Source organism: Diceros bicornis, chromosome 13 (genome assembly GCF_020826845.1).
Source record: "Diceros bicornis minor isolate mBicDic1 chromosome 13, mDicBic1.mat.cur, whole genome shotgun sequence".
In the NCBI taxonomy this organism is placed as follows: Eukaryota; Metazoa; Chordata; class Mammalia; order Perissodactyla; family Rhinocerotidae; genus Diceros; species Diceros bicornis.
The window spans coordinates 11,035,063-11,323,420 of NC_080752.1; the positions used below are offsets into that span (position 1 = coordinate 11,035,063).

Sequence of the window (288,358 nt, forward strand, 5' to 3'; positions counted from 1 at the left end):
TGTGTGTGTGTGTAGTGAGGGCAGGGGAAGGGAGACAGTCCTGCAGAGGATGGGGGTGGCACTTAGGGGAAAAGGGGACCAGAACCTTCCACGCCAGTGGGGCGCAGAGCCTTCTCAGCAGCTGACGGCACTCGGGGAGTTTAATCATTAAAGGAAAGGAATGAAGCCAGCAGCACCTCAAAGTCCAGCCGGGTGGTGACTGACTCTAACAGATGAGCACGGAGCCGGCAGCAATGGGGCCTGGAGCTTCGGGAAATGCCGGCAGGACTGCGACAGCTCCACGCTCGGCGCTGGGTTCCGGAGTCAGCCTGCACGCCTACGACATCGGGGTCCTGGTGATGTACTTTGTCTTCGTCATCGCCGTGGGGGTCTGGGTGAGTACGCCCAGAGGTTAGGGCCTGCAGGGAGGCAGAGGCAGGCTCTCATCTCCGGCTGGTCCTGGAGCTGGAGGAGGGATGGGCAGAAGGAAGGCAGATCAGAGAAGCACAGGGGCCAAGGAGGAAGGGCCCTCAGGCATCATCCTCTCAGCCCCCCTTTCACAGACAGCAGACTGAGGTCTGAGCTCACACAGCGAGCCAGAGACAGGCCAGGCCCGAGCCCCGTCTCGTCTCCTGACTCCCTGTCTCTATGTATCCGCTGCCTTTGGCCCCACCCATCCCTGGCTGCCCCGGAGCCTCATTCCTTCCCTCTTCCCCGTGCCCAAATCCCCAACCCTGCGAATGCTTGACTCTCAGCCTACCCGCCTCCACTAGTTAGCGTCTTGGCATGACTGCGCAGTACTTTCTGACGTGCTCACAGGGAGGGAGCCAGGTGGATCCTTCCAGTCTCCGCTGTTCCCTGGGGGCCTCAGTGCCATGGGAAGTCGCCAGGCTTTGGGGTCAGGGAGCCCTGAGTTCAGATCCTGACTCCAACAGTGAGGGCCACGTGGCCCTGGGAACATATAAAGCCTCTCTGAGCCTGTTTTCTCATATGGACAATGAGAAAAGCAAGGACTACACTGTAGAGTGGTCATGACATTCAGCGATGTGACGCAATTTATACATCTGGCTTAGTGCCGGGCACACAGCTGACAGCAATAAACAGCCGCTATTATCACCGTGGCATCCAAGGGAAGTGCCAGCACCTTTAGACTCTGCTGTGAGGCAGAAGGTGATTCAAGCCCAGCTGGTTGGGAACCTTCTCTGGGCCTCAGTCTCCTCATCTGTAAAGTGGGGTGAATAGTCCCTGCCTCCCAGGGCTGGTGAGGAAGAAATGGGCAAATGATTGCTGGCTTCTGGGAGGTAGCCAGCTGTGAAAAGCACCAATTCCTCTGTGACTTTGGACAAGTTGCTGCCCATCTCTGGCCCTCAGTTTCCTCATCTGTAACATGAATTCCTTCTGCTCATCTGGCCTCCCTGGGGACCAGAGGTGACACCAGAAAGTTCAAGCAAAGGCTTAACAAGCACCAAGCCAATACACGCTGATGCCCACACATCCTGATCCCCACGCCCTGATCCCTGCACACACTGATTCCCACATATTGATCCCCCCACACACTGATCCCCACACATTGATATCCCCCCACACTGATCCCCGCACACTGATCCCCACACACTGATCCCTGCACACACTGATCCCCCCACACTGATCCCCCTACACCGATCCCCGCACACACCGATCCCCGCACACTGATCCCCGCACACTGATCCCCACACACTGATCCCCACACACACTGACACCCACACGCTGATCCCCACACACTGATCCCCACACACACTGATCCCCCCACACTGATCCCCGCACACACTGATCCCCCCACAATGATCCCCACACACACTGATCCCTACACACACTGATCCCCGCACACACACTGATCCCCACACAGTGATCCCCACACACACTGATCTCCACACACTGATCCCCACACACTGATCCCCACACACACTGATCCCCACACACTGATCCCCGCACATGCTGATCCCTACAAGGCTGATCCCCACACACTGATCCCCGCACACACTGATCGCCCTATAATGATCCCCACACACTGATCCCCCCACAATGATCCCCACACACTGATCCCTGCACATGCTGATCCCTGCAAGGCTGATCCCCACACACTGATCCCCGCACACACTGATCCCCCCACAATGATCCCCACACACTGATCCCCGCACACACTGATCCCCACACATTGATCCCCGCACATGCTGATCCCCACACACTGATCCCCACACACTGATCCCCACACACACTGATCCCCACACACTGATCCCCACACACACTGATCCCCACTCACACTGATCCCCACACACTGATCCCCACACACACTGATCCCTGCAACGCTGATCCCTCCCCATGACTGGTTAATTACTTTCTCTTGAGGAAGAGTAGCTTCTTTTAAATCTCCCTTTTCCTTCCTCTCCTTCAGGCATTTCTCCTGTCTCTAGACGGGGTGAGAGACCTGTTGGCTTCAAGTTTCTAGCCCCCAGGCTCTGCCCTCCCAGAGTCCCCAGAGAAAGGGCTTCCACTCTCCACTCTCCTTTCTTCCCTCAGAGCAAGTCCCCAAACAGGCCGCTACTGACCAGCTCTTGGTGCACGACAGAGTTTGTTCCAGGTCCCGGATGGGCCTACGTGGTGTGGTCAGGCCCGGGCAGGGGAAGCCCCCAAACAGAGCCTCCACCCTCAGGACCGCAGCGCTTTCTGTCCTCCAGCCCCCAGGGCGGGAGTTGCGCTGGGAAGAGGGGACAGGCCACCGCAGCCTGAGCCTGAGACACCAACTCATTTCCTGAAACGGTTTGGACGGAGGGAGGGATGAGGGGACCTGCGCGCACAATGACAATCATCTCGTGCGCTTGCTCAGCGCTGGGCCGTGCACGGGGGGCTTCCGACCTCCTTTAGCTCCTTTCCTCTTCTCACCAGCCCTGGGGCACGAGCAGTGAGACGCAGAGAGAGGAGGTGACCCCCCAAAGGCACGTAGCTTAAAGCTGTTGAGACCGTCTGCCTCGGTTGTCGCCCTCTGCGTCCCACGGCGCCTGCGCCGACAGGCAGGGACTCTGGGGTGGAGGGCAGAGGTTGGCGGAGGCTCAGGAAATCCTCACCTCTCGCCGCTTCCTTTCCAGTCGTCCTACCGTGCAAGCCGAGGGACCATTGGCGGCTATTTCCTGGCAGGGAGGTCCATGAGCTGGTGGCCGGTGAGTTGACCCTCCCCGCCCCCCTCCTCCAGCATCTGAGTCCTCATCTCATCTTGTCCCGCCTGGACCAAGGCGGCAGCCCCCGAGGGGGTTTCCTGGCTGTGGGCTCCTTCTCTCTCCAGTCCAAATGCACCCACAACCTGAGGCATCTCGTAATGCACACCTCAGGCAAGCATCCACTGGGCACCTCCTAAGTGTGGGCTCTACAGAGAAAAGCTAGAATGTCCCTGTCCTAGAGAAGCTCAGAGTTGAGCTGGGCGGACGGACTCCTAAACGACATGATCCCTGCTGAGCTAGCGGGCAGCGCGGGGCCTTGTGGGCGCTTGCAGGAAGCCCCTGACCTCCCGACGGTGGAGGTGGGATTAGCAAAGATTTTCTTGGGAAAGTGACACATGAGCTTAACCCCGAAGAGCAGTTAAATGCGGGCCATCACAGAGGTGAAGTCCCCAACAACCTCCGACCTGATCCTGAGGCCTTCGTGACCATCGGCCCACCCCACATGTTCCTCCTGGTCCTCAAAACCAACTTGCAGGATGGAGGGAGGTAAGCTCTGCCTTGAAAACTAACAGTGGAGTTATTGGCCCTGTGGTGGCTGCAGTCGTATACAAGCCCAGGCCCTCACAAGCCACACACATGGCATGTGCGTGCATGCACTCGCACACTCGCACACACGTCGCCAACCATCTTCACACCCTGTCTTAGTTCTCACCGCCTTTCCGCCCACCACTGGTAGAGACTCACTAAAGAGTAGAGGAGACCCAGGGGGCCTCTGGAGCTCCCAGAAAGGCTAGGGTATCTGGGACAGGAAGAGGTGGGGACGAGGAGCTCTTGTGCCCTCAGCGTGACAGAATCCCCAGGGATGTGGGGGCTGAGGGCCTGGCAGCTCACAGGGATTGTCACAGGGTCACTGGTGCTGCCAGCTACCCTCTCAACAGAAGAAGGCAAGTCCCTTGGAGGCCGTTCTGCTCAGCTGGTGTCCCCCTCCCTAAATCACAGCCCTGGAGACAGTCAGCAGGAGGGACCAGAAGCAGGACAGAGCACATCTCCTCTGGTCCATTCAGGAGAGTAACTAGGGCCGGCCTAGCTGCCTGTCAATTCTGTGGAGAGCGGAGCTCTGTGTCTCTGTGCGTGTGAGGAGAAGCCGTGGCCTCACAGCAGGAGAACGGTGCCGCAAATACGGGTGGGTGTGGAGACGTGCCTCCTGCAGGAAGGAGCATTTGGTGCCCCTCCCGAGGGGGCAGGGCTGTGAGCTGAGCCTCCTGCCCCGAGAGCAGGCTTCCCCTGAGGCCAGAAGCAGACCCAGCTCTGGGTGGGAATCTCCATTCCAGCTGCAGTGCTGGAGCTTGTGTGTCTGGGGGTCTGTGATAGAAGTCCAGTAGCTTTGCACCCCTTCCTACTCAGCCAGTCCTGAGCAGTGCCTCCTCCCCTCCCTGGGCCCCGAGGGGAGTGTGTGGCTGGGAAGCCAGAGCAGAAGGAGCCGCAGCATCCCTGCTCCAGAGAGGCCCGTGTGGCCCCCTGTTACCAGCTGGGAGCTGGCGGGGCCAGAGTCCCTAGCTGCCCCGGGGAAGCCTAGGGGAGCCTTCCTCCTCTGGAGCGGGAGCCTTCTTCCTCTGCTTCCTCGTCTGCCTCCTCTCTGTTCTGGCTGGGTGGTCCAGTCCAGCCTGGCAGCATCCCCAGGACCACCTGAGGGAGTGAGTGTGTGTGTGCATCCACGAGTGTGTGTGTGTGTGTGCATGCATGTGTGTGTGGCAGGGTGTGGCCCAAAGGCCTCAGCGATGAGCGTGTCAGGCTGGTTGTAATCTCTGTGCCCTTAGGCTGCGCGGCTGCTTCTTCTCTGACCTGCTCAGTACCTTCTCTTTCCTCTCACTCTCCATTGCTCGGCTTCTCCAGAACAGGCAGCGGGAGCAGGTGAGCCCCACATATTACAGGTGAAGAACCTGAGGCTTTGAGAGGGGAAGGTGACACAGGGTGCAAGACTGGAACATAGCTCTTCACCTCCGACCCCCAGTCTTGTCCCCAAGGTCTCGCCTCCTCCCAGGCCCCGGAGCCCCTCCCTCTGCCCTCCTCCCCTCCCAATTAAGGATCCCATCTAATAATAGAAGATAACACTCATGAGTGCTGATTAGGTGCATGACAACAATCATGGAGTGGTTCCTGGAGCCAGACAACCAGGCTGTAAATCCTCATTGTGTCATCATTAGTTCTGGAACTTGGGCAAGTCGTTTATCTGTGCTTCAGGTCCCTCCTCAGTAGAAGGGGGATGGGGGTCCCACCTCACAGGGTCATGGTGAAGATTAAGTGAGTTAATATACTTGGAACAGTAGCTGGCCCCTGGCAATGCTGTGTAAGTACCGAGGGCCATGATTGTCATCATTATAGCTATTATGGCTCCTATTGCCTAGGAGTGGTTGGCTGGCCTCCTGGAGGAAAATTAGCTCAACTCAGAGGCTGCCCAGCCTGTGCTCAGCCCCTGGGCTCCTCCCTCTACCTGGCCTTGCCCGGGAGCCTGTAGGAACCAAGGTGGCAGAGGGCCTCCCCCAATCCCTCTCGTGGGGACCTCCCCACCTCCCCATCAGCTTCCTTCTCTCTGGAAGCCCTTACATCGATGGCCAAGTGCAGAGCTTTATCCTCCCTACAGGACCCTGCTTCCCATGGCTTCTCTTCTTTCCCACTTTGCCACTCACTCACTGGGTGGCCCTGAGCCAGTGACTTGATTTTTCCTGACATTAATTCCTTCCTCTGTAAATTGGGAAGATTAATACCCATCCCTCCAAATATTTGTGGAGATTCAATGTATTGGTGCATATAAAATGCCTAGCAAGTGCCTTGCACACAGTAGGTACCCAATAAGTGTCAGTTCTGCCCCACCTCCTCTTTGCTCCCCACTCTTCCTCTCCCTCTGATCTCAAATTCCTTGAGTCAGGTCCTGCTCTCTCTGCCTCCTGACCAGCTCCAGAAGCTCGTGGTCCTGTCTCCAGATTGATTTGGATTAAAACTGGCCCCTGACCCTTGACCCCACTTGTGCCTTGCAGATCGGAGCATCTCTGATGTCCAGCAATGTGGGCAGCGGCTTGTTCATGGGCCTGGCTGGGACAGGGGCTACTGGAGGCCTTGCTGTGGGTGGCTTCGAGTGGAACGTAAGGAAGCTGGCCTGGAGGCTTCTCAGGGATAATGGGGGTCTGAACCCACCCCACCCTACCCCATCCCTGGCCTTAGTGCAGAGAGGAACCTCAGAGGTGTTTGGGGAGGCTACGTGGGGAATCGAAAACCCATTTTACAGATGAGGAAACCAAGGCCTGGAGGAGGCAGAGGGACTCATCAGAAGTCACACAGGACTGAGATCAGGTCCCTGGTCCATTACCTCCCTGCTCAGGGGTCTCCTCTGCACAATGCTACCTCTGGGTAGGGGACCACACCTCCATCTGCATCTGGGACATGGATACCTTCTTCTCCTCACCCCCCCCAGGCAACCTGGATGCTTCTGGCCCTTGGCTGGATCTTTGTCCCTGTGTACATCGCAGCCGGTGTGGTCACAATGCCTCAGTACCTGAAGAAGCGATTCGGGGGCCAGAGGATCCAGGTGTACATGTCTGTCCTGTCTCTCATCCTCTACATCTTCACCAAGGTTTCAGTGAGTACCCACTTACGTGTGGCTCTCTTCTCTCTCTGAAAACACTGAGTGCAGGGCACGGCTTCTTGCTGGATCAATGGATGGATAGATGGATGGATGGATGGAAGGATAGATGGATAGATGGATAGATGGATGGATAGATGGAAGGAAGGATAGGAGAAGGGAAGGATGAATCCACATACCTCCATCACCTGCTCCCGCTCAGCAGTGGGGTAATCAGAGATGAATAACAAATGTTTGCTGAGTAAATGACGGTCCCTCCATTCCAAGAACTCACAATCTAGAGTTCATTCGTTCACTTATCTTTCCATTTATTGATTCTTCATTCAGCATCGTGCATTAATTGCCTAGAATGTTACAGTTAGAAAGGTCCTTATTCTTCCTCTACTGACCTAAACTCAGAAAACAAACGTAAGTCAAATGATTTGCCCACGTCCACACAGAAGGCTAGCTCTGGGACCGGCACTAAAGTTTGGGTAATATGACCCAGTCCAGGTCACCTGCCACTCTGCTGTGTTGTAGCCTCTCTCATGGGTTCATAAAACAATCATGGAATGGGATCAACAAGCATGCTCGGAGTCATACAGTTGCCAGGTCTAGGGCTGAAAAAAATGTACAGCCTCTTGTTGCCCCAGTGCTTGAAAACAAGCCTAAGTCAGCTTAGGGAAAGGACGCATGCCAAGTCCTCTAATAAACCCAAACATGTGGAGTATTCAGAAGCCGTGGTTCTCTGCACTGGGGTTCCTGCCCCCTTAGGTCAGCCATACGCCCATCTGGCAGCTGAGTGGGCCTCTGCTCTGTCAGGCAGCAGTTAGGGGCCCTCTGGCTCCTACTCTCCTCCCAAATGGCCTCCTCTTCTCCTACTCCAGCTGCCTGTTCACTTCCTCAGTCTTCCCCTTCATTCCTTCACCACTCCCTTCACGGCCAACAGACTGTCCTGTCACTGTACCAGATGACATTGTCTCAGCTTCAAAGTCTGATGCGGTCCTCCTCTGCTTTAAAATCTCCATGGCTCCTCAGTGTCTGCAAGGCATCCCCCCCAGCACCGCACTTAAGGCTCATCCTCATCATGTGATGAGGGCTGACAGCATCTAGATTTGCTGAGCAGGAAGGTGACATACCCTGCTGGCCACGTGGAGGGTCTCGAGTGACCTGGCCTCCTGCGTCCTGGCTCTCTGCAGACTGACATCTTCTCTGGAGCCATCTTCATCCAGGTGGCCCTGGGCTGGGACCTTTACCTCTCCACGGCGATCCTGCTGGTGGTGACGGCTGTCTACACCATTGCAGGTAGGTAGGGCCGAGGGAAGGTCACGTCGGGTTGCTGCTGTCAGGAGCAGAGACTGAGAAAGAGGGAGAGAAGGAGAGAGAAGCTTCTGACTGGCAGAGACACAGAGGGAAGGACTGGAGGAGAGAGATGTCCAGAGAGAGGGGCAGAGAGAAAACGGACCCTGAGAGAGAACGAGAAACAGGAAGGGACAGAGAGAGGCAGACAGAGATGGAGGATCAGGGGAAAACACTGAAAGACACGGTGAAACAGAGAAAAGGGGAGACATAAAGGGCCAAAACAGGAGGAGACTGCCAGCCAAAGAGACAGGGAAGAGAGACCCTCAGATACTGACAAAGATGGACTGCAACAGGGAGCAGGGTGGTGATCAGCAGACTGTCACCTGGACTAGAGTCACTGTGGGCTGCTCCAGACAAAAGCCACCAAACTGCCTTCCCCTGTCTCCTCCAGAGTGCCTCACACAGGCCTGGGGGTACTGGGGATGCTGGCTCAGGGCAGACTTACTCATGGCCACGTCGGCCTGGAAAGATGGGGGATTTAAAGGGGTGCTGGGTGGGGAGAAAGGGAATATTCCTGGTGGAGCTAACAGCACAGCGAAGAAACAGACTTGGGATATTTATTACAGAACAACAAGAAGCTGTGGCGTGACAGTCAGAGGCCGTCAGGGATGGAAAGAGCTAGACCTGAGCGCCTGTGACGGTGACCAGCATCGACCCTGCGGGTGGGGCAGAGGGAGCATGCGGTGCAGGGAAAGGCAGGGGCCGGAGTCCACCTGCTAAGAGGGCTCCGTGACCTCCCTGGTCTCCCCGGTGGCCAAGCACAGGGCCAGCACCCAGGGAGGAATACCCGGTTGGTGCTGACTAATGAGCCCTCTCCTTGGGTCCCCAGGGGGTCTCACGGCCGTGATCTACACAGACGCTCTGCAGACGGTGATCATGGTGGGGGGAGCCCTGGTCCTCATGTTTCTGGGTAAGGAAGAGACCTGAAAACCCCCACCCTCACTCTTAAATTCCTCTCTGATCTGTCTTTGGCTGTCACCTCTATGGTTTGATGGGAACTTTCCAGGGCACAGAGCCATGTCCCCGCTCCAGGCTGGGGCTTCCAGAGAGCAGGATTCTCTCTACTTCAAACTAGGGGTCTTGAGCTTGAGCCCTGCATCCCTCCCTCATTCCCAAGTCCCGTCCCAGTTCCAAGCCCAGGGCTGCCACATGGGACTGGAAGCTGGGGGGGCAGTGTGTGGCATATGACAGGCCCAGTGGGGTCTCAGGGCTGTTTCACTCACTATGGTCTCTTCCCACAGGCTTTCAGGAGGTGGGCTGGTACCCAGGCCTGGAGCAGCGGTACAGGCAGGCCATCCCTAATGCCACAGTCCCCAATACCACCTGTCACCTCCCTCGGCCCGACGCCTTTCACATGCTCCGGGACCCTGTGAGCGGGGACATCCCTTGGCCAGGGCTCATCTTTGGGCTCACGGTGCTAGCCATCTGGTGCTGGTGCACGGACCAGGTGATGCCCCAGCCAGGCTTAGCCCAGCCCACCACGACCTGGGGTGGCTCCCTGAGGGAAAACTGGGCATCTGGATGCACAGAGGGTTGGGACTCATTCTGTGACTGCTGTAGGGGCACAGTCAGTGACCACATCGGGGCTTACCTGTGGCTGAGCTGAGCCTGACCCGGCCGAGCAGCACACCTCCACTACTGCCTTTTCAGGTCATTGTGCAGAGGTCTCTCTCTGCCAAGAGTCTGTCCCATGCCAAGGGAGGCTCAGTGCTGGGGGGCTACCTGAAGATCTTGCCCATGTTCTTCATCATCATGCCTGGTATGATCAGTCGGGCCCTGTACCCAGGTAAGAGCTCGTCTCCCTCACGGGCATTGTTGGACTAGAGTAGGCGGTCGCACACTGTCTGTTAAGAATACACAGTAAGGGGGCCGGCCTAGTGGCGTTGCAGTTAAGTGCACGCACTCTGCTTCGGCGGCCCGAGTGTTCCCAGGTTTGGATCCCGGGCGCGCACCAATGTACCGCTTGTCAAGCCATGCTGTGGCAGCGTCCCATATAAACTAGAGGAAGATGGACACGGATGTTAGCCCAGGGCCCATCTTCCTCGGCAAAAAGAGGAGGATTGGCATCAGATGTTAGCTTGGGGCTGATCTTCCTCACACACACAAAAAAATACACAGTAAGTATCTTAGGCTTTGTGGGCCAAACACACAATAAGTATTTCAGTAGAAGAAGTTTGTATCTGAATGTGATTTTAAAATCCTGCTTTCCCTTTATAAGGGAAAGACCAATTAAGGCATTCTCAATGCCTTCCAAGCACATTTGCCATTCCTCAAGGTATAAGGCCTAGAACCCGAAAGAATCTATCAGGCTTTGCAGGGCAGTAGATGGTCGAGAAATGTACCAGAGACAGCTAAATCGCAGCTCCCAAGCATCCACCTGCCCCATGACCCTCTGAATGCTGGCTTCTGCCAGAGTCAGCAGAACACTTCCCTATAGGGTTGGAAAGCCAATATTGGGCCAACTTGACAAGGCACAGGATGATTCGGCTCTAACTGCCATCGCTTCTTCTGCAGATGAGGTGGGCTGCGTGGACCCCGATGTCTGCCAAAGAGTCTGCGGGGCCCGAGTGGGATGTTCCAACATCGCCTACCCCAAGCTGGTCATGGGTCTCATGCCCGTTGGTGAGTCCCGTCTCCCCTACGCCATGCTTCTTTCCTGCCTCCCAGCCTCCTCCAATCCCAGCCCAGAGGGATTGCATTAAGGATGGACATGGACAGGAAGGCAGAACAAAAACATCCACCTCCACACCCCCGTCCCCAATACACACACACACACACACACACACACACTTTTTACAAGTGTCTGCAAGGCACTGCTCTGTTTCCTGGTCCTGGAGATGCAGGGATAAAAGGCAGGCCCCTGTCTCGGGCTCCATGCAGTCTCCAGGGTACCCAGGCAGAGGGCACAATACAATGTGACCAGTGTGGGGACACAGTGGAGCTGAGGGAACCCTAAGGAGGCACCTGACCCACCTTGGGGGAATGTCGGGGAGGGTTTCCCAGAGGAGAGGAAATGGAGCTGAGTCCCGAGGAGCATCTTAGGCAGACAAAGGCAGAGGGGCGTGGGAAATGTCATTCCAGGAAAGAGGTGCTGCATGTGCAAAGGCCCAGGGTTGAGAGAGAGCATGAAGACTGAAATGAAAATAGCCCCATGTGGGCTCATATGCAGGGGAATGAAGACAAGCTTCGTGGAGAGGAGGTCGTGGCCACGCCTCGTTCCAGAGCTTAGCCTTTACTCTGAGGGCAAGGGAGGGTCGCTGGGGCTTTTAGGCCAGTGTGCGTGATCGGATTTGTGCTTTAGAGGGACCACTCTACATAGAGGGTTCAGCTTAGGGGAGGCTGGGAGATGATTAACAAGGGGTTTGCGGTGTCTAGGTGAGTGGTGATGTTGGCTTGGAGCGGGTCAGTGGCTTTAGAGATGGACAGAAGGGTTTAAAAGATATTTGTGAGGTAGAATTGGCAGGACTTGATGACTAATTGTATCTAAAGGACGAGAAACACAGAGGGATCCAAAGTGGGCCCCCAGGTCTTGGGTTTGCGATGATATTGAGATTGGGGACACAGGAAAAAGGGCAGCTTTATGGAGGGAAGTCGATGAGTTGAGTTATTTCCTCCTTCCAGTAGAACAAGAAATGAATCAAAGAAACAGTGGAAACAGTGGGAGGCCCAGCTATGACAGGGCAGCCACAGCGGGGCTGACTGAGGGAGGTGGGTGGGAAGGGAGCAGAGGAAGGGGTCTGGGGTAACTTGGAGGTGTGTGGTGTGGAGACTAGAAAGATATTATTAACCAAAGGAAGAAACTGAGGCCCCAGAGGAAGATGCTGGCCAGGTTTGGGACACCTTGAGTCTCCCAGGGAGACCTCCAGGAGGTGGTGAAATATTTGGATTTGGGGGGAAAGAGGACTGAGGTGGGCAGTGAGTCATCACCCCAGGGTGAGCATTGGTGTTTCTAGACGCTTGGTCATTAGAGTCAGAGAGACTTCAGATATCAGTGGGGTCCCTCCCTTGCTACAGGGGAAAAATAGGCTCAGAAACAAAGGAAAGATCCTTCCTTTAGGTCAAAGATCACATAGCTAGAACACACTTGCAGAACCAGGAAACAAATCCAGGGCTTCTGCCCTCCAGGCCAGGGCTTCGGCCTGGCACCACAGCGTCGATGAAAAAGGCACAAACACACTGAAAACACTCAATTACTAACCATCATCCTCCTACCCACCAGGAACCCACTAATCAGTGTTTACAAACTTTGAAACCTGGACTGAGATGTCAAAGCTGCAGAGAACCTTCAAGATCACCTTGTCTCCCACCCCTGAATGGTGTAGATGAGGACACAAGGCTCAGGGAGGGCGGATGGCTCACCCAAGGCCACAGAGCAAGGCAGAGGCAGGGCGTGGCCAGAACCGGGCCTCTCATTCTCCTGGATTCCTTATCCATGTGGGGTGGGAACCCCATCCAACGCCGTCCCCACCCCCTCCCTTCCCCCAGACACCTGACTCTGCTGGACACTGCAGCCTCCATGGTTGCTGGTAGAGCCTTAACAGGCCAGCTGACCCCACAAACCCTGTCTCTTCCCAGGTCTGCGGGGCCTGATGGTCGCTGTGATCATGGCCGCCCTCATGAGCTCGCTCACCTCCATCTTCAACAGCAGCAGCACCCTGTTCGCTGTTGACGTGTGGCAGCGCTTCCGCAGGAGGGCAACAGAGCAGGAGCTGATGGTGGTGGGCAGGTGCGCTGGCCCATCCTTCCAGAGCGCCTCTCGCTGTAGGCAGACCCCCTCTCCCTTCTCCTGCCTGCCCTGGGTCACCAGAGGAGATGTAGCCGGGTCTGGGCACTGGACTGGCAGTCAGAGCACCTGGTTTTACTGCCCCTTATTTCATCAGTGGGGATTGGGTGCCATCTCCTGGCCCAATGAATTATTGCACCCAACACATCCAAGAAAAGGTTGTCATCCACTTGTCCATCCACCTGCAAAATCATACAAAGAGAGCACTTTGGGGACATGAGCCTGAGCCAGGATCAGCTGAGGGCGAGTCAGGAGAAGAAGGTAGAGTCCCTGCTCTGAGCTAAATGCCAGTGTAAGGGAGAGACGACTAAAGCCAGAGGAGCCTGGGGAAGGCAGGGGTCTGGAGGCTGGAGCCATCCTGGAGAAGGCGCTGTCCCGCACAGGGTCTGGATGTGACAGAGAAGGCAAGGCTCCCGAGCAAAGACCAGCGGCTGTTTTGTGAGGTGGGCGGTGAGGTGAAAGGTCTGGCTCCTTCCTGAAGAGCAGGTGGGCCACATGACCTCAAAAGCAACCAATTCAAAAATCCTAGGTTTCTTGGATTCTGGAATTCTGACATTCTGGGATTTTAAGAGTCTAAATTTCTGGAATCTTAGATTTGAGATTCTGGCCTTCTAACATTCTCTGATTCAGCAATCACGCGTTCTTCTTCCTTCTCCCTTCCCGGTCCCTGAGGGTCATCTTCGCCCCGCCCCACGCCACGCCGCCCCAGGCCCTCCTCACAGCTCCCTGTGCCCTCCGCAGAGTGTTTGTGGTGCTCCTGGTCGTCATCAGCATCCTCTGGATCCCCCTCATCCAAAGCTCCAACAGCGGGCAGCTCTTCGACTACATCCAGTCTGTCACCAGCTACCTGGCCCCGCCCATCACCGCTCTCTTCCTGCTGGCCATCTTCTGCAAGAGGGTCACAGAGCCCGTGAGTACAGCAGTGCACCTGTCTCCCCCAGGACACCAGAGGGCAAGAGAGTGGGTCTGTCCATAACCTGGCCTCTCTGTGTGACCTTGGGCACACCAACTGCCCCCTCTAGGCTTCCAACTCCCCATCGGTAGCATTGGGTCCAGATTCATTCATTCACTCAACAAACATTTATCAATCCTATTCTGGAGGCTCCTGACTGGATGCAGTGGTTTACAAGGTTCAAGGAGGCCTGCTATCACTGGGCCAGCAGGGAGGGAACAAGGTTAAATAAGCAATAATAATAAAGTATAATGGCTGCTATAAGAGTAAAGAGTGAGTACCTAGCCTATGGGATGCCTGGCAGGGATCAGGGAAGCCTTCCTGGATGAAGTGAAGGATGAATGGGAGAGGGAAGAGTGTTCCAGATACAAGGAACAGTGTGTGTGAAAGCCCAAGACAGACTGGAAGGTCTTGAGGGTCTGCGCTATCTCTGCTACTCTAAGGCTCTCTATGTAGGAAAAATGACAGGAATGACGATCACAAAACAAAGGGTGAACTTACACAGGCGCCACACAGGCACCATTCATGAAACTGCAGAAACCTGACGGCAGCCTGGGAGGAGCTAGAGGTCCCAGGACGGTAAGCTTGGTTACTTCCCAGGACACATCTGCAGGCTGTGCCTTGGGGAGGTCAAGGGACATCATGGACACAACTCCACAGGAGCCACGTGAGAGCTCAAAGGAGATCACAGGAACCCCACCCCCAGTGGAGTAGCTGAGCAAGGTGTCTACTGGCGTCTACTGTTTGCAGAGGTCTAATCTCCCTACTGATAACAGTGGTGCACAGCAGGATTCAGTTGAATTCTGGGTGTTTCTGCTCATTCCAGAATATTTGAAATCATGATCAACATTTCATTTTTGAAAATACAAGTCACCTGACTCTTACATATGAGGAACAGGTATAGGTTAGGGTCAAACAGTGCTATAAAGAAGATATGAGAGGTACCAGAACTTTCTTTTGTTAAAAAAAAAAAAAGGCAAAAGACAGGAAAAAAATAAACGTAACAAAAGAGAGATGTCTATTCTGATTTTCAATGTACCATAACAGACAGTGGGAAGGGGGATCTTGGTTTTCCCTGTTTGTTACAAAAGCATATTACATTCTAGTTCAATATTAGTCCTTACTAATTTCTCTTAATTGCACATGAGAAAACTCTAGGTCAGGGAGGTGGAGTCACTGTTCCAGCCATTCTGTAAGGGAGCCAGGACCCAAATCCCAGTCTGTCTGGCTCTGGAGCTTGTGCCCTTTCCAAAATCCCCGCTGTCTGCGTTTAAGTTAAGACAAACCTCTGCATCCATGGGGAACTCATTACAGTGGACTTGCAAACACTGTCACAAACCAGTGGCTTTTAGCTTGCTGGGGTCCCCCACCTGGATCTCAGCCCTTCCCGTGTCTGCCCTCTCTCCACAGGGAGCCTTCTGGGGCCTCATGTTTGGCCTAGCAGTGGGCCTTGTGCGCATGATCCTGGAGTTCTCTTACCCAGCCCCAGCCTGTGGGGATGTGGACCGGAGACCAGCTGTGCTGAAGGACTTCCACTACCTCTACTTTGCACTCCTCCTCTGTGGGCTCACTGCCATCGTCATTGTCACTGTCAGCCTCTTTACCACCCCCATCCCTGAGGAAAAGGCAAGTGGTGCTTGTACTGAGGCCCCTCAAGATGCTCCCCCTACCCCCGTGCCTGGAATTCCACCACCGAGTGTTACTTCACTGGGTTGTGGTTTCCCCTGTTGCCATACAGATGTCCTGGGGGGGAGGAGCTCATTGGGTTATTAATTCCCAGGTGAGAAGTAATTCATTCAACTGGAAAATGACTCAGCGAGCGCCCCCTATGTGCCAGGCACTGTGCTGGGGTTACAAAGACGCATGGTCTCTGCCAGCAACCGTCCATAGGGGGCACAGACACTAATACAGTTACTTTACTGAGAGAGAGTGCAGAAGGACCAAGCTCAAACGGAGGGGCCGAGCACAGAAGGCGAGGCAGTCACCCCTGGGGCTGGGGAGGGTTCCCAGACAAGATCACTTTGAGCTGGACCTTGAAGAATGAATAGGGATCTGTTGACCAGTCAAGAAGCCAGTATATGAGAAGAGAAAGAGAATCTGGCAGAGTAAGAGTTCAACTGGAAGTCCTTGCCTCCCAGGCTGATGGATTCACCAGTCCTTGGGCACCGAGGCCCAGTCTTTGAAATCTTCTTTCTTTGGAGCAACAGAGTAGTAGTTTGCTTGGGCTGCCGTGACAAAGGAACACAGCCTGTGTGGCTTAAACAACAGAAATGCATTTACTCACAGTTCTGGAGGCTGGAAACCCGGAGGCTGGAAACCTGAGATCAAGGTGTCAGCAGGGTGGGTTTCCTCTGAGTCTCTCTCCTTGGCTTGTAGATGGCCATCTTCTCGTCTTATCTCCACATGGTCTTCCCCCATGCCTGTCTGTGTCCTAATCTCCTCTTCTTATGACACCAGTCATATTGGATTAGAGTCACTCTAATGAACTCACTTATCCTTAATTACCTCTCTAAAGACCCCATCTCCAAATACAGCCACATACTGAAGTCCTGGGGGTTAGGATTTTAACATAGTAATTTTACGGGGACACAATTCAGCCCATAACAGAGCTGATGCCAGAAGCTGGTCTCTGGAATATTGGGTGGAAATCATTAATAACACCCCTTACCTGTATGGTGCTTTAGAGTTTGCACAACAACTGTACACCCCTGGTGTCACGAATTCCTACCAACAAGCAAGGCCTTCACAGATGAGCCAAGAGAAGCTGACTTCTCCAGTGCTTGACTCGGGAAATGATCCTCTCCCACTGCTTGTAGCTTCAACTTCTTCTCCATTTTCTGCTATCTCACTCCCACACAGAAGCGTTTCCCAAATAAAACTCCTCTCCCCGGATCCTGTTCTCTAGCTACAGCTGCCTCCCTCTCTGCCCCTCAACAGCAAACTTTGCAAAGAATGGTCTCCACTTCCAGCCTCCACTTCCCACCTCTTGTCTACTTCTCGACTCACTGCAGTCTGGCTGGTGTCCCCACCTTCCCACTGAAATTGCTCTCACCAAGATCCCCAATAACTTTGTTGCTAAAAATCAGTGGTCACTTCCCCATCTTTATTTTAAGTGAATTCCGAGGAGACCCAGACACCACTGACCACTTCCTGCCTCCTGCAGACCTCTCTTCTGTTCACGTCCATGGCGTATTTCCCTCCTGGATTTTTTTCTCCACCCTCTGATCACTCTTCTGCCTTCTTCATGGGCTTTTCTTCTTGATCCTTAAATATCATTGTTCCTTAGGGACCCACCTCTGGCCTATAACCCCTCTCACTCCACACCGTCCCTGCACTATCTTATCCATGCCCGTGAATTCAACAACCTTCTGCATAAAGACACTCAATTCTCCATCTCCAGCCAAAACCCCTCTCCCAAGATTCAAACTCAAAATCCAACTGCCTCCTGGTGACACAAAGAGATACTGTCCACGTGCTGCTAATGACACACAGTGTAAGTATAAAGTAAAGTTTATTGAGAGATACTTATAAGCAAAGAGGCAGCCCATGCTCTCATAATCGCATAGAGAGGCACAGCTGGATGCCCAGTGGAAGGCGTCCCAGGAAAGGGCCCCCTCACCCCGCACCGCTGCACGTATTTGTAGGAAGTTGGGGGACAGGGCAGAAGTACCTGGTTCAATACATAACAAAGAGCGGCCTGCCCAGGAAAAGAGCCTTATTGGAAAAAAGGCAGTTCAGAGCTCAAGTAGTGATGGCTGGGTGCATGATATCTGCCGCAGAGCTTGCTGTGTTCTTCTCTGCTGAGCCACCAAAAAGGGAGAAGAGGGAAAGCCACGAGGGCTGTCCAGGGAACATAAGGTTTGCTTCTCCTCAACTGGACGCCTCCACTCGGAGGGTCTACAGACTCTTCCAGCTCATCATCATATGTGTGTGTGTGCGTGAGCCCCTCCCTCTCAGTCTCTCTCACTCCCACTGTCAGGCAGACCCACTCCTCTTCCTGTCCTCTCTCTCTCCGTGAGGGCACCGCCACCCATCCAATGTCCAAGGCAGGAACCTGAGAGCCATGGTAGCTGCCTCCGTCTCCTCACCCAGCTGGCTCATTCGTCAGTCACCTCAGCCTGTGGATCTCACTCCTCAACATTCTTTAAGACTGCTCCCTCCCATCACCTCAGCCCTCTTTATTTCTTGCTTCCCTTCAGCAACAGCCTCGGGGCTGGATCCCATCAATTCACTCTGAGAGGTCTTTCTGAATCCCAGGATTTGTCCTCTCTTCCCTTTGCCTGAAGTCTGCAGTGCCTCTCCACTGCCTACGAGTTTTTTTTTTAAAGAGTATCAACTCCTCAGTCTGCTTCATCACGGGGCACCTCCCTCCCATCCGGCTCTGTGTCTCCGGGCTGTGAGCTCTGAGGTCAGGGCCATGCCTGACTGGACCCGGTGTGTTCTCCAGCCCCCGGCACGAGGCTGGCCTGGAGCGGGAGCTCAGCAGGTTTTCAAAGGAAGGGGCCGTCAGGTGAGGGGCCAGGCGCCCTGACTCCCAGCCCTGTGCTTGTGCCCGCACTCCTCGCTGCTCTGGCGGCCTCCTGGGAAGAGGACCCTCTTTTTTTACAGCAGGACTTCCCTCCAAAGGAACTGAGTCAAGCAGTGTTTTCTTTCCCTCCAGCTCGCCCGCCTGACGTGGTGGACACGGAACTGCCCTGGCTCTGAGCTGGAGAAGGAGGCCCATGAGGGCACACCAGGGATATCGGAGCTGCCATCCCCCGATGGGGAGTGCCCTGCAGGAGGCGGAGGGGCAGAGGACTCCAGCCAGGACTGCGAGCAGCCTGGAGGTAGGCTGAGGGCATGCTGGGGGGCGCATCACATAGGAGCAGTGGGGACAGACCCCCTTTTGGGGGTCTTTGGGGATGGGGTCTCTGAGGGAGCCCCAAAAATATCACCCCTCCTCCCTTCCCACATGGCTATTAAACTATTTGAGAAAGAAGACAAATGAGTAAGGCAGATGGGAGCCGAAATATTGCCCTCATTACTGACAAAGTGTAGGTGGAAGGATTTGGTTTATATCCATGAGGAGGTGCACTTCTTAATATCGAATCCCAGCATTAGGCAGAGGTAGCCATCACAGGTGCCCTGTGAGCACGGCACTGCCACGAAGGAGGAGGGAGGGATCGAGCGAAGTATGCCCTCTTTATCATTACCAACTCTACCAACAGGGAGTCCCTTTACCTCCCCCGGGTTGAATGAATCTAAGGGCAGAAAATCAAACGGTGCTACACTAATTGAGTTCCTTCCACATGGAAGGAAACATCAGGCACGACAAAGAAACCGCCCCCCTCACTACCACTTCATTTATTTAAATTTTTTTCCTCACTGGCCTTAACAGTTCTGCCTACAGTCACACAGAAGCACAGCTGTCCCTCATGGGACGAGAGCAGCCATGTGTCCATACAGTTCTGCCTGTCTTCGTGAGGTTCCTCCAGAGCAACCACCGTTCCTAACGGTACCTGCTTGAGCTGCTGATAGGCCCTATAAACTCTGCCTCCTGGAGCTTCTTAAATGTGGTAGAATAGCACATCAATTAAATTTACTGCCAGGCCATGCAGTATCTAAGGTTGAAAATTGGTATGAGGTATAATGTGGTGTTTAAGACATAACACAGCTACAACCTTCTTGTAGCGTGAGTAAATAATAACGTTAAGATATTTTGATATAATGACAACATCATAGAGATTTCCCAAAGTATTAAATTCCCAAGGAAAAGTTAAAGTCAAAAAGTTAAGTTAGTTTGCAAGTTAAACTCCCAAATCAATTTCTCTTGCTCTTGTAAGTTGAAATTTAATGAAACGTACGTCCTAAAGTTACGGCCTGCCTCAGCTAGTGGGAGCGCCAGGGCCCAGGGGGAGTTGGGGTGCCTCGGGTAGCGGCCCCTCCCACTGGATTGGGCAGAGCTCCACAGGGCACCAAAAAGTGTCTTAGTTCCCTTCCCAGCCTCTAGTGTGCCAAACTTGCAATAATTCCAGCAAGTTACGAGCATTTTGAGGACCCGAATGCTGACAGCACCATGCCACTCGGCTCCCATGCCCTTGCCAGGTTCTAGGGGCGCTGTGCTTCCCCTGAGGCCTGAGAAGCCTCCTACCTTTCTCGAGGCACTTCACCTATGCTAAGGCCCTGACTCTAGAGAAACAGCCACTTGCCTCGAGTTGATGACATCATGAGCTCCAGAATCCCACCAATATCTAAGACTCGAAGCTTCTTGCCCAAGCTGCAGCAGGTAAAAGCCAGTGGTCCACCATAAAAAGCTATCCGTAATGGAGAATGTAATCCTTTACAAACTTCCAAGGTCAAAACCCACATAGGTTCCCTTCAGAAAGCACCACCAGGGCCGGCCCCATGGCTTAGTGGTTAAGTGCGTGCGCTCCGCTACTGGTGGCCCGGGTTCGGATCCCGGGCGCACACCGACGCACCGCTTCTCCGGCCATGCTGAGGCCGTGTCCCACATACAGCAACTAGAAGGATGTGCAACTATGACATACAACTATCTACTGGGGCTTTGGGGGGCAGGGAAAGGAGGAGGATTGGCAATAGATGTTAGCTCAGAGCTGGTCTTCCTCAGCATAAAAGAGGAGGATTAGCACGGAGGTTAGCTCAGGGCTGATCTTCCTCACAAAAAAAAAAAAAAGAAAGAAAGAAAGCACCACCAAATCTCAAAGTCACCCTCCCTGGTCTAATCAGTTGTCCCAACTAGTTCAGGTATATTTTTCTTAGCAGTAACTCCTTGCCTCTTTTTCAACCTTTGTGGTCCATGCACAGATGTTGGGGTCTCAAAACTGCTTCTCCTCCCATCAGTGCAAGGACCAGGTCCTGGCCCCTATGAACCTTATGGCACGGCAGAAGCAGTCTGAGAGCACAGCTCTTTGTAGGGGAGGCAGCTACCAAGAGAGAGGAGAGAGGAAGGGAAGAGGCTATGAAGGTAGCCCCAAAGGGAAGGAGGGTGGGCACAGCTCATACTCTCCCATGGCTGCACCCCAGGACTAGACAGACTTCCGTGGTCACTGGCAGCCCTCCACTGCTGGACCCATGCCAAGGGGCAGAGCCTCTCCCTGGAGAAGCAGAGAAGTGCTTGCTTCCTGTGGGTGGCTTGCTCCCAAGAGGGGCAAAGGAGGCACTGAGTCGGCCAAGAAGTTCTGAGAGAAGTCCGTGCCCAGCCACTGTGAGTGAAAGAGCAGGGGAAGCAAGTGCTGGGTACGCAGCCGTTCCTTCCCTGCCCAGGGAAACATCGGGAATGGGGAGGAAGCATTCTCCTGCAAGGCTACAGGCAGAGGAAGCTCATCTGTGATGTCCCCAGGTTAGAAAGCAAAGTGGCAGTATAATTTTAAGTCCCCCCAAAAAGAGTTAAAAAAAAAATTTAAGGACAGCAGAGTAGATCTGAAAGAAATATATTCGTCCCAGGTTGAGGCTAGATTTAGATTTTTTGAGTCATTGCTCACCAATAACTACTTAAAAGAATCAGAGAGTACTGGGACCGACTTGTAAAATGAAGAAGTCTGGTCTACAATCAAATGCTGAATTCCTGTTACTGCTCTTCATGTGGCTCTGTGGCTATGTGACCTTAAGCAAGTCCCTTCCTTTCTCTGAGGCTTTTTCCTCCTCTGTCCAGTGAGAGACCGTGATTGGACGGTATCCGGGGTCTTCGCATCTCTGACACTCGGCAGTCGCATTGGACCTACCAAGTACTGAGTCCAAAGCCATTAAGACAAGACAACATTCCCAGTGGGTTCTATTAAACCTCAGTGAAAGTTTTTTTTTATATAAATTTTGTTTTAATATGCTATCTGCTAATCCAAAAAAATACTTCTAAAATATCCATTTTCTTTATTATTTCTTTAAAACTTCATTTTTAATGAACTGTGCTGCCTCTAGTGCCCTCTCCGCACTGGGGAGCCGTGTCTGCACTGACAGGGTCTGGTGCACGAGTAGAACGTTACACTCACCAGAACCTCTCCCCACTGCTCCAGCACTGGTACCTTTCTAAAGTGCCATCACATCTCCATTCTCATCAGACGCAAAATGATCTGGAGGAGAACAGGACATATGCCATTGACCTATTGGGGAGAGAAAGAACCTGCAGCTCAGGGGAGTTGAGCGAGCAATTGCATATGGCCTCAGTCAGGTGATGGCAGCGCTGGCCCTGGAACAGGTCCCTGGCTTCCACCCAGTGCCCTTCCCAAGGCGGTGCAGCCGTCTGTCTGGTTCCTGGGTGAGAAGATGCGCCCCCTGCCCCATCCTCACGTGGGGCGTGTGCCCTGAAGTGGGATGAACTGCATTCTTCTCACTCCTTAACACACCACCTTCCTTGCAGCATTGAGGTGCTTCTGCTCAGTGGCTGTTCGGATGCTGTGGCCAGGGTCAGAGCTCAGCCTTGAGTCCTGACTCAGCACTCAATCTGTGGCTAGCAGAAAGGGCTAAGTCGATTGTTCCACCCCGCCCCCTTTCTGTGCGCCTCATCCCTTTCTTCCATTTCTCGCCATCTCTCTCCCTCCCCTGCTCTCTCATCGCTCTGTTTTCTCCAACCTTGCCTTGCCTCCTCTTTCCTTCCCCTCTGGCTTTTGTCCCTCAGCCCCACACAGGTCCTGGGGAAAGCTGCTCTGGGGCTGGTTCTGTGGGCTCTCCGGGGCCCCGGTGCAAGCCGTGAGCCCAGCGGAGACGGCCGTGCTAGAGCAGAAGCTGACCAGCATCGAGGAGGAGCCACTCTGGAGAAGCATCTGCAACGTCAATGCCATCCTCCTGCTGGCCATCAATGTCTTCCTCTGGGGCTACTTTGCCTGACTCTGCAGACCTGGCTTCAGCTGAGACAGATTAAACACAGGCCGAGCCCAGCCAGACAGAGACAGGCTTTCCTCCCACCTTGCTGTGCAAACTGGAGACCACAGAGGCTGAAAGCTGCAAGAGCCCCTGAGGAACATCTAATCCAGCCTCCACACTGGACACTTGGAGAAATGGAGGCCCAGAGTGAGCACTGGGTTTACTCAGAGCCACATAGCAGGACTCACACTGGGTCTCTCTTTCCATTACATTGCCTACCTCAGAAACACTGTTTCTACCCTCTTGGTGAGCCTACTCAGAAACATTTATTACACGTGTGTTTTGAGGTTAAAAAAGTGGAGGATAGGAGAAAAGCAGTGGCAAGAATGTTGCGAAAGTCCATGTGCATCTTGGCTAACCCCCATCCCTTCCTCTCCCTGTTCTCCTTCCCTACCTCTCTAGTTCCCGATTCCCAGCCATCTATTCCTAGCAGACATCCACCCAGGAGGGCCTTATACTCCCACTGGCGGCTCCTCAATGGTGGCTGTCAGACCCAAAGGAGTGAGGGACCCGGGTGGCATGCAAGCATAGTCACAGATGGTGTTTTGGGCAGGGAGCTCTGGGCTAGGGGATCTCCTTGGCACTACTCAAATTCTGCCTTTTCTACTCTCACATCCGAACACGTACAAAGTCTCCATAGCCTTGAGGAACAGCACCCAGTTGGAGAGACAGGACTTGATGAAAACAAGAGGTATCAAGACAGGCTGCTCTGTGCTTGAGGGTAAGCCCTGCAGAGGGGCAGCCTAGGAGCCACTGCAGCTGGGCCTGTGCCCTTTGCCTGCCAGGCCTCTGCCCACCTGGGAAAACACCATGACCCTGCTTAGGCGTCCCTCCTCCAGGAAGCTGCCTGATGCCCCCCACTGGGTCAACTCCTGCTCCCACCCCCTCTGGACCTGCTTCTGTGGCAGCACTGATCACTGTAGTGTGATCTTTGTCTCTCTGACTAGACGGAGTCCTCCAAGGGGCAAGGACCAAGGACAATGTCCGTTGTGACTTTGTACCCAGAAAGTAACAGGTATTCAATAAATGTTGAATTAGTAATTCTCCAAGGTCCTGGTGGCCTTTGCACTGTGGCTGGAGGGTAGTGACCTGGGGAGTCAGCTGGTAGGGAGGAACCTCCTTCAGCTGGAGTTTACCCCCTGAGGCTCAGAAGTCTGGAATGAAACCACAGCCCTGTCCCCTTGCCAAGGACATGGGTGAGAATGTCCCTTCCTTCTTCTATCACCTTGTCTAGGCTGCCCCTCCTCTCATTGGATCCTCTTTAATGCTGCCTTTGGTCATCATTTTATACTAATCACTCATCATAATTGAATACAAATAAAATTCTAGTTCTTTGAGGTTCAAATACAGTGCATTCTATAAATACCTCTTGTCACTGCTGCCTCCAACTTTCTGTGTCCCCTGCCCTTTTGACCTTACCTGTGTCACCTCACGTGGCTAAACTCTTCTCGTTGCTCCCCACTGACCCTTCCTGGGGACGCAGCTTTCTCCCCTGATTGTCCCCCAAACCATTCACATAAGGCATTTGTGTGCAAAAGATTATACTGAAAGTTTGGGGAGGGGAAGACTTCTAAACCACAGAAGCACGATTTAAGATTAAACATTGAACATCGCTATTTTCAAAAGTTCCTCAGCAGCCTATTCTGGGAATTTCTCCTCGGTCTCCCCTCCTGCTGCTGCCGTGGTCCTCAGGCCCCTTCTCCGTGGATTCTCTCATGGCTCTGGGTCCTCCATTTGGGATCCTCCTCCTCAGTTGCCCCCTCCTTTTATTAGGCTGAGTCTCCTTTGGGCTCCAGACCTGTCTCCTCTAACCCAGAGATTCATGAGCATGCTGTTAAACATAGCAGGACTCCACTCTCCTTCCCTCCCCTCTTTGCCTGTTTAGTTCCTCCTTGTTCCTCACATCTCAGCATAAAAGTCACGTACATCCTAAGGGAAGCCATACTGCCCCAGTGACGACCTTACCGTGGCCACCTGCATCCCAGAGCAGATAAGTCGCCAGCACCCAACATATAGGCTCATGGTCCCCTGACTTTACCTGCAAAAAAAGTGTCAGCGTGACATATCTGTCACATAATTATTACACTAATATTCATCTCATCCCTTAGACTGTAAGCTCCTCCACTGAGTCCCCATCACCTGGCACACGGTGGGTGCTAAAAAAATCTGTTGTATGAATAAGTGAAAATGAATTAATGAATGAATGAGAGAGCATCCTTAGCAGAGGAAACCAAATATTCAAGACACAGAGGTGGGGAAAACCACGCCATAATCAGGAAACAAAAAGTAGTTTAAAACATCTGGATCGACATGGCCGCTGCTCGTCCACATGGCTTCTTTGTGCAAGTGAGAAAAGGCACCCTTCTTCCTGGTACATGTGACTCCTCGCCAGGGCTCAGGGGGGCAGCCAGAGCCCAGGCTGCATTACTGCCCCTACATGCCCCCTCGGCCAGGTGCATGTGCAGGTGCCCCCTGCACCACGTGAGCGGGTGCCCTGCCGTGTGGGGGGCTGGTGGGGAGGTGAGCCAGGGTCAGCTCAGGAGGAGGTTTCATGCTCAACTTGGGACTTCCTCAGCTCTTACTCGGATTGCTGCACCCATCTCTTGACTGTTAGCTCTATTCTCAGTCTCTCCTCTTCCCATCACCCTATGCGCTACAGCGAGAGCGATCTTTGTACAATGTAAATCTTGTCGCCTACCTGTTTAAAATTCTCTATAGTCAATAGTTCTTAACCCGGCATGAGGCCCTAAAAACTGCTGGAAATACCCAGAGTTCAGTCCTTGGGCCCCCTTCTCTACCGGAGCCAAAGAGAGGCCGTTCTGTGCAGAGGTTAAGAGCAGGGACCTGGAAGCCTGACCTTCTGGAACCAAATCCCAGCTCTGCCACTTGCTAACTATATGATATTAGGAAAGTCGCTTAACCTCCCTCTCAGTTTCCTTTCTACAAAATGGAGATGTAATTGCAGCTACTTCATAGAGTTGTTCAGAGGATTAAATGAGTTCATTAACATAAAGTATTTAAAACAGTGCCTGGCACGTAAAGTCAGGATTAAACTCGATAAACATTGGCTATTATGACCACTGTTAGTAGCAGCAGAGATGGGCCCACAAGGAGCCAGGACACTACATAGCTGCGTTATTTTAGAGCCAGCACAACATGCTGTCAGAGCAAGGGGGGTGGAGGGGCAATTAATTTTTCCTGAGGAATCAGGAAAAGACATAACAAGTGCACGTTGGAGCTGGACTTTGGAGGATGAACAGTTTTATAGAAGTCACGCAAGGTAGAGGGACGGCACATGGGTAAGGTACAAAGTGCATGCTGGGTTCCCGTAAAATAGGGATCATGTTTACTCATTTGCAAATACCAACCCGACACATTTAATTTCCCTTATAAATCACGTTTTGTTTCAGCCTCTCACCTCTGAGGCAGAGCTGTGAGGCTTACTGACCAGGGACAGGAGAGAATGAGCATTTGACCACTGTAGCAGAGGCTGTCACTGCCCCACAGACGTCCCCTAGGCACTCGCCAGTCCTGTTTGCTGGGTGGCTTCCTGCTGAAAGCCCCCACAACACTCTGCTGAGGGCTTTCTCCAGCTGCAGAAAAATGCTTGGCCTCTGCATAGAACAGACTGGAAGTGCTGAGGAATTAAGGGCTGGAAGCAGCCCTCAACCAGCGACAAGCAAGACTTGTTGGAAGAGCACCGCCAGTTCCTTGCCCTTCAGGTGGGACAGCTCCGAGGCTTGTTGTTAAACCTTCTCCAGAGGTTCTTGAGGGACTGAGTTCCAGCTGCCCAGTGTTAACCTGCTCATTAACTCGTCCTGAAAAGCCGCCTTCCCTGCCCTGCCTCCTTCCCCTTCTCCTTCTCCTGCCAGTTCACCTCCCGAATAAATTACCTGCACCTGCTTCCAGGGAACCCAAACTGAGTCTTCTAAGACTGGAAGGTCCTTGTGCCCTGGCTTAGTTGTGCTGCTACTTGCTTTGTGACCCCCTCCCCCACAATACCTTAGTTTCTTCATCCTGAACAAGGGCAGTGCAAAGATGCGAATTTGTTTAGATGAAATCTAGGAAGACTTCCAATGCTGACACTGTGCATTCTGATTCAAATCCACCCTGTCTCCTTGGGGCAGGGGGTGGGGGGTGGGGGTAGTGAAGGCTTTACAGGGAGAGCAATCACGTGCCAGCACACTTACGTGGAAACAGCACAGACAGAAGAACACTCGAAAGTAGTTTTCAGAGAATTTAAATGGGTTTACCATGAGCAATAATAACGTTTAGAAGTAGCTTTGGACTGTGAAAGGAAGATGCCTAATAACAAATAGTGCTCTTAAAAATACCATGAAGAAATGTTTTTAAAAGCAATTTGCAATTGAGCTTGAACCACAAAAGCACTGAATTTAATATGTGAGGCTCGTGACTCTGTCCCTGGGTGTGCGAGTTCACATCAGTTAGAAGCGGGTAGAAACCGCTAGAAGCCCAGGCAAAACAGTGTCGGTTTTCCATTAACCTAGAACTAGTGTCTCTTCAGACTTCCAGCCCTAAGTAAGATTACTGTAATTTCTTCTGCTCTCCAGGGTGAAAACTTGGGAGAACTTTAAAGGTTATATATAAATATAAATCCAAGAGACATAATTTGAGGCAGTTACAGTTTACTTTCATATTTCAAAAGCAAATCTCAGCTTTAGCCCAGACTCACAAAGCAGAAATGTCAGATCTTTTACTGTGATCTTACATAAAATCTACAACTTTCACTTAAGGATGAAAGAAAACCCCCTACCTTTATACCTTATCCCATGAATAGAATACCAAAGTCTCAGTCCATCTCTCAGTGTGGTTTGTATGTAAATTTTAGAATTATGTTCAGAATGAGAAAGAACCTCAGGAGTCAGCCAGTTCAGCCCTCCTTTCCTCCTCAGTCCAGGTCAGAATTTCTCTGAACAGCCTCCCTGACAGGAAAGGTTAGCCAGCCTCTGCTTGCACACCTGCAATGACAGGGAACTCATTTCCCCCTGAGACAGAGCATCCATCATTGGACTACATTGACAATTAGAAAGTTCTTTTTTTTTATTGCCTAAACTCTGCATCCTTGCCTTTCCAACCACTTACGCAAACAAACTGAACACTGTGAAAACAATTCAAATGAGTCATGTACTGCAAAATTACATGCCCATTATTTGTGATTTATTCTTAAAGGAATAATTCACAAACTGGGAACTCCCTGTAGAGTGCAAATTTATCCGGGAGGAGAAGTACATCAAGACTAATAAAACTGAGAATTTTAAAAACCTCATGATTATTTTATAAAGAGCGATTCCACATCAGTTATCTCATTTAGTTCTCCATACCATTCCAGGATGTTGCATTATTTACAAATGAAGAAACAGACTCAGAAGGGAAGTGATGTGCCCAAGGCCTGTCACTCAGCCACTGAGTTGGTCCTTGAACCCAGAATCCCAACTCCACCTTCAGACCTCTCCCCATCACACTACTCGCATACGTAGGCAGAATACGTATGCAGCATTCTTTGGGGATACTACTAGTTTCCAGGAATTCCACATGGAATAGATGTGCAAAAAATCTACAGTCCAAGCAGAGATCAATCTAATAAAAAAGGCAGGCAAGTAAGCAAATTATTGCAGTAGGTTGCAATCAGGACTGAAATTAGAGGCAGGAATAAAATACTTTGGGAAAACACAGAAAGGAGCAATGAACTACCTGGTAGAGTTGGGGAGGGCTTCACAGACTTGACATTTAACTTGTATTTCGAAGGATGAGTAGAGACTTCCATGTGGAAAAATGGAATGAATTCTATTCCAGGCAGAAGCAGCAACACAAAGTGAGCCAAGTAGGTAAAGGGAACGGCGTGTTTGGGGTGGGGTGAGACACTCCACGTGGCTGAAGCATCCGTGAGTCGGAGCATAAAGCAGATCAGTTATAGTAGGTAGAGGCAATCCTAAGGACAAGGAACGTCACCATGAATTGGGCGCAGTGGTGTAGCCAAGAATGGGGTAGGGTTGGGGATGGCGACTAAGGGCAACGCATATAACCAAAGAGCATCTGATTGATTGTTTTAGAAAGATCATTATGGCCAAGGAAAGACAATAAATGAAAGGGTCAGAGGCTGCTAAGGGATGGCAATTTATGAGGTTTTTGCAGCACCAGTGGAAAGAAATAAGGAAGAGTCCCATCAACAGATGAATGGATAAACAAAAGGTGGTGTATACACACACTGGAATACTATTCAGCCATAAAAAGGTAGCAATTTTGATGTATGCTACAACATGGATGGACCTTGAAAACATTATGTTTAGCGAAAAAAGCCAGACAGAGAAGGACAAATGTTGTGTGATTCCATTTATATGAGGTACCTAGAATAGGCAAACTCACAGAGATGCAAGGTAGAATAGAGGTTACCAAGGGGTGGGGAGAGGGGGGAAGGAGGAGACATTGTTTAATGGGTACAGAGCTTATGTTGAGGATGACGAAGTTTTGGATATAGATAGTGGTGATAGGTACATAGCATTGTGAATGTATTTAATGCCACTGAATTGTACACTTCCAAAGGGTTAAAATTATAAACATTGTTATATATATTTTACCACAATAAAAAAAATAAAGATTGGCGGGTGTATGGATAGATGGACATATGCTAAAGCAAATCTAGTAAAATGATGAGCTCATATTTGAGCACACTGATGTTGAGGTACCTGTGAGATACCCCGCTGGAATTGCCAAATAGCTATTTGTATCTGTGGGTCTGGAGCTCGGTGAAGAGATCAGGACTGCAAAACTTCCTTATAATTCCTGCTTAGGAAAAATACAACCTACCTCACAGAACTAGTATTAGATCTATGTTTTTGTGCTGGGGGAGGTGGTGCTGCCCAGTGGTGTAGGTAATTTGGGGCTAGTGAGTTACTTGAGACTTTATTTTGTGGGGGAAACTGGGAAAGGGAGAGGGTGGTCTCTCTCTTTGTCCAGTAAGGCTCTGGGACCTGGTTGGGAATCACCTGTTATAACAGAACTCAGAGCTGGAGGCAAGGACAGGACTTGTTGCCCCAGCTGAGGGCAGTTCTGTGAGGAGGCCACCTTCCACCGCCAGCCCCATCAGGGATTTCCTCAGCTGCAGAGCCACCCTTCTGAGGGCAGCCCATAGCCAATGGCTCATAAGTACAAAGGCACAGCCATTTCAGCCTAACACGAGACAACTGTGACAGGTCCAGAGGCCCCTGTGGGGTTGGCCAACACTGCTATCAGGCCTACATCACAGCTCACCTTCTCCCCCCGCCCATCCTGTGCCCTTCCTTCCATTGGTATGGATCCAGGGCCTCAGCAATAAACATCCTGCACACTAAACTCCAGCCTGAGTCTGAACCCAACCTGTGACAGGGTCTAAACGCCTAACCAAGCTCCTCTGACTTTACCTAATCGTAGTAATCACTATAATCCCAAACTATGCTGGCTAGATCTCTGAAGACAGACCCCAACCTTTGCATTCTCCACATGTATTGTAGCTAATGGATATTTTTTGTTTTACATCATAGAGTGTTAATAGGCTTCAATTAATCCAGTTGGACAAGTAACAAAAAGACTCTCGTGTTCAGCAAATAATTCCACCCTAGCTGCCCCAAAGACCCTCACAGCAAAAGCCGTTAAACCTTGTGTGTTTTATTTTCTCTCTCCTGCAACACTGAAGTGTTTGCTGGCATTTGCAGTCTGGTCATAATCATTGTCCCCCAGCCATGTTTCTGAATCTTCAGTCAAATTCATGGCTGTCCCATTTTCTGAGTCAGATGTTCTAATCAACTAATCCATTCTAAACAGCCTTGCTTCTGGATATAAACAGGGAAGAAAAAATAAATCTCTTTAAACGTCAGGGTCACAGAATTGCACTAGAAAAAGTTCCCAGTGGAAACACTTGGTCACAGAAGACAGGTTTTATCAGTAAAAATAAATATATTTGAGACCTATGCATTGGTGTGAATCAAATGAACCAAGATTAGGGACAAAAAATTGCTCATTCAAAACCTTTTAGAGGGATTTAATTTTTTTGTTCTGTTTTTGTCTTTGTATACTTTCTTCACAACAAATTTTGAAGCCCAGTAAATTAAGCAAAGGACATCTTCGATCCTACTCAAATTAATCTCAGGAACACACAGAATGCTTAACAAGAATAGAGATGCATAAACCTTTATAAACAAAAGGGATTTCAAATGGATTCATTCTTTAAAATTGTAGCTGCCCAATTAACACGCCTAATGTTTATTGGGCACGGACTATGTTCCAGCCACTGTGCTGAGCGTCTTCCATGTGTTATCTTGTTTGATCCTCTCAACCCACCTGAGACAGGTAGGGCCTCTGTGTGCAGTGTGAACGATGTCTCCTGCAGCTGTGCACTGTGGCAGCCCTGGGATAAGTGTTATTTTCTCTTTTTCAGATGATGAAATGGAGGCATAGAATGATTCAGCACCTTGCCACCAACTCACACAATTGGTGACTGATACCCACAGGACTCAGACCAGGCCGATTTGACTAAGCCAGTGTTCTTACTACACCATCTTGTACCTCCTCCTCTGCCATAAGACACAAGAGTTCATCGTGGCAGGATAGACGGTGTCATCTCTATTACCAGGACTTCCTCTATCTTTGTTCTAGCTGTTCCCTTTGCCTACACTGTCCTTCTGCACATCTCTGCCTGCTGAAATTCCATGCATCAGTTAAGGCCCGGCTCAAATGTCTTTAAGATTTCCCCTGGACCCTTCTTTCTTCTAGCAGAATTAACCCTATCCTCCCTTTGTCCCGAGTACTCTGTACCTGGATATTTTCTGTTTTTCCAAGCTAGAATAGTAACAGCATTCAAGAATGTTTGATGGATCAGCTCTAGTATTCCTAACATTTGAGGAGTTCCTAACATAGGAGTTGAGGACATGCATTTCTCCTGTTTCTTGAGACAGGAAAGGAGCATCTTCTCCTGCCCCTTCATGCACGACCCCCTACCTTTCTCTCTTTCTTAACTCTTCCTTCAGCCTCCAGAGTTCATGACCACATTTGTTTATACTTATTATAGTCTTTTCCATGTTGAAGTGTAACCCACCTATTTGTGCCTTTCTCCTTAGGACTCTAAGTCCTCAAGAGCAGGGATGGAGTTTCATTCACCTCTGTTTCCCCTTCCCTTGGCACCCAGCACTGTGCCCATCACATAAGTGCTCAACAAAGTTCAAAGAAATCCTTCTGTGACCTCCTAAGGCTGTCTACTGGGTGTGCATTTCTATGTCTCAGTTCAGGGAGAGAAAAACTCTTATCAATTGTATAAATCTATGGAATATAATTCAGAATGTATTTATTGAAATTAAGGTCAAGTGTTACGGAAGGAATAAAAAATTTATTAGTCCAATTCAAAATAGCTTCACAGAATATACAAATCCTTATATTTAGCTCTTTCATTTGTATTGTGATTGAAGAAAGGTTTCCATTTCAGAGAGAAAACACCAGGAGCTTAAATAAAATGTACCAAACGTATGGGATGATAAATCCTGCATCATAGGTTTCGTGATACTGTAAAGACATGCATTCTAATCAATCTGGGGCAGAAGGTGTATGATACAGCAAATTATCATATAAAGGAATCTCAATGTAGTTTAAATGCACTTATGCTTCTCTCATATAAAAATTTATACGCAATTAGAACATTAGGCCAAAGTAATTTAATCCTTAAATGTTGAACTGAATTTGGAGAGACAGACTGTCAACAATTTGGACACAGCAAGTTCATCCATCTAGATGGAACAAGAAGCAAGCAAAAACTCCTCATAACAGTCAAAGATGATGACGTAACATCAATACTTAAAAGGTCCCTGACAGGACATTTTCATCCTTGTTTTATATAATCATATCAAATTGGTAACCTGGTCCCCAAGCCTACTCTATTTCATAAACAGAAAATTTGGAAAAGAAAGAGAAATTCTGAAATAATGAGATGTGCCAATTGTCAGCAAGGGAAGGACAAACAGCAGAGCAGCATAAATGCTGAAAACAAAACAAAACAGAACAGAGCCACACGCGCGTGGAGGCCGTCACCGCAGCACAAACGCTCTCCTCCACCTCCATGGCCCTGCATGTATTCTGGCCGATACAAGACTGATGTTCACGTTGGTAAGCCAGAATCATCAAGAATACATTAAAATATACTCAGTATCCTCTGTTTTAAGGAGCTTGGGAAATACATGATAAATTTAGAAGATGTTCCAGTCAATAGTTAAAATAACAAATATTTTAATTAAAGTATAACAGAACTATTTGAAAAATTCAGATATTCAGAACTCACTCAGGGTTCAAATAGTGGAGGTTTTACTATTTGGGGACTTTATATTGCAGAGAAAGGAAAGCCTATCATGACTAATAATTTCTTTAAAGGCAAAGCAAACTTTCTAATGCCGTCAGATCTAATGCCTTTTCCAATTCAGATTCAAATTAAACATCACTACTTTTTAAATTAGTTCATCTCTGACTATACCTGAAGTATAACACAAGTTATCTCAAAAACCACTTATGTGGTGTGGACAATCCTGCAAAGAGACTTCTAGATGAGAGCATGATGGTATGTTGCTGAAAATAAAAGGGATAATCTAATTTTTATGCCTCCTTCCCCCCCAATCTTCACATTTAGTTTAATAATCAATACCAAAGAATTGTAATTTATATAATCTGTGCTATTGCCAAGTGGCACAATAGTATCTTAATTGTAATTATTCACATCTGGAAGGACTTCAGGTCTCACTGGACACATTTTCTCTTCATATCTTATAAACATTACGAACTTAAGAAAGGCTACATTCTTTATAATCATGTATAACCTAACATGCCAGAGAATCATTTAATGAATCCAGTTTGCTATTTTACCTTCTGACAAGTTTTATAAAAGAGAAAGGAATAAAACTAACTTGCATTACATTCAAGATGTTGCCTATACAAATGCCAGAAAGGGAAGCAAAATGAACAGCCGGAACATATGGCAGTGAGTTGACAGCATAAAGAAACTAGTTCTGCATGAGCAACAAGGAACATCTTGAAATGTACAAGACATATGTGTTTTAGAAAGAAGACTGAAGTGTTTCATAATAAAAACAGGACAAAGCAAACCATGAGTGCTGAATAAAGTTTTAATTAAAAATGGGTTTTTAGCCTTCAATGTGAATATACAATATGCTTCGCAGATGGATTTTATATTTACGCCTTATCCAAACCAAAAAGTAAGTGAGACAAATAACGCTTCTGAAAATGGCACAGAGGCTAAAATGTATGTAAACAATAGAGAGTTCTGGTACAAACAAACAAACAAGGAAGAACAATGCTTCTGTCATCCACTTTCTGCTTGTGTGTTGCATAAGGAGAGCATATAACCTACCTTTGGTGCTAACATGTTTCTCCTCAGTTTAAATATATAATAGACACACACAATTAGGAAACAACCTGAATGTCCAACCACACAGGATTGGTTAAATTACTTCATAGTATATCAGTGTAACATCAGATAACCATTAAAAAATACATATATGTATCATTTTACAAAAATGAAATGTGTATGTATTCACATTAAAGTAATAAGATACAAAATGTGTAGAAAACTAAGAACTTTGTAGAAACGCAAAGAATATCGCAATAAAATATATAAGTTACCAAGTTATCTCAAGTTTTTATTTTTATATGAATACCTCTATAAAACTTCCAATTTTTATGCAGTGTTGCTTTTTAAAATCAGAAAATAGTTAACATTTAAAAAGTCCAGTTCAAGCTGAAATATTTACCTGGAAAAACTGATATAAAATAACAATGATTCTAACTTTATCGCAAAATGTTTTTATATTAATCTTTGATGTGTGAGTTGTGGCCTTTATCTATACAGTTTCATTCTTGGTCCAAGGCAAGAAAGAATTATCCCTAAATTTCTCTAGCTATAAGCAAACAATGAATGAAATACAGGCGTCTAGCAGATGAAGATGTAACAATTATGCTCTTCGTATATACAGGGCCAAAGGCTATACTTTTCTATTTTTCCTTCAAAAAAAAAGGTCTAAACCAAACATAAAAGGTTATCTAAAGCTCTTTCCAATGCATTTAAACAGCATGGGTTTAAGCTGGAAAATCTCTGGCAATGACTTTAGTGTTTGAAAGTATCTTAATGCCAGGAAATACTCTTCTATTACGAAGTTTTATTTTTTAAAGTTCAGCTGAGGTTTGAGTTTTATGTGAGATCTTTAAGATGGATCAAAAGTAAACTCAGGAACAGCCTTTCTTACTAGGTTTTCTGAAAGTTGCATTTCATTCGGAAGCCACATTTATTTATTGTCATACTCCCTGCGTGCTCCCCTACCTGAAACTCTGGCTCCAGGCAAGTGATCAACCTGCTGCCCCTAAATACACTTCACTGACCCTTATTTCCACATTTTTATGGCACTGCTCAATTTTTTTCCAGTTACTTTTATCCTCTCCTACCTATTCCAATCCAACCCATTGTTCAGACTGAACTCATGTCCCCTCTCTGTATTCATGAAGCCTTTTCAGATCAGTGACTTTAGTTCTCTTCATCCTTTGACCTCTTATTACTCGACTCTTCAGCAATTATGGATTCCTTTGTGATACCTCTTACTGTGGTCTTTTCAAGTATTTATGTCATCTGCTAAACTAGATGGAAAGTTCAGGGAGAACATTTAAGAAGTTGTTTTTTATGTATGACAAGTGTTTGACATGCAAGGGCTCACTAAATATGCTGAAAGATGAAAAATGGCTGGAGAAACACAGACTGCAAAACTCCTACCCTCGGTCTTTGGGTGTGTCCCATACATCTGCTTGATGATACTGTGAGAATGAGGGGCAGTGTTTGAGCACCTAAGATGTTTTGGTAAGGTCACAATTCAAATTCGATAGTACGGCATATGAAGAAGGGCCTTGAAGTGATTTCAACACAAACGCTTCATCCTCGTGTCAGGCCCCCCTGTCCCCCTGTACCCAATACTCTGACCTTACTAAACGTGTTGCAGTTCCCTGAATAAGCTGTGCTTCTTTATGTCCACACAAGCTCTCATGCCCTGCCTCTCTTCTTCTGATAAAGTCATCCATTAAGATCAAGATGAAAGGCTGATTCCTTTGTGATGTCTTCCTTCACTCCTTAAGGAAGTGGCTGCTTCCTCTTGCACGCTCCTAAAGCATCCACCCAGACATCTCCTTCATACATTTACTTATACTGTATATATCCACAGCACATTAACATTTTACAACACACTCTATCATAATGTGTTTGTGAGAAGTCAGGATATATCTTCTTACTCATTTTATATTTGCCCAATGCCACTCACAATATCTAGTTCATAGCAGGTACTCAATGTTTCCTTAATGAATACATAAATAAATGAATGACCTTGCTGTTTAGATAAAGGGAGAAAAACGCTTGGTATTTTAAGATTAGTCATGGATAACCCAAATGTATACAATTCACATGGAAACTAAGAGCCAGCTATTATTTTTCTTGGAGCTCAAGGCATTTTGTGCCTAAAATAAAAAACCATTTCGATTATGAAGAGGTTAACAAAATGAAAATGTTTTAAAAGAAGGAGACATTTAAATCAGAAAAAAAAGGAAGGGGAAGCTGTGAACAGGTGCTAGACCCATGGTTCTCCAACCTGGGCAAGCATCACAGTCACCTAAAGAGACTCTTAAAAATACAATTAAATTGACTGCATCAGGAGGTTGAGAGGAGCAAACTGTTTTAAGATGCTTCTTGAGGGATTCTGATCAGTCAGGATTTGGAACCACTGAATTGGAACATAACGAAAAGCTTCACCAGCTTTCGACCTGGATGCTATATAGTCACACATATTCCAGTAATGAGATGAATATTAGGTATGTCTCAGATATCCTACTTCTGAACCCTATACCTAAGGAAAAGTTTATTTCCAAATTACGACAATTTCCAATTATTTGTAGTAATTAGATCACTGAATTCTTTACATCTCACAGAACTCTTCATTACTAAACCTTTCTAGTATAGCTGTTAACAAGTTACAAGTTGACTACTTTAGTTTCCCTCACTGTTCAACAGAACAGAGGTGTGTTAATAAGTAGGTGAATTGGCCAACAGGTAGGAACAGAGTAGGGAGCAGAAAAAGCAAATGTCTGGAGCTATTCACAAACATTTAAAAAAAATCTGAATAATGGGAAACTAGCCTTCTCCAAATACAGAAGTGAATCAATTACTGAGAATCAAGTATCATATCTTAAAACCCAAATATTAAATCTAATATCTAAGGAAAATCAAACAATAGTAGGAAAAGTTCTATAGGATATTTATGAGAAAATACTAATATCCGGGTTTAAATCCTAGTTCAGCCACTTATACTCCCACTGCGTGACCTGCAAAAGACACTTCACCCAAATTGGAGTTTTCTCATCTTTAAAAATGTAGATTATAATCCCTGCCCTAACTAATTCACAAATGTGTTATGCAGAGATATGATAAAATAACTTATGTAAAAATGCTTGAAAATGGTAACGAGCTACATAAAATACACGCTATTATTTAAAATAAAAGTTTAGTGGAAATAGTTTTTCCAAGGCTTTGAATGTTTGGTAGATAAAAATTCACTGAAGTCAAATGTTCTTTTTCTTCCATGTTCCCCAACATAAACATTTGAAAATACTCTCTAATTTAAAAGCTGGCATCTTTTCTCTCATTTGGCAAAAACAATTCCCCCCTTGGGTTTCCAGTGGAACTGAAATGAGTTTGACTGTTTTTGTTTAAGATTATCAACAAAAACCTCTCCAAATTATGCAGTTTCTATGCCAAAACACATTCTGTATGCAGCACAGTTGTAGGAATATATCATATGTGAACAACGGCTGGGCCACAAAGGAGAATGAGAATCAGGATAGCATATTTTTTCTATCCTTTAGGAAAATGCAAAATATTTTTAACATGTCGTTGTTGAGTAGAGCTGTAGATTTCTTTTCAATATAACTTTTTATTTAATAACAGAATATTATTAAGAACAAGGGAAAGGGCTGGCCCGGTAGTGTAGTGGTTAAGTTCGCGTGCTCCACTTTGGCAGCCTAGGGTTCGTGGGTTCGGATCCCGGGCATGGACCTACACACCACTCGTCAAGCCATGCTGTGGTGGCATCCCACATACAAAATAGAGGAAGACTGGTATGGATGTTAGCTCAGGGACAATCTTCCTAAAGCAAAAAGAGGAAGACTGGCAACAGATGTTAGCTCAGGGCCAATCTTCCTCACCAAAAAAAAAGAAAGGGGGGGGAAGGGAGATATACTAAGTGTTTCAGAAAATACATCTTTCAGCTGAGTCCAACAGATAATCAGTCAGCGACATAATAATAATAATTATTACCTTTTATAGAGCCTTTACCACGTGCTAGGCATTGTTTTACGCACTTTATGTTTGTTAACTAATTTAATCTTCATAATGACCCCATGGGATTGGTGGTAATATCTTAATTTTACAGATGAGAAAACTGAGACACAAAGACATTATCTCTTTGTCTAAGGTCACATAGTCATGAAGTGGCTGAAGAGGGATTTGCATCTAGCAGTGTGACTCCAGAGGCCAGGTATTTAACCCACTAAGCTATTTTTTTGGACAGTGACTAATTTATATGCAGTAAGATGCAATAGCTAAAACAGAATACTCATTAGCCAGCAACTTCCAAAAACATATAAACATACTTTAAAATTTATTTTATTTATAACCTTTTACTTATTTTATTTATATCTTGGGTTGAGATCTCTAAAGGAAATCTTTGTAATTAAAAAATTTTTAATTTAAAACTTCTAAAGACAGAGATTGGATTGGTGGTTACCAGAGGGGAAGGGGGGAGGGAGGAGGGTGAAAGGGATAATTCGGTACATGTGTGTGGTGATGGGTTGTAATTAGTATTTGGGTGGTGAACATGATGTAATCTATGCAGAAATAGAAGTATAATGATGTACACCTGAAATTTTTACAATGTTATAAACCAATGTTACTGCAATAAACAAAACAAAACAAAAAAAACTTCTAAAGATTTAATTACCTGGTAAATCTGAGATGGGTCTACTTAAAAAAAAAAGGTATGTGTGTAAGTGTGTGCGTGTATGTATGTATATATGTGTGTGTATACACACATGCGTGCATGTATACACACACACATATATATACACATACACATACCTCTGACTAGTGTTGAACAGTATAATCTTCCGAAAAATGTAACTTCTCAATTACATTCATTACAAATTCTTAAGAGCTATAGTGATGTTCATCTGGCTGAAATGGTCTAGGGTTACTTCCGTCACTTCTCTAACTTCTACCTCGAATATCCCCCAAGTCAAAAGAATATGGTTAATTTATAAAACATAACTGTGCTAAATCCAAAATAAACAAAGGACAAAATAAACTTCCTAGGGTCAAAACTGGTTTTACAGGACATACTCTCAAACTAAATTCATTTTTATTTTGAAAATAATACCTTACGGCCAGCCCCAGTGGCCTAGTGGTTAAGTTTGGCATGCTTTGCTTTGGCGGCCCAGGTTCAGTTCCCAGGCGCAGACCTACACCACTCGTCTATAGTGGCCATGCTGTGGCGGCAGCTCATATACAAAAAGAGGAAGATTGGCAGCAGATGTTAGCTCAGGGCAAATCTTCCTCAGCAAAAAAAAAAAAAAAAAAAGAAAGAAAAAAATAATACCTTAACAAGTGAGAAGCTACACGTAAAGTTTAAATGGACAATATTCTCAGAGACTTAAGTTATGCATTTAGTTTCACTTGTAAAATCTATATAAAACCTCTACCAAAGTACACAAGGTTAACAGGATTTTAACAGATAGAAATAATGATGCTAAGGCAGCTGTCTATGCCTGGGTGGATTTATGCACAAAGCAATGAAACTAATGACAGGGAAATTATTTGCGTATTATTTGTATACACAAAATTATTTATTTTCAGTATCTTCTGTACATATTTTAAGTATCTACTACTTGTTAGGTATAATCCCAGTCATTTTTCATCATTTACCTAATATATTCTTCATAGTAACCATCTTAGGTAGGAACCACTCCCATTTTACGAATAATAAAATTAAGGCTCAATATCTCCAGATAGCACCACAGCACAGAATTCAAACCCAGGTTTATATGGCTCTTTCCATAATACTGCACAACCTACAGAAGTTAAATAATTAGTACATTTAAGAGCCATACCAAAAAATCTGAATAATTTGGTCTCATGTCTTAAAATAATTTTGAATATTTTTTTACATTTACTCACATAGCTCATATTCCATTTTTTTTCTCTAATCAGATCCTCGAGATCTTTCAGAATACTAGCTCTATATTGACTTGGGATTTTAGTAATTACATTTACCCTTTATTGAGCACCGAGCATTGAATGAGATGCTCCACATGCATTAACTCTTTAAATTATCACAACCACCCTATGAGAATATCTTCCATTTTACAAGTGAGAAATCAAGTTCAGAAAGGTTAAGTAACACAGAGGTGACAAATTCAGAGAAAGAAATCCAAGGTCTGTTCAACTGTAGAACCAACAGTATTGCTATTATGCCTGGTGAAATATTTTTCAAATTGCAAATTCCTTTTCCCAGATCATTTCCAAAAAGCAATATGATAGTGCCTACTATACGTCCAAGAATGTCCACATTTATTTTCCTATTTAATCCTAATATTTCTCTGAGGAATGGAGGGCGATGTTTATTAATATCCTATTTCACAGGTAGAAGAAAATGAGGTTCAGAAAAGTTGTGAAGGAAGTGCTTTTTCTACTATGTAATGTTGCTGTCAATCTCCTGGAAATAGAACTTTCTAAAAACCTATATATACATAAATCTTTCTTCAATACTTTGAATATATCACTAATTTTACTAAAAAACAAAAACGCCAATGAAGAATGCATTTCATTGATAAAAGGAACCCTCTAACAGAATACACTTATTCTCAGTTCTATTACATATGTTAAAAGACATTAAAGGTTTTCTCTCATCTTCTTTCTTATCTATATCATAAACTCAGAAAGCTAAACTTCTTTAAATTTTTACTGCAACAGAAAAGTGTGATGCTTGTGACAGTATTTGCCTTAAAGTCTATTTTGTTTGATATGAATATAGCCACCTATGCTCTCTTTTGTTTATCTGCACAGAATATCATTTTTCCATTCCTTCACTTTTAGACTATGTACATCCTTAAATATATTAAGTCTCTTGTAGACAGCATAAAGTTGGGTCTTTTTTTATTATCCCTTCAGCCACTCTGTGCCTTTTGATTAAAGAGTTTAATCCATTTACATGTAAAGTAATTACTGATAGGAAAGGACTTACTTTTGCAATTTTTTGTTTTCTGTTTTATAGTTCTTTTGTTCCTCAATTCCTCTCTTGCTGTCTCCCCTTGTGTTTTGTTGATTTTTCTGTAGTGATACTCTTTGATTCCTTTCTCTTTTTGTTTTGTGTATCTTCTGTATGTATTTTGTGTGTGTGTGGTTACCACATGGCTTGTTAAAATGTCCATACTTCTTAAAGTGATCTACAGATCCCTATATCCATCATTTCCTTACTATATCCATCAAAATCCCAATGGTATTTTTTACAGAAATAGAAAAAACAATCATAAAATTCATATGGAACCACAAAAGACCCAGAATAGCCAAAGTGATCTTAAGAAAGAACACCAAAGCTGGAGGCATCACACTTTCTGATTTCAAACTAAATCACAAAGCCACGGTAATTAAAACAGTATGATACTGGCATCAAGACAGACATATAGCAATGGAACAGAATAGAGAGCCCAGAAATAAAGCAACACATATATAGTCAACTGATCTTTGACAAGGGTGTCAAGAACACACAGTGGGGAAAGGATAGTCTCTTTAACAAATGGTGCTGGGAAAACTGGATATCCACATGCAAAAAAATGAAATTGGAACCCTAGCTTACACCATACACAAAAATCAACTCAAAGTAGATTGAGACCTGGAACTGTAAAACTCCTAATAGAAAACATAGGAGAAAAGCTTCTTGACATTGGTCTTGGCAATGATTTCTTGGATACGACACCAAAAGCACAAGCAACAAAAGCAAAAATAGACAGGTGGAACCACATCAAATTAAAAAGCTTCTGTATAGGAAAGGAAACAATCAACAGAATCAAAAGGCAACCTTTGGCATGGAGAAAATATTTGCAAACCATGTATCTGATAAATGGTTAATACCTTTTTTATTTGTTAATAACAAAGTTTCAGTTATACAAGATGACTAAGTCCTAGAGAACTACTGCACAGCATGGTGCCTATAGTTAACAAACAAACAAAAAGGGACAGCAAGGAAACTCTGGGAGTGTTGGATATGTCTATGATCTTGACTGTGGTGATGGTATCACAGGTGTTTGCATGTGTCTAAACTCATCAAATTGTACATATTAAATATGTGCAGTTCTTTGTACATCAGTTATACCTCAGCAAAGCTGTTTTTTTTTTTTTTTTTTTAAACAGAGAAATGTAGTGATGTCTGAATGTGTGGGTGGGTAATGAGGGCTCCACAGAAAGCACATCATCTCTCCTTTACCTGGAACTATCCCATACTCAACTCTGATTACCACGAACCCTCAGGCCAGTTAAAACAAATCTTCAGTGATATTCCTTTCATACACTTCTTTCAACTTCTCCCTTGGTTCATGAGATGATCTCCTTATTCATGCCTAGTGTTTAGATGTTGGAAATCTGCCCTAGGTTTTCCTGCATTCATGTACTTCCATTTACCTTGTAACCCACCGAGGTTTTCTCTGAAGAGTTACTAGCTCCACCATTTAAAAATCTATGAATTGTAACAAGCCGAGTTTTTTGGCCACTTACCCAGTTGAGAGGCAGAGTTGGGATTAGAGTCAAACTCAAGCTTTACTATTTACTGGCCGTGTTTCTCGCTGGCCAACACAGCAGTGCGATCCTTCATTACCTAGTCTGTAACACTGAGATTACTTATGCCTACCCTAGGTCAGAGTTATTGTGAGGTTCAAATAAGATAACATATGTAAATCACCAAGTACAGATGGTGGTCCTTAATAAACATTTTAATTCCTTTGTTTCAAGAACTTTAAAGATGACACTAAGGTGGGGATGGGAAGTAAAAAAACAAAACAAAAAACCACCTGCACACCCCCCCGCCCCGAAAAACCTGCAAACAATTCATATACCACACAAATTAGAGCAGAACACACTCTCTTCCATCAGACTCATTTAGGTGAATTATCACAGTTTGAATACATCACACCACAATTTAAGATATTAGTAAAAAAGAAAACAAAAGAGTGTATTTCATTGGGACAGTTTTTCTTAAATGTCTACATAAATACCTTACTTATCATACTAATTCTTAATCAAGAGAGCCATAGTTTCTAGATTTAGTAGGCTGGTTACATCTGAAAGCTAGAAGATACAGAATTATTCAGTCCTTCAGTCAAAAATGCACTGCTTTGTGAATGACAAAAGATAAGACATTGGGAAAGAAAACATTTAAAGCTTATCTTGGGGACTAAGAAATCTGCATTTCATAGAAGGGATTAAAACTCCACTGGAATATGAGGTGCTTGAAACAATTGCAGGCAATTGCTTCCTGTCCATTGCCTAACCCCATACTTATCACCTCCTACAGTAGGAGTTTAGAAGCCAGCCCTAGTCACCTGACACTGAGTATCTTAGTTAGTTAGCCAAGTTACAGAGAAACAAAAAGGCAAGCCGTCATATTATAAGACTTTTTTCTTAATTTAAGAGTACTTTTGAAAAATAGATTTCACTACAGAAATGTTAACTCTCTCGACTGAGGAACCATTTCTTTCTCTCTGAGGACCATGGTACAACTAAGATTTTTCTCTCATCTTTTCCATTTTCTCTTTTTTGGCTACAGGTATAGATAAACTAACTGAGAGCAACAGTCTTATCAGGTCTTTTTCTTTCTTTTGGTGAGGAAGATTGTCCCTGACAATCTGTGCCAATCTTCCTCTGTTTTTGTATATGGGACGCTGCCACAGCATGGCCTGACGAGCAGCGTGTAGGTCCACACCCAGCATCTGGGCCCACAAACCACGGGCCGCCAAAGTGGAACGCACAAACTGAACCACTACGCAACTGGCCCAGCCCCTTGTCAGGTCTTCTTATTTTTTATATCCAGATAGAGTTAGGCTTTGAATCGTTTTTAGTGGCCCTTCATGTATTTTTCTTTCATATAGTCGTTCAACTGTACATCTACTGTGTGCCACCAGTGCAGAGGTGAACAAGACCCTAGACCAGTAGAAAAAGACACATAAGAAAGTAATTGATAATTCAGTTTGTTAAGGGCCATAACAAAGATATGCCCAGGTTGTGGTGCTGGCAATACAAAGATGATGAAATATACCTGTGCTAGAAGATCCTACAGAGAACATAACAGAGTAAAAATGAGGGAATCCATAGATATTATAATTGTTTACTTGTCTGACTCTTCATCAATAGTGAAGGTAAGCTCCTTGAGTTCAGACCCTGATTTATCTCACTAACTCACATTCAGTACTCTTGTGGAGGTGATCTATAGACATGTAGCAAAATGCACTTTCTTGAATATCTTATAGACACATTTTTTTCCCTCAAAAGCAGAGTTATTTTTGGTAAAGGCAGTAAGGGCTTCTTAACTAACTTTATTAACCTTTAGACAACAAGGTAGGTGTGGCAGTTGGTAAACTCATATCTGTTCCGTGTTGGGTTATTTCCCTCCCACTTTACAAATCCTAGTAAGTGATTTTCTAAGGCATATGCTCTCCAGGCCAGCTAGACAGAACATCAGATAATTTCAATTATCATCCCTCTCTGAAGCTATGGCACCTCTAAGAAGAATTAATTGGCGGGCCTGCCCCGTGGCTTAGCAGTTAAGTGCGCGCGCTCCGCTACTGGCGGCCCGGGTTCGGATCCGGACGCACACCGATGCACTGCTTGTCCGGCCATGCTGAGGCCGTCCCACATACAGCAACTAGAAGGATGTGCAGCTATGACATACAACTATCTACTGGGGCTTTGGGGAGAAAAAGGGGGAAAAAAAAAAAGGAGGAGGATTGGCATTAAAAAAAAATTAATTGGGACTGTCTTTCTGTCCTTATAGCATTTCTGTCACCTATTATAGTACTTCTCTCACTGTGATAAGTGAATGTCAATCTCTCCCTACAAACTCGGGTCAGGAACTGTGTTTTTGTTTATCTCTTTGCAGATTGCCTGAAACACAGTACACCTTCAGTCATATTTGTTAAATGGATGAATAGTCACAAGCTCTGATTGTCTAAGGAACTTTATATAGTTAAATTCAAAGTATATCATTCAGAGATAAATAATACCCTCATAATAACTCAATAACAAAAATTTGGGTTTTCTCTCCTACCTCTTCATTTTGTACATGAATTTCTAGCTAGTTAGAAAATCTGGGATTGGGAGAAGAATATTTTTCTTAATTCCTAAAAGGATGGCCCTCAAACTAACTTGCCACCACCAGGGCCCCAATAATAAGCAACATGTGCAACTGCTCGGGGTCTATTACCCTTGGGATGCCTATTATGGTCACATACAAATTAGGACAAGGACAACATAGAGCTTTCATTTATTATCAGACTTCATCATTTTTATCTGACTTCACAAATCCATTTTCTGTTCTTGAGTTCTCTCAAGTTCTAGATCTTTATTTTTAACTGATTACCGGACACTTTCTTCGATCCCATCTCCACCCTCAAAAAACCTGATCAATATTTAGTTTATGCCATTTTGATTTCCTATTCTCGAAAGTCCTTCAATGTCCAGCTCAAAGGTCGCCTTTTCTAATCCTGTTCCAGGCCTGTCATTCTCTTTGTGGTTCTCTTATTGCACTCATCATATCCTACTGAAGCATTTGCAACCTCGCACACCATCTCCAGCTAAAGCACTTGAAGTTTCCTGAACAATCATGCTTTCTCTTATTTTCACGCTTTTCAAGTTCTGTTGCCCTATCCCCATTCTTGCATTCTTATATCATAGAAGTTACTAAACTACTGTAAATGTTGAAATACACTGTTATTCGTCTCTCTCAATAGACTCTTCACACATGTGGGAAGATGCATTTTAAAATTTTATACCCTCTACATCTAACACAGAGCTCAATAAATATGTGATGAATGGGTGGATGAATGCTTGAATGTGTAACTGGCCTAAGATCTTAAGGTAAGATAAAAATAAACACAATAATTGTAGAATGGTAGAGTCACTTTGGAAAACAGTTTGGCAATTACTCAAAATGTTAAATATAGAGTTTCCATATGACCCAGCAATTCCTCTCCTAGGTGTATACTCAAGAGAAATGGAAACATATGTTCTCACAAAAACTTGTACACAAATGTTCATACCAGCATTTTTCATAATATCTTAAAAGTGAAAACAATGAAAATCCCCATCAACTGAATGAATAAACAAAATGTGGTATAACCATACAGTGGATTATTATTTAGTAACAAAAAGAAATGAAGTACTGATACATGTTACAACATGGACAAACTCTGAAAACATGCTAAGTGAAAGAAGCCAGACACAAAAGGCCACACAATGTATGACTGCATTTGTATGAAATGTTCAGAATAGGCATAGAAACAGAATGCAGATAAGTGGTTGCCGAGAGTTGAGGGGAGAGGGGAGTGAGAAGTGATTGCTAATGGGTACAGGATTTCTTTTTGGAGTGATGAAATATTTTATAATTAGCTAGTGGTTATAGTTGCATAACTCTGTCAATATACTAAAAACTACTCAACTGTATACTTTCAAAGGGTGAATTTTACAGCATGTGATTATTTCTCATAAAGTTATTATTAGAAAATGAACACAATAATGAGAATTCTCTATTTGCTCCAGATTTTTAATCTTTGAAGTCACAAAACAACTCTGCTGCCCACATTCCTGATCTTCCACATTAATCAATTATACAATCATAGAAATGTTGGAACATTAAAAGATCATTCTAACTTAACCCCTTCATCACCATATAGGTAAGAAAACTGAGCTCCAAGAAGGATAAACAACTTAAACAAGGTTATATAACTAGTAGTGGAACTGAGGAGAACTCACTTTCAGTTCAATGATTCATCTTTTTTCTTAGTTGAATTGACATTTTTCTTCCTAATATTCCAAGGGTTTTTTTTATTTAAACGAAAAAAATACATTAAAAGGAAGAAGTAAGGCTTATTTATCTTTCAGATTAAGTCCAATAACTATTACTAGACTGTGGAAAAAAGAGAAAAAAGGCTAAGAGAATAAACAGCTGCATCTTTCTGCTTCTACCAATGAGAAAAGACAACTATTAGTACTTACAGGCTTTGCTCTTTAAAGATAATACAACATAAGAATTCACAGGAATAGTTAGGGATAGCAACAAAGACTATTTTTCACCCTAGGGAATGGACATAATCAGACTCTTAGCAAAGATGCTACATATCTGGAAATTTGCACCTGATCCTTCAGAGAGATGTCAACTTTAATCCACAGGAAAATGTCTTTCAGAATGTCACCTTCTGAAGATCCCCTTTGAGACCCACTTTTCGCGGCCTTTGTCACAGCCAAAGGCAGATACAGGTGCAGTAAGAACTTGTTCACTCAGGAGATTTTCTAGGATAGCAAACATTTTCTTTGAAGTTCATATTTGTCCTTTTTACCAAGCAGCATTTTTACATGGAAGAAATTTTCATTTGTTTCCACACATACACAAAAACCATACTATGTTTCACCGTTGTTAGTGACATTGAATCGATTCTGACTCCTAGCACCCCTGTGTAGAACACAGTTGAACCCCACCTGGTCTTTTGTACCATCTTTTTACCTTCTGGTGCTATATCAGATAATGCTCCTTTGCTATTCATAGGGTTTTCACGGCTAATTTTTCAGCAGTGGGTGGCCAGGTCCTTCTTCCTAGTTTGTCTAGTCTGGAAGCTTCTCTGAAACCTGTCCACCATGGGTGACCCTGCTGGTATCTGAAATACCAGTGGCATAGCTTTCAGCATCACAGCAACACGCAGCCACCACAGTATGACAAACAACCGACGGTTGGTGTGGTTCCCTGAGCGGGAAATGAATCCCGGCCGTGGTGCTGAGAGTGCTGATCTTAACTACTAGACCACCAGAGCTGGCTAAGTTTCACTGAGGATGTGATGTTTTTAAAAAGGGCATTATTCAATGTTGACCTCCAAAAACTTACTGTACAAAACATCATATAACCTACAGCGGGAGAGTACCTCAGTGATCATATAGTCCATCATGTCCCCAACTGGGGTCCACATGTATCTGAGGATGGCATTTGAGAAGGAGTGTGGAGAGCTGAGGGGGGCAGAATGGAAGGGGACGGATGGCCATAACAACAAATAGTGTTACATCCTCAATTTAGCTTAGGAAATTCTGGAGTAATTCAATATTTAATGAACACCGACTATGTGCCTGACTCTCTACTAGGTGCTAGAGCAAAACAGGTTTACACCAGGATTTCTTAGAGCCTCCACCATGCTAATGTTGACTATGACTATGATGACCACATGTCCTAGTTTGTGGGACAGCTCCAGGTTATAACTGTTGTTTCTGCATCAATAGCACGCCCTTTCACCCGCCATCCTACCTATGACTCTCTAAACTGGGGGAGGGGGAAGGGGGCGGGAAGAGGGGAGTGAATATAGTGCACAGGTTTTCCTCAACTTATATGACCAACGAAACACTGGGGTCTACATTCCTATAACCATCTCCTGATCAGTGTTCCACAGAACACGGTTCAGGAAATGCTGATCTACTCCATTCTCTTCATTTGACAGCCGAGGAAACCAAAGACCAGAGAAGTAAAGAGACTCAGCTAGAAAATGGCAGAGATGGAACTAAAGCCTAGGACTCCCGGCTCCTATCTCTGACGTGCTTTCTGATATATCAGACTGCCATACTACAACACTCTTAGCATGAAGTTTAAAAGTCCTATTATTAGATAACGAGCATTATATATTTTCTCCTAATATAAAAATAAGTCAGCCAATTTTACACGTTAATTTCAATTCAAGTGAAGTTCAAGTCAATTTTTTTTTCTTTTTAAATCATAACTGTAGAAATAGCCAAAGATGGAGTCAATGAGAAAACACGACCTTGTAGTCAACTCTTCCAGCTTGTAAGCCAAGTTCACCTATTTCCTATTGTCTGCTTTCCTTCCACTCACTCTCTGATAAATACGAGGTAACTGATTTCTTCACATCTTCAAAGTTCACTGGCCTCAAAGGTTTGTATTTGGGGGATGAGGGAGGAGCTAATTTTATCAACCACCAGACTTTCCAGTGCCTACTACAAAGAGTTCTGTTATAATATTTTACTCCCCTTAATGGCTCCAAGTGTCCTTTAAAGTAAGCATACTACTTTCTTGGACCATTTGGTATCTATGAAAACTCTAAAGAGGTAAAATTACAATATAATTCCCTTATTCTTTTTGAGTCTGTACACGCTCATTAACAAAGGTTATTTTCTGATTCTGGTTGCACTAAAAGATATGGCCCAAAGAAGAAAACCATGCCAAGAATCCTGTCTTTAAAAATCAGTTACTCACATTTTGCGTCATACACGGCCACTGCTATATCTACCTAACTGCTACACATTTTAGGTAACAGGTAGTTCTCTTAGAGAGGGAGCGAATGATTATACAAACCTTAAAAAGAAAGCTATTTCTTATGAGCTAAGAAATATAAATAGCCCTTTCTAAGGGAGAAAAGAGTAGAAAATACTAGCTAAAATAGGGTTTAAACACTTGGGAAATTAATTTCTGTACAGTATATCTTTTCGCTCATTATCAAGAAAAGGGAGCTAATATTAATTAAATCTTACTAAGATAAGATAATCAGTCAAGGAGATGAAAAGAAAATTCCAAGGTGACTAAGGCAGAAGACTATTTCTGGAGAGAATCTACCCTGGATTTGCAGATGGTGAAATGGGATAGATGTGACAGATGTCCTTTTCATAGACTGCACGCTGAGACTGTTTGGCAGAGCTCTGACTTTTGGAACACAGCATTCTCTTCTGTGATAAAAAAAAGGATTGCCTGTGATCATTTACCATCTGAAGTAATGAACTTATTTAAGTCTAACTACTGTACTCAATTAGAATTGTTTTTTTTTTTTTTTAGGTGAGGAAGATTAGCCCTGAGCTAACATCCATTGCCAATCCTCCTCTTTTTGCTGAGGAAGATTGGCCCTGGGGTAACATTCGTGCCCAGCCTCCTCTACTTTATATGTGGGATGCCTGCCACAGCATGGCTTGATAAGCGGGGCGTAGGTCTGTGCCCAGGATCCGAACCTGCGAACCCTAGGCCACTGAAGTGGAGTGCGTGAACTTAATCACTGTGCTACTGGGCCGGCCCCAAGAACTCCCTGGTCTTTACAAAAAAAAAGGAATACAGATATTGATCACATCAAACGTTTTCATTGAGACGTTGACACGGACACTCATACAGTTTATTGCAGATGGTCTCAGAAGCTTTCCTGTGTATGAGAAACAGAACTACAGGCCTTTTTGTATAAGTTCCTGTACATTTTGTCCATGCTGTTCTCAAAGATGGGTCGGTGGCATTTTCCTTTATAAGAGGCTGCCCTGTTGGACCAGTATTCGCCATCATCCAAATGGAGAGTGCCACGTGGCCGCTGATATGAGCTATAAAAAAGGAAATAAAAGATTAAAACAATGGTGAAACTAAATGAGAGGTAGTACTATATAAATCAAATATTTACTGAGTACTTTATGGGTGTGGGATACTCTGTTTGGGCTATGAGAAATAAAACACAGTAAGGCCTGTGCCTTCAAAGAGTGACACTATTTGTATGAAACAATTACGAAACAATAAAATGAAAATTGTGTATGAGAGCTAAAAATGAATTCAGAGAAGAGAGATAGGTGTGTCACGGTAAAAGCAGAATACAGATGGTGTGGTATGGCCTGTATGAGAGTGCCTGGCCTCTAGAGTCAGGCAGACCTAGAACTGAATTCCAGCTCAATCCTTTCCAAGCTGTGGGACCTTGGGCAATTTATTTAATCATCCAGAATCTCAGCTTCTTTTACTATATTTTTGCAGAATCGTTTTAAAAATCAAAGAGATGAGGCCGGCCCCGTGGCCTAGTTGTTAAGTTCAGCGTGCTCTGCTTCAGCGGCCCAGGTTCGGTTCCGGGCGTGGACCTACACCACCTGTGGGCAGCCATGCTGTGGCAGTGACGCACATGCAAAACAGAGGAAGACTGGCACAGATGTTAGCTCAGGGAGAATCTTCCTCAAGCAAAAAGAGGAAGATTGGCACAGATGTTAGCTCAGGGAGAATCTTCCTCGGCCAAGAAAAAATAAATCAAAGAGAATATATATAAAGTACACAGTACATGCTTAACTTGCACAGAAAAGTTATTAAATATGAGGCTCTGAACTACTGGTACTTTATATATATCTATCAAAAAATCTTACAACCCTCTGAAGTAGTTAATTGTGGAAACTGAGACTAAGTGAAGTCAAGCGACTTGCCTAAGATTGCTCAGCTAGTAAGTGACAGAATGGAGAGAGATGCCGTGTCTGTGGCTCTAAGATCCGTTCTACTATGCTGTGCTGCTACTGTCCTCAAGGAGGATAAACAAGGCAGAAGAGTCTTATTTGAAGTGATAGGGATCCACTGCAATTTTGAGGGTTTTTAAGAAAAAAAAGAGAGGGAGAACAGATAGGAAGCTATGAATTAGACCAGGACTAGGCTAGTTGTAATGAGAATAGAGAAGAAAAGGCAATTCTTTCTGAAGGCTTGATAGTACTTCTCTAAACATACCAAAATTACAATTTTACTATCATAAACATAAGCTGTGGGCTTAACATACCATTTGCTAGACATAAAATATTGACTTTTTCAAAGAATGAGTTTATCGTATTTTTTAAAAAATAAATAATTGATCTACTTCAATAAATGAAGTACTTGTTATAGATAAAACCTCTCAGGCATGTTAGAGATGATGAATCTTGTGCCATACAAAACTGTATATCCTGGCTATTAAATGCTACAGATATTTTCTTCATATATTTGGAATCTCACTTTACACAATTTTTTCCCTGACTTATCAGTCCCATGATGTTACTTCTATTGTCAATTGTGAAACAGGAACTCTTGGAGCTTGTATCTGTAAGAAGAAATTGCTATTTGGCCTGAAGTCAATCTACCACTTGAACACAATAAAAGTGATCATGAAAAAGGCATGGAGTTGCTATGTTATTCTTAGAGCTTGATACAGTGTCAGTGAGAATGTAAAGCAATGAGAACATTTATACATACACTTTGGAAAACGGTTTGGCATGACTCAGTAAGGCAACTTCAACTCATTAATTCTGCTCCTAGGTACCCCAGTGAAATTCTTGCAAATAAGACCAGGAGACATATACAAACATGTTCATAACAACACTCTTTGTAACAGAGCTAAGAACTGAAAGCACACTAAATATCCATCAACATTAGAACAAATAAATCAAATTGTAGTATATGCAAACAATGGCATAGTATACAGGAGGGAAAATTAACGATCTGTAGCTACATGCATCAACATGGATGAAACTGAAAAATCAAGTGGAGAAAAGCAAGCTTCAAATACACAGTTATAATTACATTTATATAAAGTTCAAAACAAGAAAAATTAAATAATTTATTGGTTAAGAATAGATACACATGTGGTATAACTATAAAGAAAAAAAAGAGAAAGATTAACAGAAAAGTCACAATAGCAGTTATCTCTATGGAGAGAGATGCAATTGGTTAGGGGCATAAGATGGCTTTATAGGTATGGGTTGTATTCTATGTATTTCTTAAGCTGGATGGTGAGTAAATGGGTATTCATTTATATTATTATTATTTAGGATGCACAAACCTTAAATATGTTCCTCTGTTACAGCTGACATATTTCACAATAAGTTTTAAAAAATTCACTTCCATGTACCATGACAATAGGTCTTTCCACTTCCTGATGGCTTTGCTAAAATGGGATTCTATCTCATACTTTCTAGCAATATTTACTAGATCCTGCCAAACTTTCTTTATACTTGGTACACCTCTCTCACAATGGAAAATTTTGAAAATGATGTAGTCTGAGATAACAAAGGTATTTTAAGACATAATTATCATTACTTTTATCTTGTCCGTTCAGTTTCAGAGAGATAATTAAAACAATTTCTAATGTCAGTATAATCTTTAAAATTTTTCAAAAGGCCTTAGCCAAGTCTCAATGTTGTTGCTTTGATATAGTCACCAAATTTCTTTCATTAGCTTTGCTCAGGAAATAATCTAGTTGGGGCCGGCCTGGTGGCGTAGCGGTTAAGTGCGCGCGCTCCACTGCGGCAGCCCGGGGTTTGCAGGTTCGGATCCCGGGCACACACCGATGCATCGCTTGTTAAGCCATGCTGTGGTGGTGTCCCATATAAAGTAGAGGAAGATGGGCATGGATGTTAGCCCAGGGCCAGTCTTCCTCAGCAAAAAAAAGGAGGATTGGCATGGATGTTAGCTCAGGACTGATCTTCCTCACATACACAAAAAAAACAGTCTAGTTAACTGAATATAATTTCTTTCATACAATTTTTACCAAGCCGAACCCCTGTCACTTAAAACAGTTTTTGACAATTTGAGTCATGTGACAGGGAAATCACACACACAAATACATTAACAGAAACATTTCTGCATGTACTTCATACCTCTGCCAACATGCCCACCAGCCTAGTCCCCACATGTGCCGCTGCTCCCTCATACCACTTGAGCAGTCCCACATGTTGTGTTTTGTTTGGTTGTTTTCTGTTTACTTGTTGTTTTGTTTTTTGTTTTGCAGCAAGTCATGCATTAATTAATATTTCACAAAACACAGATCAGTTCCTGTCTCCCTGTTGTCCACATCATCAAATATACTGCATACTGATGGCCAGATAATAACGTCCTTTTATGAACTCTGTATTTTGTTTAGTTGCCAGGCCAGATCTATTACAATAAACCTACTAAACATGAGTTTGACTTTCTAACACACACCACTACCCAGCTCTCAGAAAGGTAAGTAGTGGTAGGGCTGCTAACTTGAAAACTCACTGTGTAGGTTTTTCCAAAATTGTAAACCAAATTCCTAATCCCGATTATAAATTATTGAATTTAATGTTATCAGGCATAGATTTGCTACTCTTTTGGTTCCATTAGACAATACATTCTTTTTTCATGTCTCAAAGCTGCCTTACAATACCGTCTCAGTGGCTTGCAGTAAATAAATAAAATTCAGAAAGTTTTTTAGGAGCAATTGTGAACCTGATAAGGTTCTCTAAAGATGAGTTAAAGTGGCCAAAATAGACATTCTAATGATTTTAGGTCTTGCAAAATTTGGCAGGGAGTTTATTTCTATTTAAAATTGCAAAATTTTTCAAGTTAGTAAACAGTACTGTGGTTCTCTGGAGAGAATTTGGGAATCAGTTCAGCCTGGAAGTCTGAATTGCAAAAGAGAGATGTGAACATAGACGAGGTCCTAAAGTGGTCCATGGACGGATGCAAGCTGAGTGTCAGAATCCTGAAAGTGATACTTACTCCCAGACATGGAAGCATTGGCTTTCTAATTAATGAACTGTGAACATACTGAATCAATTCTGATTTTCCATTATTGGGTATATTAATAAGTTTAAAATGTGTAAGTGACACTAAAAAGTCTTATTATAGTAACAAGCTTTTAAAGACTACACGTCTCTGTGGCCAGCCCCGTGGCATAGCAGTTCAGTGCGCGTGCTCCGCTGCTGGCGGCCTCGGTTCGGATCCTGGGCACGCACCGCTTGTCAGGCCATGCTGTGGTGGCGTACCATATAAAGTGGAGGAAGGCGGGCACAGATGTTAGCCCAGGGCCAGTCTTCCTCAGCAAAAAGAGGAAGATTGGCATGGATGTTAGCTCAGGGCTGATCTTCGTCACAAAATAAATAAATAAATAAATAAATAAATAAAAATAAAGACTACACATCTGTGTTTTACTGTGAGTATATCCAGCATTCATCCATTCAAAGAACTTAGTAACTCCCTACTACACTCTACAAAATACTGCATCAATGCTGTATACCATAAAATGGTTATCTTTAAAGCAGGGATAATATTGCTATTTTATTAAATGTACTGCACTATTTTTTAGCAACTTAACTCTTGCTACTTGAATAGGGAGTCTTCTATATATTTATGACAATGCTACTAAGAAAAAAAGACAAAAAATAAGAGACACCAGGATAATATCTGAGAATTGGGCAGTTTCAAATCCTAAGTATTGATAAGGTATAAATTATAAATTTATTTTTTAAAGCCTAGCATATATGCAGAGAAGAGAAGGCCTTGGGCAGCTTAGTATAAGCTGGGAGACAAAGGACATGACTAATTTTTTGCTTAGAAAAGGGCAAACTCACTTGAAACCCTAAGGGTGTTTTCTGTATCAGTATCAAATGAAGACCAAGTACATACTACTCTAAACAAAGTCTTCAGATAAAATATCTATAAGGTGATATACATGGAAAAGAAGATCAGAAGGTAAGATGAATATGCTACTCAAAGAATATTAATTCTAAGAAATAACTGAAAGGTCATGAGAATAAAAAAATTGGCCTTTGCCATTTGCACTCAAAGAACCAGAGTTGAAAGTGACTTTAAAGATGATGATGCATATTCTATAATTTAAACTTGTGAGCTAAGAGTCATTATAGTCAAAGACTTTTTATAATACAAGAGATGAATTCCTTCCATAATAGTCAATAAAGGTTCCTATTAAGTAAAACTTTGATTGACAAAACACAAAGAATAGCATTGAGGTTGTGATGTATGCTTTATAGACAATGGATGGATGGATGGATGGATGGATGGATGGATGGAAAGTAGGAAGGAAAGTATTCAAAGTCTTGGAGTTCAGAATAGATGATAAAGCGAGGTTATATTATGGTTTAATAAAATCTGAAAAGCATTTTGTATCTTTAAGATTCCATATAAAGATAAAATGTCATAAAATGTCATTAAAGACATCAAAATTTACTGATAAGTTCTAACAGTAGTTCTCAAACTTTAATATGCATCAGAGTCATCTAGAGGGCTTATTACAACTCAGATTATCGAGCCTCACCTCTGGAGTTACTAATTCAGCCGGTCTGAGGTGGGGTCTAAGAATCTGGATTTCTAACAAGTGCCAGGGTGATACTAAGGCTGCTGGTCTAGGAACTATACTTTAGAAAGCACTGAATTAAAGGCTTAGTTTTCTACAGAAAAAAACCCAAAAACTTAGGGAAAAAATTGCATGTTGTCATTTATCTTCTTTTATTATTAGCAGGAACTATAGAGTAAACATTAAAAGAAGTCTATTCAAACGAATTTACTGAAGACTAATTCTTATAAGTTACTTATAGGTCACTTATTTCTCTTCCCTGAGTGAGAAAATGTTGAAATGAGCCCAAGACAAGAAATAAGGTCTAACAGCTTTCATCACTATTAATTCCACTGTTGATTCCTTATCTAGGGATGTTATTAAATATCACCATCATAAAATGAGTTTACTTAAGTAATGTCTTAGAGTTTCAGGAATGAAATTGATCATTATTAATAAAGAACCCAATTTTAATATTTGAACTATTTTTTTACATCGAGCTCCTGGTACATGTCAGAGACCTTAATGGGCAGTAAAAAACAAAGATAAGTAAAACACCTGTGCCTTCAAAGAGCTCACACTTAATAGAAGGCAGCAAGACAGATGTATAATAAAATAGTTATCATTGTAAGATAAATATTGTTAATTGAAATTATATACATAAGAGGAAGTGGCAGGATAAAGGAGAAAATGCCTAACAGTCTGTTGAGGTCATGAAAGGTATCACAGAAGAGGGAATAACTTGAGCTTAGTCCTAAAGGATGAGTAAGTCTTCATCAGATAAACGACACGTGGGTTATTCCAGGCATCATATTGTAATAGAACCAAGGCATGAAACAGTCTGGAATATCATGAAATACCAGGTATAACTGCAGAGGTAAGAATGTAGCAAGATTTAACTAAGAGCCAAAAAGAGAATTTAATCCTGGAAGGAATAGAGAGCCTATGATGGGAGGATACAGAAGTGATTTCTACTATGAGTGGGAGATTGAATTAGGATTACTCTAAGGGGCCAGCCCAGTGGTGTACTGGTTAAATTCACGTGCTCCTCTTTGGCGGCCTGGGGTCTGTGGGTTCAGATGCCAGGTGTGGACCTACACACCGCTTATGAAGCCATGCTGTGGCAGCGTCCCACATACAAAATAGAGGAAGATTGGCACAGATGCTAGCTCAGGGCCCATCTTCCTCACCAAAAAAAAAAAAAAAAGATGACTCTAAAGTCTCCTTAACCTCAAATATTATTTTTAGTGCATATCTGGGTAAAGAGGACAAGTGGTCTTCATTTAAAAAACACAAAAATAGTATTTTAAATTGATATTTTAAGTCATCCCTCTGGTTTCACTAACGCACGTTAAACTCAATATCATTATCACAAGCAGAGAGAACATCCCATTTATTTTAATCATCTTTCCTGAATTCCTTACCATATTTCCAGTAAAAAGAAACAGACATAAAACTAACCTAATGTGGAGTGTAGCCAGAATACTTCAGAGTATTTTCATGTTTTACTTCAGTTAAATAAAATAATAAACATATTTTTTATTCCTAAAGGCAGTTATCACTAAAGCTTAAACAATCACAGTTTGAGCATAATATCATGAAATACTACTTATTGTGGCTCCAAGGCTAACTTGGGATTGCTGCTAATAATCTTTTTCCATGTCATCATCTAGTCAGCAGTCCACCTACCAAATGATATCTAGTTAAAACCATATCTGCCTACTTGTTTATGAGAATGTCATAAAATCATAATCCTTACTGAAAGTTGTATGTAATGTATTACTTTCTCATAAAAAACTAAATTAGTCTGGCAAAAATTGCTAGTCATAAAACCATTCTGGTTGCCTACGAGACCATACCAAACCATTTTGCTTCTTTAATGGGGCTACAAGTTGAACATTGGACATGTCCTGGTACTTTCTAGATACCAGGCATCAATATCAAGTAGGCTAGTCTAATCACTAAGGTCACATTTTTGTTTTTAAAGATGAATACAACACTTCCCTTTTCTAATCATCAAGAACTTTTCTAGACCCCTAAGCTACAATTTGTACAACACTTTGAAAAATCACATAAATATGCAACAACCCAAATATTGCTGAGTATCAATACATCTTCTAGACAAAAGTTTTAAAAAAAGAAAAACTAAATCTTAAATATTTAATGAAAAAAGACTGTATGATACTTGAGTTAATAACACAAGGTCCAATTAATTCAAATTAGAATTAGGCAACATTTTCTCACTTAAAAGTGAAAGCTTATTCTTATTTAAGAGATTTTAAGTTTATATATTGTTTAGCTTTTTTCTTTCATTTGTTAATACTAAAGAAAGCTTTTTGGCTATTTATTACATCTTACTAGATTCATCAAATTAATCAGATAGTGACCACTGGGAAAGAACTACAGTCAATCTTGCATTATTTAAAAATGTATAGCCAAGGGGCTGGCCCAGTGGCTCAAGTGGTTAAGTGCGCACGCTCCGCTGTGGTGGCCTGGGGTTTGCCGGTTCGGATCCCGGGTGTGCACCAACGCACTGCTTGTCGAGCCATGCTGTGGCAGCGTCCCATATAGAGTGGAGGAGGATGGGCATGGATGTTAGCTCAGGGCCAAGCTTCCTCAGAAAAAAGAGGAGGATTGGCATCAGATGTTAGCTTAGGGCTGACCTTCCTCACCAAAAAAAAAAAAAAAAGTATAGCCAAAATTTAAATTACTCAGTTTGAGATTCTGTTATAATAATAATTTCATAATTAAAGCATTCATATTGAGCATATTCCTACTGTTAATAACCTGAAAAATATGCATAAGCAGAGAGAAAACAGTTTATATCAATAGCTAGTTCCATAAAAGAACAATGTGGTTAAAAATTGGGAGCAATAGTTGTAAAAGGCCAAGTTGTATTCTGAAGATGAACTTAATTATTTTTATCCTTATTTCTCTCTTTTTGTGGCCAACTCTCATCTATATGAAGCATCACCTCATGCCTGGTCTTTAGTTAGAACTAATGCTCAAACAGGATAGTGATGTCAGAAGTACACAACAATGTAGACAGTTTTAAACATCCTGAAAACTGAAGAAATTTGAAATATACATAGAAGGTACTAAAAGGAGGAAAGAGCATCCCAGGGCCCTGGGAATTGACAAGGCTACCACAGCAAATGTCTAAAATTCTCTAAACAATAGGCAATACGAAAGTGAGAAGGAAGTCTGCAGGGGTAGTAGATTCTTTTCCCCAAGCCAGCTCCCAAATCCCAAAGTATTAGAAGTAAAAGGTCACTTAATAACTCCTTGATAAGCGATTTCTTCCAAATGAATTCCATTCTCAAAGATGATGGAAGACATGGGACAGCTAGCATGGGTAAGCTGATGTCTGGAAGATGAAATAACGAGCTATACTCCATGGTTGATAACTGCAATGTATATCTAGATCATAAGATAAAGTATTGAGTCTGGGGCATAATTTTGCTAAGAAAAATGTGAAAGAAATAATTTCTATCTCTTTATTAATATTCTCTACTTGATGAGTCATTGTCATTATACTTCCCTTTAATTCTTTAAACATGGTTTCCTTTAGCCTTTGAACATAGCTACTAAATCCAATATCTGGGCCTCCTCAGAGACAGTTTCTAGCAACTCATTTTTCATGTGTATGGGTCACACTTTCCTGTTTCTTTGTATGCTTCATAATTTTTTTGTTGAAAATGACATTTTAGATAAAAATTGCAGCAACTCTGGATTCTGACCTCCTTAACAAAGTTGTCGTTTTTGATTATTTGTTTAGTGACTTGATGCTGTGGAGTCTGTCTCTCTTGCACTGTGTAGTTGTGGTGTCTCTTGTTCCTTCTCCTTTTTTTAAAATTATTGTTTCTATTTTTATGCCTAGCTTCCAAGATGCTGCCCCTGGGTCAGCATAGCTTTGTGACCAGCAAATGATTGGTCAGAATCAATAAGCCCATAAGGCTTTCACCTGCGGCCAGAGGATCTTTGTGGGGCTTGGGGAATATACTCAAAGTTGACCCAGTTTACAAGTCTGTCCTGGATTCTACTTTCTGCCTTCACAAGGCCTCACATTCAGCCAGGGACTAGTGGCTCCCTAAGACCCTCTCCAGTTGCTCCTGAACATACTTACAGCTTTATGCATACACATAACGTTCCAGACTACCAGGGATAGTAGAACTTTATCAAGGCCAACTTTGGCTTTGGCTATACTGTCCCTGGACTTTTGTGTGTGTGTGTGAGGAAGATCAGCCCTGAGCTAACATCCATGCCAACCCTCCTTTTTTTTTGCTGAGGAAGATGAGCCCTGAGCTAACATCTATTGTCAATCCTCCTCCTTTGTGTTTTTTTCCCCCTTTTTCTCCCCAAAGCCCCAGTAGATAGTTGTATGTCATAGGTGCACATCCTTCTAGTTGCTGTATGTGGGACGCAGCCTCAGCATGGCCGGACAAGCGGTGCGTCGGTGCGTGCCCACAACCCGAACCCGGGCCACCAATAGTGGAGTGTGTGCACTTAACTGCTAAGCCATGGGCCGGCCCCGAACCTGGATTTTTGTTGTCTGCCCCAACAAGCAGTAAGCCTCAAGCCCTCCCTTATTGAGGTTCAGTAGATTTTCTTGATAAATGCTTCTCAATTTGTTATATGCCATTGGCCATTTTCCAGAGTCCTTAAACTGTTGTATTTGACAATTCATACTAGTTTTGTCGTTGCTTTTGGGGGAGAGGATTTGCTGAGCTCCTCACTTAGCCATTCCACAGGCCTATGCAGACTTCCTCTTGACCCTTATGATCGGTGTCTGCAGAGGGGTGATATTAAGTCAAGATTCCAAGCTCTCTCGTGATATTTTTTCCCTTTTTTTTTTAATAAGATGTGCTAACATCTGCCAATCCTCCTCTTTTTTTGCTGAGGAAGACTGGCCCTGGGCTAACATCCATGCCCATCTTCCCCCACTTTATACAGGACGCCGCCACAGCATGGCTTGCCAAGCAGTGCCTCGGTGTGCACCCAGGATCCAAACCAGCGAACCCGGGGCCGCTGCAGTGGAGCGAGCACACTTAACCCCTCGCGCCACCGTGCCGGTCTCTCTCTCTTGATTTCTGCTGATGCAAGCCTTAAGACAAGGAAGTGGGTGATTACTTTGAGTGTGGGTTCTCTCATCTTTGAGATGGAAAGCAGAGTGGGAGTGATTTCTTGGCCTAGTATATAATATGACTTAGGGATAAAACTAAAATAGTATCCTGATCATTTCAGTAGCTGCTGGAGCTAATATTGAAGATACTCTTATAAAAGGTCTTGAAGGACTGACCACTCTGTCCCACCTGGCCCAAGTATGTATACAAGACAAGTGGCAAGGATTATAAAGTAATCTCAAAAACGTGTAAGCAGAACTTTCCTGATACTCTGCTTAACTCGCTCACTTGAGAGGTACCAAAACAGTTCGGGGTGATCAAAAGCTTAGCCATTAACACTACTTGGTGAACTGGAGAAAGAACCAATACTGAGATTTACAGCAAACTTTAAACAGAGACCAATGCTTTTCACAAACACTACCTGCATTAGAATCATCCATGATATTTTTTAAAATGCAGATTTCTAGGTCTCACCTCTTTACTCAAGAAAGCAGAATCTATGGGGGTAGAAAGTAGAAATCTATATTTTTAAGAAGGAATCAGGTAATTATTATGCATAAAACGTTTGAAAATCAGACCCTTTCCTTTATCAGCCCTACTCACTTCTCACCCAAATTAGAATTAATTACATGGATTAAGAACCCAAAATTGAGATGCTAATCCATATAGTAGCAATCTAGGGAACAGAGCTTTAAGTAAGAACTATTTCTTACTTACTAAGTAAGTAAGAAAGGGTAAAATTCTTCTTCCTCAAGGTGTACACTTTCTTGGACATTCCTTTTCCTGTTTGGATTGCTTCCACTTCAAACTCAACTATAACATACTATTTACCTTGATGACAGGCCCAGGTTGCCTCTTGGTTGGAAAGCAGTAACTCTGGGAAAGGAGCACACTTATACTCTGTGTGAGGGGCAAAAGGACAAGTCCTCACATGTTCATAGAATGTCTAGTCCAGCTTACCAGGGTAAAAGTAAGAGATTCCAGCGCAAAACCCCAGTTAGCAATAAAACATATTCCATTATCTGGAGCTTTTTTCTTATACTTGTTTTTCAGGAAACTTAGGAAGGTGGAAGCAGTATAGTAATCAGTGGTATAGCGTCAAAGAATTCAGAGAACCCGTAGTTACATAAACTCACAATTTACATTCAGTTTTTAATACCATATTTTGTGGCAACTGATACAGAGCTTTCAAAAGTCTTCACGAGATTTGCTAGTATAATCTTGTAAAAATTTTATTATTACTAACATTTCTGAAATTTTACGCTAGATGAACAGAATTTCTCTTCTGTTATTAAAAAAGGTTTACTCATGGTCTAAAATTATGGAAATAATTGTTTGGATGAGAATAAATATATCCTGAAATAAGCCCTGGATACGTGCATTTGCAGGGCAGGCAAACACTAAATTTAAGTAGGATGAAAGGTCTCATCATTAGTTGACTATATTTGTTTTCACTGAAAAATTTCAGTAATCTAAACACTAAAATATTTTAATAGGATTTTATATAGTTAAAAATACTAGCTGGCTTGGTGGTGTAGTGGTTGAGTTCACATGCTCTGCTTTGGTAGCCCTGGGGTTCACAGGTTCGGATCCTGGGCATGGATCTACGCACCACTCATCAAGCGATGCTGTGGCAGCATCCCACATACAAAATAGAGGAAGATGGGCACAGATGTTAGCTCAGGGCCAATCTTCCTCAGCAAAAAGAGGAAGATTGGCAACAGACGTGAGCTCAGGGTCAATCTTCCTCACCAAAATAAATAAATAAATAAATAACTATAAATACATAAATAATTACTAATCAGAGTCTAAATTTCCCACAAATCCAGTAGATTAAAAAGCAGGTTATTTCTATAGCAACTAGGAAAAAAAAAAACAACTACAGATTAATATACTGTATTAATCAAACTCATACCTATACTCTGGGTCACTCTCATAGGCAGAGTCTCTGTATAAAAGACCTCTTTTCAGTTCCAATTCATCTTCTTTCTCTGGGTCTCTCTCATCCTGCAAAATTTAAAGATTTCCATTAATTCAATTTATAATTAAAATGATGTCTATGTTTCTTTGGGAAAAGCTCTCCCTCTCCCCCATTATAAGAAATCGAATTAAATGCTTGAATTTCTTAGGAAACAAAAAGGTAAGTGAGGATTTATTATTCTGTTCAATAAAACTAATATAGTCTTATTATATTTTTGCTAATACTGCTTATCCAAGACTAGACACCTAGTAGATGTTTCCTATGTCAATGAATGAATAGAAATGAATACTGTCATGGTATGTAGTAAGATGTGTAGCAATATCTTACACATTGTTATGTGAACTCCTAAAAGATTATACCTGCACTCTGAAGAATAAGTATTTGGGAGAACTACGTAGATGTAAGCATTCTCACATGTACCTATGACTTACAAAGGAAATGACTTAGAATTATTACCGATAAGCCAAAACGCAATAACAAGCCAAAAGCGATGAAATGGAAAGGCACAGCAGTTGGAATCAAAATACATGGCTGCTCCTCCTCCTATGGGCAGCGTGTTCTTAATTTCTAAGACACATTCACAGGGCATAAGAAGTCAGACTCCAAAGTGATAGCTTTGTAAATTATATCATTCACAGTAATCATGTTCTTATGTATGGTAGTTTTATATAATTTAGTATCAAATATCTTTCTTAACTACTAGCCAATATCCTTGTTCCTTCGTCAAATGGGAACTAAAAGAGAACTGAAAACAAAAGAAACTAGTAAGCTCAAGTAGATTGCTTAAAGGATTAGTATTAATAAGGGGTTCATTCACTTTATATAAGAAATCAGCTGAACAAAGATTATAAAGCAAAATAATTTTAAAAATTTACTGCTGGCATGAAATTGGGAAGAGAGTAGAGCAGTCAATTAAAAAATGTAAGCAATCGATAATAGAGCAAGTTTAAAAATCACAGAAAATGTGAACATATATTCAGAATTATTATAGCTTCTAGGTGAATTGAACCCTTCTACCATTATAAAGTAACTCCATTTATTTCTATTAATGTTTTTTCCCTTAACTCTTTTTTGTTTACTATTAATACAGCTACAATAGCTTTCGTTTAGTTAGTGCTTGGATGGTATACATTTGTCCTTTTATTTCCAACCTTTCTTTATTATTAAGTTTATATCTTTTCTTTAAATAGCATATAGCTAGATATTGCTTATTTTTGTCCAGCCTGATAAGACAGTGAAGTGGGGCATTTACTATATTAACATCACAGAAAAGGTAATTGCCTGTAATGAGTGCAAAAGACACTATAAAAGAAAGTTTAAGAAATAAAAAACAACATGGATGGACATTGAGGGTATTATGCAAAGTGAAATAAGTCAGAGGGAGAAGGTCAAATACCGTATGATTTCCTTCATTAAGTAGTAGATAATAACAACAATAAACAAACACATAGGGACAGAGATTGGATTGGTGGTTACCAGAGGGGAAGGGGGGAGGGAGGAGGGTGAAAGGGATAATTCGGTACATGTGTGTGGTGATGGGTTGTACTTAGTATTTTGGTGGTGAACATGATGTAATCTATGCAGAAATAGCAGTATAATGATGTACACCTGAAATTTTTACAATGTTATAAACCAATGTTACTGCAATAAACAAAAAATTTAAAAAAAAAAGAAAAGAAATAAAAAACAATGTAATATGTTTTCATCCTTCAGAATTACATTACAAGAACAACTGAATGAAAGAGAAGGAAATAATACTGAATTTTTAAATTCTATCTTTGAGAAAAGTTATTAATTTCTAAGTTATATAATAAGTGATATCAGACATAAACATAAATCAATATTCCTTGTTTAATTTTGTCAATACAAAAAATTTAAAAAATAATTTTTTACCAGGAGTAATGAAAAAATGACTAAATTTTAAAAGTTTATATATAAAAAAATATATAAAAGTACATTTAAAAATATCTGAATCTCTATTATTCACTAAATAAAACCCCTATCTTGAGCGAGGTACTTACTACCATAGACTCTGAGGACAGAAAGATGACTAAGACATGGTTCCTGCACACATGTGGAACAAGGTTTGTTTGTTCTATGAAGCTTTTTGCGTAGAATGGATCAAAGGGTAGAATTATTAGGAGACATAGTAAAGGACAAAATAAGGATAAACTTTCTAATTAATGGCGCATTCTAAAAAAGAACGGCTCTTAAGAGGGAGTAAGATCACAATCACTAAAACTATTCATGCAGATCATTGATACCCATCAAGATCAAGGATGTCATGGAAGGGAATTCTACCCTGTGAAACGAAAAGGACTAGATGAGCTTCATGGTTACTCCTTTCAAATTTTAAGACTATATATTGTGACATTTTGTATATATTCAAAACACATACATATCTCTAATAAGAGTCTTTGTATAATCTTTTTTTTTTAAGGTCAAGTTATATAAGCAAAACAACAAACATCACACCTTATTATAAGCTATTAACTATGGGTAAAGCAAGCATTTGAAACGATGTATCATTCTCGTTAGTGCCAGAAAATATATTCCCATTTGCCCATGTGTAAATACAGAAAAAGATGGATGACACCAATATTTGTTAAGTTCCTTCAAGATATCTAGGACTGAATTAGGTACTTTTAAGCCCTCAATAACCTTGTGAAAAAGGTACTGAAACTCAGCAAAATTAATAACTCGTCCAAAGATACAAGTTATTGAGTGGCAGAGCTGGAATTTAAACCCAGATCTAACTTGATTTACTTTACACTGCGTCCTAGGATGCAAATAAGCTGGACTATGAAATCAAAACCTCCATCCCAAGCCAATAGATTATTCCCCTCTATGCTAATTAGGCTCAAACTCTTTCAGCTAATATTTATTTAGTTAGTTTTTTTTTATGAGGGTATTCTGAAATAACATAGCCCAGAAGAAACTTTTACAGGATTTCCATGAAGACACATTTTTATTTCAGCAAAAGTCATTAATAAAATGAAAGATTATTAAAATAAGCTAGGGGGTCCCCTTCTTTAAAATTGGCAGTAAGCCAAATGTTCTCTTAAGATTCCTTTCATCAGTGATCACTATCTTACACATGTAACTGAAATCATACTTAGAATACCCCTGGGACAAAGACATAAAAGGTTTCCACTCATATTTGCAAAATGAAAATTTTAGGACAAAACTGGTTAAATAGTCTAAGACAAAACTAGAACTAAAAGGCAGCAATCTCACTAATTATATATTTAAACAAAACATATATCTGGCATTCTCAAATGAAATTCTCATATATAGTTAAAATAACTGTCAGATGTGTTTTATTGCTATCAAATTCAAAACATCATTTAGAATGAATTGTGTACAAGGACAAGAATTCAAATAGAATTTTGATCACTAGTTCTAATTTGCATTATTACCCTGGACAAATCACTTAAACCTACTGGCTTTAATTTCCTAACTCATAACACAGAGAAAATTTAGTAGAGATGCTCAAAGTCACAAGGATAAGAAATTGCAGAGATGGCCTGGAACTCTGGTTTTTCTAATTCTCCAGCCTGGTTTATATTATAAGTATAATAAAATCTAAAGGGAAGAACACTTCAATGGTAATTTTGACAAACTGCTGGAGGCAGAGTGTGAAGAAGCATGTGCGATGGTCAATTTTATGTCAACTTGGGTCAGCCATGGTGCCCAGATATTTGCCTAAACATTATTCTGGATGTTTCTGTGAGGCCTTTATGGATTAGATTAACATTTAAATTGATGGATTTTGAGTAAGCAGACTGCCCTCCACAATGTGAGTGGGCCTCATTCAGTTAGTTGAATGCCTTAATAGAACAAAGACTGACCTCCTCCAAGGAAGAAGGAATTATGCCAGCAGACCACCTCTGGATTAGAACTGTAACTCTTCGCTGAGTATCTAGACTGCTAGCCTATCCCATCAGATTTTGGACTCACCAAGCCTCCACAATCGGGTGATCCAATTCTTTAGAACTTCTCTCTCTATATATGTACATACATATATATACACATACACACATATATCCTGTTGCTGCTGTTTCTCTGGAGAACCCTGACTAATATAGCATGAGAATGAGAAATTCCTACAACATATTAGTTGGCAACTTCAATACTTCACTTTAACAATCGATAGAACAATCAGACAGAAGATCAACTAGGAAGTAGAAGACTTGAACAACACTATAAACCAACTAGACCTAACAGATATCTATAGAACACTCTACCAGACAACAGCAGAAAATACATTCTTCTCAAATACACAAGGAAAATTCTCTAGGAGAAACCGTATGTTAGGCCATAAAAGGAGTCTCAATAAATTTAAAAGGACTGAAATCATACAGAGTATGTTATCTGGCCACAATGAAATAAAATTGGCAAATTAAACCCATTATTAAAAACTCTCCCACAAAGATGGGATTATTTAAAACATTTAAGAGACAAATAATCTTACATAAATTCTTCCAAAGAATGATTGGTAATATTTCCCAACTCATTTTTTATGAGGCCAGCCAACACTTGAAGAGGACACTATAAGAAAGGAAACTTACAAACTAATCACTATCATTAACTTAGATGTGAAAATCCTAGGTAAAATATTGGCAAATTGAAACCAGTGATATATATATATTTTTAAAATTGTGACCAAGGGTGTCGTTCCAAGCATGCAAGCATGGTTTAACACCTGAAAATTGAGTAATTAATTCACATTACAATAAGCAGAAAATGCATACAATCACCTCAACAAATGTAATATAATAAAATGCATACATTTATAATAAAAATTTTAAAAAACTTAAATAAGGAATAGAAGGAACTTCTGTAATCTGACAAAGAATACCCACAAAAAATCTACAGTAAACTTCAAACTTAACGTTGAATTATAAAAAGCTTTCCTCTTTGGATGGTGAACAAGACCAGAATGCCCTCTATCACCGCTTCTATTTCATATTGCTTTGGAAACCCTAGATAGTGTAATAAACCAAGAAAAAGAAATAAAATAAAGATTAAAGAGGGAGAAATAAAAATGTAATTATTTACAGATTATATTATTATATACATAAATTTAACATTAATATGTGAATGTAAGGTTATGGAAGTCATTGGATACAAGGTTATAGTATAAAAATCTATTATTATAGTCATCATACCAAGAACAAATAGAAGACAGAATTTTAAAAGATACAATTTATAATAGCGTAACAATATCAAACATTTAGGGATAAATCTACTGAAAGATGTGCAAGACTTCTAAAATGAAAACTGCTATATAATTGGGAGAAAATAAAGACCTAGATTAATTTAAAAAGACATAATTTTTGTAGACTAAAAGACTCAATATTGATAAGATGTTAGTTTTCTCCTAATCAAAACACAGATTCAATGTAATCCCAATAAAAATCCTAGCAGGTTTTTAAAAACTGACAAGCTGATTCTGGAATGCAGATAGAAATTCAAAGAACCAAGAACAGCCACAGCAATCTGCAAGCAAGAACAAAGTTGAAGGACTTATATCATTAGATATCAAGAGTTATTATAAACCTATAGCAACTGAGAAAATATGGTATTAGCACAAAATTAGACAAAACAATGAACAGCAACTAGAAGGATGTGCAACTATGACATACAACTATCTACTGGGGCTTTGGGGGAAAAAAATAAAAAATAAACAATGAAATAGACTCACATACGTACAGTCTCAATGGAATAAAACAGAATCCAGGACTATCTCCATGTAAGTACAGTGAGGAACAGAATGGTCATTTGAAAAAAGATGCTGGATCAGAATCATATGTGGAAAAAAATGAACCTTGATCCAAATCTCACATTATACATATAAATCAAATCCATATGCATTGTAGATATAATGTGAAAGGCGACATGATAAAAGATTTTTAAAATAGAAGAATACCTTTAAAATCATGGTTAGCCAAAGTTTCTTACATGGGGTAAAGTAAGCACTAACCAAAGGGAGAGGAAAATTGGACTACATTAAATTAAGAACTTCTATTCACAAAAGCGCACTTATTAAGAAAACCAACGTGCAAATTACAGATTGGAATGTATTCATAATAGAAAACATGCCTATCAGAAAATGCCCAGGAATGAAAAAAAAAGATGTTATGGCACACAGGGAACAAGTCTAACATGTGCTTTCTGAGAAGCACTACAAATGCCAAACTGGATAAATACAAAGAAAATCACACCTAAGTGTGTAATATTTAACTGCTGAAAATATATGACAAAGAAAAAAATCTTAAAAGTTGCCAGAGAAAGAAATTCTATGAAGATGTTAGTGGCAGAGTATAGTAGGCAGAATAATGTTTCCCAAAGACGTCCATGCCTTAATTTCCAGAACTGGTGAATATGTTACCTTACATAGCAGTGGGGAATTTTGCAGATTTGATTAAGGTTAAGGATCTTGAGAAGGGGAAATTACCTTGGATTATCTAGGTGGGCCCAATCTACTCAAATGAGTTCTTAAAAGCAGGGAAATTTTCATAGCTGTGGTCAGACAGAGGGAGATGTGACCCAGAATAAGGGTCACGGAGATGGAATGCTACTGGCTTTGCAAATGGAGGAAAGTGGTCACAAGCCAGGGAATGTGGGTGGTCGTCAGAAGCTGGAAAAGGCAAGCAAATGGATCCTCCCCTGGAAACTAAAAAGAAAACTGCCGGGGCAGACCTGGTGGCATAGCGGTTAAGTGCGCCGCTGTGGCAGCCCGGGTTTCGGATCCCGGGCGTGCACTGATGCACTCACTGCCTGTCAAGCCATGCTGTGGCAGTGTCCCATATAAAAAATGGAGGAAGATGGGCATGGATGTTAGCCCAGGGCCAGTCTTCCTCAACAAAAAGAGGAGGACTGGCGACAGATGTTAGCTTAGGGCTAATCTTCCTCACACACACACACAAAAATAAATAAATAATAAATTAATTAATTAAAAAAATAAAAATAAAACAACCCTGCAAAAAATAAAAATAAAACAACCCTGCTGACACCTTGATTTTAGCCCAATGAGACCCACGTCAGAATTTAAGTCCATAGAAATTTAAGATGATCAATTTAAGCCACTAAATTTGTGGTAATTTGTTATGGCAGCAATAAAAAACAAATACACAGAGGTGCAAATCCACTCATAAAAACATACAGAAATTGCTTTTAGGTTAGATGGAATAATTCATGGCACAGCAATGCTCCTGCTGAAAACTATAAAAGCCAGAAAAAAATAACAATTTATATTTTTTAAACTATTAGAGAGGTACAGAAACAATGAAGACTAGAGATACTAAAATTTCAGAGGCGATAATCTTTTAAAGGTGGACTGATGATCTGCACCTCCATTTTTCCTCAAAGCATTTGCACATTCTAAGCACGGGCTAGAAGCTGAGAACCAGGGCTTGAATTAGGACAAGGGTCATAGCTGTGACACAGAGAAACCAACAAAGCTTTTGATGATTGTATGAGACTCAAGTGATGAAAATGGAGTTTTATGAGGCCTTAGATACACAGCCAATTTATCAGTCATGACATTTATCGACTTATGAAGCTGCATGGGACTAGAGGGTATAAAACTAACCCAAAACATCTGAAAAGTAGAGCGGATATTCCTACAGTCTCATGGTGCTTAAGAGATAAAGATCTATCAGGGCAAGATGCCCTGGAAACACAAGAAACAACCCCCCCCCTGAGGTAGTGCCTACACTTAAGGACCTGTAACTATTTTTATAATTTTATTTATTTATTTATTTTCCCCCCCAAAGTCCCAGCAGATAGTTGCATGTCATAGTTGCACATCCTTCTAGTTGCTGTATGTGGGATGCGGCTTCAGCATGGCCGGAGAAGCGGTATGTTGGTGTGCACCCGGGATCCGATCCCGGGCCGCCAGCAGCGGAGCGTGTGCACTTAACCGCTAAGCCACCGGGCCGGCCCCCTGTAACTATTTTTAAACTGGAGACACTTGACAATCTATCTGGTCTTGGCTCAGGCCAAGACTATTTCAGGGGACCAAACACCAGCAGAATTTTTTGTGAATCACACCAGACTAGAGAGGTAAAACTGAAGACCAGAAGAGCCTCAAACACATAAAAGGTCCTTGTCAAGATATTTGCCAAATTCTGGAGCTATGCCAGGTTGGGGGCAACAAACTAATCCAAAATGGACTGAAAATAAAAGAACCATGTCATACAATCAGATAGTACTTAAAAGACAAACATCCATCAGGAAGAAAGACTTTGATAACATAGTAGGTAAGAGTGGAAAGCCTTGAAAAGTAGTGAATAGACACTTGACCATTTGCAACCACATTTACCCTGAGGGCACGTGACTTCTGAGAGCATCTAGAACTGGTCTTAGAGCTGGTACTGGTGGACAGAGAAACCAGCAGATATCTTGGTGACTAAGCAGAGCTGGTGTCACAAAAACAGAGACTAGAAGGGACTCAAATACATGAATAACTTCTGAAGCTTCCTGGTATGGAAATGTAAGGAACTAAGCCTAACACCTCTGACAAGCAGGACAGAAATTGCCTTAGTTTCTTGGTACTGAGAAGACAAAGACCTGAAAGGCTCTAACTTGAAAACACCAGAGGGTAATGCCCAAAAGAGAGGGCTGAACTGAGATTTTGTAAAAGTTTGATTAAGGGTAAACTGAGATTCAGCAAAACATCAATATAGCTTCAATACAGTTTGGTCTCTTTTGAATCAATGTTATCAGCCCCTGATGCTACCTGTCTGGTAGAGGAAATCATCAGCTAGAAAAATCTGAACTTATTTTAAAATACTGTCTAGAATTTAATCAGGAAATAAGTGGTAAACAGAGTCAGGACAATATGACTGGTGAGCAAGAGTAAAAAAGACAAAGGAAGCAGATCACAAATGTAATCTAGGTATTGGAGTTAAGACACAAGCACTTTAAAGGAATTATGATAGATATGTTTAAGAAAATAGATGAAAAGTTGGACAAAATAGACATAAAGAAAAAGGATTTCCAAAAAATTTGCATCTATAAAAATGAATCAAACAAAAATTTTAGATCTAAAAATTAAATAGTTGAAATAAAAAAGTTAATAGATGGGTTTAATAGCATATTGGAAACAGTAGAAGCCAAATCAATGAACTCTAGATAGGTTCATAGAAAATGTTCACTATGAAAGAGAAAATAGAATGATAAATACAGAAAGAAATGCAAGAAATTTGTGGGAGACAATCAAAAGGTATAACAGATATAATCAGACACCCAAAAAGTAAAGAATAAAGAATCAGTCATATAGCACATTTGAAGAGCTAACAGGCTAGAATTTCTCAAACTAATTTAAGTCATGAATTTACAGATTCAAGAAGCTCTGAGCATCCTGAGCCGGGTTAATACAAAAAACCAAATCTTTGAAAAACAAAGATAAGAGTAAATATTAAAAGAAGCCAGAGATAAAAGACATTACCCTCAAAGGAGCAAGGGTAACACTGATAACAGACTTCTCAAGGAAATGATGGAAGCCATAAGATAATGAAATGACATTTTTAAAGTGCAGGAAGAAAAATATCTGCCAACATAGACATGTATACCCAGTGAGAAAAAATCCTGCACAGATTTAGTAGATATGTAAATAAATATTAAATAATAAGTAAATAAAAATAAGAAAAATTTCCAACAGCAAATCTGCACCAAAAAACACTACAGGAAATTCTTCAGGCAAATGGGAAATGATCCAAAATGAAAATAGAATCCAAAAATAAAGAGCACTCAAAAAGATGAGTATGTAAGCAAATATAAATATTACTACACAAAACAATATATAGGCAAATATAAGTGAATATTACTATACAAATCAATACTATCAATGTATTGTGGAATCTAAAATACATGCAGAATTAAAATGTATGACAACAGTAATTCTAAAGGGGAAAGTTATAAAATTTTAGCATTATCAGAAAACTAGTAAAAGAAAAAAATTGCATTAGATTGTAATAAAGGATATATGTTTTTTATAGGGCAACTATTAAAAGAATAATAAGCAAATATACACCCTCTAAGTTAAAAGAGGGCAAAAAAGGAATAAAAATGTTATTGTCAAGCAGGCATGAAGGAGATAAAAAAACTGAACACAAACAGATCTGTCAGATGGAAAAATAGTATGAAGATGGCATAAATCCAACAATATCAGTTATTAAATGATTACACTAAATAAAGGGAAAGACTGAATAATACAAAATCCAACTATATAAGACACATAACTGAAATATAAGAACACAGAAAGAGTGAAAGTAAAAGGATAAAAAATACCAAGCAACACTAACCAAAAGAAAGCTGGTATGGTTATAATAATGTCAAACTACATTTGAGGGCAAGAAGTTTTCTTAGAAATAAAGACATTTCACAATGATAAATAGGCCAATCAACCAAAATAAAAACATCATCTAAACTTGTATGCACCCAATAACATAGTTTCAAAATATGTAAAGCAAAACCATAAAACATTATCAATTCATACCCTCTGGAATAGCTATAATAAAAAAAACCCAGAAAATACAGTGTGACAGCAAGGACGCGGAGAAACAAGAACTCTCAATCATTGAGGCTGGAACACTTTGAAAAACTCTTTGGCAGTATCTTCCACAGAAGAATATACACATTCCTTTTGACCCAGAAACTCCATTTTAGGTATATATCCAACAGAAATACATACATATGTTCATCAAAGAACATATACAATAATGTGGATATTAGTAGCACTATTAGTATTAGCCCCAAATAAAAAGTAAAATAAATTGATAAATTATGGTATTCTTATTGGAATACTATAAAGCAGGGGTTGGCAAACTATTCTTGTGAAGGGCCAGATAGTATATATGTTCAGCTTTGCAGGTGACAAGAGATTTTCACATATTGAGGTATATGAGGTAACTATTCGGGTTTAAAACTGATTTGGCGTGGGCCAGCCCCATGGCTTAGAGGTTGAGTGCGCGCTCTCTGCTACTGGCAGCTCGGGTTCGGATCCCGAGCACGCACTGACGCACCGCTTCTCCGGCCATGCTGAGGCCTCGTCCCACATACAGCAAGTAGAAGGATGTGCAACTATGACATACAACTATCTACTGGGGCTTTGGGGAAAAAGAAGGAGGAGGATTGGCAATAGATGTTAGCTCAGGGCCGGTCTTCCTCAGCAAAAAGAGGAGTATTAGCATGGATGTTACCTCAGGGCTGATCTTCCTCACAAAAAAAAAAAAAAAAACTGATTCGGCTTGAACTAAGGAAGCCTGACTTACGGCCTATCAATCATACACTGTACATCTGCTTTAACCATTAAAGAATTCACTCTCTTAAGATAAGAATGAATACTTCCCCTCCTAGGACCTATTAGTAACACCCTGTATTAGTCCCTTTCCAGACATCAGGGTCATGTAGACCTGCTAATTTGCGACTGAATACCTCTTTGAAACTTTGATGAATATGTATCCCAGGCATGTTTAATATTTGTTCTTTGTTCTAAAATGGTACAAGACTGCACTGAAAACCATGCTTCTCTGGAATGCTTTCTTCCTTTCTGGAAAAGGCCTTCCCAGATGGGTAATAATCCCGTTTTGGTTCAAGTAAAACTCACCTTATCTCTCTTATCAGTAGAAGGGTTATTGGTGATTTTGCGTCGTCAACACAGGTTACGCAGTCTGTCACAATTACTCATCTCTGCTCTTGTAGATTGGGAACAAACATAGATAACATATAAACAAATGAGCTGGGCCCAGCCCTGTGGCCAAGTGGTTCAAGTTCCACATGCTCCGCTTCGGCGGCCCGGGTTCACAGGTTCGGATCCCAGGTGTGGACCTACTCCACTCACCAGCCATGCTGTGGCGGTGTCCCACGTACAAAAAAATGGAGGAGGATTGGCACCGATGTTAGCTCAGGGCTAATCTTCCTCAAGCAAAAAGAGAGGAGGATTGGCAACGGATGTTAGCACAGGGTGAATCTTCTTTGGCAAAACAAAACAAAACAAAACAAAAAAAAAACACAAATGAGCCTACCCATGTACCAATAAAACTTAATTTAAAACTTAGAAGTCTGGAATTTGTCTGTGGGCCATAGTGTGCTGACTCCTGTTATACAGCAATAAAAATGAAGCATATACATGACACAAACATAATGAACAGCCAAAGAAACCAGATATAAAATAATAAATACTGTCTGATTCCACTTATGAAATATTCAAAAAGCATACAAAACTAATTTATATGTAGTTAGATATTAGAATAGAGGGGAGTGTAGCGACTGAAGAGGACCAGAGGCACTTCTGGGGTGTTGGTAATACGTCTCAACCCAGAGGCTGTTCACACATGGGTTCACTTTGTGAAATTCACAGTGCTGTACAACCTAGGATTTAAGTATGTTATACTGAAATAAACATTTTTTAAAGTACCTAGAATAGCAGTATTAAAAAAATCCATGGAAAACATCTGCAAGAAAATTGTCAAGATATTCCCATGAATTGAAAAATATGAGGAGATGGGAACAAACCATCACTAGCTACAAGAGACAGTAACAGCATCTCTGGAGGAGAAATAGAGGGAAGCATTAAGGCATCTGATAAACTGGATAACCTCAAAATAACGAAAGAGAGTATTCACCCAAAAGATCAGTGGGCCAACTTAAGAACAGCAACTGAACTTGGAAGAGATTTTCCCATATCCATAGTGATGAGCACAAACAGTCTGTAGTAAATTCTGAAGGAGCTAAAGCAGCCTGGGACCCATTAACTCTCAAAACTGACATGCCTCCCAAGATATAACTTTACACTGAGTGAAAATATTTGGGAAAAGAATCCAAATTGAGCAGGGAAATTAAATCAAGGAAAGAAAAATTCTATATAAAAGTTGAGAAGAGAAAGAAAGCCAGGAAATCTCAGAGACTAAGCTGCCATATTTTGGAACAGATGACAAAAACAGAAAAAAAAGCTCTCAAGCTACAAATTTAGAAAAACTAATCTAAATCATATGTCCCTTCTGAAAGTTCAGGAAAAAATAATTTCACAAAAAAATAATCATCATAAATGGGTTAAATTTAAAAAAAGTTTTAAGAGAAAAAAAGACCAAATAAGGAGTCCTCAAAGAAAGCATGCCAGAAAAGATATGCTCACAAAACAGACTGCAAATGTATTAAGTTATCTATGTCCTCATCACATGACAGTTGACTTCCCAAGAGTAAGTGATCTTACAAGAGAACAAGACAGAAGCTTCAACATCTTTTAAGATCTAGCCTTGGAAGTTATACACTGTAATTTCTGCAGTAGTCTATTGTTTATATAGATCAGCCCTACTCATGCATGGAGGGAGGAAACTACACAGGGGTGAGAATACTAGTAGGCAAGAATCACTGGCAGCCATCTAAGAGGTCTATTATACCCTGAGAGTAAAAGAAAAAAGCTGAAAATCCCTAAAAATGATATGATATTTTAAGAACTCAGAAAAAAATTTTAAATGAGATGATAAAAATCAGAAAAATAAAAAATTAAAGAAAAATAATTTGAGAAAAGAAAAGTAAACTAGAAGAAATGTAAAAGTGAATGAACAATCACAGTAGATAATGCTATAAGAGAAATGATAAAAAGGAAAAAAATATCTGATTTTAAGAGAAATGAGGAAACGAAAAGAACTTGAGAAAGCGTGAAAAATACACGTCATGTGCAAATAAGAGCCAACATACATATAACAGGAGTTCCTAAAAAAGGAAAAAAGAAAACAAATCGAAGGCTAGGGGAACAGAATACTAAAAATTATAATTCAAGAAAATGTTCACAAAAAAGATGAAAACATAATGAAAGGCACACATCATACATGGAAAAAAATTAATCCAGAAAAATTAACACCATAATGTATACCAGTATTGTTACTGGACCTTAAAGATGAAGAAAAACACACACACACACACACTTGAATTTCCAGGCTTAAAAACCAAGTCACTTACAAGTGAAAGAAAATTCGATTTTAAACAGATTTTGACAGCAACATTCTGTGTCGGAGACAATCAAGTAACATATTTAAAATAAAGAAAATGTAAGCCAAGAATTTTTATACCCAGCCAAACTAACTTTCAGGCATAAAGGCTACAGACAAAATGTCATTATCATGCAACTCAGGAAATACTCATTCATGAGACTTTCCTTAGGAATGAGCCTTTCCTAGGGAAACAGCTTCAGACAACCAAAATGATTGGAGAAGACACTGACATAATATAGGGAATATTAAGTATTTATATGCAGAACTAACTCTAAATGAAGGATATAAAGGAGAGAGTATAGTATATAATGGTATATTCCCTGAAAATGTAGATGAGTACAACTGTGAAAAAGTGGAAAAGGAGAAAATGTGGAAGGCATATGTAAAAAAATTTTTAACTGTTTTCAGTAATCATATATTTGGTGATAGCTTGCTATTTTTGTCCTGAGAATATTTTTTTGACACAGCAAATGAGGACTTAGGTTATATTCTAATTTTATCATCTCTAGTTCCCCTTGAGAACTGAGATTCTTGATGTGGGAAAACAAAGATATACATAAGATATAAGAAGTTAGAGTAAAAAACTTGTGGTCCTAATTTTGAATTTGAATACATAAGGTATTTTACATTTTAAAATACACCTTTCCTAGTTCTGTCCATTGAAAAGACCTAAAAAACAATGACCAACCCTATAGCATGAGTATCGCTAGTGTACAGATTTTGGTCTGAAAATACGACTTCCCATCAAAACAAACCAGAATTTCTTAGAGAAAAGGCTGGTTTCAAATCTGGGTAAGGAAATGCGCAAGATAAGCCTAGAACTGTTAAAGCCTACCAGGGTCATATCAAAAACACTTGGGAGTCAACATGAGGAACTTCCCATTGGTCCAAGTTGGGCTCATTTAAGCACCAATAAGGATAATAGCTGGAATACATCAAAACATATCAAATACGTTCAAATCCATGGATTCACAATGATTTTAAAATAAATAAGTTAATTTAAAAAACCAATTGGTCACCTTTGGAGGATGTTAAAGAACAAAAATCTTTACTACAAAAACTAGAAAAGAAAGGAAAGGAATCATTTATTTTGCTTTTCAAATATGGACAGAGCCACTGAGTGAGTAAACAGATGAAGCAAAGTTTCTCTTTCTAGAAGTATTCCAGCAAATAAATGAAGAATGGATGATAAAGTTGGAATAGGACCAGTTTTGTAACTCCTATTTAATGTGTCTTGGAACTGGAATTGCTACCGTGAGAGGGAGAAAGAAAGAGAGAGAAGATGAATGAATGAATCAGGCATTATGTGTCTGCTGATGAAGGACACAGCATAATTCTTAAAAATAAAAACTGAATCTGATTAAGCCTCTAGATCCCACTACCAATTTAAATGAAATACTACAGACAAAGGAACATGTTTAACTACACCATAGGAATGATATCAAAGAAATCTTACGGGAAACTCAACAGGACAAATGATCCAATTCTTTCAATAAATAAAACATGCAAGAGAAAAATATAGTGGCGGAACAAAAGAGAGATGGAGAACAAGCCTATAGACTAATAGAAAATCAAAAGGTATATTTAATTTTTTAAAAATGTGCATTTGGTGGATAATATCATAAAGAAAAGTAAGGAAATAATTTCCATAACAATTAGGATACTGGATTACTCTTATGGCTGAGGGAGAGTTGTGATTTTAAAGGGCTATATGGAGGGCTACTGGGATGACTGGCTAGATTCTATATCCTGATGGGGTGGTGGTTAAAAGAACGCTCACCTTTGAAAAAATCATCCAGCAACATATATTTTATGCAGTTTTCTGTATTTGAGTTACATTTACCAAGTTTAAATGCTTAAAAATTAAAAATGACATGTTTAAAACAGTAACAATAAGACTGACAGACAACTTTCTACCAAAACAATACAATGATAGCTTACAAGTGCTGAAAGAAAATAATTGCCAACTTATAATTCCACAACCAGAAAAAAATATCTTACAAAAATTGAGGTAAAATAAAGAAACTTTCAGATAAAAGAAAAAACAAAACAAAACAAACCAACAAACTTGGGAGAATTCATCTGCAGTAAGATCTACACTAGAGGAAATGCTAGAGTATTATGATCCTAGAACTAAATAATCATAGAGGAGCTTGAGACGCAGTGTGGAATGAAGAGCCACAAAATGGTAAAATATGGTTACATCTAAATGAGTATCATCTACATAAAATATAATGACGTAATATGATGTAATATGATGCTTAAAACATAGAAATAATAAAAACACAACAATAGTATGTTAAGTCAGGAAAGGAATAATAAAATTATGTTAATTTATATTAAACTTTAATAAGAATAATTCTTCTAATCTTTAATGTAACCATCAAAAGAATAGAAAAAGTAGCACAAGTTAATATGGTAGAAAAATTAAACAATAATATATACTCAATCCAAAAGAAGGCAAAATAGAAGGCAATACAGAAAACAGAATAGGCAGGATAAATAGAAAATAGTAGATTTATATCCAAATATATCAGTAGGTACATTAAATACGAATAGACTAATACTACAATTAAAACACAACAATTGCTACGTTGTGTAAAAATGTCAATATATGCTATTAAAAAATTCCCCTTAAATATAAACAGAAAGGTTGAAAGTATAAGGTTGAAAGAAGATATTCCTTGCAAACCACTGACCAAATAAAGCTATTTTAGCCACAGTAATATTAAATAAAGCAGACCTAAAGAAACATTATTACTAGAAATAAAGACATTTAAATAATACAATTCACATTTATATGCATCTAGTCATGTGGCTCCAAAATATATAAAGGCAAAATTGTTAGAACGAGGGAATTAAAATAGGCAAATCATAACGGGAGATTTTAAAAAATTGTTCTCTCAGTATCTGATAGAACTAACAGACAAGAAAAGATCAGTAAGGATAAAGAAACACTGAAGCACATTAACAAACCCGACCTAGTTGTCAAGCACTCTGCACTCAACAACAACAGACATCACATTTACTTTTTGAAGTTCACTTGGAACCAAAAATGACCATATAGTAGGCATAAACAAAGTCTCAACAAACTTAGGAAGACTGAAAAATCAAATGTTCTCAAACCACAGTAGCATGAAGCAAAAAATAAATAAAAGACAAAAATAGAATCCCGTCACACAAAGAATGTTTGGAAATCTAGCAATACACTTTTAAATAACCCAAAGGTAAAAGAAAAAATTACATTGGAAATTAGAAAATATTTTGAACCAAATGGTAGTGAAAATATGACATTAAAACTTATGAGATCCAGCTAATACATTGCTTAGAAGGAAATCTATAACCTTAAATACAAGTATATAGTAGGAGAAAGCCTAAACATTAATGTGAATGGTCACCAAAAGTTTGTAAGAGAAAGAACAGCAAATTAATTCCAAAGGAAGGAAACGATATAGAGCAAAAACTAATAATGTAGGAAAAAATATACAACAGAGCCAATAAACCAAAAGTTGGTTTTTCAGAGGGAAAAAAGCAATAAATCTCACAAATCCCTGACTGTAGTAAGTCAGGAAGACTGACTTCTCAGTTGAATTTCCATTTTATTACCACCACAGATAAGTGACTTAAAAAAAAAAAAGAAGAGCAAACATTTATTAAACACTTTCTATATGCCAGTGTCATTTTAAGTATGTTGCATATAGCAACTCTATCAATACAACAAACCTGTGAGGAAACTGTAGCACAGAGAAGTAACTTGTCTAACAGACAGGTTCCAGACAGAGCCTTCGTAAAACAGCACATAGTCCAGTAGCCGGCACATGGTAGCTATTTAGTAAATGTTAGCTAAATTTATTAATCAACTTCAAAATATCAAAATCTAAACCATAATATCCCCTGGCAAATCACATACCCTTCAATTTATTCTTTCATTATATTCTTTTGGCAAGCCTCACCCCGAATTCTTACTCTTCTCCCAAGCCAACTACTTAATGCTATCAAATTCATTTCCTTAAAGAAAAACACTGATCATACACTTAAACATCTCAGTTCCTATTTTTTAAAGGAGAGGTGGCCAACTAGCAGTATACGTGCTTTGTTTGGCCCACAAAATGTGTTATGTTTTTAATTTAAATTAAAGGCAACAGATTTATATAAAAATCAGTACTTTTAAAAATAATTGGAAGATCTGGCAACACTGCGCCTGAATTCCCTTAGGGCAGCACTTAACCAGAGCTGAACAGCCGCTGTCTCCTCCAGGGAGGCTGTAGACTTTCTCTATTGGTCACAGTACTCCATACCTACCCCAATGCCTGAATGCATCTGACTTCATGACTCCTGCATTCCAGGACCAAGTCTAAACTTCTTATCCTGTTTTTCCATGATCTGCCCCAACAAGAACCTTCTGCTTTAACAGGATCATTCCTCACAATTTCCAGAATGAGTTTTATCTAGAAACATGAACTTCTGGACAGGATAGACTGATAAGATTAAGTCACATTCTCTTATTTCTGCCAAAAGGCACCAGAACCTGGGGTTTAGATGTGATAGCAAAAGGCCTGGGGTCTTTGTTAAGTGTGATCTTTCATTTTTTTGAATAAATATGTAAATCAAAATGTTGAGTGTTTGCTCCTTTTTCAACTGGGTTTTATTTTCAACAAGAGTCTTTCCTGATCACTGACTTCCATTAGCTTGTTTGAGATGGGTTCTCTTCATTTTTTAATGATCATCAAATTTCTGACATAGCATGTTTTACTCTCCTCCGTACTAGTCAAATATTTAATGATCCATAGAGGACTTTTTCACCGTCCCAGAAGAGGTTGATATTTAAATACATTTTTTGTGAAATAAAAAAACCCTTTTTATACTTTTAAAAGTTCTCTGTGAAGTAATTTAAAAAACCCACATCTGATGTTTATATTTAAGATGGTATACTTTTGCCTATGGGTATCCTTCAAGTAGGACTGACATGGACTTCGGTCTGACCTGTGCCCAGCTAGTGTGTTTCAGTGTACAGTTCACAATGTCTACCTCTGGTACGTCACTGTTCATTTATTTCTGTTTCTGAACATGTATTGCATCCATAGATCTTATGCTTGCATGTTTTTACATGTTTATGTGTGCATATTATTGGGCTTCTGTGTATCAGACTGCACTCTGTGTGTTTTTCTCTGTAGAGCTTAGTCGTTAAGATCAAAGAGCATTAATCTGGATTCAAATCTTGGCTCCAATCATCTTAAGTAGCTATATGACCTTATACAAGTCATTTAACTTTTCTGAGCCTCAGTTCCTCATCTTTAAAATAGCACTTCTTAATAGTACTTTGTAAGATTTTTGTGAGGATAAAATGGAATAATACATGCACAGTGCCTGGCCTGTCGTGAACATTTAATAAAGTTATCATTTCTATGTATTCAATTTCAGTTTTTCTCTGGAAGAACAATGGCATTTCCTACTTATGCTTTTTATCTTATTCTTAATCATATGCTGTGCCACACTGTTTTTTTAATCTTTCATATTCACTTTTGGTTTATTAAATAATCACTGGATTATATAAGTTCCTTATGGGCAGGAAATTTGATTTCATGAAAATATCCCCAGTGCTTTGCATAGTGCCAGGGACAGAGCATGCAGATATTTGATGAAAAATGTTCAATATATACTATATGAATGAACATAGGTGGAAAAATATGACTAATTTTTAAGAGCTTGTGTTCAGGCTGCTTTGTAATGTAAACCAATTTAAGATATTGAGATTAGTGCCCAGTATAAGCCAACAGGAGCAACCTTACACTGCCTTCCATTCAAGAAAGTGAGGCCAGGGTCAAATATAAATTAAGGTTATTAAAAGAAGTGATGTTAAGGTCTTTCACTTCCGAGTAGGAAGGAGCAGTTTGCGTGTAGATATTTATTTATACATGTGTACATATGTATATGTATATTATTTGGTTTTGTTTAAAGGCATTAGAAAGCTGCTTAAACAATAGAACTAGTGGTGCCAAGATTCCTGAGAGGAGAGGTGAGCTAACAGGCTGCAGCTGCTTTTTTCCTGGGGGCATTTATGGATTCTGAGAACAGAACAAAACGTTGCAAATCTATGCTTTGTCACAGGTCCACCGCTGGAGGACAAAGAAACCAGCAGGGTTTTGGCAGTCTTACCATGCTAGACGGACAAAATAAAAAATCTGAGAGGCCAAATGCCAATGAGACAAGATGGGTGCAAAACTAAGCTGATTGTTCCCTCAAGATACTTGCAGGATGTCTGAAACTGTGCAGGGAGAAGGGACAAAAAGCTAAGCAAAAAGCCTCTGCAAATCAGAAGGACTTTCTGCTGTTTGTCTGAGAAGATAAGAATTAAGGGGCCTGTAATCACAACTCTCAGTTAAAAGCCCAAAGGGCTGAAATTAAGAACTCAATAGTTTAACTTCTTTATTTTTGAGTATTTAGATTTAGAAAAAGCTGCAAAGATATGTATACAGGAACTTCACCCTTCACCCAGGTTCTCTTAACCTTAACATATTATATAACCATGGCACATTTTGTAAAACTAAGAAATTAATTCAATACAGGATATACCATATTGCATTTAGTCAACATTCCTCCTTAGTCTCCTCCAATCTGTGACAAGTTTCTGTCCTTCCTGTTTCTCATGACCGTGACAGTTTGGAAGAGTACTGGGCAGGTATTTTGTAGAAAGTTTCTCAATTTGGTTTTGTCTGATGTATTCTCATGTTTAGACTAAGGTTATGGGTTTGGGGGATAACATCACAGAGAAGCGCCCTGCACATCACCTGATATCAAGGGATCATGACATCAACGTGAGTATCCCTCATGACGTCAACCGTGATCTCTTCGTTAAGATAGTCTATGCCACATTTCTTCATCTAAGTTACTTTTCTCCTTTCCATGCTCTATTCATTAGACACAAATCACTAAGTCCAGCCCACACTTAAGGGCAGAGGAATTAAGTTCCACCTCCTGGATGGGGCAATATCCACAATTATTATTTAGAATTCCTCTGTAAGAAAGATTTGTCCATTGTCACCGTTAGTCATTCATTGTTTCACTTATATAAGTATGGACTCATGGATGTTTATTTTATTCTTTGGTTATAATCCAATACTAATCCTATTTATTTTGTTGCTCAAATTATTCCAGAAATGGCCATTGGAGGCTCATTCAGGTTGGCTCCTGTGTCCTTTTGATACGCCCCTATTCCCCTCACCCCCCTTTTTTGAACAATTCCTCACTTTCCTCACTACAAGATGTTCCATGCTAACCTAGTGTTTTCCCTACCCCGTCCCCTCCCTAGAGTCAGCCATTGTTCCAAGAGCCCAAGTAACTTTTATTGAAAACAGGTATTTAGAAATATCTAATGGGTATTAGATCTGGGAGCTGGGTGTGCTTGTTGCTATTGGGTTGTTGCTCCTTCTAGGTTCTTGTGGAAGACAAAGCTAGGAAATATGTGTGTAAACTAACTCATGTGTACACTTATAGCTATATTTCTGAATCAACCTACCTGTATATATATTAAAATAAACATGAATTAAAACTGTTATCTTAGACTCTAATCCAACATCATAGGGTTTATTCTAGCCATTACCTACCTCGTATCTTTGTAACTTCTTTTTATGACAATGAGAAACCTGGTAGTCTTTACCCACAACTTATTTACTTATTTGTCCAGCTCTCATACACATGTTTAGTATTTTCAGAATTGCTAACCCATGTCCTTGTATGAACACATTTATCTACTAGATCAGGGGTTGACAAACTACAGCTCCCAGGGTGATTCAGGCCCTTGGCCTGTGTTGCATGGCCTGATAGCTAAGAGCAATTTTTACATCTTCAAATGACCGGGGGGAAAAAGACAAAGAATATTTCATGAAAATTCATGTGAAAACTCCATGAAATTCATATTTTAGTGCACGTGGATAAAGTTTTATTGGAACACAGACAATGTCCGTTTGTGTACATATTGTCTATGACTGCTCTTGTGCTACAGAAGCAGAACTGAGTAGCTGTGACAGGGACCCTACGGCACAAAAAAACAAAAATATTTACTATCTGGCGTTTTCTAGAAAAAAAGTTTGCTAACCCTGAACAAGAGTATAGTGATTATGTAGTTCTTTTTGTCTTTAGCCTTATAGTATCCAACCACAATACCATATTCCAAAGTTATTTAGGTAAGCTAATTTAAAGATACGTCTTACATTTTTAACACTGTTAGCTTCATTTATTATAATCTGCATTAAATCCTCAGAAGACCCAACATCATGCTTGATATTTTTTCTTTTAATTTTCATACAGTAAAGTTAACTCTTTCTGATGTACATTTCTAGGAGTTTTGACAAATGCATAAAGTCATATATCATCCACTCCAGTATCCCAATCAGTTCTATCACCCTAAACCTCCCCGGTGAGGCTATTCTCTTTGTAGTTAACTACTTCTGCATCCCCTAATCTTTGCTATTTTAACAATATCTTATAAATAAAATCATAAAATAGGTAGCTTTGGTTTTCTGGCTTCTTTCATTTAGCAAACTGAATGTAAGATTCATCATGTTGTAGCATGAATTAATAGCTCATTCTTTTTTATTGCTGAATTACATTCCATTACATGGCTGTACCATAGTTTGTTCACCCTCCATCACCGAAGAGCATCTTGGCTGGTTTGACGATGGTGAATAAAGTTTGTATAAACATTTGTGTACAGGTTTTTGTGTGAACATATGTTTTCAATTCACTTGGGTATATACCTAAGAGTAGGATTGCTGAGTTGTATGATAATTGCATGTTTAACTGTGTATACAAAACTGCCAACTGTCTTCAAAAGTGGCTGTATCATTAGGCATTCCCACCAGCATTGAATGAGAATTCCTGTTGCTCCATAACCTTGACAGCATATGCAACTTTCAGGGTTTTTTTGGGGGGAAGGGGGTGTGTTTTTGTTTAACAATTCTAATAGGTGTGTAGTGGTATCTCACTGTGGCTTAAATTTGCATTTCTTTAACGACTTTTGAGCATCTTTTCATACATTTATTGGGTGAAATCTCTGTTCAGATCTTTTGCCCATTTGTAATTGGGCTATTTATTTTCTTATTGTTGTGTTTGAAGAGTTTTTTTTGTTTATTTCTGGATACAAGTCCTTAATCATATATGTGATTTGCAAATATTTTCATCCAGACTGTGGCTTGTCTTTCTATTCTCTTAACAGTGTCTTTCACAGAGCAAAAGTTTTTAATTTTAATGAAGTTTGATTTATCAATTTTTTTCTTTTATGGATTGTGTGCTTGGTGTCATATATAAAGTCATTTCCAATTATAAATGAAATGGATTTTATACTATGTTTTAGGTCTATGATCTATTTTGAATTATGTGTCAAGGAGGGTTTTCTTTCATTTTATCCAGAACCATGTGTTGAAAGATAAAAAATAAGCATCAAGATACATATGAGATACAGTCTAAAGATCTTACATAAGTGTAATTGGAAGTTCCAGAGAGAGAGTAAAGAGATATTCGGGCAGAAGCAATGTTTGAAGAAAGAATGACTATGGGTTTTCCAAAACTGATGAAAGCTATCAACCAAAAAATTTAAGAAGCTCTGCAAACTTAACATAGAATTAATCCAAAAAAACTACATCTAGCTATATCATAGTAATATTACTAAACACAAAGTTGAAAAGCCAATCTTAAATGCAACAGAGGAGGAAAACCCCACATTACTTCAAAGGAATAACAGCTGACTTTTCATCAGACACAAAAGAAGCCGGAAGACAATGGAACGGCTTCTTTAAAATGCCAAAGGAAAAAACCAGCAACCTAGAATTTTATATCCAGTAAAACCATCCTAAATAAAAGTAAAACCAGGATGCTTTCAAACAAACAAAATCAGAATTCAAAGCCAGGAGAATGACATAAAGTATTAGAGAATTTTTCAGGCAGAAAGAAAATGACTATAGAATCCAGATGGGAACATAAAATTGCAGGAAAGAATGAAGAATAATAGAAAGTGTAAATATGTGAGTAAAATGAATAAACATTACTATACAAACAAAATTAATTCTTGTTTGTTTTATATATGTAGAATTAAAATGCATGATAATAGGTATGCAAAAAAGGAGGCAGGTTAGAAAGAGTTAAATGTTTTTAGGTCACAATATTATTAGGGAGGTCAACAGAGAAATAATTTGTCATGTATACATGTTGAAATCTCTAGGGAAACCAATAACGGTAAAAAAATGAATAACAAATTAATAAAAAGGAAATGGATTATAAAATATACTTATTAATCCAAACAAAAGCTGCATCAATCTACATAAAAATTCTAGATTTTCATTCTTTTTTTTTTTTAATTTTTATTTATTTATTTTCCCCTCAAAGCCCCAGTAGATAGTTGTATGTCATAGCTGCACATCCTTCTAGTTGCTGTATGTGGGACACAGCCTCAGCATGGCCGGAGAAGTGGTGCATCGGTGCGTGCCAGGGATCCGAACCCGGGCTGCCAGCAGGGGAGCGCACGCACTTAACTGCTAAGCCACAGGGCTGGCCCTAGATTTTCATTCTTAAAAAAAAAAATCTTCATGTGCTACTCACAAGATATGCACTTTAGGTATAAGGATAAAAAGCAATGGATGGAAAAATATACACTATGCATATACTAGCCAAAAGCCACTATAAGTATACTAATATCAGACAAAACATACTGTAAAACAAGGATATTACTAGAGATAAAGAGAGACATTTCATAATAAAACGTTCATATCATAGTCTGAAATCTGTATCCAAACAAGGACATTACTTCAAAACATATAAAATAAAATTAACAGAACTAGAAAGAAAAACAGACCTGTCCACAATCATGAGACTTGAACCTTTCTTGAAACATGACACTTATCTAACACTATATAGAGAAAAATAATTCCAACTGGATCATACATTAAAATATGACAGAAAACAAAAAGCCTTTAGAAGAAAACATAGGAGAAAGTCTGGAAGCAGACAAAAATTCTAAAAATGCTAATCAAAAAAGTAAAAATGATAAATTGGATTCATTAGACTTAAGAACTTCTTGAACAACAAAAGACCCTGAATAACCAAAGTAATCCTGAGAAAAAAGAACAAAGCTGGAGGTATCATACTCCCTGATTTCAAAATATACTACAAAGCTATAGTAAACAAAACAGCATGGTGCTGGCAGAAAACCAGACACAGAGATTAATGGAATAGAACTGAGAGCTCAGACATAAACCCACATATCTATGGACAGCTAATTGTCGACAAAGGAGCCAAGAACATACAATAGAGAAAGGCAAGTCTCTTCAATAAATGGTGTTGGGAAAACTGGACAGCCACAGCCACATGCAAAAGAATGAAGTAGACCATTATCTTACACCATACACAAAAATTAACTCAAAATGGATTAAAGACTTGAATGAAGTCCTGAGACCATAAAACTCACAGTATGCTCTTCAACATTGGTCTCAGCAGTATCTTTCTGAATATCACGTTTCCTCAGGCAAGGGAAATAAAAGAAAAAATGAACAAATGGACTACAGCAAACTAAAAAGCTTCCCCATAGCAAGAAAACCATCAACAAAACAAAAAAAACAACCCACTAACTGGGAGAAAATATTTGCAAATTATATATCCAAAAAGGGGTTAATTTCCAAAATATATAAAGAACTCATACAACTCAACAACACAAAAACAACCCAATCAAAAAATAGGAGGAGTATATGAACAGATATTTTTCCAAAGAATATACACAGATGGCCAACAGGCACCTAAAAAGATGCTCAACATCACTAATTATTAGGAAAATGCAAATCAAAACTACAATGAGAGATCACCTCATGCCCATCAGAATGGCTATTATTAAAAAGGCAAAAAACAAGTATTAGAGAGGATATGGAGAAAAGGAAAACCTCGTACCCTGCTGTGGGAATGTAAATTGGTGCAGCCACTATGGAAAACAGTATGGACATTCCTCCAAAAATTAAAAACAGAAATACCATATGATCCAGCTATTCCACTTCTGGGTATTTACCCAAAGAACACAAAAATACTAATTTGAAAAGATATATGCACTTCTATGTTCATGGCGGCATTATTCACAATAGCCAAGACTTGGAAGCAACCTAAGTGCTCACTGACGGATGAATGGATAAAAAAAGACGTAGTGTTTTTGGGATACTACATCTTCGGGATGTAGTGAGGGATACCACCCAGTGGGGATACTACTCAGCCATAAAAAAGATGAAATCTTGCCATTTGCGACAACATGGATGGACCTTGAGGGTATTATGCTAAGCAAAATAAGTCAGATGGAGAAAGACAAATACCATATGATTTCACTCATAGGTGAAGGATAAACAAATAAACACATAGATACAGAGAACAGACTGGTGTTTACCAGAGGGGAAGGGGGTGGGGGGGGAGGAAAGGTGTAAAGGGGCACATGTGTACAGTGATGGTTGGCAACACCTGACATTTATAAAATGTTATAAACCAATGTTACATCAACAAAAATCTTAAAAATTAAAAAGAAAGAACTTCTTTTCATCAAAACATACCATTAAGAGAATGAAAGCGCAAGGCACAGAGTGGGAAAAGAAAACTGTAAAACATATATCTGACTAAGAACTCATATCAAGAATCTATATGGAACTCCTAACAAATCAAAAAAGAAAAGGATACAATCCAGTAAAAAAATGGTCAAATGACTTGAACACTCACAAAAGAAGATATTCAACTCGCCAATAAACATATTTACTAGTCCTCAGGAAAAAGTAAATTAAAGCCATTATGTGTTAAACTACATTTTTAAAAATGCCAAAATGAAAATATACACCAGCACACATGCACACAATCTATCAAGTAGTAGTGAGACAGTGGAACAAGTAGAACTCACACACACTGGTAGTGGGAATGTAAACTATTAAAAATCACTTGGAAAATTCTTTGGCAGTGTCTACCAAAACTGAATGTATACATACTCTATGACTGAGCAATTCCACTGGTAGCTACATACCCAAATAAAATGTATACAATGTTACCTGAGGATTTTACCTGAGGATAGCACAAGCTGCTCATAGCAGCTCTATAAAAGCCCAAACTAGAAACAACCCAGATGTGCATCAACAGAGGAATGAATAAATCAATGGCAGTATTTCCACACAATGAAATACCATACAGCACAAGAGCGCAGAACTATATAACAAGATGTCTGTACTACAAAAATGTCTGAATTGCAAAAATAAAGTGAAACAGGTAAAAAAAAAAAAGGAATAGACACTGTACAATGTCATTTATATAAAGATCAAAACACGCAATCCTAATCTTGCTATTAGAAGTTAGGATAATGTTTACCCTTGGAGTCGCTGGGAGGAAATAGGAGGGGCTAATGCAGAGCTGATAATGTTTTGGTTCTTGATCTGGTAGATAATTTACACAAGTCTGTCGATTTTACTATCAATCATGAAGCTGTTACTTATGATTTGTGCATTTTCTATAGCATATTGTACTTTGAAACAAGTTTAATTTAAAAACAGTACGCATATAGAAACTTAAAACGGTACAAACTGATGCCAATGTCACATAATCCAGTTATATCCCCAGGACCAAGCTTAGTGCCCAACATGACTCAGGATAAATAATTGTTCTTAAACTAACGACTGAAACAAGATATCAAACACAAAAAGAACATACTGTAATTATTTCCCAGCTGTCATTCATGTATATGTTTATTTGCCTTATATCAAAAATATTCTCATATTGATGTTCTCTAATATTAAACCTGATAAACTTGACCTGCTCCTTCCTTTTTTAAATATTTAATTAACATAAAAATCAGCTGGGAAGCTTCTTCAAAATACATATTTCTCACCCCTTCTCTCATTTTACCATTTAGCAGCAAATCTATTTGCAGAAAATGCAATTGCTTTATACTGGGCCACAAAACAAGAGTTCCCATATTTTGAAGGCTGTGAAAAAATTATCATAGAGTCACTACTTACTGACTCCTTCTGAGGTAATTATCACTAACACTGTTTATAGTGCAGATGATCTGTGGCAAACATTTTGCATAATGACTCAGGTCAGGCAGGAAGTTAGATATGTTCTCTTTAGCAAAACCATCCACTTCCATCTAATAGAGGTGGTACCTTTTCTTTTCCTTCCCAGTGATAAAATGCTTCAAGCTTTAAGCATCTTGGGTGGTTTTTATGCCCAATTATAAAAAGGCTTCAAGAGAAAATTTTAGAAACTAACATATAAATGTCTTTGATGAGCCTGATGTGATTTCAAGACATTTTTTACCCGGTCATGGATCTCATCGCAGTTTGAAGGTGAACACCAATCAGAATGAAATCTGTAGGCATAAAAAACAAAGGTGACTTGTAGCCAGAGGGAGAGAAAAATAAATCTTTCCGAATGCCAGACAGAAAGCCATCTTTTTTCTTATCCCTATGTGACAACATACAAAGATTAGAATAACACATTTTCTTCCTTTGACCAAGGATGAGAGGCAGATATAAATCATGTACTGATTCTCAGCTGCAGCATTAAGTCCTCACAACATGTTCAACAAATAGTCTTAATAACAAAGTTTGACACGCTTCTGGGAGAGCATATCTATACATGTGACTGCTGTAATTTCCATACATAATTCTTTAGAGCTTCATCTTTATATAGATTTTCATATTAGAACCATAATTTCATGTATAGTGCCTTTAAAATTAATTCTTATTTTCCAGTAATTTAATCATACTCTCTCAAACTATGTGCAAGAAATTCTTTCTGCATACAGAAAAATAAAACTAACGTTACAAAATGAAACAAAATGTTTATAATAGATGAAAATATTGTTTAGAATCCAACAATGTTCTTATTCCTTCAGAATAAAGGGGAACATAAAAATCAAATGATCCTGTCTCAGCACAGATGATATCACTTCTCTAGCCTCTGTTATAAGTGTACTTCTAAAAAAAATAAATATTGAAAAATAGGAAAGAAAAATATGACGTATTAGAGACTGAGTGTTGCAATTAAAGATGTCAAAGAAGAAATAAAACAACCATTCCTCTTTCTCATACCTTTCCCAGATTCAAAACTGGCATTAGCATAAGTAAGCTACTTTGTTTTATACACATAATAATGAAAATTTCCAGACCCATCTGATTATAATGCATCTATACGAAGTGTTAGTAATAATGCCTTTATAAAGGAATGAATACTAAAACGCTAATATGCTGCTTAAAAGTTTGTCTTTTATCTCCCAGTTTGTCCTTAGAAACTTACAATTTTATGTTTACACAAAGTATTAACTATTAATAGGATAAATGATTTACATAATCTGTTTTAAAGAATGCAATCAATATGGGATGATCAACTAACTATATCTAAATTTTAACCTCCTACATTTGTAAAAGGAAGTGTTACTGAATCTATGCTAATAGATTGGCAGACTTTGTTATTTGTTACATATGTAACACATCTTGAAAATCTGAGATCCAAATAGGCAGCTCCAAGAGGATCTCTTCAATGACACTAGGAGAGGATCCACTAGTCTGTGCTGTGGTATAAGGAATGACTGCCTAACATTCTAATTCCGTTTATAAAAATCAAACAAAACCTTAAGCATGATTAAAAGAATACCAGCTCCTTTTTAATTAGATTTGCTAGTATTTCTTAGTCTAATTTTAGTAATAACTCTACAGGCTAATACAAATTATGCCATAATATTAATATTTATACTTTGAGGAGAAAACTGCTTCTGAAATGTAATACTTATAATCAAAATTGAAACCATTTTATGCTGTGCTAACTCTATTGGAGGTATTTTTTAAATGAGCTTAAAGCAAAAAGCACCTTCACTATATGAAGAAATTCATTTGTTTAGAGTCACCGATAAAGTTTTCGAAAGTCTGTTTATTCATATACATGATTAAGGAGTCAGCAATTTACAGCACTCTTAGAGGAAAACATTAAATTTTAATGAATATTTACCCAGATAAACTATAGCTGTATGTTCTCTCATGCTCCCAATTTTGCCTGGGAAATACAATCTACATTTACATCAGTTTAAATTGTTTATTGATTCCGATAGATTATATAAACACCCTGTAAGTTTATTGCTCAGTGACCAGAGATCAGAGCCAGATCAGAGAATGTCTTATATTTAAGACATTCTTGTGGTACTGGGGCTGGCCCGGTGGCACAGCAGTTAAGTGCCGTGCTCCGCTGCGGCAGCCCGGGGTTCACAGGCCCGGATTCTGGGCGCGCATCAACGCACGGCTTGTCAGGCCATGCTGTGGCAGCATCCCACATAAAGTAGAGGAAGATGGGCACGGATGTTAGCCAGGGCCAATCTTCTTCAGCAAAAATAGAGGAGGATTGGCAACAGATGTTAGCTCAGGGCTGATCTTCCTCACAAACACACACAAAATAAATAAATAAACAAAGATGTGCTACTGACTATGCTAAAACAAACAAAATGTTTCTGCTCCTAGTAATATATCTTAAAGACATTTTATTTTCCTTTATAGATAAAATCGAGATCTTTTTTAGAAAATATTCTCAAAGTAGGGGTGTTCTATCCTAGTGAAAGTAAAAAAGTCTATTTACCCTAGAGAGTACCCCAATGAAATTTTATTAATTTGAGATAAATTCAAAACTGAATTGCCATTATATTCTTTTAATTTAAAAAATACTTCAACCTTCCTCAAGTCATGGGTAAAATAGGTAATGTTTAATATTAGAATCACTCATTTCCTTCTAGCAAAGAACTTATCCACATCTACTATCCAGCATCAAAATAAACGTGTAAATGCCGCTATCTACTCTAAGTCATCCCCTCTATGAAAAAGGGACAGGTGACTCGGCTATCCTCAACAAAGAATTTTTGGAGACAGCTTCAATGAAGAATTTATCAACCTGGTAAGGGATAGGCTTCAAAAGCTGGGACAAAATTATATACAGGGAAAAAATAACACAAGACTAAAATTGATATTGTACTACTGTGGTAGACAACTGGAGAGGTCTGCAAAATATGTGAAAAGATAAAAAAATAAAACAGTATTTATAAAAACATATCCAAGGAGATACAGCTAAAAAAATTCTTGAAAACCTACAAATATGGCAAAGAACCTAACCAACAAAACCACATGTGCTTAATTCTAAAAGTAGGTAAAAAGAGAGTAGCACCAACTATGCATCTGAACATCTTAGCAGACATGGAGATCAAACAAAGTCCCCCGACATATTGAGATGCAAGTTACCAGACTTCAGCAGAAAAACTTCTCAAGAGCTTCTCTTGAACTTTTAAAGCCTAGAGATACATAGATCTGTATGTCTATAAATAAATATATAAATATATCTTTTTATCTATCTACCTACCTATCTTTCTATCTGAACTTGATGATCTCCATAGGCATGATTCTAATAGACTTGAAGCAACATTAATCAAAATTTCCTATCTCAGGATTAGGGTCTACAGCATACCTCCATTTATCCATTTTGAATGCTTACAGAGATAATGAGGAAATGGACAGACCTATCTGCTCAGAACAGGGATGTTTTAATACAGCCTCCAAACTGACACACTCTTGTTTGAGTCACTCTAGTCTGAATCATCAGTGTTGAGATGAACTTTTTTTTTTTTTTTTTTTTGGTGAGGAAGACAAGCCCTGAGCTAACATCTGTTGCCAATCTTCCTCCTTTTGCTGAGGAACATTAGCCCTGAGCTAACATCTGTGCCCATCTTCCTCTAGTTTATATGTGGGATGCTGCCACACATGGCTTGATGAGCGGTGCGCACTTCTACGCCCGGGAACCCACACACGAACCCTGGGCCACCAAAATGGAGCACACGAACCCAACCACTACGCCATCGGGCCGGCCTGAGATGAACTTTTGATAGACTCTCTATAGTTAATTTAAACTTTTGTCAGTTATGTCTGATGGCTCTAATATTCTGCAGGAATTTAGTGTGCTACTTTAGCTTTTTGATACCATCTGTAGAGATAGATTTTTATTTCCATGTTGTTGATGGTATATCTCTCAGGTTTTCAAATTTCTATAAAAGTTTTTAAAAACCCAGAGTTGTTGTTGTTGTTCTTTTGTTTTTTTTTTAAATTTATGACAACTCTTGTTTTCTATGTTACTAACTATTTGTGCGAGAGGCAAGAAATTTCCAACTCGGATTCAACAACAACAAAAACAGATGAAGAGGAACTATTTCTTTCATATCCAAATTATAACAAGTGTCTAACTTTGGTTGCCAAAGCATTTTTAGAGGGAGAGCTGGAATCTTTACATGATTAAGATTCCCTTGGGGAGTTGGGGGGAGGTTATTTGAGGAAACTAGATACCATTTACCAAGAATATATAGCATCACCATTACCACTAAAAGGAAAGTATAACCTATGCTATTTTTATACAGAAGCCATGTCTATAATAGTAAATCTCTATGAATCTACTAAAAACAAACTATCACATACTCTATTTTTCACTTTTATGAACTACAGTATTTAATTAGGCTTAAAGTGACCCTAATTAATAAACTCACTGATAGTTAATAAACTCACTTCAAGAGAACTGGGCTGGGGAGGAGTATCTAACACTATGTAATATGCAATATGTTCTAAATAAAAACAAGTAAGCCTCTTAAAATCAAATTGTCCTTTTACAAATAATCACTTCACATACATATTTTCTGCCTTCTCTTTTCTAATGATGATTATTCAAAAAATTAGTATAGACATAGAGCTAAGCATTACCTTTCCCTGAGAGAAGCTCGATTTAACACTGGGCTTGGAGAATGCTTGGGCATTGTTGAGGGTGCTGAATGGACCAGTAAGGTCCTCGCTGAATGCTGGGGCTTGCTACATGACCTTGAGCTCAAATACTCATCACAACTTTCCAAAGAGTCATCGAAGTCTCTCCCATGGGGTGTCCTGATAACCTGCTTAAGACATTATATATGTATACACATTATATATATAGTAACATTATACACACACACACACACACACAACCTTTGTAAAAGTACAAAAACCAAATATACCACAGCTATATTGGAAGGTAAATTTCAGAATGTAGCAGTCATTATTACCATTCTACGATTAAACATTAAATACATCTGGATTGTTCATTCCACATGTCTAAAATTTACAAAACTTTATCAATTCTAAAGGCTTTTGAGTAGGGGTGGGGTAAAGGTAGGGGTGTATGCGTAAAACAAAACACAAAACACATAAATTAATAATAGCCTAGTTTAACTATAAGGACAAATAGAATGGAATTCTAACCCTAATATTCATTCATTGCTTCATTTGTTCTGGGGACAAATAAATAAATCAGGGTAGACAAATTAACAAATTCTTTCCCTTGTGGAACTTATATTCTAGTAAAATTTACATTTTAGTAAGGAGAGAGATTTAAAAACACACACTATCCAAGATAAATAGGTAAAATATATACTATGTCAAAGGATGATAAATACCACAGGAAGAAAATAAGGCAGGAAAAGAGATAAGAAGTGCTGCGGTGTGGGGTTGGAGGGGTATGTAGGGAAGGAGCTGTAATTTTATTTTATTTTATTTTATTTATTTATTTATTTATTTTTTTGTGAGGAAGATCAGCACTGAGCTAACATCCATGCTGATCCTCCTCTTTTTGCTGAGGAAGACTGGCCCTGGGCTAACATCCATGCCCATCTTCCTCTACTTTATATGGGATGCCGCCTCAGCATGGCCCAACAAGCGGTGCATCGGTACGCGCCCAGGATCCGAACCCGGGCCGCCAGCAGCGGAGCACACGCACTTAACCGCTACACCACGGGGCCAGCCCCAGGAGCTGTAATTTTAAATAGGATAGTCAATGAGGGCCTCAAAGGGAAGAGAATGTCTTCGTAAAGACCTAAGGAGTAAAGGCCTGAAGACCTTAGTAAAGACCACAAGACCTAAATCATGGGGACATCTGTGGGAAGAGCATTCTAGAAAGAGAAAAGAATAAATGCAAAGGTTCTGTGGGGTGGTGTGGAGGGCATGTCTGATATATTAGAAATAGCAAGAAAGTCAGTAGGCTTGGACTGAATAGTAGGAGATAAGGTCAAAAGGGTAGATTTTAAGGATTTAGGCTTCTATTCTGAGCAGAGAAAAATATGCTCTTTTCTTTTTCTTTTTTTAATAAGTTCTCCTTGGCTACTATGTTAAGAACAGTCTACAGAGGGGCCATGGGGAGAGGCAGGGAAATCAGCTAGGAAACTATTACAACAAAATATGGAAAAGAATGCTGGCTTGGATCTGAGTGATAACAATGGAGGTGAAAAGTGATCAGATTCAGATGGCATTTGGAAGATAGAGTCAATAGGATTTGCTGATGGACTAGCTGTCAGAGGTAACACCAAAGTATTTTGGCGTAATCAACTCGAAGAGCTGTTCGTATGAATTAGTTACACCCTTCCAGCTGGAAGGGTAGAAGAGGAGGATACTAGGAGTCTGGTTTTAAACATGTTGAGTTTCACATATCTATTAATCATCTAACATATTAGAGTGGAGCTCAGGGAAGGGTCTAGGATAAATATATAAACTGGTAATTACTAGAGTCTAAATGGTATTTAAAGATATGGCACCAGGTGATATCACCAGGGAAAGTGAGCGTAAAATGAAAGAAGAAAATGTCTGAAGACTGAGCCCTGGGAATACTCCATTATTTAGAGGCTAGGAAACAAACTGAGGAGTGGCCAGGGAAGAAACAGGAGAATGCATCGTTCTGGAAGCCAATCAAAGAACATATTTCAAGGAAGGGGAGTAACTAACTGGGTCAAATATTGCTTATGCGTCAGGTTAGAAAAGACTGAGTGAGAATGGGCCTTTGGATTTTAGCAATAGGGAAGTCATCAGTAACATCAACAAGAGTAGCTTTGGTGGAGTGATGGGAGTGATAATCTGGAGTTGAGGTCAAGAGAGAATATGAGGAAGGAATTGCATTCATTTAACAAATATTTAACTTCCAGTCACTGTATTAAGTGTTGGGACTACAGCAGTGAACACAACAAAGTCCCTGCCTTTATGAGCTTATGTTCTAGCAGTCCTATTTACTAAATATTTGACCCTTAAGAAGGCCAATTTGACCTTTAAGAAAGCTACCTAAACTTTTTTCAGACTCATTTCTGTCCTATGTAAAATAGGTTAGTAATAGCTACCTTATAGATCTTACATCGTTTATTTAAAGTATCTTGCAGAATGTCTATGTGTATGAATGAGTTATACAATAAATATGTCATTTATTATTAAAATACCAGTCCAACACAGCTTTTTGCTTCAACACTACCACAATTTTCACTGCTTTCCAGAATTACAGCAACATATGGTGAGTCAGCAGTTAGCAGAGAGAATGAAGCTTTCATCTCAGAACCAAATAGCATGTAATTCAGATGACTCAGATACAGTCCCAAATAACTGACCAAGAAATATGTGATACAGATTGAATAAAAGAAAAAATTAAAAATTGCTCCATTATTAGCTGTTCACAGAGACAAAGTAAAAACACAGTCAATGTCAAAAATAAGATCAAAGAGGTCCATGATCAACAAATGTAAGAGTATACATTAAGAGACTGATAGGAAAGAAAAAAAAGTGCTATTATGCTGTTTCTAGAATTATATCCAAATATGAGCCACTTGGCTTATAATAGAGAAATTATTTTTTCTTCATTAATTTCAAGGCCAGTTGAGTCATGTCAGCTGGCAGACCATCTCATTTTTTGTATACTAAAATTTCTCCCTAAACTAGTTAGCAATGCTTTCAATAGAGCCTCTTCCAGGTGACAATAACTGACTTTTTTTCTATTTATCAGAATATTCACTGAGAATCTCTTGAACAAACAATATGCTGGCTAATACTCAGATCTAGAGAAGCACGGGGATTTGAACTCACAATCCAGATGAGACAGGGCACAAACAGAAAGATAACTGACAATGAGATACACTAAGTGTCAAACATGTCTTAATGACAATAACTGCAGCAGGAAATTCAAAGACTTCTAATGATCTGATTGCTGGAGGTCTCATGGAGAGGAGGTGAGATGGGAATCAAGGCCATAGGCAGAGAAAAAGAGGAGAAAGGGCATTCAGAATGGGGAAAAGGGCACAAGGAAAGACAAACAATGACTACAATCACTTGGCTATCTCTACAGGAAAGTAATAGGAGAGAACATCATAATGGTGGGGAGAGGCACATTCTGTAGAGAACCTTAAATGCTGTAACTCAATACTATCCAACACTTATTAAGCATCTTTTGCGTATAAAGCACTGAACAAGGTAGGAGAATACAATCATGGATAAATCTAACAGGAGACTTTAAAGAAATTACAATCCAGAATGGGAGATATGAAAAAACAAGTAATGATAAAACAATGAGGAAGGAAATTAGAACTAACTAGATACACAATAAGTAATTGCACAATGGGAACACAGTTGAGATGTATTCTTTCCGTGAAATTAGAGTAAATATTTGTTTAGGAAAGTTTTATATCTAAATGGGGGACTGGGAGGTATAAAGAGGGGGTGAGTCTTTGATAAGAATCCACTTCAAACTTTCAACCTCAAGATTTAGCTTAAGAAACATTTCCACAGCTCTTATGAGTTTTCCATAGGTTACTTATCCACTTCCAAAACCTAAATGGAATATTATGTCTTCGGCTCATTACAGAAGAGCTCCATTTCTTGGATGACTCCTCAAGCACACTGGCTTAGAGTCCAAAGACCTGGGTTCAAATCCCTGCTAGTTATGTGACCCTGAGTAAATCATTTACTCTAAGTTTCAGTCTCCTTATCTATAGACAGGGGAAATAATCTTACAGGTTTGCTACAAAAAATAAATGAGATAAAACGAGTAAAAACACAAAGCAGAGGGCTTGGATTACGAAAGGCAATAATATTTATTTCCTCTGTTTACAGCAATCTTCATATTTCAGCATAGTTTTTTGGTTTACATTTATGAAAAGAGTTGTTTAAATGCCTTCATTAAGACCTCAGAAATGTAACAATTCCAATATTACAAATTTTGAAATGTATCAAGATAAAAAATTTAATATTTTTAAGCCAATGTGAAACTGTTACAGGTAGAAAAGAAAATTTCATACATTAAATTCATTGTAATTACATAAATGTAATGTAATTATGTAAATGACATACTTTTCAAATATATGATATAATGGTTTGGTTATACCATACTTATGAAATAAGATTCCTGAAAAGTTGCTTACATGATAATTTAAATCATAACAATGGCCATAAAATTTTTATATTTACAGGAAATTCAAGGTCAAATTAACGGAAGAGAGAATTAACCACTAAGTACAGTAGAGCCAGGAAATTCAGTTATCCAACAAATATTTGTTGAAAACCTGCCTACTTAACGCCTGGTACTACACATCATGCTCTAAAACTTCTCCTTTGTCATGGGGCATAAAATTTAAGAAATAAATACAAATAATTCTAACAGAATTAGCTGGGAAGTAGTAGGGAATAAGGATTGTAGGAAAGAAGTGCAGTATAGGTACAACTTTCAGGATTAGTGGGAAGAAAGAATGGTTTTGATTCAAAAGAGAGAGGAGCAGATATTGGTAACCAAGATCAGTTTCTCAGTTTTGCTGAGAACATTCCTTCTGAATCCTACTTCAAGTGAATGATCAATTCCTATCTTATCCATTTTAAAAATTCATATGCTCAACTATCTGGTTTGGTTTAAGGAAGATTATTTTCTTTACACTGGGGAAGAATTTAGAAGAAATTCTGAAATAATGCAATGAAAATGATAAGTAACTCCTAAACGTATCAATCCTTCCTGGGGGAAAATTCCCTCCATTCTTAGACCACTCTTCTATGCATTTATATAAACAACTTGTTTAATCCTCACAACAACTTTATCAGGTAGGTATTTTTATTATCTACACTTTACAGGAGAGAAACTGAAGCAAAGCCAAACAGCTATTAAGTTGTAGGGGTCCCAGGCCAGTGACATATGAGAGATCTATGGCAGAAACAAGTGGAAAACTCCCACAGCCCAAACCTCACAGGATGCCCAAAAGGAAAGTCACACGGAAGATTTACTAATAAGCCAATACATAGAGCCAAGGAACGAATTGACAAACTGTTCCCAAGAAGGAAAGAAAACATCCCCCAACTAATTTTATGATGTGACTAATAACAATGCTATCAAACCATTCAAGGAAAGTAGAAGAAAGGTAGTTACAGACCACCCTCTAGTGACTCACTAATGACCATATATGGAAAAAATCTTAAATAAAATATCAACAAATTAAATTCAGGAATGTTTAAAAAAAAAAAAAAAAGAATACAACATGACCAAGTTGGGTTTATTCAAAGAATACAAGGATGGGTTACCATTAGAAAATCTATTAATTCACTACAAAAAAATCATTCTCAATTCAATAGATGCTGAAAAAAAGCATCTATTGATAATACTCAACATCCACTCATAATTAAAAAATATTCTTTGCAAACAAGGAATTACAAAGTGAACTTCCTTAACTTGCTAAAAGATATCTAACAAAAATCTACTGTAAATAACATTCATAGGTGTGACACTTTAGACATGATCCTATCAAAGACAGTATCAAAACAAGAGTGCACACTGTATTAATCTATGCTGCAGCATATTAGGCTACACTGCAGTAGCAAATTAAGTTTGAAAATCAGGTGGCTTCACATAATAAAGGTTCACTTTTTCCTGTGCTTTGTGGTAATACAGGTTAGCAAGAGAAATTACACTTCACAAAATAACCCAAGGACCCGCGCTGATGAGACATACTGAACAACTTATAGCTGTACCATAGAACATGAGGCCTCACTGTCACTGTAACAAGACAGAGTTTATCTCAATCCTCCTATGCTTCACCCTGGAAGGGATCCACATAATTTCCATTCACAGCCCACTCGCTAGAACTAGGCCCCATATACCTGCAGGAGGACTTGAAAATAAGAGAGAGGACACGAATAGCCAATAACAATAAATGTCTCTGCCACATCCACTATCAATCACCACTTTTATTCAACATTATATTGAAGATCCTAGTAAATCAAGATAAAAAAATAATTTGAAAGGCAGAAATAAAATGCATTATTTGTACATGTTTGTTTTCCTTTATAAAAAAATTCAAGAATATCTAAGACAAGAGTGTTATACAAAAATTAATTTCAAACCTATACATCAGTAAAACACACAAAAAATGTAATTTTACATAAAAGACTTTTTACAATGGGAACCGAAAGTATAAGTTTTCTAGGAATAAATATAACAAACAATATGTAGCACATTAGTGAAAAAGCATATACAACTTTAGTAAGACATGTGAGAACTGAGACCAGCTGCATTCACATAGATTAACTAACAGAATCAAGAACTGAGGCCCACCTGCGCCAACAGGACCCTACCATGAGTTCTAGGAAACTCTTGCCAGGAAAATAATGCTATAAACCATTAAATAACTTCATTATTTGCTTCAGGACGTTCCTATAAACCATTTACCTGAACAATAGTCTGCTCAATCATCAATCAGTTTCCTTCCTGAAACAACAGTTCTTAATCTGGGCAACCAGTTCCTTTCTCAGGACAATAGATCACTCAACTAGACAAATCCCTTCCTTATCAAATAGCTGTTTACTTATCAAGACTTGCTTTAAGACCCAACCTTTGTGTCCATTAATCCTAAACTTTTATATCACAAATTTTGCCAATTAGATTCCCTCATTAAAAGCCCTATCTTAAAACACTGGAGCCCAGACCCCAAAACCCTTTACTAAATATCTGTCCTTAACCTTCCCCTTTCAGAGATACTACTAAGACTGTAAAGTTGGTGTCCTCCCTTACTGCGTTATGTCATAAACTCAGCTTTGCTTGATAATAACAGATTATTCAGTTATTGTAGTAGTCTTCGTTGAGATGGCAGTTGATAATGCTGGAAGTCCAATAAGATCCAAATAGACTCCCCTTACTGTCACAGCTAAGACCCTCAACTAAGAAAGAGCATATTCCTCTGAGAATTCTTGAGCCTCCTTGAGCATCCTTTCTTGAGGGTCTCTCTGACTACAATGGTGAGGTAAGTGAATCTTGGTGTCGAGTCTGGGCTCTGATTTCCTTTTGTTAAAGCTCCCAAATGCTGAGTTACTTTGTCTTGTAGGAATGTAGAACCCTTTTAGTAATCTTTTCATTATTTAAGCAGATGTGAAAAATTGTATCCTAGGTGGAAATTTGTCTTATTACTAACAATACTAATGTCTCTCTCCATCATTGTCACTTTTTGTTGTGAGTCTATAAGAGGAAGTTCATAGGGACGTGAACGGGCGTAAGCTACTAATTCCATCCTCGAGCCAGGCTCTAGGACTGACAGGCTCAGATGTCCTCATCATACCAGAATCCTTACAGTAAAAACCTTTGCCCTGGGTCACTTGTCAAAATATTATGAAAACTTGCCTTAGTTTTTTCTTGTTTTCTCCATGGGAGAAAATGCCTCTGGGAGAAACTGCTTCTAAACCTTCTGTCTTCCTAGAATTGCAGGTTGGTCAGGTGTCCAACTTAAGACACCAACCACTAGGTGGGGGCTCAAGACATAAGGTGTATAAGCAACATATTGACCGACACATTGCCAGACTGTCACGTGTGTGTTTCAGTTTAGGTCTATGCCTCCTCCAAGTTAGATTCAATCTTCTTACATGTATTCACACTATAATTTTAAATCATACATTTATTGTTCTAAACAGCATTAATTTCACTCAGGATATTTTAGAATTACAGTGGCCACTCAAGAATTTCTTATATGAAGAAAACTGTTCATTTGAAAGATGCCTTAAAATGTAAAGGAGCAAAATCCCACACATCCAATGGTCTTCATTTCTTAATTGGCATGACAAAAATTTCAAAAAAATTTTCAGATTCCAAATATCGCTTCCTAAAAAGATATGGTGGAAAAAAAAAAAAAAGATTTGCTGGCCAAGGCAAATAAAAAAATGTGAAAATTTAAAGCTATATCTCTCTTAGATACCCTCACATCCCAACTCGAAAGAAACGGCTTTTGTCCCACTCTTCCTCATCTCCTGTCCTGTGCTCCTCAATTACCTCCGACTCCTGTCCTTCCTCCTGTCTGCTTTCCTTCCCATCTGACCTGCCAGAAACAAAGGCTAATAACTTCTTCAAGTTAAATCTCCTTCAGAATACAAGTGCCATATGGTTGATTTTTAAGCTCTGGTCTGTTTCTCAGCTGAAAGCCATTGTCAGAGACTCTGCAAAGTCTAAACAAGATAAACAGGAATTTGCTGCAGGATTTAGAATTCTGTGAACTCCACATTTTCCTATCTCAATAAATGGTGTCATCAAACATTGAGTTGTGAAAATCAGGAATCTAAGAGTCATTCTTAACATTGCATGGCTAAGCTCCTTTCAATGCTCTCTGTTTTCAAAGTTTTCCTGGCTACTTTTGCCTAGTTCCTGGAATTAAAGACAAACAAACAAACAAAAAACTGCCTGGAGATATTCTTCTTGAGAGCTTGTTAATTTTCAAATTACTATAAGTAGAAGAAGATCTTTATGATATTGAGTCTTTCTCTAGGAGAACACAGTATATCTTTTCCATTTGTTAAGTCTACTTTCCTATCAACATTAATCCTAACTGTCTAATATCTCCACTGCTAACGACCTCCATTACTACCACGCCAATCAAGCTATCATCATTTCTCACACTGACCATTCAATACCCTACTAACTTGTCTACTAGTATCCCCACTCTTTTCCCAAGTCAATCCATTTTCCATACTGCAATCAGGAGTGATATTTTCAAAGTACAAATCTAACCATGTCACTGTTGTTTAAAACAATTTCATTTGCTTCCCATTGTACTTAGGATAATTACCAAAATTCCTAACATGGCCTAAAAGACTCGATCCCTATCCACGACACCAGCCTCAATTTATACCATGTCTTTCACTTCTAGTAACCCCGGTTTTTTAGCTACCTAGCCACTAAACCTTTATAAATGTTATTTCCCCCTTTTCTCCTGCACATGTTCTCCCTCCTTTTTATGTAGTAAAGTCCTATTTACCTTCAGAGCTCAAGAGCAACCACTAACCCTCAAGATACTTTTTTCATTCTCCTTCACCAGATCAAATCCTCTTAGTATAAAATGTCCAAGCTAATGTGCATGTCCCCCATGATACTGATCACAGTTCCAAGTATAGGATTTTGTAATTTTGTTAATATCTGTCTCCCTCATTGAAAAATCCAAGAGGGCAGAGATAATTTTGCTAAATTTTTATTTCCAACCTAATAGAGTTTCAGTCACATCATCTTTCTTAAAGGGGAAGAGATAACCTGGGAGTGGGGAGGGACAAGGCATTCTAGGTGTGACAAGAATGGCTAGCTTTCCACCACAATTCATCTTTTCCTCCTCCAGAGTAGACTTATCGTTGAGAAGCAATCCTTGCATCTAGATGTGGCCATGTGATTAGTTCTTGGCAATAGAGTGTAGGCAAGAATACTATGTGTCAATTCAGGCCAAGGCTTTTAAGAAACACATATGCCTTCTCCACATCCTCCTTCATTCTCCACCATGTGAAGAGGGCAGCAAAGGTCTAGGGCAAGGCAAAGTCATAAGACGGGTCACTGCAAGGAGAAAATAGCACGCAGAGCAAAAGCACCCTAAATTCAGCTATTATGTGAATAAAAACTATTTTTCTATTATATTAACCTTCTGAAGTTTGGACGTTTATTTCTATAGCAGATAGCATTACCTCAACCAATTCAGAAATCGGTATCTTACTGTACTGGCTTTAACATAAATCTAAATATGCACTGGCTTATCACTCGGGTGCAAGAAGCAAAGGAATAGATATTTGGGGATGGAAAATTTAAGACCCACGTAATGCAGTGGCAAAATATTTAATAAAACTGTGACCTGTAACAGCTTGGAAGATAGACCACATAACTTTCAAGCTTATATCTCTAGGAAAATAGCTGGCAAGGACAAGAGAAGTAGTGTGTATTGGTTTTTACTTGTATTTGGCACGAGGTTTCAAGAAAGTGATGAGTTCAGGAAAGAACTGACTAGTTTGAGAGCAGAAATGATAATATAGTATAGAAAGAGTCTGGTAATTGAGGGGCTCTCAGGGTCAGGAAAAGTGAAAGCCAACTACTTGTGGACCCCAAAAGGTATAAGGTTAAGACAAAAAAAGGCTTTGAGCAACAAAGGCCCATTAAGACTTTTTAAACAGAGAAACTAAATCCTAAAACAAAGATCAGATTGAGGGGGTTGCTTCCAGTCCAAGCCTACTTTAAATGGCCCCAAGGTAAGTGCCGTTAAAAAGCATAAGAACCAAAGAAATAAATCAGACTTTAGAATTACATTTAGAAAAAAAAAACTTTGGGTGTATTTACTAACACATTCAACTGACTGGAGGCAAATAAATGAGAAGCCTATTTTATTTTTGAGAGAATTGCATTGCCTAAGATATCAAGAACCTGGCCCTTAAGAGCCTATGTCTATAAAATAGCTCTCAGGCCCAAAACCTTTTTTTCTTTAGGAAGACTGGCCCTGAGCTAACATCTGTTGCCAATCTTCCTCTTTTTCTTTTTTCTCCCCAAAGCGCCAGTAGATGGTTGTATATCCTAGTTGTAGGTCCTTCTAGTTCTTCTGCGTGGGACGCAGCCTCAGGATGGCTTGATGAGCAGTGTGTAGGTCTGGCCCAGGATCCGAACCCATGAACCCCGGGCCACTGAAGCAGAGTGTACGAACTTAACCACTATGCCACCGGGCTGGCCCCTACACCACATATTTAAAAAAAAAAAAAAGTATAATCTCTGTATTATACCTGTATTCCTTTAATATATGGTGTATCTTAAAACAACCTAAAATACTGTGTTTTATGTAGAGTTAGACTGGTCCTAATAATTATAAACATGTTTTTCACCTCCATAATGGTTGGTGAGATAGCTGAAAGCCATGTGGGACATGAGATTTCTTCATTGGAACTGTCCCACTCTCTGTAGAATATCTAGGATCCTACTCATTAAATATCAAGAGCACGTCCCCTAAATGACTGTAATAACAAAATGTCCCCATAAATGTCTAAATGCCACCATGAGGATGGTACAATCCCCACTGAGAACCAATGTATTAAATGAAGGCCTGTTATACACAAGGCTTATGGAACTACACATATGGGAGAGCAGAAGCCAACGATTCCGGGTGGAGTAATGGCAGAACAGAAAGAAGTGAGAGTAGAAGAATATGTGTATTTCTAGAACAGCTGGTTATAATACATCCAGACTGAAGAGAGTTGAATTTGGTCAAAACAACAGATAATGACCAAGCAACTAGAAATCTTCAAGAGAGAAGAAGCAGATATAATAGGTATAAAGAATTAGAAAAAATAGGATGCTAAGTATCCATTACTCCTCAATATACACCCTCCACTCAAGCAAGACCAGTAGTTTTTCTTTTCTCCCAGGACATTGTACTTATTCCAAACTCCAAGACTTTTTCAAGTTGCTTTCCTTCTGAAGACACTCCTCTCTCTTCTCTTGCCTATGCAAAATATATCCTTCAAAAGAACTCAGGCAAAGTCCCAATTTTCTAGAAAATTTTTTGCAAGCACTCCTAGCTTCATAACTCTTTTCCTTGTAGAAATCATACAGAGTTCCACTACCTGAATATTTATTAACCAGCTACTATATGCCTGTAGGAAAACAATCCTTTATTCCTTCCACAGAAAAGACAGCACTGTTCAATGCTGCACATGTGCTTCTATGAAAGTCTACCTCTTCACTACAAAGATAACCCTGTCAGTTCATTTACCACCCACTGCCTCACAAGGGCAGTGTGAATGATCAACTTCTACTCTAACTCTAAAAGTGAAGAATCCAGAGGTGAGGGTGGGGGGACATTAAAGATGGATAGAAGTGCAGTTCTTTAAAAGAATTCATTTGGAAAAGAGGATTCCAAATATATACACCTATCTTTAAATGGACCAGCCAATGTAGAGCTCGATTATTGTTAGCTTAGGATAAAAATTAGTGTCCTATAAACGTTATCCCTTTCTCTCCACTCTGTACTTTTATATATTTGGTTTACTCGTTTTTTCTTCATAATCCACTCACACAATATACATATTTTAGGAATCCACACTGTATGTCAGACAATATGCTAGCAATTACCAATAAGCAAGATCAATAAGGTCCTTGCCATCCTGGAACTTATAGATTAGTAAAGCAGGGAGACTTTAAACAAAGATAAAAATAAATATAACATTATAAATTGTGAAGCATGACTTGAAAGAAATGTACAAAGACAGGCTTGTCCTTCAGGTAGGACAACTAAGGTGGCTTCCCTGCACCCCATGCAAGACACTGAACATTATACTTTTTGACATGTGCGTGTGTGCATGTGTATGTGTGTGTGTGCAATGCATGCGTGTGTGTGCAAGAGCATATATATTACACACATCAGTGTGCATGTATGTGCGCAAATGTTTGAGTAAATTCCACATTATAGGGTGGGTCAGTACCAGGTGAATTATGCCAGGGCCACACTCCTCCAGGGACAGCCTTAAACAAGGGCACAACCCTACACAAACACTATACACACTACACAAGGAACAGTTCTATCTACGTAAGTGCTATATTCGTAGTCTACACTAATGGTTCTCAAATGCCAATCCTTCAATAGATGGCAGGACAGCTCCATAAGAATCACCTGGAAACTTGTTAAAAATAAAAATTTCCAGTCTCTATTCTCAACAATTTCAATTTAGTAGGCCTGGAATGAATTTTTATAAAGTTTCACCTGGTTGATTAAGACACAACGGTAGATTTGAGCCCTTAGTCACATGGTGCCTTGACTCGTTACCTAACTGTTCATATTTCTTTTATGACACTCAAAGCAAGGCACAGTAGTATGCTATTCAGTGTCAGTTAAGTACAAAATATATTGTTTTCAAGTAAATAAACAAAGGTATTATAAGGAAAATTATGCTCTTTGTTTTGTTTTCCCAAATATAAGGACACTTCTTATTAAGAAGCTTTCACTTAGGGACAGAAAAGACAAACTCTGAGGCAGTGCTTCTCAAAATGTAGAAGATGAACTACTAGTGTTATGGCAGATAATTTAATATGGTACCCAAAATGATTTTAGATGATACACAAGATTATTTTGCATGGTACATGGATATACACTAAACAACACTGAATCACAAAGGAAAATGTATTTTTCTTTTCAATTCTCTTTCAATCAGAAATCTTCAGTTAGCTATTGGTATGTCTCTTACACCTCTCTATCATTGCTTATCTCATTTTAAGAAATAGAGAACATGCCTCAGAGCCTTTGGAAAACAACAGTTATCTAGCCAGATTTTAGTAACATTGTTTTATTTTCACTGTATTTTTTAAGACTATCATCCATTTAAAGCATGTGATACTGATTTTTCACTTATACTGGCAAGATAAATAAAAAGAAGGTGAATTTAAAGAAAATAGCATAAATTGCATGCAGATGCAAAAATTATGAGGGTGCTCTATGAATGACTGAAATTTAGAAATACTACTGTGTGAGGTACCACCAAAAGTAACAACAAATTCCTCTAATTATTCAGAGAATAATTGCATAACAGTGTATATATATAAAATATACACTAATTATTCAATAAATAATTAATCCAAATGGATAATCAAAAGCCACAAAACACCTGCAGGAAGACATTCAATGAAGTTTATACCACCACTTGACAACATAGCCAAAATAATGCCATTGCATAATATGTCAATTATTGCTTATGCATTTTCTTGACTAAATGAATATGATAATCTCTGACTATACATATAAGAAATGTACTTATGCTCTTATATGAAAGCTAGGACAATTATTGTTCTTTAATTTATACTACATACCTTATATTCTTTGGGTCGGTAGCAACTCAGATGAGAATGATCTGGAAAAGGATGTACAAAAGAATTAAACCAAAAATATTTCATATCAAAAAGAAAATTTGATTTCATTTTTGATTTTTGCTACTATCACTCTGTTTCTATGATTATAATTCACATAGCAGTTTTCAGAAATATCTTAAAATCCATCAACAATGTTACATAAGCAAAGATGATAAGCAACAAGTTAAAATCTGTATCAGTTCTTCAGTAATTGATTTCAAATACTATTTTCATTAGAAAGGAGATATATGAATATAGACCAGAATAATTTTTAATTGATAAAGTAGTTTGTCTACATGAAGTGGATAATTTTTAGTTGATAAACAAGTTTATGATGAAATGTATTTGAATATATAGATTTGATAGATATCAGCAAACTACATGTGTTCCTATTCTTGAAGCCCATGCTAGAATCAAGCGAGTATAAGGGACACGGGACCAGCTGTAGATCGTGGTAGCATCCTTTAGTGTACAGACCTTGGGGAACCCATAGACAGGCACTACACCAGGCTCCAGTACTTCTTTGTAGGACCTTGGGCACATCACCTAACCTTTCTGAGTCTCAGATTCCTCAACTGTTTGATGTAACTCTTTCATAATATCGTTTGAAAGATTACATTAGAGATTACATGTAAGGCAATAAAACAAATGTTAACTATTATTACTAACACCATCATCAACATCATTACTATTGAATTCTAAGTCAAACAAGCCTAGGTTCAACTTCTGATTCCACCACTTACCAGACATATTACTTTGGTCAAGTTATATAATTAATCTGTGTTTCATTCCTCATAAGAGTATCAAGACAATGCTTACCTTACCTCAGAGAGTCATAGTGATGATTAAATTATACACCTTATGAAAGTCCCTGGCACAGCATCTATAACACAGAGCGCTATAAAACTACTCTAAATCTCTCCCTAAGATAAGGACCACTACATTGTACATGCAGATTTGGGGTTTTACTCATTACTTAAAGAAGTCAACTTTCAAGAATCAACTTTCAAGTATTATAATCTCTGTCATATTGACAGTCAAGCAAATCAGAACCATAATTTGCAATTCTACTTCATTACTCATACATTCTAGTCAAAAGCATTCCCAATATTCTGTATTTTACCTTCCCAAACAAACTTGTCCGGGGGGAAAAAATGAGTATAAGGATAGAGACATAGGACAGCCTATATTTGGTCAATTAATTATCTTTCTTTTACGGCACAAGATGTTGTCTGTTTTCCAAGTGTCCTGAACCATTATAGAGGACAGGTGAAAAATTAATATCTTTCACACAAGGCCACTTTTACCATTTAATTCAGTAAGATTCAACTTACTTCAGGTGCTTTTCAAAACTCAAAATAAAAACAAATCCCAGCACAATTCCTCTTCTGTAAAGTCTAATGTACAGCATGGCCACAAGTAGCAGAAGAAATAAAGAATGATAAGGACATACTGAGCTTAATTCTCCAAACTTTCTAACTTTGAAAATTAAGGTAATAATTTCTAGACATGGTATATATTCTTTCTGACAGCTAATGTAATATTAAAAGAAGCCATATATTAAAACTCTGGTATCTCTTCTGCTTTCCACAAACCATTTATAAACTTACCCTAATTCAGACATATTTACAATTTTCTTTCATTTTTACAAATTAAGCTGTTACCTTGATTTGAGGTTTCTCCATGTTCACATTTAATCACCCTTACTAACAATTAGGTACTAAATATATTCTAAATGCAGGAAATAAAAGTCATGGCCCATGGGAGTGAAATGCTTACAATTTACTTCGGTTAAGTTACACAAAGTTGAATAACAGCAGCATAAAAGAACAGGCTAAGTGAGAATGGTACAGGCAAGTAATGCTATTAAAAAGTTGCATCAGTGGGACATCAGTGTCATGGCAGAGTGACCTCTTCCCTTAGACTCTTGCTCCTAAGATACAATGAAAAGGACATTCATATACCAACAGAGGACATTCACACAACACAAAAGACATCTGAGAGACCCACGCAGCCACACATCTGAAAGTGAAGGTGCTGAATCCCCAGAGGAAGTGGAAGGAGGTAAGGGGATCTCCTCTCCTTCCCCCAATGGCAGTGACCCAGGGCGTGGGACCCTGTGCGGCTCTGAGAGGAGAGGGGGGAAGGGTGGCCCTCTGTGGGAACACCTTTGCTCCCCAAGTTCCCTCAAAGCCCATGGGAAAGCCCCACACAGAGGTGGCTAACCTATCGCAGGAGTGTCTTCCCAGCCAGCACCCCAGGAGAGCAGAGATCGAGGGCAGAGCAAAAATGCCCCTGGGATCATGGATGAAGGAAAGCACCTGTTCCCCAACCCACCACTGCAGCTCAGCTGGTTGGCCAGAGTGCCTGTGCACATGATAGAAAAGCAGCAGCTGTGAGCGAGAGAGCCAGGGTTGCAGCAAGCTCAGAATACACAGCTCTTGACCCCTACCCAGTGCTGGCAGGTGGAAGCTGCGACCAGACACTAATCACTATGCGGAAGCACAAATTCTTGCCATCAAACAGTATGAAGAAATATATTAATACTCCAGACCAGAAGGAAAATGACAAGCACCCAGAAATCAATCCTGAAGGCACAGAAATTTATAATCTAAATGACAGAGAATTCAAAACAGCTATCATAAAAAAACTCAATGAGTTGCAAAAAAATTACAGACAGAAAGTTCAATGAAATTCAGAAACAAAATTAATGAACAGGGGGAATTCTTCACAAAAGAGATTGAAACCATAAATAAAAACCATTCAGAAATGTTGGAGATGAAAAACACAATGGATGAGATAAAGAAAAATCTGGACTCCCTGAGTAACAGCTGATATTATGGAGGAGGGAATCAGCATTCTGGAGGACAGAAATATAGAAATGCTTCAGAGGGAGGAGGAAAGAGAACTAAGACTAAAAAGAAATGAAGAAATTCTCCAAGAAATATCCAACTCAATTAGTAAATGCAACATAAGGATTACAGGTATTCCAGAGGAAGAAGAGAAGGAGAATGGAGCAGAAAACTTGTTCAAAGAAATAACAGCTGAGAACTTCACAAACCTGGTGAAGGAGCTGGAAATACGAGAAAGAAGCTAATAGAACTCCAGATTATGTCAATGTAAAAAGACCTTCTCCAAGGCATATAGTAGTAAAGCTGACAAAAGACAACGACAAAGATAAAATATTAAGGGCAGCAAGGTCGAAGAAAATAACTTACAAAGGAACGCCTACCAGGCTTCCAGCAGATTTCTCAGCAGAAACCTTACAGGCTAGGAGAGAGTGGAATGATATATTCAAAATTCTGAAAGACAAAAACATTCAGCCAAGAATACTCTACCCAGCAAAAATATCCTTCAGATAAAATGGAGAAATAAAACTTTACCAGATAAACAAAAGCTAAGAGAATTCATTGCCACAAAACCCCCCTACAAGAAATGATCAAGATGGCCCTCATAGCTGGAAAAAAAAAAAAAAAAGAAAGGGTTTACAAAGCCTTGAGCAAGGAGATAAATAGGTGGACAAAGTCAAGAAATTGCAGCTCTCTATCAGAACAGGTTAGCAAACACTTAATAATAACATTAAAGATAAAGGGAAGTAAAACATCAAAAATAATGATAATCCTGTCATTTTAACCACAAGCTCACAATACAGGATGGAATAAGTTGTGACAATAATAACTTAGAAGAGGAAGAGGAAAGGGATGGAATTGGCTTAATCTAAGGAAATAAGAGGTTATCAGAAAATGGATTGTCTCATCTACGGGATTTTTTATACAAACCTCATGGTAACCCCCCAAAAAATAATCAGAACAGAGACATAAATGACCTATAAAGAGAAAACTAAGAAAACCACCATAGAGAACTACCAAAGTGAATTGGTAGTCTGAAATACACAGGACGAGAACAAGGGAAATGCAGAACAACCAGAAAATGAGTGATAAAATGGCAGCATTAAGCCTTCATATATCAATAAGCACTCTAAATGTAAATGGATTGAATTCTCCAATCAAAAGACACAGAGTGGCTGGATGGATTAAAAAATAAGATCCAAAAATATGCTGTCTCCAGGAAACACATCTGAGCTCTAAAGACAAACACAGGCTCAGAGTTAAGGGATGGAAGATGATACTCCAAGCTAATGGCAAACAAAAGAAAGCAGGTATTACCATACTTATATCAGACAAAGTAGACTTCAAGATAAAAAGAAAATGAGAGACAAAGAAGGGCAGTATATAATAATAAAAGGGACACTCCACCAAGAAGACGTAACACTTATAAATATATATGCACCCAACACAGAAGCACCAAAGTACATAAAAGCAACTATTAACAAAGCTAAAAGGAGATATTAACAACAACACAATTATAGTAGGGGACCTTAACACCCACTTACATCAATGGATAGATCATCCAGACAGAAAGTCAACAAGGAAATAACGGATTTAAACAAAAAACTAGATGAGATGGTCTTAATAGATATATATAGATAATACACCATCCAACTACAGCAGAATACATATTCTTCTCAAGTGCACATGTATCATTCTCAAGGATAGACCATATGTTGGGAAACAAGGCAAGCCTCAATAAATTTAAGAAGATTGAAATCATATGAAGCATCTTCTCTGAACACAAAGCTACGAAACTAGAAATCAACTATAAGAAAAAAGCTGGGAAGCTGACAAATATGTAGAGACTAAACAATATGCTACTGAACAACCAATAGATCATTGAAGAAATTAAAGGAGAAATAAAAAAAAAATTTGGAGACAAATGAAAATGAAAATACACCATACTAATTCATATGGGATACAGGAAATGCAGTCCTAAGAGGGAAATTCATAGCAATACAGGTCCACCTTAACAAACAAGAAAAATCTCAAATAAGCAACCTTAAACTACACCTAATGGAATTAGAAAAAGAAGAACAAACAAAGCCCAGAGCCAGTGGAAGGAGGGAAATAAAATTAGAGCAGAAATAAATGAAATTTAAATCAAAAAAACCAGACAGGATCAATGAAACTAAGAGCTGGTTCTTTCAGAAGATAAACAAAATTGACAAAGCCTTAGCCTACTCACTAAGAAAAAAAGAGAGAAGGCTCAAATAAAAAAAAAAAATTAGAAATGAAGGGGCCGGCCCCGTGGCTTAGCGGATAAGTGCGTGCGCTGCGCTACTGGCAGCTTGGGTTCGGATCCCGAGCGCGCACTGACACACTGCTTGTCCAGCCATGCTGAGGCAGCGTCCCACATACAGCAACTAGAAGGATGTGCAACTATGACATACAACTATCTACTGGGGCTTTGGGGAGGAAAAGGGGAAAAAAAAAGGAGGAGGAGTGGCAATAGATGTTAGCTCAGGGCCAGTCTTCCTCAGCACAAGGAGGAGGATTGGCATGGATGTTAGCTCAGGGCTGATCTTCCTCACACACACACACACAAAAATTAGAAATGAAAGAGAAGAAATTACAATGGATACCACAGAAATACAAAGGATTATAAGAGAATATTATGAAAAACTATATGCCAACAAACTGGACAATCTAGAAGAAATGGTTAAATTCTTACACTCATACAACGTCCCAAAGCTGAATCAAGAAGAAATAGAGAATCTGAATAGACAAATCACAAGTAAAGAGATTGAAACAGTAATCAAAACTTCCCAAAAAATAAAAGTCCAGGACCAGATAGCTTCTCTGGAGAATTCTACCAAACATTCACAGAAGATTTAATACCTCTCCTTCTCAAACTATTCCAAAAAATAGAGGAAGATGGAACACTTCCTAACACATTCTACAAGACCAACATCACCCTGATACCAAAGCCAGACAAGAACAACACAAAGAAGGAAAATTACAGGCAATATCTCTGATGAACATAGATGCAAAACTCCTCAACAAAATATTGGCAAACCAAATATAGCAATGCATTAAAAAGATCATAGACCATGATCAAGGATTGATACCAGGGATGCAGGGATGGTTCACATCCACAAATCAATCAATGTGATACACCACATTAACAAAATGAGGAATAAAAACCACATGATTATCTCAACAGACTCAGAGACAGCATTTGAGAAGATCCAACATCCATTTATGATAAAAATGCTCTATAAAGTGGGTATAGAAGGAAAGTACCTCAATATAATAAAGGCCACATATGACAAACACACAGCCAACATCATACTCGATGGGGAAAAACTGAAAGCCATCCCTTGAAAACAGGAACAAGACAAGGGTGCCTACTCTCACCATTCTTATTCAACATAGTACTGGAGGTTTTGGCCAGAGCAATTAGGCAAGAAAAATAAATAAAAGGAATCCAAATAGGCAAGGAAGAAACGAAACTCTTGCTGTTTGCAGATGACATGATTTTATATGTAGAAAACCTTAAAGATTCCATTGGAAAACTATCAGAAATAATCAACAACTACAGCAAAGTTGCAGGGTAAAAATCAACATACAAAAATCAGTTGCATTTTTATACTGTAATAACAAACTAACATAAAGAGAACTCAAGAATACAATACCATTTACAATTGCAACAAAAAGAATAAAATATCTAGGAATAAATTTAACCAAAGAGGTGAAAAACCTATCCAAAGAAAACTATAAGATATTATTGAAAAAAATCGATGATGACATAAAGAAATGGAAAGATATTCCATGCACATGGATTGGAAAAATAAATATAGTTAAAATGTCCATACTACCTAAAGCAATCTACAGACTGAATGCAATCCCAATGAGAACCCCAATGACGTTTTCACGGAAATAGAATAAAGGATCCTAAAATTTACATGCACCAAAAAAGACCCCGAATAACTACAGCAATCCTGAGAAAAAAGAACAAAGCTGGAGGCATCGCAATCCCTGACTTCAAAATATACTACAAAGCTATAGTAAACAAAACAGCATGGTACTGGTACAAAAAGAGACACGCAGATCAATGGAACAGAACTGAAAGCCCAGAAATAAAACCACACATCTACGGACAGCTAATCTTCGACAAAGGAGCTAAAAACATACAATGGAGAAAGGAAAGTGTCTTCAATAAATGGTGCTGGGAAAACTGTACAGCCACATGCAAAAGAATGAAAGTAGACCATTATCCTTTGCCATACACAAAAATTAACTCAAAATGGATCAAAGACTTGAAGGTAAGACCTGAAACCATAAAACTCCTAGAAGAAAATAGGCAGTACACTCTTTGACATCAGTCTTAGAAGGATCTTTTCAAATACCATGTCTACTTGGATAAGGGAAAAAAAGAAAAAATAAACAAGTGGGACTTCATCAGATTTAAGAGCTTCTGCAAGGCAAAGGAACCAGGATCAAAATGAGAAGACAACCCACCAGCTGGGAGAAAATATTTGCAAATCATATATCCAACAAGGGGTTAATGTCCAAAATATATAAAAAACTCACACAACTCAACAACAAAGAAACAAACAACCTGATCAAAAAATGGGCAGAGGAGGGGGCCAGCCTGGTGGCATAGTGGTCAGGTTCACATGTTCTGCTTTGGCAGCCCAGAGTTCACAGGTTCCGATCCCAGGTGTGGATCTAGGTACCGCTCATCAAGCCGTGGTGTGGTGGCATCCCACATACAAAATAAAGGAAGATGGGCAGAGATGTTAGCTCAGGGCTAATCTTCCTCACCAAAAAGAGGAAGACTGGTAATGCATGTTAGCTCAGGGCCAATCTTCCTCACCAAAAAAAAAAAAAAAAAAAAAGGCAGAGGATACGAACAGACATTTTTCCAAAGAAGATATACAGACGGCCAATAGGCATATGGAAAGATGTTCAACATCACTAATCATCAGGGAAATGCAAATCAAAACTACACAAAGTTATCACCTTATGCCCATTAGAGTGGATATAATTACCAAGACAAAAAATAACAAATGTTGGAGAGGATGTGGAGAAAAGGGAACCCTCATACACTGCTGGTGGGAATGCAAACTGGTGCAGCCACTATGGAAAACAGTACGGAGATCTTTCAAAAAATTAAAAATAGAAATATCACACGACCCACCTATCCTACTACTGGGTATGTATCCAAAGAACTTGAAATCAACAATTCAAAGAGACTTATGCACCCCTATGTTTATTGCAGCATTATTCACTATAGCCAAGAAGTGGAAGCAACCCAAGTGCCCATCAACTGATGACTGGTTAAAGAAGATGTGGTATATATACACAATGAAATACTACTCAGCCATAAAAAAAGACAAAATTGTCCCATTCACAACAACATAGACAGATCTGGAGGGTATCATGTTAAGTGAAATAAGCCAGACAGAAAAAGACAAACACCATATCATTTCACTCATGTGTGGAAGATAAACTAACACATGGACAAAGAGAACAGATTAGTGGTTACCAGAGTGGAAGGGGGTTAGGGGGTGGGCACAAGCGATGAAGGGGCACATTTATAAGGTGACTGACAAATAGTAATATACGACTGAAATTTCACAATGTTATAGACTATTATGACCTCAATTAAATTAAATTAAAAAAATAGTCATATCAGAGATCAATCTCTCAAGGTTGAAGGCAATCAGGAAAAAATTCCTAAAGAAGGAGAAAGTTGAGCTGGGCCTTAATGAATGGGTCACATTTAAGAAAAGTATGAGGAAAAAGAAAGTGTGTGTGTGTGTGTGTGTGTGTGTGATCTTGAACAACTTACTTTACCTCTTTAAACCTCAGGTTTCTTCATCTATAAAATGGGGATAAATAACAGTATCTAAAATTCTTGAGGTTACTGTGAGTAATTAACAAATGAAACATAAGTACTAGAATAGCAGCTAGCAGAAAACACACATTCAATAAATGTTAGCTATTATTTGATTCTCCAATAACCTCATGAAATAGGTGTTACTGACTATAGGTTTGTGTCCCCCTAAAATTCATATGTTGAAGCCCTAACCCTCAAAGTGATGGTACTTGGAAATGGGACCTTTGGGTGGTAATTAGGGTTAGACAAGGTCAGGAGGGTGGGGCCCTCATGATGGAAAGAGGGCCCTTATAAGAGACACCAGAAAGCTTGCACTCAGGCACATGCACGCGCTCAAGCTCTCTCTGCCTCTCACAATCTCTTTCTCCATGCACACACAAAGAAGAGGTCATGTGAACACACGCTGAGACGGCAGCTGCGACAAGCCAAGAAAAGAGATCTCAGAACAAAACCTACCTTGCAAGCACCTTGATGTTGCACTTCCCAGCCTCCAGAACTGTGAAAAAACAAATGTCTGTTGTTTAAGCCCTCCTTCTTTGGTATTTTGTGATGGCAGCCTGAGCAGACTAATACAATCCCTAAGACTGGTTATTATTTCTACTTTACATTTCAGGAGGCTGACTTCCTATATAGCTAACAAGTAATGGAACTGAGCCCTTTGATTAGTTCAGTGCTACCACCACTAACATAAGGATAGTAGATTTCCTTATTATAAAACATAAGCACACAGGAGAATAAAAGTGTCTTTAGTCTCAAAAATGACATCAGATTTGGATTTGCTAACCAAATGGATGTGATATATAATCCAAATAATCAAATACCAAGTAGTGATTAACAGTACTGGTTAAAAAGAAAATGTGGCAATAAGTCATCAAAATATTTCCTTAGCAACCATCTAGTATAGAAGCTAAGATCTACTTTGTACTACAGTCGCCATTCACACTGGGTGTAGTCATAACTTAGAGCCTCTGCATCCTTCCTCTCTCCACAGTTGACTCTCACCCAACAGGGTCAGATATGACTCAGTCCTAAAGGACCAATCCTCACTTTAAGCAAGGACTTAAGAAGCTTTGATCTAAACCTCAGCACTTCTGTATCAACTCATTCTTTCTGTCAAAGTAATTCTTGAGACCCATTCTGACAATTATGGCCAGTACACGTTCCCTATGAGTCAATCCCTATCTTGGCAACCTTCATAGTACCCTACTGTAAAGGGTACTCCTCTTCCTTCTTCATAACTTCAAGAAATTGAAGCCTATTCTGGTGGTTAGTGCTACTACTACTGCAAAATTTCCATGATGCTGAATGTATGTACCTATCTGAACCTTCAAAGAGCATCTGCCCCTAAAGTTCTTTATCAGCACTTACTCTACAGGTACCCCAATGCCCACATAACATTCTAAAGTTGGCCCCCACTCTCCTAGGAATCTTCATGGAGCGTGCAGCCAAAGTGTCTGCCATGTGTCAGTCTCTATAACTAGAAGCAAAGCTAGGATGTCAAGCCTTATAAAACAAAAGCAGCATTTAAGATCTTTCAGGGATCCAACCTTCTAAAAAGGAAAGGCAGGTAGCAAAGTGTTTCCTATCTCTTGCTCACTTATGATGTATTCACTTGAAACTGTTTAATCCAATATCTAATATTTTTATCTTTCTTACTTCTATGGCTGTCAAAGTCTCAGTAGCAAAAGTCTCACTTTTCCCTTCACTTTTTTTTCTTGTCTGAAGTTTAGCACACAGCAAGTACCCTGCTTACCAGAGACAGGAAGAGTGGTGATCTTCAAAAAAGATATACAAATGGCTAAAAAGCACATTAAAAAACATTCAATGCCATTAGTCAAATGCAAATTAAAATCACAATGAGATAGGACTGCATACCCACTTGAATGGTTATAATAAAAAAGGCAATAACAAGTGTTGTCAAGGATGGGAGAACTGGAAATCTCACACACTGCTGGTGAGAAGGTAAAATGGTGCAGCCACATTGTAAAACAGTTGGCAATTTCTTAAAAAGTAAACAAATTTACCACATGAACCAGCAATTCCACTCCTAGGTATCTATCCAAGAGAAATGAAAACATATATCTATGCAAAGACTTCAATGCAAATGTTCACAGCAGCATTATTCATAATAGCTAAAAAGTGGAAACAATCCAGGGGATCAGAGTGGGAATGCAAATTTACCGCAAATGGGCATAAGGAAACTCTTTGGAATGACGGAAATATTCTAAAAACGGATTGTGATGATTTCACAACTATGCAAATTTATTAAAATCATTTAGTTGTACACAAGTGAATTTTATGGCATATAAATTACACCTCAATAAAGCTGTTAAAAATGTTTAATTAAAGAATAGAGAAATAAAGAAACTAAAAGAGTTCCTAAAATGAAAACTGTTCACCTGCCTCCTGCTCTGTAAGACAAGGAAGCACACATTTAAATAAAAACTGAAACAAATAAGATATTTTGCTAATAAGTATATACATGATGACTACATAGTATTTTATTCAAAAAGTATTAAAATACTACCATTTATTGCAATCTACTCAAGATATGACATATTAGGATTTGGAATGTTATTTCCAATTTATTTTACTTTACAAACAATAACCATCAAACAAAGGGATTAGTGGAAACTCATAAAAGATTACAATCTTATGTAAAAATGAAACTCATAAAAGAATCTTCAAATGAAGAGAATAAGAGAAGTTTCCTCCAAGCAGGAGACAGAATTTAACATTTTTCTTAAATCCTAAGCAAATAAAAAAGGGGCCAGTATGATGCCCTTGAATTCCTCTTCAAAATACATAAATAATTGGATAAAACTTAGAAACATTATTCTGTTACAGGAGATGCTGAGTTTCTTCAAAAGGACTGCACAAATTGCAATTAGAATTATAACCCATGGAAATTCCAGATAAAGAAAATGTGTTGAAAAATTTATCTAAAAAACAATATACCCGAATACAAGTAGGGAAAGTACTAGGAGAGTGGTGGAAAAGAAAGGAACTTGGGGTTAGAAGACCTGGATTCTAGAGTGAGCATGGCTATTTTGTAGCTCTCCAACAGGTCACTTAACGTCTCTAGGCCTCTAGGTATTTTTCTTGATCAAATATAGTTAAAGCCATCTTCACATGATTATTATGAGGACTAAATCAGTCAATGGTGGTGAAAATGGTATCCTACAAAAACAAGAATTATTAAGCAAGATAATTTGCAAGAAAATGTTCAAGGAGAATTTCCATTAAAGATAGTCACAAGTGAAAATTCACTACGTTTAAGAGACTTGATCATAAATTCCCATATGCATTTAAATAGCTGATGAGAACCCAAAACACAACTGCTCAACTGCCAGCCAGAAAAAAAATTTGTAGTCAAAAGAACAGGGGCATTAAAATTAGAGAAATGAGAAGGGACAACTCTTTATAGTAGAAAGGCAAGTAATAAATGTATAAAGAATAATGGAATTTTAACAAATCACTATTTAGCAAACATCACAGTAATAAATTGTTTCAGAGAAGAATCATCATGTATGCTAAAGCGGTCCAAGTTGAGGAGTAACAGGATATTACATAGTCTCAAAGCATCTCCCCATAATTACAAAGGGAAGAAACAGCACCTCTATGATGAAGAAACCTAGCAGACACGGTCTTAATCAAGTGAGCAAATTATCACCACCAGTAACAAAGTAACATCACGCACCTCCTGACATGATGCACTTAGAGGAAAACACCACTTCTGTTGCATTCTGGGGAAAAATGAATAATCTAAATCTAATCATGAGGAAAAAATCAAACAAACTCAAATTGAGGGACATTCTGCAAAATAACTGGCCCGTACTCTTCAAAATTATCAGTGTCATTAAACACAAAGAAAGACTAAGGAACTGATTGATACTAAAGAAAACTAAAGAGACACGGCAACACGACATAGCCTTCACGAAGGCTATGCATGATGTGGGATTTCTTTTGCTATAAAGATATTATTAGAACAAATGGCAAAATCGGATTTAGCTTTATAGATTAGGTAATATTATTATATGACTGTTAATTTCCTGCTTTTGATAACTGCATCGCATAAGATAATACCTGTATTAGTCTCCTCAGGCTGCCATAACAAAGTACCATAGACTAGGTGGCTTAAACAACAGACATTTATTTCTCACAGTTCTGGAGGCTGGAAGTCTGAGATCCGGGTGGCAGCAGAGTCAGGTTCTGGTGAAAGTTCATTCTGGCTTGACGGCGGCTGCCTTCTAGCAGAGAGAGAAAGCCAGATCTCTGGTGTCTCTTCTTTTAAGAGCACTAATCCCATCATGACAGACCCACCCTCATAAACTCATCTAAACTTAATTACCTCCCAAAGGCCCCACCTCCAAATACTATCACATTGGGGGTTAGAGTTTCAACATGAATTTTGAGGGACACAATTCAGTCCATAGCAATGTCCTTGTCAAAAAAAGTTTATACAAGACAGAGATAGAGGCAGGGAGGGGAAAGAGAGAGAGAGGGAAAAGCAAATATTAGTATTTTCGGATGCTGAGTGAAAGGTATATGGGAATTCTTTGTACTATTTCAACTTTTCTTTAAGTATGAAATTATGTCAAAATAAAAAGTTAAAAGTAAAAAAAGTACCTCATAACTGACCTCTCTAATTGTACCTCTACGTAAGTGGCTGACTACTTCAATTAAAAGTTAATGGAAACTATAACCATTCTGTTGGCAAATATATAATAATTGTCAAGAGAAATCAGACAGTTAAGTGCATTCCAAAAACATCTTCCAAAGCAACATCTATATTGAAGTTATTTTTGATTTTCTTATTCTTAAAGCTTATTTTCCATGTCCATAAATTTCTTCCAAGAGAGGAAACAAAGTATAACATCTGTTCCTCATTTCACATAATCTGCTATTTTGGGCATAAAAGATTTATTGGTTACCGCATCTATCTCCCTGTTAGTGCTAAAAAAGCAAAATAAAAGAGCACAAACTCTGCATGTTCTTAGAGAAGAATGTTTCACTTCTCCATTTTTTAAAAAAAGAGAGATTATTCACTACAGTTTATAAATAGAAAGAGACAGAGCTCACGACACGTTACGATATTTTTTTCAGTCTACCTCACTTTTCTTCCTGTATGCCTTTCCTTTATGCTGCAGCAAATGAACTAACAGGCTGCTGCTGAATGCTTGCTAAACTGACGAGCCAATGTCTTCAGATATTAACACTGAAATATCCCTAACTATAAAAGACTATTTAATCTTCTTCATAAAAATCATTTTCATATTGAACTTAAGAAACAACTTACCTAACTACTGTGACCAGGGCTAAAAATGAAATAAATATTCTTATAAACTAAACCTAAACGAAGTTATCTTTTCAGAAATATAAATAATAAGTATTATTATAATAACAGCTGATATTTATTAAGGGTCCTGTGTGCTAGGGTGTTTACATGGTAACATTTGCCATGTTACATTCATTCTTTAAATAAGTAAACTGATTATCAAAGTGGTTAAAATGATTTGTTCAAAGAATGGCCAGTTTATAACTAAATAGCAGAGGAAGTATTTAAATATACGTGTAAATGTATGTCCAAAATCCATAACCTTAAACTCTTTTTACTATGGTGTTTCCCGAAGACTGTTCCACAAACTAAGTAATAAATGTTATGGTGAGAATAGGGTTCCATAGTCAAATAAATTTGGAAATTGTTGAGCAAAACAAAATGAAGGGTTTTTTTTTTACTAAAAGGTATCATAGTCTTTAATATGCTAAATATATTTTGAATCTCAAAGAGGAAGATAGTTTATAGCAGCACAGAAATTCTATTATTTATAGAGAGTATGTACATGGGTGTCCCACAGGTTGTAAAAAGTGGCACTATATAATATTTTCCAAAAATACAGCAAGGATTCTGTTTTTGTTAATTGATGCCAAGTTAAAGGCTTGACTGTAGCCAAGGCAACTAAAGCAATGAAGAGAGAGAACTTGCAGCTTACCATTGTGCATCCTGGACCACCCATCTCTTTCACAGTCTCTGCCAGAAGATCCAAATAAAGCATCAGCCCTGGGACTTGGGGGATCAACCTAGAGGAAGAACATTTCAACGTAAAAAAGAGCTTAAATGTTCTTTCAGTCTTACTACACCAGAAAATCAACTAAAGTACACAGACCACATATCATCAGGTTAACGTCATAGTGCCTATAAGGTTCAGGCATGTTCCAAAATCAGAGCTCAGTCGAGAATTTTGCTGTTCATTTTTAAACAAATTGAAATTAAACTTTTTACTCCAGAAATTAAACTCCAGAAATTTTTAATTATATATTTTAGTCTACTTTAAAATGAACAGATGTATAGTTGAAAGGTCCATTTCTCCATTGCCTAGTTTGCTTTCCATTCCAAAGGTAAAAAAAGAGAAATCTTACTTTGCCACATTTAAAAACCAAGTTTAGCCATTTGCTACTTATCTCCTTAGCGTATAGATTTTGAACTCAAACAGTGTCTTTACTTGGCTGTGTTCAGAGCCCAGCATGCTGAGTGCTTTAGAACTTACAGAATAATAACAGTCAACCACATTTTCTAACCAAAAATAAAAAAGTCAGAGTGATATAAATCTGTGTAAAAAGACAGCTCTAGTCACAAAATTAAAAACTTTATGCATAAAAGGACAATATCAAGAGAGTGAAAAGACAACCCATGGAATAGAAGAAAATATTTGCAAATCATTATCTGATAAGGCATTAATATCCAGAATATATAAAGTAACTTTTACAACTCAATAAAAGAAAAAACTCAGTTAAGAAGTGGGCAGAGGACTTAAATAGACATTTCTCCAAAAGATATACAAATGACCAATAAGCACATGAAAAAATGTTCAACATCACTAATCATTAGGGAAATGCAAATCAAAATCATAGTGAGATACTACTTCATACTCATTAGGATGGCTATTAACAAAAAAAAGAAAATAACAAGTGTTGGCCAGGATGTGGAGAAGCTGAAACCTTGTGCCCTGTTGATAGGAATGCAAAATGGTACAGCTACTACGGAATATAGCACGGCGGTTCCTCAAAAAATTCAAAATAGGGGCCGACCCCGTGGTTTGGCGGTTAAGTGCACACGCTCCGCTGCTGGTGGCCCAGGTTCGGATCCCGGGCGCGCACCGACACACCGCTTCTCTGGCTATGCTGAGGCCGCGTCCCACATACAGCAACTAGAAGGATGTGCAACTATGACATACAACTATCTACTGGGGCTTTAGGGGGAAAAATAAATAAATAAAATTATAAAAAAAAAAATTCAATATAGGATTGTCATATGATCCAGCAATTCCACTTCCGGGTATATACCCAAAAGAATTGAAAGCAGAGACGTGAACAGACATTTTTACACCATGTTCACAGCAGCATTATTCACAATAGCCAAAAAGTATAAGCAACTCAAGGGTCCATCAACAGAAGAATGGATAAACAAAATGTGGTATATACACAGAATATGTATTTTTTTTGTGTGAGGAAGATTAGCCCCAAGCAAACCTCTGTTACCAATCCTACTCTTTTTGCTGAGGAAGATTGGCCCTGAGCTAACATCTGTGATCGTCTTCCTCTATTTTATGTGGGATGCCTGCACAGTATGGCTTGATAAGTGGTGCATAAGTCCACACCCGGGATCCAAACCTGTGGACCCCGAGCAGCCGAAGTGGAGCACATGAACCTAACCACTATGCCACCAGGCTGGCCCCAAGTGTACTTTTTTGTGTGTGTGTGAGGAAGATTGGCCCTGGACTAACATCTGTTGCCAACCTTCCTCTTTTTGCTTGAGAAAGATTGCCCCTGAGCTAACATCCGTGCCACTCTTCCTCTATTTTGTACGTGGGATGCCTATCACAGCATAGCTTGATGAGCAGTGTGTAGGTCCATGCCTGGGATCCGAACCTGCAAACCCTGGGCCGCCGAAGCGGAGTGCACAAACTTAACCACTATGCTGCTGGGTCGGCCTCTATACATAGCATATTATTCAGCTGTAAAAAGGAAGAAAATTCTGACACATGCTATAACATAGATGAACCTTGATGACATTATGCTAAGTGAAATAAGCCAGTCACAAATGGACAAATATTGTATAATTCCACTTCTATGAGGTACCCCAAGTAGTCAAATACATAGAGACAGAAAGCAGAACGGTAGTTCCAGGGGCTGGAAGAACAGGGAGTTATTGTTTAACGGGGACAGAGTTTCAGTTTAGCAAGATGAAAAAGTTCTGGAGATGGATGGTGGTGATGATTACACAACAGTGTGAATGTACTTAATGCCACTGAACTGTACACTTAAAAATAATTAAAATGGTAAATTTTATACCGTGTATATTTTACAATTTTTTAATTAAAATTTTTTAAAAAGGAGAGTGAAAAGACAAGCCACAGAAAGAGAAAAAATATTTGCAAATCATACCTGATAAGGATCTAGAATCCTAAATATATAAAGAAAACTTAACAACTGAACAAAAAAAAGACAAACAACTCCAATTAAAAACGGGCAAGGATTTGAACAGACATTTCTCCAAAGAAGATATACAAATGGCTAACAAGCACTGAAAAGATACTCAACATCATTAGTCATTAGGGAAATGCAAATCAAAACCATAAAGAAATACCACTTGAACCCCCCTAGGATGGCTATAATAAAAAGAAAACAAAACTAAATAGAAAATGAGAACTGTTAGTGAGAATGTGGATAAATTGGAACCCTCATATATCGCTAGTGAGAACATAAACTGGGGCAACCACTGTGGAAAACAGTTTGACAATTCCTCAACAAGTTAAACATAGAATTAACATATGGCCCAGCAATTGCACTCTAGGTATTAAAGCAAGTAGGAATTAAAACAGGTATTCAAACAAAAACTTGCATACAAATGTCATAAAAGCACTATTCACATAACCAAAAGGTCAAAATAACCCAAATGTCCATCAAGAGATGAAAAGATAAACAAAATGAGGTATATTTCCATACGATGGATTATTCAGCAATAAAAAGAATCAAGTACTGATACATGCTACAACCTGGATGAAACTCAAAACCACTGCACTAAACGAAAAAAGCCAGGCACAGAAGGCCAAATATCGTAGGATTCCACTTATATGAAATGGCAGAATAGGAAAATCCACAGAGACAGAAAGCAGATTACTGGTTGCCAGGGGCGAGAGAAAGGGAGGAACGGGGAGTGAATGCTTAAAGAGGCCAGGGTGTCCATTCAGGGTGACGAAAAAGTCCTGGAACTAGAATAGTGGTGGCAGTCGCACGACAATAAGAATGTACTTAATGCCACTGAATTATACACTTTAAAGATAGTTGAAATGGTAAATTTTATGTTATGTATATTTTACCACAATAGAAAAAAAGGAAGATCCTAGTCTACATAAATGATTAAGAAATTCAATTCTACATAATAGAAGAAGAAAAGAATGCTGTTTAACTCTTCCAGAATGGTTGTGCCAGTTTGGGAACATGCTAGCTGATTTCTTGAAAATGCTCCTTAATCTCTAAGATTACTTTTTATACAATGTATGTAAAACTAGAATGTCTTTCCTAAAAGTGTAAACTTTCTGCATATGCATGTGTCAAATTAAAATTTTGTTTGGTTACCAATGTGTTAAGTGCCTTTAAAATCATGAATGGCTATGGGGGAAAAAAAGACATCTCTATGTTTACAAATACAATTGGAAAAATCCAGTTTCCTATACAATAACATAAGCAATTTTCTAACTATAGGCTTAGAGTATGCATTTCTTTCTGTTCATTGGAAAGCTGAAAGGGAAATCATTTAAATAAAAACGTCAAGATTTATACCACGCTGTATTAGGATTATTCTATTTCAAACACTGACAATGAAAAACAATAACAGAATAAGTATTTTTGTGTGTGTGTATGTGAGGAAGATCGGCCCTGAGCTAACATCTGCCAATCCTCCTCTTTTTGCTGAGGAAGACTGGCCCTGGGCTAACAACCGTGCCTATCTTCCTCCACTTTATATGGGATGCCGCCACAGCACGGCCTGACAAGCGGTGCGTCCATGCGCGCCTGGGATCCGAACCGGCGAACCCCAGGCCACTGCAGCAGAGAGCGCACACCTAACCACTGTGCCACGGGGCCAGCCCAGAATAAGCGTTTTAAGAGCAGTTATTTCCTTAAACTATTTTTATGTGGCTAACCCCTAAAATATTCCTGGTTATCTTTGTACATAGGCAAAGATATTCCTTCAGAATATGAAAGGAATAGTAGCATTTTAATTAAAATGCCTACGTACAGAGATAACCAAGAATATTTTAGGGGTTAGCCATATAAAAATCATTTAAGGAAATTACTGCTCTTAAAATGCTTATTCTGTTATTGTTTCTCATGTCAGTGTTCAAAATAGAACAATCCTAATACAGGTTGGTATAAACCTTGACATTTTTATTTATTCAGGCCAGCCTGGTGGCGTAGCGGTTAAGATCGCGCACTCTGCTTCGGCGGCCCGGGGTTCGCCGGTTTGGATCCTGGGCCAGACCTACTCACAGCTCATCACGCCACGCTGAGGCGGCGTCCACGTGGAAGAGCCACAACTCCACAACTGTGACACACAACTATGCACCGGGGCTCTGAGGAGAAAAACAACAGAGGAAGACTGGCAACAGATGTTAGCTCAGGGCCAATCTTCCTCAAAAAAGAAAAAAAGCTGCTATCCCTTCAGATTAGAATTTAATATGTCCTTTCTTTTCAATCTAATTTGCAATTGTGGGCAGACATAAAATTAAAGGCATTCTGAAACTGCCCTCAAACAAGCAAGTGAACATTATCTGGATATTGTTCAAAAAATGTGACCAGAACCTATAAGCAAACTCTATAGAAATAAGACAAATGCAATCACAATAATCTCAATAAACTATTATCATTCAAAAGTACCCATTACATTATAAATTTTCTTTTTACAATTAAAAACATTCATTACTTTAGGCTAAAAGAATAAAGGATTCATAGCCAAAATATAAAGATGGAATGAAATGTTGCTTAAGGCACATCGAAATATTTTTTAAAAAGGTATCATAAAGAAAATCTGAATTTTCAGGTGGTATATATTCAAAAAGCTATTAGACTATCAAAGGAGCATATTCACATGTTTACATTTATATTTACATTTTAGAATTTGGAAAAAATGAATTAGAAACATTCAAGTCAGAAATAGTTTTATAGACATCCCAAAAAGTCGTTTGCTTCTATAGGCACTTTATTACTATTATATACATTCACTAGTAGTTTTTATTAATTTGCAAGCTTTTGCTAAAGAAATGTTTTTAAGGTTAAAATTCTTTATAAAAACTCAATAACTATGAAGATTCTGAAAAAGTCCTTTATTAAATATTCTGATTATAGACCCTTAAAATTAGCCAAAGTCTATTTGACTATCATACAAACAAGCTCTAAACTTAAACCATATCAAAAGGAGGCTTCTATGGGCTGGCCCCGTGGCACAGTGGTTAAGTCCAGCACGCTCAGCTTCCATGGCCAGGGTTTGCAGGTTTGGATCTCGGGTGCAGACCTACACCACTCGTCAGCCATGATGTGGTGGCAACGCACATACAAAATAGAGGAAGACTGGCACAGATGTTAGCTCAGGGACAATCTTCCTTAGCAAAAAAAAAAAAATGAGGCAGGCTTCCCCATAGAAAGATTGGAACTATGCTATCCTTAAGTTAACTCTCTTCACTTTCAAAGGCCTTCCCATCCCCATCAAACAATGATTTGCTTCAAAGATCTGTTATATAAGGTTTATGCAAGTGACAATTCCAAAGGAAAACTTCTCATTATAATTTTTTGAAAGGCTAGGGGGAAGGAGGCCTTCCTTTTCATAGAGAAAACTTGGTTCTCTTTTAAAACTCTTCTCTGCCATTTTAGTACAAATGTCAATTACATCTAAGTTCAATTTGCAGAGTTATTACGCTGTCCACTGTATAAGAAAGAAGGAAATGGGTACTTAGAGGATTTAACATGGCATTCATAATGGAGCTTGATCTCTGTCAGGTTTAAAGACTGACAAAAGAATGTTCTTTTATTCTAAGTTAATTTTCCATTTTAGATTGCTAGGTTAACTGACAGTTCAGGAAAGAAAATTATTAATATAAGCTAGAAGTTGAAGGAAGTTTCAGAATAATATTTTAGTGGAAGAACAGATTGGATCAGTTTCAGATGGAAATGTTTAAGAGAACACATACATGTCTAATCACAAATGGAGGTTTATCTGTTTCTTTTTTGAATTCATAGGGTCCCAGATTTAAATGGGCTAGCCGCCGCCTGGTGTCTTCAGATAGCTCACACATGCGTCTTTTTGTGTAGGGAGATGGAGAGTGTGATTTTGAAGATATTGTAGGCTGTTCGTAGTTTTTTGCATTTACGCAATATTTATTTCTCTCAGGTGACTTGGATTTTTTCTTTTGTGGTCTTGCTGTTCTGCTTTGCAGTCTGCCGTGTGATTTTTCAACTGGAGCCGTATGGTAAATAAATTTATCCTAAACATAAAAAATAAAAATTAACTTGGGTAAAAGATATATATATATACATACATATATATATACACACACACATATATATAGATATATATAAACTACAGGTAGAAAAAAACTCTAAAAAGTAATTTAAGGCACATATAATCTATCAAAGCCAACTAAATCAGTCTTTCCTATCTGTGCGGATCCTGAGGGAGGTCAAATCCGCATTCTCCTAGATAACTCTTTGTCTAGTAGTTATTAAAGTATACTGTATCAAATTTCCTTCTTAAGTCTAACAAGTACTTTATGAAAATAAAGCCCAATATATAATCATTTGAAAAATCTAAGAAACAAAGTCAGAAAAATTATTTTTTCAGTATACTAAAAAATTAACGCAAACATTGGCTTATCATTTATAATTAAGTATCCAAATAATTGGCTATATAATTTAAGAGAGTTTTGTTTAGTAATGTCATAAATACACGTCTAAATCGTTGATTATGAAATCTTTACGGGGAAAACTATTAAAATAGTTTCATTCATACTGCTATGATCATAACATACGTACAATGTGAAAATCTGAAAGACGGTTTTATACATATTTTCATCAAATATATTATTTGGATTGTACTAGGTGATTAGGATTTTAAGATGTCTTCCAAACTATAACCTTACAATTCAATGACAGATAACTACACCATCTTAATTCTGGATCCATATTTTTATAAAACTAAAAACGTATAAAAGACAGGTTATAAACTTTAATGACTAGTACTCTATCTTCTACTAAAACTGGTTAGTAGTCTAAAATTTTAAAAAACAAATGTGATATTTATAAATTTTTTGCATTATTAGGATAACATGTCCTCCTCCAATGTCCTCCTAACTTTAATCACTTAAAAAAACCACCAGTCCTACCCCTCTCTCGAATTTCTCAAACCCCCCTGCCCTGTACTTGCTAAGAACATCTATTCTAAATAAATAAATACAGATGTGAAATAGAAGGAAGAAGAGTCAAATATTTTTTAGAAGTAGATAAACAACCAGGAAAGAAAATGTATTTTCTAATTGGAAAGGAAGTCCATGAGTTTCACACAAACCAGCAGCGTCAGATTATTTCATCATCTTCCATTCTTCTACAATTCTTAATATGCTCCTGGACCTTCCCCCACCTTGTTCAATGACTTCAACAAGTAATTCAGAATTTTTCTACCTTATCCCATTTCATCCATCTCTATGACATCACACTGACTCACAGAAGCTGGAATGTTAGCATATGAAAGGGCCTTTGAGGTTTAATAAAATGTTCAAGCAATGAATCTGTCCAAGACCCTGGACTTAAACTTTCTATTTCTCAGCGCTAATCATCTTTGTCTACTTCATCTTAGATTTCATCATTATACAGATCCATTGCATCTCAACCTCTGAAAATCCCTGGCTGACCAAAACTTCTTTTCCCCAACCTACTTCTTTTATTATCACTGAATCTGTTACTTGCCCTCCTCACCTACTCAGCCCCTAGACTTCTTTCCCCTAGACCTTTATACATTTTTAGTGTCTTTTACCTCCAGACCCAGCCGAACCCGTTACCATCCTTTCCAGCAATTTCATCCATTTCAGTAAAGTTCCTTCTTATCCACCTCTGATTATACCAAACCTAAAGTACCTAACCTCGTCTTCTCTCTTCATTACAGTTTTTGAATGCTGAATACTACTAGAGGAAGTTATAAACTGTGGTGTATCTACTACAGATATATGTTGTCTAACTCTACTCAATCCTTAATGTATCCTATTAATACCAAATAAAACTTACAATAGTGGCTGTTTTATACTGTTTACAAAATGGCTCCCTCCTTTGGCCAACAGGACAATAGCACATGCGACACAGAAGAGACCTGAAAAGTGCTTGTCATCTTTTACTCCTAACAACCTTCCTGCCACCAGGTGAATGAGCCGAAATTTACTAGATAATGAGAGTCTTGTGGCCATTGTCCCAGCTGAAAGCAAGCCAATTACCAGAAATGTAAAATCCCTCCCAGACCAGAGTCAGCCAACTGCCAAACATGTGAGTGAAGCCATCCTAGATCATTCAGCTCTACCCGAGCCAGTGCAGACTGAAAGAATCACAGAGCCAATTCACAGAACTGTGAGGAACACTCAGTTTTAAGCTACTAAGTTAGTGTGCTAGTGTGCTGTTAGTTTACATAGCAAAGCTACCTGACACAGAAGATTAACAAATATATTAATAAGGCTACCATTGATATTTAACCATTTAACAATAAATTCTAATAAATTCTGTGCAGTAGATAAAAAGAATAAGTAGAAAACTAGTTTTATTCCAGAAAATCAAGATGTGTAATTTTTTCAGTCCATTCAATTGGTAACAAAACATCTAATTTGAAAATAAGGTGCCAAAAAGGATAAAGATCATAGGTATTTGTAAACCTAAATAATTTTATAAAGTTTATTTCACTCATTCTTCTCTTAAAAAACAAAATGGTTTGCCTTATTGTTATATTTGAACTTGAAAATGCTGTTTTATAGCCATTAAAATTTTAATTGTAACTAATAATCCCTTTACAAAAAGTAGATTTATCATGTTCTCAAATAAGATCAAATAAGATTAAGATTCTGTCTGTTAACATTCAGAATCTTAATGTAAAAGTGTATTCTCTGTTAAGCCTACCAGATGATGTTTTCTATCTTATATTTCAACTATTGGCTTCTGATCTCCCCCAGTTGCCTTAATTTAAAAAAAATAATAACCTTAGTCACAAAATTCATTAATTACATGTTATGTGCCAGGCACATTGCATATATTCTCTAATTTAATCTTTAAAGCAGTCTTATGAGGAACTTGAACCCAAATCTGTTTGATTCTAAAGCATACTTGCTTAAACACCATCTGACACCAAAGCCTATTCTCTTACATCTCTGTTCAAGAAAGAACAAATGGCAAACCTTGGAACAGCAAGTTAATATAAACGAAAGAGTCTTCCCAAAAGTCTACAGAGAAAATGTTAGTTAGTTCCTAAGTCCAATGAAACTACTAATGGGGTGACAGTTTTACATTTAGAATGGACTCTCCACTAAGCTGTATACTTCGGATGTATGTACTTTTCTGTGTGTATGCTATACTCCAGACAAAAAAAAGACTTTTCTACCCACCCACTAGAAGGACACACCACAATGTGGAGAGAAAAATTTTGTCTGAGCCCAGGTAAAACATTTGTAATTTACAAATGTGCACAGTACACATCTCAAAAACAAGTCAGTAACATATCTCTGCATTTGGCAAGCATAGGTTGTTAGATCTCTAATAACTGTTTCAGCTTGCATTTAAAAGATAAATAACTACAGCCAAACTCTGACATACTAAATAAAAAGCTTGCTAAATAAAGTAAAAATGATAACCTTGATAATTTTATAGCTATATTTTACCTTTCTTAGCTTAAGTCACAGTTATCATCCTCAGCATATTTACTCTAAAACTGATAATGAATAAATTAATCTTCCACTCTTTCCATCATAGGTCCAGTCCTGCCCTGTTCGGGCCCTCTGGGCTTTATTTATATATTACTGGCTCTTCATCTCAGGCTGGTCATTGTTACCTGGTCATAATGCAAGTGCCTACAAGTGAGGTGTAGACATTATTACATAACCTATGGACAAGGTAGCAAGAGCATCCTGGTGACTCAGTAAAAGTCAGATCCAGATATCTCAGTTTACTAAAGGCAGTTTTTACAAATATAGATGGTACTTAGGCGGAAGTATCCAAGCTTCCCTTGATCTGACAGCACCATCATGGCCACCAAACTGAGCAAATAGTCCCTTAAAGAATTAGAGACACTCGAGAAACCATATCACTAAACACCAATATCCTAGCCTGAGAACCTATGATCACATTTGCTAAAAAAGTATCCTTTGAACTTTTTGCAGTAACTTCTATAAGATTATAAAGGCCTCCAATCGAGTTCTCTGTGGGACTTCTTGATCCTAACATTTTTCTGGCAGCCTGATTTCTTTGCATTAAAAAACACAGGCTCATGAAATTTAAAAAAATATAACATCATGGCACCTTCTATTATGTGTACCAAACTTTCACTCTTACATTTATTAAGATGTAACCAAACTGCTAAATACCTATGATAATTTTTTACTTAAACTAAAAATTGACCCCCCAAAATGAAAAGAGCTGCAGACAAAAATAAAAGAATAATGCTTGCCAAATGCCCATAAATATGAAGAAATAAACTATTAAATACTTTAAATAAATGATTTTAACCTGAGTGCGGCACTTCCTTGAACTTATCAGACATTCAGTAATCACTGAGGTTGTAGAAAACTCCAGCTTTGGAGCAATTCCCTGAGGGGGAAAAAGAGGGCAATATTAGACTTTTCAATTTAAAAGAAAGATAATTATTAGTGATGAAAATATGACCTAAAGTAAAAATACTTGTCAAAGTTCAGCTGCTTTATTTGTTAGTTGGGATAAAGACAACATAGCAATGCTAAATGTTAGCAAGAAACAGTTTCATTGCTGCTGATGATTCACTTACAAGTGATTATACTACTTTTATGGAAAAATTTATATATTTTTTCCTTTTCAAGCATTTCCCTGTCAAATCATTCTAAAATTTTTAAACTATGATATAATATTCAAGTGATAAGTATATGAAAATATTTAATGGATTTCAGCTCTTTTTACTTTTATAAATTAAGACATATTTAACTACATAATCAAGAAATATTTTAGATAGTCTCCTCCTGTTAAGAAAAAAAAATCACAGCTCCTGGGTATGCAGTTCTTGAAAACAGAAGAGAGATGTCTCTACAAATACCTCCCACATTTTTTCCCATAATGTAGCTTACATTCAGATCTATGAATGACCCTGGCTTCTATTTCTCACAACATTTCAATCATCAGCTTGAACACTGTTTTTAAATAAGTGGAGACAAACGATAAAATTCAAAGAAACAGTCACAAAGCACCTGAGAAAATATTTGGAAGCACGTAAATTACACATTCACCAAAACATTAAAGGATATTGTCTGTCCAGTGCAGCTTCACTCTAATAGGGTAGAAGGCAGACATTCGCCCTCCACAAACCCCACCTTGGACCTACTGACTTTAAAGTTTCAAACATCACAAGTTACAGAAAAGGTAAATCTGAGTTGCCTAAGAATTAACTGAACAATTGTTTTTCTTCAAACATATCTTTCATTAATGATGTCCACTAGGCCTACTTGTTAGTTATCTACTGCTGCACGGCATATTACTTAGCAGTTTAAAACATAAGTAAACACTATTATCTCACACAGTTTCTATGGGTCAGGAATCTGGCAGAGGCTGAACTGGGTGGTTCTGGCTCGAAATCTCTCAGGAGATTGCAGTCAAGATGTTGTTTGGGCTTCAGTCATCTGAAGGCTTGACTGGGGCTGGAGGATCTGCTTCCCGAGAAGGCTTATTCACACAGCTGTTGGCTGGAGACCTCAGTGCTTTTCTAGCTTTTAGCAAGAGGACTCAGCTTCTCACCACATAAACTTCTCCATAGGACTACTTGAGTGTCCTCATGACATGGCAGCTAGTTCTCCAAAAGAGAGTGATCCAAAAGGAAAGCAAGGAGGAAGCCACAATCATTTTTGTGACTTAGTCTCAGAAGTCTAACACTGTCACTTCTATCACATTCTATTCATTAGAGCCCCTAAGTACAGCCCACACTCAAGGACAAAGGAGTTTAGGCTACCTTTTCAGCTGAGGAATATCAAAAATTTTGTGGGCATATTTTAAAACCACCACAGTCCACCTTCTAACCACAAGTTACTTACACTCTTCTCACGTGTAAACTAAACTATGCCCTACAAAAAAGAGAAGAAAAAGTCTCATCCTTTTACAACTTCAGCTTGAAATCCAGGATGTTGGCATCTAAGTCAAATCCTTATTCAGCCTCCTCAGGAGTGGTTCTTTAAGTACAGTTTCTAGAATACACTTCCTCACAATTAGAAGATCTATGAACTAAAGAGACAGGTTATCTACCCTACACATACCCAAAGTACACAGATGCAGCAGGCACAAGAGATTTACTATAGACATTCCTGTTAAAAAAGGGAGGAAACAAGAGGCAAACAGAAATCACTGGTCCATAGCAATTCAGAAATGCAGCCAGGAAAATGTTAGAAGTTCCTCAATTAGCTTAGTCCTACTCCCGCTCAGAAATAACTATCCAGGGTTCTTGGCTCCACTCTCCGTGCTCTTGCTTCCATCCTTTGAATCATCATTCCTTTGCAATGAGAGGTAGACCATGTTTGGAGGTGCACAGTGTTCTGAGCTTGGGTCCTGTGAATAGAATTTTGTGGATCCAAAGGCCTTTTCGTTTTGTAAGGTCTCTATTTCAGACCAAGCTGGTGATGTTTCTGCCAATATAATGATCTTAAAAAACATTTTTGGGGGCCGGCCCGGTGGCACAAGCAGTTGAGTGCGCACGCTCCACTGCAGTGGCCCGGGGCTCGCCGGTTCGGATCCCAGGCGCGCACCAATGCACCGCTTGGCAGGCCGTGCTGTGGTGGTGTCCCATATAGGGTGAAGGAGGATGGGCATGGATGTTGGTCCAGGGCCAGTCTTCCTCAGCAAAAAAAGAGGAGGATTGACAGACGCTGGCTCAGGGCCGATCTTCCTCACAAAAAAAAAAAAAATCATCACCTTGTATGTGGTAAAAAAAACATTTTTGGTCCTAACGTGAATCTTACTGGAGTTCACTCCATTAGACAAAAGCCACACCTTTCTCAACATTGGGCTTCTGCTGAGATTGCTGAGGGATAATGCCGTTAAGCATCTTTGAGGGGAAAAAAAAAAACCAAACCCATGTTTGATTAAATTATTTCCTGAGGTAACAACTTGGATCTTTCTCAGATTTTAATGAAGGATTTTACAGTCACACCTTGATTTCACCATCAGACCACAATTTCCTGAAAGTGTCTGGAATAATTTTTGCTCAGAAATCATTTCTTAATTTTAGCTTTATTTGCTATTGGGAAAGGCTAGGAATCTTCAGAAACACTAAGTTCCAACTCCTTTTTGTTTAACAGCCTTTTCTTTTGCTTATCTCTCTCCTCTCGTATTTTGCTTTAAGCAGCAAGAAGAAACCAGGTAGCCCCTCTAACGCTCTGTCTGAAAGCCTCCTTAGACAGATTACCCATTTCATTAGGTATTTTTCTACATCCCACATTACTGCAGGCCACAGCATTGCTAACCTTTCTGCCACTACATAACAAAGATTCCTCTTTCCTCTAACTTCCAATAACATTTACCTCACTTTCCTGCAAACACTCATCTGACAGTTTCTTCAAGGCTCTTCAAACTTTCACAAACTCTCTAGCAAAGCTGTTCCATCTTCTGCCCTCTCTATAGAGTTGCCTGAGTGTCCTCATACATGGCAGTTAGCTTACCCCAGAGTGAGTGATACAAGAGTGAGAGCAAGGAGGAAGCCACAATGCATTTAATGACCTGGTCTCAAAAGTCTAATACTGTCTCTCCACCACGTTGTATCTGTTAGAGTCACTGAGTATAGTCCATAGAATTAGCTCTGCCTTTGGAAGAGAGAAGTATCAAATCATTTGTGGACGTATTTTATAACTACCATAGCCTGGATGGCAACTTATCACTTTACCCCTCCCCATATATTGCTGGTCACAGAGTAAGTACTCAGCGTTTTAGCTGTTAGTTTTACTAAGCTTTCAAAACCCATATGTATCAGTTGGGGTTCTCCAGGGAAATACAACTAACAGGATATATATAGCGGGAGATCTAGTTTAAGGAATTGGTCCACGCAATTGTAAGAGCAGCAAGTCCAAAATCCACAGGGCAGGCTGAAAATTCAGGCAAAAGTGGACACTGCAGTTGTGAGTGTGAAATTTGTAAGCAAGCCAGCAGGCTGGAAACTCAAGGAGGATTTCTCAAATGTCAGTTCCTCTATGAAGTCTACAATAAGATATAATTCATTCATTCAATTCAACCAAGAGGCACTGAAGTACCTACTCCACGCAAAGTACTGTGCTAAGAGTTAAATTCAAAGATGAGAAAGTCATCGACTCCGTTTTTATGGAGTTCAGTCTAAAGGAGCTATCATCATCATCACCACCACCACGATCATGATCTCCACAGCCATCATCAAATCACTAACGTTTATTGAATGTTCTCTATGTGCCAGGTCCTGCTATAATCATTTACAAGTTTTCATTCATCCACCCAATAGTCCTGTGATATCTCCACGTTATAGCGCTTTGCTCAAGTTTACTCAAGTAGTCTGTGACAGCATGTCTTGACATGAGTACAGCCATGTTTGGCCGCTCCATTGACCTACAGCCACCAGCACAAAAAGAAATATAAAAGCTGCTTTCTGCGTGGTGGGAACTGACCTACAGCCACCAGCACAAAAAGAAATATAAAAGCTGCTTTCTGCGTGGTGGGAACTGGCCCTTCTCCCATGGCGAGAGCTGCAATGTGTAAAAATTTCAAGGCCTTTCGGGCGCCGCTGTCTGGGGCAGGCTGGCCATCTGTGCTGGGCTAGGATGATAAGCAAGGTAAACAATGCACGTACACAACTACTGGGCTGGGATGACAGCCCGGGGTGGGGGGGGGGTGCTCAGTGCACCTACGCCACTGATAACCATTTGTGCATGGGAACACTAGATGCTTGCTCTGAAAAAAACTCTGTAACTGCTTACTCTGGAAATTATTGATGCTATAAAAAACTGCTGGAGACTGAGACTTGGTGAGAGTTCCATCTGCGGAAGGGCCGCCTTGCCCAGGACGTATGATTCCCGCCCAGCCGTGTCAATTGACAGGACTCTCCCTGCAGTGGGGCGTGGATGTTGTGAATAATTGATTTATTGTGAAGTAATTGATCTGATGTATTCTCTTTGCGGTCAACCTGGTGTTTCTCTTTCTGGTTGATTTGTGTCATTTCCCTTCAGTCGATCCAGTGTTTCCCTTTCTGATTGATCTGATGTTTTTCCCTCTTATTATATGACCTATTCGAATCTGCCGCTATCTCAGCCGATGTGGATGTTTTCCCTTTCCAGTCGAGCTGGTGTTTTTTCCCTCTTATTATTTGACTTATTCAGATCTGTTTGCAGACTATCGCCTTTACTATCCTCTATATAATAACATATACCTTCAGTCCATTTGTTTGGAGTAGAAAGTTTCTTTTACGTCTCCGAGGGAATCCCCGAACCTCTCACAACACAGCACCAGGATTAATCCCAGATGTGATTTAAATCCTTGCCACAGTGATGGGCTCAGGAGGACAGCCTAAGACTCAGACAAACATCTATGGAGAATCACACGAATTCTGAGGAAGGGTGCACTGCCGCCGGCCAGGACAACAACTACTGATTGGAGTGTTCTGTCCATTCACATTTATATATAATTGATATGATTGGACTCACATCTGCCATTTTGTTGTTCAGTTTATATATGCGCCGTGTCTTTTTACTCTTCTGTTCTTTCCAGGGATCTCACCTGTGTATGCATAGCTTGGTGGTTTCCAACGAACCTGTAAGGGTTCCATTACACTCTCTGTTGATTACTATGTGTGGGTTGGGGAATGCACGCAAAGATACAGCCAGATCTCTAGTCTCTATTGGCTTTCACTTTTTGCTGGGCTCTCACTGTCTCCCCTGCATACGCATAGTTTCACAGTCAGCCAGGAATGGGTGGGGAGATAATTTCAGCCCTTATATTGCTCCCTTACTTCCAAGATCTCCCTGTCAACTTTCGGGCAGGTAAGCTGCTCACTCTAATTAGAACCGCAATCGGCCTAGGAAAGCTGTGGGGTTTCCTCATCTACTTCCATCTGAATCCACCACGATTAGCTGTCAAAGCCACACTATTTGTCCCTATGATTCTGACACCAATTCCAATATGTGGGTTTTCCAACACCACCAAGCAATTTTCTGCGACACCAACTGGGTGTCCTACAATTTAACTCAGTTCTGACACTATCTACCTGGTGGTAGCATCAGATCCCACAGGTTAAGGGCTCAGTCCCACAAGAATGTCCCCACCCCACTTCAGATGTCAATTGCAAGTCCAAGTTGTCACCTATGCTTCTGACCAATCGGCTATAAATGGGAGGTTCCCACAACTACCTCCTCGGGTTCAATTAATTGACTAGAGTGGCTCATACAACTCAGGAAAACAGTTTACTCACTATTTACCAGTTTATTATAAAAGGATATGATACAGATGGAAGAAATTTGTAGGGCAAAGTATGTGGGAAGGGGCACGAAGTTTCTATGCCCTCTTTGGGCACGCCAATCTCCCAGCACCTACCTCCACGAGTTCACCAATCTGGAAATTCTCTGAACCCAGTCCTTTTGGGTTTTTACGGAGGCTTCATACATAGGCATGGTTGATTAATCATTGGCCATTGGTAACTGAACTCAATCTCCAGTCCCTCTAGCCTTCTCAAAGGTCAAGGTGAGGCTGAAAGTTCTAATTCTCTAATCACAAGGTTGGTTCTCCTGAAAACCAGCCCCCATCCTTAGGTTACCTTAGGGGCTTTCCAAAAGTCGCCTCATTAATACAACAAAAGACACCTTTATTGTCCCCACCACTTAGGAAATTCCAAGGTTTTAGGAGCTCTGTGCCAGAATGGGGATGAGGACCAAATATATATATTTCTTCTTATAAATCACAATATCACAGTCCCATTGCCCAAAATTGATTCTGACCCCTCTGGTAGCAAAGCTACTGAGTTTTCTGCCCAGCTCTAGGCCTGGTGAAGCTACAATTCTCACTGGCCACACAGGGCATAGAAGCTTTCCAGGCAAGAAGGCCACATACTTCCACCTTTTCACCCAAAACTTCGGCAGTTATTCAAGCATAAACACTCTTAATTTGTCTTGTCTTAATTGCCTTAATTGCCAGTCAGTTTCCAGTGTCCTGAAACTATTGTTTATGACAGTCTTATCTAGTTTTGTACTTGTTTTGTGTGGAGAGAGGAACTGTCAATCTCTCCATACCATCATTACCAGAAGTCCCACTGTTTATATATATATATTTTTGCAACAAGATGTTAGCTCAGGGCCAATCTTCCTCACCAAAAAAAAAATTAAAAAAAAAAGACCATAATTTTAAAATCAGATTTTTTTTCACTGCAGGTTTCTAGACAGTTGCTGAAACACTCTTTGAAGACTTTTATAGTATAGAAGGTGGCTAATGGACACTGAAAATATCCAAAAGGAGATATACTTTCATTGATTTGCTAGTTAGTCAATTTTTATACTTTCAGCAAGCTACAGTTTCTTTTTCCTAGGACAGAACATATCACAAACTTAGACCTACAAGAGGAATTACTTAGTTCACCATATTGACTTATATATCTCCTCAGTTTCCTTACTTAGACTACTCTAAGACTTTATAAGTTGGTAAAAAAAAAAAGTTTGTCCAAATTATTTCAACCTAGACATCTTTTGCTTTTTTCTTCTTTGCAACAGCAGAGGCGTAAGAAGTTTCTCTAAGTGGAAGACATTTTCAGGGATAAAAATATTTTGAAATCATCCAAGGAAAGTTGAAGGAATTTGGAGGAAAAGATGGGAGAGTTGGCTGTCACAATGCGGCTTTCACTTTTAGATGTATGAATATATATTTCCATTACATGAATAATTAATCCATCTAAACTCCTACTAATGGACATTTCAATTATTTCCATGTTTCACTATTATGAACAATGCTACAAATGAACATTCCTAAGAGGGCTCTTAGTATACCAGAGAGAATATTTCTCCAAGATACATACTTAGAAGGTCACAGGCTATGAGAATCTTTGCCTTTACCAGATAATTCTGAACTGTGATTGTTCTGATTTACATGGCATATAAGAGTTTCCACTTTTTCACACTTTCGATATGGTCATACGTATTAAATTTTACCAATCTTATGGCTACAAAAATGAAATCATATTGTTTTAATTTGGATTTTGCTACAGGCTGATGAGATTGAGCACCTTTTCAAATATTTATTGGTCATTCTTCTGAGAGAAAAATAAAAGCATGAGAAGAAAGACAGAGAGACAGACAGTGATGGTGGGGAGGGGGAGAAGCGGGAGAAGGAAAGGAGAGAAATCTGAAGTATACAAGGCAAAATAACACATTAATTTTGGATGAAAGATGCATGGGTTTTGTTACATTATTTTCATTTAGATTTCGTATGTTTAAGACAACATCATAATTTCATAAAACAATTATGTTTTGAACCAAATTAAACTTTGAATTAGTTCAGATTTCAAATTTGAGGGCTGTGTGGTGGTTTTTGACAACAATCTTGCATCACAAATTGATTCAGAAAATAGTAAGCACTTACTCGAAGGCCAGAAATCCTCCTCATGGTAACCTGGCGGTTTGAATCATGGTGTCCAGAAATCTGGTTTGGACCCGGGAACATGAAATCTCGTGTATTTTCTTCATATGTAGATAGTGTTTCGCCCACTACAAGAAAGATATCCTATGATTCAAATTATAACAAAACATTCTACTTAGAAATAAAACCATCAAGTATAATATATAAAATGCCTGATGCCTTAGTGAAATACCTGCTTCAGGGTCATGTTTTTTTTCTATGAAAGGAAAATTAAAATAAGGTTATGTTAAATGGATTAACACATTTCCTTATTCAGAAATGCAGTACATATCACCAATTCTCTCTCCCCTTTTTGTAGATTTAGGGAGTACCTATGAGTTCCTAGAAAAAAAAAAATGTCCTTATAAACATATCAAGTTGGCATGGCATTTACACATCTAAAACTTTACCATCCCCTCAAATTTTTTCTATATTCCCTTCTTGTCTACCTGCCATTATAAGATATTAGGTTACATGTTGAAAAATATGTAGGCATTTTCTAGAATTTGTGATTATCTGAATTAGGTATGTATGTAATATTCAAAATTTTTCAGATTACTAGTTTTCAATAAAATACAGATTTCCATTTTACACATAAAATAACTAATTGATTAAGATAGATTTCTCCTATAATCACAGAAATCAATAACAGAAATAAAACTATCCTCTATATTTTAACTACCTATCCCAGAGATTTGATATGTTTACTAAACAGGTAAGGTTTTATTCCCCTTCATTCCTAATAACAGTCAACACACAAAAACAAAGATAATTAACTAGTTTATCAACAAAAGTATATAGTTTGAGACTAATCACAAAAACTTAAAAGTCAATTTTTATGAATGTCACAAAATATGCTGGGATAATATCAGGTTATTTTCCACTTTCAATTATCGCTATTTATTCAACTTTAGAACAATGTGTTCAAATACAATTTATGTCAATCTTGCTGAATACATACTTTTGGTCTATTGATATTTTACACATAGTGGATCAATACTAGAAACTCAAGTTCTAGTTCTTAAATTGTTTCCAAATTGTTCTTAATTTGGAAAGAAGGGAGGAAAAGGATATTTTTAAAAAGTATTTCACTAGAATGGGTTCACACACCAATTACCTTATCAAAATATAATACAATACCTGGTGGAACTAGCTGAATCAACTCAAACAAGGCTGTATCACCTGAAAGTTTAAAAAAATATTTCCTTAAATAAATAAATAATAAACAAAAATTTGTTAGTTTACCACAGAAGTATCTAAAAGCCAAATAATTACTAGGTAGACTACATATATGTTTATATCTTAGTACATTTACTGTGTATATATATATTTTTAGGTTGATGTGTCTCATAGATTTACCAATCTACAGTAGGGATCAATCCTTCAATCTCTTTGGGTTTTTTTCTAATTTTTTTTTAAGACTTTTTTTTTTTTTAGAGCAGTTTTAGGTTTACAACAAAATTGAGAGGGAGGTACAGAGATTTCCTATATATCTCCAGCCCCCACATATGTATAGCCTCCCCACTTATCAACACCATTCACAGGAATGCTATGTTTTTTACCAAGGATGAACCTATATTGACACATCATAATCACCCAAAGTCCATAGTTTACCTTAGAGTTCACTCTTAGTGACGTACATTCTGTGGATTCCGACAAATGTATAACGACATGTCTCCATCATTATGATATCATACGTGGTGTTTTCATCGTCCTGAAAGTCATCTGTGCTCTGCCTGTTCATCTCTCCTCTCCCCTCCAATTCTCCCTTCACCCCATAACTGCTGATCTTTTTATTGTCTCCATAGCTTTGCCTTTTCCAGAATGTCATCTAGTTGAAATCATACGTTATGTAGCCTTTTCAGATCGGCTTCTTTCACTTAGTAGTATGCATTTAAGATTGGCAAAATGATCACCACAATACCATCCATCACCACATATAGTTACAAATTTTTTTTTTCTGGTGATTAAAACTTTTAAGATTTACTCTCTTAGCAACTTTCAAATATAGAACACAATATTATTAACTATATCCACCATGCTGAACATTTCGTCCCCACGACTTATTTGTTTTATAGCTGGAAGTTTGTACTTTTTAACCCCTTCTACCTATTTTGCCAACCCCCACCCCCTCTGCCTCTGGCAACCACTAATCTGTTCTCTGCATCTATGAGCTTGGTTTTGTGGGGTGTTTTTTTGATTTCACATATAAGTGAGATCATATAGTATTTGTCTGATTTATTGCACTTAGCATTATGCCCTCAAGGTCCATCCATGTGGCCACAAATGGCAAAATTTCCTTCTTTTTATGGCTGAATAATATTCTATTGTGTATATATACTACATTTTCTTTATTCATTCATCCATCAATAGATATTTTGGTTGCTTCCATATCTTGGCTATTGTAAATATTGTAAATGCTGCAATGAACATGGAGGTGCATATATCTTTTCAAGTTAGTGTTTTCATTTTCTTTGGATAAATACCCAGAAGTGGAATTGCTGGATCATACGGTAGCTCTATTTTTAATTTTTTGAGGAATCTCCATACTGTTTTCCATAGTGTCTGTAACAATTTATATTCCCACCAACAGTGCACAATGGTTTCCCTTTCTCCACATCCTCACCAACAATTGTTATTTCTGGGCCGGCCCCGTGGCTTAGCGGTTAAGTGCGCGCGCTCCGCTGCTGGCGGCCCGGGGTTCAGATCCCGGGCGTGCACTGACGCACTGCTTCTCTGGCCATGCTGAGCCCGCATCCCACATACAGCAACTAGAAGGATGTGCAGCTATGACATACAACTATCTACTGGGGCTTTGGGGGAAAAAAATAAATAAATAAAAAATTAAAAAAAAACAAAACAAAAGAAAGATGTAATAATTAACTATGCAACATCAGCCCAATAATAGATACTTAGAATAATGAAACAGACATGATGGGGGGAAACAGGGGGATGGCAGAGTACAGAGAGACAGGATGAGAGTAGAAAAGATATTAATGGGGAACAGATCTCTGCTTCTGATAATGGCAATTTACAAAACGCAGATCCATCACCCCACTAAGAAGACTAAAAAAATCTGGTCAAATTATTTTTTAAAATCTGCTTGAAGGCACAGAGAAGCTAATAAGGCAGTGAAGCATTACAGGGCCAAGATCTGGGAGAAGAACGGAAAGATAGGGAGATGAGCCAGACATTGGAGCTGCTTTCTCCCTAAGGGCATCTGCTAATTTCAGAAAAGACAACTAAAGGACTGAAACTTAGCTGAGATTTTGACAATGTCACAGACCTAGAAGCAAAATATAACTGCAGGGTCTACTAAGAAGGGGAAGCCTTCATAAATTCTCCATACTTTGGATAGGGCACCTAAAAGACAACATCATAGGAATAAGGATGAACTGTAAATAACCTGGTCTCAGGAGGAGGAAGAGGAGGAGGAGAAGTAGTCGTCGTCCTCACTGGAATGGAAACAGCAGGTACAGGTGACAGCAGGGGTAGTGCAAGAAAACAGGCAGATTAAGAGTCTGGGCTACATACTGAGACTTTACTACAACTTGTCCCTCCAAAAGGTTCTAAAAACAGTGGTAACCTAGCTTATAGCCTCTAGGAGAAAGATATGAATGACTTTTCTTCTGAATATGACCAGTTGAAGGGAAAAGACAGAAAAAGATGCTGACAGAATAAGTTTCCCAATAAAATGGCCCAGAGAAATCACCCTACAATAAAGCCCATACTGACAATCTCCATCCAGGAGGAACCCCCAACAAACTCAGTAATCAGTAGTGCCAGGCACCTCTGGCACATAACTTCCAAAAGCATTTTAGTCTTCTACTACTAAATAGAACAAATGGTCAATAATTTGACAATATCCTCTAATACGAAAGACAGAAGCAAAAACACAAAACAGAAAATAAAAGCAGAGGCAGCAGAGTTTTCAAGTCTCCCCATATCCTCCCATAAAAACAGACACAGCAATTACACAGCAAACCCAAAAACCTACCGCAGACAACATTTACAATAAATTAAAGCGACAAGATATCCCCACAAACCCCAAAATAAAGCAGATGTTGATAAACCACTAACAACCACAAAAACCTGCACAGTATCAGCATCTAATGCAGGAGGAAGCAGAAGGAAGTAAGAGGGTATCTAAAAGACCTGGGAAGAAAACCTCAAAATAGCCAACAGGTACTCACCAGGAAGCACAGTAAGTCATTTGAGAAAAGCAGCTGAAAGTGGGAGGGGGGCTGCCCATGCCAGTAACAGGTGAGTTCAAAAGATCTCCAGCAAGGTTTGAAGAAGGAAGAGTTATCTGGTAGCCTGTGAGAATTACAGAAACTGACCCCCCAGGGTTCCCAATCAGGATAGAGCCCAAGAAACTAGGAGAAGCTACTGTATCAAATAGAATACAAATTAAACAGGATTAAAAAAAATAGAAAGAAAGAGAAAACCCAGGAAAAAAAATGCACTAACAAAAGTGGAACAGAACAGAGGCAGAAAATCCCAGAAAGCAAGCTGTCATACTTGGAACACTACACAAAGAGCCCGGTGAAGCTAAAAAGTTATCCTGAATCACACTTTCTCCTAAAAGTTCAGGAAAAAACTAAATTCAATTAAGAATGAGCAAAGAAAAGGACCAAGGTAAAAAATATACTAAGTTCCTATTTAAAAGAATAAGTAAAAGAAAAAAATTCCTACAATAAAAGCAGCCAAAAAGACACAATCACAAAATAAACCAAAACTAAAATTTACTACTTGAAAATTAAGAAAGTAATACAAGATATTGAAGAACTACATCAATCAAAATTAGAAAAACACAGAAGAGAGACGGTATAACTCAGGAAAGAAGTAGAAATAGAGGAGGAAGTCATTTCAGAAATGAAGATTAAACTAAAATAAAGACAAAAGCAAATAAACACAACAGATAATACCTTAAAAGAAACAGAAGACAAAAAAGGGGATTTTTTAATCAATAAGAAACAAAAAAAGATTTTAAAATATGAGAGAAAATAACAAATATTAAACAGGAAAAAAGATCCAACATACTATAATAGTAGACCCTGATGAAGAAAACTAAGGCAAAGGAAGAAAATAAATACGAAATAGTACAGTTGAGGAAACTTTGCCAGAATGAAAAAAGATTAGAAACTACAAATGAAAGAGAACACATTGTACCTACGAATACCAAGCCACAAAAAACAACTTCAGGACAAATTCTAGTAAAATTACTAGATTTTAAAGATAAATAAAAAATATTTTAGGCATCTAGGCAAAAAAACCAAACCTGTAAGTGAAAGAGCAAACTTTGAGAAAATGATTAAAAATCTAAAATAACTATAAAACTAAACAAAGGAGAGAAAATAATTATTAATTCAAGTGAAAACAAAAAGTCTTCTAGGAAAAGTAACATACTATATATACCACACGGTTCAGCTATAAATACTTCTTACATAAACATAACAATATAAACCAAAATTGTGATATGACTGTATTGAAGACAGAAAGACAGAAAATGGGCATGTATATGTTTTAAGGGCAGGGAGAGAATGTACCAAAAGTATTTAAATCTTCATTTTCCACATGGGAAAGAAGAGATAATGTCTAAAATTGAAAAATCAAAATGTTTCAAGTGCAATATAATTATATTAGAGATATAGAAAAAAAATTTTTTTTAATGAAAAGTTGTCCCTAGGGGAGTGAGAAATAATGAAGGAGAGGGATGTTATAGGACTGTTGTCTTTTGTAATAACCTTTGTAGATTATATATAAGTCTGATATGAAGAAACACAACATAATTCTATAACTGATTAAAAATAATATAATTTTGATATAAGCAAAAAACAAATTTAAAAGGTAAGACACTAATATTTACATATAATTACACATATGTGTGTGTGTGTTTGCATATATGTATGTATGTGGTCTGAGAGCAAGTCCTACAGAATAATAAAATTAACTTCTACTGAAAAAACTTTTCCTAGTTTCTATAAACAATTTTCTATTCCTTTATATTTAAAACGTATACTTTGGCAAAAATACTTCAGGAAGAAAGACCGTAAATTATTAAAGTAAAAGCTTTATTAAAGAACAAATGCTGCTAGAAACAAAATAATAAGTTAATGTAAATTATACCTAGTGGAATATATAGTATAATTAACCTCATTTTACAGTTGCCCTTTATCTTATAACTAAATAATTACAATTTTCCTCCTTCCTCTGTAAAAATTCTCATTTTCACATGTACTTTTACTGTGAGTTACAAAGCATATGCACTACAACACTCCAAAATCCTAGTCACATATAGCAAATCAAAAGCTACAGTAAGTGCCTTAAGGGAGAGTGCCAGAATGCTGCCAACCCTCTGCACCAGCAAGAACAATTGCTGTCATAATTTCCTCTAGATGGTTATTTACCTGCCCTAACTACAAAGGTGAGTTGGTTGGAATGTATTTGCCATTGTGGATTTACAATACAAATCCTGTGTGCTACAAGCTCTCCTGAGGATGGAGGCAGGGATACTCTCATTCATAGATTCATAGACTTTGAAGGATTTATTTTCAGCCTTCCAATATTCTCCTAACAGCATTTTAAATACCCCAGACACCAGGTAAGCACTAATTCCCAGAAGCTGAAAAGTAGGGGCTCTTATGAAAATGCTATTTTTCCCTACAGGCAAGAGAAAGCAATAGGGACACCCAGGAATCTACTGCAATAGAAAGATCATATCTTCTCTTTATCCAAATGCTGAAGGGAATGAAGCCAAAGCAGCTATTATATCACAAACTTTCAAATACAAAATACATTTCCTAATCAAAGGATTATAACACTACAAACAGGTATCTCTAAATAGGATAGCTCCAACAGTCATAAAAACAGTAATGAGAGGCACTTATATGATTCGTTTATGATATTTTATTTAACTCCCTGGATATCAAATACCTAGTACGTGCCAGGTATTGCCATATGCACTAGAGACACAGCAGTGAACACACAGGAAGTCTCTGTTGCTATGAAACTTCATTCTAATGAGACAGAAAATAAATAATATGTCAGTGCTAAGAAGAAAGGCAGGAGGACCATTTGTCCCTATTTGCCCTGAGCAGGACTCTTTTTATACCTGTTGTCTTGGTGGAAATATTAAAAGCACACTCTTTCACTCTCAAAATATCCCGGTGTAGAACTTTAGAACTCTAAAGAAAATAGGATAGATAGAGATTGAGATATTGACCAAAAAGGAGTGCTATTTTAGATGCATTGGTAAGTAAACGTCTCTTAGTATGAAGATAAACATGAGCAGTAAGTGGGAAAAAGTGAGGGAGCAAGCAATATGTGTATCTGTAGGAAGATCTTTTCAGGCAGCATATTTGTGGCAGTATACTGTGAGAAAGAGAGAGGGAGGGACAGGGAGGGAGAAGTAGAGAAAGGGAGAGAGGCTGTAGAAGAGAATCTGTAAACCTTCATTGAGAAAGGATGGAAATCTACAATTTCAATAGAGAAATCTATGAAGTAGAAATCTTTTCATTCTCTTTCTTGCCTAAAAACAGTTCCCAGGGTATAGCTTTAGCCATAACTAATTTAATTCTGGTGGATTCCAGGATTAAAGCCATTTTCCTAAAGAGAATGCCTTCTCTATGAATTTAAAATTGCCCTATTATGGCTTTTAATATCACTGGCAGTTAATATCATTTTATATATCATATATATTTCCCCAGAACCTTAGGTGATTCTGGGCCTCAGAAGTTTCCTTCAGCGGTACAGATATGATATGAAAGGAAACTGTTAAGTTCCCCAATAATAAGAATAGTAATAATAATACCACCACCAATAATAATAAACAAGGGACAGTTTAAGGATTTACTGTGTACCAAGGACTGCTTTAAGTACTTTATCTGCAGTTACTCAAGGATCCACCCATTTATCAGACTGTCCACTTAAGGGGGTCCTCAGATCTCCTTGAGCATTTGGACCATGCTCAATTTGCTATTAGATAACATATTTTTAATGAATGAATTTTGGATTTAAGAAGACAGACAAGCATACATTAGTTTTGTATGTTACGCAATGGGAAATGATATATGTGACTCACAATTCCATAGGAGAATAGGTAAGTGAAAATTCTGGAAGAGTCTACATTGGTTCAATGTTTCCTTACTTGAAATGCTTCTCTTTGCTTCCATTGACATAAAACCTGCTTTACTTCTTTGGGCTCAATTTTACATTTTATTTAAAGGAGATGTTTCCACCATTTCTACCACCACTCTTTGTTTAAGTTCAAAGGCTCAGCACTACAGAGGATCACTGTAGGGACATCTATGAGCTGTCTCCACAGCTTTCCCCTCCTTTCCCCTTCCATTACAGATCTACACGGCTGACACACGCACCACCTGACCTAAAGGTAGAACATGTGTAAGCTACGCCAAGAGCATACTACATCCCCCATGCTACTGTGATTAGAATAAATCTCAAGACTTGATGAAAATTATGAAACACAGACCTCTTATTCTTAAGAATACGGTAGGAAGGTGTGAGGCCTGAAACTGCTGCAATTTCGCTACCATGAACTTTACTACCATAACGAGGTTAAGATCCAGGAAGATACAACAATTATAAATGTATAAACAATTAGAACACAATCTCAAAATAAATATATCCATCTGGGTCCAAGTAGGAGAGAGAAACCACACAGGGAAAGTTTAATATAAAGAACTATTAACTATGGGGCTGGCCCGGTGGCACAAGCGGTTAAGTGTGCGCGCTCTGCTGCAGCGGCCCAAGGTTCACAGCTTCGGATCCCGGGCGCGCACCGACGGACCGCTTGGCAAGTCACGCTGTGGTGGCATACCATATAAAGCGGAGGAAGATGGGCATGGATGTTAGCCCAGGGCCAGTCTTCCTCAGCAAAAAGAGGATTAGCAGATGTTAGCTCAGGGCCGATCTTCCTCACAAAAAAAAAACAAACTATTAACTATAGTGGGAGTTAAAGTAACTCAGGATTGTCTAGGACTACGTAAAGAGAACTTAAAAATAGAGGAACAGGGCTGGCCCTGTGGTTTAGCGGTTAGGTGCACGCGCTCGGCTACTGGCAGCCTGGTTTCGGATCCCGGGCTCACACCGACGCACCGCTTCTCCGGCCATGCTGAGGCCGCATCCCACATACAGCAACTGGAAGGATGTGCTGCTATGACATACAACTATCTACTGGGGTTTTGGGGAAAAAAAAAAAATAAAGGAAGAGCAGATAGGAGCAGCTATTACTCCTAGGGCTCAGACAGACCACTTAGGAAGTGCTCTCCCCAAGCTCTCCTCCCCAGTACTGAGATCTAGAACTTGTTACAGAGGGTACAGCCTTGGCTCACTGAATGAGAAAAAAGTTGCTCTCACGCCATGCCAGTAGAACTTACTGGAAATGTGCCTAAGGAACTTGTCAGAAATCATCCTGCTAGGGTGCCAGGAAAGCTCTTCACAGGTAGGTTTCACCACAGGCGCCTCACTACAAAACCATGCTAAAGGGGACAGCTAGGGAAGCTGCCATTGGCCACCAGGTACTGCAGTACCTGGGCACCACAGCAGCCGCAAGGCCTGCAGAAGTCTGGTGTTGGCAAAGCCAGGTGCAATGCAGGAGCCTGCCAAGCTAGCACACCAGCACCTGGAGGCAAAACCCTTTTCCTCTGCAATGTCACTCCAGGGCCCTCTCCTGCACAAAATTCAGCGCCAGCTGGAACGAAAAAAATACTTAAAGGGCCCAGATCAGTTTCCACAGAGCAGGCAAGAAGATTGAATTTGGAACTGAGGGGTAATAAATCAATAACCAGCACATTATATGAAGCAAAAACTGATATAAATGAAAGCAGAAACAGAAAATTCAATAATTATAGTTGGAGATTCAAAAGCCCTTCTTTCTATAATTGATAAAACAACCAGACTTCCCCTACTCCTCAAGAAATAAAATCAGCAAGAATTTAGAAGACTTGAACATTATGAACCAACTTGACCTAAATGATAGAAATACATTGATACAGAATAATTGAACCAACAACAGCAAAATACACATTCTTTTCAAGTGCATTTGGAATATTCTCAAGTATAAACCTTAGGATAGGCCATAAACAAGTCTCTATAAATTTAAAAGGATTGAAATCCTATAAATTATGTTCTCTCACCACAACAGAATTAAGTTAGGAATCAACATTAAAAAGAAATACATGAAATCCCAAAATATTTGGAAACAAAAGAACATATTTCAAAGGAATCCAAAGATCAAAGAAGAAATCACACAAAAAAGTTAGACAACACCTTGAAATTAATGGAAACAAAAAATAACATCAAAATTTAAGAAATACAGGGGCCGACCCTGTGGTGTAGCAGTTAAGTGTGCGCGCTCCACTGCTGGCGGCCCGGGGTTCGGATCCCGGGCGCACACCGATGCACTGCTTGTCAGGCCATGCTGTGGTGGCGTCCCATATAAAGTGGAGGAAGATGGGCACAGATGTTAGCTCAGGGCCAGTCTTCCTCAGAAAAAAGAGGAGGATTGGCATGGATGTTAGCTCAGGGCTGATCTTCCTCACCAAAAAAAAAAAAAAATTTAAGAAATACAGCAAAATTAGTATGTGGAAAGAAACTTATAGCTTTAAAATGCTTTAAAAGCAGAAATATCTAAAATTAAGCATCTCAGCTTCCATCTTAAGAAGCTAGAGGGCTGGCCCCGTGGCTTAGCAGTTAAGTGCGCACGCTCCGCTACTGGCGGCCCGGGTTCGGATCCCAGCGGCAACGACGCACCGCTTCTCTGGCCATGTTGAGGCCGCATCCCACATACAGCAACTAGAAGGATGTGCAACTATGACATACAACTATCTACTGGGGCTTTGGGGAAATAAAGGAGGAGGACTGGCAGTGGATGTTAGCTCAGAGCCGGTCTTCCTCGGCAAAAAGAGGAGGATTAGCATGGATGTTACCTCAGGGCTGATCTTCCTCAGACACACACACACACACACACACACACAAAAGAAGCTAGAAAAGGAAGAGCAAATCATGCACATTAGGTAGAAGAAAGGAATAATAAAGATCAAAATGAAAATCAATGAAATAGAAAATAGAAAAAAAATCACTGAAATAAAAAATTGGTTCTTCAAAAATATCAACAAAATTGATAAACGTTTAGGCTAAACCATACAAGGAAAAAAGGGAGAAAACACAAATTACCAGAGTCAGTAATGAAAGCAGGGACATCACTACTAATCCTGCAAAAAGCAAAAGGATCATAAGAGAAAAGTACAAACAACTTTAAGCAAACAAAGTAGACATCTTAGATGAAATGGACAACCTTCTAGAAAGATACAAATACCAGAGTTAACTCAAGAAGAAATAGATATATAACAAGAATTTGATACAGTAATTTAAAACCTTCCCACAAAAAAAAAAAGAAAAAAAGCCCAGGTCCAATGGCTTCACTGGTGAATTCTAACAAATATTTAAAGATGAAATAATATCAATCCTATTATACAAACTCTTCTAGAAAATAGAGAAAGAAGGAACATTTCTCAATTCACTCTATGAGGCCAGTATTCCCTGATTACAGAGCAAGACAAAGAAATTACAAAACCACAGACCATGTTCCTCATAAACAGACACAAAAATCACAGGGCTGGCCGGGTGGCATAGTGGTTAAGTGTGCGCGCTCCATGGCGGCAGCCAGGGGTTCATGGGTTCAGATCCCCAGTGTGCACTGAAGCACCGCTTGTCAGGCCATGCTGTGGCGGTGTCCCATACAAAGCACAGGAAGATGGGCACGGATGTTAGCACAGGGCCAATCTTCCTCAGCAAAAAGAGGAGGATTGGCAACGGATGTTAGCTCAGGGCTGATCTTCCTCACAAAGAAAAAAAAATCATTAACAAAATATCAGCAAACTGAATCCAAGAAAATATAAAAAGGATTACATACCATGAGCAACTAAGATTTATCCCAGGAGTGAAAAGCTGGTTTAACATTGGAAAATCCGTAATATAATAAACTGTATTAATAGAATAAGGAGGAAAAAACACATGATCATCTTAACACAGAAAAAGTGTATGATGAAACCCCATAACCAGACAGACATGATAAAAACTCTCCACCAGTTAGAAATAGATCTTCTCGTCTTCTACTAATAATAGGAGATCTCCTGATAAACGGCATCTACAATAAAAACTACAGCTAGCATCATATTTAATGTAAAGAATGTTTTCCCCCTGACATCAGAAACAAGGCAGGAGTGTTTGGTTTCACTACTTCTTTTCAACATTGTACTGGAGGCTCGAGCCAGGGCAATAGGCAAGAAAAAAATTAAAGGTATACAGATTGAAAAGGAAAAAGTAAAACCACCTTTTTTCTCAGACCTATAATTCTGTATATAGAAATTAACCTACAAAAAATCAACAACAAAAACCCTACCTGAAATAATAAACAAGTTTATTAGCAGGTTCATGGTGAAGATAAATATATGAAATCAATTTTATTTCTACAGAATAGCAAAAAAGAATTCAAAAAAAAAAAAAAGTAAGAAAACAATTCTATTCGTAATGGTACCAAAAAGAATAAAATACTTGTAAATAAATTTAACAAAAGAAATGTATGACCTGTATATTGAAAACTCCAAAACATTGCTGAGGGAAATTAAAGATCATCTAAAAGAAAAAAAATGGAACAACATATGTTCATAGATCAGAGATTTGATAATTTATGAAGGCAGTTCTCCCAAAATTTATCTCTAGATTTAATATTATTTCTTTTTTACGGACATTTGGATTGTTTCTAGTTTTCAGCTATTATGAACAATCTTGCTACGAATATATGGATATATGCTGGGCTGTATGCTAAGTATATGTTTAACTTTTTAAGGAAACTGTCAACCTGTTTTCCAAAGTTATTGTACCATTTTACATTCCCCCTAGCAATTTATGAAGGTGTCAGTTTTTCCACATCATCCCCAAGACTTGATACTGTCAGTCTTTTGGAATATATGCATTTTGGTGGGTGTGTAGTGTTATCTCACTGTATTTTTAATTTGCATTTCAATAATGAGTAACGATGTTAAGCATCTTTCCATGTGCTCACTAGCTATTCATATATCTTTTCTTGTAAAATGTTTACTCAAATCTTTTGCCCATTTTTGAATTGGGTTGTTTGTCTTCTTATTGAGTTGTAAGGTTTTTTTCTTTTTTTTTAAATATTCTAAATGTAAGTCATTTATCATATATATGATTTGTAAATACTTTCTCCCACTCTGTGGCTTGTTTTTCATTCTCTTACGCTGTCTTTTGAAGAACAAAAGTTATGAAGTCCAATGAATCAATTTTTTTCTTTTATGGATCATGTTTTTGGTGTCATATCTATGAAATCTTTTCTTAACCCAAGGTCATAAAAATTTTCTCCTATCTTTTCTTCCAGAAATTTTATAGTTTTATCCCTTACATTTAGGCCTATGATCCACTTTGAGTTAATTTTTGTGTGTGGTGAGAGGTAATGATCTAGTTCTTTCTTTTTTTGTTCCCCTCATTGAATTGCCTTTGCACTTCTATTGAAAACCATGGACTATAAATGTGAGGGGTTTACTTCTGGACTCTCTAGTCTGTTCCATTCATCTGTATGGCTATCCTCATGTCAATACCACTGTCTTGATTACTGTGGCTTTACAGTAAGTTTTCAAATCAGGTTAAGTCCTTTAAGTTTGTTTTTGACTATTTCCAGGTACTTTGCATTCCACATAAATTTTAGAGTAAGCTTGTCAATTTCTACATAAATGCTGGCTGGGAATTTGATAGGAAGAGTGTTGATAGAAATAATGTTAAACCTAGAGATAAATTTTGGGAGCACTGCCTTCATAAACAATCAAATCTCTGATCTATGAACATGGTGTGTCATTCCTTTTTTTTTTTTTGGATGGTTTTTAATTTCTCTCAGCAATGTTTTGGAGTTTTGGGAAGGGAAAAAAGTTCCATACAATAGAATATTATTCATAAATAAAGAGGAATGACCTACTAATACATAGAACAACGTGGATAAACTTCAAAAACATTATTCTAAGTGAAAGAGGCCAAAAGACTAGATATTATATTAATCCATTTATATAAAGTTTCTAGAAAAGGCAAATATATAGAGACAGAAAATGGATCAGTGGTTGCTGAACTGGAATTGAGCACAGGGAATAACTGCGAATAAGCATCAGGGAACTTTTAGGGTGATGGAAATATTCTAAATTGGATTGTGACGATGGTTCACAACTGTAAAAATTTTCTGGAAATCATTTAACTAGAGTTATAACGGGTGAATTTTGTGATATATAAACTATACCTCACTAAAGCTGTTAAAGTAAGGGAAAGAGAGAAGAGCGACCCTGCCTTTCCTGTAAGAACGGTATTTCAGGGTAACCAAATTGCTGATAAGGAAAATTTCTTTTACAAAAGAATTGCAGCTAATACAGAAAGAACAACAATGTTAGAAAAATCATATTTTGTAACCCCTAAAGAAAAGATGGATCTTGATGGATGCTAAAGCTCTTAAATGAAAGGCTGGTGAGAAACTTCATAATGGAGGAATAAGGCTGATGCTGCATGGAGCCAAATGATCAATCTTAACATCACTAAATTTACGATAATCAGACATTACATACCATCTGATATGATGCAATAATAAGTACACAACACCAACTATGAAGGATTATTGCCAAAAAATCAAATAAGCTTGAATCTAATCAAACCTCCAGGTCTAACTATCATTTTACATAATACAAATAATAAACGAGCTAAACAACACTTTAAGAAAGCAATCAGCCAAATCCAAACTGTAGGACATTCTAAAAGACATGGTTTACCTAACACTCACAGCATTAAAAAAAAAAAAGCGAAGGATACTATTACAGAAAAAAAGAAACTTAAGAGCTAAATAGGAACCACACCTTGACGAGATCCTGATTTAGCAAACCAACTGTAAAAAGCTATTTTGGTAGCAACTAGGGAAATCTGCATAATGACTATGTATTTGATGTTACTAAAGAATTACGGAATTATTATTAATTTTGTTAGGTGTGATACCAGCAAGGTGGTTATATATATATATATATATATTTTCTTAAAGTCTTTATCAGTTAGGGGTCATGCCAGAGTATCTGAGGTGAAATGATATATGTATAAAATTTGCTTTTAAATATTCCAACAATTTTTTTTATTGATGTTTTAATGGTTTCTAACATTGTGAAATTTTGGGTTGTACATTTTTGTTTGTCCATCACCATATATATGACTCCCTTCACCCCTTGTGCCCCCCCCACCCCCCACCCCCACTGCCCCTGGTAACCACAGTCCAGTTTTCTCTGTCCATGTGTTGGTTTATATTCCACACATGAGTGAGATCATACAGTGTTTGTCTTTCTCTTTCTGGCTTATTTCACTTAACATAATACGCTTCAGGCCCATCCATGTTGTTGCAAATGGGACGATTTTGTCTTTTTTTATGGCTGAGTAGTATTCCATTGTATATACATACCACATTTTCTTAATCCAATCGTCAGTTGAGGGACACTTAGGTTGCTTCCACTTCTTGGCTATGGTGAATAATGCTGCAATGAACATAGGGGTGCATAAGCCTCTTTGGATTGTTGATTTCAGGTGCGTTGGATAGATTCCCAGTAGTGGGATGGCTGGATCATAGGGCATCTCTATTTTTAATTCTTTGAGGAATCTCCATACCGTTTTCCATAGAGGCTGCACCAGTTTGCATTCCCACCAGCTGTGTGTGAGGGTTCCTGTTTCTCCACATCCTCTCCAACATTTGTTGTTTTTTGTCTTGGTGATTATAGTCATTCTAACGGGCGTGAGGTGGTATCTTAGTGTGGTTTTGATTTGCATTTCCCTGATGATTAGCGATGTTGAGCATCTTTTCATGTGCCTATTGGCCATCTGTATATCTTCCTTGGAGAAGTGTCTGTTCATTTCCTCTGCCCATTTTTTGATCGGGTTGTTTGTTTTTTTGTTGTTCAGTTGTGTGAGTTCTTTATATATTATGGAGATCAACCCGTTGTCAGATGTATGTTTTGCAAATATTCTCTCCCAGCTGGTTGGTTGTCTGTTCATCTTGATTCTGGTTTCATTAGTCTTATAAAAGCTCTTTAATCTGATAAAGTCCCACTTGTTTATTTTTTCTTTAGTTTCCCTAGTCTGGGTAGGCATGTCATCCGAAAAGATTCCTTTAAAACCAATGTCAAATAGTGTGTTGCCTATATTTTCTTCTATGAGTTTTATAGTTTCAGGTCTCACCTTCAGGTCTTTGATCCATTTTGAGTTAATTTTTGTGGATGGCGATAGCACATGGTCCACTTTCATTCTTTTGCATGTGGCTGTCCAGTTTTCCCAACACCATTTATTGAAGAGACTTTCCTTTCTCCATTACATGTTCTTAGCACCTTTGTCAAAAATTAGCTGTCCGTATATGTGTGGTTTTATCTCTGGGCTTTCAATTCTGTTCCATTGATCTGTGTGTCTGTTTTTGTACCAGTACCATGCTGTTTTGATTACTATTGCTTTGTAGTATGTTTTGAAGTCAGGGATTGTGATGCCTCCGGCTTTGTTCTTTTTCTTTAGGATTTCTTTAGCTATTCGGGGTCTTTTGTTGCCCCATATAAGTTTTAGTATTCTTTTTTCTATTTCTGTGAAGAATGTCATTGGGATTCTGATTGGGATTGCATTGAATCTGTAGATTGCTTTAGGTAATATAGACATTTTAACTATGTTTATTCTTCCAATCCACGTGCATGGGATATCTTTCCATTTTTTTATGTCATCATGGATTTCTTTCAATAATGTCTTGTAGTTCTCATTGTATAGGTCCTTCACCTCCTTGGTAAGATTTATTCCTAGGTATTTTATTCTTTTTGATGCAATTGTAAATGGTATTATCTTTTTGAGCTCTCTTTCTGTTAGTTCATTATTAGCAGATAGAAATGCAACTGATTTTTGTAGATTGATTTTGTACCCTGCAACTTTGCTGTAGTTGTTGATGGTTTCTAATAGTTTTCCAACAGATTTTTCAGGATTTTCTATGTATACAATCATGTCATCTGCAAATAGTGAGAGTTTCACTTCTTCGTTACCTATTTGGATTCCTTTTATTCCTTTTTCTTGCCTAATTGCTCTGGCCAAAACCTCCAGTACTATGTTGAACAGGAGTGGTGAGAGTGGGCAGCCCTGCCTCGTTCCTGTTCTCAGAGGAATGGCTTTCAGTCTTTCCCCGTTGAGTATGATGTTGGCTGTGGGTTTGTCATATATGGCCTTTATTATGTTGAGGTACTTTCCTTCTATTCCCATTTTATTGAGAGTTTTTATCATAAATGGATGTTGTATCTTGTCAAATGCCTTCTCTGCATCTATTGAGATGATCATGTGGTTTTTATTCTTTGTTTTGTTGATGTGATGTATCACGTTGATTGATTTGCGGATGTTGAACCATCCCTGTGTCCCTGGTATAAATCCCACTTGATCATGGTGTATGATCTTTTTAATGTATTGTTGTATTCGGTTTGCCAATATTTTGTTGAGGATTTTTGCATAAATGTTCATCAGCGATATTGGCCTGTAATTTTCTTTCTTTGTATTGTCTTTGTCTGGTTTTGGTATCAGGGTGATGTTGGCCTCGTAGAATGATTTAGGAAGTGTTCCATCTTCCTCTATTTTTTGGAATAGTTTGAGAAGGATGGGTATTAAATCTTCTTTGAATGTTTGGTAAAATTCACTGGAGAAGCCATCTGGTCTGGACTTTTATTTTTTGAGAGGTTTTTGATTACTATTTCAATCTCTTTACTTGTGATTGGTCTATTCAGATTCTCCATTTCTTCTTGGTTCAATTTTGGGAGGTTGTATAAGTCTAAGAATTTATCCATTTCTTCTAGATTGTCCAATTTGTTGGCATATAATTTCTCATAATATTCTCTTATAATCCTCTGTATTTCCATGGTATCCGTTGTAATTTCTCCTCTTTCATTTCTAATTTTATTTACTTGAGCCTTTTCTCTTTTTTTCTTAGTAAGCCTGGCTAAGGGTTTGTCGATTTTGTTTATCTTCTCGAAGAACCAACTCTTTGTTTCATTAATCCTTTCTATCCAACAATATTTTTAAGTGGTAGGGTGAACATGTAATGGTAATATGTCAAAAATGTTGAAGCTGGGTAATAGGTATATTGGACTTCATCACTCCATCCTCTCCACTTTTAGTATGTTTTTAATTTTTCATATTAATGAGGTTAGAGGACAAAAAAAGATCGCAAAACTGAGAGGGGGGAAAAACATACAAGAAAAAGGGGCCCAAAGCTCACAAGAGAGGTCAGGGCCGAAGACTGCTGTGGATGTCATCAGAAGATGGGTAATACATGAAGCCAAGTCTTTGGAGAGTATCATATAAGGAAAGAGGAAAAAGTCAGCAAAAAGAGATCAGAGAAGCGAAGCCAGTGGAATACCAATATTCAAAGACAGGGCAGAGAAATATGAATCTGAGGAGGATATCAAAAAGAGGAATGTCAGTGGTGTGGGAAGAGACCTAAAAGAAAAACTGAATCAGGGACACCAAGGCGAGAAAGTTTCTAAATAATAATAACCACTAAGTACTCTTCTTATGCCCCCAAATTTCCAATCTAAGAGAAAAAAAAACATTTGTGTTTTTTTAATAGAAGAATTTCAGAAGGTTGAGAGATATAATTATCTTCATATTTGCTAAGCTATACAGTTTCCCCGATACTGAACAAGATGTTCAGAAAATATTAAAGTCATATACCCACTAGCACCAAATTGCTACCTAGCTAGTCTGCCACAGTGGAAGATAGAATACCAAGGGCCAGAACAGCTATAAAAAAATAAATAAAATATTGACACTGGCCATAAAGAGTTCTCTGGAGAAGAGTCACTAAACTAGAAGCTCCCTAAAGGTAAGAGGACGAGCGGCCCTAATCCTCCCTGTATGCCCAGATTCCAGCATGATGCCAGGCGCCATGTTTCTACATTGCTAGAGTCCCAACAGGGTGTGGAGGGGGGAAGGTGTAGAGGAGATGGCTGACATTGATGATGCCCAATATTGTTGGCCTTTTGAGCCACAGTTATATATTAGACCAATCTAGTGCTCCTGGATCCCTTTCTCATTACAAGGATAAATAACAGAGCTTTTCCTTTCATACCCAGAGCTTGAATAACTTATTCCCAAATGTATACCTTTACATTGCTGCTCTCACAAATAGTTGTACCTTTTTATAGTTGATTCCTAATACTTTAAAGAATTTACTGTTATCCACAGCCTTGAAAATGTCTCTTTCAAATAATTTACTAACATATTGAATGTAATACAAAATGCAAAAGCATATATATTTTAAGGTACCCTTACTTCAATCTTCTATTATTTACTCTCTTGATTTTCAATACACTAAGGTTAAAGACATATTTTTATTTGCAGGGCAAAGTCCCACCTAATATGAATCTCTACCCTTACATCATAAACACTCTATATCATATTAATCAATAAAAAGTTCAAATAAGTCTCTGTGTTTTCCACAGACCAAACACACAAAGAAGAAAATTTTCCAGCCTTTCTGCAGCACGTGTATTTTTTCTATTATTTCCAGGTATATTCTGAAATTCTATAAAGTGCAAAAAAAGTCTCAGCTCAGGATTTTTTAAATTCTTATTAGACCCTTTTAAACTTTTATCTAAGCCCAAGATTAAAAAGTATAATTCTAAAATGTCTTAGAATTGGGAATTAAAAGTTCAAAACTTACATTCAAGCTGTGCAACCACATCTCCAGGGTCTACTGCTTCAGGGAACACCTGTAGTGAGAGAACGGAGAGGGAAGCAGGATGGAGAAGTGGAAGTGAGAGAAAGATATATATAAAACAGTCGTTGTTTTTTTCCCCTCTCGTTCCCAAAACATTCCTTTCCCAACCAAAGAAACTTCTGACATCATTGAAAACTGTCACTTCCCCTGTGCTTCCCATGATCACTATGGAAGATTTATTATAGCTGGCTCCACCTCCCTCTCCAACTTCGTCTGCTAGCACTCTTCTTCCCTTTGTTTGTTACCATGGTCATACTGGCCTTCGCAGTGTTCCTCCACCTCATCAAGCTTATTCCCAGGAAGAAGCCTTTATATTTGCCATTCCTCTGCTTAGAATGCTTTTCCCCCAGGCCTTCAAATAATTGATACTGTCTCATAATTCAGGCTCAGCTTAGTAATACTACTGCTTTCTCTGACCACCCTTTAAAACAGACAATCCTCCTAATTCCTCAGTCCCTCTCTGTCCCCTTACCCTCCCTTATTCTCTTCATGACACTTATCACTATCTAAAATTATATTATTTGTATGTTTACTTGATTATTGTCTGTTTCTCCTATTACAGTGAAAGCTCCAAGAGGGAAGGATGCTTGTCTTGTTTACTAGTGCCCAGAACAGTGCACAAAACAGAACGGGAACTGGGTAATTATTTGTGGAGGAAAGGAAGAAGGAAGGAAGGCAGGGAGAGAAGGAAAGAGGGAAATAAAAAAGTGAGAAATATGATTGGTAATAATTAACCAAAAGCAGCAGTTTTAGAGGAAAAAAAGAAAAGAGACCTGTAGAAAGAAGTAACAAAAGACAGCCATAAGTAAAATATGACCTATTCTTACCTATTAATGTCTCCTCTCTTACCTTTTTTATGAAAATGATTACTTAGAATTCAAGGTGCTATATTTTACATAAAGCCCACTAACACAATTTTAGAAATAAACTGATCTATCACAAATAAGGCAATTGATTCAATGCATTATATAACGCATATTTATTTTCAAGCTTCCAGATTTAAGTTACAAAACTCCTTTTGAGTTAAGTCAAAGTATATAGTCAGCAATAATAATGTGTGTTCTGGGCTTTTATTCAAAATTTAGAAGTGCTTTGATTTTTTTTGTTAATATTTGATCTGATATTTGAACTCACCTTTTCAAACACCATTCTGGCATTGAAGACCAGTGGAAAAGTGGCTGGGACACATTGTGTCTTTTTGTATTGGCCAAACACACAGATGCTAAGATAGATGTCCTCCTTGTCTTTCAGTAGCACTCCTGGACAAGTTACCTGAAAGAAATTAGATAGATGGATGTAACTGCTTTATGAATTCCTTCAACTATCCTACTAAAATAACTTATAAAACATTACATAAAGAGAGTAGTCTGTTAAGCTAATAAAATACACACACAAAAAAGAGAGAGAGATTCTAGTGTTTACAGAGTTAAATGAAATGCCTTTATAACATCCATCTCTCTGAGAAATCTATGATTTTTCCATTTGGTTATTTGTGCCACATTCAAAGCTCTATGTACTGTGCCACATTCAAAGCTCTATGTACTGGCTCTTGGGACAGACACTAACAGTTATAAACAGTCAGCCTTAGGCGACCACTTTATGCTGAATGCTGACATAAACTTATTCAGCATCATTTAATCACAAAGGATTAAACTCAGCAGAAATAAAGCACTATACTAGAGGACAAAAAAAAAAAATACCCATAAAAAGCACAAATCTGACCTGTATTACCCTAACTAGCAGCCCATAAACACTCATGAAAAGTAACACGACAAAATTTCAAAGCTAGTGAATTATAAGTTTCTAGCCCAATTAAATATTTTTTAAATATGAAATTGCACTTAACTATCCTCATGATTGACAGAAAGTATAGGCATAAAATGTGGGGTTTCTGAAAAATACACAGCACTGTCTCTCCAGTCCCTGCCATTTTTCATTGTCAGCTATCAAACATACCCTTAATAGGATATTAAATGCTCTCTAAAATTTGAATCTAACCTACCCACATAGTAATATTACTCAACACTCCCTAATAATACAATCAAAGCATATTTTTTATTGTCCTCTGAATACACACATTACTTTCTTGTCTCACATTCCTCCATTATCTGGATTACTACTCCTTACTACTCTATTCCATCTCCTCTTAATTTACTGCCACCACTTCCCAAGGCTTACATCAACTGCCATCTCCTACACAACTGCCCTCTCTTGACTCACCAGCTATCATTATTCAATTCAATATAATTCAAACATTTATTATGAATTTACTATACAGATGGTCCCCGAATTAAGAATGGTGCGATTTAATGATTTTCCAACTTTACGATAGTGCGAAATCGATATGTATTCAGTAGAAACATACTTAGAATTTTGAATTTTGATCTTTTCGTATCAGATTACGATACGTGGTAAAATACTCTCCTAACGCTGAGCAGCAGCAGGGAGCCACGATCACCAGGGTAAACAACTGGTACACTCACAACCATTCTATACCCATACGACCATGCTGTTTTTCACTTTCAATAAATTACAGGGGATATTCAACACTTTATTATAAAATAGGCTTTGTGTTAGAAGATTTTGCCCAACTGTAGGCTAATGTAAGTGTTTTGAGCAAGTTTAAGGTAGGCTAGGCTAAGCTATGATGTTCAGTAGGTTAGGTGTAGTAAATGCATTTTCACCTTAAGATATTTTCAACTTAGGATGGGTTTATCTGGATGTAACTCCATCGTAAGTCTAGGAAGATCTCTATTAAAGTAAATATGTTTTAGATTCTCATAGCATTTTGTAGTTCTCTTAAGGACCTAATTACTGTCTCCATGTATTTTATTAAGTGGGTACATCTCACATCTTTTATTTGATTATAAATTCCCTAAGGTCAGAAATTTTATTCTCCTCATCAGTGTATCCAAAAACATAGACTTTCAGTATTAATAAGAAGTTTAGAGATTATCTAGTACAGCTTCAGATTTTTTATAAATGAAAACAACAGAGCCCCAAGAAGGTGTAGGTGATTTAAAGTCACACAGTCAATGAATTAACACAATACAGTGAAAGTGTTTAAACAGTGCCTGACAGAGCAGTCAACCAATACTTGCTATAGTTGTTGTTAGACTGAAAGCCATTACCATCTGCCATCGTAACAAACTATTGCATTGAATAAATGACTAAGACATCATGTCCGTTTGCACACAGCAGTTAAGATTACTTTCTATGTCAGTTATGTTGGCTCCATCTACTTCTACTTCCTATTCTACTTCCCACTCTTGTCCTAATATATTTATTCCCTATTGATTGTTAAAATCTATTAAAATCAAGGTCCTCAGCAAATCTCATTCTATCCATCAGCTTCACTTCCTACTCTGCCTCATTAAAATCAGACCTGTTAGAGTCTGTCCAAATCTGTGTTACTCAATGTGGTAGCTGCTAGCCACTAAAGCCTAGAGATGTGACTAGTCCAAATTGAGATGGACTGTAAGAGAAAAATACAAGATTTTGGAGCTTGTGAAGACTTGTTCAAAAAGATTTTGAAGACTCATTACAAAAAACGATATAGAATATCTCACTAATAACTTTTATATTAATTACATGTTAAAATGATAATACTTTGAATATATTGATTTAAATAAAATTATTATTAACATCAATTTTATCTACTTCTTTTAAGTTTTTAATGTACCTAGAAGAAAATTTAAAATTACATCTTTGGCTCTAATTTGTGGCTCATATTATATTTCCATTGAACAGCACAGCTCTAATTGTCCTCACTGGAAACTGAGTCTCTTTCCAATTTGTAATATACGCAAGATGGCATGACTTTTTTCTCATCCTTAATTCCACAAATTCTGCCACCTTTAAAGGAATACTCTGTAGCTTTCCAAAAAGAAAGCAGGAAAAGCAGGTTAAAAAAATCAGATGGAACAAATAGAAAATAAATAGCAAAGTGGTTGACTTCAACCAACCATATGGATAATTATATAAATGTAAATATTCTAAGCATTCTAATTAAAATGCAGAAATTGTCAGATAGGACAAAAAAGCAGGACATGATATGCTGTCTCCAAAAAAATCACTTTAAGGTAAAGACATAAAGAAAAAGCACTTTCAGAATGGTGGAGCAAATACCTCCAAAAATCAGCCTCTATAAAAGCAATGAGAACACTACCAAAAACTGTCAAAATCAACTTTTTGCAGTTCTAGAAATTAACCAGAGGTTTGCAACAATATGAGGAGGAATTTATTCAATAAAAATAGCCGAATTTTGATAAAAACAGTAATATTGTGGTGTTTTAACATGCTCTATTCCCAATCCCCTCTACTTAAGTCTTCTGTAGCCTTGAAAACCAAAGACCTTACAATCAAGGTAGCCATGAAAACCAGCAGCCCCACAGCCACTAGAGAAGAACAGGTTTAGAACTACCCAAAAGCTGCATCCCCAGGGAACTGTCTTTATTTGACCTGTCTGAAAGTACCATGGAAACCCCCATTCACAGAGCTTCTCTTTATTTGGCCCAAATCAGAGCTTACTCACTGCAAACAGCCTTTCTCCCGAAGGTGTTTGTCAAAAACAATCAGCAGCAATTGTTTAACATCAGATGCCTAAGGCAGTGATCACAATTGGGGCAAAAAATAAGCTGATCAAAAAACTTACAAGTTGGGGGGTGTCTTTGACAGGCTATGTTATATTCTTGCCAATTTAGAAAATCAAGCACATGTGCAGGGCTGTGTGCATGCCTAGAAATAACCTGAGGAAGCCCTGATCTCTCATTTCTGGCTGACCTTGAGGCTTTGGGAATGTTGGAAGTGAAGGCTACGACAGAGTTGTAAAGTGCCTGCAGGGCACAGAAAGCATGCCCCAACGTGCATACACAGATCCTCAGCAAAGGCTGGGAGATTTACTCGTTCAAGGAATTCAAGGAAATATAAGTCCAGTCATTAGCGAGCCATGAAGCTAACTGAGCAGACACTTCAGTGGCCACATGTACAACAAAGAATACAGACTTTGTTCAGGAAATAACTAAAAAAACAAAAAGTAACAACCACAACAGCAAACAATACACCCTGGGAAATAGGAAGAGTCTGAATAACAGAGTCCCACATTCTATTATTTAAAATGTCTAGTTTTCAACAAAAATTATGACATGCAAAGAAGTAACAGCATGGCCCATACACATGGAAAAAGGCAGTCAATATAAACTGTCCCTGAGGAAGCCCAGAAGTTGGGCTTACTAAACAAAGACTTTAAATCATCTATTATAAATATGGAAAAGGACCAAAGGAAACCTTGTCTAAAGATCTAAAGGAAAAGTATGGCAATATGGTAATGATGCCTCATCATATAGGGAATATCAATAAATATATAGAAATTATATTAGAAAAAAGAATGAAACAGAATTCTAGAGTTGAAAAGTACAAAAGAGAAATGTGGGCCGGCCTGGTGGCGCAAACGGTTAAGTGCGCGTGCTCCGCTGCGGTGGCCCAGGGTTCACCGGTTTGGATCCCAGGCGCACACCGACGCACTGCTTGTTAAGCCATGCTGTGGCGGCATCCCATAGAAAGTAGAGGAAGATGGGCACAGATGTTAGCCCAGGGCCAGTCTTCCTCAGCAAAAAAAGAGGAGGATTGGCATTGGATGTTAGCTCAGGGCTAGTCCTCCTCACAAAAAAAAAAAAAAAGAAATGAAAAATTCACTAGAGAAGCTCAAGAGCAGATATGAGCTGGCAGAAGAAAGAATCAGTGAACCTGAAAATACGTCAATTGAGATTATCCAGTCTGAGGAACAGAAAGAAAAATGAATATTCTCAGAGACCTGTGGGATCCCATCAAGTACAAAAACATAGATATAAGGGGAGCCCCAGAAGGAGAGAAGAAAGGGCCACAAAAAAATATGTGAAGAAATAATGGATGAAAACTTCCATAATTTAAAGGAAAGCAATTTACACATCCAACAAGCTCAAAGAACTCCAAACCACACACATCATTACCCAATTTTCGAAAGACAAAGATGAAGAGAGAATCTTGAAAGCAGCAAAAGAGAAGTGATTCAGCAGGTACCAGAAACCCTCAATAGGATTAACAGCTGATTTCCCATCAGAAACATGAAGCCAGAAGGAAGCAAGATGACTTATTGAAAGTGCCGGAAGAAGGCTCTCTCAAACAAGAATTCAATATCCAGAAAAATTTTTCTTCAAAAAGCAAGGAAAACTAAGACATTCTCAGATAAACAAAAACAGATAATTCATCACTGCAGAACTTCCCTACAAGAAACACTAAAGAGAATTCTTCATTTGAAATAAAAGGACACTAGACAGTAACTCATATCCACAAGAAAAAATACAGGGAACTACACAGTTAAATAGAAAGGCAGTGTAAATGTTGTTTTCCTCTCTGATTTTTCCATTCTTATTTAAAATAAAATTACATAAGCAACAATTATTAAACTGTATTGATGGACTTATATATTTAAAGATGTAATTTGTATGACAATAAAATCATTCAGAAGAGGAGAGGGAAAGGAACTAAATAGAAGCAAAGGGTTTGTGTACTATTGAAATTAAAAATGGTACTAATCCACACTAGACTGTTATAAATTAAGAAGTTAATTGTGAACCCCAGGACAATCACTAAAAAAATAACTGAAATAATATAGTAATAGAAACAAGGGAATTAAAATGGTACACTAGAAAATAGTTAACACAAAAGAAGGCACTAACACAGAAATAGAGAAACAAAAAAAGACATGACATACAGAAAACAAATAAAATAACAGAGATAAATCCTACCATATCTGTGATTACATTAAAGGTAAATTGACTAAACACTCTAATCAAAAGGTAGAGCTTGGGGCTGGCCTGGTGGCGCAGTGGTTAAGTGCACATGCTCCACTTTGGCGGCCTGGGGTTCGCACATTCGGATCCTGGGTGCGCACTGATGCACTGCTTGTCAGGCCATGCTGTGGTGGCGTCCCATATAAAGTAGAGGAAGATGGGCATGGATATTAGCCCAGGCCCAGTCTTCCTCAGCAAAAAGAGGAGGATTGGCAACGGATGTTAGCTCAGGGCTGGTCTTCCTCACAAAAAAATTTTAAAAAAAGGTAGAGCTTGGCAGAATGGATTAAAAGCTATATTCCAACTATATGTTGTCTACAACAGACACACTTTAGATTGCAAGTCACAAATGGGTTGATAGTAAAAGAATGGAAAAAATATACTATGCAAGCAGTAAGCAAAAGAGACTACAGTGGTTATACTAATATCAGACAAAATAGACATTAAAACAAAAATTGGTACTAAAAACAAAGAAGGACATTTTATAATGACATAATTAAAAACATATATAAGACATATTTCAAGAAGACATAACAATTATAAACATACATGCACGTAGAGTCCCAAAATACATGCAGCAAAAAAAACAGGCATCTCTCCAAAGAAGATAAACAAATGGTCAACAAGCACATGAAAATATGTTCAAAACCATTAGTCATTAGGGAAATATAAATCAAAACCACAATGAGGTATCTCTTCACATCCACTAGGATGGCTAAAATCAAAAAGATGGACAAAGACAAGAGTTGGGGAGGATACTGAAAAATTGAAACACTCATACATTGCTGACAGAAAAGTAAAATGGCACAGCCACTATGGAAAAAATTAAAGAGAGTTACCACAAGATCTAGCAATTCCTAGGTATATACCCAAGAGCACTGAAAACATATGTCAACACAAAAAATGCATAGAAGAGTACAGCAGCATTATTCATAATAGCCAAAAAGTGTATACAACCCAAATATCCATCAATTGACGACTGGATAAGCAAATGTGGTATATCCATACAATGGAATATTATTTGGCCATAAAAAGTAATAAAGTACTGATAATACATGCTACAACATGGATGAACCTTAAAAAGATTATGCTAAGTAAAAGTAGGCATACACAAACGGCCATACATTTTGTGATTCAATTTATAGAAATGGCCAGAATAGGCAAGACCATAGACCTGGAAATTAGACTAGTGGTAGCCAGGGGCTGGGGGAAGAGAGAGAATGGGGAATGGTTTTCTTTATGGGGTGACGAAAATGTTCCGGAATTAGTGGCAACTGTTGTACAACTTTGTGAATATACTAAAATTTACAGAATTGTACATTTTAAAAGAGTGGATTTTATGATATGTAAACTATATCTCAATTTTTAAAAAATTAAAGATTCAAGATAAAAGCAAAACGACAGAAAAAGACACACCATGCATTCACTAATCATAAGAAAGCTAGGGTGGCTATCTCAATATGATATAAAGTAGACTTCAGAAAGAGACAGATTACCAAGGTTAAAGTGGAACATTTCATATTGATTAAAAATTTGATTTATCAAGAAGGTATAACAAAATTAAATGTGTAAGCACCTAACAATACAGCATCAAAATAAATGAAGCAAAAAATTATATAAATGAATTTCAACACTTTCCTCTCAGTAACTAATAAAGTAAGCAGTCAAAAAATTATTAAGAGTATAGAAAATGTGAACAACATTCAAGTAATTTGACCTAATTGATATTCACATAATACTCCATCCAACAACAGAATACACATATTTTTTCCAAGTGCTCATGAAAACATTCATCAAGATAGATGATACTGTGAGCCATAAAACAAGTCTCAATAAACATAAAAGGACTAAAATTGTGCAAAATATATTCTCTAACCACATGAAATTAAACGAGAAATCAATAATAGGAAGATATCTAGAAAAAAATCTAAACATTTAGAAATTAAACAATATATTCCTAAATCAATCATGAGTCAGAGAAGAAATTACAAGACAAATCAGAAAATACTTTCAACTGCATGAAAATGAAAAGACAGCATATCAAACTTTGCTAGATATAATTAATTCACTTCTAAAAGGTATATTACAGCATTAAATTTTAGAAATTCCCTTCAATTCTTTTACTGTAGAAAAGGCATTTGACGAAATTGCAGACCCATTCATGATGAAAGCTCCAAGCAAACTAGGGACTGAAGGAAACTTCCTCAGCTGATAAAGAATATCTACGAAAAAGCCTGACTCTGATATCATACATACTCAATGTGGAAAGAGTGAATGCTTCCCCCAAATACCAGCAAAAAGGTAAGGATGTCCACACTCAACATGTCTATTCGACAATGTACTATGGTTCTACCAATGTGAAAGGACAAGAAAAAGAAATTTAAAAATAAAAGAAATAAAAAGAATTCAGATTGAAAAGGAAGAAGTAAAACTGAATCCATGTTCAGAAACATAATTGTGATCTACAATCTACAAAGTCGCTACTAGAAATAATAAGGAAGTTTAGCGATGGCACGGGATATAAGTTCAATATGCAAAACTCAATTTTATTTCTCTCTTCTAGCAAAGACACTTATAAAATAAAATTTTTTAAAATACCATTTACAGGGCTGGCCCCATGGCTTAGCGGTTAAAGTGCGGGCGCTCCGCTGCTGGCGGCCTGGGTTCGGATCCCTGGCGCGCACCAAGGCACCACTTCTCCGGCCATGCTGAGGCTGCGTCCCACATACAACAACTAGAAGGATGTGCAGCTATGACATACAACTATCTACTGGGGCTTTGGGGGGAAAAATAAATAAAAATTATAAAAAAAAATAAAAAATAAAATACCATTTACAAGGGCCAGCTGGGTGGTGCAGTGGTTAAGTTCGCATACTCCATTTCAGCCGCCCAGGGTTCACGGGTCCGGACCCCAGGCATGGACCTACACCACTCATCAAGCCATGCTGCGGCAGCAACCCACACACAAAAAATAGAGGAAGATTGGCACAGATGTTAGCTCAGGGACAATCTTTCTCATGCAAAAAGAGGAAGCTTGGGGGCTGGCCCTGTGGCGTAGCGGTTAAGTGCGTGGGCTCCGCTGCTGGGGGCCAAGGTTCAGATCCTGGGCGCACACCGATGCACCGCTTGTCAGGCCATGCTGTGGCAGCGTCCCATGTAAAAGAGGAGGAAGATGGGCACAGATGTTAGCCCAGGGCCAGTCTTCCTCAGCAAAAAGAGGAGGATTGGCATGGGTGTTAGCTCAGGGCTGATCTTCCTCAAAAAAAAAAAAAAAAGAGGAAGATTGACAACAGATGTTAGCTCAGGGCCAATGTTCCTCACTAAAAAACAAACAAACAAACAAAAAATACCATTTACAATAGCATTAAAAACTTAGGTATGCACTACTTAGGTATAAATTTAACAAACTATGTGTAAGACATCTATACTGAAAACTACAAACATCACTGAAAGAAACTGAACACCTAAGCACATGGAAAAATATACCAGGTTCATGGTTGAAAGACTCAATATTGTTAAGATATCCCAAAATTAGTCTATAATTTCAGTGCAACCTCAAGCAGTAAGAAAACCAACACAACTGACAATCAGGAGACAAATTCACTTCAAATGAAAATTAATTTACACAATCTGAAAACAACTTGAAAATAAGTATTTAGGATCTTTCATCTACTAAAGGGAAAAGATTCCATAAAAAAACAAAAACTATGAAATTAAAGCAGATGAAAATGAAAATATTTGGCAGATATTTAAAAAGAGATTAAATGAGAGGGGCCGGCCCGGTGGCGCAAGCGGTTGGGCGCGCGCGCTCCGCTGCGGCGGCCCGGGGTTCGCTGGTTCGGATCCCGGGCGCGCACCGATGCACTGCTTTGGCAGGCCACGCTGTGGCGGCGTCCCATATAAAGTGGAGGAGGATGGGCACGGATGTTAGCCCAGGGCCGTCTTCCTCGGCAAAAAAAGAGGAGGATTGGCGGATGTTAGCACAGGGCTGATCCCCTGACAAAAAAAAAAAAGAGATTAAATGAGAATGTTGGACTATGTAGTCAATGAAGTTGAAAATCTCAATAGAGAAGATTTTAAAAAATTAACTTAATAACTAAATAAGAATATGATACTGAAGAATTCTCCTAGACCAAGATATAAAAATAAATATTACATTAAAAAAAGCACATAAGAAACAAGGAGAATAGACAAAAGTTCCAAAATATGTCTAATAGTACTGTCAGAAGAACGGTAAGAACAGCAGAAAAACAATATTCAAAGATATAATAGCTAAGAATTTTCCAGAACTGAAGAAACCCATAAATTCTCAGATGGAAAGCAAATATCCAGTACAAAACAGAATAAATAGAAATGAAACCACAGTTCTAAACATCACAGTGTTTTGGAATACATCAAGGACAAAGTGAAAATACATAATCATAGCGAAGATTTTAATATATCTCCATCACAACCTGGTAGATCATGCAGACAAAAAATTAATATGGAATTGAAGATATTCAGAGAAAATAAACTTGATCTGATAAGGACAGATAGAGCCCGACATCTAACGAATGCAGTCATATATTATTTTCAAGTAAATGGAGAACAACTATATCTGGATAAGCATTAAGACACAAAGGAAATCTCAACCAAAATAATCAGTATCATGCAGACCTCATTCAATACCCCAATGCAATTAACTTAAAATAAAAGATAGTATGTATGTACGTGTGTTGGGGGGGAGGAGTATACACACACATATAAATTCTTGAAATTAAAACAAACTCCTAAATAGCTCATAAGCTAAAGTAGAAATCACAAAAATGACAAAATGTTTAGAGCCAAATAATTTTAGAACAATGTTATCAATTCTTCTGGGATACCAGTTAGCATCACCTGAAAGTAAATCAAGACAGATATTAAAATGAGAAAAATATTGAGAACTGTAAAGGAATGATAACACAAGATTCAGAATAGTGACTAGCCAAAGGGAAGAAGGGAGGACGGATTCCGAGAGAGAGAGAGACAGAGAGAGAGAGAGAGAGAGAGAGAGAGAGAGAGAGAGAGAGAGAGAGAGAGAGAGAGGGAGAGAGAGGGAGAGAGAGGGAGAGAGAGGGAGAGAGAGGGAGAGAGAGGGAGAGAGAGGAGACTTCACCTTTATCTGTAATGTTTTACTTAAGCTGGTGGGTGGGTACATGGGTGTTCATTCTGTTACTCTTTATAACTTTTTGTATGTCTGAAGTATTTCAAAATAAACGTTTTAAGAATAAAAAACCTAAAGCTAAATGAAATAAGTATTTGACTCATAAAGTTAAAATCTCATCTATGAACACAAATGAAAGATCCTAAATGAAAAATCAGCCAATCAAATCCAGCAAAATAGAGTAAAAGTAATACACCAGGACTGAAAAAAATTTACCGTAGGAATGGAAAGAGCTACATCACAAAACGCGTCCTTTTCATAGACTATGGGGACAATATTATATAACAATCTTATTAGATTGAGAAAAAGCATTCAATGTAATTCAATGCTGAGGATATATTTTAAATTTGGAATAGAAGGGAACTTTCTTGACTCAATAAATGAAAATCTTACAGCCATTATTATATTAGGTTGAACTATATGAAATGGTCCTGTGTTTTTTTAGTCAAAAATACTCCCTTGTCAGCAATTTGATAAGATTCAATCTAATACTTACTGGTGAAACTTCAGAGGTGTAACTTAAAATAAAAAGACAAGTATATCTACTATTATTCCCACTATTTAACATTATACTGGGCATTCTAATCAAGGATATAAGTAAGATAAAGGAAAGAAAAGAAAAAAAGATTGTACAGGAGAAGTCAAAACTGTCTCTATTTGCAAACAACAGGATTTTCCACATAGAAAATCCAAGTAACTATTAGAACTAATCTGAGATTTCAGCAATGTTGCTGAATAAAGAATGTGCATACAAGAATGCATACACATACAAGAATATTCATAAGAGCAAAATTTGTAATATTCCAAAACTGGAAAAAATGAAAATGTCCATCATCAACAGAATGGATACGGAGGAACTGAATAGACAGTTTTCCAAAGAAGACATACATATGACCAACAGGTACATGAAAAGGTCCTCAACGTCAGTAATCATCGGGAAAATGCAAATCAAAACCACAATGAGATATCACTTCACACCAATTAGAATGGCTATTATCAAAAAGACAAGGGGCCGGCGCGGTGGCATAGTGGTTAAGTTCAAGTGCTCTGCTTCAGTGGCCCAGGGTTCGCAGGTTCGGATCCCGGGTGCAGACCTACACACTGCTCATCAAGCCATGCTTTGGTGGTGTCCCATACACAAAACAGAGGAAGACTGGCACAGATGTCAGCTCAGGGCCAATCTTCCTCATCCAAAAAAAAAAAAAAAGCCAAGAGATGACAAGTGTTGGCAAAGGCATGGAGAAAAGGGAACTCTAATGCACTGTTGATGCGAATGCAAATTGGGTACAGCTACTATAGAAAACGGTATGGCGGTTCCTCAACAAATTAAAAACAGAACTGCCATATGATTCAGCAATCTAACTTCCGGGTATATATCTAAAGGAATTGAAATCAGGATCTCATAGAGACATCTGCACTCCCATGTTCATTACAGTATTATTCACAATAGCCAAGATATGAAAACAACCTAAGTGTCCATCAAGAGATGAATGGATAAAGAATATATATATATACCGTAATATGATTCAGCCATGAGAAAGGGGGAAATCCTGTCGTTTGCAACAACTTGGATGGACCTTGAGGGTGTTATGCTAAGTGAAATAAATCAGACAGAGAAAGTCAAATGCTGTATGATATTACTTATATGTGGAATCTAAAAAGAACAAACTCAGAGAAACAGAGTAGAGTAGTGGTTACCAAGGGTTGGGATGGGGGTGAATGGGGAGTCATCGGTCAAAGGGTATAAACTCCCAATTATAAAATTAACAAGTTTGGGGCCGGCACCGTGGCTTAGCGGTTAAGTGCCCGCGCTCCACTGCTCGCAGCCCAGGTTCGGATCCCGGGTGCGCACCGACACACCGCTTCTCCGGCCATGCTGAGGCCGCATCCCACATACAGCAACTAGAAGCATGTGCAACTATGACATACAACTATCTACTGGGGCTTTAGGGGGGGAAAAAAAAGTGTTTAAAAAAAATAAAATTAACAAGTTTGGGTATTTAATGTGCAACATGGTGATTATAGCTAATAATACTATTTTATATACTCGAATGTTGCTAAGGGAATAGATCTTTAATGGTAACTGTGTGACAAGATGAAGGTGGAAACTAATACTATGGTGGTAATCGTTTTACAATTTGTAAATGTATCAAAGCAACATGTTGTACACCTTAAACTTATACAATGTTATGTGCCAATTATATCTCAGTAAAGCTGGGAGAAAAACAATAAAATGGATAAAGAACTATTGCCTCACAAAATGACAGAAATAAATTCTCACAAAGAAGTTAGACATAAAAAAGTTCACACTTGAGAGCAGATTTCAAAAGTCCACACTATGCTGTGATACAAGTCATGATGGTGCTTACCTCTGGGAGGGGAAGGGGGGCAGGTGGAATGGCGGGGAGGGACAGAGCACCAGGGAGCAATCTCAGGTGCTGAGAATAGTCTCAATTATGATCTGGGTGGTGATTACACCCTTAGAATTTGTACACTTTCTGAATATATGCTATAGTTCCATAAAAAGTTAACTTAAGAAAGCAATGGAACTCTTTGTTTACCAGTGTCAAAAAAAAAAAAAAGGCATTTATTAAAGAGATCAAAAAATAAGTGAAAAAATTAGCTTCAACTAGAAGATCTTTAAAATTTACATTACATATAACCAACAGGTTAGCATCCAAAATATATTCAAGGAGAAGAAAAAAAAAAAAAACTCTTACATTACAAGGGTAAAGGATATAAACCGGCTATTGACAGAACAGGAAACCTCTAGGACTGGAAATTGGAGGTGTGCAGCCACAATCCAGGGAGCGCCTGGAGCCACCAGAAGCTGAAGGAACCAGGAAGGACTTCCCCCACCCCCACCCCCACCCCCACCGCCTTCTGAGGGCGTGTTGCCCCAACTATACCTTCATTTTGGACTTCTGGCCTGCAGAAATGCAACAGAATAAACTTCTGTTGTTTTAAGACATCAAGTTTGTAGAATATTGTTACAGTAGCCCTAGGAAACTAATACAACTCCCTAAGACTCAGTAGCTCCATTTCTAAATCTATTCCCTAGAGCACTGGGTCTCTATTCTATAAGATCTAAAATCCTCTTTTTAGAACAAATAGTTTGCAATTTACCTATATACGTAACTAAAAAATAAACCGATGCCCTAACTGAAAATACAGAAATAATTTACAATAAAATATATATTTCTACATGTAAATGCTCAGGCAGGACTAAGCTAGAAGATACCATATTTGCACCTATACGCAGAACCTTCCAACTATTTTCTATGTTTGAAAAATGTCTATAAAAAGTTGAAGGAAAAAGAATATGTCAACTTTTATAGATATAGAGTGATCTCCAGGATACACTAAAGAAAAACAGCAAAGTGCAGAATAGTTTCTATGTTACCTACTGTGTAAGGAAGGAACGAAAGTAAAAAAAAACATATGTGAGGGGAGTGTAGTGTGTGTGTATCTATGTAAGGTTATATCACAAAAGGAAACACTGGAGGAATAAATCAGAAACCAATAAAATGGTTACCTAGAGCAGAGAAGTATGGGGGGAAATAGGTTTGAGGAGACAGGGCTGGAAGTCAGACTTCTCTTAGTATATTATTTTATATAGTTTTGACTTTTATACCATATAAATGTAAAAAATTAAACTAAATTGATAAGAAAAAACTAAAATTGAAAAATGATGTTGAAAACGTCTATGATCATATAATTCCTCTATTCAATCAAAGCCAAATTAATCAAGCTTGTTTAACTTCTGTGGTCATTAATAGTCTTTTTTGCTCCTTCTGAGCATTAGAGCCATTTAACAGGGCTTTTGCCAGTCAGAAAGCACCTTGTTGCAGATCTGCCCCTTAATAGCTGTGCAACCCTAGAAAAATAATTAGCCATGCTAAGCCTCGATGATTTTCTCACCTGTAAAAAGGAATTAAATCCAATGATAGCTAAGATTTCTTAGAACTTTAAAATTCTGTGACTCAAATGTTCGTTGAAAAAAATTAAATAGGAATGTTTCCACCTGCATAATTTCTTAAGCCTCGATAAACAACAAAGCTCCATTGTACAGTCTTTCACTTTCTGCTGTACAACTAATACTGAGGAGAAAGGGCAGGGAAATAAAATTTATTTCTCCGACTCCTTGAGGCAGTAATCAGTCACACCAAAGTCCTTCCTCTTGGAAGGTCTGCATCGCCAAAGCAGGGGAGAGGCAGGCAGCCCGTGCGGCAGCTGCACTCAGCAGGCTGCAAAGGCCGGCCGGTTAGCAGAGGAGGAAGCGGCAGCCGGTGACAGTCTGGGGAGGCTGCACTCCGGAGCAGTTTTACTAACTGCCGGGGCCGAGCGGTTTAGGAAGCTTCATGTAGTCTTTTGCTAAACAAATCTTACTTTACAAAAAAGTTGCCACACTTTGGCAGCTATGGGAGGAAAACAGCTGAAACTAAGGCTATAGAGTTTCCGAGGCAGCAGAGAGAAACTTCTCGGCAGGCTTCAAGACAAACTGAGTGCCAGGAACTTTCTGCTCCTCCACCCCTCCCAACACTGCCCCCTCAGCCCTCCCTTCCTGAAGACCTAACAAAAGACCTAAACCAGTCTCGTGACTTCCCTGGAGCGTTCCTGGACTGCGCCGCAGCGGCCTCACTTTGCTGCGAGGAAGGCCAGCGGGGAACGGGGGGATGCTGCAGGGGTGGGCTAAGTGGAGAGAAGCCGGGCCACAGGGTGCGGAAGGAAGCGGGGAGGCTTCTGGGTGCAGCACCAGGGGAGCGGTGTTGGATATTTAAGTACCCCCACCCCTCCACGCCCAGTTTTACTGGAAGGTCACAGAGAAGCCTGAGCTGAAAGAAGCCTTAGGTAGAAGGCGAGAAAAGGGACTAAAGGATGAATTTCGGTTCCATACTGCTTGTAGGTCTAAAATGGGGGTATGGAAAGGCTCTTTGGGGATTTCCTCTAGAAGAGAAGCTGGAGCTGTCATCTGAAGAGAACAGTGAGCGGGTTCTCTGAAGGAGGAAGGGGTAGGAGTCGAGAAACCCTTGGAAGGGTCTTCTGAGATTACTAAGAGGGATGGAGTTTTCTCCTAGCACGAGGCCCAAGCCCTTCACTGGAGGAAGGCCGTGCGGGTTCTCCGCCCCAGCTGGGCTTCCACAGCAGGGCGGGGGCAGGAGCCTCTTCAGCAAGTGTGGGAGTGGGCGGGTGGGGCTGCAGGTCCTCTCCAGCAAGTTTAGAGAACTAAAAGGTGGGGCCTTTCTTAAAGCGCCGGGAGGGACACGGGATCCCTCTTGGCGCCGCAGGATCTGGGGATTGGAGGGGCCTGAAATCGCTTCTGAGGGGTCGGCCCTGGGGGGAGATGGCAGGGTTCCTAGGGCAATGATGACACATTCCTGTTGCTGCGTGTGGGATTCCACATTGAAGACTGAGAGTAAAAGCCCCTTCACTGGTCAGAAGCTTGGACGTTTGTCTGCAAAAGTCGGCCTGCAGTGATTAGGAAGGAAACTTCCCGCACTGAAGACTCAGGAGACGCGCCAGTAATACTCTCACTACGGGAACAGGCGCCGAGAACAGGAACGTAAAGAGAAACCCCCAAGTCCTGGAAAGTTAGGGGCGGGGGGGGGGTGCGGTTCTGAAGCGGTTTGGAAAGGGTGTGAAGGACCCGGAGCTGGAAGCTGGGATGCAGCGAGAGCGGAGGCGGGGTCAGACCTCTGCACGCTGGACTGGAGGCGCGCCGGGCTCGGAGGCGGGGAAGACCGAGGGGACGCGGGGTCAAGGCTCCCCAGGGTGAGTCGGGGGGTGAAGGAGGGTTTGAGACGACTCAGGGTTCTCGAAGGTGAACGGAGGAGGCGTCCCGAGTGAATCCCGGGGGCGCCCTGACCCCCGGCGGCGGGGGCTGGGGCGCGACCGGTACTCACAGAGCGGATCTCCAGCGCCAGGGCGCATTGCAGCGCCTTCACCTTCGGCATCTGCTCGGGGTGGGGCGGCGGGGAGGGACCCCGGCCGCGGGCCCGAGCGACGAGGGGAGACGCGGGGCGGGGCGGGGTCGGGGAGGAGAGAGGCGGCGGCGGCGGCGGCAGCTGTGGCCCCCAGGCCGGGGCCCGCGGTCCAGCCTGGGTCCCGCCCGAGCAGCAGCAGTGCGCGGGGCGCGGACCCGTTGTCATGGCAGCCAGAAGGGGTGGGACCGGAAGAGAGGCCGGGCGGGGACGCGCCGGAGCCGCAGCGCGAGGGCGAGCGGCAGGGGGCGGAGCGCGGCGTGAGGGGCGGGGCTTCCGAAGGGGCGGGGACAGGGGCGGGGCAGATCGTCTGTGACGTCAAACTATGGGCCCAAAGCAGACAAGGGAGAGAATAGCTGTTTGTGCAGTGGCACAGTACACTGGTGAGGGGCTTGGACTCAGGAAACCTGAGTTCCATAGTGGCGATGGCACCTTGGGCTAGTGGCGTCCCTCTGCACCTCAGTTTTCCCAACTGTAGAAGAATAATTATTATTATTGGTTCTCTTATTTGAATTTCACCATACAGTTAACAAAGCCAGCACGAGGAAACTGAGGATTAGAGAGGAGACCTGCCCAAGTCAAAGGCAGAACCAGGACTGGAAGCCAGGAGCTCTAAAGTAAAACCCCAGCTGCTTCCCTGAGAAGAGGGGCTTGAATCAGATCGTCATGTTCCTCTTCCTAGTTTCCAATTCTGTGATTCTCTCTGTTAGTGCATCCCCCTCTCCCTTCAAGGTTTCCCAGCTGATTCACCTGTGTATGCATCTCAATGTATATCGCTGAAACTACACTGTCCCTGAAAGACCAACAATAAAACCAGTTGCAAAGGGCCTGGGCTGTAGACCATCAAAGATGAAAAGAATCTAAGAGATTGCTCAATCCAATCGTTTTCAAAATTATTTTTATTGAGAAGTATATTATACATACAGAAGTGTATAAAACATGTTCATCTTCAATGCTAACAAAAAGTGAATACTTGTACAACTAACACCCAGGTTAAGAAACAGAACATTACTAGCACCTTAGAAATGCCCCAACCATTGTATTGCCTTCCTTGCCCTGGAAGTAACCATGACCCTGACTTTTGTTATAATAATGCCCTTGCTTTTCTAAATACTTTTTCTATTCATGTATGCATTTCTAAACAAGATATTGTCTGATTTTTTCATGTTATTGGTGTTATATAAATGAAGTTAATACTATATGTATTTTCCTGTGACTTGCTTCTCTCACTATTATGTTGTGGGATTCACCCAGTGTTGATGCTGTGTAGTTGAAGTTTTTTCCATTGTTGGACAGTACTCTAATATATGAATATATATTGATTTACTTATGCTTTCCATTACTGGTGGTCATTTGTACTATTTCCATTGTTAGCTATTATTAACAATGTCATTAGGGACATCCTAGTACATGTCTACTAGTGCACGTGTGCTGGAGTGGAAGTGGTTTGACTGGGTATTAGGTTTTGCACATATGGGGCTTTAAGAGGTAATGCCGCACCATTTTCCAAAGAAGTTGTACTAATTTATGTTCCTGCCAGGAGTGTACAAGAATTCTTATTTTTCTACATCCTCACCAACATTTGAGTATTGTTTGGATTTTTAATTTTTGTATATTTTTGGGTGTGTGTAGTCTAGTATCTCATCATAGATTTATTTTGCATCTCATTATTATTGAGATTGAGCACCTTTTTGTGGTTTTATTAGTCTTTCCATTTTCTCCTTGAATTGCCTAGTAGTTCCCTTGCCCATTTTTCTATTAGATTATTTCTTTCTCACACTGATTTGTAGGAGCTCTTTATATATTCTAGATATTAAACTTTGTCTATTACATGTGTTGCAAATATCTTCCCCAGTTTGTGCTTGAGTTTTTTAATTTTCCATATAGTGTATGATGAACAGAAGAGAAATTAAGCCATTGAGTATGAGTATTCTTAGTTTGACCAAATAAATCCAAGTTGCTGGCCAGAATGCCACCTGTCTACACTCCACCACCAATGCTTGGGGGTTATTATGCCCCCACATTCTTCCCAATTTTGGCATCATCAAGCTTTCTTGTTTTACCTGGTATAACAGATTTAAAGTACCATCTCACTATTAAATTTCTCAGATTACTGATGAGTCAGCATATCTTTACATGTTTATAAGATTTTCTGCTTTTTTTACTATAAACTGCTCATATCCTTTTCCCGTTTTCTACTGGAGTTTTTGTCTTTCTTACAGGAGTTCTTGTGTATTCTAGTTATTAATCTCTTGTCAGTTTTAGACACGCAAATGTTTTCTCCCTTTTTCATCTGTTTATAAACTTTGTCCAGGGTGTACTTCAGTTCATAGAAATAGCCAACTTTCGGGCCGGCCCGTGGCTTAGCGGTTAAGTACTCATGCTCCGCTGCTGGCGGCCCGGGTTCGCATCCCGGGCGCGCACTGGGGCACCGCTTCTCTGGCCATGCTGGGGCCGTGTCCCACATACAGCAACTGGAAGGATGTGCAACCATGACATACAACTATCTACTGGGGCTTTGGGGGAAAAATAAATAAATTAAAAAAAAAAAAAAAGAAATAGCCAACTTTGATGTAAATCAATCATTTTTGCTGTATATTTTGTGTTTCTTTTTCTGACATTTTAAGAATTCTTCCCCACTCCTAGGTGACATAAATATTTCCTCTATTTGTCCTATCAACTTCTTAGTTTTAACCTTCACATTTTGACGTTCAGTCCATCAAGACTCAGTCTTTGTACATGATGTTAGACAGGAATCCAAGATCCACTCATTGTTGTTTCCTCTAGAGAGTGAGCTAGATTTCCCAACAATGTCTACTAAACATTCTATACTTCCCCTCATTGATTTGTGGCACGACCTATATCATATATTAACTACCTAGAGTTCTGTCTTCGAGCTTTCTATTCTGTTCCAGTGTTCTATTTGTCTGTTCTTACAACAGTATCACACTGCTTTATTACTATGACTTCTTAATATACTGTTTGGCAAGTCTCTCTCTCTTTTTTTTATGAGCTTGATTTAGCTATTTGCGATGTTTTATTATTTTAGAGTAAGTTTGTCAAGTTCCTCAAACAGTCCAACTGGAATTTTTATTGTGATACATCAAATTTATAGACTAGTTTGGGGAATTGACATCTTTGGAATAGTGCATCATCCCATCCAAGAACATAAAATGTTTCTCCATTCATCAGATCATCTTCTATGTCCTTTACTAGAGTTTCAAGTTTTCTGCATGAGAGTCCTACTTAATTCCTAGGTAGTATTTAATTATAGCTTTTTGTTTATACTATTGAGAATAGTTTCTTATTTTTCATTATATTTACTAGTTTGTTATTGCAACTATAGAGAAAAAATTTATTTTTATAGGTTGATCTAGCAAATCTGTTAAACTCTTTCTGATTGAATAGTTTATCTGTTTTTTCCATTGTTATTATTGATATTTTTCTCATAGAGATGATAAGCACTCCATTGAGTTTCTATTGCTACCATAACCAATTACCACAAACTTGGAGGCTAAAATAACACAAATTTATTATCTTACATTCTGTAGGTAAGAAGTCTAACACAGGTCTTGCTGGGCTAAAATCAAGGGGTCAGCTGGGTTCCTTTCTGGAGGCTCTAGAGGAGAATCTGTTTCCTTTCCTTTTCCAGTTTTCAGAGGCCACCAGCATCCCTTGGCTCATGGTCCCCTTTCCTCCATCTTCAAAGCCAGCAATGGCAAGTCAAATCTTTCTCATATTGCATCACTCTGACCTACTCTTCTACCTCTCTCTTCCACTTGTAAGGATACTTGTGATTATATTGAGCCTACTTAGACAATCTTCTTTTCTTAAGGTCAGGTGATTAGCAACTGTAATTCCATCTGCAACCTTAATTCTCTCTTTGCCATGTAAGATAAGCTAGTCACAGGTTCCAGGGATTAGGATATGGACATCTTTGAGGGATCATTATTCTGCCTACCACAAGCACCAAAAAGAATAACAATTGTAGTGCGTTGAAACACATCAGATGTGTTAAAAATCCATGAGTCGGTAATGTTACTCAAAGGAGAAAGAAAGCATTAGTCAGCTGTGGATGATTTAAGAACCAACTCATTCTGAAAACTGATAAATAAAAAGAAAGAATCAACCATTCATCGTGAATATTTGTTGTTTGAACTATACCTCAGGATGACCAAAGAGTTGATGAGTTTTCTTTATAGAAAACTCCTGGCTATAAATAAACAGGAATGAAGAATTTGAATATTCATGGCTGCTAAAACCATTAGTGAAAAGCTGATGAGGAATTTTGTAATGGGTAGGTCAGTCTGACAAGATTTTGTAATCATAACATTACAAAAAGAGAGACAATCAGACATTATATCCCTTCTGAGGTGGTACAATTAGGAGTACACAGCACCACCTTTCATGCCAAAAAATCCAACTTGAACCTGACCGAGCATCCAAATATATCAGCAATGTACAAGGAATACAATAGTCAAAGTAACGAACTTGTTAAATAAAACCATAGGGATGCAAGCAGCAAAACAAAGACAATATTATTTCTTCAACAAATATATTGCAAAGGAAAAAAAAGAAGAGAGACTGTATTAAAAAAGGACTAAAGAGACATAACCTAATATAAAACGTTTATGAGACAATAGGGGAAATTTGAATGCTGACTGGACATATGATAATCTTTGATAAATATTTTAGGAATGATAATGGTACTGGGGTCCTGTTCTTTAAAAAAAGGCCCCTTTTAAAAAGTCATATACACTGAAGTATTTATGGATGAAATATGATATCTGGGATTTCCTTCAAACACTCCAGTGGTGGTGGGAGGTGGGAGTGGTGGGAGGTGGGAGTGGTGGAGAGTGGGTGAGAGTATGATTGGAACAAATTAGCCATGTAATTGTTGATGACAGGTATGCTAGAATTCATTATACTATTTTTCTACTTTTGTATGTTTAGTTCCATATTAATTCATACAAAAATAAATAGGTATTGAACAGTGTCAAATGCTCTTTCTACACTGATTATTGAGATAATCATATGAGCTTTCAACTTGAGCTTATTTATGATGTGAGTTACATTGATAGGTTTTTCTGGTGGTGTACCTTCCTCATAGTCCCATACTAGGCTATTTTGTGAATATGCTTTTGTATTATGTTATCTAATATTTTATTTAGGTTTTTGTTCATAAGAGAATTGGACCTATAATTTTCTTTTCTTTATTGTCCTTTCTCAGTTTTGGAATCTAGATTATGCTGGCTTTTAAAATAAGAGCATATATCAGACCATTTCCTTGCTCCTGTCCACAGGTCTCTGATGTTCTCTTCGTTTTTCTTCGGTCTTTTTTTCTCAGATTCTTCAGAGGGTATCATTTTTATTGATCTATCTTCAAGGTAACTGACTCTTTCTTCTGCCATCTCCAATATGCTGTTAAGCCCATCTTGTGTATTTTTCATTTCAGTTAATGTTTTATTCAGTTCTAAAATTTCCATTTGGTCTTTTTCTTAGTTGCTACATGTCTGCTGGGATTCCCTATTTGTTCACTCATTAGGACCATATTTTCCTTTACTCTTTGAACATATTTTCCTTTAATTCTTTGGACATGTTTACAATAGCTGCTTTAAAGTCTTTTTATGCTATATCCAACATCTGTGCCATGTTGAGTTCTTTTTCTCATACTTGCATGTTTTCATGACTGTGGATCACATTTTTGTTTCTCTGTATATGTAGTGATTTTTTTTAATTGAATACTGGATGTTTTGAATAACGCATTGTAAGACCCTGGATTCTATTATCTTTCTGTGAAGAGTGTTGATTCTTGTTTTAGCACGCAGTTTAATTACTGGCCAATTACCTTAAACTTGTGCTGACTTAGCAATACACTTTGTTAGTGCAGATATGTGGGAAGCCCAAGAGGGTTTTAAAGCCCTTCTAACTTGATAGGACTCAGCTTCCAAACTGTTGCTCCTATGGGTTTTGTCCGGCTTGGTTATAGACTTTGTTAAGGCAAGTCTAGTGTAGGCCTTACTGTAGGGTATGGTCCTTTCTGCTAGAGTGGAGCCTTTCTGATGTATCAGCTGGATTCCAGGAGTATTAACAAAGTGTCAAAAAGATCTCTCCACAGTGGAAGGCTCAGAACTCCAATGTTCCCCAGCACTGTTTGATCTCAAGTGTCTCAGTTCTGCTCCCAACCCTGTAGTAGCTGCTAATGGGCAAGTCTCAAGTGGTTTCATGCTGTAAATGTAAAGCTCATCCCTCAGCCCTGAACTTTTGTGGAGACCCCATATAGGTTTCTGGGCTCTCTCTGCACAGCTCCTGTCTTAGTCAGTTTGGGCTGCTATAACAGAACACCATAGACTGAGTAGCTTATAAACAACAGAAATTTATTTCTCACAATTCTGGAGGCTAGAAGTCAATATCAGGGTGCCAGTAGGGTTGGGTTCCAGGTTGCAGATGGCTGTTTTCTTCTTGTATCCTCACATGATGGAGTGGATGAGAGAGCTCTCTGGGGTCTCTTTTATAAAAGCATGAATCCCATTCCTGAGGGCTCGGCCCTCATGACCTAATCAACTCTTACAGTCCCCACCCACAAATACCATCACATTAGTGGTTAGGATTTCAACACATGAGTTGGAGGAGACACAAACATTCAGTCTATAGCAACTAGTTTGAAGGTGTTCCCTCTGTTATAGCCTTCAAGTTTCAGCCTCATACAAAAATTCGGCTGCCAATTTTAAGCCCCAGGCACAGAATTTTTGGTGAAAATTCTAATAGGCCTGAATAGCAGCTTTGTGAATGGCACCACCATAATTAACAATGTCTCAGGAAGATTTATAATCGCAGGCAGCAGATAAAACAGAAATAGTACTGCTTCTGCACTTTCCCTCCTTTTATCCTCTATGAAATTTTATGGGAAATCAGTCCAATAAAAAATGTAAGCTCTTAATCTTTCCCAGAAATCCTACCTCATTTGATGAATACTTTGAGGGAATAAATTAGAGCATTTTTTTTTTCTTTTATACAGTCTACTTTGCATTTATGAAGTGAGGATGGTAACTCAGACTCTCTGGCCAAATGGTCAGAAGGTCAGAGGCATTTTTAAAGACCTCTGTTGTCTTTCATTCATGTTCAGTCTCCGTAAGGGAAATGATTTCCAACAAAGTCAGTGTCTTCTTTAGTTACAAGACTATTAACAATAATAATAGCCATAGTAACCATTCCGTGACAGTACATCATATATCAGGCACAATACAAGATACTTTATATACATAATTCTATATCTCACACATCTCTCTCTACAAGGTAAATATTTATATTCCCATTTAACAAATGAGGAAACCAGCTCAGCGTAATTTAACTTGTCCATGCTCACACAGATCATATCTGGCACAGCAGGAATTTGAACCTAAGTCTGCCCTACTTCAGAGGCAGCCTTCTTTCTGCTATAAAATGCTGCCTTTCATTATTTATTATTTTAATATTATCAATAACAAACATACCAATTAGTTTAAAATACAACTAAATAATCATGATAATAGTAATTTTTATATTATATTAATAGATGTTATATATATCATTATGATCTGAATAGAAATTTTTGTTTCTGAAAGAATGTTTTTGTCACTTAAGTTAATTCTCAAGATGATTCTGTCAATTTTAAAGGAGAACAATTTTTAAATCTCTAACACTAGACTGTGGGCTTATTTATCACTGAGAATGGTATGGAAGGTTTAAGAGAAACAAAACTTTTAAAATTTCTGATGTAGCTTGGGATGAAAAGATAAAGCAGGAATCACCCTATAGTAAGAATTTTCTTATATAGAATAGTATGAATTGTACCCTTTGGAAAAATGTGTCTGGGTTTGAAATGTATTATGCAACGAGAATAATACATACTCAAAAGAATGTTTTGTTTTATTAATCTTGTCTCCCTATGTAAGATATGCTAGTTAGATGGCCATTCCTCTGACTGAATTTTAGAAAGTAATAAGCCAATGAGGAATCACTTCCAATTCCTCATATAACAGCCTTAGGGAAAATGGACATGTAATAAGCCAGCTTGCTTTTGAAAAACAAGAGGTGGAATGGGAAGGCACAGTGTCAAGTTCTGAGCTCTAGTTACAGATTGAGTCTGCTGCAATTGGGCATTACTTCCAACCTGGCAGACGGCCTCCTGAGACTCGACCCAACTGTCTCCATTTCAGGAAAGATAAGGACCTGGGCAACTGCACCAGCGTCCCCAAAGGGCTGGTAGCAATGCATCGACTGTAAGCCTCATCCATTCTAGGGAAGAATTTCTGAATGAGGAAGAGTCCTCTGGTGGTGTTGGAGCTAGGTAGTTGTTGGGGGAGGTGGGGGATTCTAATGTAGGTACCATTTATTTTTGTCCACAACTACTAAGCTGTGAGCCCTGGAACACTGAGTACTTGTACAATGAATAACAACTTCCCAAAGACGTCTACGTCCTAATCCCTGGAACCTGTTAATGTTACTTTTTTGGCGAAAGGGACTTTATAGATGTGATCAAGTTAATGATCTTGAGATGGGGGGATTATCCTGGTTTATCCAGGTGGGCCTGATGTAATCACAAGGGAACCAGGCTGGATCAGAGTCAGAAAGAGGGCGATGTGATAACGGAGGCAGAGGGAGAAAAGGTGATGTGGTATGGGGCCATGAGCTAAGACATGAGGACAGCCTTTAGAAAAGGGAAAAGGCAAGGAATGGATGCTCCCTGAGAGACTCCAGAGGAACCAGCCCTGTCAACATCTTGATTTTAGTCTTGTAAGACTCATTTCAGACTTCTAACCCCTAGAACTGTCAGATAATAAATTTGTCTTGTTTTAAGCCCCTAAGTTTGTGGTAATTTGTTATAGCGGCACCAGGAAACTAATACAGCACTTGATTGGGTCAAAACTGCAAGAGGGTTAGAAGTTAAACAGGCCAACTGTAAATTTCTTAACCTAGTCCAGAATTAATTTTGCAGCAGAAATTACAAACGTAAATATCATGACACAAATAGTGACCTCAGGAGGACTTTTTAGGTCATGCTCGTAGGCAACGATAACTCCTTTATAGTTGGGGGTGGTTTCTTAGCACATTGATAGCATTCCTTTTACATCCTTCCCTTGCCACCTGCAAGTTTCAACAAAATTAAATTCTAATACCAGTCCCTAAAAATAAATAAAGCCTGTTAATTGAGAGTGTGGACCAAAATCCTAAGGCCGTATTGGCACCAGAAACTGCCCTCCCCCCCGCTTGCAGCCCTGGGTATTCCATTCTGGGTGTTCTTCCTCAAATGGATGTGCCTGCAAATGTCTTTGGGTGTCTTCATTTTCCCTTGTTCTTATGGGGATGAAGCGTGGCGATGAGTTGGGTCTCTCCCCATTTTCTGAGCAAGATACGCAGCCTGGCCCCTACACTGGAGACCCCCTTTTAACATTGCTTCTTTCTTGGCTTCTATCCATCAGAACAAGGTTGTCTTCTCACTGCTCCTTCAAAGTTCTGAGGGCTTTTTAATAAACAAAGTAAGCGTCTTTTCTTTAATTGGTTTAACCAACTTTTACTTAGAGAAATAATGGTACAACACCTAAAATTAAATATATATCTGGTCCCACTCCAGACACATTAAGTCAGCACCTTTGGGAGTGAGGCCCAGGCATCTACAGTTTAAAACTTTCCCCAGGTGATTACAACCAGGATTGAAAACCACTGGTCTAAGCCAGTCATAAAATTCTTGGCCAAATTTTAGTCACCAGTATTATGGGCTAAATTATGTCCCCTAAGATTCATATGTTGAAGTCTTAACCCCCAACCTCAAAATGTGACTGTATTTGGAGATAGAGGCTTTAAAGAGGTAATTAAGGTTAAATGAGGTTATTGGGGGGCCCTAATCCAATGGTGTCCTTATAAGAAGAGGAGATTAGGATACAGACACACACACAGGAAAGACCATGGGAGAGAAGACGGCCATCTACAAGCTAAGGAGAGAGGCCTCAGAAGAAACCAACCTGCCAACACCTTGATCCTGGACTTCCATCCTCCAGAACTGTCAGAAAATAAATGTCTGTTGTTTAAGCCTCTCAGTCTGTGGCACTGTGTTATGGCGGCCCAAGCAGCCTAATACAGCCAGTAAAAAAAATGATCTCAAATCCTTTTCATCCTAAAAACTCTCATTTCCTGAACTCTGAACATTAGCATGGGCTGTACGTCTCTTTTTTCAAGGGAATAGAAAATCATAATAGCTTTCATCGTAAGAAAATACCAAATACTCAGGTAAATTGCTTTTACTTGCAAATAACAGAAAACTCGATTATTATTGGCTTAAAAAAATAAAGATATCCAATTCTGTCATATAGCAAGAAGACTGGAGGTAGTCAGGAGAGGGATCCTGCAGAAGCTCACCTGGTTTGAAAGCCCAGGCCCTTTCTGTTTTTCCATTTCCCTGTCTATAGCACTTGTTTTTTTCTTCACGCTGGTTGCCCACATTCACATCAGGAAAGAGGAGAAAGGGCAGCACCAACAAACTAGAAAGCCATGCCTGTGCCTTTTCATAGGAAAATAAAGATTTTTCCAGAGGCCTCCAAACAGACCTCAGTTTGCTGGGTCACATGGCCTCCTGCAGCTGCAGGGAAGGCTAGAGGTGGAATTCTCACAAATGGGGAAAGGATGTTCATGACTGAGAACCAGTGGTTCTCTCAATCCAGTGGTTCCCAGAATCACCTGGGGAAATTTAACAACTATAGATGCCTGGGCTTCATTCCCAAAGGTTCTGATTATATATGTATGTATATATTATAAAATATGTACTATATATATATTTAATTAAAAATATATATATTTAACTCTACAGGTGATTCCACTTCATAGACAGGTTGAGAACCACTGGCATGGACCAATTATGGTTCATCCCTTGGTTCCACCTGGAATAAAATTGAGACTCAAATAGCAAGCAAGACAGGGAAAATAATAGGATAGGGATTAACATCACGTGGCAGATACAGCTAGAAATTATTTGCTCATAAAACAGGAAAAAGGCAGCTGGGTTTGGGCATATTTGGATACAAGATTAAAATGATCAATCTCTCTCCCTCCTCCCCCTGCCTTCCCTTTCATCTCTCTCCACTTCCATCTTCCTCTCTCTCCATCTCTCTTCCATCCCACTCCATTTGTTTCTTCCCTTCATCTCCCTCTCCTTCTATCTCTAGCACATCTTCATAACCAAGGTTAGATACTCATAAGCAGGATTATAAGAAATATTCCCTACAGAACCAAAACAGATCATCCAGTCGTTGGTTGAATGCTTCCAGTGACAGAAAGCTCACTCCCTAACCATTCTGAAGTTCTCTATTATGATGAGACAAAAGCCACCTCCTCAAAGATTCTATTCAGTGATCTATTTAATGGGGTTTGGAGCTGCTTAGAACACATTTGTTCTCTTTTCTCCAGCCCCTATGACATCTTTTCTCCTCCAGGTTTCTCAACTCTGGTTCCTTCAGCCATCCTGCTTCAGCATGGCCTGGATCCCCCTCATCATTCCCCCTCACTCTTCTTTGGCTACACTGTTGAGTGGTCAGGGGCCCTCTTAAGCTGCAGCACCATAGCCTGAATATTGTAATAGGGAGAATCTGCCCAGAGGTGGGGTGACTTGACTGTTCTTGAAGGGGAGAAAGAGGACGTGGAAAATAAAAGCCACCATTCACAGACATCACCTTGCTGCCTGGCCATGAAGGAGACAGACATGGGTAGACACAAGAACGAGCAGCAGAGTTTAGTGTCATGGAAGTCAATAGAAGAAAGAATTTCAGGGATGGAGTGATGACCATCAGTGCCCCATGCTGTTATGGGTTTGGTAAGGTAAGTACTGAAAGTCCTTAATGGGTTTGGAACCTGCTCATTGGTGACCTTCATTAGATGAGTTTCAGTTAATGGATGAATGCCAAATAAGGCCATAGAGACAGCAAGTGCAGAAGAATGGAGAGCTTGTAGACGGCAGTTACACGAGGATATAGTCCAGAAGGTGAGGTCGGGGGTGTGTGTGCGTGTGTGCGTGTGTGTGAGTGTGTGCTTAAGGATGGGAGAAGTTTGAGGATGGTTATAGGCTGAGCAAAAAGAGGCAGTAGAGAGTTAGAGGCTGAAAGCAGGGCGCAGGAAGATGATTTTGGAGCTATGTTCTGCAGGACTCAGGAGAGTCTGGGGTTAAGGGCACAGGTGAAGGCATTGGCCTTGAACAGGTAAATTAACACATCTTCTTTGGAGCCTAAGGGAAGGAGGCATAATGTGTACATAGAAAAATGGAAGACTCCTTTGAAATGAAGACACAGAAAGATTTGGGGAGATTGCTTTTATAAATTGAAGGAATCTCAGTGCTGATATGTCTGTTGGTCCATCTTTCTCCTCCCTTCATTGAAGTTTTATTGAATCCCTGCCACCCCGCATTGTGGAGATAGAGAAGAATGAAACAAACCTTTGTCCTTGCAGAGCTCCCAGTCTGGACAGAGGTGGCTCTGCTCTTCACCTGTTGCTCTCCACGACCAACAGGACCCAGACCAGCACTCCACGTAGGCCATGGGTTAGAGAGAGCCACTTTCCTCCTAGCCCATGAAGTCCTATTTCCTTTCAATCTTTCTAGATGTCCTCGATTTCCTAATCATTTTTTCAAAGCTATATATGAGAACACAGCTCACTGGGATGGCTAGACAAGAGAAGAGAAAAAGGAGTCAAAGATAGACTAGGTGGGGAAGAAATAAACTGTTATTTTAAAGCAGATGGCCTAATTCTTCTGGAAAGAACTGTGTGTGTTTGGAAAAATATTTCAAGACTTCTCTATAGGTATGAACAGGGAAACCCAGAGGACATAAGCAGAAGAGCCTAGTGCAGCAGAAAAGAGGACAGAAGTGCTTTGCACGTGAGGGGGGATGAGTTCTGAGGTTCGGGTGTCGGGAGGAGGGGAGTCTGAAATGCCTCAGATGTGAGAGGAGACATGAGGGATGGAAGCACCGTTAGAACAAGCAAGGTACATGAGCTCCTAAAATTCATATCTGAATAGAAAAAAAGTCAGAGTTGGGAGTAGAAAGTGAGGTAAAGGCCCTGAACTTCCTGGTGAGCCCCTGGGTAATTGTTGGTTTATGCATCAGGCTGGCCCATGGCCTGTGAGATCCCTGCAGGCAAGGGCCAGATCTTGGCTATTCTATGCCCAGTAGCTATCATTGCGCCTGGGCAGTTCCAGATTTTGTGGACTCTAAAGCTTATGTAATTTGGGAAGGCACCTTCCAGAAAAAGAATACAACATTTATTAATGGAAAATTAAGTAAAAAAGTGAATATTTATCTAAAATGAGGGAACAAATCACAAATTGAATTTTTAAAAATCTCAAAATCCAGAAAAATCACATTACATTTTTATTAATTAACTGCCTGATATACAGCTATAATACTTTTCTTCCTGAATTTATTTCCTGAATCTTTTCTTTGATCATATCTTCATATAACAACAATTTTTGTAAAATCATTTTCTTTTCAGAGAACAGAAAGATAATTTGGTCTTCTAGCACAATTGATCAAAATTGGGTTTTTATTTTCCAGAATTCAGAAAAGTTTATGCTAGCTTCACAAGTCTTTATTGGTCATGTTTTGTAACTTTTTCACACTGTTGTTCTGGAAACCTGTATCAAGTTTCTTGTGCTAGGTGCAATGAGAATGCAGGGCATTTTGCATTGCCTCATATGGCACTAACCCTGCGCTCTCTGAACTGACAGCACTCCCTCCCCGGCTGGTTGCTGACGGATCTGCGGTAGGGGCCCTGCACCTTTGGGTCACAGGGCTAGGTGAGTCAGTACCTGGGCAGGAGCAGTATTCCTGGAGGCCATGCCTGTACGGGGGAGGGCCAGCAATAACTGAGTTTTACATGGGAAATGACTGAATCACATAAACGTAACCCACTAAACCCAAGCTTCAACTTGACCTCCCTTTAGCTGGATCCCCAAAATGCCTATGGCCACTTCATTGCACCATATGTGAAGGCAAGTGAGGTGGGGGGGGAATTGGAGTGGGAAGAGGCAAGGGTCTTAGAAGACTGCCGTTGCAATCTCGCTTATGCAATTTACAAAAACATGATCAGGTGAACACAGGACTGGGGAAGGGGCTAGTGCAAGTCAGCGCCCTGTAGCCTCTTGAACCTACAATAAATCGTCTGTCACCTGGTGGGCACTGGATGAACAAGTAGACGAGAAAGGGTGGGAAAGGAGGAGGAAGACGAGCGAGCGGGAGCCATAAGCCGCTGCCCGAAAGGAAGGAGACCCGCCTCTGCTGCGGTCGCTGAGGTGTGGCGCGGACCCAGCCTGACCTCCGCCGGGAACCTGCTCCGCTCGTCCAGCGGGGCTTCTGCCCTCCCGGGCAGGCTGCTGTCCCCTCTCCTCTTCGCCCCAGCGGTTCCAGCCACACAAGGGCTCTGTTCTCATCACTGAGGAGGAGGTTTGCCGGTCACCAGGCCTCCCTGTGCGCCTCTCGATCTGCAGCGTTTGAAGGGCGTGAAGAGACGCATTCAGAGGCAGGCTTGTAAATCTGCACTTGCCCAGCGCGAGTCCCCGCTGGAACGCCCGCGCCGCCAGCAACCGCCGAGCGCAGCCGGGCGGACGGCGGCGTTTGCCCCATAAAACACTCGACACTGTGCCAATAAACCGTAAGAGGAGAAGACAGCCCCTGTCTAGTTCGAAGTTGCAAGGCAGCTTCGGAATGCGCTGACCAAAGCAAAATGGGCCGCCGGCTCCGTGCGATTCTAGTCCCCAGCCCTGCGATGAACACTGCAGTGAGCAGCAGAGCCGGCCGCCGGCTCAAGTCCCCGCTGGGCAGGGCCGCTGGGATCTCCCCTGCCGGGTCCCTCCCTTCCCCGCTGGGGTTGGGGGTAAGGATGTCCTGGCACCACGGGAGCCATCCGGCCATGGGCGCCACGGTCCCTCTCCACTACACCTCTCTGTCGCCTTGTCGTCAACTGGGGCTACTCCCTGTGCCGGAGAACACAGCCCCCAGCCTCTGCTGCCAGTGCATCCTCTAGAGCCCTTTCTTCACTCGCACCCTTCTGTCCCCGTCCTCCCTGTAACATAAGTCCTGGAAGCCGCGTCTCTCCAGCCAGTGACAACGCCCCCTCCTTCAGAGGGTCTGGCAACCTACTGAAAACAGCTACAGTAGCCCCCCAGGGGATGTTCGGAAAGCACCAAACCATATATATACTGCTTTTTCCCACACATACATAATTTTAGGTACCTCGGCAAAACCAGCAGAACTGCTTTTTCCTTCCTCACAATTTCGAGGATAGGAGATCCCTTCTTACGGCAAGTCTCAGCAACCTCAGCATAGGATATTTTCCCTCTCCCTATTGTCAGAACTTTCACCTTTTCACTTAAAGGAAGCACTTTATGGCATCTCTGGCATATCCGAATTGCTAGCATCACTACTCTTGCACTTTGGGGCCATTATTAAGTAAAATAAGTGTTACTTGAACACAAGCACTGCGATACCATGACAGCCGATGTGATAATGGGGACCGCTACTAAGCGACTAACCAACCAGGGGGTAGAGTATACAGCGTTGGATACACTGGACGGAGGGGTGATTCACACCCCCGCCTGGGTGGAGCAGGATGGCGTGAGATTTCATCACCCTGCTCAGAATGGCACTCAATTTAAAACTTATAAATTGTTTATTTCTGGAATTTTCCATTTAATACTTTGGGACCACAGTTGACCATGGGTAAGTGAAACCGCAGAAAGTGAAACTGCGGATAAGGGGGGACTACTGTAATCTACCAAAGGTACATGCCCTTTCCGATTTTCATATCCGTTCTTGACGCGTGGGGGTCATGTTATCCAGGGCCAAGGTGGAAGAGAGTTGAATGGCAGCATGCACTATCAGGTGCAAAACATGATTCCTCCCTGCCAACCCACAAGCCTACAAAAATTCCAAGACAGGAGTCCTAGGCCTCCTACTTTAGAGTGAGTTCCTTGAAAACCTGCGGATCCTGCTTGAGGGCATCCTGTGAGAGCCAATTTGAAGATTCAGGTGCCGGGAATCTGGGCTCAGCCCTCAGTTTCCAGCCACAGGCACTGTTTCTCCCGGGAGGCCGGGGAGTCCTTGTGTGAACAGGATTCCTGGAAGCTCGGATCTCCCAGAGCTGCTGTCTTAGTTTGGGTTCCCCCAGCCCCTCAGACAATTATTTGAGTGTAAGTAGTTTATTGAGGCAGTGATCCCAGGAAACTAGTCAGAGAAGGAAGGAGGCCAGTAAAGGGCCCCTTTTCAAGCAGGTTACCATCACGGGCAGCTGGAGCATAATCCCACTCAGAGCCAGGGCAGAAGATACACATTAGAGTTATCCCGTCCCAGGGGTAGAAATCTTAGGCCCTTATCTACCCATTCCCGCCAGCCATTGGTTGAGAGTGTTAATTCCAGCCTTTCTGGCGTGCCCTGTGGGTGGAGTGGGCTCCGGCAGCAAGAGAAAGCAGAGAATGCCAGGTGCTGGCAGTTGGAAGTCCGGTGGGTGAGCACAGACCTGGTTCACACGAGCTAATAGGGGCGGGACACGGACCTGGAGGGGGCAGTTCCCAAGGTGGACCAGCAGGACTCTCTCTTGATCCATACAGAAGGCCACAACCAAGGAAAAGTAGTTTGCGTGCCCTTCAGCCTGTGATGATTGTAATCTATCCAGTAAGGAACAGCTAAGACGTAGGAAATGGACCAGTCCTATATCCCTAGGTCTCTGGGCCCTAAAGAGGGTAAGGCAGGGAGCTGGGGTTTAGGACAGAAATCCTAGTTCAAAAGGGAATTGGGGTGGGAAGGAAGGGAAACTGAGGCATACATCCACATTACTCTAGATAAGTCGTTCTCCCTGAGAATGATATCACCCGTAGGTGTTTCAGGAATTTATGGGTCTCTTAAAAATGGCTATCACAACAATTGGGGGTGCTCCTGACACTTAGTGGGAAATATTCAGAAATGCCAGGTGGTCCTACACAATGAAGAATTGTCCAGCATCCCCAAATCCTACCTCTTCACATATTCTTATAGGTGAAAAGCTTATTTATAAATATCTAACTTCATTTCACATAAACTCAGTGTTTTTTGCATAATTTTAATACAGAGCAGTTTTTCCAGGAATAATGCAACTTTTCTTTTTTTTTTTTTTTTGCTGGGAAGGTTTCACCCTGAGCTAACATCTGTTGCCAGTCTTCCTTTCTTTTTCTTTTTCTCCCCAAAGCCCAGTACATAGTATTTTAGTTGTAGGTCCTTCTAGTTCTTCTTTGTGAGCCACGGCCACAGCATGGCTTCCAAGAGACAAGTGGTGTGGTTCCGCGCTGGGGAACTGAACCCGGGCCACCGAAGTGGAGTGCGCTGGACTTTAACCACTAGGCCATCAGGGTTGGCTCACAACTTTCTTTTAAATCAAGAGAAGACTATATTGTGTTCAGAACGCTACCAAGAGTTGTATAAAAAGTTTAGAAACGCACATGGCTCTCAGCTAATGGTAGTATTTGAATCATCAGTTCAACACAACTGACGAGTCAGTGTGCACTTGAGTTCTCACACTCAGGGAATTTTGTAGAGAGATAAAAGAGTGTGTACTTCACTATAGTTTTTTATGTAGTTGAGCCAGAGCATCTACATATGGAAATACTTGTTATTCTATTATACATTACTCCCCTTTATATAACAGTTAGAATTTTTAAAAGTTGTGCATGTAGGCAGGTTATATTTTCTATGAATTTCATATAGAAAAGAAAGTGTAACAAAATGTTTGTCATAAAAAACGAGCGTGGGGTCCGGTAGGGCTGAGACTCACTGCTCTAAGTGCCTCAGATGAATACCAGGGGGCAAGAAGAGTCCAGACCCCTGCTGGTGAGGACCAGCTGCCATCCCAAGCCTCCGATTTTGGAGTTTGCCTTCAGATTTTGGTATCTGCTTTAAAAAGGCTTTCAACAAGTCTGGTAACTTCCAGACAGGAGTAGCTAACGTGTCAATGAATCAGAAAACCTTATCCTAAAAAAAAAAAAAAGGTAGTTGAGAAGGACTGGAGGTATTTACCCTGGAAATGTGCACGGAGTGAGCAAAGGTGGGTGAGGGGCCTAAATCCTATCACAGTTTCTGAAGGGCTGACACAGGGCAAACTGGCTCTGAGTGGGGGAGAGGGGAAAGCTAGGACCAGTGGTCACACAACTGGAATGAATGCTTACAAAATATTAGGGGGCAAATACAGTCACTTTTTTTCAAATTAAATAATCAAATTTTCCCTTCCCTCACCCCTTATATGAGTTATTTTCTGGAAGTCCAGTATTTCTTTCCTGAGTCTTCCTTTCATTCCTCTGATTGTCTAGAATCAAATCCAAACTGGGATCTATTAGGCTTGCACACCCAGTTGACAGAACCGCGGCCCGGTGTTCCTCTCCTGCAGTTGCGTCTTTCTCCCACACGGTGGCACTGTTGAAGACAGCCTCGCAGAGTCCAAAAGACGCTGCAGGCCAGCTGCGGAACTGACAGTGATGATTGCCATGGTTCTTTGAGGAAGGATAACCTTAGCCTAAAGGAAGCCCATACTTTGGCCCTAACGTTTTTAATTCTTAGCATTTGTTCTTTCAGCTTAAACACCCAGCCACCTTTCAAAGAACAAGCCAAGCCTCATTTGCACTGTGACTCTGGTTTCTGACTCTTGAGACCCAAACCTCTGTCCCTTCCCCTCTCCTAGCATATGGGTGTATGACAGCTTTTCCACTTGAATTCTCAAAATACAGAGTCTCATTCTTTCCCTTTCTCAGACCAGTTGCCCTCCTTTCCACAGGTCCCAGCCCATTTCCATTCCTGCCTATTCTGTGGGGTCGGTTTCTCTTATTACACAATTATGGTTACATAATAATTACACCTCTGGCAAAACATCTTCTCTAGCAGGCGCCTCCTACAATTGATGCCAGGAGGGGCTCTTAAGGGCCACGTCTTCATTTCCTTCTGGGCCTAATTATAAAAACTTAGTACATTAAGCAAAATGGTTTTGGAGTCACGGAAAAACATTACTTGAATCGTGACTCATTAGTTTTGACAAGACGGAAAACTGATAGTGGGCACATTTGGGGGACTAGGGGTTTGGCAGTTAATACAGGCAAGCCTGGTCCTCTCTGAGCCACACCACTGTGATGGCAGAAGCTGTCTCTGTTGTGCACGCCTGTTGGGATATTGGTCTGGGGGATGCTCCAATAGCCTCTTTTAAGTATTTCTGGAGATGAGGAGCTCACTTCCTCTTGAGGCAGACGTTATAGAGCTTTGGATTGTAAAAGTTCTTTGTTATTTTAAGGTGAAACCCATAGAGCAATAATTATTTCAGTTATTTATGGTAATAAAAAATTGAAAATAGGAATTCTTCCTCAGAATGCAACTATTTATTCTTTTACATATTGCCTAACAGGCAATTACCCTATTAAGGCGGCGTTTCGTTGCTAAAGACATTAATTGAAATGTAAATTAAATGTAAATCAGCTAATTAGATTGCTATGTAATGAACGTGCCAGGCGGGCCTCTCTGATCAGATGCATTTCACTAATAAACAAGCCTTGCATCCGGCCCGACAGCAGCTGGGGCGAAGGGTGCCTGGGCTGTTCCCTGCCAGACTCGGAGGAAGCAGGGAGGGTCTACGTCACCCAGAACTTCAGGAAGAAAGGAGAACAGTTCAGACAGGGTCTCAGAAACGGGCTTTCCTCAGGATGCCTTTTGGGCCTCTCTTTTCTTGGTTTCAGGTACAGTGCTTTCAGATGCAAAAGCTAGAAAATTCAACTCAAAGTGGAGCAGGTGAACGGAACATGCAGAAGTAGAATGGGTTTAGCGTGGCTCCTTCAGGGATGCAGCTCTGTTTCTCTCCGATGCTCTCAGCTATGTACTCCTCCCTCCTTGGGTTGACTTCATCTTTAGGCTGGTGTCTTCGTGGACTACATACTTACCACATGCAGGGGGCAGGCCGTTGTTTCTACAACCACTGAAGGGGAAACACAAGGCTGTGCCAACTGAACGAGAGCAGCTTTGCAGCCACTATGCACTGGGACAGCTGCACCAATTGTTAAAATAGTGAAGCACTTCCATGTAATTGGTAAACAGCTGCTTCACCAATAGCTACTTCCCCCTTCAATGTCTCTCCCCTACCCTGGCCTCTCTGGCTCCTCCCCCAGAATCCTGCAGATTACTCCATGATTCAGTGTGGGAAGAATTAATGCTTGGTGTAAGAGGGGGCCTTCAGAACCCTGCTCTGGGGCCTTGGCTGGCACCTATTCTAATTTTGTACCCTGGTTACGCCGGTTGTTAAATGTTGAGAATTTCCCCTGTACTGGATCACTCCTCGACCAATCCCTGATTAGTGAAATGCCATTTATTGATTAGCTACTCCTCTGCGTTTACACTGTGGTGAGTGGGAAGAATTTTTCCTGATTGCTCTAGACTCTAGAGCAGTGGTTCTCAAACCTGAGTGTGCATCAGAATCACCTGGAGGGCTTGTTAAAATGCAGATTGCTGAGTCTCACTCCCGGAGTTTCTGATTCAGGAGCGGGTCCTGAGGCTGTACATTTCTGTCAAGTTCCCAGACGATGCTGATGCTGCAGGACTGAGGACCACACTTTGAGAAACACTGCTCTAGATCTCTGTAATCCTTGGAGAATTGAGAGCATAGTTCTTCAAATCACTTTCCGTGTTGGGTAGTTCAGATGAGGAACCTGATTGAGAGAAGCTCTCTAGCCTAGGGATCAGCAAACCGTGGGCCACAGACCAAATCCACCCTCCCACATGTTTTTGTAAACAAAGTTGTTTTGGAACACAGCCATGTTCATTTGTAATGGATTGTCTCGAGCTGCTTCCATGCTACATTGGCAGAGCTGAGTAACTGGGAGAGAGATCTTATGGCCTGCGAAGCGTAAAATATTTACTAACTGGCTCTCTCAGAAAAAAGTTTGCCGACTCCTGTTCTAGAACAATCAAGGCCCACCTCTGGGGTTGAAAGTGGGGGTAAATCTCATCCATGCATAGCTTGGCTGCTACACAACTGAAGACAAGTGAAATGGATGGAAAGAAAACAAACCATGTCTACCATAGTCCTCATCTATTAAATGGGTCTGATAATCCTTGCTATAAAGAAGATTTATTATTTTGCAATCAAATGATCAAGTTTATACAAGTATTAGAAGAAACAAACAAAAAGGTTTGTTTAGCACCAAGGATATGGGTGTGCGGCATAGCAGTGTCTATTTTAGCACAGTTCCCTCGGGCTACCCCAGGGACCATGCACCAGCAGACTGAACTCGCAGCTCTGTCTGCAAATCTAGAGACCGCTCGAGTTCTGGGGAACCTAAGAACTTCCCCCAGGCTTCTCCTACATACAGTGTTCTGGGGAGTGAGACCCAGATGGTTCTTACCAAGACAAAACAGATCTGAAAACATTCATTCATTTAACAGATATTTACTGAACACTTACTTCAGGTAAAGACCGTTCAGCTGTGAACAAAACGGACCATCCTACAGGAAAGCTCACTACCGGCTGAGCTTCGTGCATACCTGTAGGGCTTCTAATCAACCTTTTAATGGCCACCCTTTTAAAATCTTTATATATTTGTAAATATGTGAAAATGTATAAAATATATAAAATGTATAAAAATGTAGTATATATTTATGAAGAAATAGAACATTTCCAGCATCCCAGGACCAGCCTCCAACACCTCCCAGCCCTGTGATCTTTCCATCCAACTTTCTCCCCTCCTTAGAGGGAACCACTACCCTGATTTTTATGAAATTACTCTCTTGCTTTGTTTTATACTTTTACCACCTAAGCATACATGCCTAAATGATTCAATTTAGTTTTCCCTGTTTTGTAACTTTATGTATTTATTATGTACTTTTTTGTGTCTTGCTGTTTTCCATCAGCAATATATTAAGATTCATCCATATTTTATGAGCAGCAATATTATCATTGCTGAATGGCCTTTTCATCATGCGGATATACCACATTTTAGATATCCATTCGATAGCGGGTAGACATTGGGGATGTTTTCATTTTGAGGCTGTTGCAAACAATGCTGCTATGAGCATGCTTGTGCATGCTTCCAGATGCACTTGGGTGAGAATTTCTCTAGGGTATGTACATATACTCAGGAGTGTAATTGCTGGGTCACAGTGTAAGAGTTTCCTTAACTGTATTAGGTAATGCCAAACTGTTTTTCAAAGTCGTTAACAATCAACATACTTACCATTGCTCCACATCCTTGCCAATACTAGATACTATCAGACTCCAAAATTCTTGCTCATCTGATATGTGGGTTTAGAGTAAGCTCACGTGGTTTTAATTAGCATTTCCCTGATTACAAATGAAGTTGAGCACCTTTTCATATTAATTTTTGGCCATTTAGATTTCCTTCTTTGTGAAGTGCCTGTTCAAGTCTTTTGACCATTTGTCTACCGGGCTGCAGGGCTGGACATCTTTCATTTGCCCCTCCAGATATACTAACAGACTTCTTCACTCTGCTCTATGTTCCTGGAGGCTGACCCTGATGGATTACAGCAACAAGCTTCCTGATCCTCTGACTTCAGCCAATGGGGAGCATTGGAGGGAGGGAGAAGGGGAGGTTGGGGTATTTAGTCCCTCAGCTCCCTCTTTGCAGAGTCACTGGGGGCTGACAGCATCCTTTGACCCAAGGCCACAGTTCCTGGCAGGCAGCTCTCTCCGTCATCTCTGTTTCTGAGTTCTGGGGACTGTTACCTCTCCTTGTCCTTTCAGACCTAGAAAGGTTATTTTGTGGTGTCCCTACACCCTGCTCTCAACTTTGTAAACTATTTACAAAGCTCTCCACAAGTTTACCAGTATGAGTTGGCCAGCTGTCTCCCCAAATAGTTGATTAGCATTTTCTAATGAATTTTCAGGAGTTCTTCATGTTTTAGATATACTCCCTTGTTGGTTATATGTGCACAAATATCTTTTCCCACTCAAATCATTTTCTTCATAGCAACTTTTTTTTTAAAAAAAAACGTTTTTATTATAAAATTAAAAAATATATAGAAAACCACATGAAATAAAGCTATAGCTTAATGGATTATTTTTAGGCAAACACCCTTGTAAATACCATCAAGGCCAAGAAATAGAACTTTGCCAGCTAACTGAAAAGTCCTCCATGTACTCTGTCCCTATCATAGCCTCCTCCTTCCCCTCTCAAAGTGGTTTTATCTTTAATTTCTGTAGTTATCACTCCCTTGCATGTCTTCATAGTTTTATCATTTAGGGTGAATCCCTAAATAATACAGCTTACAGTTTGCCTGTTTTATATGTTTCATAAGTGTCTTAAATCTAAAATTTCCCTCCTCCTCCCACTTTGTACTTGCAATTTATTTGTGGCATAACTTAGATTATTTGGCCTTTGATGACCTGACCTGCTTCCTCATGGTACAAGTTAATATGTTTCTCTATCTTCTGTATTTCATGGGAATTGGTGGTTGAATCTAGAGACTTGATCAAATTCAGGTTAAATTTTTTTTGTCAAAATATGTGTTGATATGTTCTTTCAACAGAAAGAACATATCTAGTTTTCTCTCTTTTTAATGTTAGCACATTTTTCCAGTTCACACAGGAAAGACAGGATAAATTTTCATCCTTTCCCTTTATTTACCAGTTTTCAACATAATTAGTTTTCTAAGATAATGAGGTTTCCTCTCATTCCCCAGGTTTTTTGTGTGTGTGTGTGAGAGGAAGATCAGCCCTGAGCTAACATCCATGCCCATCCTCCTCTTTTTGCTGAGGAAGACTGGCCCTGAGCTAACATCCATATGGATCTTCCTCCGCTTTATATGGGACACCGCCACAGCATGGCCGGAGAAGCGGTGCGTCGGTGCGCGCCCGGGGTTCCGAACCTCGGCCACCAGCAGCAGAGCGCATGCACTTAACCGCTACGCCACGGGGCCGGGCCCAGTTTTTTTTGGTTTTTTTTGAACTAATAAAAACATCGTTGATGTTTCCCAGCCATTGTAGTTGTTATCCTTATTGAAGCTCAAATGGTCCCTTCTTTGACCATTGGACTCTCATAAATTGACTCCTGAGTCCTTTTGACTGGATCCTAGGATAATTTGATAGGGCTCTTGCTCTCTGGTATGACAAGATGTTCCAGGCTCACCGAGTACATTTCCTGCCTCAGTCCTAGAATCAGCCACTTCTTTGAGATGTGCTGGTTTCTTTTAGTGAGAAATGGTATTTCAAGACCACAGTATAGGCACCACCGATGCTCATTGCTACTGGGTCTGTCATTGTTTCCAGGCCTAATTGGTGGAAAAATCCACACTAGATGTCCTTTTCTAGGTTTGGTGATAGTTTGCTGGGAGGTTTTTATTTTTTGGTTTTAACCATGAATAGGTGTTGAATTTATGCCAGTGCTTTCTCTGCATCCATTGAGAAGATCCCATGGGTTTTCCTCTTTATTATACTAAGATAGTGAATTATACTGATTTCAAATGTTAAAAAACAGGCTTGCATTCCAGGGGTATACCTGACTTGGTCAAAATGTCTCATTCTTTTTATATAGTGCTGTATTTGATTTGCTAAACTCTTATTAAGGATATTTATATCTGTATGCATAAGAGATATTGGTCTGTAGTTTTCTTTCCTTAAATGCCTTTGGAATTTTTTTTTTAATCAGGGTAATATTAGCCACATAAAATGACTTGGGAGGTATTGCTTCCACTTTTATTTTCTGGAAGAATTGGTGGAGAATCGACATTATTTCTTCCTTAAATGTTTGATAGAATTCACCAGTGAAACCATTCTGGCCTGGAGTGTTTTTGAGGCAAGGTTTTTAATTCTAAATTCAACTTCCTTAATAGATATAGAATTATTACCTATTTTTTTCTTGAGGAAGCTTTGGTAGTTTGTGTGTCTCATGAAATTTTTGGATTTCATCTAATTTGTCAAATTTATTGTCATAATGTGATTCATAATATTTCCTTATTATTTCTAGAAACTGTGCTCATATCCTCTTTTTTGTTCCTGATTTTGGTAATTTGTGTCTTCTAGCCTTGTTTGTGTCTTCTCACTTCTTTTTCTGATGAATCTAGCCAGAGGTCTATTGATTTTATTGATTCTTTTCACAGGACCAGCTTTAGGGGACAAAGGATTATTCCCCTAGTTAATATGCAGTACCACAAACTGAAAGTACACACCTGGGAATGCACCCTGACTAGTGCACTAGGGACTAGTGAGATGGGGGTTGGGAGTGGTAGTTGAATATAAGACTGGATAAGAGAGATTTTGTCAATATAGTGGCGTTAACCTGTGACTTAGAACTTAGCATCCTGAAAAGACACCTAAAGCCAGTCCTAATATGCTGCTTTATGGCTCCTTTAATCTTGAAAACACACACACACACACACACACACACACACACACACACACGATGGCCTGCAGTAAATGAGGAAAGATGCTAGGACTGCCTTGATAAAGTATTGAAAATGGGTCAAAAGCTGCAAAGAAGTGGTCAATGCTAAAATGGATTATTACAGAAATCTGAGACCCCATCAACTGATTGTGTTCCCTCTGAGGGCCCTGAGGACAGCGTTAGCTAAGGCAGAGAGAAATGTTCCTGTGACAGGGGCCCCGGCATCCGTGAGAGCTCAGTGTGGGTTGTCCTCTGTTGGCCGCAGGCAGAGTTTCATATACTGCTATGACACTGTCCCTACTGGTAATGAGCGTGACAGAATTCTGGAATAAGAGAGACCAGGTTTAACACTTCTTGACCATCAAAGTGAAGGTAGATGTGATTACGTGATGGGCAGCAAAGCCACAATGGTGACTACGTGGCACTGACCCACAGGGGTCTGTGGCAAAGTGGTGAGATGAATGGGCAGACAATGAAGGGTTTTTTTTGACTAACCAAAAAAGATTGGGAGCAGGAAAGCAGAAGGCTTTTGTCAGCTGCCAGAAGGAAAAATCACGATCCCTCACCCAGTTTCTAGATTTGCGCCAATTCTCAAATCCAGAGCTCACTGAGGAAAGCTGGAACCGGTCCCCTATAGGAAGGACACTACCACACCAGAAAGCATATAAGGTTGTGTTTCACCCAGTCCTTCTCCAAAGGGACCTATGGCCACTTTCCAGGGGACTGAATACCAGAGAGTGAGGAGGACACAACTCTTTTGAGGGTTGCTAAATAGAGGATCTGAGTTGATATGTCTCCAGGAAGCCCCAAATGCCAATGTGACTTCTTTATAAAGCAGAGGCCTAGGGAAGCCAGGAATAAGTTGAGTCCTGATCCACTTCGTAGTATATCCAATGTGGTCATTTCCCTGGGACAAGAATACATAATTGAGATGGATATACTTAGCAGCTGGCAGAAATGTCATGTTCATTTCATGATCTGTGGAGCGAGAATCATTACGGCGAGACAAGCAAAGTGCATGCCCCTGAAATGGTACCCACCCCAGCAAGACAATAAATCAGAAGCAGTGCTGATTCTTTTGGAATGGTAGTTATTAGACCTAGAAGATGTAGGAGGAGTAGTCCTCATTATTCCCATTTAATTCACCATTCTGACACCAGGACAAAAAGAGGTGATTATGGTGGAAGATGGTGGATTACTGTAAACATAACCAAAGAATAACCTAATTGCAGTTATATAGGATGCGATATGTTTACTAGAACGCATCAAAACAGCCTCTGGCACTTGGTATGAGCTACTGACCTGGTAAATGCATTCTTTTAACCCCTGTCATAGAAAAGAATCAGAAGCAAGTACATTCACTTCAGACAGCAGTACGTACTCAGTCTTGCCCCAGAGCTACATTAAAGCTCCCACTCACGGTTACAGTGTAGTCTGGAGGGGCCTTGATTGTTTGCACAGTCCATGGAACGCCACAGTGGTCCACGATATTTGTGACATCACAGTCAATGGACCTGAAGAGCAGGGAGTGGCAGGTTGTTTGAATGCCCTGGTAAGACACATGTATGCTGGAATGGACCAGGTAGCCACCATCGGTTGGTTGGTGTTGGTCTTCAGGGACAGGCTTTCTGAGGAGGATACATGTAAGCAGCAACCAGGGGAGGGAATGGCTAGTGTAATAACCCTCCATCTGAATGGATATGGCATGTTTGACAAAGAGGAAGAAGGCCAGTGTAGCCGGAGCATAGAGGACAAGTGGGGGGTGTGGTGAGAGTAGAGGTCTGAGAGATGGTTAGGGGCCACGTCGTGTAGGGTCATTGGTGCCAAGCTAAGACGTGCAAGTGTCAGTTGACCCATTTGAAACTTCTTTTGATCTAAACGTGATGGGGAAAAAATGGGCTCTCAGAGGGAAATGATGATGTACTAGTCCGTTTGGGCTGTTATAATAAAATACTATAAATTGGGTTGCTTGTAAACAACGGATTTATTTCTCACAGTTCTAGAGGCTGGGAAGTCCAAGTTTAGGATGCTGGCAGATTTGGCGACTGGTGAGAGCCCATTTCCTGGTTCACAGATGGGCCTTCTGGGTATGTGCTCACATGGAGGAGGGGGACTAGGGCGCTCTGTGGGGCCTCTTTTATGAGGGCAGTAATCCCATTCCTGAGGGCTCTACCCTCATGACCTAAGCACCTCCCAAAGGCCCCACCTCCTAACACCATCCCATTGGGCATTAGGTTTCAACATATGAATTTTGGGGGGACACAAACATTCATTCTGTAGCAGATGATATGATTTATGTTTTTTAAAAAGAACACTTTGGCTGTGTATGGAGAATGGACTACAGGGGAGTGGAGGTGAGAGCAGGATCCTTAGGATCCTTAGGATCATCATTCACCTGGCGAAAGCTACTTGAATTACAGCCTAAGCGCCTAGGAGTAAACATGCTAATTTTACAAACCCAAGTCCTTGAAATATTAACTCATGCTCCATACTACCAAAAAAAAAATCCAGATAAATGCTTATACAGACCTGGACTAGGATGGGGGCAGGGTGTAGAAATCCTGGTGTAGGTAGCTGCCACATAGGAATGGTTCTGTGCACAAATTCTCACTTGCTTTCTAGTGGTTGGTAAAGCTGTGAAACATCTTCAATAGGAGAGAGCACATAGGTGGTCTTACAGAATAAACATAGATTTCGAAGTCAGCCAGACCAGGTTCAGATCTCCAGCTTGTCTTGACCTTCCCCTTCAGTGTGAGCTTCACTCAGGTGGGAGGGCTGCAGCAATGCTGACTCCCCATCTGTAATCTCACTGGCATGAGCAGCCCACGTCGATTCCTCCAGGATCTGCATATTTAATAAATATGTCAACTGGTATCTTTGTCATTTTTCCCTTAATGTAGCTTGTCAGGAGCTTAGCATTTAGGAGCCCTTGAGTTTGAAGCTTATGGAACAATTAAACTCCCTCCTGGGAGAATCCAGACCTGGAGACTGTCAGTGCATAGAGATGAGCAATTGTGTGTTTGTCTCCCTCTTGCCAGAAAAATGGAATACTCCAAAGTTCCTCAGGGACTTACACTGTATTTCAATGAGCCATGTATACATTGCATACTATGTAATTAATCTAGAAAACTACTCCTCTAATACACTCAGGGAACTGGCCCATCTTCTATTAATTTCTTTTAATTAGCTATCATCAGGAAAGCACTGAATGTCTGCCTGATGAGATTCCTCGCGACCTGATAGGAATGGTCAGTAATGCTGAACCAACGATGGCCTTGCTGATAATCAAAGCACTGACACATCCTTACTGTCATCTCGTGACAGTGCTCTGAGTCAGATATGGCAGATAACAGCATCCCCATCAGATCCTGGAGCTCAGAGAGATGAGGTGACTTGCCCAAGGTCACAGGGAGGTTTCATTTCTCTGCAAAGCCAGCTCATTAAAGGTAAGGGCTCTGGAGTGAGGCACATCTGCGTTCCAATCCCAGCTCCCACAGTTAGTAGCCGTGTGACTGGCCTTAGGGCCCTGGGCGATGCCAACCTTATCCCCATGCCCTCATCACTGCGGGAATGCTGCCCAGCTTCTGATGGCAGCACCTGCATTTGTGTACCCCAGAGCCTGCCTTGCCCCCTCTACCTCAGCAGTCTAGAGGCGAGAGGGAATTAAGGCTCCTTGGGAGCAGCCTGAGCCAAGACTGATGAGAGTTGGTGAAACTACCCAGCTCCCTCATCCCTCGTGTGGGATGATTCCGAGACATGAGTCTACACTGGCTCCCTGGCGTCTCCCGCAGGATAAGCTCTGGTTATCCACGGTGGCAACATACTTGATAATGGACATTTCATTGGCTGCCCCACCTTCCCCACCTCATTTTCCATTTCCCTACTTTTTTTCTTGAGATCTCTTCTTAAGTAAATTCCTTGCACTCGGGTCCTTATCTCCGGGTGTTTCCGGGGAACCTGAACTAAGACAGTGACCTCTGACCAATCATGGAACTCCTCTCAGATCCACAGTTTCCTAACCTGTAAAAAGAGAATCTGCATAGTGCTTACCTCACAGGTTTGTAGGGAATATTAAAGGACATATTGCATGTGAAGGGTTTTGCATAGTTCTGTTCATACCAGTAAAATTTATCACAGCAGAAAAAGTCCAGTGGGGGAAAAATCTAAAACTGTAAATATAAAATTACCTCAATTTTGTTGCAAATATATTAAAAATACATTAAAAGTTATTTATCCCTTGGTGGTGATGAGTTATTTTCCTTATGCTTTTTCCTATTCTTCAAATTTCAAAATTTTCCAAACAGTATTATGTTCATAATCGGGAAAAAGGAAATGTTACTTACAGAAATTGATCTTAACTTTGAGATTTCAACTATAACAAAAAAAAAGATGCCTAAAAAAAATGCATAAAAATCTCACTTTGTTTTTGCTTTCCTTTTTCCTGGTCAAATGCACTAATTATTAAAAGGAAATCCAGCTTTCATGCAATAAGGGCAAGGCTTTGCAAAGGCCTATGGCGTGTCTAAATCTGAGATCCTTTGAGTCCAAGCTTCAGGCCACTGGCCCTCCTGGGCTGTCCCCTCTGATCCACAATTTCAGTTCAGCTGATCTCTGGCCCCCATTTGTGGTGTCAATTCCAAGCTGGGGTACCAGGTTGGGGCAATTCCATCAACAGGCCTGGCATCAATGGCCCATTTGGCCCAGCTCACTTGACCTGGCTCTGGATTCATTCCTTCTGAGGACTCTGACTTACCTGCCTCAGCCCCATGTTGTTCACCCCTGTACATCAAACTCTATTTGCAGCCAACCTCCCCAAATCTCCATTTATCCACCCCATTTGTAGGTAGAAATTATTCTTACAAAGGAGAACACTCATATATCCCTCCATATGCCCACCTATCCACCCATCCATCCATCCACCCATCCATCGATCCATCCTTCCTTCCTTCTGTCCGTCAATCCATCCATCTGTCCATCCATCCATCCATCCATCCATCCGTCCATCCTTTCACTCAGCAAATAATCACTGAGTACTCAACCCTGTGCAGTCAGTGTGCTAGATGCTTGGGATGCAGAGTTGACTCAGACACTGTCCCTACCAAACTTCCCAGCCGTGGAATAGCAAAGATAAGATGCTCATGCCCCACTCAACCCTCTTGTACCCACGTGTAGCAGATGCTTGTGCTGCCTGCCACACATCTCCTCAGTTCACCATGCACAGCCATGGTGGCCAGTTCCATGCACTTGGCCAGCATCCCTTATCAAGTGGACCTCAGCTGCCTCAGGGATCAGCCTTGCAGAGGAGCAATCAGGAAGTGAAGAGGAATTGGAGGCCCATTGCTCTCAGTGGCAATTAGCTCACTAACACAGTTGACTGGGTTTTCTCCCTGCTCTGTCTCACTTTGCCTCTCTCTTACTTCTGCTTCCGGGCAGCACCTGGTGAATAAGCTGCTTGCTGTCAGTTCTTTGTCCCAGTCTCTGCTTTTGGAAGAGCACAAACTAAGATACCTTGGCAGGCATTATGAATGAACGAATGAATAAAAGAATGAATGAAAGAAAGACTGATGATATTATAATGAGGAGAGGAGGACACTGTTGGAGGTGGACAAATGACCACCTGCTGTTGATGCAGAAAGACCCTGTTACCTCATTATCCATTTACACTAGGTAGCATGGCTTCCACGTGTGTGTGCCAGCATGTTGGCTGCACTAACTACCTTAGAAACGCTGAGCGTGAGTAATGTGGATGTGACTAACAATAATAGTTGCCCTTGTAGGGACACTTCCATTTGCAAGGGACTTTACTCATATCGTATCATTTATTCTTCACAAACCTCCTGGGACCCAGGCATTAATTAATCCCATTTTATAAGTGAGGAAGCTGAAGTTCATGGAGGCGGCTCAAGGTTACGTGAGAGCTGGGCCTCAGCTGGATCCGTCAGACGCCAGAGTCCACGCTCCTGCGCCTGCCTCTCTACATGCGTCTATTACAACATCCAGTCAGGGTCTCAGATCTCCAGCTGCTTTGCAAGCAACTTATAACGCACCCCCTTGAAATCAGGGTGTGCCTTCTCATGGAGTCTAGGGCAGCCACAGCTGGGCAGTGAAGTGTAGTAAATAATGCACAAGTCTATTTGTTACTCACTGTTAACCAACACTTAAGATAAAACATTGCTTTATTCATGCTGTCTGGCAGCTCAAGCTTGCTCCACGGTGTCTATTACACGGTGATGTTAATCAGGTCCGCAGCGCTGCACCTTCTGTATGCAAGGTTTGCCGTGTCGCCCGCTGGTCTCGTCTCTCCAGAGGTCTCTGGTGCAGCATCGGGTCTGAGGACAGAGAGAATCTTTGGGAGGCTGGTGTCACCACCAGAGCTGCTGAGTCAAGTGTGAAAATTTACTACCTAGACATCCGGCCACAGCATTAGGGTCCAGCAACCCGATGTGCTTTTCAAGGTCAGTATGAGACCATCTCTCAAGGTAGGCAATAGGGGTGGAGGAGGAGTTCCTAGAAACCCCAAATGGCAGAACTGTAGAAGCCCCAGTGATCACCTCCTTCCACAGGCTCATTTTATAGACAGGTAGACTGAGGCTTTGAGACGGGGAGTGACTTCTCTAAAGTTATAGAAATGCTAGTAGACTGGGATTAGATTCCAGCTATTTTTGCTTCTAATTCAGGCTCTTTTTAATGAGTCATTCGCAGTCCCTGTCCTTCTCCCTCGTCCCCCTCCTGTTGTGTGGCTGTAGAATGGATGCCCGCAGAGTGCTTGCCTCTCTTAGGAACTCAAAGAAGGTTACTCCCTTCTCCCACTACATCTATTTCCCCTGAAGTTCTTGAAAGTAATCCTGTGAATTAAGAAGAGCAATCACTCTTAAATTCCATTCTGCAGGTGAGGAGACTGAGGTTCAAAGAGGGAAGGGGACAGCTTGAATCAGGCTTAAATCCTGGCTTCTGGGGTAGCACTCTTTCTAACCAACCACACGGCCTGCCTAAGGGTGAAGGAGTGAATGGACAAAAGAAAGAATGAATGAATGTTAAGCTTATTACAGAAGGAATTAAGGCATGCATGATGACCACCGCTTAATGTTTGAATGTCCCCACCCCGTGTATTTGCATTTCAACAAAGTCAAGGTGTCTAAGCCCCCTGGAGCTGCTCTCTGGGCCACAGTCATGAAGTGCCCCCACTCCTACCACCACCTAGTACTCAGCCTGGTTTGGAGGAGGCCCTTTGAAGATTTTATTTATTTATTTTGCCCCCAAAGCCCCAGTAGATAGCTGTCTGTCACAGCTGCACATCCTTCCAGTCGCTGCATGTGGGACGCGGCCTCAGCATGGCCAGAGGAGCGGTGCGCCGGTGCGCACCCGGGATCCGAACCCGGGCCGCCGGCAGCGGAGTGCGCACACTTAACCACTAAGCCACGGGGCCGGCCCTGGAGCAGGCCCTTTGGAAGAGAAATGAACACTTTGGAACCATGGCATTCAGCTCTCTAGGACCAGTTTGGGGAGGTATTGGGGTGTTAAGGGAGAGACCTCTCCCTCATAACACCACAGTTGTTTTTTCAATCTTTAGTGAAGATTGGCCTGAAGAAGGAGAAAGAAAAAAACAGACAGGAACACAAAGGCTAAGATACAGGAAAGAAATGCAAACATGAGATCACCTGCTGACAGTCAGGAAAAGGGCTCTTGGCCACCCTCCCCCCCCCCCCCCCCGGAGGGCCTGGCCTGGCTGGAGTCAGCATCAGACCTTTATGAGGTCTCAGAAGAAAGGGAGAAAATACCAGGAAATATTTTTCAAAATTCTATGCTTTCCCATTCATCCTCTCTTCAGATCCTCACGATACTCTTGAAGAGTAGGTTGGTTAAGGATTATGTCCCCGTATCAAAGGATAAGAAACTAAAACCAGTTGAAGCTCTGGGGTAACGTCAGACAGGGCAAGAGATTTACTTAATGTCACATGGCCAGGCAGTATCAGAGCTGAGAGCAGAACCCAGTTTCCTAAAGGCCATGTCTTTAAATCCTTCTGGCTTTACAGTTTGAATCCTGGGGGTAGGAAGTGGGTTGGGTGAAGGAAGAGGAGGACTTTGGGATATTTAGTGGGAACACTCCCTCTAGCTGGTGACCAGTATCTGCTTTTTGATGCAGGAGTAGGGGTGAGGGTGGGTTAATAGAGAGGCTAGGCCTCCTCTGCACCACCCCATCCCCGTCTCCTGGCAAAACATCTGTCTCATTCCTACAACACGGAGGGTGGCGCCAGCTCTGCCTGTTAAGTTTTTCAGCAGTTCTTTCAAAGGAAGAGATAGGCCTGAGGACGTGTAGGGGCATCCAGCTGCAAAGCAGAGCACCTAGAGCCAGGCTCAGGGGACTCAGGCAAAATGAGGTTGTGGACAGGAGGAAAAACAAACCCGTGAGCTCCCTGAGGCAGAGCTTTTCATAACCAGCGTTAAATATTTACTGTTTTGTCAGTCTTAGTACTGTATGCAGAAAGGCGGAGGGGAAAATGCAAAGAATGCCAGTATTGGAGTCTGGTGACATCGAGGCTCCTCCTCGTATGAGCTGTGTGACTTTGGACAGATTACCTCTCTGAGCTTCCGTCTCCTTCTCAGGGCGTAACACCTGCTTCATAGGGGTGCTGTGAGGCTTATACGAGACCGTGTAAGACAAAGCAAGCAGTGCAGGGCCCGGAGCCGAGTAGGCACTCAATCAGGGCAGAGCAGCAGCAGCAGCAGCAGCAGCAGCAGCAGCAGTAGTGGTAGTAGTGGTAGTGGAAGCTGCAGCAATTAGCAATAACAGTAGTAGCAACAGCAGTAGTAGTGGCGATAGCAGCAGTAGCAGCAGTAATAGTAGCAACAGCAGCAGAAGTGGTAGTAGTAGTAGATTAACAATAATAGTAGTAGCAGTAGCACCACCAATAGTAGTAGTGATAGCAGTAAGAGAAGTAGCGGTAGCAGAAATAGTAGTAGTGGTGGTGGTGGTGGTGGTGGTGGTAGTAGATTAGCCGTAGGAAGAGTAGTAGTAGTACCAGCAGCTGCACCTGTAGTAGCAGTAGCAGTCACAGTGGTAGTAGTGATGGTGGTAGTAGTAGCAGTAGCAGTAGTAGTATGGTGGTAGCAGCAATAGTAGTAGTAGTAGCAGTAGCAGTGGCGGTACTAGTAGCAGCAGCAGCAGCAGTAGTAGTGGTGGCAGTAGTAGAAGCAGTAGCAGTAGGGGTGGTAGTAGTAGAAGCAGTAGCAGTAGGGATGGTAGTAGTAGTAGCAGTGGTGGTAGTAGTAGCAGTAGTAGTAGTAGTGATAGTAGTAGTAGTAGTAGCCCTAGCAGTAGCACCAGCAGCAATAGTAGCCACAGCAGCAGCAACAATAGTTGTTTTCATTGTTATAAGAAAAGTGATATATTGCGTTGGACTCTGAAAAAGAATTTGGCCTTCAAGAAAGGACTAGCGATTAAGCAAATCTATCTCCTCCATCTCTCCACAGAGAGTGGGGCCTTGAAGCCCATCCAGGACTTCTGACTCCAAATCCAAGCCCTCCACCATACTGTGCGGCCTTTCATTCTGAGTGGAACTCATCTCTGTAGGTAAGGAGGCCATGGAAGAAGTCTGAGCAATGGAATATCTCAGAGAGGGCAATGCTCTGGGAAGATAAGTCTGTAATTAGGATCCAGTTGTTAGGCTAAGCTCAGGAAGGACTTTTGGATTTGGGATTCAGTCATTCTTTTATTCTGCTCCATTTACTGAGTGCCTCTGACATGTCTGGAACTGTTAGGTGCTATGAGAGGTATGGAGATGAATAAAACCCAATGTCTCCTCTCAAAGAAATTAAATGACGAGGGGGAGGTGACAATCATCTGAGTGAAATGATTGATAAATAGATAAATAAGCAAAGTATTTTGGGGGATACAAGAAAAGGATGCAATTAATTACAACTGAAGAGACCGGGGAGGAAGGAGGTCATGGAGCTGGGGTGTTCGAGCTAAGTCTTGAATAAAAGAAGGATTTCTCTAGTGAAGAAGAGTAGGGATGGTGGATGGACATGAGAGACACTGAGCAGGCAGGACCAGCAGGAAGCAGCAGCTGGCCAGAAGGGAGGTGTGAAAGAAGTGGGATGATGCGCAGGCTCTGCTTGGACAACTGATTTGAAAGAGATGCCGTAAACATGGGGTCCTGTTTTGCAGAGATCCTGGAAGCTCCTCTGGAGAGAGAGAATGGATGAGCCAAGAGCATCTGGAGGCAGGAGGTCAATGAGGGGCTATGACAGCAACCCAGGTAGGAGACGATGCGGGGAGTGAATAGGAGGGAGAGCGTGGAAAAGGTAGAGGAAGGCAGATGCTCAACAATTCTGCCAGTAAGTATTATTTCCCCATTTTAAAGATGAGGAAAATAAACTCGGCTTTAAATGATTCACAAGACAATAATAGCAAGTGGTGCAGCTGAGATTAAACTCAAGTCCATCTGACTCCAAAGTCTCCCCATTATACTAATGGAAGGCAGACACATCACAGAGGCAGGAGCAATGGGCTGTGGTGACTGGCTGCCTGTGTGCGGAGAGGGAGACAAGGGAGTTAAGACAAGGGAAGGTCTCCAGCCTCGGCAAGTGGGTGGAAAAAGAAGACATTAACCAAGACAGCTGATGCCAGGGAGAGAACCAGATTTGGATTTAAGATTGACATGGGGTCAGCCAAAAATAGATCCCAGGTCTTTGGGGGCCAAGTGAATTTTAAGCATGAGGAGCTGTAACAGGCGTCATAGGGATGACTTTCTGAATTGGTCAGACTTAGTGCTGAGTTTTGGGGGTGAACTGAGAGGCAGTGGGGTGTGGCAGAGTCAGGTTTGTGCCTATGTCCTGTCCGCCTGACTTACCAGCTGTGGACCACAGGCAAGGGACTTAAGTGCACTGATCTCAGTTTCCTCATCTGTAAAATGGGGAAAATGAGCCCTGTCCAGCATGCGCCCTGAGTCTGTTGAGGGTGAGGAGAGCTGACAGAGGTGAGTGCTCCAGGGAAGCCCTGAGTTTCAGCTGCAGGGCATATGGGCATGATAACTTCATAGAGGCCATCCCTAAGAAGTTGCATGCCAACCAAAAATAACATAGAAGGAGCCTCTTATAAATCCTAAGATTTTTTTTGCTACTTTAATAAAACACGGTATCTTTCAGAATCTATACTCCCACTCTTTTTAGTCTTGTCAATTCTGCCACAGTTTGGGCTTGGTGAACACTGTGTCCAACACTACCTTCCTACCTGTTCGGAGCCTCAACTTGCAAAGCCTCTCTCCTCTCCCTCAAAGGTCCAGGGCCTTTGGACTCCCCCCCATAACATTTTTCCATTCCACACTCAGTGAGCACAGACTGCTACGTGATCTGTGTTAAGTGCTGAGGCCACAAGGATGAAGAAGACTTAGGTTCCTGGCCTGACACTGATCCCTCAGTGTGACTGTCATTTTTCTGGACACTTCTCTCACTCCTGTCCTCTGCTCAGGAAGGGTTTGTACTTCTGTCTGCATTTCACCTGAGAGTAAAAAAAAAGCTTTTGCTTCAAGAAAAGGGAATTCCAACCCTAGCAAGCAAGAGGTAGGGCAGGAGTGGGGGCAGTTTGGGGAAAGAGTTTTACTCTCTGCCAGGTATTTTATAGATGTTTTTATATTTTTTGAACAGCTTTAATTGAAGTATAATTGATATACAAAAACTGCACATATTTAATGTATACAATCTGATGAGTTTGGGTATTTGCAAACACCTGTGAAACCATTACCACAGTCAAGGTGACAGACATAGCCATCACCTCTGGGTTTCCTTTTTTTATTGTCTTTTGTTTTTGTTGTTGTTATGAGAACACTTAACATGAGATCGCCCTCTTGACAAATGTTTAAGTGCACTATACAGTATTAACTACAGGCACTCTGTTGTATGTAGATGTTGATATATTTAATCCTCACAATAACTGTGGGAGGTAGATATTATCATTCTCACTTTATAGATGAAGATCCTGAGGCTTAAAGAGGTTAAATTCCTTGCCTAGAGCCGTACAGCTAGTTAACAGAAGAGCTGAGATTTCTGGTTGGTTTGACTTTTTAAAGCCAGGCTGTTCCTATTACGTTATACTGTCACCCCTATTCTGTCTGCCCTGGTGCCCCATGGGCTGAGCTGAGCCATGAGGGAAAGGACCTCTAACCTTTGTGCCCTTAAAGTGCTCAGGAGGCAGGGCTTAGAGGAAGAATTCTGAACAACAATTGAGGGAGACAGTAGGCTGTTTACTCACGCCAGAAGGAGGGAGGGATAACAGAACCTGAACTAGATTATCTGCCTGGGGCCAGTAACCCAGAGGGTGCCAGGATGGGCCCTGCAATGACTACCTGGTGGAGCTTCCAGGGGCCCTGGAAGATCTAGAAGCCTCTGCATGTCAAGTGATCAATGGGCTCCTTGCCCAAATTCTGCTCTGCTGGAGTGCCCAGCAGGAACTCAGACAGGTGTGTGGGAATGAGAGATGGGAAGAAGGTAGGGTTTAAGTAGCAAGGGCTAATAAAAAGCCCTGAGATCCCTACACACACACCCAGCCTGGAAACTTACATGCTCCCTTCCCCCACTACCCCAAGTGATGCCATTATTGCTTGTTATTCTGCTTTCACCTGTTTTCCTGTTTTGACCTGATTTTACCTGGAGACAAACAAAGGCCCAGTGTAGAGTAGTGGAAAGGGAGCTGGGTTTGAATCCAGGTTCCCACTAGCCATATAAACACAAATAAAGGATTTTACCTCTACGAGTCTCAATTTTCTCACCTGGGAAATGGAGAAAATGATACTTACCTCAAGGGACTGTTGGGACTATCAAATAAGGCAATGGATACAAAGGCATCTAGCACCATGCCTGGCACACAGTGAATGTTCAGTAGATATTTGTAGATGTATGAAGTGATGCTCAACAAACGTTAATCACTCTAGCCTTCCACGGCTGGCGCTGCTCTCACTACTCAGGAAAACGAGTTGAGGTGCTCTTGGGCAAGTCTCAGGTGTGTCACTGACCTCCAGTGAAAGGATTCAGGCTCCTGTGCCCCTCCCCGCATTCAAAGGCAACAAGGAAAGCTCCCCTGCCGCTGCTGCTGCTGCAAAGCGAACAACATTACCAGAGGTGGGTGACCCAGCCTCTGCTGTGGGCTTCAGCACAAAGAATCCGGGGGGCCTCCAGCTTGTCTATCACAGCTTTTGTGGGTAAACAGACCTTGAGTCCTGTCTCTGAGCCCCTGGGCTGATGCAGAGCAAAACTGGCGCTGCTTGTGGAGAGCTGTATGAGAGCCAGGTAGAGGCCCAGCATGTCCTCCCCTCTCCACCTTTCCATTTTGCACAGTTGTCTCGCTCTCCTCTGACCACTGGTTTGGTAGCCAGTTCTACTCACTCGTGGCTCTATCCTGAGAAGGAAGTGGGCAGGCCCAAGAAGAGAGGCTAGCGCGCCCCCTGCCGGGGCTGGTGGGCTAGTAACTTCTGGCAGGTTCACCTGCTGGGTTGGTGGTGTTCTCCTTCTCAGTGCTAAAACACTTTCCTCTAACTTGAGACCATAGGTGTGACCTGGTCCAAGGAAGATAGGGCATTGATGAGTGGGCCAGGACCACGGAGAGGTCCACTGACAACCCCTGGTCTCTTGGTCCCCCCTTTCCTCTCTGCTCTGCTGGTGTGGAGAAGCAGACGGTTCTACTGCAAACATATCCTATAGTCTGCCTTATAGCCATGTGTTTCCCTCTTAAGGAATGCTAAATGTTAGCAGGGTCCATTTGCGGTAATTCAGAGACATTTAACGTCACTTGCTTAGTGTTAAATGATACTTTTTATCCTGTACACTCTATTCTCTGACATTAGGAGATTTCTCTCCAGAATTATAGACTAGGAGGTGATGCCACAGAGCATCCAGCATCCCCCTAGAGAACGAACCTCCTCTATTTCCTCCATGACAGATATTCATTCAGATTCTGCATGCATACCTCTGGTGATGGGGAGCTCACTGTCTCTTGAGGGAACCCATCCAATGGGTGGCAGCTCTATTCATTAGAAAGTTTTCCTCATCTTTGGTCTGAAATCTGTCTTATCGAGACTGCCTCCCTGGATTTGGGTCATAACTTTGGCAACAGAGAACAAGTTTGCTTCTTTTGGACAAAAAGAATGTCCAGATGTCCCTTCAACTTTTTAGAGATTGTGACCTTGCTTTCCTACCCCCACTCCCTCATATTTTTCATCTCAGGGATAAACAGCTCCAGTCCCTCATCTGTTTCTAGGGGGAAATGATTTGCAGATGCCTCACCATCCCAGTCACATTTCAAATAACACAGCTATCACTTATTGGGCATCTTTGCTGACATTTCCCATACCCAAGTTCATTAAACCTAGGTAATCACTGTGATTAGGGAGACATTACTATTACCATCTTTCAGGTGAGGAAACTAAGATTCAGAGAGGTTAAATAACTTGCCCAGGATCACACAGATGTTAAGAGACAGAAGAATGCAGACTTAGAACTCAGAGTGGCCTGGCTCTAAGTTTTTGCTCTTAAACCACTAGAATGGCTGCTGCTCGTGTGGCCTGGGATCCAATTAATCAACGCAGGCTTTAAAAAGTGGGGCGTAAATATGGTCAGAACATTATGGAAGTGGTCTGACCAGGGAAAAATAAGTCTGGATGATCATCTCTCTTATTTTATGCACTCTAGTGCTGTCTCAAGAGATGCTATCACTTCTGAAAGCCCTGCCACACTGCTGGCTCACGCTGAGCTGGCTGCAGTCAACTAGACTCCCCAGGACTCTGACACAGGAGCTGCTGGAAAGTCGTCTTGACTGTTCTTCCTTATCGTGATGACCAAGTCCCTGCAGCAAAGTGAAAGTTACACAAATTTGGGTTGGCTGGTTGGTTCTTGAGAGAGACTGAGACCTGAAGGGAAAGGTGCCAGAATGCTCAGAGGAACAGAACACCTGCATAAACCACTTTATTTGTGCTCCTCTGGGCAATGAGAGCCCAGGAGAGAAACTGTATATACAACAAAAAATTTGTAGCCAACTAACACGTGGTTCTTTGTTATCATTTCTGAAAACCAATAAGCAAAGGGAAAAATAAGCTTTGCTCTGATTTTTGCAACAAACTTTGAAAATCTTCAACCCAGAGCAAAAGAATCTTCACTGGAGCTTTGTGCTAAAGGCCCTATCTCCCTTGAGCCTGCCCGCCCCTCCCTCTCTCCTAATCCTCATTTCCGGGAGGTCATTTTAATTAGCAGGCTGTCATGGTGACTCAGCCTGCTGCTGTACAGACAGAAAGGGAGTGGTCTCCCCTGGACCCATTCATCATGCAAAGGCACTTTACTCTTTAGAAAAATGCACAATGTTTCGCTTCCCCACGTTGGGAATTGCTACTGCTGTTGTTTTAGTTTCTCATCCCCACCTGCATCCTTTCGTCTTTTGCATCTTCTTACCTGGCAGTCAGCCTGCCCCCATTGCATTATCCATGCCCACCTCTTCAGTGGCCAGGTTTGATCACTGACACCATGATCTGGAGATCTTAGCCGTGATAGACATTTTGGAATGAGTAACCAATACATTTTGTCTTTGGAGCTAACGTTTCAGTAAACTGCTCAGGTCATTGGGAAATAGCTTCCAGAACAGTTTTCCGAGCTGCATGCTGGGGTTTGAGGGGGTCAGGAAGCATGCAGCTCAGAGATACAGTGACGTATGTCTAAGAACATATGATCTCAAAAATTCTGTCTCACTGTTCCCAACAGTACATTTGTCTCTAGGTTGTGTGTTCTGTTGCTGTGGTTTTGGATCTGCAAACATAGACGGTGCATTTCTAAAACTGTAAACAACCATGGCCTATTCTGAAAGGTAACCATCTGTAGTAACTATACAACTTTAAAAGGTAAAGGAGCTTTGAAAGCACTGACCTGAGATGTGTCAAACCTCTCAAAAGGAGTAGGGTTTCCTCTTCCTGTGAGCATCTCTGTGTGGTAGAAAACAGCATCTGTACTCGCCTGGTCTCAGTCTCCTATTTTGTTCCTGAGCCTTAAGCTGAAGGCTCACAATTGATTTTCCATTGGTAAAAGGGAAAATCGATGATGAAATTTCTCATTTCTTTCCTTCTCTTTCACTAGCCTATTTATTACCCCACTACCCTTATCTTGGAAACTAGAGAAGGATGATTAATTTCATGACTCAGCAGAAAATGCATGCTCCTGCCTCCATAAGACATCCCCAGACTCCATGCCCTTAAAAAGAGTTTGAAGGGTCTTTGTGGTTCACTGAACTCTTCTTGTCCCCTCTGCCGTTGGGGTAGTCGCTGGCCAAGCCCCGCAGGAGTGGGTACTTGTAGGGAGGGGGTTTTTCTTTCCTGCAGAGAGGAGATAACAGAAAGAGAGAAGCAAGACACTGTATTGAAATCATTTGTGTGCATGTCTATCTCCCCCACTGGACTGCGACCTCCTAGGAGCAGCGGCCTTGTCTTCCTCTTCTGTGTGTCGGAAACCCAGCCCAGGGCCTGGTTCAAAGCAGGCATCATGGCTCTGTGAATGACTGTTAGATGGATGGAGAGATACGTCATACCATTCTGGTTCTGGAGAAAGCCTAACTGTCCTACAGCAACAACTCTTCCACGTTTCCACCTTGATTCTAACTCCTTCAATTCATTTCACGATCAGATGGAGACAGACACATAGAAGAGCTACAGCTTAGGAGGGCTGGGGACCTCATTCCCTTTATAACCATCGTGGGCTCCAGAGTCCCCTTTATAGTTCTCAGGATAGCCTAATTATGGCATTTCATGATGGGGCTGTCTCCCCTACAAGTTTGGGCTCTCGGAAGGCAGAGATGTGTCTGGTTCATCTCTGTGTCCCAGCACCCAGCACACAACGCAACACCCTTAAACTCCTCTACAGTAATTGTCCACCGTCTGTTGTGCTCACACTCTAGATAGACTATGAGCTTCTGGTGGGCAGGAACCAAGTTTTATCCATTTTTGCATTTTCTATCATACAGGGCCTTCTTTGCTTGTTATGTTGTTGACTGATAAATTGATGTGCCATTCATTTGTGCACTGGACTAAGATTTATTTGCAGTGGAAGAGTGGGCTTTAGAGCCAGAAAGAACTCAACTGAATTCCCAGGTCAGCTATGTACAAGATATGACCTTGGGCGAGTTATTTAACTTCTCTGAGCTTCATTTGTGAAATGAGGATAAAATATTCCAATCTCGCAGGGGTGTTGTGAGGTTAAATGAGCTAACAGGAGTAAACGCACCTCGTGTCTTCCTTTGCCTACTATAACTTACAAAGGTTGGTGCTAGGTGCTAGGTATGGTCCAATGGACTCTGGAGGTGATGAAGATGAGTCAGCATTGATGCTGTCCTCAGGCTGCTTACAGTTTAGTAGAGGAGACAGTTGCACAAAATAACTACACAAAATAATAAAGAACTACGATGCATGGCAGAAAGTGGTAAATGCCATAAATATGGGACTCTCTTGGGCCCTTTGAATTAGGATTGAAGAAGTGACTCTTGAATTGAAGAAGCCCTTCTACAAGAAGTAGCCCATCATGCTCTGACCTTGGAGTACCCATTTTCCTTCACTGTTGATGAGTCATGAATAAGGTAGAGCTGGAACAGGTGGCAGCACACAAAAGGTTCACCTTCCCCTAACATATCTCCCCCACCAGGAAGCCTCACTGTGTGTGAAAGGCACTCACTCACTGAAGGACCTAGCTAACCTGGCAAGGCTGTCTAGACTGGTGAGCTTCATCTAGACCTCAGTGCCCATCCACAGCCTGGAGCTCATGCTTGGAACGCTGTTTACAGGGAATGTGATCTTGAAGAAGTCCCCACCCTTCTCTGAGCCTCCATTTCTGAAATAGGGAGGAGAGCCCTCGTCCTTGCTGCCTCCTAGGCTTTGGTGAATGGTGGTTGGGGAAGAGCTTTGCAAATTACAAGGTGCCATTCACATGTCATTGAGGAGTGTGGTTCTTTTTTTTGTTGTGTTTTAGCTGAGGAAGATCTGCCCTGAGCTAACATCTGTTGCCAATCTTCCTCTATTTTGTTTGTGGGTTGCTGCCACAGGATGGCCACCGACGAGTGGTGTAGGTCCATGCCCAGGAACTGAACCCAGGCCGCCAAAGTGGAGCACACGGAACCTAACCACCAGGCCACTGGGCTGGCCCATCTAGGGCTGTGGTTCTTAACACCCAAAGGGAGCATGGGAAATAAGATGGGTATGTTCCTATGGGGTGGAGAGAGTGTGCAAGCCCAGGTAAGGTCATAGGTGGGGCAGCCCTAGGTAGACGGTGGCACGGGGAGAAGACGTGCAGGGCCAGGGAGGAGTGTGACTGTGCGGATGACTGGTGGGTTAGAAGGCAGAGCCTCTGGACTAAAGATGGGGCCCAGAGGGAGAAAGGCCCTGGAGGGCAAACATGCCATAGCCTGGGCCTCTCTCTCTCTTCTTATGCTGCCCTCCCTGACCTCTCCAGACTCAACTCCTTTGAGAAGCCGACTTCCCAGAAAATAAGCCTCTCCCTTCCAGAGGCTTCTGTAGCACTTTGTGCCTCACCCCTCAGCACACCATTTTCTAGGTGGTTCTTTGCCCATCTGTTTCTCTCAGGAGACTATGAGTTTGATGCATTTGATTTTTCTCTATAATTCCCGAATGAAGCACATGGAGTAGGTGCTTGAGGAATGTTTGAGGACCAGAAATGAACTTTTAGCCTTATCTTTACCATCTCGATTGCTCTAACACCCTGGCCTTGTCATTGCCTTAGAATGCATCCTTTAAGGTCCTGCTTCCTGCCTTCCACATCCTGCCCCCCTTTCTGTTTCACCCATTTGAATTCCACTTGTCCTCTGGAATACTCTGAAGCCTTCCTGGAATACTCCTGCTCGTCTCCAAATCCTTGCCAGATGGTGTGGGAGAGTAATTTCTGGTTGGTTCTTGCTTCTCTTTTCTATAACATGAAGGGGTTGAAGTAGATGGTTCTTAGGGGCTTCTTCAGTTCTACCATTTTATAATTCATACCTTCAGGGCTTATTTAGGACTTAATCTGCATGCTCTGCACCGTGCACGAAGGATACAGGAGTGACTAAGATAGTTCCTCAAGGAGCATCCTGTCTAGTGGAGAAGCCAGACATGCAGAGATGCCATGACAATACACCCCGGGACATACTATGCTACAGGTGTGTGCAAACACAGTTAGGAATCCCACAGAGAGGAAGTAGCTCTATCTCAGGTGGAGAACAGGGACAACAAAACAGAGGTGTGATATTTGGACAGGGCTTTGAAAGATAAGTGGGAGTTCATCATCTAGAGACAAAAAAGGAGAACATTCCAGGAAGAGGGGAAAGGACGAACAAAGACATGGAGACATGAAGATAGTTGACTTACTCAGACTGAAGCATGGGGTGTGAAGTGGTAGAAAGCAGGTGAGGTGGAGAGGGTGCTCACAAGGTGCAGGGGTGTGCTAGGAGGCTGTAAATGACATTTTAAATGTAGGCCAGGGCTTTGAATAGCAAGAAGAGGAATTAGAACATTATTGTGACAGTAACAGGGAGCCATAGAGGGTTTTTGAGAGAGGGCATAATCTGATCTATAGTTGAGCACTTATTATACACCGTTTGGTATTGTTTGTTATCTTTGCATGTCTACATGCCTTTCTCCTCCATAAATTTGGGCTCCTGATGGGCAGGGGCTGTCTGTGTTTCTCCAGCACTCAGTGCAGAGCCTGGCACATGGTGGGCTCTAGTGTGTTGAGTAGCTGATGATTCCCCACCCTCAACAGACACACATCATAACCCGACACGGAGCCAGCCCTCCCAGCCTGTCACTGAGCCTGAGCCCACCTCACCCTCAGAGGCCAGCCCGCCCTCCACACTCATGCTCTGTCTCCTCACAGAGGCTCACCCAGCCTGTTCATTTTTCCTGTCTAATTTTTATCCACTTTGATGGGGCATTTTGAGCTTTAGCCCTGTGACTGTGTCACTGTGGTCCAGATAAGTGTGGGGCCTCAGCTTTGGCCATCAACGCCAATGCCCACGCTGCAGCCCTCCCCAGGGACGCTCTCTGAAGGGTGGCCTGGCACCCAGGGATGCCAACTGGCTCCTCCCAGCAGGTGGGTGGAAACTGACATCTTATAATTATCCATAGAGATGAGAGAAAACAAAGATTAATTTTGCATCAAAACGTGTAATTTCCCTCTAAAACCAGAACTGCTCTTTCACTTATGTGATTTGATGCTTGGGTGGAAAATAATACCTAAAAGGGGAAGTATTCAAATCCCAAGTCAGAGCCTTGTGTCCTCCTGGGAATTCATTTTTCAGGCGCTGCTGACCAGTTGAGAGCTAAGTGGTATTCACAGTTTGATGAGACAGAGGTGTGGGGATGGAGAGGAATTTATTTTATTTTTCTTAATTTAAAGGTGGGTTCATTCACCTCAAGTCCTCAAGGCTGGGAGCTCTGAGGAATGAGGCCTCCAGCTCTTTTCTCAAGAGAGCTCCAAAGCTCAGGGCAATGAGGTGCCGTGGGGAGTTGAAATCAGGGCCCTGAGAATTCCCCTGCATGCTTGAGACCCAGTTTCAGGGTCCCTGCCTCCCCCCATCTGGAGGAAGTCCTCACTAACTGATGCTGGGAACACCCGGCTGGGGATCGTGGGGCCTGGGCACTAGTCCTGCCTCTCCCTGGGCCTCGACTTCCTCATGTGCATCATGAGGTCCCCGCGTGTCAGCACCATCTCATGGTCTAAGACAATGCAACAAGCAGAAAGAAGTGGTAAAGGATCCAGATAATTTTATTCAGGTCGACAGAGGACCTGAAAGAGACAATCCCCAGATTGACTTGAAATGAGATTCTAAGAATTCTTTTGAGTTTTATGAAGCTTTAAATTTTTAATCACTTTAACCAATCAAGAATGGCTTCTAAGAATGTACTGAGCAGTTTCCTCCAGAGGTGAGCTCCTCAAAGGCAGGATCATGCCCTGATCATTTACTCATTCCAGCTCCCCCCTCTCCCCGGGGCCTGCCATAAAGTGCTGTTCTTCCTAAGTGAATGAAGGAATGTATAAATGCATGCTTGCTGAGTACAGGCTAGGCTGCACTGTGGGATCCCAGAGAAGAAACAGATGTGATCCCCCTGAAGGAGCTGCTAATCCACCAGGATTGGGGGGCATGTGACCCCAGAGGATTGGTGAACAATCTGAGACAGGGAATGAGTCAGAGCACATTGTCCTGCAGACTCTACCTGTTGCTGGGGCTCAGAGATGGGACTCAAGGCATAGTGGGACATGGGACATGGTGGAACATGGCGGGACATGAGCCCTGACAGATCATCCAGCCCAACCAGAGAAGTACAGGGACTTGCCCGAGACCATGATGAGCTGGTCGGAAATCTGGGACTGCAATTCAGCAACCAGAGGAGATGGAAACATTTATTGAGCACCTACTGGCTGCCAGGCACTGTACCAAGCTTGTCTCTAATCTAATCTAAAACCATTTTTAGAGGTTGTTGTTATGATCCACACTTTATAGCTAGGGAGAGAAAGCTTTCAAAAGGCCAAGGAACTTGCTAAGATCTCACAGCTAGCATGAGCCAGAGACAGACTTTGAACCCACACTGCTGCTGAGAAACACTTCCTGCTGGAGGTGGAGCTCGGCTGGACTTCACTCCAGCTTCGGAATCATAAAAGTCTGGGATCAAATCCCGCCTCTGCCAAAATCTTTTTGACCTCAGGCAATTCTCTTCACATTTCTGAGCCTCTTTTTCCTCATGTTAACATGGGGAATATAATATCCATGAGGAACAAATAAAATTATGTACAAAAAGTACTTTGCTCAATAAATAACAATGATTAATATTGTTTTTGTTAATAACAGGGTAGGGAGGAAGGGGCATCAGTGCAAAGGCCCTGAGGCAGCAAAACACATGGGCACAGGCAAGGTCAGTGGGAAGACTGGTCTGGCAGGAGCAGTAAGATGGACATTGTCATGTCCTTCAAGGAGGTTGGACCACTAGGGGAGGAGGACCTGAGGCTAAGAGGTAGGACAGGGCCAGCACCTTCCAGATGCCTTGGATGCCACTGCCCAAATGCTCACTGGGCTCACTGCCAGCAGGCATGGGAACACGCAGCGCTTTGGGCTCTGGCCCAGCCCTCAGGAAGGATCCTCATCTCCTGACCTCTCTCCTCACTGGCCCCAGCAGAGGATTGGAGGTGAAACTTCTCAGGAGTGTGTCCTCCTCAGCCTTGACCCTTCGAGTCTTGAAAGAAGGGAACTGTCATGTACTAAGGGGTCATAGGTATCCCTGGCACTGTGCAAGGGGCTTTAACACACATCTCATAATAATCTTCTAAGTGAGCACCACTGCCCCACTTTACAGAGGAGGAAATGGAAGGATCAGAAACCTTATGAGCCCTGGGCTGGCCCCGTGGCTTAGCAGTTAAGTGCTCGCGCTCCGCTGCTGGCGGCCTGGGGTTCGGATCCCGGGCACGCACCGACGCACCGCTTGTCCGGCCGTGCTGAGGCCGCGTCCCACATACAGCAACTAGAAGGATGTGCAACTATGACATACAACTATGTACTGGGGCTTTGGGGAAAAAAAAAAAAGGAGGAGGATTGGCAATAGATGTTAGCTCAGAGCTGGTCTTCCTCAGCAAAAAGAGGAGAATTAGCATGGATGTTAGCTCAGGGCTGATCTTCCTCACAAAAAAAAAAAAGAAACCTTATGAGCCCAGATGATACAGGAATCCTAGAGGATGAGCTACCAGATGAACCAGTATATGGAAACACCTAGACGAACTTAGAACAAAGACTGGACTCCCCAGCAACTCCCATCCCTGCAGACTCCCATGTCAGACCCAGACGTGTGCCCACCTCACTGTCTGACCTCGTAACGATGCTCTGTGCTCAGGAGATAGGCTGTTAAGCTCTTCTGCCCTATACACTCTCTGTGGCAGGGCTGGGATTATCTTTCCTGTGCCACAGAAGGGAAACTGAGGCCAGAGAGAGGCTAGGGGACATTGCCCCTGAAGACGAAGCCAGTTAAGCAGGACTCAAGCCCATGCTGCTCGGCTCTGCCACTTACCGCAGCCTCGGCATGGGAATCGCCACTTTCTCCACCAAGGGGTTCAGCCGATAATAGTCCAAAAACGTTCTCGCCACGTTCCGCCCCAGCTTCATATCTGCAGTGTGTGCGTTAAAGAGCAATTTTGAAAAGAGACTGAGATAGAGTAGAAAGAGGACTGGTAATAAAAATAATAACAGTAGTAAAAACAGTGACATCACTCACCGTTCTAAGCTTTTTGTATGTAGCGTCTTTTTTGATTTTCACAAAACCTTAAATGCTACATACTATTATTTTCCTCATTTTACAGACGAGGAAACTGAGGTGCAGGGGAGTTAAATAATTTGCCCAAAGTCACAGAACTGGGAAGGAGAGGAGCCAGGATGTAGGTCTAGGAAGTCTTACCCCAAAGCCTGCGTCATGCCTTTCAGAATATACTGTGTCCCTTTGGGAATCACCCGTCTTCCATTGTTCTCGCTTCAGGTGGCTCAGGGTGGAGGCAGGTAAGCAAGACCCAAGGGCAAGACACGCTTTGTTGTATATAGACCAGGGCTCGCTTGACTCTCGGGGATCAGCCACCTACTTTGGTAACCTTGGGGACAATGGTAAAACAGTGTCCCCATTCCACCTTGAAAATTACCAATGATAAATCCTTAGGGTAAGGTACAAACACCCCAGGGAAGGGGAAAGGGACAATTTCATATTGACCATTAACACTTTAGTAAGAAATCTGTTCAACAACACAGAGTACCTGCTCTGTGTATCATATCTCACATCTCTGGGCCATCACGTGAGCTATTTCCTTTGCCTGAAGTGCCTCCTCCCTTTCCCTTGGCTAATTTTTACCCATCAATTCTCCAATTAGGTGATATCTCTTTAGTAAGGCCTTCCACAAAATTCTTCTCCCCAGGGCTGTGATTAGTGCCCTTCCCCATGCTTCCATGGCTTCTGAACTGACTTCATTCAAAGCACTTATCTCTTATCTCACATCCCTCAGCTTTGAACATCCAAACTGTCACCAAGTCTTATCCACAGGACCTCCTATCTCTTGAGTTTGTCCACTTCTCCCCAGTCCCCTGCTGTCCCCCTAGAAAAGGCGGGCACCGTCCTTCCCCTGGATTACCATCATCCTGTCCTAATGGGCCTCCTGCCACGGGATTCCCTGCCTCTACTCCATTTTCTGCAACGCAGCCAGGGGCTCGTTCTAAAACGCAGATCTGACCACATCACCCAACTGAGTCAAATCCTTCAGTGGCTCCCAGTTGCCTTTAAAGTTCAAATTTGGAACCCGATTTATAAGATCTTTCATAGTTGGTCCCTGATTATTTTCCCGGCTTTGTGCTCGCTTCCTCGCCTTCTACCCGCTGCCCTTCACACTCCAGGATACTGAACTCCCTCCTCCAGGCCTCTGGCCACACCACCCCATCTTCCCAGACCACTCTCCCTCCCTCCACATGCCTTACAGCACCGATGCCTTCTCAGCCTCCAGACACCTCAGTTTAGTTGTCATCACTGGATGAGTCTTGGCCCTCATGCCGTCCAGGGTCACAGAGCTGGACTGGCATCTGTGGATCAGTCAAGTGAGTTCTGCAGGAAGTCCCCAGGCCAGGGCTGGACATGGCCCAGGACCACGCACCTGGCACTGCTCTGGTGCTTTGCTTTAAGTGTGCATTTTAAATGACCCCAGGAGGAAGGCATTTTTCTCTCTTTTGCTCTGAGAGGTTAAGGAACTTGTTCAAGGCCACATAACGGGCAACAGCAGAGTCAGGACTCGATTCAGGAATGTCTGACTCCAGAACGCTGAGCTTCCCCACCCGGGCCTGTTCCCCAGCTTGAAGGCACCTTCTCCGTCAAGCGCTGGGTCACACCCGGCCAGTGCCTGGCGGGAGGAGGAGAAACACCAGACAAGTTGTTTACAACCGTGAGATGCGCGGCAGGTGCACTGTGCTCTGGGGCTGCCACCTGCTTTCTTCCTTGGATGTGGCCGACCTTCTCTGTCCCCTTCCTTAAAGAGTTCACAAGCTGGCCCTGGCGTGGCCTCTCTGACGGCAGACTCTGGAGGCAGGCTCTGTTGGGCTCGGGGAGACCAAGCCACAGTGTGTGTGCCGACAGTAAGGGCTGCAGGGCGCAGAGGAAAGAGAGGTCCCTGTGAACCTGGCTGAAAAGCGGCAGCCGAAGGTCTGGAGTCAGATGTATCTAATCCAGATCCTGCCTCTGCCGCATGCTGTGTGTGGCAGGTTATATTTTCCAAAGATGTCTGCAACAAAATCTCCCATCTCACGTCTTATTCTGTGATATGACCTTGACATTCCTTCCACTGCAAGGTGTGGTCTATGTCCCCTCTCCTTGAATCTGGGTGGGCTTGTGACTCACTTGTAACCAAAAGAATGGCAGAAGCGGCAGCAGTGACCCGAAGGGCTTCTGCTGATGTAACTTGCACCGTGCTGGCTGGAACGCCCCGGCGGGAATCCTGGGCCTCCAGGCAAGCAGTCTGACTGCCCTGAGGCCACCGCGCTGTGAGGAAGCCCAAGCCGGCCCAGGAGGGGCTGCAGGGAGAGGCCCTGAGACTATGTGGGGAGACTACGACAGAAAGATTCCGGGCCAGCCACAGCTCCTCCAGCGCTCTGCTCCTCCAGTGCCAGCCACTGTCTGACGGCATCTGCACAAAGGCTCCAAGCTAGACCCACCCCCTCTGGGCTCTTCCCAAATTTCTGACCCACAGGAACCATGCGAGAATAACCACTGTTTCAAACACTAAGTTTGGGGGAGATTTGTTCCCCAGCAGAAGAAAACTAGAACACTGTGGGACTTTGCAGAAGCGATTCCATCTCCCTGAGCCTTGGTTTCCTCACATGTAAAATGTGAATAATAATGCCCGCCTCACAGGGTTGTTGTGATGAAGTGTGTGACTAACCTCTGGTGCTGACTGAGGAAGTGAATGAGTGGGGGAGAGGGAAGCCTGAACCCTTCCTCCCCACCCGCAGGGCCAGGCAGACTTGAAGCAGCCCTAGACGCTATCCTTGCTGTCAATCCTCTTGAGCTCTGAAGGGAAAGGAGTTGGGCTGTTCCAGTGAAATGGCCCACTGTGAGGTGTTGATTGTTTGAGACAAGCTATGGTTAAAAGACAGGGCTCCAAGGGTGGCAGCTGTCGGGGACAACGCTCTTTCCCTCTCCCTTTCCAGTCATATTCCATGTGTCTCCAACCCTGAGAGCCTCACTCCAGATTATTTACTGCCACGGCCCTGCTTGAGTTAAGAAATGGGATGTGGGGGAGAGGAGGGGAGAGATGGATTGAACATTTTCAATTAAAACAAGCTGTCTTTGAACAAAGATTTAAGATCCAGGCCAGGAGAAGGCAATAACTCTCTTGGCTGGAACCCTTTCCAATATATTGCAGAATTAAGAAAGACAAAAATTGGGGTGAAAACTCCCAACTCTTCACTGCCAACAAAAATCTCAGGATGGTCTGTAAGCTGAGAATGACATCTTCCTCTTCTTATGTGGCTCCCTGGCCTGTTTCTTGCAGACGTCAGAAACAGAGGGCGGGTGCCATCAGGACACTTGAGTTGGTAAAGCAGGCGAGTTTGGCTGGGATTTTCTGAAGCTCAGACTGATTCGGTGACTTCTGCTCAGAGCTGCTTTAAACCAAAGACTGGGTGTCAATAGCTCCAGCCTCTTACTTCCTGAGACCTTGAACAGGTGATGAGGATTTGGACATTTACCGTTCATTCTCATTCATTCATTCAAACGTGTTGGGCTTTTCCTGTGTGTATGCTGCTACGAAGAGAGACAGGGATTGGGATTAGACAAAGAAGAATTAGACAGAGACAGTTGACAGTGTAGAGGAGGAAACTAACACGTCCCAGTTAGCCACACTACCAGGCAGGCTGGTGCACTGTCACCTTCACAGAAGCGACTACTGTTTTTTCAGAGCTTACCCCGTGCGCTGTGCCGTGTGGTTACTGTCCATCCCCACCACGACGCTGCAGGGTCGGCACAGATTTTACAGAAGAGGACACTGGAAAAGGAGAGTTTGTATGATTAGCCTCAAGTCTCCTGGCTTGCAAGTGACAGAGGGAGCATATGAGCCTGAGTGCCTTTTGACACTGTGCCTGTGTTTCCTGCTCGCCTGAGTGCGGTCATAAATTCACACACTAAGTTCTGTGGACGTGTAGAAGGAGATCGAATTCCAAAGGGAGGAATTGTGAAAGCCTTCATGGAAGTGGGCGTGTGACAAAGATTTGAAGGACAAAAACAACTCGGGAAAGGGGGAGGAAGAAAGACGAGCACCAGTAGAAACACAGTGTGGCCGGCACATGACCCTGGGCTGGAAATGAGACAGAGAAGGGCCCGGGACCCCGGGAGCTGAAGCACAGAGTGGAAGGTGAGGCTGCGGTAGTCGGCTGGAGATGCATCAGTGAAGGCTTCGAATGCCAAATTCAGGAATCTAAACCACCATTCTGTAGGCAATAAACACCAGTGAATATCTGTGGTTGTGTCTATCGTTTGTGCACCCCGTATTTATTTATTGATCATCTACTATGTTCAGGCTCTCTGGAAGGCTCAGGTTATATTGTGGTAAAAAAAGAACCAACAAAATAAAACAAAACTCAAAACAATGGTTCTTAAGTCTAGAAGCAGAGACTTAACAAAGTAATAAAAAACCCAAACAAATACACTATTGTGGCTATAACGGTGCTCCGAAGAAAATGGAGCTGAGGGCAGGGAGGTGCTGCTTTGGACAGGCCTCTCGGGGTGGGGGGCGCCGTGTGAACTGAGAGTGGACAGCGGGTACGGCAGCATCTGTGAAGAAGGCAGGGCGGCGTGAGGGAAGGGTCCTTGGGTGGGACAGAGGGACTTCGGGAGGGAGGGGTCCTTGGGTGGGACAGAGGGACTTCGGGAGGGAGGGGTCCTTGGGTGGGACAGAGGGACTTCGGGAGGGCTGGCGAGGAGAGTCAGGCAGGGCTAGGTCGCGTACAGCCTCACTCGGGGCCGCCTGAGGAGTGGGGATCGTCTGAGTGAGTGGGAAGCTGCGGAGGAAGTTTAAGCAGGAAAATGAGATGGGCTGATCTGTATCTTCAAAAGGTCACTGCTGTGCTAAAATAAGAAAGCAAGAGTGGAAGCAGGCGCGTCAGCCAGGAGACCACTGCAACGGTCCAGGAGAAAGGTGAGGGGCCTGCACCAGGACAGAGACAGTACAGACGGGAAGATGCGTTTGGGGGAAGAACTGGCAGGACCTGCTGGCAGGCTGGACGCAGGGCCTGGGAGAGGAAGGCGTGAAGGATGACCCCTGTGTATTTCGCGTTAGCAGCTTGGTGGACGGGGCGCCGTGATCTGGAGTGTGGAGGACAGGGGGTGGTGGGACAGGGTCAGGGGAGACAGCAGGAGTTCAGTTGGAGTTTAAGGCGACTATGAGATGTTAAGCGTCCAGGTCTTGAATCAGAAACAGGAAAAAATCAGACAATGGAAATAGTTTGGCTCATAACACGGTCATTTTCTCCATTAGTTTTCTTATCTTGATTTCTCTAGAAGGTGAGCCCCAGGAACTCTGGAGGGCAGGGATTTTGTCTGTTTTGTCTTCCGCTGTGTCACCAGTGCCTAGATCAGTGTCTGGTATACACAGTAGGTGCTCGATGAAAATGTGTGTGTGCCACAGATACTCGCCAATTGTCTGGCCCTGTGCTCCACTCTGCTCAGCTCTCCACCTAGGGCTCCCTGCGCTCAGAGAACGCCCCTTCGCAGGGTGTCCCCAGCTCTTCAGGTGAGTGGCAGTGACTGCAGAGCCCTCTGTTCTCCTGTCTCAGGACCTCAGATCTGGTGCATTGAAGGAGCACATAGCGGGAATCAAGAGCCCAACCTGGTTTCAATCAGTAACTAGCCACATGACCTTGGCCCTTCCCCTTCTCTGGGCCTAACTTCTCTGTGGGTAGAACATATAGTCTCTCAAGTCCTTTCCATCATTAACATGGTATGGTCAAGCAAAGGCCTCAGTACATAAGCTTATGAAATATCCAATCTCCATTCTATCAGTCAACAAATATTCATTGAGCACCTACTATGTGCCAAGTTATTTCAGGCACATGAGATACACAGCAAACAAAACTGACACAGATCCCCATCTACATGGAGCTTACCTCCTTGCTATGGGAGACAAATTGCCAGTTGAATACATTCATAAATTATTGAGAATGCCAGAAAGTGCTAAGTGCTATAAAGTAAAGATAAAGAGCAGGGTAAGGGGAGTGCTGGGGGCAGGGGGCAGGGAGCATGTCGCAGCGTTAAGTAGAGTGGTCAGAGGAGGCCTTATTGGAAAGGTGGGCCTTCAGTGGGCTTGGAGGAGGTGAAGGAGCCGGCTGGAACCGAGGATGGGTTGATCCTCATCTGAAACACAAGCCCTGACCAGTCATTTTCATAATTGGGCTCTCGCTAAGTCCAGCACCATCCCACTACTGGGGATAATAGCCAGCCTCGGGGCCCAGTCCTCCCTGGTGGGAGGCAGGAATGCCTGCTACTTGGCACATGGTTGTTTCCTGGTTGAAGGTCCTCCCCACCTCCCAGAGCAGTCCCGGAGAGGATGCGTCTCACAAACATCCTCCTGCCTGGCCTGTGGCCTCCCTTCCCCATCCTGCTCCTTCCCTCATAGGCCCTCATCTCTGGAGCCATTTCCACACTTGTCATTCCCTGCAGCTCTTCCAGAGCCAACAGTGAGCTCACCTGGCTTGCCCTGCCCCTAAGGGACCTGAGGTCTGGTCCCACCCGTCAGGCACCATATTTCCCTTCCTTTCTCCCCACAGTTGTGTGCTGCAGGCAGGTCTCACTACTATCTCCGTTTTGCAGATGAGAAATTGGAAGTGACTCATCCAATGAGGCACATCAAGTATTGGCACAAGGAGGATTGAAGCCCATTCATTCATTCATTCATTTATTTACTCATTCATTCATTCACTCATTCATTCATATATTTATAAAGTGCCTTCTACATGCCAGACACTGTTCTAAGAGCTGGGATACAGTGAAGAGAAAAACAAATACAATCCCTGTTCTCATGAAGGTCTTTCCTTGCCATCATCCTGCCTACAAATAAGAAAATGTAATTCCTACCTATTCCATGGTTGGAAGCCCCCACCTAAAGTTCTTTCTCTGCTCACACTCCTACCCCTGTGGGCAACAGATGATCATCATTAATGGGGAAAGATTAATTCTGCAGAGGGGCAGGCCAAAGAAAAGTGATTTCTCTTTGGCGAGGCTGACAGCACTGCGGGAACATTAAGAGGCACCTGTCTAGGAGCCTCTAGGTAAAGCCAGAAGAACAATGCGACAGTGAAATATCTTTTGTCTCTGCCTCCCTCACCCATCCTCCCTCAGTGGCGGACAGGTGCACGACTAAACAGACGAATCCTTCTCTGAAGTGCAGTGTGGAGGCTGCTGATGGAATTGCAGACAGGTCCTGAGGCATCCCCAAGGTGAGGAGGCCTGAGAATGAGAGGGAGACACAGAGACACAACTGCGAGGGAAAGAGGCAGAGGCAGAGGCCAAAAGCGGAAGAGATGCAAACAGACAGCAGGAGACAAAGAGAAGCCGATCAGGATGGAGCAGAAAGATAAGGAGAGAAAGATCGTCAGAGGGGCTGAGAGACGCAAACTTGAAACCTGGAGAGAAGTGGAGCGAGGGGCAGAGAGACAGAAAAATAGGGAGAGAATGACAAAGAGAGAGAATCAAACTGAGAGAGAGAGAGATACAAATGTAGACAACGAGGGAGAGAGAGGGAAGGAGAGAAGACAGGCAGAGGGTGAGACAGAAAGACGGAAGGAAAAGAGCAGAGAAACACAGGCAGAGGGGAGGCAGTAAATGAGATGCAACAAGAAGGGAACAGAGACAGAAACAGCTGGGGAGGCAGAGAAGCACAGAGAGAAGGAAGGGAGAGACAGTGACAAGAATGGAGGCCTCTTCGATATGTGAAATGCAACTTAAACCGGTAGGTGTCGTCTGAGAGGCTCACTTTAAGGAGGAGGCTGGAGATGAGGGCACACGTACAAAAGGTGGGGAGGGTGTCCAGTCATTCAAGATCACTTCAAGTTGAGGATAACTGTGAGGCCCTATATTAGTTCCTGTGCCACTGTAACAAATTAACACAAACCTGGTGGCTTAAAACAACAGAAATTTCTTCTCTCATAGTTCTGGAGGCTCCCCTCCCTCTGGAGCCTCTTGAGAGGAGAAACCGTTTCCGGCCTCTTCCAGCTCCTGGTGCTGCCTGCATTCCTTGGCTTGTAACCACGTCACTCCAGTCTCTGCCTCTGTGGTGACATGGCCTCCTCCTGCGCTGTGTGTGTCAAATCTCCCTGGGCCTTCCTCTTACAAGGATACATGTGATTGCCTTAAAGGCCCACCCAGATAATCCAGGACAATCTCCTACCACAAGATCCTTAACAATAACATGTGCAAGGACCTTGTCTCCATATAAGGTAACACTTATAGGTTTCAGGGATTAGGATCTGGATATCTTTGGGGCCATTATGCAGCCTACTGCGTGCTCCCAGGGTTCATCTGCTGAGCTGAGCGCTGAGGATGAAGATGCTGGGGGAGCGTCAGCAGTGGAGTTCTGGCTCCGTGCTGGACACCCTGCTGGGCACTCAACCCGCACCACCCACATGACCCTCAGTATCTCTGGGAGATGCCCAGTACCTCCCACACAAGCAGCAAGTGGATTTACCGGGATTTGGACCCAGATATGTCTAACTCCAGAGTCCTCTTTCTCTGCATTATTTGCTGCCTCTCAAGGGAGAGAAATACCTGGACTGGAACATGTGCTGCTTCTGTGACCTCTTAAACGTAATGTAAACCTGCCCCCTCCTCTTCTCCCACTACGATTCCTTTAGTCCAGACCCTTATGTCTTATCTGAACTATCGCTTCAGCCTCCTAATTGGTTTTCTTGCCTTCAGTTTCTCCTGATTTTTGCTGAGAGTGAGAGTCACTTCCTGACTTAGAACCCTGCACCGATTGGCATCCGTGGCCTTTCATAAACTAGTGTAAGCCTTGTCCCCTGACCCTGTATCATGTTGTGCATCTATGTAGAATGTGAGGTTTAGAGTCTGAAAAACATATGTTTTAATCTTGGCTCCCACACGTTTAGCTGTGTGACTTTGGGTAAGCTACTTACCTTCTCCGAGCCTCAGTGTTCTCATCTCTGAAATGGCTAATGCTATCTACTTCACAGGATTATTGTGCTGATCAGAAATCATGTATCCAAAGCACCCAGCACAATACTGGCATGTAGTGGCTCTTTTTATTATCACTATTATTTATGAACCTGTCATTTCCAACAAAGCGTGAGCTCTTCAAGGACAAAGGTGTGTCATGTTCAGACTTGTTTCCAGAGCCATTTAGGCTCATGTTGGGCCTATTAACAGAGGCAGGGAGCAAACAAACACACCAAAAACAAGATAGGGAGGGAGGGAGAAAAAAAGGGACAGAGAGACAGAGGGAGGGAGAGATGAAGAAATTCTTTTTAAAATTCTGTGTTTTCTGGCTGTTCAGGGATAAGACCTTGCAGGTCCCTTCCATGCTGTGTGCCTCAGTTTCCTCTCCTGTAAAAGTGGCTAGAGGTTGAACTAGATGATCTCTAGTTCTAATTCCTACTCTCTCTCTGCTCCTCCCTAGGAGAAGTGTCTCCCTGGAGCAGGGGGTAGCCTTTCCTGCCTCACAGGTGAGTGCCAGCCTTCTCAGGCATGAGGATGGTGCCTACCGCTCTGATGGGGTATTTGGAAGAGAAATCAGGCTAGAGGCTGGCTGGGCTAGGACAGATGGAGATCTGACCTTGGGTTATAACGTGCCTGATTCTGGATAGGATGCCCTTGGGGGATTTTTGCACTTTAGACCACATTAGCAGTTTGTTGTCATTCATTCATTATTTGTTACTCATTTATTCCTTCAACAGACACTTATCAAGCACCTCCTGTGTGTTGGGCCATGTAATGGGTTTACAGAGTATGTACACACTGGGTAGATAGAGTGAAGAAAACAGGGATGGTCCTGCCCTCGAGCTGCTTATGGTCCAGGCACTATTGACATTTTGGGCTGGATGATTCTCTGTTGTAGGGAGCTGTCCTGTGCGTTGTAGGATGTTTAGCAACATCCCTGGCCTCTCCCACCAGATGCCAGCAGAACTCCCCACCCCGTGTGACAACCAAAAATGTCTTCAGACATTGTTACACATTCCCTGGGGAGGGAGGGGAATTCACCCTGGGCGAGGACAAGTGGCCGAGAGGAGGCGCAGTATCTGATGGAGGGGCAGCAGGTGAAGTGGGAGAGAGGGGTGTGCGCAGGAGCTTGCGAGGTGGGCCAGAGCTTGACTGGGAGGGGCCTCAGCTTCCCTACCTGGAAAAAGTAATCCCTGAATGGATCCTTGGGGATAGGGGAAAGAGAAAGGAACCTGCCCTCACCGGCTGCCTTAACCTCATAGGATGGCCGTCTAACCCCTCTCCCCAGCACTTTGGCAGGAAGAGTGGCCTCCCTCATCTCCAGCACACCGCAGCCTTCGGGATGGCTCTCCCTTCCCTACTTGCCCTGGACTAGTTAGGTAGGTATAGCCCATCTGTCTATCTCAGACTCACTTCTCACTCGAGAGGCAAGTTAGTCTCTCCCTCCAGCCCCCACACAATGGCTTGCTTTGTGGCTCCCTCACTTCCCCTCCTCTTCCACTCCAGGCACCAGCGATTTCCCTGCAGGGCCTCCCTTTCCCCACTGATGGTCAACCACGGCCCTGGAAGTCAGCTCTCAGCATCTGCTGTGCCTGCCTGGCTGGGGCCCGCTCAGCAAAGGACTTGGATGTGCCTTGGCCACAGAAGAGGCTCTGCTTCTCTGAGAGATGCTCATAGATACTTTCAGAAGCTTCAACTGATGCACAGTAAAAACAAGACAAAAAGACCAACATAACTATTTGTATAGCAGCATCTTGGATCAGGTGGGGAGCGGAAAGGGAAGGAGGTGTAGCAAGTGGAGGAGCTCCAGTGGGTCCTGGCGTCTGGCCTCAGCTCGGGTTCTGGGTGGCTGCGTGGCCTTGTGTGGGGCAAGTCTCCTGCGGGTGTCAATTTTCCAATCTGTAAAGCTGGGGGAGGGGTGACTAGCTGATGTTTTGAAATCTTTTGGCTCTAAAGTTTTGTAAGCCTCTGGATCAGGTTCCTACCTGGGGCCATTAGGGCGTTTCTGAACCCTCTCATATTACAGGCAAAATTTTATGTGTACATGTGAATTTTTCTGGGGAGAATAGTCATAATTTTCTATAATTTTCAAAGAAATCTGCATCCTCCGAAATGTTAGGAATCTCTGCTCTAGATCTGTGGATGGAGACTCTTGAGTTTATCATCACCTTCCAGGTAATATTCCTTCCTCTCGTATCCTGACTCATTCGCTTTTTATGTCCTGACTCTTCAGGAGTAGTGAGAATCTGGCGGTGTGGGCAGTGAAATCAAGCTAGACCTGGAATGGAGTGAACAGTATGTAGACTCTATCCCAAGTGTACCCGCGTTAACTTAGAGAGCCTCAAGGAGTCGGCGACCCCAGTCCACTGAGGGATCAAAAGAACAGCTCAGCCAAGATGGTCCCAAGGAGGTGGCTGCAAAGCTCAGCTGGGGTCTGGGCCATTCCATGGCTGAGAGTTGGGGGTCAGTCTTTTTGGCTGGAATGCAAAGTAATAATTGAAACTAGCTCAGAATTAAAGAAGCCCGCTAAGGGTTTGCTGAAGGGGCAGGATATGGGGTCCCTGATCTTTAAAAGAAGCCCACTCCCCTGTTCCTCGTGTCTTCACTCCCTATGAGGCCTGGACCTGCAGCGCTCACATGGATTAATGGGATGAGCAACATCCTGTGAGTCAAGAGACCCTTATTTGGGCGTCAGCTTTCCCCAAATTGCCGTATGACCTGAGGCAGGTCACTGACCCCATCCTGGGCTCCAATTTCCCCATTTGTATAATTAGGAGGAATTGGGCTTACTTCACAGTGTCACCAAGGGATGGCCATTACTATAGTGAAACTCCATTATAATACCTCATTCTCGGCCACCTCCTTGCATTTAAGCTTCATTTTGGGATATTCTTGTTCCATCTCAGGCAAAACAGACATGATCCCATCCCTAGGGAGGGCATGATGCGGGCTTAAATTCCAATCTTTAGGGTCCTCCTGGCTCTAACACTTTATGACTTTCTTTCCTGCCCTTGAGCTATTTTCTTTTTAACTGTTGCCTTGAACTTGAAACTCAAGGGATGGAATTAATGTTTATGATCACTGACTACCTTCCAGGCACTGTGCTAGTTTCATTTATTATGCACAAGCAAGGTAGATTTAATTATCTCCATGTTACAAGTTAGAAAACTGAGGTTCAGAGATGTCGCTTATCTAACATCACTCGGTTAACAATTGGAGGTTAAGGCGTAAACTCAGGTCTGTCCCACTTCAAGGCTTATTTTTTTTTTTATATATATATGCTGTAATTCTTTATTATTTTAACTTTCTTAAAATGAATTCGTTCATTTATTAATATTTATTATCTGCCGTGTAAAGCTCTGGGTCAGTTGCTGTGGATTCGGAGATGAGAAGTCAGTCCCTGCCCTTGAGCAGCCCTTAGAGAAGCCACGTAAATTTGCAATCCAGGGCAATGACTCTTGTGGCAGAGGGAAGTAAGGGAAGTGGGGCCACAGAGTGTAAGATTTAACATTGGAGGGATCCTGGAAGACTTTTTAGAGGAGGCAACGCCTGAGCTGGGGGTAGAGGGATCTTTTTTTTTTTTGGAGATGAGTCTTCATTAAACAATTTTGTCAACAAACAATTGAGAATCTACTATGTACTGGGTGCTTTTCTAGATGCTGAGATACAACTGTGCCTAAAACAACAGGGTCTCTCTTCTCGTGGAGCTCACATCGCAGTAGGAAAGATAGTCAATAAACAACAAATACATGTAGAATAAGGTTGAAATCTGGGAGACTTGAAGGAAAAGTAGGAGTTGGCCAGGGAAACGGGGGGTGACGGCAGGGAAAGGCACCTCTGAACAAAGGCAGAGGCATGTGCAAATGTGTTGAGGCATGGCGATCCTGTCAAAGATTCTAGGACATTTGGCGTGGCTGGAATATCTTCTACAAGTTGAAGAAGGAAGCAAGAGAAATACACAAAGACAGGTCATGAGCACCTTGTGTGATGTAATGAACATGAACTTTATGCTGCAGGTATTGAAGACCTGGCAGGGTTTTAAGGGATGGAGAGAGAATGTCAGATTTGGCTTCAGGCCGTTCACTCCTGTGGCCCTGGGGGAGGATGGTTTGGAAGGGACCAGGCCTGGAGACATGGAGGACAGTTCTGGTCCAGGGAGGATGGTAAAGGCCTGAGCTAGGACACTAGCAGTTGAGTAAAGAGAAAGGGATGGAAATATTTTTCAAGTAAAATTGATATGACTTGGGGGCTGAATGTGGGGGTGCTGGCAGAAGTGGCTGAACTAGGAAAGGCATGAAGGATAGCATACCAGGTTCTTGTCTTGGGGATCTGGGTGGTGGTGTCACCATTGATCCTGCGTATGAAGTCTGCATGTGGCTGCTAGAAGCCAGGGAGCTCTGTGCTCCCTAGAGGACCTTCCATGGAACTCTTCTTAGTAGTAGTGTTGCCTCATTTTATTTTGCTGCACAGTTGTGCCAAGTGACTCCTACGACCCCTACAATGAAACTCCATTGTAATGTCTAATTATTGTCACTTCCTTGTATCTAACACTCTTTTGGGGACATCCTGGTTTCATGTCAGACAAAACTGAAGTGTACCCGCTCACAGGATGGGTAAGAAGCTTGGCTTAAACTCCCTGTGAGATTAACATATTTATCCAATCTTTAGGGTAGAATATATTTTCTATGAGACTTTTCTTTTTGTTTCCATTCTCACTCTCCCACACCTCCGATGGGCCAGCTGGCCTGTCTATCTGCCTGTCTGCCTGGCTGCCTCTCTCCCTGTGACAGACACTAATCAGGATCTGCTCAGTGTCAGGATATAAAACATGCCTGCTCCACATCTCACTCAGTCTTGCTCTATTTTAGTAACAATAAGACAACAAGTCATATTATATCCCATGCTCTCATTTATCCGTTGGGCAACAGGATTTCTTAATCCCATGAGCCACTCCATGCTCCCTCTGTGGCAGAGCCTCTGCCTGAGAGGCTGTCCCAGACCCCTGCCTCATTGCCCCTAGGTAACTCCTACTAATTCTTCAGCCCTCAGCTCAACCACCACTTCCTCAAGAAAGCCTTCCCTGGCCTCGTGACCAAGTCAGTGCCCACCATCATATATCCTCCCGGCACTTCCTGGCGCCCCTTCATAGTTCTCTCATGTTGGCAACTTTACATGGGTATATGTGGTTTTTGATAAATATCTGTCTCTTCTACTAGAAGACCAAGTTCCATGATCGCAAAACCCATGTCTGCTTTGTTGATAATTCTCCTGTTCCTAGCCTAGTGTATGACACCTTAAATGTTCAATTAATATTTTGCTGTTATGGTAGGAATTTGGAGGGAAATTTGTCCCCTCCTTCCTCCTGGGCCGATGTCATCTCAGGGCTTCACTGGGAGGAGAAATGGAGGTCACTTCCTAGTGGCTGACGGAGAATGTGGTTATGAGAAGACAAGTGCTGAGATGTGGGAGTCAGTGCGAGGAAGGCTGCAAACAAACATGGCCAACTCCAGAAGGGAACGTGGCCTTGTTCTTCCTCTGTCACACCTAGGGAGGAGGAAAAATCCAGAACTAGGGTCCCTGGAAGAGGGGCTGTCCGATGAAGGGAGAAAGAGACCGCGAATACATCCATCTGATAAGTTTTTCCAAGGAGCCCACATAAGGCCAAAGAGGCAGCTCTTGCCTGGATGCAGAGATGAAAAGGTTTTGTGGAGGAAATGATGACCTTGTTGTCCCATGCAGGTGACCCTGGGGTAAAGGGGTCAGGTTCCCATGATAACCAGGTTAGTTATAGCTAGAGAGTGAAACCAATTGATACTACTGAGCCTCCAGGGACACACATCTTCTTGAACCATAGACTGTCAGAACAATGCCTCACCTAGGCAGAGCGGAAAACCTTGGACCTCTGCCTGGAGGGGACAAAAAGGAGCATGGCCTGGGAGCCAGCAGACCTGAGCTGGCTCCCACCACACCGGGACTGAACCCATTGCACCATTATCTCCACTGCCCTTTGCCTTTCTCTCCCCAGTAGACTGTGAGTCCTGGAGGGCAGAGCCCGCATCTTCCCCATCCTCGTTCCCCACAGGCTGGTACAACTCCACCAAAGAATATTTGTGGGAAGAATAAGTAAACAAATAAATAAATAAGCCGTAGACAAGATGTTCAGCCTCAGTCCTCAATTTCCTTCTCTGCAAAGTGGGAATAACAACAGCCACTAACTAGAGTTTTGTGAGGATTGCATGACATAATGAATGTGAAAGTGCCCAGTATGGAGCCTAACTGAAGTAGATGCTCAAAAGTAGATACTGCGTCCTCTCTTCTGCCTTTAACCACACCTCCTGACTTCAAGTACTCCCCACACTTTAATGACCTTCATATTTTCTAGGCTGAACTTAGGTGCACCAGTGGTTAGAGAATCATAAAATATCGGAGCGGGAGGGTACCAATAGTGGGCATCTGTCCTGTTTTGTTTTCCTGCTCTTAATCTATTCCCCTTTCACAACACCTCATTTTACCACATTGAACCCTCAGTCTCAGTCCCTGTGGCTCAGGAGGAGCTGACCCCTCCAGACTCTGAGTGGGGATAGTCAACCCTATTCCGACTAATCAGAGTACTGAATTTCTCTTGCCACAGTGATGAGTTAGATGTGGCAAATGGCCCAATGAGTCTTAATTCTGGGACTTGTGAGAAACGGAATCACCCTTAACGCTGAGAGGAATGGGATCCACCAGGAGCTGCTGGCAGCCATTTTGCTTCCCTGCGGGGAGAAAGCCTGTCAGAGAGTGGAGCCAACACTCAGGAAGCAGCTGGAGACCAAGGCCTGATGACCCAGTGAAAGTCTCTGGACCCAGGCATGCCTAAAACCAGTATTCCTTTGGACTTGAACATTTTGTGAGCTAATTAATTCCCCTTTTTACGTAAGTCAGTTTGAGTTGGCCACTCTGGCACTTGCAACTAGAGGAATTTTGACTAATACGAGACTTTGCAGTTGACCTCATGAAACCTCCTGATTTTACAGAGGAGGAAGAGGTTTGCAAAATCACATGGACAGTTTTCACACACAACCAATTTTCCCAGGAAATATACTGCCTCACTTCCTGTTATCTTCACTCCTGACCAGAAGAGGGGCAGGCTGTCGTTCTGCCTGGATGGGGGTCATAGAATATTGATTTTGGTCACAGAATGCTTAATCTTTCTCCAACAGAGAGAATTTCTTAATTCAAGTCCTCAGGAAGCAGTTTTGTTTTGCATTACAATGTTTCTATCCCCTGAGTGGAACTGCTGACGACCGTCCTTTCCCTTCCACACAGTGTAATCAGCAGCAATTAATTCTAATCACAAGGAGACAGCAAGAGTGAACAGAGCATTAATTGGACGGAAGTAATCAGAACCTCCCTGAGCCCACAGCTGGTACCTGTTTGCAGGCAAACGTGAGCAGGAGCATGCACTCGTGCGCGCGCGCGCGCACACACACACACACAATCAACCAGAGCACATGGAGAGGGTACAGAATGAGCATGCTGTCAGGTCAGCATGCTGTACTATAAAAAAATCAAGGACTTTGGAGTCACAAAGATTCCGCCACTAAACAGTTGCTTAAACGTGGCTCCTCATTTGTAAAACGAGGATGCACAGACCTACTTCAAAGTGGTTTAGAAGATTAAATAAGAATATTGTACAGAAAGCACTTTTCATGGGATGTAGCAGGAGCTCAGTAAGTGCTCGTTCTATTTCTTTCCACATCAAACACCTTTTATAGCTGGTAGAGAATAAAGGCCTAACGTGATTTGAAATTTTATATCCTTGAATGTTCTGGACCCGGCCTAACCAACTTGGTAGTCTCCTCCAGACTCTTCCCTTAATCCTATACCACTGTCCTCTGCCCTCTACCCCTAACACACACACACCCACACACACATACACACTCACACACACACACACACACACACACACACACACTCCTGCCTCTTTCCTCTCTGGGATTGTAAATTCTGGGAGGGCAGCTTGGTACCCCTATTGCCCTCACAAGGGCCTGGCACACAGTGGACACTGAGTGGGCATTGGTTGAGTAACTATTGACAGAGCCTGTGCCTTTGCTCATGCTCTCTCTCCACCTCGGTCTCAGTCCTGGTCATCCTTCAAGGCTTAGCCTAGACTTCACCACCTCCTTCACACGATTTTTGAAACTTGTTCCTGGAAGCACACTCTTCTCCTCTGAACTCCATTCCTCTCTGATGAGACCTGTGGCTTTCTACCTTGTGATAGAAGATACATGGTGTCTTTTCTTCTCTATCTCCTCAAGTTCCTTCACACAATCATTCAACCAACTCCTTGAGCCAGTGTATGGTGGGCACCGTGGCTACTGAGAGGCCTCTGACTGGGTCTGCGTCTTGAGGTGCTCAGGTTCAGACTAGCCCTTGAGCACAGCAACGGTGTCTGACTCATGTCTCTATACCGCAGGCCTCTGGCCATGATAGGTGATCCTTAAATATTTGATAATAGCAATGGGTTGCCCAGGAGAGGACACTGGCCTGGGACACTGGGGAGTCTTGTGAGGTTACACAAGGCCAGTGAGCTTCCTGAGGTTGGGCACAGATGCCTCTGGGCTTTCTGAGGAAAAAGATTTAGTATTACAGACAGAGATCTGGGGGTAATTAGCCCTGCCCCTAGATCATGTCATACAGGATGCACTCAAATCCAAAAACCCTGAATCACCTGGAACTTGGTGCCCGGGGATATATGATGTAGTAATAATATACCTGCAGAAGCTCTCCCTGGGGTCAGGCTCACCTTTGCCACCAGGTTTCATAGCAATGTTTAGTTGTAAACAGTCATTTACCTTTCTCGGTATCAATTTGTCCACCCACCTCAATTTTTTCAACCAACATTTATAAACACCTGCTGTGTTCCTGGCCCTGTGCTTAGTCCTGGAGACACAGAGATAAATCAGATAGGATTAGCTCCTTTCAAGGGCTCATAGTCTAACAGGCATTATGAAAAGGGACATCAGGGAGAGATGCTGTAACATCTCTCCATTGTGTGGTTCTTTGTCTTTGAAACCTGAAGAAGGCTCCTCATTACCTTCAGGACAAGTTCCCAGTCTCCTTTACCTGGAACCAAGGCCTTTTGTGATCTGGCCCCCACCTACCTGTCCAGCCTGCCCCCCATACTGACTCGAGCCCTGGCCATACTCTAGAGCTAGTCATTCCCAATGCTCCATTATCATTTGTGTCTTTGCCCATGTGATGTCCTTACAAAATTCTCTACCTGCTAAATTTCTGATGATCCTTCAATGCAAAGTGAAAGTACCAAAATAGAGGTATGCACAGAAGGAGCATCACATTTGTAAAGTGGGACTAGTCCTAAACATTATGGTTTTAAGGAAGCTTTCTTTATTCCTTCCTCCCTCCCTCCCTCCCTCCCTCCCTCCCTCCCTCCCTCCCTCCCTTCCTTCCTTCCTTCCTTCCTTCCTTCCTTCCTTCCTTCTAGTAAAGGGGCAGATTAGATTAGATTAGCTCTACCAACACTTTTAAGAAACAGTAATCACTCATTCATCTTTGTTCTGGGTCTCGAGAACTCATGATCAATCTGTCCGAGCTGTCTTCTCCTCATGTGTCTGAGAACATCCATAGCCCCGGGCCATCGGGCCCTTGTGGAAGGCCTTCCTCTCTTTCCCCCTCTTGCCTATCCTCTCTGTGATGCTTAATCACCCTGCAGGCCCAGCTCGAAATCTGCCCTCTTTAGGAAGTCTTCCCAGATTCCTCAAGGCTGAATTAGTTGCTCAGTTGCTCTGTTCTCTGTGTTCCCACAGAAGTCTGTACCTATCTTTTCCTAAGATTTAATCACATTGTTTGTAATCCGAGCCAGACTAAGAGGTAGGTTAGGCCAGCAGGGTACCAGGTGCCATTTGTGATGGGATGATAAAGCATCAATGAAATATGGCAAGTTAGAGAAAATTATATTTATCAGAACTGTTCACTACCATGTGGTTGGAAGGAAATTTGAGACCCAGAGAGGTGAAGTAACTTTTGCTCAAACCATCAAACTAGAAATTGGTCGAACTGGGATTTGAATCCAATTCCAAAATCAACGCTGTTGTTGGTTATTTATTCAGACATATGTGTTAAATTCTAACTGTGTACCAGGCACTGTGCTGGGCACTAGGATGCAAAACTTGGAGCATGGCTGCCCAGGTTCACGGCAGGTAATGGCAGAGCAGAGCCACGTCCCTCATATTGGTCTCTGGTCTCCAGATCTGAGACTCTTCGTTCCACTGTGTGATTTCACCACTGGGAAGCTCCACAGCCAGCTTCCCAGCCTCTCTCTCTCCCCAGGAACAGGCGAGACACTTCCTCAGAACAACCCCTTCCCCTGCCCTGAAATCTTTGGCTGTGCCCACTGTGGAAAGAAAACCAAAGCTGCTGCCAAGTTCATTAATAATTTTGGCTTTCTGGAGGAAGGAATTGGATTGCTTTGCTCTTCAAATATCAAAACATCCAATTAACACAGCTAATTAGCATCACTAGCAGCAGTCAAAAGAATGGCAATTTAGATGCAGGATTTCAAAGGTTTCCTAGTTGTAGGCCAAGGCAACCCATCTCTTGCTAATGACAAGAGTTCCTCGCTTAGGCAATTCTATAGCAGCCATCAATTAGCCTAGCCACCAGGCAGAGACTGGCCTCCTCCCTGAGTCGTTTGTCTAATCAGAACCGGGGATAGAGAGAAAGAGACACAATGGGGGGAGAAAGAGAGAAAATTAGAAAAAGAGGGAAACAGAGAGGGAGAGAAACAGAGAGAAATAACACACAAGGACACAGAAATTCTGCGAGTCAGAAGGAGACAGGCACAGAGTGAAAGAGAGATACAGAAACAGAAAAGGCAGTTTACAGATAGATAAACAGACAGCAATCATATTGGTACAGACAAAAAGAAATTGAATTCTTAAACACAAAAAAGATATGACAAAAACACTTGCGACCATTAGGAGCTTTGGGAAAGTAGCTGGCCATCGGGAAGCCTAGTGTTCTGATCTGTAAAATCAGGCTTAGCTGTGAGAGTCCAAATGAAAATTTGGCAAAGTTTGGCTGCTATGGTGAGATCCAAGAGAGCAGAGACTAGGAGACCCAAACCAGAGCTTTTCTCTTCCCTTCTCATGCTGAACACCGGCCTTCCCACGAGCCTTGATTTCTCTTTAAAAGGTCAGGTATGAGGCCCACATTCCTCTGTTTGTGTACTGTCTCCTGTAAACCCAATGGGCTTGACAGCTAGGCCTGTGATCAGCCAGGGGGATTGTTGTCTCCTTCAAGGAAGGAAACCGATGGATCTACCGAGTCCACCTCAGAAATGACTTCCACGCCTTTGCTCCTCTCCATTGCACTGCCTCTGCCCTGGTTCGGGCCTCATGGCCGCCTCTCTAGATCACTGCAACAGCCTCTGGTCTCTCCTCGCTGCTGTCCAATCCATTCTTACCACTGTTGCCAGAGTGACATCTCTAAGATGCATATGATTGTGTCCCTCTCTGACTTAAATCCCTTTTTAATAGGTTCCATACTTTCTCTGGATCAAGTCCAAGCCCATTAAACACAGTATTCAAGGCCTCCCTCTGGGCTCTGGCTCCTGCCATCTCTTCTCAGCTTTCTCCTGACCCATCTCTCCCACTGCCTACTCTACGTTCACACTCCAAACACACTAGATGACAAGGGGGCCCCTGGACGCTCCATACTGTCTCCACCTCTGGGCTCCTCCTCATACTGTCTCGCCCCTGCAATACCTAACTGACAATACCCAGCTGTTGTTCTCTGCCTTTCTATGTCCATGCTTATGTTTACACACTTCCCCTGCCTATTAACTTGTTCTTTTTACTACCTCATCTCTAATCCATCAGGTACACAGGGTCACAAACTCAAATGTCTTCAGAGTATGAGCTCATAATGTAAATATGTGCAATGACATGTATGAAACAATAGGGGAGTAGTGGCAAACTTGATAGTAAATGTCATGTTCAAAGGCCCTCAAACTCAGAATTCAACCAACCAACCAACCAACCAACCAACTCACCAACCAGCAAACATTTTTCTGGCCAAATCCACCATCTGCAGAAAGGAGTCAGTCATGGGCCACCAGTTGGTGATGCTCCATCTGTAACCTAGACGAGGAGCTTAGCTTGGCCCACAAGGTCCTTCGTGTTCAGACTCCACTTCCATCTCTTGCCATCTCCTTGCATCTGGTTCCCCTGTGTAGGGGGGTTTTCACAGCTGTGTCCTCTGCTGTCTCCTCCCCTTTGGGCCCTGCAGGGGTGTTAACTGCGTGTAAATTGCTGCAAAGAACACTAACATTTTCAGTGACTAGGCCAATCCCATCAATATGCCTGGCCCAGGCAAGATGTTATTAATCAGCATTTTAATGAAGCCTAATTACAGCAGATGATGCCTCCCACCAGGTAAGGCAACGGTTACAGATGGGAGCAAACCAGGAAACCACTGCCCTTTCCTCGGAACTTGTTCCACTGTAGAACAGGAGGGTTAACCCTGGAAGGACTGGACGGCTGCAGGGACAAGAGTCCAGCAGAAGGCCCTGCTAGCAGTAAGAAATGACCCCTCTCCCCACTGCCAATGTAAATGCTGTCTGCACAGTGAGTGGAGCTGGGCTTCTCGCTGGGGATGGGTTCCAGCAAGTGATACTGTCTCTTCTGAGGTCTCCTCCACCTGACATCCTGTCTTTCCAGATATGACTGGGTCTCTGTTTCCAGCACTTACCCCTGAGTCAGGCCTTGGTGAGGCATTATAGTCTTCAAAAAATGGTCTTTGGTTCCTCAACTCTGTTTTTTCTCTTGGCCTCTCCATTTACTGATCTTTTCTCTTTACAGCACTCAAGCATCCAGGGCCCCTCCTAACCCCACCCTCTGTTGCAGTTTAGTGGTTAAGAGTGCAGCCTGTGGAATCAGACAGTGCTTAGTCGGGACGCTGACCCCCACATCTACCAGCTCTGTGACCCTGGGAAAGTTACTTTATCTCTCTGATCTTCAGTGTCCTCATCAGTCAAAGGAGAACAATAAACCCTGTCCTGTCCTCTTCACATGGTTATTTTGAGATTAAATTAGGGAAAATACCTAGGGCAGTGCCTGCCATTTAACTGCGTCCCTTCCTCAATTCTGCATCTTCCCTGAGAAGTCAGTAAGTAGGAGAAATTCTTGGCCTTTGCTGGTTGTTTCTTTCTTGATTGAGGAATGAAGTATGGACTTCACAGCGCTCCCCAAATCATGCCAAGGGGAAGCACCCACTGGTCTAGGGTACACTGACCCAGCTCCCCTTCTTTTTTTATGTTGTGAGGAAGATCAGCCCTGAGCTAACATCCATGCTAATCCTCCTCTTTTTGCCGAGGAAGACTGGCCCTGGGCTAGCATCCGTGCCCATCTTCCTCTACTTTATGTGGGACGCGGCCTCAGCATGGCCTGACGTGTGATGCGTCGGTGCGCGCCCGGGATCCGAACCTGGGCCGCCAGCAGCGGAGCGCGTGCACTTAACTGCTAAGCCACGGGGCCGGCCCTGGCTCCCCTTCTTTATCTCCTCCTATATACACCATCTGCTCCTCCTGTTAATATAGTCATTTCCTCATGCTATTCTCTTGCTCAAGAACCTTCTCTGGCTCCCCATTGCCTATAAGCTAAAACCCCAAATTAGTACTAAGGCACTCAAGGCTTTCTACAATCTGGCCACAAAGGACTTTTCCAGCTTAGTTCCTAAGCCTCCCTTGTACAAACTCACCACTCCAGACAGGCCAGTTTCTTAACATGCTCAGTTCTACCACTGAGTCTTTGTTCACGATGATCCACTCTCCAGAATGCCTTTTCTGCTTCACCACTAGACTGTAAGTTCCTTCACTAGACTGTGAGGGTGGATGTTTTGTTTTGAATCTCAATATCAGTAGAGCTAGACACAGTGAAGGCCCTCAATAAATAGTTGTTAAACTGGACTAAACACCACCCCTTCAAATTCGTCTTTAAAATCCAGAACAGACCCCTTTGGGTGGTCTGATGTAGTCAAGGTCAGGATCTGAAGCCAACAGACCTGAGGTCGAACCCAAGCCCCACCACTGTGATGGTTACTTGTATGTATGAACTTGGCTGGGACACATGCCCAGAGAATTGGTCAAACATTATTCTGGATGTTTCTGTGAGGATGTTTTGGATGAGATTATTTTGTGAACTTTGAGTAAAGCACGTTATTCTCCATAATGTGGGTGGGCCTCATCCAATCAGTTGATGGCCTGAATAGAACAAAAGACTGACCTCCCTGAAGCACAAGGGAATTCTGCAATGAATAGCCTTTGGTCCTGAACTACCACATTGGCTCTTCCCTACATCTTCAGCATGCTGGCCCACCCTGCAGATTTTGGATTTGCCAGCCTCCATAATCACATCAGCCAATTCCATACAATAAATCTCTTTCTCTATATATACACATCCTATTGGTTCTGTTTTTCTGGAGAACCCTGACTAATACAGCCACTTACTGGCTGTGCACTTTTGTCAAGTTACTTTATCTCGCTGAGCCTTTGTTTTCTAAGCTATAAAATGGGAATGACAGTTCCTCCTCCACAGGGTTGTTGTGATACCCTGTCTGTGTATGTGAAAGCCCTCTAAATTGTGAGCCACTGTGCCTTGCTAAATGTCATTATCAAGGCCCACCACCTCCCAGAAATCGTTACCAATTGCACAGCCCTTTGCTCTCAGACGTTCTTGAGCTCCGACAGCAGTCTGAGCCTACACCTCACTGACTCTGTCCTATCTTTCAGCATCTGAGCACATGTGCTGCCCAGCACTGGATGGGAAGGGGTAGGGACAGGGCACCCAGTAGAGATGCCCAGTATAGACCAGTCTGGGGGCAGCTCTCAAAGCTAGAGCAGAGGCTGCTGTGAAGAATTCAGACACGATGCTGCAGTTGGTTGGGTCCTGAATTTAAATGCATCTCATTGCTCTTTGTCTCGACAGGGTAATAAAAAATCCTCAGACGGAATATTATGGATGCAAAGGTGCAACACAGGCTCTCTGCTCTCTGCCCACCATCCGAGAGAAGGGAGACATGTCTGGGGCCTGAAGGAGACTGACCTTGTGGGGGGGAAACAGGTCAGAGCAGAGGGCACGTCCTCAGCAGGGCAGGGAGGGCCTGGATCCCTGACGCTAAGCCAGTGCTTCCGGATCCTTCATGCTGAGACTCAGAGAAAATGATGGTATTTGTTTACACAGCGAAGGAAGGAGTGAGGGGCTGCCTTCTGCTGGAGGCTCTTGGCCCTGGGGCCTGGGCGGCTCCAGGCCTTGTGAGGCTGCCGGTGGGCTGAGGTATCAGTACCTTGGTATGGCAGCACTCAGGGTCGGAATCTCTGAGATACGCTCTCCCCCTCAGCTGTGGCGCATAGAAGTTGCTGTGCTCCTCACAGGCCGACCTGATGGAAGGCTCAGCTGGGAAGTCGTCTGTGGCCCTTCGAGCTCCCGTGGGTCTTGTGGTTGCTGTCTCTCTTTCTGAGTCAAGAATCCTGCGAATCTGATCACGTCATCCCTCACTCAGAATGACCAGCACCTACACTCCTCAGTAGGGCACATTAAACAAGTTAAAACAAGGTCCCCACCCCTCTGCCCAGCCTCGTCACTTTGCACTCACTCCCCTAATAATTTTATCTTTTTGTGTGTGTGTGTGAGGAAGATCAGCCCTGAGCTAACATCCATGCTAATCCTCCTCTTTTTGCTGAGGAAGACCGGCTCTGAGCTAACATCTATTGCCAATCCTCCTCCTTTTTTTTTCCCCAAAGCCCCAGTAGATAGTTGTATGTCATAATTGCACATCCTTCTAGTTGCTGTATGTGGGACGCGGCCTCAACATGGCTGGAGAAGCAGTGTGTCAGTGTGCGCCCGGGATCCGAACCCAGGCCGCCAGTAGCGGAGCGCGCGAACTTAACTGCAAAGCCACGGGGCCGGCCCTTATCTATTTTTTAAACACCACCCATTTTTTCCCTTCTCTCTCTCCTAGGTCTGCAGGTGGCCAGCTTGAGCGATCTAGTAGAAACTTGGCCAGAAGGTAGGACTTCAGGCTGGCTCGGCTGCAGGCGGCAGGTAGGATTCGGGTCTGCCTTCCCCAGTCTTCATCCCGGGGCTGGGCTGAGGCGGCAGTGGCTCCCTGCGACACGCTCTTCTCCTGGTGGATCACTGGAGTAGCCAGCGCCAAGCCAAACTGCACAGGCACGTTGAAGACCTCCATGTGAGTCCGTTCTGTTGGCATCGCATTCACCAAAGCAAGTCACCTAGATACACCCAAGACCAGCGGGGTGAAGAAGAATACTCCGCCCATGGTCCTTCCCAGCACTTGAAGCTTCAGACATTTCCAGCTCCTGAACACAGCACGTTGTGTCATGTCTCTGAGCCTTGGCCTAGAATGTCCATTAATTGCAATGTCTACATGTCAACTTCTCCATCAGATTGTACTCTTAGAATACAGGGGCCTCACCTGACCCATTTCTGTGTCCCCAGATGCCCAATATGGGGCCTGACACAGAAGGAGGGCTCAGAAACTCCTTGCTAAATAAATGAATGAATGATTGAATAAATCAATGTCCAGTCTCTGGGTCCTGTTTGTTTCTATGTGCTCACTTGCCTTTCTGCCTGGACCCACTGGTCTCTGTGTGTGCTTTGATCCTGGGCCCACTGGGGTATAGCTCAAAACCCTGTGTTTGGGTTCCATTAGATCTAAGACACACTGAAGTGGGTCAAAGGCCGTTGACCCGTCATCCATACTTATGGTTGCAATTTGAGTTCATAGACTGTCTGAACAGCAAAAGACATTAGAGACTCCCTAGTCCAACAGCCTCCTTGAGGGAAGAAGCAATGTCTTAGTCATCTTTGATGGGTGTTTGGCAAATATTTGTTTATGCATGAATCCCAGTAACACCATTATGGGCATAAAATGAAAGCCCAGAAACGGAAAATGAAGTCCCCGAGTCACACAGTAAGTTTCTGGTAGTCTGGATTCCAGCTTGGCTCCCCGGACTTCCAGGAGGCCAGAACCCAATGGGCTTTCTCTAAGGCCTTGTTTCTTGACACAGACTTAAGATTACATAAAGTAGGACTTGAATTACTTGTTCCAAATCTGTCTTTGATCATTGAAGGATCCAACATGGATGAGTTCTTGTTGCTTTAAAGCCATGAAGGCAAAAGGCAATTGATGTGGCAGCAACAGAGCAGGCTTTGGAGGTTGACAGACCTGAGTCTGAGAATCAGCAGAAGCGCTTACTAACTACATGACCTCGGGCAAATCCCCTAATTACTCTGAGCGTCAGTCTTCTCCCCACCCCACACACCCCACCAAATGGGGAACATAATGTCTATGTTTCAGGGTTGTAGTAAAGATTCGTGCTAATGTGTGCATTTACCTAGAACATCTTAATCTTAGGTAGTCAATCACTTACAATGACATTGTGTTTTCAGATTGTACTTCAAAGCTGGTTGCAGCACCAGCCATCACCTTTGGAGATTGTTTGCCCTTACAAAGACTCCCATCCATCCTCATGCCCGACCATCGTGGTATTTTAACATTCACAGTGCCATTGCTCACCATAGAACAGCCACTGACCATAAAGTTTGACATTTGGAAGATTAAAGTGCTTTGAATTAGTCATGCACATGTGAAGTCATTGTTCCTACTTGTCCTGCTCTGAATCTAAAAATGACTTTCAGCAGAGCCCAGTAACTTTCCCTCAACAATTACCTTCTGGTGAGGAGGTATGGAGGCGTTTAGGCCAAGAGAAAACTCACAGTTACTCAGAAAAAAACCAGAGCAGAGGAGAAACAGTGTGAGTCAGCACATCTGGAGAGAGGGGTCTGCTCTGCCAGGGCTGGGTGGTCTGCTGCCTCCCCAAGGCGCAGTGGGGGCTGGAGGGCTGGGAAGGTGGGTGGGACGGGGCAGGTGACATCTCACAGTAGTCTGAATGCAAGCGTGGGAGCGGAGCAGGTGCTGGGGGACTACGGGGCTCTGGGGTCAGAGCATGGCTCTGCTCAGTATAAGTTGTGTGACGCCAGGAATGTTAATATCTTGAGCCAACATTTTCTCACTTGCAAGAGGAAAATGGTGACTCCTTCATAAGGCTGCTGTGAGAATTAATCAAGCTAACAAGACCCTTAGCACAGTGCCTGGCATGTGGTAGGCAATCAGTAAGGATTTTCCTTCTCTCAAGAGCTTCTCAGTTTTCCAAGACTCAGATATCTTCCTCACGCTTTAAATGCTGTACATACCCAGAATCCCAGGGACATCCACCTGCACATGTTACTACTAAAATGCTTAGCTAAGGGGAGGTGAGTTTGGGATGTTCCAATCCAACCTGAGTGCAAATAAGTAGGGCAGACTACAGTCACATCTTCCTTGTGAGAGAACTCAAAAGAAGAATCCCCTTTGCTTTAAAACTAGTTGTCTGGGTACATGTGTCTCTGTGGTGGTGTGGATGGTCCTCCACCCAGGCATGAAGTCTGTCCCCCAACTGGTTAGCCTCCCCTTCACATACTCAACAGATCCCTGACCTACTGGGATCCCCATGAAGTTATCAAGCAGAATTGTAATGTGTAATAATAACTACCATCCCGTTCTAGCAGCCAGTCAGGGTGTTAAGTGCTTACATACATTCTCATTTAACGTCACAAAAACTCTGGAAAGTTTGCACCATCATCTCTATTTGGCAGGTGAGGAGTCTGGGGTCTAGAGAGGTGAAGCAGCTTGCCCAAGGTTGTGCAGGGCTTAGAAATGGCAGAGGTAGGATTGGAAACCTAGATCCATACAATTGTAGAACCTGGGCTCCTAACCACTGAACCACGCCAGCTCAAATACCTACAGTCCTGGTCCTTGCCTGAGCTTGGACCAGTTGGCTGTCCTGGCTTCTCCAAAGCTGGCATGAGACACGACATTCCTGGAGAATGGTGTGGAGGATGCAGCCTGTGTTAGTGTAGCAGACTGCTAGACCTCAGATAGCTGAGAGCATGGAGCGTGTTTGGGGATTGTGCCCTTGGCTCTCATCAAGGGACACTATGAAAGGCAACCTCATGGCCCTGGGGCTGGCATATGCTGCAGGAGTGCTCAAGAGGCCAGAGGTCACTCCTCCCAACACAGTCCCTGGGTGAGATGTTTCCTGAAGAGCTCAATGCTGGGAAATGCTTTGTGTTGCTTTCTTGTGGCAGGTGCTTTTGTTGGAATTAGTACAGATAGTAAATAAATGAGCAAGCAAATTACAAGAAATGGCCCACACACATATACACCAGGATGTCTGTGGGGCCCCAGGGATGACTCCTTCCTCACCACACACCTTCCCCATAGGGCACTGGGAAGAGACACTCCCCTTGACATTAGGACACCCTCTGGTTGTCCCTTAGCTCAGTTCACAGTCCCGGATCACGTACTTCGTCAGGAAGCCGCTCTGTACCCCTTTGGGGAGGCAGAAGAGAGAGACAGTGAGCCCTGAAAGACAGTTCCTTCAAGGTGAAGGTCAAGTCCCCACTTTCCTGAAAAGCTCAAAATTGGTATTTGAATCTAGATCTGAACTGAATTATGAGGAGAGGGGAAAGAGGAGGAGGGAGAGAGAGGAGGGAGGACCGGAGAAGAAAGGAGAGGAAGAACAGAAAGGCGGGCCAGCACAGTGGGGCTGCAAGGAGACAGGCAGGGAGGGGAGTGCTGAGGCCAACCCGGGGCAGCTGGCCTCCTGCTCGGCCGCACACACGCCACCTCCCTCAACTGTCACCATCAGTTAAGGTGTCAGAGCACCGAGCACCTGCTCAAGATGTGTAAATGGAGAATATGGGAGTCAAATGTGGATTTGGGTGCAAAACCTTTCCACTGTTCGCCTTGAGAGAGGAAGGGAGCAAACAAGGAAGAGAAAGAAAGGAAAAGTGGAAGAGAGCAAGGGGAGAAGGGAGGTTGGAGGAGGAGAAGCCAGCAGGTGGAGAGGTGAGAGAGGGCACCCTAGAGATAGTGGGAGCATGTGTATGTGTATGGGACAGAGTCAAACAAAAGAGAGAAACGGAAAAAAGGAGAATGAGAGAGAGAAAGGGGAAGAAACAGGTGGGGAGGAGGGAAGTCCATGCAGGAAAGAAACCTGGGAGAAGGGCATAGGAGGTGCCCCTCCTCCTCCGTCCCCCAAAGGCGGCTCAGGCCCCCCCAGAGCTCAGATCCCAGCCCAGACAAAGGATTTGGCAGCCTCCCAATCCTCTGCAGGGAGGAAGCTAGCCTCTCAAAGGCAGCCATGCACCCTGGGGGCCAGGAGAGGGCACTTCAACCTCAGGCAACAGCAACAAAGCTGCAGCTGGTGGGCCCCGCCAGGCAGGCAGCAAGAGGCAGAGAGCTGGGAGGAGAGGCCAGCCTCTTGCTCAGGTCGGTGGGCGGTTACCAGCACCTCTCTGATGGAGCCAGGTCCCCATGCACATCCCTGTAGACAAGGGATGGGCAATGATCTGGTTTGGGACTCCCTTGGCTGCCCCTACACCAGCCCGGTGCCTCCCCTGGCCTTGCCCCTGCCTCTACCCTATTCTAGATTTCTGTCCTGAAGAGCAACATGCCTCCAACTTCTCCCTGTGCCCCCTCATCCTCCTCCCCTTCACCAAGAATCATCCTTTCTTTGAGTACAGGGCGGACTAATTTTAAAAACCATTTCTTGCACACTATGCCATTTGATCTGCACAACCACTCACAAGGTGGGCACAGCAGGGAGAATGGGAAACTGAGGCACAGAGATGGAGCACCAGTTGTCTGTGAGCACATTAAAAAAATAAAAATCACTATATTTTCCACTTCTAACATTCCATGATAAGAACCCAAGTCAGGGGCCGGCCCTGTGGCTTAGCGGTTAAGTGCGCGTGCTCCGCTGCTGGCAGCCCGGGTTCAGATCCCGGGCGCGCACCGACGCCCCCCTTCTCCGGCCATGCTGAGGCCGCGTCCCACATACAGCAACTAGAAGGATGTGCAGCTATGACATACAACTATCTATTGGGGCTTTGGGGGGGTGGAAAGAACCCAAGTCAGTTAACCCTTTACCGTGACATGTTTCCTCAATACCAGAATTAAGGCGGGCTTACATATGTTGTCTCTAATTGAGCACCAAATACCTAACCTTGTCACAGATTAAGTCTTGGCCTCACTCACAGATCTTGACCATAGCTGAGCCCTGAGCCTGATTGTTAATGACTTTGTCCTGGTAAAAAGTTTTGAATTATGCACATGAGTGCAGATAGTGGAGTCTGACTCCGTCAGGATATCTGAGAACTATAAACATACTTTTAAAAAGATTGCTATTTAAGAATCTTAGGAACCCCTTAAGAATCTTAAGAACCCTTCATGGAAGTTTCCATGAAACCTCCAGCCTGCACTGATTCCATCTCTTCCTGATGGCCCAGAAATTTATTACTTAGATTTCACCCAATTCAGTACTTGACTAGTAACAGTAATAATAACGCTATCATTTATTGAGTGCCCACCATGTTCCTGGTAATCTATTAGGCACCTGAGAATTTTTTTTTATGTTTCTATCTACTTGAAACAACCCTATGAGGTATCCTAATCATCATTGTTATAGATGGCAAACTGAGGCTCAGAGACGTTAGGTCGCTTGACCAAGGTCACACAATTGGTAGATAGCAGAGCCAAGATCTGTACCCAGGTCAGTGTGGCTCCAAAGGCCATGCTCTTTTTCACTCTTCTTGAACAATGGCATCTGTTAGTTACATCTCCTCTACCACATGGCTGGTTTCTTCAAAGAAAGTGTCCTCTACTGGGGCAATCAGATTCGGATTTGACATCAGAAGAAACAAATTCAAGCTTCTGGGAGGGTATTGCTCTACCATCTAACGGTACCAAACTGGGTCACCTGACCAGCCTTCCTCCATCCCACTCCTGGAGCCTCTGTGACTCTCCAAGTGGGGGTAGAGGATAGGCAGGATTAGCTTAGGATAGGCACTCAGGGGGATGAGATGCACCTCCCTTGTTTATAAAATACAGATAATAATACTCATCTCTCTAGATTGTTGTGGGGATCAACAAGATGATGGCTCTAATAAGTGCTGTTCATTTCCTGGTGGTCCACCCAGGGCTTAGAATTCTGCAGGAGCTCCATAAATACCATGAATATATTTTGCTTTGAACTAAAATCCAAGCATCTTCTGTCTCCTCTGTCCTCTCCACTGACTCATGGCAAAATCTGCATAGACTGAGAGCAGCGGCCCTGACCCTCTCCTCCCCCTAAGTTCCATCTTTCATCCTCCCAGCCACGACTCCCACCTCCTCCCTCTCGAGACACATCAACAATCCAAGCACGGCCACAACCCCAGCTAAACGCCCTTGTCTCAGACAGAGTTGGCAGCTGCCTCCTCTTATTGGCAGGACATTTATCATCTTGAGGAAAATATTGATGGGTAAGAAACCCCAGACAGGCAGCATGTCTCGGCTGGGCATGCAGTCTGCCAGCTTGAGAAGTGAGATTTGAGGTGCTGGCTCCCGGCCTTTCTGGAAGAAAAGGAGGGTTGGGGGTCCTGTAGAGAATGGCCTGTGCCTTCAGAGGTCTGACAAAATCCTAGGGACCATTGTGTCCAGTCCATAGTAGATGTTCAATAAATGTGAGTTAGGTCCAAGCTAAATAGACTCTTTGAATGAAGTCTGGAGGATGGGGAACCTTTGTCCAAACCCTTCATTTCACAGATGGGAAAGTGGGATTCAGGGAAGGCTAGTGATTTGCTCAAGATCACACAGCAAGTCAGTGGCAGAGACCAGATTAACAAAGTCCACGGCTCATGAATCTCACATCAGAACACTGTCCATTACACAATGCTGCCAGTAGGAGGTATCCCCAAACCTCCGGTCACATGGAATAATCTGAGAAACTGGAACTCTTGGTTCTCTAGGGGAATTGGGAAGAAGGGGATCCTTTGACTCACTTTTGGAGCCAGTCTCCCAGGGATCACATCCTTTTCAGGATGAAAAGAGTGGGAAGAAGGTGGGGCAGATGCGTGTTACTTGGTGAGGTGGCACGACATTTGTCTGTGCTGCACTCGCCCGTCTCCAGCCGACCCCATCTGCCCATCCTCCCTAAGCTGCCGTGGCGCTCTCCCTGAAATGCTGGTGTGGCCGTGGATCACCAGCCCTTCACTGACTGGTCCCCACAGCCCTCTCCAGCCTCATCACCTTTCACTCCTCAACCTGCACCCCAGGCCCAGGCACGTCCATAAGAGGGAAGCAGCTCTCTCGATGCTCCTGGTGCTGCCCACGCTGCTCTCTCTCCCTGCAAGGCCCTTCCCTGTTGCCTTCCTTGCTGCACCTACTCCCACCCCTGGCACCCCAAGGCTGGGTGCTATGCTCCTTCTCACTGCTTCCTGTGCCCCCCTCTGTCACAACACTGTACTGTGGTCACTCTCCTGCCTGTCTCCCCCACCACACTGGGAACTTCTCCAGGCAGAGGCCATGACCTCTCATCTCTGCTTCCCCGGAAATCCTGGGCCTGACACACAGTAGGTGTTTAATAAGTGCAGCTCTGTCTTTATCTTCCACAAAGAGGTTCAAACCGGAGCTGCAACCCCCCGGCTCTTGCTCTGGGGCCACATAGAACAGATCTACTCCCTCTGCTCTGTGATGGCTCTTTAGATATTTGACCAATACAAATATGTAGCCTCCAAATGTCTTCTTTCCAAGGAAAATATCCTCACTTCCTTTACAGCTCCTCACAGGTCAGAGCTTGGGTAGGGTGACCAACCATCTTGGTTTGCCCAGAACTGTCCTGGTTTTAGCACTGAAACTCCTCTGTCCCAGGAAACCCTTCAGTCCCAGGCAAACCGGGACAGTTGGTGCACCAGCTTGATGCTCCCTTACCATCCTAGTCCTCCAGAGGCCGTGCATCATCTTCTCAATGTCCTGCACAGAGTGGGGCCCAAACGACCACAGAGCTCCAGGGGTCGATGACACAGTGCGGCAAAGAAAGGCCAGCACCTCCCTGCTCCCGACATCTGCTTCTGTTAATGCAGCCACTCAGCATCAATTTCAGCAGGAGGACAGCATGTGGCAGATGTGGGAGTTGATGCATTTGCCTTGTTGACCAATATCGAGCTTAATGGGATCAGTTAAGATGCTTAAACCATTTTACTACACAGGAAACCTCATTTCTCCGAATTAGCCCTTCCAAAACTGCTTTTGCTTTATTTGTTTTACTCTGAAGGCAGAAATTATTCAACATGTTTGTTCTTAACATTGCCTAAGCCCTCCAAGTGTTCCAGGCATTCATCCATGCAACAATTATCTATTAAACACCTGCAATGTGGCAGAGAGTCCCTCTCATTTTTCTCTACGCCCGTCAAAGTTAGGACCAAATCTGTGACTGGTTGGAACTGATCTTGGGTAAAGTCCTTCCACTTTTGGGGCTCTCCCCACATTTGGACAACAAGAGGATGAGATCACAAGTAAGTGCACGCCTAAGTGTGCAAGGGCACATGCATGTAAACAAACAGGTTCAAGTTACTTAAGAACCAGCCAGGATTTCTCTGACCGCCAGCTAACAGCCATAATCCTGAAACAATATCCGCTCTCTTTATCATCAGCTTGGTTTCCATGGAGCCCAGCAGCGCTGCTAGTGAAAGCTGACAGTTATCACCATAAAGTAACTTTACAACTTTGTAATTTGTAGCTCTCTGCTGTCAGTAATATTAACAGCATTTCGAATTATGGCTATAAACTTGACAACAGCAGATAAAACCCTTAGAAACCTCATCTGGGGAGGGATGAGGGAGGCTGGGGGAAGGTAATGGCATTTTGGTTTTCTAGGCCTGGGCAGGAGGCCTATTTTGACCTGGAGGTGGGAGGCAGTAGGGCCAAGGCAGGAGTCACAAAGGGCAAGACAGCCCAGCTCGGACACTGCAGAGAGGGTGCGGGTGGCCTCCTGGGGAACAGGGATTACAAACAGGTCAAGGCTGGGGGCTTACAGAGAGCAGGCCTAGAGGACGAGCAGGAGCTGGCTGGTGGGTCTCAACCTCGGTGGGGTTCAAGAAAGGGCTTTTGTCCTACAGGAAGTGGAGGGAACCTGGGCGACTGCAGGGCAGGGAGGAAGGTGAGACAAAGCCAGTCAGGCAGAACCGAGAGAGCACGTACTGTGGAGCTGGACAGATCTGGGTTTAAATTCCCACTTTCCCACTCAGTAGCTGTGCAGCTCTGCACGCAGTATTTGACTTTTCTGAGCTTTAGTTTCCTTGTGTGTAAAATGGAGGTACTTATCTCAAAGGCCAAAAATCAAATGATTCTTTCTATATCTCTCTGTCTATCTATCCATCTATCTATCTGTCTGGAAATAAATACGAAGATCATATCATTTCAGCTTCTAATCTGGAGGTAGGATAATTGGGGCCCAGGATGGGGAACAGAACTTCCCAAACCTACATGGCAAGTTAGAGGCAAAGTCAAAAGGGCCCCTGACCCTTCTCATGAAGCACATCTCAATATTATTATTTTTACCATCACGACTACTACTATTCATCATCCATTCACTCAGCCAGTCATTCAGTAAGCATTCATATTTAAAGATCAAACTCTAGTCCTCGTCTGCATGGAGGAGAGAAAAAAACTCCACAGGCTTCAGTCCAGTTCAGCTTCTGTTCCCAAAGCCGACTGATTGAGGCGTATTTGGTTTATGAATCTTAACCAAGGCTTGCCCCTGGGTGTGACAAACAGGAACTGGGAAGTACCTAGGTATCTTTAATACCAACCAATAGGTCAGACCTGACTGCTTCCTACTCTTCTGCCTAAAAAGTGAAGCCTCCTCCCCAAGAAAGAAATCCAGGCAGTACCCCTCCGCACCCCTCCCCTATACCTCAACACACAAATGTAGATGATTCCTCTGAGCACCACAGATCACATCACTCACTGCCCTATTGGTGAGCTATCCAGCAGATGCTGGTGAGGACTGCTTCCACTTCATTCATTCATTCATTCATTCATTGGCATTCACTGAGGTTCTACCTCGTATCAGGCTTTGGCCAGAGAGGTGAAGTGACTTAACCAAGATCACACAGCTTTATGAGGGGGCAAGAGGCAAAAGGCCATACTGGAACTGGGATCCTGACTCCTAGTCCATCATTCTTTTCACTAACTCATCAAGGGAAAGCCTACCTTGACTGTGCTGACCAAGAAAATCATTTCCTTCCTTATGACTTTATAGTACCTTAGTACCTTGTAGAAAAATCTATTGAGTTGGTCCAAAGCCCAGGCTTCTCTCCAGAACTTCAGGCCTGTAGAGCCATCTGCCTATCAAACTTCTCCATTTGTATGTCACACGAGCCCCCTACACTCAAAACATCCCAAACAGAGCTCAAAATATCCCCCTCTCCAGCCCCTTCCTCCAACAGTCTTTATTTAAGTGATTGGCCCCACCACCCACCATGCTGTTTAAGTCAAGACCCTGGGCATATTCCTTGACTTCTTCCTTTACCCCCACACCCAAGCAATCACCACAGATACTCAATCCTACCTGTTAGACATTGGAACACGCCATTAAAATGGATCTTTCTTAGTTTTGGTTTCAGCTGAGAACCTAAGACTATGGACGCCACATTTCAAAGTGAGGTGTGAAACCACCATGCAGGACTTGCAAAAGGAAACCAGAAAACCAGTTGTGCAACCTTTAGCTCACCCTCAGACAAGAGGCCCACTCAGGAGGTGTGGTGATCCCAACAGAGGTAAACTGCCAGATCAGCAGGGACTGAGGAAGGAGCCATGGACAACTGACCTGAGCAGATGCACGTGCCCACATCGAGAGATCTCCAGCACTGGGAAAGGCACGTCGGAAACTGCTTACAAGAGGTTGCCCATGCTGTCTCATGAGAGTACCAGTCACCTAAGACCTTTCCTGCCCCTTTTCTCCTTTCCCTCATCTGCTCAACCTTGGAGAGGTAAACATCTGGGGTTAGCCAGATGTGGGAAAGAGCAGGAAGTCAAGTCAGGGAAACAGAGGCCAGCCAGACCCTTCCCACCTCAGTCACCTCGGTCACCTGTTTGAGACAGGCCTGAGCCCAAGGCTGGGGAGGGTTTTACTTTGAAGAGGTTCGATGGCTTTGACTGGACCAGACATAGTCATTGCTGAACTGAGACTGTTGTGTGGCCAGAATTAATGAGACAACTTTTAATTTCCTGAGAGTGACTGGAGAGTCATGGGGCCTGCCAAGCTTCTATATCTCTAGATCTAGAATCTATATCCATCTATCTGTGGGGTCAATGGGAGACAAAACATATTTTATAATTGTGCCCTGTGAGTACTGCTTGTTCAAGGTACCTGTTGCATAGTTCACAAATCTGTCTCCTTCTCTTCATGGTCTGGCTCTGCCTCTATTTACTTATCACCTGCTGCTTCTGGCATAGCCCCAACCACCCTCCAATACGCTGGACACACTTCTTCTCTGGCATCTGGGCTCTCTCCTGTAAGTCTCCCTCTGCCAGGAAGGTTGCTCCACTCCTTCTTCTCCTGCCTGCCTCCCATTCCTCCTGGAGATCTGAGCCCTAGTTTCTCTCCCTCCAGGAAGTCTTTCTCCCTCCCACCCCGACTCCCGCAGGGTTAGATACTCCCATGTGCTTCCCTCTGCCCAAGCACTTCTCCCTCTGTGCTGCTGCTGCCTCTTTCCCTTTCTCCTTCCTCTCAAAACTGACTCCTTGAAGGCAGGGATCATGCCTTATTCATCTGTCCTTTTCTACTGTCTAATGAGTTTTGTTGGATGGACGAGTAAATAACTGATATCTTCAATGTCTGATGTATGTTTCAGAGGACTCAGTGCAGCCATATCATAGGCTCTAAATTGAGACCAAGCCAATTAACTGGATTCTAAATCTCCGCATCTTCTCTGGGCCACACCAGCCATTCCCTTCTCCTGGAGACTCCATCTTCTCAACTCAAGGTGTCCACAGCTATAAGCCTGTGTGGAAACTAGTCTGCTCAGGACCCAAGGTCTCTGTTCCCAGTATTTTTCTCATCCATTATGTCAAAGAGCTATTTCCTTTTGTCTTGTAACCAGACCATAAACAAAGGCCAGAGAAGCTCTGGGTTATTTTACGATTTCAGTTTAGCTTTTTTTTCCCCTCTCTTTTTAAAAATCATTTGAACAGAGCCTATTTATTACTTTTCAGGCCAGTAAAATGTAAATAGGGTTTGCAGAAGAATGGTCTAAAATTCTCAGAAATTTATCATTTCACCACAACAACAAAAACAACAAACCATAAGAAGGAAAGTCAAGGGAATCAGTATTTAATGGCACTGTGTGTGTGCCCAGTGATTTATCTGCATTTTCCCATGTAAACAGCCCTGTGAAGTAAATAATCATTATCTTCACTTTACAGATGAAGAAACTGAGGTTCAGAGTGGTTAAATAGCTGGGTTAGGGCCCTCAGGTAGACTGACTCAAAGCAGAACTCATACACAGGACTCTGAGACCAGAGCTGTATTCTTGCCATGGCATGGACAGAGATCACTAGCCAGGGCAGAAGCCTCTGAGGACGGCCTCCGTACAGATTCTGTTGAAAGTTATGAGTCGTCCTCTCAGAAAATGAACTCCACATCTTTACTCACAGTTTTGCATAAATTCTAGATGGTTCCGGAGCTCTTCTTGAAGCCCACCCGGACCCCTCAGTTAAGAACCCCTAAACTAAAAGAATGAAAATAGCTGTTGGCTTGACCTGATCAGCTGTGCAGGACACTTTTCTACTGATTTTCTCTATTAGACCAGAAACTGTTATGCTCATGAAATTACCTAATCTTAAGACTCACCAAAGAACTGAATTGTGGATTCTTTATATCATAAATCCATCTAAGCATGGAATTGTACAACTTTAGATTTTAGAATCAGAAAAATCTTAGCGTGCCAGGGCTGGAAGGGACCAGACTAGAGATAAAGTCCATACATAATTTCATTCCACAACAACTCTGAGTCGTAGGAGGTATCAGACACTGAGGCTACAACATGGGACAGGGCTTGCTCGAGGCCACCCAGTAATAGTGGTGGAGTCAGGATTCAAACCCCAGATGCTGGCTTCAAAGCCAGATCATCTGGTTAAAGACTCAGCTAGTAGAAGGAAAGCCATGCAGTCTGCATGGGGCTGAGAAAAGTGGGGACAGAGGAACGTTTGTTGAGCACCTATCAAGTGCCAGGCAATGCCAGGGCATTGTAGATAGATGGCATCATTTCACTGTCCCAATGACCCTGCAAAGTGAGTATTATTATTTTTATTTTACAAATGGGGAAACAGGCTCGGAGTGGTGACATAACCAGCCCAAGGTCACATGGCTAGGGAAGCATCAGTGACTGTGTCCATTACTGTAGTTCCCTGATGTAGTAGAGGAGGGAAGTAAGATAGCAAGACTCATAATACTTAGCTGGTGCTTTTCCAGGAAGAAAAATTAAACTGACAGACACATCTGCTCTGGTGGGTGGGGAGGAGGACACTATTATGAGCCTGGGTGAAATATCCCTCAGGATTCCCCGCCTCCCCCAGCCCTTCTCTGATCTTATACACATCCAGCATCTGGATAACTGTTTTGGCCTCCATGAACCCTGATGCTGGGAAGGGGGTTCTCTGGATACAGACACAAAAAATCCCATCATGGAACTCCACACCCCCACTGTGTGAACTAGTTGGTGTCCTGAGGTCAAGGCCTTCAACTGTGGTGACCCAGCCAAGGCCTTTGCTCCATGAACCCTACCAACACAGCCACTGGCCTCTTGACATAACAGCCCCATCTACCTCCTTTAACATAAATGCAGGCCCTCATTCACAGTCACATAACCCTTTCAATAGTTGCTTAATATTTAAAGCTTACAGTGTGTAAGCATAACCATTATTGCATTTAACCTCATTGCAACTCAGTGAGGTTAAGTATTACAATGTCCTCCTGTTTCAGATCAGGACAGTGAGGCCCAGAGAGGTTACGTAACTTGCCCAAGGTGACACATCTAGTTAGTGGCTGAGCCAAGATTCAAACTCAGATTTGTCTTAATAGAAAGTCCGTTCTCTTTGCATAACACCACACTTTTTCATAAGTATTCCTATTTAACTCCCACAGCAGGGGGTAGAAAAGCAGGAAGGTCCTTAGTCCCTTTGCGAAGGTGACGATGCTCACTTCAGTGAGGTTGGAGGACTTGCTGAAGGGCGGTCTCTGGGATGACGCTTCTGCTGTCATCAGAATCCAGGTCTTCTGACTCCCAGTCTAGAGGACACTTCCTCCTAGACCATATTGCCATTCCCATCAGACCATGTAATTTCTTTTTCTGATGGGGACACGGAGCCAGCAGTCAACACAGATCACAATCTGTCTGCCTGAAGTCTCCCTCTGTTATGAGATGAGGGTTTAAACAAATGCATTTCAAACAGGAACCAGGTTAAATCACCCTTGTGAGTGTTAAATTGGCCTGAGCTTCCCTGGTGCAACTACAGCTTCCTCCAGTCGTCCCCTGGATGTGAGAACAAGGCAGCATGCTCCAACAGCATCATGGCCTGCTCAGCTCATGGGCAGCCTCACTATTCCCCCTTAACTCCTTCCAATCACTAGCTCCTGTTCCCCACTGACACGCCCATCCAATCACTCGCCAAGTCTTCTCAGTTCCACATTCTAAATATTCCACGGCACCACCCCACCAAGGCCTGAATCATTTCCCACCTGGATTATCATAACAGGTCCTATTGCATGTCCCTAGCTATAGTCTTGGCCCCCTCCAATCTATCCTTCCCCCAGTGGCAAGAGTGGCTTTCCACCGCTATTTAAAACCCTTCTATTGTTCTCCATTGCCTTCATACTCAAATTCAAATTCCTTCCAGCCTGCCACTTCAGTGTCATCTCTTGCATCTGAAGTCCTTCAGCCATACTGGACCCTTACGGTTCCTGCAGCACACTTTCCATCCTCCCTTCTCTATCTGTAATGTCCTCCCTCCAACAATCTGCGCAACCCAATCTTAAAAACTCAGCTTAGATGTCACTTCCACTGGGAAGCCTTCCCTGACCTCCCCAGCTGTGTTTGAGTCCCCTCCTACCCCCATGTGAAGACATTTTTGTCTTTAGTATGTTCACCACTACATCCCTGTGCCTAGAGCTTGACCTGGCTCACAGCAGACACTCAACATACACTTGTGAAATGCAAGTTTCCCATGGCCCCCTGGAAGTCCTCCACCCCAGAACTTATCATATATGTAACAATTGCCTCTTTCCTTTTCTATCTCCTGGAGCAGACTGAAAGTTCTGTGAGTCAGGAACCAGGCCTTCCTGTCAGTGTTCATCCCAGGTCCCTTGTATGATTCCTGCACATACTAATGGTGTATTCACTTGTAATGAGTAAGGATTGGGTGTTGAGGGGAGGAAACTGAAGGCTTGGGCCAAAGGAGGGGCATTCTACTAAGAAACACATTTCCTTCCCTCACAAAAACATGTCAGAGGTGCTGAGAAAGGGTAGGAGAATCCATCAAATTTGACATCAGAAACCAACTGCGAGGGGCTGGCCCAGTGGCTCAAGTGGTTAAGTGCGTGCACTCCGCTGTGGTGGCCCAGGGTTTGCCAGTTCGGATCCCGGGTGCGCACCGATGCACCGCTTGTCAAGCCATGCTGTGGCGGCGTCCCATATTAAAGTGGAGGAAGATGGGCATGGATGTTAGCTCAGGGACAGTATTCCTCAGCAAAAAGAGGAGGATTGGCAGATGTTAGCTCAGGGCCGATCTTCCTCACAAAAAAAAAGAAAACAACCTCGAACTAAGTGCGGGCCTTTGGAGGGTCCCTTTCTTATTGTGAATAAGGGTTGCAGAATCCCCTTCGGTGGACATGTTCAGACTCTTCTTCAAGCAAATCCCTCTATCTCCTTTGCCAAAATATCAGAGGAGAGCAAAGCAGGTGCAGTGTGGAATGTGACCTATGCTTTTATTACAGCAGTTAGCGGATCCTGGAGAAGTCATGGACTGACATCACCAAGTGTGTGCCGGTGGGGGTACAGTGTGGCACATGGAGATGCCCAGGACTTTGGAAACCAAGGGTCCTCTGCCTCAGAGCAAAGCCTATTCCACTGGTCTTGCCGAGCCAGTAGTTCTTAAAGCAGACTTCAAGATGTCTGCTTCATTCTTGGTGACTGTAGGCAGGGGACTCTAAGTCCTTATCATGGTCTTTCCAATGTTCTACTGGATGTGGAACACTGCGCTCACTCCCGGCCTACCTACTCTTGCCCTTCCCACCACCCTGCCTCCCATGTTCCCACCCTGCCTCCCGTGCTCCCATGTTGGACCCCCCAGAGCCACTAGGCTGTAACTGACTGGGTGGACTAGTCCAAAGTCATGCCAAGACCAGAAAGGATGTTCTTCTGCAGAGAGTCTGGTAGGAACTCCATAAATACTCTCCCAGGGTTGAATAAAGGCTAAAAAGAGCACTTCTACTTCCAGGAAGATAGAATTTGCATATATACAGAGTTAACTTTATCCTTCTTTCTCCTCCTTCAACTATACAGTCATGCGTCACTTAATGACGGGGATACATTCTGAGAAATGCGTCATTAGGTGATTTCGTTGCTGTGCGAACACCACAGAGTGTACTTACACAAACCTAGGTGGTAGAGCCTACTACACACCTAGGCCATATGGTGTTAATCTTATGGGGCCACTGTCAGGTATGTGGTCTGTTATTGACTGAAACGTCATCATGCAGTGCATGACTATAATTCTTTCTCTAAGAAAACTAAGTTTTAGGAAGGGAGAAATGAGTCAATCCAAAAATAAAAGGATAAAGGAAAGCAGAACAATCTGTCACAACACTGATGCAGTGACCTTGACACTAAAATCAACACTCAGGAAACCGGAATTACTAAATAACCCCTAAAAAATCAAGCAAGCTACTAAGTCCATCATAACAAGCTTGGGGGTTTTGGAGAAATTTTATGAAGAAGCTAAGAGGAAAAGCAACTTGGCAAAGGAAATGCAAAGGCAGAGAGAAAGATGCACAGAGGATGAGGGGGAAAGCAGGGAAGATGGAGAGGAGGCAAAGGGAGACGAAGGGAGGAAGGGAGGGCGGGAAGAAGAGAGAAAACAGAAAGGAGCAGGGAGAGGACAAGAGAAGTATGGAGAGAAAAACACAGACAGGAGTGGAGGGAGAGAGAGAAGGGAGGGGACAAGAGGAGAAAAAACAAGTAAAGGGGGCAACAGTGAGCAGAGAGAAGAGAGTGGAGAGAGCAAGAGCACAAAATGATGAAAGATGAAAAGAGAAAATACGGTTTTATATGTTCAGGGTTAGAAGGAGGAGGAGGTCATCCTCAGCATCCCCGGGATGGTTATCTGGCCTGTGCACTTACATACCTTAGAAGGCAGAAGACTCACTCCCTCGTGAGTGAATGGAGGATAGAGAGAGATGGGAGCAGCATAAGGTAAGGGCAGGCCATGGGCCCAGGTTCCTGAGGAAGACTCGAGGCACAGCAGAGGCAGATGGGTGGGGGGTGTCATCAGAAGGGCAAGGGGCAAACAAGATAATCCAAAGATGCCACCAGCAGGACCAGCCACCTCCATCCTTACCTGAGTCTCAGCCCTCACCTGAGCTGGAGACCTCCTTCCCCACCTGCCTAGTAAATCCTGCCAGACCTGGATACTCTTGGCTGGATGCGGGCCAGCCCGTGGCTGGGGGGGACCTGCCAAGGATACAGGCTTCCTCCGTGTAGGGCACAGCAGCCGTGGTGCCCCCGACGATGTAGCTGTAGAAGGAGACCTCCAGGGTGTAGCAATAGGAAGTGTGGTCCAGCAACCCGCCAAGGAAGCGACGGCCAGTTCCTGCTTTCACGGCATCCCGGTTAAAGGATGTGCTGGACTGTGAAGGACAGAGTAGGGAGGAGAGAATCAGGGCCGGGCACCTGCTGGCTATTTGGGTCTTGAGCAAATCTTACAACACCTCTGGGTCTCAGCTTCCTCATCTGAAAAGCGGGCTATTAATCCCATATCACAGGATTACTATGAGGACTGATAAGATAAACAAACATAATTAAATGAAAGCATCCAGCAGAGTTCTTGGGGTATAGTAACTGCCATTTAACAAATATTTGTAGAAATTTGAATGGGGACAGATGCAGCAAGGAAAAGTAGACAGGAAACAAGAAGCAAGTATATAATGATGATAATCAGAACTAAAATTGAGGCAATGCTTTCATCTTTATCATATTGTTTTCCACATAGTATCTCATTTAGGCTTCAAAATAGTCCCTAGCTGTAGGTATTGTAATGTTGGCCCCTAAGGTAAGGAAACAGAGGCTCAAAGAGATGGAGCAAGTAAGTGATACAGCACAGATCTGAACGCAGGGCTAAGGGGCTCCAGACACCCCCCACTCCTTCACAATGCTCCCCTCCCTTAGGGACAGCTGAAGTCATGTCCAACATCTCCAGAAAGCAGGGATCGTGGCTGCTTCCTCACTGGGGTGTCAACCGCAGCCATCATGGTGGATAGAGAGGAAAGAGCAAGCAGGTCAGCGTCTCAAGTCCTCTGTTCAACAATATGTGAGATGTTATGCAACTTGTCTATTTGTCTCAGCCTCAGTTTCCTCATCTGTAAAGTGGAGATGATAATAACATCTCTTCCATCGAGTTGTGATGGTCAGTTCACTTGAGGTTAGAAGGGCATTCTATGCTAACCCATGGAGATCTAAGTAATGAAGAGACTGTGGTTTTAATAAGAGAATGTGTGTCTTATTCTGCAGGATGTAAAAGAAGAAGGAAAAGAGGGAGAGGAAGAGGGAGAAAGAAATCAGCAAAACATAACAGATATATAAAGGGACATTGAAAGAAAGAGGTGTGTGTGTATGTGTGTGGGTGTGTGCACGTGCGTGTGTCTTGAGGTAAAGGAAAGGATCAGAAAATTAGAATGTAAGATCCGAAAGGACTGTTGAAGTCCATGTAGTGAAATCCAACTCTCTCATTTTAGAGTTGGGACTGAGGGTCAGAGAAGAGAGGAGACAGAGACTGGACTAAGACGGATGATCTTGACTCTGGCCCTGAGCTCTTAAGGGGGCTGCAATGCAGGAACATCATCAGGCAAGGCCAGAAACAAAGCTCCCAGACTGAGCCCCTTTTGTAGGCCCTGGAAACCTCAACCCTGTGAGGGTCTCTGAGTCTTGCGACCCAGCCTCCCAGGGAACCTGGATCCAGGAGACCACGGTCTGCTCTGAAATTGGAGTGGTTTCAAAAAGACAAGGGCTGGCCATCCTATAGAGATTCCTATAGAAACAAGCATGGCTGTTCTTATCCCAGAGCTACAAATGGGGAGCCACCTGCTTCGATTCTACCACCACAAGCTGGGTGACCTTGCTGTACATACTCAACATCTCTGGGCTGTAGGTGTCACTTGGGTGTAAAGAGGCGACCGGGCTAAATAATCTCCCGGTTTCTTTCCTGGTCTGGCATTCAAAGACTCTGGGATTCAAAGTGCATTTTACCTCATGGAGAAATTCATCATGTCCCCTAATGTCCAGGCCTGTAGCGATGGGCAGGCAAGTTTTCAGCTAATTAACTTCAAAAATTGCTATGACCTTTGTGGGCCTCTCCCCCTCTGGCCACATGGAAATAACAGGCCTCAGAGATTTAGTATCAAAACAAAGCAAAATGTGCAAAATGTCTCTCCCGTGTCCCCACACCACACTCTGATTCCCCTCGTATCCTCTCTCTGCCCTTTTCCAATATTGCTTTTTGCTGCAAATTATTCCAACTGCCAGTCCACAGCCTCTCAGTCCTCCTCGGCGTGTGGGGCGGGCAGTAACAACAGTCTCCGGAGTCTGTCGCGGTCTTTACCGTCTGCAAAGCACTTTCATATCTATTACTGCATTTGTCCCCCCCAGGAAGCGATGATGCAGGCAGGGCAGAAAATTATCCCCCACAAATTACTGACGAAGACAGTGAGGCCTAGAAAGGGTCGTGGAGGAAGAGAATGGTGGGCATATGACCCCCTTCAGCAGATATGTGAGGCTCGTACTAAAAGAACAGAGGCAGGCAGAAGCAGAGCCCACGGCAGGGGCCGGCATGTGGTTGGTGCTCCGTGAGTTTCTTCTCCTGCTAATGCCGGAGTCACATCAACTAAACAAGTTCCAGCTCATCAGACAGACCAAGCACTACCTTTCCAAATCTCTCCCTCCTGACTGGTGATGAGCTGCTTAAGGGCATGGGCACAGCTTGTTTACCTCTATCTTTATCACCCACGCAAGACCTGGCACAGAGTGGGTGTTCCGTAAATGTTAAACCAAACTGAACTGAATGAGGAGAAAGAGGGGGAGGCAACGAGTGGGAAGTGGGGAGCTGGGGCTGGCTGAGAGACAACTCTTGACTCACGTAGGAGAAGTCCTCAGCGTTCTGGCAGAGGAGCTTGGGAAAAATAGCCTGCCTCTGGAACCGTTCCTCATCCTCAAAGATGTTGCCATACATGAAGCCATTCATCATGGTGGAGTGGGCGTGGATGTCAATATAAAACTCCAGGCTTGTTTTCTGTTGAGAGAAAGGATAACAAATGAGAAGTCTGGGGCCACAGGGCTTGCCTTAAAGGGACCAGAAACTAAACACACACACACACACACACACACACACACACACACACGTGCGCGCGCTCACACACACACACACACACACACTTCCTTTCACGCTGGCCCTATGTGTCAGCAGATTTGGCAGCCTTTTGCAGTGTGATTGGAGGGGTCGAGACCAGTGAGGATCAATTTCTCCTCACTTTTAACACCATCTGCCCTCAGAGTCCACCACTAGCATCCCTCTTGAGAGTTCTGAAGAAGTGAGTTTTTTGTTGGGTTAAGTCATGATGTTCTTTAACTAAAACAGTTAATACATTCATGACTAAAGGCATTAACAGAGGGCCGGCCGATGGCGCTGCGGTTAAGTGCGCACGCTCTGCTTTGGCGGCCCGGGGTTCGCAGGTTTGGATCCTGGGCACACCCCAACGCACCGATGGTCAAGCCATGCTGTGGCCGCGTCCCATATAAAGTAGAGACAGATGGGCACAGATGTTAGCTCAGGGCCAATCTTCCTCAGCAAAAAAGAGGAGGATTGGCATCAGATGTTAGCTCATGGCTGATCTTCCCCCCCCCACCCCCAAAAAAAAGGCATTAGCAGAATTTGTTTCTCTGATTAACGAGAAATACCTTCAGGTAACATAATTGTATTTACATTGGGCCTGCTTCTGGCTTTGCCTTCACTGGGCCATTTCTAGCGGAGGGGGTCTGGGGTAAGTTATAGCCCCACTTAGAGCCTCAGCTTTCTTATTTGAAAAATGGGTACTTTAACTCCAACCTCAGAGAGTTAGAGTGGGAATCAAACACTGCAATGATAATTACTCTCATTTACTTCATATTTAATGCATGCCGGCACCATTCTGGGAGCTTTACATATGACATCTTAGTTAATTCTTTCATTTAACCTCATTTCATGACGCTGCACCTACTCCTCAATAATATATAAATAGTGCATGGAAAATAAACACCTTGTAATCGGTAAAGATGCTTGTGACTAGTCTTTCTCCACTACCTACTTACACAGATTTAAGAAACTCTCCAGCTTGATACAGTATTATTTGTTAACGTTCCTGTCTGTGGGCTCCCTGAAGGTAGGGGGATTGTCTGTGGAGAGCCCGGTGCCCGTGTGTGAAGGATGCTCAGCAGCGGTATACAGAATGACTGAACAAATGGCCCCAGAGAGATTACTCCAGACACCGTAATGGACTGGCAGGAATTGGGGAATTTTTAGGCCCTTATATCCTCAATGTCCCTCAATTCTAACCTTCTCTTCCTATATATCAGCCCAATTTATATCTATTAATCCTTTCTGAGACTAACAGAAGCCCCAAATGTGGAAGGGACTCGTCCAAGCTCATGGCATAACTGGGACTGAAACCCAGGTCTTCTGACCCCTGACACGGTTAACTTATCATCATCAATGGCCATCACTAGAAACAGCCAAGGCAAAACCTGGCCACCTTGCCAGCCCCTTTCTAGCATGTGGTCTTGGGAAAGAATAAAAGTCCATGCTTAGAAGGATTCTCCCTCCTTGGGACACTTTCAAATGAAGTTAAAACCAAATGAAAACTATGTTGCTTCTAGAATGTGGACTTGATGACTGTCATTTCATTTGCCTCCGAGTTGGAGTGAAAAATTCTGTCTTGCTGAGCTCCCAGCTTTCTGGGTAGCATAAGCTGTCTTTTGAGAGATACAAGATGCACTGCTCTGTGTGATATTACACTCATCATTTTCAGCTTTGGAGGTGGAATACACAATGATTCAACAGGAGCCCTATAAAAGTCATCTTTGCAATTTTATTTTCTTCAATTGTCTGTCTTTTCCTCTGAGCTTTTGATGAGCTGCAGAGGAAAGGAGGAGGAAGAGAGATGACTTCAGAAATGCATAAGGAAAAACTGCAATTTATATCTCCAGATGTCAGAGCTAGAGAGGGCCTTGGAAACCGGCTTCTCTGACCTTTCTTGGATCAGCCCTGGGGGGGAAGTTGCTTGCTGAAGGCCAGCCAGCAAGTCAGCGAAGGAGCAAGAATTAGAACCTGGCTCTTCTGATAGCCATTCTGGAGTGGTTTCCACTGCCCCATCCTGACACTTGGCACCTACTGTGATTTCACTTTAAATAACCAGTAGGTGAATTATATTGATTGAGTTACATGGTTCAAAAGTCAAAAAGATATGAAAGAATTTACAGCGAAAAATCTCCCTTCCACCCCTCCTCCAGGTACCTAGTTTCAATCCCCAGAAGCAGCTCGTGTTATCAGGTTCATAAGCATCCTTCCAGAGAGTTTCTGCACAAACAAGTACACATTCCCCCTCATCCTCCCAACCCACAGGTAGCACACTGAACACACTATTCAGATCTGCTTTTTTCCTCTTAATATGTCTTGGAGGTAATTTTTTCTCAGTACATAAAAAGTTACCTCATTCTTTTTAACAGCCATGTATAAACTATTTAACTAGTCCCCTATTGACAGACATGTAAGTTAGTTCCAACCTTTTCCTGTTACAAACAATGTCTTAGTGATTGACTCTGTATATATGCTATTTCACACATATACAATTATACGTAGGATAAATTCCTAGAAGTAGAATTTCTGGGTCCTCTGTTTATTTGCAATTCTGATCAATATTGACAGACTGACCTCCTTAGAAGGATCAATTTACACTCCTAGCAATGTATTACAATGTCTCTTTCCCAATTATCTTGACGTCGTGGGTGGAATCAAATGTTTTGATATTTGCCAATTTGATGGGTGAAAAATGATATTTAAGATTAGTTTTAATCTGAATTCCTTTTACTATAATTATCTTTTATTATATGGTTAAGTATCTTTTCATATGTTTAAGAACTATTTGCATTTTCTTTTCTACGAATTGTCTCTTCATTGCCTTTGCCCATTTTAGAAACTGGCTTGTTGGGCTTTATTTCTTATTGATTTATAGAAGTTATATATTAGAGAAATAGCCTTTATGTGTAGTATACAAATGTTTTTGCTCAGTTTGTCATTGTTTTTTGACTTTACTTCTACTAGTACTTTTTTCCATGCAAAAATTTTTAAATGCTAATTTTTTACACAGATTTATCAATCTTTTGTTTTGTGGTTTCTGGGTTGAATTCTTTCATTGTCTCTTCTATTACTTCCATTGTTTCATTTTTTATATTTAAATATTTCATTTCAATTGTAATTTACATGGAGGTAGGGTGTGAGGTAAGGATTAAACTTTATTGTTCCACACCACTTATTACATTGTGCATCTTTTTCCCACTGACTTGAAAAGCCATCTTTACCATATAAATTTTTTGATGTATTTTGAGTTTATTTTTGGACTTTCTATTATGTTCTAATCATTTGTCTTTTTATGTGTCAGTACTATAGTTTTAATTATGTTAAGTTTATAATGTATTTTAATATTTGGAGGGCTAGTATCACCTCATTATATTTCTTTCCCCAAATTTTCCTATATTTTCTTGCATATTTTTCTAAATGATCTTTATAATTAGCTTGTTTCATTTTCCTTGCTCCCCTAAATCTTGTCAATATTCTCAATATTTTTAATATAATCATACTAAATTTTCATATTAATGTAGGAAGAATTGACTCATGACTTTGAGCCTTCCAATCCAAGAGTATGTTTGTTTTGTTTTTGTTTTTTTGTTTTTGTTTTTGTTTGTGAGGAAGACTGGCTCTGAGCTAACATCCATTGCCAATCCTCCTCTTTTTGCTGAGGAATATTAGCGCTGAGCTAACATCTGTGCCCATCTTCCTCCATTTTGTACATGGGACACTGCCATAGCATGGCTTGATGAGCAGTGCATATGTCTGCAGCCGGGATCTGAACCCGTGAACCCCAGGCCACCAAAGTGGAGCACGCAAACTTAAGTACTATGCCACCATGCTGGCCCCCAAAAATAATTTCTCATCTGATTTTCTTGGATTTTTCATTTGCTGACTAATTCAATAAATAATCACTGAGTACCTACTATGTGTCAGCCAGTGTTCTAAGCACTAGGGATGTTCTAAGCACCAGGGAGTGTTCTGGGCACTAGGGATATAATAATAAACACAATAGGAACCTCCTGATCTCAAACAGCCTACAATCTATGGATAGAGAAAGAAAGCTGGAACTAGAGTAGAAAAAGGTCTAGAAAATTTACCTGAATAGGGTCTGAATTTGAGGTCTTAGTTCTTTTTCTTCTTCATTACACATATTCAGCACTTTGCTGGGAATGCCAAAGACCACAGATACAAATTCCAACAACATCCTGATTATGTTTTGTGCCTAAACTGGTTTTATGGACTTGCGTTGGCCCAGTTAGAATGGAGCATGGAAGGCAGGAGCAGGGTTTCTAACTTTGGTTCTAATGTTAACATAATCTGTGCCCATGGACAAGTAGCAACTCTTCACTGTGCCTCAATTTCCTTTTCTTTAAAAGTGGTTGTTAGATGAGATAGAGGAGATATGACTTCCTTAAACTTTTCATGATTTCCTCTCACCCTCAGTTAAAACAAATCTCTCATTCTTCTCCAGACAGCTTCTTGCTTGGGCCTTGGTATCGGTATTTGTTACGAATACCTAATCTTCCTGATAAGTATGTCTGTCTGCCTATGAGCTCTTTGAGGACAGGGACCATGTCTGACCCATGTCCCATCATCTCTTACCTGTTCTACTACAATAGTTTCTTACCTAGTTTCCTTGTTGCTTCACAGTGGTCCTTTTAAATGCAAACAAATCATGTCACTTTCCTAGTTCAAACTGTTCTACACTTCCCTATTGCTCCCAGGATAGAGTCCATGCCCCTTAATATATTTTAAAAGGCCCTGTATGCTGTGGTCCCTACCCGCTGTCTGGTCTCAGCTCCTGCTACTTCTGGTCTGCTATTCTACACTCCAGCCATGTGGAGCTACCTGGAGTACCTCGAACTGCTATGCTCGCGACCTTTGTCTCCACATTTACACACTAATAAGTATCTCCTCTGCCTGGAATACGTTTTCTCTTTATCTGGCCTACTCTAACACAACCTTAAAATTTAAGGCAGAAACTGAGTAGATGCTCACCAATCCCATTTCCTTTTCCTGGACTGTGGAAGACATTTCCCAGTACCCCTTGCCATTTGGTTGGGATCAAATGGGATGTGGGCAGGGGTGACAACTACCACTTCCAGGCCTCGACATAAAACTCATACATAACCACCCACATTCTCTCTTGCTCTTATGCATGGAAGCTACATGTAAAAACAATGGTATAATAAGAAGGAAGAAGCCCATGTCCCTGAATCAACTCTAGGAGGAAAACGGCCAAGAGAGTCACCTGACCTGCATCAGACTGTGCTGAAGCTTTATATTATTAAGCCACTGAGAATTGGGAATTACTTGTTATACCAGTTAATATTATTCATCTGACTAGTACAAAAACTCAATTCAAATAGCCTTATTTTATCCCTCAGGGTGAGTTAACAGCCTCCTCTGTGCTCTTATAATTCAAGGTACACATCTCTCTCATGGCACTTACCACATGGCATAATAATGCTTTGTTTATTTCCATCTCCCATCAGAATGTGAGCTCTTTTGGGCAGGGACCATATATTGTTGATTTTTTTAAATCCACAGGACCAGAGAAAGGCCTGGTATATAGTAGGTTATCATTAAGGATTTGGCAAAGGAATGAATAGAAAATGAATTGATAGAAGAATGAGTGAATTAAATGAACGAACAGATGCATCTTAAGTTTTTTCCAGCAGTCCAATGAGGTATTTTTCTGTGGCCATGTCAGAGCAAGGGGCGTGTCGCTAATGCAGAGCCCTTAATTACAATTTGGGATTGAGAATAGAAGCGGGGGAAGCATCTCTGTTCTTTCCTTCCAAACTTAAGAACCTTAATTAAAACCAAGTGATGAAGGGCTGTCCCCTTGCTAGCAGCCAACAGCTCATGCTGCAATCAGGGCCCTAAAGAGTAAATTAAAATCAGTGCCAATAAAATTAAAACTACCTTAGGGCATATTTGCAACATAATTTAGTGTGGAGTTTGCTTCCTCCTAGACACCAGGGAGGAAATGGGTTTTTTTTTTGGCTACATTCTGAGCTGCTTCCCTGCCTCACCTCGCTTGGCACAGGCCAGAACCTGACCTTGGTGCTGTAATGTGATGCTGGATCCTTCACATTTGGGCAGCACTTCAGGCTTTATCACACATTCAGTGCAACGAAGGAAGGGAAATGCTATCCAGGAAGGGAGGAAGGGTTTATCTCAGGTCTGGAGGTGAAAGAAACTGGAGCTTAGGCAGGGATAAGGGCAAGTTGAGACAGGCGAGCTGCTTTATCTTTCCCTTCTTACAGAGGAGGGACTGGAGCCCGAGAGCGGAAACAACTTGCCCAGCATTATGCAGCAGGAAGTGGCAGAGCTGGGACTCAAACCCAGGCCTCTGGTTACAAACCCATGCCCTGCACCCTGCTGTGCTCTCAGGAGCCTACAGTCCAGCGAGGCAATCTCCCTGATCAGAGGAAGGAAGCCCTATGCTGATGCCTTCATCTCTGAGCTGGGGGACTGTGAGGTCTGGGGACTGATCCTATCAGGCTTAGTTTCTCAAAAAGGCCTTGAGATAGGGGTTGGGAGGAGCAAGGAGTGTTAGAGAACTTCCAGATAACTCTCCTGCTGAAATTTGTCCTTCCAGAAGATGTTTCCCCATGGGCCTCAGGCAAAAAAAAAAAAAAAAAGCCCCAGATCTATTTGTTTTGTTATTAAAATATCTCCCTGTTTTTTAAAAATTTAAAGTTGATATTTATGGAAGTCAGCACACATGTCCTAAGGAAGAAGAAATTTTCAGAAAAATCAAGGACTCTTTCTTTAAAAACAGCCAAGCAAATCAAATAAAACAACGTAAATGTCCTTTATCATGCATAGTATAGATCTCCAAAGTAGCACAGTTAAGGCTTCCCTCCTGAGGTACATCCTGAACGTGGCTGGACAGAAATTCCTGCTACAAAAAAGGGGATTAATGAATCAATGGAGACAAAAAGAGGAACAACCACATAAGACACCCAGGCAGCTGGCCCAGGGAACCGAGGGGATGGGCTACGGGACCTCGTCTCCTGCCGCTCTCCTCACACTCCAGCCTTACAGACCTATAGCTTCCCAAGCACCCACAGGCTCTCCTACTTTGTGCTTCCGTGTCTCCATTCCTGCAGGTGGGAATACCCACCCCGTCCCTTCCTTTCCCCTCCTAGTGTCATCTTGCTCATCTTTCACTGCCAGGCCCAATGGCCCCTTATCCGAGAAGCCCTCCTCGACTCTCCCAGGGACAGCAGCTCTCTTCTCTGGACTCCCACAGATTTTTAAAATATCCTTCTGTTAAAGTGTTTATCATCCAGTTTATTCATTCATTCATTCATTTGACAAATATTTACTATGAACCTACTATGTTCCAGGACCCGGGGGTGAGCAAGACAAGTGAAGTTTCTGCCTTTTAGAAGTTGGCACCCAGGTGTGGACGACAGACCATGAGTAGAATCTAAGCAAGGCGATCGCAGATTGTAACATATGCTAAGAACGCACTAAGAAGAGCCTCAGGATAGTGAATAACTGAGTGGATGGGGGCGGGGTCTACTTTAGATGGTATGATCAGGAAAGGCCTCTGACATTGGAGCTGAGCCTTGAAGGATGGTAAAAATGAGCCATTCAAGGAGGTTGGCAAGAGAATTCTGGGCAAATAAAGGCCCTGAAGCAGGGACAAGGGTGGCATTTTCAAAGACCAGAGGGAAGTCCTGTGGCTGGATCGCAATGAACACTGGAAGTGAGCCTGGAGAAGTTTGTAGGGTTCAGCTCACACAGGCCTTGCAGGCCAGGGTCAGAGTTTAGAGTTTATCCCACGTACAGGGGAAAGCCATTTTAGTAGGGGAATGCTGTAAAAGGATGACCTTGCCTATTTTGTAGATAATGGATTTTAGCGGGGCAGGAAGGGAAGCAGTTGAACAGGTCCCATCAGAGATTATCGTAGCTTGAATTAGAGTGTGGTGGCAGAGATGAAAAGAAAAGGACATATTTGATAAATATTTTGGCCCCCCCCGTCCACAGGACCTGCACATGGATTATATATGCAAGAAGAATCAAAGATGAGTCAAGGGTTTGTGCTTTGAGCAACTGAGTCAATAGTGGTGCCGTGCAGAGAGATGGAAGAGACTGGGGTGAAGACGAGCTGGATAGTGGTGAGGAAATTGAGAGTTCTGATACGGATCTCTGCAGTTTGAAATGACTATTGGATATCAGACTGGAAGTGTCAAGTAGGCAGTTAAAGATGTAAAATGGAACTATGGGGAGAGGACTGGACTGGAGAAAGAAAGGTAGGCATCACTAGCACAGAGGTACTATTTAACACCACTGGGAGAGAGTGTGGATCAAGGAAAGGTCCCAGGACTGAGCCTGGGGCCTTCTAAGGCTGAGAGTTTAGGTAGAGGAAGAAGCAAAGGAGACTGTGGAGTGGCCAGAGAAGTAGGAGGAGACAAGGACAGTGCTGCTTCATGAAAACCAAGGGCAAAAATAAGGTTTTAAGAAGGAGAGAGTGGTCTGTGAACCCTCTAAGGGCCAGGACCATGTCCAGTTCGCTTCTGTATCCCTAGAGTGTATCATAGGGCCCAGCGCACAGTAAGTACTCAGGCGACATTTGCTGAGTGACTAAATGAATAAATGAATGAATGGATCAGGTATCCTGGACTCAGAGAAAGAGGTAGTGAGGTGGTGATAGGGGTCTCAGGGCCTAGATTCTATCCACAGGAGCTACGGAAGGAGGAGAATAACAATAATATAGCACTTACTACATGCCAGGCACTCATTAATCCTCCCACAACCCTATCAGATAGAATTATCACTTACAAATAAGGAAGCTGAGGAATAGAGAGACTAAGGAACTTCTGAAATAGTTTGCAGAGGGGCCGGCCCAGTGGCGCTGCAGTGGCCCAGGGCCTCCAGTTCGGATCCCGGGCGCACACCACTTGTCAAGCCATGCTGTGGCGGCGTCCCATATAAAGTGGAAGAAGACGCGCATGGATGTTAGCCTAGGGCCGTCTTCCTCAGCAAAAAGAGGAGGATTGGCAGATGTTAGGTCAGGGCCAATCTTCCTCAATAAATAAATAAATAAAATAAAATAGTTTGCAGAATCCAAGCAGTCTGATTCTACAGCCCATGATTTTAACCATGACACCACAATTGAAAGCTGTTGACATTTATTGAGTGCTCCCTATGTCTGGTCCTGTAATAATTCTTATAACAATCCTATGAGGTCAGCACCATTATCATCACATGAGGAAACTGAGGCAAAGAGCTTGCAAGTGCCAGAGCTGAGATTCAAATCCAAGTCTTTCTGACCTACGGCTGAGCTACTCAGAATGGCCCAGCCTTTGCATCCGGGGCCTCTTTGGCCTCAGCAGAGTAAACTTCAGGGTAAAGGAACTGTGTGAGAGTAAGGCTTAGGTATGGGGAGAAAGCATCAGTAGCAGCAAGATGAGGGGTAAAAACATTTTTCTACTTCCAATATGTCTCTTCCAATCCCACGCTACTCAGAAGTGAAAAGTGAGATCTGCAAGTAAATGGAGGCATCTCTGCATCTGTTCCTTTTGGGGACCCTAGAAGAGCCAGGCCTGGCCTGGCAGGAGGGAGCCTTCCTCTTCTTCCACCCCCTCCTCCACCTCTGCCCAGAAAAAGGAAGAGAGACCAGAGGCTCAGCACAGGAGGTTTGGGCTCATAACAGACCTTCCCAGGGCAAAAGAAGAACTGCTGACCTGTGTCTTCTGTTCCCCACAGTAGTGATTGGTGACCCCATTTTTGATCATGACAACGACAGCAATGATAGAAGAAGGGTGGTCATGGGAGTAGCATGGTTTCGGGATCTGGGAGACTTGGCTTCAAGTGTCAGCTTAGCCATAGGTGAGCTTTGTGACCTGTAGAAGTCACTTTCCCTGAGCCTCAGTTTCGTCATCTAAGAACTGGGGATAATAATCCCAACCTCACACGACTGTCATGAAGTTAAACGAGGTAACTGGCGTTGCACCTAGCAAAATGTCTGGCAGCTTATATACTCTCAATACATTCTTTTCAATCACACGGAGATACTATGTGCAGGTGCTGTGCCTGGTACCAGAGATATGGACCTACTTGAGATCAAAACCTTGCAGGGAAGACAGACATTTTAAAAATAATTGCATGTGCGATGAAAGATTCGAAGAGAGGTGCAGGGGCTATAGGAGCATAGAGTTGAGAGGGGCTTGGGGACCAGCTGACATAAATGTAAATTTCTTCCTTGTTCAATAGGACATTTATTGACAATAATCACCATCTTGTGCACTTGTAGAGTTTATAAACCATTCTCACACAAATTAGCTGATTTGATTCTCTCAAAAATGCACTGAAGTAAAGAGGAGCATGATCTTAGTTCCTCAGAAGAAGCTCAGAGACTGGCTTGTCAAGATCTCCTCGCAGGTAGGGCCTGAACTGGGAATTCTCACTGACTTCTCACAGCCTCCAAAGCCTCTGCTCAATTCTCCCCCTCGGGGGTCACCCCAGGTGCCCACTCCTGCATCTAGAGTGGACATAGATACAAGTGGAGAAGACAGATCTCTCCGCAGGAAGCCCCAGTGTGAGCAGGAAGATGAGACAAACTAAGAAGAGGATTGAGATATAATATTGAAGCCTGTGAGAGCCAAGGGACACTTTAATTTCATAATTAAAAGTTAATGTTGCTTCATTATAAATCAAAGCCTGATGAAACTAGGGCACCCCCAGGAACATATTAGGAACTCAATAAACATGTGTGGCCTGAATGCTTGTAGACATCTCCTGTAAGAGGTTGTTAGCTGAGCCAGAGAGGTAATGGTATAACCACTGAGCTGGGGGTACTGCAGGGCCTCAGGAAATGTTAGTTCCTTCCTTCCCAGGAAATTCATGTTGGCTCTCCTACTAACCTGCTCTGTGACCCTGGAGAAGTCTCTCTCCTCTCTCCAATTTCCCTGTTGAATGGATTTGATGACTTCTCAGTGCCCACTGTGCCCTGAGAACCTTATATCTTTCAATCATCTCATCTTCCTCTTTGCACTCTTTTGTTTTGCTTTTTCTCCTTCCTTTGGCCTCTGAAGACAGATTCTGCCAGCCTTTCCCACCTTATCTCCTTCAAGATATGAGTGCCTGGTCCTTTTCCTGGGATGGCCCTGTGGGGAGAGCCTAAGGCAAGATGGCAGTCCCACCATTTATTTCCCCTTGCTAATGCAGTCTTCCCATTTGGAAGAGTAGATATCACTGTTTTTCAAAGAAGTGTTCAGGAGTGCCAACATTCTTGCTGAAATTATATATTTTATCCCGGAGAAAAATAAGATGGTTCCTATCTACTTTGTTCAGTGTATGTGGCTGGGGGAGAGGAAGTGGGGAGAAGAAAGGTGCAGGCAAGGATCTGATATCTGATCTTTGCTCTTTCTTCCCCTTCCTTCTCCCTCTCTCTCATCTTGCCCCTTCTCTTTCTCTCTCTTCATCCCTCTCTCCTCCTGCTCCCCCTTTCCTGCCTCTCTCTCTCTTTTCACAGTGTGGTGAGGGAAGACGGACAAGGAAACAAATAAGTGTACATAAGCCTTTCAGGTGCTCTGAGAGATGTGTGTGAAGATTGGGTGAAGGTACAGCTGAAGGAACTATCCATTCCTTGAGTGGTCAGGAAAGACTCTGTAGAGGAGGTGACCATTGAGCAAAGTGCTAAAAGTCAAGAAGGTGCTCACCGAATGGATGATAAGGAAAGGAGCCACCAGTGGAGAGAAAGACAGTCTAGGCAGAGGGAGCTATGTGAGCAAAAACCCTGAGACCAAAAACCGCGCGGCCCACTCAGGGAACTACAAGGTGTTTGGCACAACTGAAGGGCATGGGGAGAGGAGGCAGTGGTGGGAGTGGGGTGAGAAAAGGGGCTGGAGAGGCTTCTATGGGCCCGTTCATGCAAGGCCTTGCAAGCCACTAAGGAGTCAGGACTTGTCCTATAAAGTAGAAAATAGAGAGCCAGAGAAGAATTTTATGGAAGTATAACATGGTTACATTTGCATTTTGGAAAGATTGTTCTGGAGGCTGTGATGAGGAAGAATTGGAGCTTATAAGACTCAAAGGCATGTAACATGGTTATGACATTTTTGTTATAGTCCAAGTGAGAACTAAGTGAAAAATAATAAGGTTCTGAATTAAAGTAGAGGTAGGGAGGATGAGAATATAGGGACAGATATGAGATTTATTATAAAATAGGATTGACAGTGCTGAACCTAAATTTGGATTGAATCCCAGGTTTCTGGCTTGGGTGGCTAGGTTGATGGTGGGGCCATTCACCGAGATTGGGGTTGTCATCATCTTATAAGTCTGAGTTGGATGATTGCCTGCTAGGTACTTGTCCCCAGTTAGAGTAAAATGCTGTCAGATGGTCTATGGTCTTAGGTTATGACATTTTGATACAAACAAGTTGATTTTTCACAAACATGGCTATTTGAGTGAAAGAAACATATTTCCCAGGTAATCATGTGTTTCCTATAAAAATAGAGCTCTTTATTAATACAGCTAAGCATAAGCATTGCACATTTTTGATAAGATGTAGAATCAGAACAACAGTTTTTTAAAAAA

At 41.8% G+C, this 288,358-nt stretch overlaps 2 protein-coding genes and 2 long non-coding RNA genes across 10 annotated transcripts; 3 read left to right on the plus strand and 1 right to left on the minus strand.

The window, feature by feature from the left end:
- Nucleotides 1-212: 212 nt before the first annotated feature.
- Nucleotides 213-24,137, plus strand: SLC5A9 (solute carrier family 5 member 9). Of its 2 annotated transcripts, XM_058552352.1 has the most exons (15): nucleotides 213-374; nucleotides 3,102-3,173; nucleotides 6,206-6,310; nucleotides 6,454-6,525; nucleotides 6,640-6,804; nucleotides 7,986-8,091; nucleotides 8,978-9,058; nucleotides 9,390-9,595; nucleotides 9,799-9,934; nucleotides 10,663-10,770; nucleotides 12,724-12,874; nucleotides 13,673-13,841; nucleotides 15,294-15,509; nucleotides 18,544-18,709; nucleotides 22,495-24,137. In XM_058552352.1, exons 1-15 carry the CDS (start codon nucleotides 213-215, stop codon nucleotides 22,701-22,703), a joined length of 2,124 nt encoding a protein of 707 aa, XP_058408335.1. In that variant the 3' UTR covers nucleotides 22,704-24,137. The 2 variants fall into 2 exon arrangements, with proteins under 2 accessions (XP_058408335.1, XP_058408336.1); XM_058552353.1 differs by lacking the exon at nucleotides 6,454-6,525.
- Nucleotides 24,138-42,950: 18,813 nt separating this feature from the next.
- On the minus strand, nucleotides 42,951-181,695 carry SPATA6 (spermatogenesis associated 6). 5 transcript variants are annotated; one of them, XM_058552357.1, is made up of 13 exons: nucleotides 181,475-181,695; nucleotides 164,691-164,828; nucleotides 163,500-163,548; nucleotides 144,860-144,901; nucleotides 143,684-143,808; nucleotides 135,605-135,685; nucleotides 131,047-131,340; nucleotides 124,795-124,882; nucleotides 110,024-110,064; nucleotides 95,842-96,026; nucleotides 91,382-91,433; nucleotides 62,997-63,088; nucleotides 42,951-50,475 (listed from the first exon to the last, which is right to left on the minus strand). In XM_058552357.1, exons 1-13 carry the CDS (start codon nucleotides 181,523-181,525, stop codon nucleotides 50,295-50,297), a joined length of 1,419 nt encoding a protein of 472 aa, XP_058408340.1. In that variant the 5' UTR covers nucleotides 181,526-181,695; the 3' UTR covers nucleotides 42,951-50,294. The 5 variants fall into 5 exon arrangements, with proteins under 5 accessions (XP_058408340.1, XP_058408338.1, XP_058408339.1 ...); XM_058552355.1 differs by having other exon boundaries at nucleotides 91,334-91,433; XM_058552356.1 differs by having other exon boundaries at nucleotides 95,842-96,029.
- On the plus strand, nucleotides 181,216-182,891 carry LOC131412603 (uncharacterized). Its single transcript, XR_009221813.1, has 2 exons — nucleotides 181,216-181,343; nucleotides 182,079-182,891. It is a non-coding gene; the product is annotated as an uncharacterized LOC131412603 (long non-coding RNA).
- Nucleotides 182,892-216,437: 33,546 nt separating this feature from the next.
- Nucleotides 216,438-255,802, plus strand: LOC131412605 (uncharacterized). Of its 2 annotated transcripts, XR_009221814.1 has the most exons (5): nucleotides 216,438-216,534; nucleotides 217,132-217,222; nucleotides 239,664-239,709; nucleotides 254,191-254,325; nucleotides 255,224-255,802. It is a non-coding gene; the product is annotated as an uncharacterized LOC131412605 (long non-coding RNA). The 2 variants fall into 2 exon arrangements; XR_009221815.1 differs by lacking the exons at nucleotides 239,664-239,709; nucleotides 254,191-254,325.
- Nucleotides 255,803-288,358: the final 32,556 nt, after the last annotated feature.

Excerpts from the sequence above, each read along its gene's own strand:
- SLC5A9 (XM_058552352.1), top strand. The coding sequence starts at position 213 with ATGAGCACGGAGCCGGCAGCAATGGGGCCTGGAGCTTCGGGAAATGCC. Across the intron at positions 9,596-9,798 it reads GGTGCTGGTGCACGGACCAG|GTCATTGTGCAGAGGTCTCT; the intron begins GTGATGCCCCAG and ends CTGCCTTTTCAG. Across the intron at positions 9,935-10,662 it reads CAGTCGGGCCCTGTACCCAG|ATGAGGTGGGCTGCGTGGAC; the intron begins GTAAGAGCTCGT and ends CTTCTTCTGCAG.
- SPATA6 (XM_058552354.1), bottom strand. The coding sequence starts at position 181,525 with ATGCCGAAGGTGAAGGCGCTGCAATGCGCCCTGGCGCTGGAGATCCGC. Across the intron at positions 163,549-164,690 it reads CCAGAATGGTGTTTGAAAAG|GTGTTCCCTGAAGCAGTAGA; the intron begins GTGAGTTCAAAT and ends CTCTCACTACAG. Across the intron at positions 110,065-124,794 it reads GTGGTCCAGGATGCACAATG|ATCATTCTCATCTGAGTTGC; the intron begins GTAAGCTGCAAG and ends ATCCTTTTCCAG.